Source organism: Cricetulus griseus, chromosome 3, assembly GCF_003668045.3.
Source record: "Cricetulus griseus strain 17A/GY chromosome 3, alternate assembly CriGri-PICRH-1.0, whole genome shotgun sequence".
In the NCBI taxonomy this organism is placed as follows: Eukaryota; Metazoa; Chordata; class Mammalia; order Rodentia; family Cricetidae; genus Cricetulus; species Cricetulus griseus.
In genome coordinates, this window is record NC_048596.1 from 98608753 (window position 1) to 98871204 (window position 262452).

General features: G+C 45.8%; 5 protein-coding genes, 1 long non-coding RNA gene and 1 other non-coding gene across 14 annotated transcripts; 5 read left to right on the top strand and 2 right to left on the bottom strand.

The window, feature by feature from the left end:
• Positions 1-613: 613 nt before the first annotated feature.
• Positions 614-1606, top strand: P2ry6 (pyrimidinergic receptor P2Y6). Its single transcript, XM_035442348.1, has one exon. The coding sequence runs from the start codon at positions 620-622 to the stop codon at positions 1604-1606; it is 987 nt and encodes a 328-aa protein (XP_035298239.1). The 5' UTR covers positions 614-619.
• A 5213-nt stretch (positions 1607-6819) lies between these two features.
• Arhgef17 (Rho guanine nucleotide exchange factor 17) lies at positions 6820-69128 on the top strand. The gene is made up of 21 exons (XM_027407807.2): positions 6820-10446; positions 45424-45501; positions 50691-50873; positions 53035-53151; positions 53359-53451; positions 53636-53812; positions 54122-54172; positions 54426-54535; positions 54640-54725; positions 56847-56965; positions 57287-57500; positions 58012-58085; positions 58740-58936; positions 59092-59393; positions 59784-60033; positions 60291-60377; positions 60714-60781; positions 61189-61337; positions 62412-62586; positions 62667-62936; positions 65219-69128. Exons 1-21 carry the CDS (start codon positions 7273-7275, stop codon positions 65413-65415), a joined length of 6171 nt encoding a protein of 2056 aa, XP_027263608.1. The 5' UTR covers positions 6820-7272; the 3' UTR covers positions 65416-69128.
• Mir3102 (microRNA mir-3102) lies at positions 54536-54639 on the top strand. The gene has a single exon (NR_162765.1). It is a non-coding gene; the product is annotated as a microRNA mir-3102 (primary transcript).
• A 4138-nt stretch (positions 69129-73266) lies between the features above and the next one.
• Positions 73267-74371, bottom strand: LOC118238452. Its single transcript, XR_004768872.1, has 2 exons — positions 73671-74371; positions 73267-73395 (listed from the first exon to the last, which is right to left on the bottom strand). It is a non-coding gene; the product is annotated as an uncharacterized LOC118238452 (long non-coding RNA).
• Positions 74372-74611: 240 nt separating this feature from the next.
• Positions 74612-92453, top strand: Relt (RELT TNF receptor). 3 transcript variants are annotated; one of them, XM_027407801.2, is made up of 11 exons: positions 74612-74735; positions 85006-85075; positions 86344-86418; positions 86542-86708; positions 86880-86959; positions 87757-88014; positions 89417-89497; positions 89783-89864; positions 90010-90267; positions 90674-90872; positions 91029-92453. In XM_027407801.2, exons 2-11 carry the CDS (start codon positions 85010-85012, stop codon positions 91074-91076), a joined length of 1314 nt encoding a protein of 437 aa, XP_027263602.1. In that variant the 5' UTR covers positions 74612-74735; positions 85006-85009; the 3' UTR covers positions 91077-92453. The 3 variants fall into 3 exon arrangements, with proteins under 3 accessions (XP_027263602.1, XP_035298240.1, XP_027263600.1); XM_035442349.1 differs by lacking the exon at positions 74612-74735 and adding an exon at positions 74790-74955; XM_027407799.2 differs by lacking the exon at positions 74612-74735 and adding an exon at positions 84742-84860.
• Positions 92454-99766: 7313 nt separating this feature from the next.
• Positions 99767-222875, bottom strand: Fam168a (family with sequence similarity 168 member A). Of its 5 annotated transcripts, none has more exons than XM_027407803.2 (9): positions 222857-222875; positions 142992-143079; positions 121842-121922; positions 118605-118631; positions 112770-112895; positions 106448-106590; positions 103948-104122; positions 102495-102625; positions 99767-101955 (listed from the first exon to the last, which is right to left on the bottom strand). In XM_027407803.2, exons 2-8 carry the CDS (start codon positions 143059-143061, stop codon positions 102513-102515), a joined length of 735 nt encoding a protein of 244 aa, XP_027263604.1. In that variant the 5' UTR covers positions 143062-143079; positions 222857-222875; the 3' UTR covers positions 99767-101955; positions 102495-102512. The 5 variants fall into 5 exon arrangements, with proteins under 5 accessions (XP_027263604.1, XP_027263603.1, XP_035298241.1 ...); XM_027407802.2 differs by lacking the exon at positions 222857-222875 and adding an exon at positions 207953-208238; XM_035442350.1 differs by lacking the exons at positions 106448-106590; positions 222857-222875 and adding an exon at positions 207953-208241.
• Positions 222876-245737: 22862 nt separating this feature from the next.
• On the top strand, positions 245738-260266 carry Plekhb1 (pleckstrin homology domain containing B1). Of its 2 annotated transcripts, XM_027407793.2 has the most exons (8): positions 245738-245880; positions 247185-247260; positions 248704-248856; positions 249411-249513; positions 250656-250695; positions 254159-254263; positions 258444-258543; positions 259067-260266. In XM_027407793.2, exons 2-8 carry the CDS (start codon positions 247224-247226, stop codon positions 259201-259203), a joined length of 675 nt encoding a protein of 224 aa, XP_027263594.1. In that variant the 5' UTR covers positions 245738-245880; positions 247185-247223; the 3' UTR covers positions 259204-260266. The 2 variants fall into 2 exon arrangements, with proteins under 2 accessions (XP_027263594.1, XP_027263595.1); XM_027407794.2 differs by lacking the exon at positions 254159-254263.
• Positions 260267-262452: the final 2186 nt, after the last annotated feature.

The following is a 262452-nucleotide window of genomic DNA, read 5'->3' on the forward strand; positions in this document are numbered from 1 at the left end:
GAGCTCTCAGTCCTGGCCCCAACCTGCCTTGAAGACTACTTCCTCATAAAAGGTCTTCCATCTGCACGAGACAGGTACCACATCCCTACCTGCCAGGGAGCTCGGGAAAAGTCCTGTGTGTGCTTCTACCCTAATGACAACATTCTCTTATTCCTCTGATAGGAGAGAGTGAGGAGGTAAATCCCTACCCCAAGATCATGCTGGCAGCAAGCAACACAGCTGTGATTTGAACCCAAGCCCATTAACCCCCCTTTCACAGAAGAGACAATTGACTAGAACCCAACCCATTAAACCCCCTCTCACAGAAGAGACAATTGACTACGGTTGTGAGGGATGAATAGAAGTTCACTGGGAAAAGCTGATAGGAAAATAAGTACTAGAGAAAGAAATTGACTTTGATTTCTCTAAAGCTTGAGTTTTATTGGAGTACACACTTCCATGAGATGAGATCTGTATGGATCTTTATAGGGTGATGAACCTTAAGGGGTGACAAAGTTAAGGACTTACCTGTTCAGATGGTTAAAGGCATGGGCCAACTGGGTTGCCAGTAAGCATGCCACTGACAGGGTGTATATTACTTCCCCAGATTCTCCAAGCATAGAAAAGCAGTTGGGCAATTATGGAGCAGGACAATGGCACCACCCAGGCACCAGGCTTGCCGCCCACCACCTGCGTCTACCGTGAGGATTTCAAGCGACTGCTGCTAACCCCGGTATACTCAGTGGTGCTGGTGGTTGGCCTGCCACTGAATATTTGTGTCATCGCCCAGATCTGTGCATCCCGCCGGACCTTGACCCGGTCAGCCGTGTACACCCTGAACCTGGCACTGGCAGATCTGCTGTACGCCTGCTCACTGCCCCTACTTATCTATAACTATGCCAGGGGCGACCACTGGCCCTTCGGAGACATTGCCTGCCGCCTCGTGCGCTTCCTCTTCTATGCCAACCTACACGGTAGCATCCTGTTCCTCACCTGCATTAGCTTCCAGCGCTACCTGGGTATCTGTCACCCCCTGGCACCCTGGCACAAGCGTGGGGGTCGCCGTGCTGCCTGGGTGGTATGTGGAGTCGTGTGGCTGGTTGTGACAGCTCAGTGCCTGCCCACAGCAATCTTTGCGGCCACAGGCATCCAGCGCAACCGCACTGTCTGCTATGACCTGAGCCCACCCATTCTGTCCGCCCGCTATCTGCCCTATGGCATGGCTCTCACGGTCATCGGCTTCTTGCTGCCCTTCACAGCTTTACTGGCCTGCTACTGCCGCATGGCCCGCCGCCTGTGCCGCCAGGATGGCCCAGCAGGACCTGTGGCCCAAGAGCGGCGCAGCAAGGCGGCCCGTATGGCGGTGGTGGTGGCAGCTGTCTTCGCCATCAGCTTCCTGCCTTTCCACATCACTAAGACAGCCTACTTAGCTGTGCGGTCCACACCCGGTGTCTCCTGCCCTGTGCTGGAGACCTTCGCTGCTGCCTACAAAGGCACTCGGCCCTTTGCCAGTGCCAACAGTGTACTGGACCCCATCCTCTTTTACTTCACACAGCAGAAGTTCCGGCGGCAGCCCCATGAGCTCCTGCAGAAGCTCACAGCCAAGTGGCAGAGGCAGAGAGTCTGAGGCCTCAGGGCAGACCCTGAGGCATTGGTAGCTGTGTATTTGCCATTGGCGCCATGGTGCCAGAAGCTTCCTCCACAACTCCAAGCCATACAGAGAAGAAAAACATGGTTCAACAGGCCTGGGCCTGGCCCTCAATCAGTTCTTCGCCAAGCACTAAGCTAAGACTGGTCGATTCATGCTTGTTATCCCAGTACTCAGGATGTTGTGATAGGAAGCTAACCAGCTCCAAGCCAGCCTGGTCTACATGGAGAAACCCTGTCTCAGACAATCAAGAGTTGGTGTTATAGCTCAGTAGCATATGCCTAGAGTGTGCTAGCCCCTGGGCTCAATCCCTAACACTGTGAAATCCAACAAAGGTCTTCTCCCCCAGCCTTTCTTGTTTACAATGTGGAGGAGATTGCTAGTTTGCAATCATGAATATGGAGGCAAGGCCTTGATCCCTGGGACCCACTTCTTACAAGGAGTAAGAAGATGGGGGAAGCTCATGGTTCCATTCATTTGCCAAGACTTTTGCATAAGAGAGATAAATAAATGCAATTTTGTGGGTTTTGTTGTTTTGCTTTTGTTTGTTTTTAGGTCATGCCCCTACCCCCAGGCAAAATGAACCCTTTAGTCAGATTTCATCATCCTCTAGGTAAAGGCCAAGCAGTGATTTAATTGGGATAGGGATCAAGAAATAGGCTGGAAGGGAACTAAGAACCATGGGTTGGAAATACCCAAGAGGCACCCCCACTCCCATAGGGTTTCTCTGTGTGGCTTTATAGACCGGGCTGGCCTCCCAGAAGGCATCTTAAAGAGGACTGATGGCCTGGGAGGGTCAGCCCCAGGCCTTCTGGGAGGCCATCCCCAATGTGGCTTGAGGCTGAGGAGGAGAACACACAAGTCATATACCAGAAAACCCAGATTACCCCCAAACTACAGCAGGGATATTCTGGCTTTCACAGTGCCTTCTAATGTTGAACCCTTACACACTTTTGTCACAAACACCTTTGTCCATGAGTTCCAAAATTATGAGAAAGTTCAGTGATAATGCCAATACCTGAATAGCCATTAAGACAATGGATCAGGGCTGGAGAGAGGGCTCAGGGGTTAAGAACACTCACTGCCTGTTCTTCCGGAGGTCCTGGGTTCATTTCCCTGCAGCCACATGGTGGCTCACAACCATCTGTAATGACATCTGGCTCCCTCTTCTGGCCTGCAGGCATACATGTAGGCAGAGCAATGAATACAAAATAAATAAATCTAAAAGAAAGGGGGGGGCAGGAGAGACGGACGATATGTGCCAAGGATATAGTTCAGTGATATAGAACTTGTCTAGTATGTATATGGTCCAGAGTCCAATCCTAGCAAAACATACATACACTCGCGGGGGGGGGGGCCACACCTTTAATCCCAGCACTTGGGAGGCACAGGCAGGCAGATTTCTGTGAGTTTGAAGCCAGCCTGGTCTATATAGCAAATTCCAGGCCAGCCAGATCTATATAGTGAGATTCTGTGGTTAAGAGCACTGGCTACTCTTCCAGAGGATCAAGTTTCAATTCCCAGCACCCACATGGCAGCTCACACCTGTCTGTAAGTCCAGTTCCAGGGTTTCTGACACCCTCACACAGATGTACACGCAGGCAAAACACAGTGCACATAAAATAAAAATAAACAAATCATTTAAAAAATAAACAAAGAAACTAAACAACAAAAAATTCCAATACATGTCTGTAATGATCCTCAGAAATCTAGAGGCTAAGACAGGAGGACAGGAAGCTGAGGCCAGCTTGGGTTATATATAATAAGACCTTGTCTTAAACAAAACAAAACAAAACAAAAGCAACAACAAAATCAACAACAACAAAAATACTAAAACAAAAATAGTTTGAGGACTGTGTAAATGCAATAAAATTAAATAAGACAAAGCCAGGAGCGGGAGAGATAGCTTATCAGTTTGAAGCACTTATACTCTTGTAGAGGCCAGGTTAGGTTCCCAGGACTCACATGACAGCTCGTAAGTGAACCTCTCTTTTGGCATCCTCAAGCAGTAGTCACATTCATGGTGCACATACATACATGCAACACACACACACACACACACACACACACACACACACACACACACAAAGAGTAACTCTTAAAACAAAGCAAAAAAGCCAGGCACAGTGGTGCATGTAATCCTAACACCTGGGAGGAAGAGGCAGGAGGGCAGGAGTTCAAAGTCATCCTCAGTTATAGGAAGAGTTTGAGGCTGGGATGGGTTAAAAGAGATCCTACAGGGCTGGGGAGAGAGGGGAGAGAGAAAGGAGATAGAAGGAAAGAGAAATAGTGGAAGGGGAGAGAGAAAGGAAGGGGAGAGAGGGAGGGAGGGAGAAAGGGAGGGAGGAAGGGAGGGAGGGAGAGGGAGGGACGGACGGAGGGAGGATACAAATGCTGATTAGCACAGATCTGAGATGGGTCTGAGGCTGTTCCAGTGGTAGGATACAGGAATAAGACAGAAGTTACTATAAAGGTCCTAGTTGTTTTTGTTTGTTTGGTTGGTTGGTTGGTTTTTTTGGAAAGAGTCAACCAAGCAACTAATGACAGTGTAAAGTGTAAAGTGAGCAAGAGACGCTAACTAATGAAATCCTAATGTGAGGGTACAGGTAGTGTCCCAGAGATTCTGTTTGGCTTTGGAAAGCAGTTGAAAGTAAGATCTCCCCTTCAGATAGATAGCTCCTTACCTGGAACACACGGTTCTATTAAGTTCCAAGGTCCATCCTGCACATGACCTTGACTATCTGACCTTTCCATATTGGTTTTTCCCAAGGACTTCTGCAGCTTTGACCTCACAGGGTTACCTGCTGAGTGAGTGAAGCAGTCATCAACAGCGCTCATTCATTCTTCACAGATGAGAAGCCTGGGGCTCACAGATACCCCAATGGCATTTCACAACTTTCTGTAACTCCAGCTCCAAGTGATCCAAGACAGCCAGGTGCCTAGCCAAGGTGCTCACAAGGGGAGCCAGAGGAGAGGCTGGCATACTTCAGCCACATAAGGTGGCAGGGCTCTTGACTCTAGTCTCTGTTCCTCTCCATCAATTTGCCCATTCATACTCAGAAGTGACATGAAGGCAAAACTTATAGTTTGTAGGAGCTGGAAGAGCACACACTTCAGACCTGGGGCTATTGCTGAACAGTAGAGGAGTGACAACCAAGCATGCTCAAAGCCCTAGGTTTGATCCCAGTACAACAAAAGAAAAGAAGTCTCGACGTAGGAACTATCGGGAGACAGTGACTCCTTACATACCTAAACTTACTTGCTTAGGGGAATGCTAATCAGCATTTGCTCTCTCTCTCTCTCTCTCTCTCTCTCTCTCTCTCTCCTTCATCTCCCTTTCCCTCTCCTTCCATCTCCTTTCTCTCTCCCCTCTCTCCCCACTCCTCACTTTTGAGACAAGGAAGCTGATAAAATGACTGTCATTTTATCAGGTGAGTGACTGTCAGGAGGCCCATCTTAGCTCAGAAGGGCGATCTCCACACCAGGAGACTTCCTACAAACTAATGGGTGGTCCAGAAGGAAGAGAAATATCATCTTACCCTGGGGCTTGTGTGAGCAGAAAATGGGCCTGGGGTCCGGCTAGAGGTTGCTTCCCTTATTCTGCATCCAGCAGTCTGCTCCTCTTGCTCCCCACATTCAGTTACTGGCGCTGAGTGTCTTTAGCTGGGACTCATACCGCCCTGGGGTTGGTTGGGTATGAGGTGACCTACACATAACAGAGCTGAAGGAGTTTGTCCTCTGTTCCCAAGGAGGCTGAGCTCTGCCCACGGCCCACTGACAGAGAGGCAGGGCTGCTGGGGACAGACCATCATTCTTCATCAAGATCTGATGATGCCAGGGAAAGCTGATTAAAAACCTGAAGTCTGAATTTGAGTCATACATGTGAGCTGCCCTTTCCTTCTGACCTCTACAATGGTCGTTGTTACTTCTTCAATAGCATTTATCCCCAAGGGTAGCTCAAGGATCAAATAAAATACATAAACTATTACCCGTACGTTCTAGGCAGTCCATATAGTCTCATTCATTTAGATGTAGAGTTCTACATTTAAACCGTCTGGGCAAAGAGGGATCTAACAGAAGCAGATGAGGGTGGGAAGAAGTTGACGCCCCAGTAACCAGAACAATTTTAGACTTGCCAGACTGCGGCAGAGGCGGAAGGGGAGCTCTAGAGTAGATCATTGTTGCAGCAGAAGAGACCTACACCTTCCTGCTCTGGAGGGTGGAGCAGCCACAGGTAGGAGTATAGGTTTGGCGGTAGAAGTAGAGGGCGTTCCTGTCCGACCTCATTTTGTGCGAGAGGCCGAAGAAAGGGCAGAGTGCTTGACAAAGTAAGGAGGCAGAAAACGCCTGAAAGCAAGTGAAACATTACTAACTCTTCCATGGTTGGTTGTGGGTGGATGGGGGTTTTATCTCTACAAAGCTCGGAGGAAGCCGAGAATCCGGCCTGCAGAGGGCGCAAGAACCATGTACTCAGGCCGCAGGGAGACGGGAGAAGCAGGGTGTAGAGATTAGAGGCCGCCAGGACCGAGAGGGTAGGTGGGGGCGTGGCAGATGGGAAAATGGAGGGAGGAGTTGTGTGTAATACCCCTGAGAGGTGGGACTTCTAGAGCAGCGTTGGGTGGGTTCAGGGACAGTCCGCGGTGGGCAAGCCACAGGGAGGTGGGATATAGGTGGAGCGTTTGAGTGAGGGGCGGAACATGGGCGTGGTGCAGCGGGATTCGCCGCCGAAGGATGGGCGAGAGGCGTGGTCTGAGCAAGGTGGGGAGCCGTAAGCGCTAGGGTGGGCCTGCCCCGCCCACGTCACTCTGGGTCCCACCTCTTTTCCGGCCAGGAGAGTTTCTGCGTGTACCTGGGTATGGTGTGTACCACAGTTTGTGGGTCTTGGGTTGCCATGTTGGCGCCCCTCCGGCCGAGGTTCCCGCGTGAAAGAGGCTGAGCCGCGGTGCTGCATTCTGCGGAGTTGTGCACTCTCTGAGCCTCTGTGAATCTAAACGAGTCCCCGGGGAAGATCAGCCTGCAGCTTTCCCGACGGACTCCTCTAGAGGGTCGTTTCAGTCTACAAATGATCAAGCATCTTGTTTCTCCTTCGGCTCCTCCCCGATTCCCTCCCCCCACGGCGTTCCCAGCCTCGCGCGCTCCCGGAGCCCACCCCCTCTTTTAGGCGCCAGGCCCCGCCCCCCGCCCCCTTTCCTCTGCCTCAAAGTTTATTTGCAACAAAAGGGAGAGGAGAGCTAGCAGCCTAGGGGGAGGGAGAGGGACCTGGAGCGGGAGCTCGAGGGGAGGCAGGCCCGCCGCCGGGCTTCGCAGGAGGACTTTGAGTGCAGGAACCAAGCCTTGGCCCCTCGCCGGCCGGGCCGCGATGCCCCTGGCCGCTCCCGCAGAGGCTAAGGCTGGGCCTGGGGTCGCCGCTGGGGCGAGAGGGGCCGCCCAGGATGCAGCCGCTGCTGCCCGCAGCCACAGAAACTTGATCCTCGACTGATAAACCTCTGCTCGGGTCTCCGCACCCTCCTCCCCAGCCGCCGCACGCTGCGGGTGCAGAATCCAGGCTCTCGGACCGCGGCCACTGCGCGCCCTCGGAGCGGGGGTGCAGGGGGGGTTGGCCGCGGCGCCCCGAGGCCAGCCCCCCCGGAGTGACTGCCACCACCATGGCGGACGGATCACCTCGGCCCCCACTTTATCGCAGCGTCTCGTTCAAACTGCTGGAGCGCTGGAGCGGCGGACCCGGGCCGAGGGAGGAGAACGCGGACACCCCTGGGTTGCAGCGCCGAGCTTCGTGCCGGCCAGCCGCGGCAGTCCCGGGCCAGCCCTCCCGGCGCGTGTCCAAGCTGGCGTCGGGGCCCCCGGCCGCCCCCGCGCAGCCGCGCCCGCTCCGCAGCCTCTCGCCATCGGTGCGCCAGCTCTCCCGGCGCTTCGACGCGGCGCGTTTGGACGACGACTCTGCTGGTGCCCGGGACGCGGGTTGCTCCCCCGGCACCACAGAAGAAGCAGCTGAAGGCACTGAGCGTGGGGCCTGGCCCAGCGTCACCGAGATGCGCAAACTCTTTGGCGGCCCGAGCTCCAGGCGACCCAGTGTGGACTCTGAGGCCCTGGGGACGATCAGCCCCGACGGAGCTTCTTGGGAGCCCCCAGTTCGCGAGCCCCGGCAGCCTCCGACGCCACCTCCTCGAACGTGCTTCCCTCTGGCTGGCCTGCGTTCGGCGCGGCCGCTGTCCGGGCCGGGGATCGAGGGGAGGCGACGTCGGCAGCAGCAGCAACAGGAGCGGGCGCAGCGTCCGGCGGATGGTTTACATTCTTGGCATAGCTTCTCTCAACCGCAGGCCGGGGCCCGGGCCTCCTCCTCCTCCATTACCTCCTCCTACCCTGTCAGCTGCAGCCGGGTTGCTAGTTCCAGCGAGGAGGAAGAGGAGGGACCGCAGCCACAGCTTGGGCCGCAGAGTCCGGCCTACCTCGGCGGCCACTTTTCGGGCAGTGACGAGGACCCAGACGGTGAGGATGGCCGTCGCTGGAGAGGGAGAGGGTTCAGGCCTGGAAGCGCTCTGTTGGTTCATGGCTGCAGCCAGGACAGTGACGAGCTAAATTCCGGCGGCTTGGGATCAGCAGGGGGTGTCAGAAGCCCCGACCCTCCAACTTCTCCAAGAACCTCTATGGAGGAGGGACTCCGGGAGTGGGGTACTGGCACGCAGCCCTGCGTCCCAGGTCCCCAAGAGAACTTAAGGCCTATGTCCGACACTGGTGGGGCACCTTTCCGTGTGGCTAAGGTGAGCTTTCCTGCGTACCTAGCCAGCCCGGCTGGCTCCCGAGGTAGTAGTCGCTATTCTAGCACTGAGACCCTCAAGGATGATGAACTATGGTCTAGCCGCAGTTCTGTGAACTGGGGTGTGTATCGCTCCCCAAGTTTTGGTACCGGAGAAGGCCTCCTTCTGCGGCCCCAGACTAGGTCCCGAAACAAGGGACCTGTAGGCACTACCAGGCCACTGAGGGATGGAGGATTGGAGCTAGACAAGAACCGACAGCGCAAGTCACTATCGAATCCAGATATCGCCTCAGAGACCCTGACACTGCTCAGTTTTCTGCGCTCAGACCTTTCAGAGCTGAGGGTCCGAAAGCCCAGTGGGAGTCCTGGGAACAGTCTCCTCGATGGCAGAGACTCACCATCAGCAGGTAGCCCAGTGGAGCAACTCGAGTCCATGCCGTCTCAAAGTCCTGCATCACCCACTACTCGACCCACCCTCAAGGACCTGACAGCCACCCTGCGCAGGGCAAAGTCATTCAGCTGCTCGGAGAAGCCCATGACTCGACGCCTGCTCCGCACCAGTGTGTTGAAGCCCAGCTCCTCTGAGCTCCTGCTGGCAGGCTCTGGGGCAGAGGAGGATCCATTGCCACTCGTGGTCCAGGATCAGTATGTGCAGGAGGCCCGTCAGGTTTTTGAGAAGATACAGCGCATGGGTGCACAGCAGGATGAAGGAAGTGATGTCCGACCTAGAAGCCCTGGCTTGTCAGGTGACGTGACCCAAGGGCAGCGGTCTCAGGAGGAGCTCTCTGGCCCTGAGTCCAGCCTGACAGATGAGGGCATTGGGGCAGACCCTGAGCCTCTTGGTGCTGCCTTTTGCAGCCTAGATCCTGCAGGGGTATGGCGACCTCTTTCTTCAACCTCAGCTCAGACTAACCACCTCCGTGGGGTTGGGACAGAAGACAGTCTGGGTGGGAGGGTCTTTGTGTCTCCTGAGACCCCTTCAACTCCAGGTGCCCTCCGCAGGAGACGCAAACTCCCACCCTCAGGCCCTAGTGGAACTGAACTAAGCAATGGGGAGGCAAGTGAGGCCTACAGATCCCTGAGTGACCCTATTCCACAGCGTCATCGGGCTGCCACCTCTGAGGAGCCCTCGGGGTTCTCTGTAGACAGCAACCTTCTGGGCTCACTGAACTCTAAGACAGGGCTTCCAGCAACCCCAACTATGGATGAGGGCCTGACCAGTGGCCACAGTGACTGGTCTGTGGTTAGTGAAGAGAACAAGGACTATCAGGAAGTCCTTCAGAGTATTGTCCAGGGGCCTGGTGCCTTGGGGCGTATGGGAGAAGATAGGATTGCTGGCAAGACCCCTAAGAAGAAATCTCTGAGTGACCCAAGTCGCCGAGGGGAGTTGGCTGGGCCTGAATTTGAGGGCCCAGGAGGGGAGCCCATTCGAGAAGTGGAGCCTATGCTGCCTCCATCCAGCAGTGAACCTATCCTTGCAGAGCCGTGGGCAGAGACAGAAGACCCTGGTCCTGCCAGGGGTAGGACACAGTCAGAGAGGACCCTGCCTGCCCCACCTGCCACCTCCACTACCCGTCATGACTTCCATCTTGACCCCAAGTTGGCCAATGTTCTCTCCCCTCGGCTCACCCGCCGAGGTTCCAAGAAGCGCCCAGCCCGCAGCAGTCACCAGGAGCTTCGGAGAACCGAGGACAACCAAGACCAAAATGGTAGCCTGACACAGGCCCGGTCTTCCTCCAAACATGTTCGCCATGCCAGTGTGCCTGCTACCTTCACACCTATTGTGGTGCCTGAGCCAGGGACTTCTGTAGGACCCCCTGTGGCTGTGCCAGAGCCTGTGGGCTTCTCTGCTAGAGCTCATCCCACATTGCAGGCACCATCACTTGAAGATGTCACTAAGCAGTACATGCTGACCCTTCACTCTGGTGACGTTGCCCCAGGTCCTGTGGACCTACCCTGCTTGCCTTCCTCTACACCGCCCTCTGCTGAGACCAAGCCCCCTGGAGCTGCCAGGGCCCCAGATGAGCCTGCCCCAGTGAACAAGTGCTGTAGCAAGCCGCAAGTGGTAAGTCCTTTGGAGAGAAGATTTGGAGGAGGGCACAGGAGAGCCATGGGCACCAACTTGACAGTAGCTTTTGTGTCTATTCAGTGGGTAGGTGTTCAGGCCCTGGAAACCTGCCCACTGAATAGGTGCTTATCTATCCTGGAAAAGCATTAATGGCTGTCACCGGGCTCCTGTTAATTCAGGTTCTGAAGACACTTCAGGATGCTGCTAGTGTCAATGGTTCCTTCTGCCTCAGGGTGTTCTGGTGGTGACTGCAGAGGTCCTTGGGATGTTTCTCAGGACTTAAGCTTCCCGTGGTTCTTTGTTATAAATGCACTGGAAGTCTGGGAGAGGGTGTTGACATTCCACCAAGGCTGCAGCCTCAGTGCCCTGCTTTTCACTGATCTCATTTCAGGTCACAGTTAACGTACTCTTGCCTTTAAGTCTGTTCCAAGGCCTGGGAGACTCAGAAAGGCACTAGCCTCACTTTATGGAACAGCAGAGGGTATTAGGAATTCCACCTCCAGTCTTGTTCTAGTTTTCTGGCATTGGCCTTTCTTGTGACTTAATCTCCCTATCTAAAACTGGGTCTGAGGGGTGTGGATGAAGCAGTTTCCACCCAGGTGCTATTGTTCAGAATTGGAAGATGCTTTGTGAATTTGGGTAGTATATAGGACCAATGCCAACACACCCCTCTTCAGTTAGAGGCGCTTCCATCTAGAGTAGTTAGGGAAGTGTGGTGACAGACAGGTTTCCACTGAGACACAGCAGCGAAGCCCCCTCAGAGGGATTGAGAGCAGTTCTGGTCCCTGTAGACAGGGTTGCATGAGTGAGTGGGTGCTCAGGCCCCTCATCCTGCCTGTCTACATCTGTTTACCTCGACACCCCTTTCCTGTTGATCCCAGGCCTCAGGGTCTCATTCCCACCCATCCACAAAGCTCTTACTTCTCTTATCTTTCCTCAGCTAGGCCTAAGTTTTGGCTATGGATTCACACTGGCTCTAGGCAACGTCTACCCACCTGCATGAGAGAGTTGCAACTAGATCTGCAGCTCTGGGCTGGAAGCTGAGCTCAGAGATGGCCTGGGGTTATGTCAACTGTGGCTTGCCTAAGCTCCCACTGTGTGTTGCTGACTTCAGAAGCTGGGAAACCCTACACCCTGGACTAATTTGGTCACTTGACTTCCCAGAGCTCTTAAGGGCCCCTCTAACTCCCTGTCTCTTTATGGAGGCGGCCAGGATAGACAGACAGGGAGTGGGCAGAGGGGACCTTTGGGCCTGGCTTTTCTTCTAAGACACCATTAGGGAAGCCTGAGCACCAGAGCCAGTTGTATACTTGGAGGTGGGGGAAGGGAGCCCCATTTCCTTTTCCAGGTAATGGCTTCCTGTGGAAGTATAGTGAAAGTTGAGGGGCATCCAGAAAATTAGGGAGACTGGTCAGCAGGCACTGAGATCAAAGAGGAAGAGTTTCATAGGGCTGGCTTCTGTCCCCACTTCACATTCCAGTGAGCTGTGATAGGGAGCAGTTCTCTCCTGTCCCTGAAAGAGGCTCCTCTGACATTTCAGCTCCTCCCACGTCTCCTGGCCCAGCTGGATGCCCCCTCTCACCCTTAGAAGAGAGAAGGCTGAGTCTGTAATTAGAAGAGCCAGACTAGAGATCCCCAGGACCTGCCCCATCCCTGTTATGTGGATTGCTCTCCCTTTCTGTAAAATGGAGATAATAGGCTGTGCCCAGAAGGCTCTGTAGGTGGGTGGTGGTGTGACCGTTCCCTCCCTGGGGCAGGAGAGAGGACAGAACAGGCTCTGCTGCCTCAGCTGCTTCTCAGTGACCAGGTTTGGCTTCCTCCTCCCCCACTGCTGTCTAAGCACAGGTCTCAGTGTCACCTGTGGACTTTATCAAGCTCAGAAGACATTTGCTATGCCTCACTCCCCACCCCCTCATTAAGCCTGGAAGTTCTTCCATCTGCTACCTTGAATTTCTTCTTGCTTTCCCTTTCCTTCTGGCTTCAGAAAGATGGGGAGCAGCTGTCCATTCCCCCTTCCTGCTGGCTTCTCTTAAGCAGTGTTCCCTTGTCTCAGGCTTGGGGTTCTAGTCACGATCCCTGAACTGTGGGTGGAGATGGTGTGGCTTGGCCTTCAGAATAAAGAGGGGACAAGAGAGGAGTTGTCCTGTTCTGCTTATGGAGCAAAAACCAGTGCTAAGAGGAGAGAATTGGGGTCTCAGGGAAGCCCAGACTTGATCTTGAGAAGTGGGGAGTCCCTCACATTTAAGTTGCTCCTAGCATCTCCCCACATCTGAGGAGGCAGAAAGCTTGTGTCCCAGGAGTCCCAGGAGTCCCAGGCACTGCTTAGCCTCTGACTAACTCTATGTAGACCTGTCCCCAGTCATCTTTGCACTGGGGAATTGGGCAGCCTGGTCTTTGAGGCTATGAACCTTTGAGGAGGGGTTCATTCTGCAGCCTGTCCAAGGGAATAGAGCAGGGAGTCGCTGTGCCTAGAAGGAGGGAAAGTCTGCTCTCTGTGTACTGTGAGTGAGGACCAGCTCAGCTAGTGGGTCACCAAGGCTGTGCTGCATTGGCCTTTCTCCTTATTCCAGGCCTCTGGGTTTTTTCCATTTAGGTCCATAGCTGCCTTTGTGTTGTCCACGGACCATCCTATGCACCAAGGTATTCCTCTATGGGGCTTCTGAGTAATCTTATATAGTTTATTTTTTTTCCTGCCCCTTGACATTTGTACCATCTATAGCTCATAAAAAGGAAGTGACTTGTCTCTGAGAATTGTAGATGGCCAAATTCATGAGACTTTGACATTTAAATAGCTGTAATGGTGGTTATTCATTTCGTGTCCGTTTTATGGCAGACGAGGATGGTTTCTTGTCATGTGATCTTACTGTTGGAGTCACCCTGAATCCTAGTTTATCAGTGTCTTAAAAAAAAGGGATCAAGGGGTTGTTGCCAGTTTCCAAGTGAGACTGGCCAGCCCACTGAGAAGGGGCATAAGTCAGGGACAGTTGAGGCATCACTTACACGTTGTATTGTGAGAGCCTGAGTGTCCATGGTGGTATTTAATTCACTGGGGCCTAGTGTTGGGTAGGAAGAACTCTGAGACCCAGAAGAGGAGAATGCTGAGCCCAAGGTCACACAATAAGGCCAGGCAGAGCTGGACCCAAGCCCTAGAACTGCTGGCCTTCTTCCTCTCCCACTCACCAGCAGCCCTGGCACCCCACTGAAGCCTGCCCAGCTGCCTCCCTTCCTTCTGCAGGCCTGGGCTGCAGTTCTCCCCTCCACTTTTGTCTGGCTGGCTCCCCTTTGGCAGGGACTTGCGGAGGCAAGTTTCCCTCCTGCCCCTCCTTGCTCTTTGCTGTGATTTCCCCCACCCCCACCCCCATGGAAACTGCTTCCATGGGGAGGGGATGAAGTGGCTAGAACATTTGGAATTCTGAGCAGTACCAAATATCTATAATTAATGTCTTGTCACCCTGCAGGAGGGTGGGATGGGGGAGGATAGGCAGAAGGGTTGTCCCCTTCTTTCTTAGGACCCTGTGGTATTGGGGAAAGGGGGTGCTCTCCAGGAATGAGTCCACCCAGCAGGGAAGGGTTGGGGGAGGGACCAGTGTTGAGTGTGACATTTTCCAGCCCAACATTTCCGGGACCAGCTGGATTTGAGACATTGCAGCTAATCCTGTCTCCAGCCCCCTCTCCAATGTAGGGATGTGTCCCTCCTGCTTCCCTCCCATCTGATTGTTAGGGCTGCACATGGAGCGCAACAGTGGGTGGAGCCATCCATCCCTGTACAGCCTGGGAGCTGGGACACTCATCTGAGAATCTAGAAGCATATGGTCTTGTCTTGAAGGAGCTTAGGATGTTAGTCTGCAGGCTGGCAGGGGAGGCTTCCTGGAGGTCTTTTCAGCCTGCATGGAGGCCTGGAAAGAGGAAGGAGAGAGGAAGGGCTTCAGGGAGGGCATGCCATGAGCAGAGGCTGGGAGGAGGCTTTCCCAGGCAGGCTGTTGCAGTAAAAGTTTGATTTTACCATCCATGCGCCGAACAGATGACTTCCCAAGCAACCTGTCGCTGGGTCAGGCAGCATTCTAGAATGGAGGCCTGCTCTTATGGACCTTCCAGACTGGTGAAGACACGTGTCTACAAAGGAGGACACTGTCAGGGAACAGAAGGTTTGGGGGAGAAAAATGGGGCAGGGTAAAGAAGTTGAAGATGACTGGCTTGGGTACAATTTTAGATCATGGGGTCTGGAGAGGCCTGTGAGAGGGGGTGGTAACATCTGATGCCCAGAAGAAGTGAGGGAGGGAGTCAGGTAGCTGGGGGTGGGGGTGGGGTTGGGAAGAAAGGAACAGCAAATGCAAAGGCCCTGGGGGGTGTGAGGAATGGACACTGGGTAGAGCTGAGTGGTGAGAGGTCAGAGGTCAGCGAGTAAAAGGTAGGTCTTGTAGGCTGGTGGGAGAACTTGGTATCTACCTGAAGTGAGAGCTAGGCACTCTCAGAGGGCTCTGAGTAAAATAATGACACGAGCTGCTGTGTGGGACTTGCAGGGTCCAGCATGGAAGCAGTGAAGCGACTCAGGAGGCTGTAGGTGCTAGCCTGGTCCAGCAGAGATGTGGAGGCGGAGGATGTCAGCTGAAGCCCAAGGAGTGTAGACATCTAGTACCCATGTGAACAAGATGCTACGACCTGCTGGATGTGGTGGCACACACCTTTAATCTAGGCAGGCAGATCTCTGTGAGTTCAAGGGCAGCCTGGTCTACAGAGCGAGTCAGGGCTATATAGTAAGACCAGGCTAGACAGGGCTATATAGTAAGACCCTATTTCAAAGAAAGAAAAAGATGCCACTACCCTCTACTCCAGCAGCTGGCTAAGGAGGAGAGGGTCATGGAGGAGGGCGCGATGACAGAGCTACCTATTGCCCTGTGTGTGAGGGGGATTGCGGGGGGGGGGGGCTTAGATCCAAAAGAGTAGAGAGGAGCACCTTGGGCCCCAGTGTTTCCTGTGTAGCCACTGTGGCCCCCACCCAGCTCTAACCTGTGCCTGGAGCTTTGCCACAGCAGCCCTGGCCGTCCCATCTACTCCTAGGCTTGGTGAGGCAAAGAGGCAGGCTTGGAGCCAGCAGAATTTGCCCAGGGCCCTGTGGCTCACGAGTAATCTGGCCCTAGGTGTCCTGTTTCCAGGTCATACATTGGTCCCAGAATTCCCAGAGATGGCAGAATTCCCAGAGATGGCAGAGATGCTGGTGGCAGTCCAGGGGAAGGGGGAGCCTGTGTTTCCCAGAAAGACTCGTAACCCTGGCACACTCATTGGGAAATGTGCCCAGGAAGCTTGGCGCCTTGCTGGCAGGCCCTGAAATGGGGGCCCTGGTCCTCTGGGAAGTTCGAGCTAATCAGGGCTGATATCCTCCCCCACAGGAGTTGATACCCCCACCACCTCTCCTCAGGCCTCTGGGGCCTCACAGGGGTGGACAAAGGTGGAAGGACAGTGCCAGGCTGCTGGGCTCTGAGCCCCAGTTCATGATGTTCAGGCTGTGTGAACCCCCAGATGGTCCTCCATAATTGTAGGGCTCACTAGGAGTGACCTGGCAGAGCACAGGGAGGTCTGCCCAGGGAGTTAGGAGGCCAGGGGTGCAGCTGAGTCTCACCATGTCCCTCTCGTGAGGCCTTAAAGAGTCCCATACCCTTGGAGCCACAGTGCCTTTGTGGCCTTGAGCGTCAAGATTAAGCCCCCCGCCAGGGCTGCTGGGCTGCAGCAGCTATTCTGGGCCAGAGAGTCTCTTGCAGACCAGGCAGGGCTAGCAGGTTGGGTCCTAGGCTGCTGAGGGCTGCTCCCCTGCTAGCTGCTACTCTTGGCTTCCCCGCCACAGAAAGAAGGGGTCTTTTCTCATACCCGGGGCAGGCCATGGGGCTTTCTCTGAGGAGGCCTGTCCTCCAAATAGTGATGTTTCTGTGCATGGGCCATTAAAACGTCTAACTCAGCTTGGGGAAAACAAACTCTTTTTTTATTAAGGGTTTAAAACTTTTTTATTTTATGTGTATGAGTGTTTTGTTTGCATGGATGCATGTGACCCGTGTGTACATCTGATGCCCAAAGAAGTCAATAGAGGGTGCTGTGTCCACTGGAATTGAAGTAATGAATTGTTGTGAGTCACCATGTGGGTGCTTGTAACTGAACCTGGGTCCTCTCTGCAAGAGCAACAAGTGCTCTTAACCACTGAGCTATCTCTCCAGCCCAAAGCAGCAGACTTTTAAAACCATCCCTGGGCATGGAGAGGGTGAAGGGGCTGCAGAGGGACTTGAGGAGGGGAAGACTCAGGCAGCTGTGGGATGGGGTGTCAGATTCCCAATGCTACAGTAACAGATTTTTACAGATCAGTGACTTCAGACAACTTCTTAGAGCTCCTGAGATGGAAGCCTGATATGGGATTCTCTGAGCTAAAATCCAGGTGCTAACAGCGTTGCTTTCCTTCTTGGGTTTAGGGAAAAATCAGTTCCCTTGCCTTTTCCAGTTAATGGTGGGTGCCAGTGCTCCACAGCCTATGGCCGCTTCCTCAGCTTTAGAGCCAGCAGCATGGCATCTTCAAACCTCTCTCACCCAGACCCCTGCCTTTCTCCTTAAGAACTCTCTGTGATTGTATCGGCCCACTTGGGTGACCCAGGACCTTTAATGGCACTTGCAAAGTCTCTCTTGCCTGGTAAGACACCATGTTCACCAAGTTCTAGGGATTGGGACATAGCATTTTTGGGGGACTATTATTTTGTCTACCTCACAGTTAAATAAGGACCAGTCTGTCAGCTTCTGAGATCTGAGGCCCTCTGTAGATGCTGGGCCTAGGGATGTCTCAGGTCTGTTGCATTTAATCCTGCCTTCACTTCGTTCAATGCTTCTTTGGCATCTATCCATGTAGCACTCCACATTGAACCTTTGCTGGCCAGAGGGGTCACACAGGGACGGTTTGGAGCCAGGGAGTCCTAGTCCCTGAGGTAGATGGGGTTCAAAGGAAGACTGAGCCCAGGCCTGGAAAGGCAGGGACAAATGTGTCAACAAGTCCTTTGGGACTAGGCTTGGCTTTTAGAGGTGGCTAGCCTAAGGTTTGCTGATTAGATTTGAAGTGAAACATCATCCAGAGGGGACAGTTGGCTGAAGAGCTCAGAGCCAGGGAAAGCAGGAAAGGTGGGGGCCTTGGGAAGGAGCATGTCTGGACCCAACTGTCTTCACCTAGGGCAGAGCTAGGAGATGGGAGGCAGATGAAAAGATGAGAGGTACATGCTGGAGATCTTGGCTTCATCCTAAGAGCTAGCATGTGGTAAGACTCAAGACAGGCACTTCAAAATTCTCCCAGTGTACAAAATTGGGCAAGTCCACTCCACAATGCCTTATTGAGAAGACTGAGTGAAATCACTCAAGAGGCTTGCTACTTAGTAATGCTCAAGAAATGTTAGTTCCACCAGACTGGCCGGGTGGCTCAGCAGGTAAAGGTGCTTGCCACCAGGTTGACAGTCTGAACTCTAGAGCTCACATTGTAGAAGAGAACCAACTCCCATAGCTTACCTGTCCCCTGGCCTATATAGGTGCAATGTGTCATGGGTGTGCACATGTACACAAATACATAAACCTAATAGTTTTTTGAGATAGGGTTTCTCTGTGTATTATCCTGGCTGTCCTAGAACTCACTCCGAAGACCAATCTGGCCTTGAACTCACAGAGATCTGCCTGCCTCTGCCTCTGAAGTGCTGGGATTAAAGGCATTTACCATCACCGCCTGGCTAAACATAATTTAAAAAAAAATCTTAATCCCTCCATTCGTGTCTAAGATGCTAGGTTATGAGTCTGAGATTGTGTGATTCAATCCTGAAGCAGAGGATGAAGCTCTAGATGGGAGACCACAATGGCTCAGTAGCCTGGACTTTTGGAGTTGGGAAGGAGGGAGAAGGACTAGCCTGTCTCTTCTCTCTGGCTCTCCTTCTTTTGTTCCCACCAGCCCCAATGATAGCTTGCTGGGGATGGCTAAGCAAAGTGTGGGAGGCAGCACAGAGCCAAAGCCCTCTCTGGGTCAGAGCTGCAGGCCCCAGGGGCTTGGACCCTCGGCTTCCTTTTCTGAGCCCAGAGCCCATGTGCCTGGTGGGCCAACTTTGCCTTGCTTGCTGGGTGATATTTAACAATGTTAATGTTTAACATTGGACCTCAACTGTGAGTCTTGGTTTCCTGCTCTTTAAGATGGAGTTACTGAGGAATTATGAGGACAAAAAGATAATGTTCACAAACCCTTCAGCCCAGAACCTCGGGGATAGACAGCCCTCAAAAATGTGGCCACTTGGTGTGTACTTTTGAGTTGTGACTCTCAGGCTGGAACCGTGTGGTCACATGTAACATTCTGACCACCACCACCACTTTCCCCCAAGAACCCAGACCTCTTAACTTTATTTGTTGCTCAATTTGAGATTGACATCCTTTGTCTTGAGATTTTGGGGGCAGGGAGAGGCAGGCAGGTCTGGGGCCAGTGGGAAGGCTGGAGGTCTGAGGCAAGGGAGCAAGTGCAAGGTTGGTGTCGGTTTCCTGTTTATTGGTTCCCAGGGGGTGACAGGCCCTGCTCTTTGCAGCACTGCGGAACAGGAGAGAAGGAGGCCATGCTCCTGGCTGCCAGCCAGCCCCAGAGCTGGGCCTCATGGGACTGCTGAGACCCTGTTCCCCCACCTCTGGACAAACATTCAGTTCTTTCCCAGGACGGGGCACTGGAGGTTAAGGAACAGATGTGGAAGGGAGGGAAAGAGGAGAAGGACCCTCCCCCCTAATAAAAGTCCCGCGAACTCCATCTTTCTTGGCTGCTGGTTTTGATTCTGGTTCTGGTATGTGGTTGTCCCCTGGAGTGGGTGTGTTGAGACACCAAAGCCTTGGCAGACCAGGAGGCCAGAAGGAAGAAAAGGAGGGCTAGGACGTTGGGTGCCAGGGCCGTCCATATGGAAAGACTAGACACCAGCCTTGTCTTCTTACCACCCCCTGTCCCTGCTCTGTTAAGAAAGCCAAACTTCTGGTACCCTGTGAAGCAGACTGAGGGTGTCCTCCCTAGGGTCCTCACCATTGCTCAGGCCAGCCTATGGATTGCAGGGAGTGGGGGAGTCAGTCACCGAGAGCTCTGAAGGGGAAGTGAGGGGGTTCATTGGCATCTGAAGGAATTGGTCCTAGCCAGAGCAGGAAAAGAAAGCCATTGTATGTGTCCAATGCCAATAGAGAACAGAGGTCTCGTGTGACCAGCACATGGAGAGAGACTGTGCGTGCAGAGGCCAGCTTGAAAGCCTTGGATGCTGAGTCCACCTCTAGGCAGTAGGAGCTATGGAGGGTGAGCTGAAGGGACGCACTGCCAGCTTTGTATCCACTGATGCTTTGTGATGGTGCCCTCTGAGGTTCATACTGGAGGAGGGGACAGGGTGTGACAAGCCTGAGCCCAAGGGTGCGGGGATGTGCCCAAAGAGGACTGTGTGCAGAGATAATTTGGAGGTCCAATCTGGGGGTTTGAATTTCGACTTAGAAGCTCTGTGAGAAGCTGGGATGATGGAGTGGGACTGCTTCCTTCCTTTACCTGAGTCAGAAAAGGTGGCAGTGGGGCAAGATGAAGGATGAGCCCACCCCTTCTTCCAGGCAGAACTTTTCTCTGCATTCTAGAAGGGTGAAGGACTCTGAGTCCAATCCAAAGGCCCTTCTCCAGCTTCAGGCTCCCTGCTGGGTAGAAGTGCCCTGCTACTCAAAGGGGTCCCCAGCGAACAGCCAAGCTATACCTCCAGTTGGCTCTTTTGGAACAGGCCTGATGATGTTGGGGGGCAGGCTGACTTGTCCTGTTGGCTCTGGTCCAGGCCAAGTCACCCTGCCTCAGTTTTCCCATCTTTAAAGTGGGAATCCCAGCTATGGTTCTGAATATCCAGGCTCTTCAGAGGTAGGAGTAAGCAGTGTGGGGATTAGAGGGCAGCCTGGCAGCATTATCCACGGTGGGGCCTGAGGTCAAAGCTGAGAACCCCAACCCCAGTAGTGCTGTACTGTGACCCTGAGGAGGCCTTGGCAAAGAGCTGGGTAGAGAGTAAAGGCAGAAGAATGAACTTCGATTTGGTGTTTGACTGAGCCTGTCTCCCCATAAAATGCCTGAGACCCCTGCTAGCTCCTTGCTGCTCAGATGCCCCCCCCCCAACTCTTGCCTAGACCAGCCATTTCCAGGCCTCTCCCTGAGGCCAGCGGAGGCGTTGCCTGGGGCGGGTGCGGAATTTCCGAGGGAATGGCTAAATTCAGCCCCATCTAAAAATAGTTCAGGGCCTGGCCCCAAAACTGGAGGAGGAGGAGGAGGAGGAGGAGGAGGAGGAGGAGGAGGAGGAGGAGGTGGGGGAGAAGGAAGAGGGAAAGGAAGAGGAGGGGAGGTCAAACTAATCCCAACTACCTTCTTGTCCTACCTACATCATTCACCTGCGTTCTTCAGCCTCCCAGGCATCTGCTTCTTTCCTTACTCACACAGGCCTCTCTCTCCTGGGGCTTCTCTCCACTGAACCCCCATCCTTCACCCGCTCTGGTTCCTCGGTCTTGTGCTATGTTCTATATGTCTCTCTGCTCCTGGAAAGGAAAAGGTCCCTGAAGAATTCCCTGTATAGGACTGTGCCCCTGATCTTCCTATCTTAGGTATTTCTTGTGCCCTGTTCCAGGACACACAGCTACAGCACATCTGCTTGCTGGGCAACATATGTTGAATACCCTGGGGCATGAAGATGTGAGTGGGAGCCCTTGGACCACCCAGTGACTCAGTGCTCTGTTTTGGTCAGATGGCTGTCCATGCCAAACCCTCCTGTTCCTGGTAAACAGTGGAACTCCAGTGTACATTTATTTATTAAATAAATGGTGTGGAGAGGCCAGAGGAAGCCAGAAGAGCCCTGACCTGGGCTAATTGGCTCCAAGCTTCCCTTAGCTCCCCTATACCTGTGCCAGCCTTATATTCACTCTGGGGACCAAGAAGTGGAAGCTGGCACAAGGACCATAGGCACATGGTGGCAGTCAGGCCCTGGGATTAGAGAAGGTAAGATACCTGGTACAGGTCTCGGAGGCCGTGAGTGGTGGGGTTTATAACTCAGGAGTAAATTTTCTTGGATCCACAGTAATTGACTGTGAGCTTAGGCTAAGGTGTTCATTGGTTTCCTGACTTCAGGACTGCCATTGCCATAATGAGCAAAGGATGTGGCAGCTATGTCCCCTGGATTCACAGTCCATGGTCCCAGCTCCGGGAACTAGCTAGCACACAGCAGTTGCTCGGTCAGTATTAGTGAATGAGTCCTCTGCACTGAGAGGCTGGTTACAGGCCGCAGGAGGAATGTGTGTTTCCGGTATTTTTGGGCTCAGGGACTCTTCTATTGGTGCCCGAGCATAGCTGAGTGGTGGGGGACTCCCTGCTGGAGAAAGCTCTGGCTCAGAAGGTTGGGAAGGCACTAAGATAGCCAGGAAGGGGAGCGGGTAGGCCCAGCAGGGCTGGCGTAGTCCTACTTGTAATATCTGGAAAGCAGATCTCTTGGGCCATGGCCGGCATGACTCAAATGGAGACAAAAAAACCTTCCATATTTGGGTAAAGAGCCCAGAGAGGCTCATGCTGACTCCCTCACCCAGGCCTCCTGCCCTGGCTTCTGGGCCCCCAGGCCTGAGCCCTGTCTTTCAAGTTTAAGTCCTGGGTCCAGGCAGCCACATACTCCTCTCCCCTCAGTCATCAGTACCTCCTGTGTGGCCAGGCCTAGGCTGTGGTGCCAGGTCCCACGCTAGGACTGGACATAAAGAGAGGACATAAAGACACAGGCTGGAGGGCAAGCATGTGCCAAAACCATTCCTCTCACTAAGGGGTGACTTGATAGCAAGTCTCCTCCCCCATCCAACATAAACAAACCAGAGATAAACAGCATGTGTACATCAAATACACATTATACACACTCCTTTGAGGTCCCCAGCAGGTTCCTGTACCCTCAACCTGTGCAGGCGTCAGAAGTGAAGACCAGCCTGATTCTCAGACCTGCCAGCCTGCTTGGGGATGGCAGCACTACTGGAGTAGATAGGAGTAAACAGAAGTCACTTGAGCAAGTGACACAAACAGTCGTCATCCTTCTGGAGGATGCATATGGAGTAATTTGTCCCTGTATAGAAACCTCTGAACATCTGACAGGGTGCTGGGCAGTAGATTACAGAGCCAGGACGGTGGGGAGAGGGACTTGTTCCTGTGGGGAAGCCCAGCAGGATCTCTATGGTGAACTGACTTGCTGCTGACTGTACTACTACTCTTGGGATTAAAGGTGTAGGCCACTAATGTCTGACTTACTCCTAACTTTTCTAATCAGGTAATTAACTCTGGCATTGGCTTTAGGTGAGGGACTTTAGGAACCTAGGTAACCATTAGAACCCAGTTTAGCAGCTGTCCACTGGGTTAGCCTGTGGCTATAGCGTTAACAAGAAGCGACTCCAACCCCTAGGAGCCTGAGAACTGTGATTCAGGAGGCTGGGGAAGGTGAAGGTAGGGTAGTCTGACTTGGAGGAAGCAGGAGATAGTTTGCAGGGCCAGAGGGTCTTGCAAGTCAAAGGGGAGCAGGGCCCTCAGAGCAGAAAGAACTATGAAGGCAGAGATCTAGGATGGAGCAGCCCTGCTGTGTTTGGATGCTGTCAAAGTTCCTGGCTCTGGAGAGGTCTGTGGGTCCCTCAGAGACTTAATGGCCAGGCCTGAATATCTGGACTTGATCCAAAGCCAGTATTCCTTAGTTTTCAAAAAGAATAAAACCCTTTATCTAGTGAAACCCTGGCACAGAACTGTGAGGCAGGCCAGCCATTGAATTACGTGAAGACAAGGGTGTGTCTTATTCCTGGACCACTTCTCCCCATGCAGTGCCCTAGAACTAACTGCCTTGGGCTCCGTGGGAAAAAATGCTTGGTGAGGGCAGAGGGAAGCCCTGATTGAGGTATAGAGAGCAAAGCAGGCCTGCCCATCAAAACTCAAGTTCAGCTAGCCAGGTTCTCTGGGTAGGGAGCTTTCTGTGGGACTAGGCCTCCAGAGGGCCTGGCTGACAGGGTACTTCAACTTGTCCTTGGTGCTCCTGGACTAAGCAGTTGATACCCCCTACCCAGGCCCTCTAGGGCTAGCCTGAGCTAAATGGTCATGAGGACATCACTGTGAGAGTGATGAAAGTGTCTGTCTACCCATTACTACCACCTGCAAAGAAGACCTTTGGGGAGGCAGGAGTTGGCAGCCAACCACACCTTCAGAGCTGGTAACCCACCTCAGTGTAGCTCAGGGGGCAGGCGGTGAGTGGCACATTCTTTAGAAGCCCGGGGATCTTGGCTTCTCGCTGTGCAGTGATTAGGTTAGGATCTGGAAGGACTTTGTCAGAGTTGAGAGTGAATGAAAGAAGTATGAATGAAGGTTTCTAGGAAAAAAACGGAGCCCTGAAGCTGGCAAGAGTGTGGCCCTTTAAGACATGGGCTTTGCTGTCTCAGATAGCAGCCTACCTGGTTGCCACATAGCCAGGCCCCACTTCTTTAAGAACACTGGATGAGGATGGGTTTGTTAACTTAGTCTTGAAATCCCAGAACTCTAGAGGTGGAAACAGAAGAATCAGGAATTCAAGGCCAACTTGGCCTATATCTCAAGTTCAAGGCCACCCTGGGCACTAGAGACCCTTTCTAAAATAAAGGGAAAAGACTAGAGCCATGGGGCTTCCTCTTTTTCAAATCCCGTTCATCTTCAGCCAGACGGTGGTGGTGCATACCTTTAATCCCAGCACTCCGGAGGTGGAGGCAGGTTGACCTCTGAGTTTGAGGCCAATGTGGTCTACAGAGTGAGTTCCAGGACAGCCAGGGCTACACAGCAAAACCCTGTCTAAAAAAGCCAAATCCTGTTCGTCCTCACTGTGTGACCACGAGTCCTTAATCTCACTGTGGTTCAGCAGATGGCGTAGATACACATAGAATGCAGATAATGACTGCATCTATTATAGGGTTGCTCTGAGAATTAAATGTGATAATGTCTGGTAGCTGGTCTGGAGATCAGTGGTAAGCCATAAAGCAAGTTGAAAGGCGAGGAGAGTGGTGACCTGGCCAGCCTGAGGAAAGACCACGTCGATGGAGAAGAGGGGTTTTGAGATGGGGGTTACTGACTGTGATCTAGAGCCAATTTGGTAGGGGCATGAGCTGAGCTCCTCGGGGAAGGCTTTGAAACCTCCATCACAGCTGTTTGTAGGAAAGGGGCTCAGGCTGGGTACAGAGCAGGGATGGGACCCTGTGGGCTCGGTGCTCTGCCTGCTTCTCATTGGCAGACACCCTCCCCCTGCTGTGTAGTTCCCCCTTCCTCACTGGATAGCTGACCCCCACTCCTTGCTCTGCAGACTGGGGCCCAGAGAGGGGGCCAGTGTCACCCTGTAAAATCTGACTCCAAAACCTTCCTCCTGCCTGGGGACTCATTTCAAAGCACTAACCTGTGGAAGCTCAATCCTAAAGTAAAGTAAACGGGGATGGCACTTCTGCCTTGGTCTGCATGCAAAGTGAACTGCTGAGCATCCTGGAGAAATGTCTCCCGAGAGACTGGAACTGTCAGAGAGGGCACCAGAAGACTCCAGAGACAGAGGCTGGGCCCTCAGGCAGCCACCTTGGGACCTGGTTCTGTGTATAGGCTAGAGGCACAGCTCAGTGTCCGGGATACCAGGAGGTGGTTTGAGACGGAACAGAGATCCCTTTGTCTGGGGATCCTAGCAGTCCCTGACCACGGGGAAGGAGAGTAAGCAGGAAGAGGCTGCTCACAGCTGAGACAAGACTTGAGCAGCCTTCCATAGTCTTTTTGTACTGCATAGTGTTTTTTACTGTGTGATTACCCAACTGTATGGTGCCACAGATTAAAGGATATGTAGCTGGGTGTGGTGCCTCACGCCTGTAATTCCAGCACTCAGGAGGCTGAGGCACGAGGATAGTCTTAAATTTGAGGCCAACCTGGGCTATGTAAAAAAAGACCACCTCAAAAACAAAACCTGAATAAGGCTGGCCTCTGTGTATAAAGGCACTTGCCACCAAGTGTGATGACCTGAGTTCAGTCCCCAGGACTTACATGGTAGAAGGAGAAACATGTCCTGCAAAGTTATCCTCTGACCAAGCATACACACACACACACACACACACACACACACACACACACACACACACACACACACACACACGGACCCTACAGTAATAATAATAATGTTAAAATACAGGCTATTTCACACACACACACACACACACACACACACACACACACACACACACGGACCCTACAGTAATAATAATAATGTTAAAATACAGGCTATTTTCAGGTCTGCTGTTACAAACTGTTTTGGGAGAGTAGAGTCCCTTGAGGCATGGAATTGCTAAGGTGTTATGTCTATTTGATTTACATTTTGACACTGTCTTCAGACTCCCTCATAGTGTGGAAGAGGCATTTCCTTATGGCCTTACTTGCTAAGGTAGACTTTTGGACAGTTGCCAGTCTGACAGGTACACATGACATCACACTATTCTAATCCACTTTTTTCTCATAGTGAGCAGGATTGAGCCTCTCTCTCTCTCTCTCTCTCTCTCTCTCTCTCTCTCTCTCTCTGTGTGTGTGTGTGTGTGTGTGTCTGTCTGTCTCTCTGTGTCTCTGTGTCTCTCTGTCTCTGTCTCTCTCTGTCTGTCTCTCTCTCTGCTAGTGTCTAGCTTAGCCATTTCTAGGAACCCTTTAAACACTGGGAAGCAGGGTCTCTCACCTGACTTTTGACTTTATGTAGAGTATATTTTTGTTCTTCAGAATGCCTTGCTTTTAGTTTTTGTAAATTTTACAAAGTTTTTATTAGTGTCTGTGAACATGTGCCAGTGTCTGTGTGGGGGTCAGAGGGACAACCTTGTAGCTTCAGTTCTCTTCTGTCTCCTCTCAGTGGGTCCTAGGGATCAGCAGGCTTTTGCCATGGTTGATGCTACCCACGGGGCCACCTTGCTGGCCCAGAAAGGTTTTTGTTGTTTTTAAATGTGGTCCAATTTATCAAGCCACTATTTTCCAGCTGCTTGATTTGGAGCCTTGGTTAGAAAGTCTCCCATTCCAAAGCTGTAAAACAGTTCTCACGTGTTTCCCTCTGATGTTTTATGTTTTTTGTGTTTTGTTTTGTTTTACATCTCAGTCTTTGATCTACATGGACTATAATCCTTTTACGGCACTGACTCTCAGTTTTGCTTTCCCCCTGTGGCTGGTGTTTTAACTGAGGAGTCACAGTCCTGCTATCTTTCTGAAGTGGGTGTGAAGGTCACTGGGGGAGTGAGGATGTGACTGTGAGGGTAAGGGACAAAAGGGAAGACCAAGAAGATGGGGAGGCGCTAGAATAATTCAGTGGCATTTGGAGGTGAGAGCACAAGTTGGAGACACAGCGTTCCCAAATTCTGTGTGCTGCATGACTTTGGGCAAGCTCCATCCCTTCTCTAGCCCTCCAGCACTGTAGCTGGAAGGGGACCCCTGGATATCTCCACACTGCTGGGCTGACTGTGAGGGAGGAGGTGGGGTACAAAGGATGGTTCAGGAGCTAGCACTTTCTGGGACTTGGCGGAAGTACATAGAACTCGATGTGTTCCTGGAGTGGGCAGGTGGGAAGGCCAAGGGGCGGGTGCCTGTTTAAAAATACCCACTGCAGCCTGGCACAGCAAGCTGGGAGGGGCAGGCCCTTGGCCCGCCCTCAAGATCCAGGAATGGCAAGGGTTACCAGAAGCAGACACATTATACTCTGTCTCAGGAGAGTTATCTCAGTCTAACAATAGCCATTCTTAGGGTGTCCTTTTGCCCCACCCTGAGCAGGCACCCCCCCCCCCATCCTCTCTGGAGATACAGGAATGCCAGAGAGTGGACAGGTCCCATCTCAGAAGCTAGCCCTGCCACTGCTCTGGACTTGGCATTTGATTTTCTAGTGTGTCCTTGTCCCTTGGAATCCCTAACTATCAAAGGGGACAATTGGCCTTGCCCTGGCTGTCTCCTCCCTCCATCAATTAGACTGAAAAAGGGAAATCCTGAGAGCCATTCCTCACTCCCTTTAAAGATGGGGAAACTGAGGCCATTGGAGAGGCTTTGGATTCCTATCTCCTACTTTTTGGCTTTCTGGGCTTCTGGACCCTCCTCCCTGCCCCCAGCATGGCCTATATCAACTCCCCACCCCCACTCCAGGGCCCCAGTGGTCAAATTCCAGGGCTGCCATTGCCATGGCAACAACCAGTTCACAAGGCCTTTCCTCTGGGGTTTTCCACAAGTCCCTTGTCCTGGGAGGAGGCAGAAGGGCCTCCTGCCCTTAGAGACTAGGGAGTTGGGAGAGGGGTGGTGAGGAGGTCAGACCCAGCTGGGTTCTCATTTGTTTTCCAAACAAGAAAATGGAAAAGGCAGGTAGCACTGCCAGTAAATGGTACTCTTGCGGCACAGAGTGGGATGGACAGAGGTGGTCATCTAGGCAGGGGACATGGGAAGCACCCAGAAAGCCTCTTCCAAACTTAGAAAAACCCTAGACCAAAACATTTTGGTTTTTTGTTTGTTTGTTTGTTTGTTTTTGTTTTTGTTTTTGTTGAGACAGGGTTTCTCTGTGGCTTTGGAGGCTATCCTGGAACTAGCTGTTGTAGACCAGGCTGGTCTTGAACTCACAGAGATCCGCCTGCCTCTGCCTCCCGAGTGCTGGGATTAAAGGCATGCACCACCACCGCCCAGCTTTTTCTTTTCTTTCTTTCTTTTTTTTTTTTTTTCCCAAAACATTTTGGAATGGTAGATGGAGGAAGATCCTCCTGAGGTCACGGTTGGAGGTCACAGCCATCCCTCCCATTGGCCTGAGCAGTCTAAGCTGGTACCCAGAGACTGGAGGACCCAGCACACCTCTCTTCCAGGCAGACCTCTCTACAGGATAAGATGTCCCCATCGTTCTACTGGAGGGGGTGAGCTTCAGTTCTAAGAGTACATGCGCAAGGACTGCCAGGGACTATCCTAAAGGAGGCTGAGCTGGTCATTCTTAGACACCTGCCATCCAAGAGTCTGAGTCTTCTCCCTAATGTAACAATGCAGTCTTAACTCAGAACAGCCAGCATTTGTAGCGTGCCCTCTTGGTTCCTGTGCTGAATAAGCACTTTAGATTCTATATATTATAGATGAGAGAATGGGCACAGACTGAACTTCCCGGCCTGGGGTCAATTAACCATTCAGAGAGTGTCCCTGGCTGTACCTTCTTTTCCCCATCCCCATCCCGATGGGGCCTGCCCACTGGTGATGTTCTGGTGTCTTCTTCCAGATGTGCCCAGTCCCTGTTTTCAAATGACGTTGAGACCGTCCAGTGTGCGAATGTGAGTGCTTTTTGCTTTCATTTGCTAACACAGCAGACCCCTACTCTAGCATTTCAGAAATCACTGTAAGTGCCATGACTCAGGAATCCTCTCTGTGGTTGGAACTGAAGCAGGCTATGTGGGTGGAGTCCCTGTGCCGGGAGCCCAGGCTGGCACTCTTAGGCTTGCCCCTGGCTGGAAGGAACCCTTCTGGCACTCTGGACAGATATAGCTGTCCCAGCTCCTCTTCTACCATGGTCCCCTGGGGCTGGAGACCTGTCTGCTTGAGAGATCTCAAGTCCTGCTTTGTCCTCTGTGACACAAGGTAATAACAGGTCCACCGAGGAGCGTATTTTGAGGTTAAAACAAACACCTGCGAAACGCTTAGTAAGCAGAGAGAGGGCTCCCTCCATAGATAGTACTGCTATTTTTAGATCTTTTCTGTCTTCCTGCCCTCAGGCTCTGTGAAGTTAAGTGATTTATCCAAAGTCCCAACCACTTAGTGGTCAGTGGCAGAGGGAAGAGTCGAGTCCCAGCCCACTGCCTACTCTTGAGAACACAGCAAGTTCTGACTTGCCACCGAGTCTCGCCATAACATTGAGTCCGTGTGAAATCTTAGATTTGGTGCTCTATGCTACTAAGCAGTGCCACCCACTGACAAAACCAAGAGAGATTCTGAGAACTCAAGGCTAAAGCTCCAGGAGCTCAGGCTTGGGAAGCAGTCGGTCGTCTGCGCTGTCATGACGACTTCCTAGAGGTGGAGGCCTTCTGTCCTGGGATGTGAGGAGCATCCCAGCATACTCTGAATATTCCGGCTCACCTTCAGATGGGTCTCCTGTGAGTGACTCTCTGTCCAGACTTAGGGCTGGTCACTAGTTGGTGGAAAAGCACAGAAAGGCCTAGAATCACAAGTTGCTGGTGGCAGGCTGGTGCCAGTGTGACCCAGGCCCAGTCACAGCCCTTGGCTTGCAGGGATCTTTGAGCATTCCCGGGGTAGGAAGCTGTGAAAGCTGGTGTGGTATGGTGACAGGAACTTCGGTGGGCTCTGGTTGAGCCAGACACACCAGGGTTGATGTAACCAGTGGGTAGCAGTGTTCCCTGGAATATAGGCTTGAGGTGAGGAAAATGAGACCACAGTACATCTTGGCTGCTTGGATACATCTGGCCAAGGGAAGAAGCCCTAATACCCTGTGGTCCTGAGACACTTTGTGTTGGGACTCAAAGGAATGAGTCCTGTGTCCACTAGAAAGGAGTGGTCCCTGTGTCCCTTCATTTCAGGAGGGTTGATCATGGACATCATGACCTCACTGTGCTCATCATATTGACACCTGTGTGCTGAGTGTGCACCCTGTGGCAACTGGGCTCTTTTCTAGGCCTTAGAGGGTCAGGGTAAACAGTCAGGGTAGAGGAGGTGCTTCTTCTACCATTATGGAGCTCCCAGATTTTGTTACTGTCCTCTGTGCCCTTGGTAGCTTCCTAGTGCAAGACTGGCACCTCACAGGTTTGTGCCACAGTAAAAAGGATGGACTGACAGTGGAGTCCAGGCCAGCTGGCTCCTGCTGTGGTCTGAGGCGAGGATGGTCACTGAGGAACAAGAGGTTGTTAAGGGGAAAGTTTTAAGGCTCTCTAGAAGAAACAGAGCATAGATTAGATGGGACTTGGTTGAGACAAGAACAAGGAGCAGCTCAGGAGGGGCTCTGGTGCTGAGGGAGGGAAGAAACTGACGCTGGTAACCAGGATAGGCTGGCACGCTGGGCTGGAGGGCACATAGCAACTGGTGGAGCTCATCTACCTCATTTCCCTGGGCCTTTGGTGACCTGAGCAGAAGGATTTCTGACATTGTATAAGTAGGGAAGATGGCTTCCTTTGGTTGTGGGGCTTTGAGAGTCCCTGAGCTTTATACACAGCTTGGTCAGGCCCTGTCCTCTGCTCCCTGGGGCTCTGGCCTGAGGCCGGCTTGGCCTTTCCCAGGGTACCTGGCTCATGGCCCAGTGAGTCATCTTCCGCCCTACGGGCAAGACACCCCATCTCTATCACCAGTGTACAGATGGAGCGCCCCCATTTGTGCCTGGGTCTGAAGGAAGGAGGGAATTGGAGAGGCTGGAATCAGACCTCAGGAACTTCCGTTCCCACGACCCCTCACCCCAGCCTCCCTACATGCTACCAGACTGGGTGGAGAGATGGGGGGGGGGGATCTCCTTTCTAGAGTGGCCTCTGAGCTGTAGTGTTCTGGCACATTCCAGGCAGGGAAACTGAGGCTGAGGGAAAGGTATTTGCAGCCAGGAGGTGATGGTTGAGGATTAGACCATGTGGACCCTGGATGGTCTGGGTAGTGTTCTGAATAAGCTTTGGATATTTGAATGAATTTTTAGAGCTGATAAAGAAGGTCATCACACTCTGTGGTTCTGAGCTAAGGCAGGGCATAGATGTTTGTGCAGGGCTGACAAGTATATCTATCCTAGGGACCTCTAAAATAGAAATTTGCTATAGTAAGGCCAACCCCCACCACCGAGGTTTAGGGTAACCTCACACTCAGGTGTGACTTTGGCTCAATATCTGTAAAATGGTGGGAGGGGGAGACAGAAACAGGCAGTGAGATTGAGTTCGGAGTGGACCAGCTTTTCAGATGTTTTTCACATCTGTTGAGGTCTGATGTAACCCTCCAGCCCCCATCTTCGCTTCTGACTATTATCTGGGATAAGAAACTTTTCCTTCTCAGCCTAGAAGGTTCAGCTGTATCTTCTTGAAACTGAAGGGGGCGGGGTGACAAAAAAAAAAACGAAAAGGAAAAAAACCACATTTAAAAAAAAAATCACGGCAGTTAAATTCAAACCACATGCCCTACAATCCCAGTCCCGCGGGCCTCTGCTGCCACCTATGAGCATTTTATGGAAGTGCAGCCCTGGAGCTTCTTGGCTTGGCGTCATAGGCTGTGCCTTACTCCCCATATGACCGAATCACTCTCTAAGGAACCTTGCCGGGGAATTTAGAGCCCACTTGAACCTTCCTGTCTCCCTAGTCTGTTTACAGAAGGGGAACCCGAGTCACAGAGCAAGAAGGCCGGCCAGTAGACATATGTTCTGTACCTACTGTATGTCTATTATATACTAGTCCCTGTTTTTATTATTATTGTAGCCCTGGGGGCAGGCAGACATTGAGACCTTCCTTCTATTTCCATCTATTTCTTAGCCATCCAGAAAAGAGGATACACCCCTACCCCCACTTCCTAATTCAAGGTGCCCTAGGCTTGGCCTGACTTCTCATTTATGTGCTCTGCAACCTGGCGAAGTCACTCAACTGCTCTGATAGGCCATTTGCTTGGGGATAACTCACAGTGTAGGTCACTCCACTGGAGTTCTCTTTACTCATCTGTAACATGATATCAGTGCACACCTGTGGGGACTGGTCTCTATTCTAGACCTTGGTGCTCCTGGAACAAGGAAGAGAGGTGCTCTCAGATTTTGTTATTATTTTCTGGGGTCCTGGGTAGCCCCCTAGGGCAAGGCAGGTACAGTGTAGATCTGTAACATGTTGAAGAACGGGTCGGGGAGCTATCACAGGGTACTCGGGAATAGCTGAGACATACATAAGGCAATGCTGAAAAGCTACTCATTAAACATCAGCTAGCTGTACAAGTACCCACTGAGGATATGGTGGTGTCTTCCATACCCTGGGGTCTGGAATGGGCCAGGAGTGTGGTGCTCAGGGGTTTTCTTCTGGGCTGAGAGATTGGCCAACCAGGTTTGTCCAGCAGAAGGCAAGCTTGAGTCCCAGTCTGCGGAGAGAGGGCTGCCTCTTGCTCCTTAGAGCCAGTGGATCTCTGGTTTTCTACTATTGCCCATGCTGGACCCCTCTGGGCTAAAGAATGAAATGTGGGTCCAGGAAGAAATCATTGTGGCTTCATTTCTTGGTCAGTACATTGAGAGCTCTGCCCCTTGCAGTCTGTGGGGCCCTGGCTTCCTTGTCTGTCCCCACTGTGAGTCTCGTGCACTGATGGTTGGACGGTGCCTGGACTGGAGTTCCCATGGAGGACCGCATGTTGGCAGTTCATATTGATGTTTGGTTGGGGCTTCATCAGATCTGTCATTTGAAATACCTACCTATACAGAGCATGTGGCCTGGGTGGACTCCCTCCCAAGATGATAGCTGGGCTTCAAGAATATGCAGGCTACTGGGCCTCATGGCACAAGCTTGTAATTCTGAGTACTGAGGAGGCTGAGTTAGGAAAGTTCAAGGCCTGCCATGGCTAAAAGATGAGTTCAGGGCTAACTTGGGCAACTTAGTGAGACTCTGTGTCAAAATAAAAAAATACTGTTTTAAAGTCTAGAGGAAGCCAGGTGTGGTAATGTACACTTTAAATCCCAGTACTTGGTAGGCAGAGTCAGGAGGATCTTTGTGAGTTCCAGGCCAGCCTGGGCTACATAGTGAGATCCTCTTAAAAATAAATAAATAAAAATAGGGGCTGGAGGGCTGGAGAGATGGCTCAGAGGTTAAGAGCATTGGCTGCTCATCCAGAGGTCCTGAGTTCAATTCCCAGCATCCACATTGTGGCTCACAACCATCTGTAATGAGATCTGATACCCTCTTTTGGCATGTAGGCATGCATGCAGACAGGGCATTGATACCAAATAAATAGATAAATAAAAGTTTTAAAAAAATAGGGGCTGGAGACATGGTTCAGCAAGTTAGAGCACTAGTTGCTATTGCAAAAGATTTGGATTTGGGTGCCAGCACCTACATGACAGCTCACAACCATCTATATAACTCTAGTTCCAAGGGATCCAACACCCTCTTCTGGACTCTGAGAGCACCAGGCCTGCGTGTGGTGCACATACATACATATAGGCAAAACGTGTGTGTGTGTGTGTGTACGAAAGCACAATAAACAAACCTAAAACTTTTTAAATAAATAAATTTAAAAAAACCAAAAGAACAGAAGTATAGTTCAGTGTTGGAGTGCTTGCTTAGCATGTGAGAAGCCCTGGGTTGAATCCCTTCCGCCACAAAGCGGGGGCAAGTTTTAGGTGTCATGTAGCCTCGCTTCTACCTGTGTTCAAGGGAGTAACAAAGGTCCACCTAGTCTGAAGGGCCCTGGGCCTCATCCCATGTGAGAAGGGTGTCAGCATCATGCTGGAAGACCATCCTGTCAGACGAACAAATTTTTGTGGACACTAGCTTTGACAAATACTACCTGACGCATCGACCTGCGGTGACTGTGAGAAATTATTCAGTCCATGTCTAGTATAGAGTAAATGGCTTTGTAAGTGAGAGCTAGCCCGTCTGCTGTTATTTTCTATTTGTGATTATTTTGAATGTGGCTGTTTTTCGTCATTATTGAAAGACCCTGCAGTTTTTTTTTTCTTTTCTTTTTTTTAAGATTTATTTATTGTGTATATAGTGTTCTGTCTGCATGTATCCCTGCAGGTCAGAAGAGGGCACCAGATCTCATTACAGATGGTTGTGAGCCACCATGTGGTTGCTGGGAATTGAACTCAGGACCTCTGGAACAGCAGCCTGTGCTCTTAACCTCTGAGCCATCTCTCCAGCCCGACCCTGCAGTTTTTAACCTCTGCCACAGAACCACATGTCGGTTACCCCAGGTGGCTGTGCAGTCATGTCAATAGATAGCCACTGACTGAAGCCACACAGATGGGACATACTTCATGTCACTCACAGTCCTGTCTGTAGTTGCAGACACTCTGCAGGACTCTGCCTTGAGTGCTCCGTAGGCCCTGGAGCTCTCCCTTCTATCTCCAGAGCACATTCTCCAGCCACGGCCCCACCCAGAGCAGCTGATCCCCAGAGAGCTTTGTGGCTTGGACACTTCCCTTCCAGCTGCCTATGAGGCCTGGGAACTGGGAAACCTTGAGAGGCCTCTCCTTCCAGAAGGGAGGGTCTACAGAGAGCAGGAAGTAACCTAGGAAACCAAGGAGAATGGAAGGATGATGGGAAGTGAACCCAGGAAATGAAGTGTCTTATCCAACCCACACCCTCAGTAAGTGGCACAGTGAGGATTTGAACCTGAAATATATGGCTCCAAAGCCAGCCATCTTGGTCTCTGTACCACAAAATCCTCTGGGAACTTATGTCTCCTTGGTGACTCTGAGGATCAGAGGAGGCAGCAGCCATTGAGGAACTGGATGGCCTATTAGGTTGGAAACATGTAGTACCAACTCTATTCTTATGGATATGGGTAGGGCCAGGAGCACCAGTCAGTCAGTCTGGGCTAGGAGCCAGGGCTGAGTTCCCAGGGACTATCGGCCTGTGGACAGCATTGTCACCTCCAAAATGTTCCTGACTCAGGAGAACCTGTTTATATCATTGACTTGGAACAGAAGAGATCAGGGAAAGGTGACTTGGGTAGCCAGTGGGTCTGGGAAGTACAGGTTGGCTCAACCCCACAGGAAAGGGACCTGAAGGCAGTCAGGGGGACCCCAACCCTGATCAGCAAGATGTGTCTGTAAGTGCTGCTTTCCTGGTGTATAAAATGGGAGAATTACAAGAAATTGAGCCTGATGTAGGTTGGGGATTAAGGAGCCAGCACTTGTAAAGCAATGAGGAGTCTTGGCCCTGAAAGCTGTGCACACAGCATTTGTAACGGTGAGGGATCCTCATCAGACTCCCCATGTACAGTGTGGGCAGCTCTGGGGTCCAGAGATCTCTTGACAAAGACAGCTGGGCAGGCAGGAGAGGCTGAAGACCCTCCCCATACAGCCTGATGAGACCTTTCCAGAACTGTGTCTCTCTTGGGAACTGCCTTTGCTCTTTCTGAGACAGGGTCTCGTGTCTCTGGCTGGTCTCCATCTTGCTTATTGAGAATGATCTTGAATTCTGATCCTCCTGCCTCCTCAGGGCTGAGATTACGGGCATGTGCCACCATACCAAGTATATGCTATGCTGGGGCCAACTCCTGAGCTTCATGAATGTGAAGAGGTACTCTTACCAGCTGGGCTGCGTCCCCGGCTGCCTTTGTTTTTTGTCATTTCTTTCAGGTTCTGTCTTCATAACAATCTATGTTGGGTGTGTGTGGCACCCAACATACACAACCTCTTTCCTTCCTTCTTTTCTTTCTTATTGTGGGGAGAGGGGGTGCGTGCACATGAGACATCATGCATGTGGAGGTCGGTGGACAAGTTTTTGGAGTTAGCACCCTCCTTCCACCTTTTTGAGGCAGGCTCTCTCTTGTTCTCTCTGCACTGGGCACTCCAGGCTTTCTAGCTTTGGGTGATTTCTCCATTTCTGCCTCCTGTCTCACCACAGGAATGCTGGGGTTACAGGCCCATGCTACCCCAATGCCTCCTATCTTATCATAGGAATACTGGGGTTACAGACACATGTTATCCCATCTGTTTGTTTTTTTTTGGGGGGGGGGTCTAGCGATGGGACTTAAGTCATCTGGCTTGAGCAGCAAGTACTTTTTCCTGCCCAGCGCCTTCTTCCCAGCCCAAGACCTTATCTTTAAATTCCTAGCATGATGCTTGGCATCTGGTAGGTACTCAATAAGTAAGTGTTTATTGAACAAATCAGCTGCTCATCCACCGAGTGCAGCCAGTCATGTGTTCATCTACCACTGAACCGGTGACCTGCTAGCCATCCGTCTATATATTCATCTCTCATCATTGCAGCTACTATGCCACAACCATCACTCATTTATTAGTCCATCCTACATATAGCCTTTACCATAATTGGTCCAACAGTAGCTGCAGGACCACAAATAGAGTCTTGATAGGACTCAAGAGTCGAGTAGAGTGGATGGTGTCTGGAGAGAGGTTAGCAGGATGCCAGGATTCCCTTAGAGATGGGGAAGTTGTCAACAGACCTGGTGGAGGTTGGAGGGCTAGGGTGTTCTCAGAGCCAGGGTGCCCAGTGGTCTGGCCTTGAATGAGTATTGGTCTGGTGGGGCTGAGCCCTCTCCTGCCTCTTGTCTTTTGCCTTTCCCTGAACTGAAGAGGATATGGGCAACTCTTTGGCGGTGATGGGGAGATATCTGGGGTGAGATATAGATGAAGTATGGAAACAAGACAGGCCTTCATGCTTACAAAACTCTTCTCGGGGCTGGCAGGACGGCTCAGAAGGCAAGTCTCTTGCTGCCAAGCCTGAAGACTCTAGAGTTCAGTCCCCAGGTGAAAGGAAAGAATTGACTCCCAAAAGTTGTCCTCTGACCTCCACACATGGACATGCACCTGCCCACCCTCACAGATAATAAATAAATAATGTAAATTAAAGAACAAAGCTCTGAGACCTGCTCCAAACCTCTACAGAGCTGCTAAGAGGGGTATTAAGCCAGGCAGTGGTGGCTCACGCCTTTAGTCCCAGCACAGATTAGATGCAGAGACAGGCAGATCTCTCAGTTCCAGGCCATCTGGTTTACAAAGCAAGTTCCAGGATAGTCAGATAGTCTGGGGTTGGGGGGTGGGATTAAATCAGGACCCCAGGGGTTGGAGAGATGACTTAGAGGTTAAGAGCACTGGCTGTACTTCTAGAGGTCCTGAGTTCAATTTCCAGCAACCACATGGTGGCTCACAACCATTTATAATGAGATCTGGTGCTCTCTTCTGGTGTGCAGGCAGAATATTGTATACATAATAAATAAATCTTTAAAAAAATCAGCACCCCAGATTGGCATTCAGGAATCACAGAACCATACCTGCATCAGCTGCTGGGCAGATGATGCCTTCTGCCTCACCGTAGTAGAATCCGGCCTGAAAGGGGTAATGCATCCTGAATGGTGCATTACCCCAGCCACTGTGCTACGGTCCCTTTTCTTGGCTTCTATTCAGTTATCTCAGTTATCTGCTCCACTGGCACCCTTAGTGCCATGGCAACAGGCTTGGATCCAATTAACCACCCTTAAAGAAGCAAAACAGTATTCTCTGCCTTTGGTGCTGAGACCCACCTGTGATGGGGCAGAGAGCTCCAGAGCCACTGTCTCCCTGCAACTGTGTACATCTGTGTCCCTTGACCTTCGTGCTGTGTCAAGGCCACCTGGGAGAGCTTTCCCCCATTCAGAGGTTACTACCTCTGCTATGCCCCAAAGCCAGCAAGGATGGATCTGTTCTTCTGAATTCTGTCCTGTTGGCACTAGTGAAGGATGGATGGATGGATGGATGGATGGATGGATGGATGGATGGATGGATGGATGATCTGCACCTGGTAAGACCCTCACACTCTGCACTGCCTCCCAGCCACCACGAAGAAATGAGTCCAAGAACAGGTAGTTTGAGACAGGGACAAATGGAAGGAGATACCCTGACTGCCTAAGGTGGTTTAAGAGTTTACAGTGACCAGGCAGCCAGCCCTCGGGCCATCTGTGAGACCTGGATGTCCACCCTGATGAGGGAGAGGAGGAGCAAGTATGGGCAAGGCAGTCCCTTGGGAAGGGAGAAGGCAGATGCTCGCAGCTGGTTCCTGGCTCCAGCCTAGGGTAGAGTTTGAGATCCCTTGGGGGAGGGGTGAATGTGCTTTTCAGCACATTCCTAGGAGGTCCTGGGCTCTCAGTCCAGGGGCCAGAAAAGAGCCTGCCACTCCGTACGGCATTCATTCTTTCATTCAGCAGACTAAATGAATGGTTATTCTGATCCAGGGGGCCCCCAGGGACATAGACCACTCCACAGATTGTCCATTCACTGATGCAACACAAATTTACTAAGTATTCCCCGGGGTTGGCTCTGATCCGGCTGTGCTGTGCCTGCTGCCTTGGGAGCCTAGCCCCGTGGCCAGCCCTTCCAGAAGTAGCTGAGTATAATTCCTTTGTGCCAGCCACAGGCATGCTCATACTTCTAGGGGACAGGAGAATCATGGGGCTTTTTCTGTGCTTGTTTGCAGTGCTGGAAACTGAACCTAGAGCCTCATACCCAGTAAAGAGCTCTACCAATGAACTGTATTCCCAGACCTGTTGTTTGTTTTTGTTTTTCTGAGACAGGGCTTCTTGTGGCCCAGGCTGGCTTGACCCTTATATAGCTGAGGATGGCCTTGAAGTGCTGAGCCTCTACTTCTCAAGTATTGGGATAATAGGTGAAAGCCGTCTTGCACAGGCCAAAGTTATAAACACTTTTTAAAAAGATTTATTAATTTATCATGTATATAGTGTTCTGCCTGCATGTGTGCCTGCACACCAGAAGAAGGCATCAGATCTCATTATAAGATGGTTGTGAGCCATCATGTGGTTGCTGGGAATTGAACTCAGGACCTCTGCCATCTCTCTAGCCCATCACTTAAAAAAAAAAAAAAAAAAGTTTTGGAGATTGGACCCATGACCTCATACAGGCTAGGCAAGCCCTCTACTACTAAGCTACATCCCCAGCAGGATCATGAGTTTGAGGGTAGCCTGAGCTACGTAGGAAGACCCAGGCTCAAACAAACAACATCACAGGAAAAAAGGAAGAAAGCTCTCCTGCCCCTTGCTTGGCCTTTGGGAGGTTTCGACTTCAATCTTCAGTACAGGTAGCAAAAGTTAGAGGTGCCAGGGAGGAATTAAGCTGGTGGAGTACTTGCGTGCATGGATAAGACCCTGGTTTCAACCCTGGGTGTGATACATATGGGCATGGTAGTGCATGTCTGTAATCCCAGAACCGGGGAGGTGCTTACAGAAGAATCAGAAGTTCAGAGTCATCCTCCGCTAATAACCAGTTTAATGCTACCCTGGACTGCATAAGACCTTGGGGGAGGGTGTTAAAAAATAACTCCTGGGTTACAGAGATGGCTCAGCAATTAAGAGTATTTGCTTTTACAGAGCTCCTTGGTTTGGGTGCCAGGATCCAACACATCCAACACCAGCATCTGGTATCTGTGAGCACCAGGAAGGCACTCATATGCATAAATTAAAAACAAAGTGAATCTGTCAGGCGGTGGTGTTGCACACTTTTAATCCTAGCACTAGAGAGGCAGAGACAGGCAGATCTCTGTGAGTTGAGTTTACAGAGTGAGTTCCAGGACAGCCAGGACTGTTATATAGAGAAAACTTGTCTGGGGTGGGGGGAGTACGTATTTAAAAAAAATTCTTAGCATGGGGTATGGAGCATGGACCTGGTGGGCTGAATTGTGTGGGTGGGGGGTGGACCTAAGGAAGCAGGGCTGGATACAGGGGTGCAGGGATCTTCATGTCAAATGGATGCCCAGAAAACTGCACAGGTTGGCTGGAGACTGGTCTGTCAACCAACCGTCTGTCATGTGCGTTCAGTGTTTTGGCTTAGGAAAGACATGGGCCCTTACCTTAGGGAACCAGCAGTCTCCTGGGAGAAGGAGGGGTATCAATCCAAGTCATTGCTCAAATGTATTATTACAGACTGCCTGGGGTTAGGATAAGGAAAACCCGAAAATCTTGGAGAACACAGAACAGACACACAAGACCTAGTCTGAGGACCTAGGAAGGCTTCCTAGAGGAGGCAACATTTGTGTAGAAACTGGTCTTAAAGGGAAAGAAAAGGCATTGATTGCTAGAGAAGGGAAACAGCTTAGGTTGAGGCCCTGAGGCAAGGGAGACGTGTCAGAGTTGGCTAGGGTGCCACAAAGAAGACTGTAGGAGTGGGGAACAAGGATAACCCTGGCTTGGATGATGGGGATCCAGTATCTCATTGCTCATGGCTCCAGAGAGAACAAGTTGGAGAGAGGGAGTCAGCTGGGAGCTTGGTGAGTGTGGGAGCCCCCAATGTTCAAGGAGATGGAGCTAGCCAGGGTTAAGACCCAGCTGCAGGTTGTGTGGACCCTTCCTAGTGCCTAGTGTGAGCTGGTGTCAAAGTTGTTCATCACCACACTCCAAGTCTTGCTTAAGTTGGCCTGGGGTAGGTTCTAGCCTTTTCCTGGGATTTGAGGAGAGAGCCTGGGGGTCATGTTTAAACAAACACTAGGGAATTGGGTAGAGGGCAGACAGGGAATGGTCAGAGCCCCTCCCCAGTGGAGGTCATGGGGAGAGGCTCTGGAAGGTCTGAAGCAAGGTACACTGACTAAGCTGGGTGAGATGGTGGTAGGGTTAGGGTTGACTCAGTGTGGGGTTCTTTGGGTGACAGCCCCTTTCTACCACATCCAAGTCTCCCTCCCAGAGCTGGAGCCAGTGAAGTTCCAGAGGTCCGAACTTGATTACTTACTGCATGGTTGCCTGCTTCTGCTATGCTGTAGTTGTTGAAAAAGGAAGTCCACACGATTGTGAGCAGTGCTGGGTCAGGTTCATGGGTGTCTAGATCTGGGATCTGTATGGTAACCACTGTTTGTTAATGCGAATGCACTTGACACTGACCTACTCTGATCTACCCTGCACCTGGGCCTGTTCTATACTAACTGTTCATTCATGGCTCCTGGGTATAAATCTGTGGCGTGTGCGCTAGATACAGCAGTGGACGCGTCTTTGTCCGCCGGTGTGTGTGACTTGTGTCCTGGGGCGGGGGTGCGAGGCCCGGCAGCACTGGGCTTGTTGCCGGAGAAGGGGCGGCGCGCAGAGGGCGGGACTCTTCCCCTGCGACGCTGCGCTCACTCCCGGCAAGGAGGAGGCCGCAGCGCCACCGCCGGCTGCTCTCACATCGCCACTGATACTAACACCGCCACCGCGGCGGGGCTAAGGCCCCGGAGGAGCGCGGGTGGGAGGGGGCCCTCCGACTCTGCGCAGTGCCCGCCCCGGCGGCGGCCCGGCCGCATGCTGCAGATGGTGAAGACCCTGGCCCAGTTCACCATCGCGCTGGAAGAAATGCGCGATCTGGGCCCGGCCGCCGCCTCCGGGGAGTCCGCCGGGGGCGGGGGCTCTGACACCACTGAGGAGCCGGGGGAGGCCCAGGTACCGGGAGGGGGATGGGCAGCCGGGAACCTGGGTCTTGGCCTAGTATGCCAGCCGACCCAGGACACGGGGGAAGCGTGGGCAGATGCTGGAGAGCAGGGCCTGGAACTTGGATTAGGCACCAGGAGCCTGCCTGCGTGCCTGTCTGCCAACCTGGGGCTTGGGGAGGGCTGACATCAGATGAAGGCAGAGAGGTTGGTGTTGCGGTTGACTGGGCACTAAGGGTCAAGGCCCAGGACAGTACTCTTTTGTAAAGTGGATCAGGTTGTTGCTGGAGTAACCTGGGCCCCCAGGAAAGCCAGATTTCCAGCCTCCCCCAGGTTTGGGGGGGGCGTAGCTGTATGTATGTACTGGGGGGGAGGTAAGCCAGCATTGCTTTCCCTTTGCCATCTCCCCCACTGGAACTACGGGGCCTGGGGATGTCATACTATGGTGCTGTGGAAAAGGTGGTATCCCCATTCCTGCCTCCTGGAGGGGGAGGGGAGAGTTCCAGGGATGCTGCCTTGTTTTTGTATGTTTGTCTGTGCCGAGACTGTTCCATGCTCTGGGCACAATGGGTACTAGGGCTCTACCCTCCACCCGGTGCTGTACTTTGCTGTGTGTATGTGTCTCCATTGCTCCAGATCTCTAGACAAGAGGGCCTAGCTTGCAGCTAGATAACTAGCCTGAATTTTTGTCTTGATGCAGGGCATCTTGTCTTCATGGCTTCTCTGTGTGCGTGTGTGTCTTTCTTCATGCTTGTTACATCAGGTCTCAGTATTTGGGTCTAATGACAGAGTTCGTTCCCCTCACCCTCTTCCACCTTCCCACACCTCCCTGGTCCCCATGCCAGGGCCCTGCCTGTGGTGAGGGGATCTGGAGGGAAGCAGGGCTGAAGGGCTGGCCTGCCTGGAACAGGTGGGCCTGCCGATCTGGTTGACAGCTGCATTGTCCCTCCATCTCCCCCCCCCCCCCCCCCCCCCCCCCCGCCATACACACTGCTCCCGTGTCTGGACACGTGCAGGGGGAGCTCCATGCAGTGACAAGGAGCTGGCCTTGTTTTCTGTGCTTTACCTGACAGCTGAATGACAGCCCACTGTGCTCTGCAGCAGGGAGGAGGCTGGGAGAGATGGCATTGCAGCGTCAGCTCCCTCTACCACCCCAACCTCCCGGCCAGCAGGCCCAGTGCCAGCCCTGCCTCTCAGGAAACTTCTCTGACCATGACCCAGGTTGGGGCTGGCAGGCCAGTGAGTGTGGGCAGGGGTCAGTAACAGTGAGGCCCAAAGGCTGGTCTAGCTGTCAGAACACGTCCCATGAAGTCTCAGTGAGGTGAAATGAGAAGGGACAGTGAGGACCACTGTGTGTGTGTGTGTGTGTGTGTGTGTGTGTGTGTGTGTGTGTGTGTGTGTGCCTCCTTGTTCCCCATCACCGAGCTTGAATGGTACCAGGACCAAAGGGTTATTATTCCATTTCAAAAAGGAGTATGGAAGCAAGGCCACCAGAGTCATACAGACAGGACAAGAAGCACTAGAGAACTCTGTGGCCTGAGGTTGTCAGTCAGTGTAAATGGGAATGTAGGGTGCCAGGGCCCTAAGGCTCTGCATGAGGTGGGTAAAGAAGCTCTGGGCCTTGTTTCGTCTGTCACTAGCCATATGGTCCAAGGCAAGTCATGTCACTTCTCTGACTTGATTCATCTGTGCAGTGGATGACAACACTTGTGTCCTGGAGCTGTGTAAGGCTGAAATGAGGCTGACATACTTGCAAGGTGTTCTAGGAGCTGCCAGCATAGGAGGGGACATAGGGACCCAAACTATTTTAAGTTTTTAGAGGCCCCAGAAGCACCCGGTGTAAATGGCCTGCTCATAGTTGGGATCTCTGAGGTAGGGCCTGAGGAACACATCACAGCCCAGGACTTGCCAAGATGGAGTACCCAGTCTTCTGTGTCCCAAGAAGATGTCACCCATGCTACAATGGAGCTTAGCATGGGAGTCTACTTCTGAGTATGCTCCCTTGTCACTTATTAAGGTACAAGACTGATTCCTCAACTCCAAGGTCAGAGGGAACAGCACCTGTGGTAAGCTTACTGTGAAGCAAACAGTCAGCTAACATGGTGGGCTGTGCTTCTAGCAGGAGGGAGACTGAGGCATCCTAGGCTATATACTAAACTACAGAGCAAAACCTCATCTCAACAAAAAACAAATACTAATAATATTCAAAAAGTAGGTAGTGGTGAGGCCAGGTAGGCCCAGAACTTGGGTCCCTAAGCAGACCAGAGACAAATGGGCAGAGCAGTGACAAATGTCAGTCCCAGTCACTGAGTCTCTGCCTTAAGGGGCTCTTGGAGTGAGGGCTGGAAGGATGCCCAAGCATAAGCACTCATTTTGGCATTTTCACACAAAAAAGACCCTGCAGCCTTGATGACTGGAGCCCTAGGCACAGCCCAGCCAGATGTGTGAGCCCCACCCCTTGCCTAGGGCCAGTTCTGGAGTAGAGTCCCTGGCAGGGCAGAGAGGCTGCTATGAGACTGGTACTATGTGGGAAGGTTTCCTGGATAAGATCAGGGATTATTGAGGTTGGCAGCAGGTGAGCTCTGCCGTGGGGGACCAAGCCCAGACACATTCCCAAGCTTGCTTCTAACAAAGTCTTCCTGTAGGATAGAGCTTACCTTGACAGATGCGTGACTCCAATTCCTTGGGGTGTGGGTGCAGATGCTGAGCAACCTCTGGAGGACTCCTGGATCTTCTGTAAGCATCAGTCTGGGTCCCCCTTTCCCCATTCTGAAAATGAGGAGACTAAACTGGACTTGTAGCTCAGTTGGTACAATGCTTGCCTAGACACACACAAAGTCCTGGGTTGCTCTCCAGCAGTGCCGTAAGCTAGATGTGGTAGTGCATACCTGTAACCCTTAGACTAGGGAAGTGGAGGCAGGAGGATCAGGAATTTAAGTTTATCCTGGTCTGGATAAGACCCTGTCTAAAAAAGAGATGGAAGGTTAGTGAGACAGCTCAAAGGGTAAGTGTGAGCATCTATGTTTCCATTCCCCAAACTGTAAAAGCTGGGCACAGCACTGTGTGTTGTCCATCCATAATCCCAGCAGTGTGCATCTGTAACCCCAGTGCTGGAGAGCAGAGGTGGGCAGATCTCTGAGCTCCCTGGCCAGCCAGGATAGCTGAAACAGTAAGCTCCAGGTTCAGTGGGAAGCAATAGAGGAAGACACCTGACATTGGCCTTTTGTGTTCACACATGTATGCATGGGTGATGGAACCTACACATGTGTGCACACAGATTCCCCCAACACACACACACACACCAGAGAAGAAATGGGGAAATGATGTACCACACAGGTGGTCAAAAGGGCTAGGAAAATGAAGTGCCCGGAACTAGGTCTGGTGCAGGGGAATGCTCTGTAACCTTCTAATTGAGAATTGGGATCCAGTCTTGTCAGAGCCCTGACACTTCCAGCTCTGTGGCTTCTAGCACCAGCTTTGCTTCTCTGGACTGCAGTGTCCTCATCCAGCAGGAAGTGATAGTATCTACTCTGCGGGATGCTGTGACACAACAGCCAGGTCAAACATGTCCTCATAGCAGCAAGCTGGAACTTGGCATTTTCAGAGTCAGTCCATAGAGTGGGTGTAGCCAGAGGCGTCTTCCTTTGTTTATTGTTGTTGTTGTTTTGTCTTTGTCCAGAACCTGTTGGGGTGGGAAGACAGGGATGGACTCAGGGAAGTGTTCCTAGCAGAGAATGCCTGAGCCAAGGCCTGGCAGTATGGAGGTCCAGGACACTTTGGGAAACTATCTCTGGGGGCAAGAAGCAGGCAGGGAAAGGACCAGGTGGACTCTTGGGGTGTGCAGATAAGCCTGCATGTAGGTGATAGAGGCTAAGGGGAACAAAGGACTACTCACCTTCTCTACTCCTGTCCCCACAGGACATGCGGAAACACGTGACCATGACGCTGCTGGACACAGAGCAATCGTATGTGGAGTCACTGCGCACCCTAATGCAGGTGAGGCCCATGACCTAGGCCCGAGAGCAGCATTCCAAGTGTGGGCAGCAGACATGTGGGGTCACCCCTATGGATAGGGACTGAGACCAAAAAGAGCTGTGTGCCTGGCATATACCACCAACGTGTGGAGAACCTCTAATGTGGCCACTCCGAAGGAAGAAGTCAACCCCTACAGGGTAGGTAAGAATAGAAGGTGCCAGGAAGAGCAGAAGTCTCTACCCCATTGTTCCCATGTTTCCTCAGTAGCCCTGAACCCCGGTTTTGAGCTGTGTACCTCCTTAATCATGCCTTTTCTGTGACTGGAACTAAATACTGAATATCTGCTGTGGGCAGGCCCTGGTCCAGATACATCAAGCCCAAGGATCAGGGAAAGAAGAACCCTGCTGAGTATGTGGGACTCTCTAGAGCAGTAGTTCTCAACCTATGGGTCTCAATCCCTTTAGGGTCACAGATGGCATCTGCAGGGGTCTTGACACATACATTTGGAGAGCCTCATGGTACAGAGTATGGGTGATGTTGCAGGAACCAGCAGGGGTCATGCCATGGGGTCCTTGACCCCCAGGAGGATTTGGACCACAGTGGGGTTCCTGGAGATTCATCAGAGGGTTTTGAGCCAGGTAGGCATGTGGTTGGACTCGTGCTTTGGGAAGTTTGTGTGACTGCTAGAGAGATGAGTGGCAAGAGAGGAGGCCAGGCCAGGGCCACAGAGTTCCAATAAGGGCACCAACCGTAGGAGGAACAGAGCGAGGCAGATGCCTAGGAGGTGAGCTCTCAGATCTGGTGGGTTCCAGGGATTAGGGGTTGGGCATGAGGTGGAAAGTCGGGTCTGTGCCTGGGCCCCTGGCCCGGGAGAGGAGGACAGAGGAGGGTTGGACACATCTATGGCAGGATGCTAAACCGAGGCTCAGCTCTGTGTGTACTACAGAGGCCCGATGTGTGTGTGCTAAAATGGAGCTCACAGGCATGGTTACAGATGAGCTTCTTCCGCAAGCCACCACAGCTCAGAGTCAAGTAGAACCAATCGGCCCTCCTTCTTCTCTCCCTCTCCACTTCCACAAATCTGTACAGAGCTCTTCTATAGAGCAAACAGTTTTCTTGGCAGGGCAGGGAGCACCATTCAGCATGAGCCCAAGGGACACGAGGCTGTTCCCTGGAGCTCATGGGCTGTTCAGGAAAGTAGCAGTCACCAGCCAGACAAGTCACACCTGATGACAGATAGCGATACAGAATTCAAGGGTGTGTATACATATAGGGGTAGTGCTCCGCTTGGAAATGAGGGTGATTCCAACCCACGCTGCAACAGTGATGAACCTCGAGAAAACTGTGCTAAGTGAAACAAGTCTCTACCCTACAACCAATACTGGATGGTATGCATTCCAAGGTGCTTGGAGTAGTCAGGCTTTCAGAGATAGGAAATGGAATGGTGGTTACTGGGTCCAGGGAGGCTGGGGATGGGGATGGCGGATATGGGGAGTTAGTGTTCAGTGGTCCAGAGCTTCCAGCTGGGAGATGAAGTTGGTGTTTACTCAATAGTATGAATAGGTGTGTGCTAATCTGTGCACTTAAAATTGATTAAAGTGGGGCTAGGGTAGTAGCTCAAAAAAGTGAGTAACTAACATGCAAGAAGCCCTGGGTTTGATTCCCCAGCACTGCATAAACCAGGTGTAGCAGTTCAGACCTGTGATCCCAGCACTCGGGAGGCAGAGGCAAGAAAACCAAAAATACAAGGTCATCTTCCAGCACTCGGGAGGCAGAGGCAAGAAAACCAAAAATACAAGGTCATCTTTGACTAATAGATAGTTCAAAAATAAAATGAAATAAAAAAACTAGTTACAGTGACAGATTTTATCTGTCGTCTATTTCACCACAAAGAAATACATTGTCTCTGTTTTTATTTAAAAAATGTCCATAGATGTAAGAGCATAGAGTGCATACTTTCTTGTACAGGCTCAGGGAAGGTGACTCTGGGTTTGGAGTGTCAGCAGCGACCTGAAGGTGCTTGGGATTTCAGCAGAGAGCCCATTGAGGGAAACAGGCAGAGGGCACAACACAAAGAAAGACCAGGACAGTGGGGGAACCTGGAACAGTTAGGAGACCAGAGTGTCCAGTATGGCTGCCAAGAAGAAAGGCAGGAAGCCAGGTAACGGCTATGGGCACAGGAGAACCTGAGAAGGGATTCCCAAGATGTCGGACAGGAAGAGTGGCCATGGCAAAGGCCCGTTGCTATCCCCTAGTAAGAGTTGGCGGCAGTGTGTGGTCAGACAGCCCTGGATTTTGTCTCCTTCTGGGCGACAGGAGTTTGAGTCACTCCCCTAGGCTTGGTTTCTCCTGTAAAATGAATTTGCTCATGTATTCTTTCGAGGTGAAGATGAAAAGATGGTGTTGCCTCTCCTGCCTGTTGGCAGAGAGGGGGAACAGTGGGACACTGAGTAGGCAGGCACTGTGTCTGCTGGGCCCTATGAGGCAAGCAGGACTGGAGGTGAAGACCCCAAGCTGAGATTTCTGGGTGGGAGGGGAGAGGTAGAGGTGAGCAGGAGATTATCACCTGGCCTGAGGTACGGCAGCCTGGGAGTATGGACGGATGGAAGACTGGTCCCTCCAGGGTTCCAGAGCGTGACTTTGGTCAGCTGTGTAAGCTGGAACAAATCGTGGGCACACTTGGGCCTCACTTGCCCTGGCTGTAGAGTCGAGGTCATAATATAACGTGTGTCCCAAATGCATATCTCAGAAGAGATGCGTATAGCGTCTCACATACTGACCGCTTGTGTGTTGTTGTGCACATGTGTACAATAGCTTCAACTGTTGTAAACCTTGTGAGGTAGAAATTAGGAGATTCTTTGAACAAGAAAATGAAGACTCTGAAACAGAGATGGGCACTAGCTCAGGGACCACTGCCACCCAACATGGGTTGGTAGGATTCCTTCAAGACAAGGATTTAAATAAAAGCGCTAAGGCCGCACGAGTGGCACCTGTCTGTAATCTTGGTATTTTGGAGGTAGAGACAGATTGGGGAGTTTAGGACTAGGCTGGGCTGCAAAGCAAGACCCTGTCTCCAAAACAGGAAGCAAACTAAACGAGCCAGGTGTGGTGGTGTGTGCCTGCGACCTCAGCACTTGAATGGGAGACAAAAGGATCAGGAGTCCAGGGCCAGGCTTGACTACTTAGCCAGTTCAGATAAAACAAACAAAATAGCAGAAAGGAATCACATACCAAGGTCAGAAGCTAGGAGGTGGGATTTGAACCCAGGCCCTAAGTCCATATCCTTTCCTGGTGTCACCCCATCCTTCAGTCCTGTCTTGAGCCTCAATATTTTCAGCTAAGAAACAGCCTTTTCCTGAGCAATTTTCCTCCCCTTGACCCCCTGCACCCCCTACTCTCCTGTCTCCAGAGTCCTCACTCCCTTCTGGCGCACTGTATAAACAACTCATTTATTCCTTACACTGGGTGGCTGCCCTCTGCTTAGCTTCCAGCTCAGGTGTGGGGCTTTGTGGCTCCCAGACTTTGAGCTGATACACTTTGAGGGCTTGTATCGATTTTCAGGCATTCCATCTGCTATTCTTTTTTTTTTTTAAAAAAAGGATTTTATTTATTATGTATACAACATTCTGCTTCCAGTATATCTGCACACCAGAAGAGGGCACCAGATCTCATAACGGATGGTTGTGAGCCACCATGTGGTTGCTGGGAATTGAACTCAGGACCTCCGGAAGAGCAGTCAGTGCTCTTAACCTCTGAGCCATCTCTCCAGCCCTCCATCTGCTATTCTTTGTTTCCACTGTGTGCGTGCTCCTCTGAAGGGTGACCCAGAGGTGAATGGTGTCACTTCTGATCCTGGCCCAGGCAAGGTGCTGGCTGGCACTGGCCAGGGAGCCCTGATAGGGAGGAAAGCTGCTAGCTACTCAGTCACCCTGAGCCTTTCAGACTCTTCAGCCAGCCAAGGGAATTCTATTCAGCTTGACTTTTTCAAGTTTGTTTTACAAAACAAGCCAGATTTTTTAAATGTTTAATATAAATGTTTTTTTTGTTTTGTTTTGTTTTGTTTTTTTTTTTTTACAAATGTAACATCACATATGCCTTTTCAAGAACCGCCCTCATCTTTTTTGGCTTGCAGTTATGGCCTGGGCCAGTAGAGGGCAATCTCTCCATAAGCTGGCCAACAGAGGAGCAGGCTGTTCATGCTTGGGAAACGCCACTGAATGCAGATTTGTGGTAAAAAAAAAAAAAAAAAAAAAAAAAAAAAAAATGGGGATTTTAGTCACAGACTGCCCCAGAGATTCAAAACATTTAAAATAGTATTTAGTACAGGCCTCCGGTAACTTCAGCATTGACTTCAGTGCCCTGCCTGTGTCACTTTAACTTAACATCCGAGTTGCACGTGCAATTAATTGATCCTGAGATGGAACACATTTCAGTGAATTCAGAGTTCCCCACATAATTGGTGGCATACCATAATTTAATTGGCATCAGGGTTTTTTTCCACTTAAAGGTAACTATTTATCTTAGATTTGGTGAAATGTAGTTTTGTTTTCCATATTCCTTTCATTTGTGTGTTTCATCTGACTAGACGTAAGCTCTGCCAGGTCTTTTTATTGGCTTTTTCTTTTCTTTTTGGGACAGGATTTCTCTGTGTAGCAGCTCTGGCTGTCCTGGAACTTGCTTTGTAGACCAGGCTGGTCTCGAACTCACTGAGATCCGCCTGCCTCTGCCTCTGCCTCCCCAGTGCTGAGATTAAAGATGTGTGCCATACTGACTATTTTTGAGATAAGATCTCACTCTGTAGTGCAGGCTGGCTGTAAACTTTTGGTGCTCCTCTTGTCTTTGTCTTCTGAGGACTGAGATGGCAGGTGTAAACCACCACACTCATCTTTTGGGTCTTGTTCACTGCTGCCTTTCAGCTCTTAAAACAGTGTCTTGGCATTTACTCAGTAAATATTTATTGAGTTACTGGGGAGGGAGGGTCTGCAGTAAAGCATCTAACCCTCCCCAGTGTTCTTTTTTCCTTCTCCTAAGCTCTTTTCATGCATCTAGCATTCCTTCCCTGCTTCCCCCTCTCCTCTGAGCTAGGCAGGAACCCCGATTTGGGGGATAGAATCTTCTGGCCACTGCTGACCTGCAACCCCAGGGAATTCCCTGTGGAAAGACAGTGCAGGTGTCTGTAGGAAGACACACTGACCCTGTGGGTCCTCTAGGGCTACATGCAGCCACTGAAGCAGCCAGAGAACTCCTTGCTATGTGACCCATCTCTGGTGGATGAGATCTTCGACCAGATCCCCGAGCTTCTGGAACACCACGAGCAGTTCCTGGAGCAGGTGCGGCACTGCGTGCAGACATGGCACGCCCAGCAGAAAGTGGGGGCCCTGCTCGTCCAATCGGTGAGTGTCCTTGCTGCGTGGACTCCAACCAGTACACTTTGACCAAGTAGCTGGCGCTGTGCTGAGCTGGACCTCATGTTCATATGGGCTTGACATTCTAACTGGCTCTGTTTAATAACCATAGTTTATTCCCTCTGGCACGTTTTACATGCAGGGCATTATTCTACACAGTATACATACCAGAGGCCCTGGCCCTTGCTTGTCATTTGCCGCATACTCCTTGCCCCAGGAGCCAAGTCATCCCATGAGCTTTTCAAGGTCTTTCAGTTGGCTTAGAATTTCAAAAGAACCACAAAAGCAAAGTTAAAAAAGTTTTATTAAACTCCCAAACTCCTGTAAATGTATCATGATGTTTCTTCTTAAAATTGGCACTTCTTGCCAGGCGTTGGTGGCGCATGCCTTTAATCCCAGCACTCGGGAGGCAGAGGCAGGCGGATCTCTGTGAGTTCGAGGCCAGCCTGGTCTACAGAGTGAGTTCCAGGACAGCCTCCAAAACAATACAGAGAAACCCTGTCTCGAAAAACCAAAACAACAACAATAAAATTGGCACTTCTTAAAATGACACTTTAGTTATATTTGAAAAACTTTTAAACTACATTTTTTAAGTTCCCAAGAAATCTTTTTTGTTTTTGCTTTTTGAAACAAAACTCTGGCTCTGGCAAGAATTCTTGATGATGACTGGTATATATTGTAATCAAACTCAAATAAATGGTTAATCAATTATAATGGCCACATAATTATAAAAGCAAAACTGTAGAAAATCCTTCCAGAAAATTCTATAAAACCAAATCAAAAAATGGTCTACATAGCAAGTTTAAAGCCAATCAGGGATACATTGTGAAACCCTGTCTTTTGTTTTGTTTTGTTTTGTTTTTCGAGACAGGGTTTCTCTGTGTAGCTTTGGTGAAACCCTGTCTTAAAAAATAAAATAAAATAAAATAAATCGAGGGATGGAGAGATGGCTCAGAGGTTAAGAGCACTGGCTGCTCTTCCAGAGGTCCTAAGTTTAATTCCAAGCAACCACATAGTGGCTCACAACCATTTATAGTGAGAAGTGGTGCCCTCTTCTGGCCTACATTCAGGCAGGACACTGTACATAATAAATAAATCTTAAAAAAAAAAAAAATCTTGCCAGATGGTTGTGGCACACACCTTTAATCCCAGCACTTGAGAGGCAGAGACAGGTGGATCTCTATGAGTTTGAGACCACCCTGATCTACAGAGCAAGTTCCAGGACAGATTCTAAAGCTACAGAGAAACCCTGTCTCGAAAAACCAAATAAATAAGATTTTAAATTCCTGCTGCTTTGAGATGTGAGCATGTTTAAATGTGCTCATTATGAAGTGGAGTGTGGCCTTGAACCTAAACAGCTCTTAGTTTGTCTTTGCTGCTTGGAAAGTGATGCCACCAGATGGGATTAAGTACTGTTGTCTCCACTCTCAGTGTCATTAAGCTCAACCTCTATCTGGACCTGGATGCTGACTGTGGGCTGACAAGAGGCTCAGTCCAGAAACAGAACAGTTGGCATCAATGCCCGGCTTAAGATACAAATCTTAAAGTCCCTGATTCTCTAAGGTGCCAACTGTCCCTGTCCTTGGTGCAGCTGAGACAGGAACTCAGGTATCCTCACCTGCAGGCAAGTCCCCTGATCTGGCACCTACCATCAGCCAACCAGCAGGATTAGCCATTAGCATGTACTTTGCCCAGAGCCAGGCTTTACTGTACCAAGAGAGAACCGCTAAATCAGGCAGCAAGTGCATCCCATAAGAACAGGCTCAGTGCCCAGAGATGGTTGACTGGGCTGGGAAGGGTGTTCCTGATGGAATCCCAACAGCTAGAATGGGTCTGTTCATTCCCATCACAAGGGTCTGAGGCTTGCTAGGCTGATTTGATGAGGTTGGAGACCCATTGAAAGACTGTCCAGAAATGAACAAACCATGTGTGGGCTCAGCACACACCCAGGCACATGTACATGTGCTTACACACAGACACACAAGAGATATACCATATCTGCTCATTCAGTCATGTGTCATACACACAACACATACACATTTAGACAGAGTTGGTCAAGCCTGACCATTCCAAGTTAAATGGATGGAAGCTAGGACCAGGTGAAGGTGAGGAACACCTGAGCCTGCCTAACCTGCTTCCTCACCCACAGTTCTCCAAAGATGTCTTGGTGAACATTTATTCGGCCTATATTGATAACTTCCTCAATGCAAAGGATGCTGTGCGTGTAGCTAAGGAGGCGAGACCGGCCTTTCTCAAGTTCTTGGAGGTATGTGGACTGGGGTAGGGATGGAGATACGCTCACCTCAGGCTAGCCCTGGGGCGTCCCAGGAGCTCTTGACCTTAGCGCTATGATGCCAGCGAGTGTGTCAGCCTCTGCCCCTGAGCTCAGCTGGAAGGACTTGCTAGTATCCTGTCTCTTCCTGGAGTGTCATTCCTCACATGGGGACTCCCTCCTCTCTGCCTTGGGTTTCAGCAAAGCATGCGTGAGAACAAGGAAAAGCAGGCGCTGTCCGACCTCATGATCAAGCCTGTGCAGAGGATCCCACGATATGAGCTTCTGGTAAAGGTAGGCAAGGGGCTGGTTGAGCAGGTGCGAAAGCCTGGAGGCATGGGGGTGGGGTTGTGTGTCTGTTCTCAGACTCCAGACAGGAAGGAAAGTCCTCCTTGATGCCTACCCAGTAGTCTCCTTTGCTCCAGCAGTCAGTCTAATGCCTCAAGAGCAGCTAAGCAGGTCCCCATTCCCACCTCAGGACCTCCTGAAGCACACACCCGAAGACCATCCAGACCACCCACTCCTGTTGGATGCTCAGCGGAACATCAAGCAGGTGGCTGAACGAATCAACAAGGGAGTGAAGAGTGCTGAGGAGGCAGAGCGGCATGCCCGTGTGCTGCAGGAGATCGAAGCCCACATCGAGGGCATGGAGGATGTATGTGCCCCACCCTGCCAGGCTCCATCCCACTCCTGTCTGTCTGTGTCTGCCTCTGTCACTGAGATTGTGGCCATCCACAATCAGGGTCTGTGGTGCACTTGATTCTGTGACCACAGTGCCCCACCCTTCTGTGTCCTCCTCCTTTGTCTGACCTTGTGTCCCTGGCCTGGCAGCGGCACTGCGATGTGTGAGAGGACAGGACTTTGCTCCGGTTGACCTGGCTTATAGAGTGGGGCAGCCAGATCACTGCAGGGTTAATGGATTAATAATTAGTTTTTAAGACCCCATTGTTTCTCCCACCCACAGCTCCAGGCCCCCCTGAGGCGGTTCCTGAGGCAGGAGATGGTTACTGAAGTGGTAAGAAGTATCCCGTTGGCTGCTTCCCTCTGTACTCCCACCCACCCCAGTTCACTCTTCGGGTGCCTGCTGTCCTCAGATCCCTGCTGTCCCCCAGCCGCAGCAGGAGCCCTGGATGAGTCCTGACTCAACATAAAGTGGGGGAGAGCTCTCCCCGCTCCCTGGGACTTGCTGCCCATGTGGGCACTAGGGGCCCGTGGGTAGGCCTCTGGACTGTACACACTCTGCCTGAATCCTGCTTTGACTCCTACAGAAAGCAATTGGAGGCAAGAAGGACCGATCCCTCTTCCTGTTCACCGACCTCATTGTCTGTACCACCCTGAAACGGAAGTCAGGCTCCCTACGGCGCAGCTCCATGAGCCTGTGAGTGGCCAGGGTGGGGCTGGGTGGTGCAGGCAGGAGAGCCATTGATCTATTGTGGGCTCTACTCCCTGCCCCAGCCAGAGCACCCCATTGGCTACCCACAGGTACACAGCAGCCAGCGTCATCGATACGGCCAGCAAGTACAAGATGCTGTGGAAGCTACCGCTGGAAGACACAGACATCATCAAAGGTAAGGCTGACTTGAATCTGTCAGAAAGAGATTCTGGTGTTGGGTCCTTCCTCCAAGAAGTCCCTCAGTGTGTTTGAGTTCTGGCCTGTCTGGCTGCCTGTCCATCAATTTTCCTGCTTTTGTGCCTCACTTTGCATCCCATATGAGGGGCTGGTTTTGAAGGACCAGGTTAGTGTCCATGCAGCCAAATCCAGGTATCCATGCAAACCGTCCTCTTGGTGCCCCGCAAGACCCACCTGTAACTGTGGTCAGCCATTGAATCAGCTATCGTTTGAACACCTGCTGTTAGCTGGTGTGGTGCCATTCCTGCTTAACACCCAGGAGCAGAGCCCCGATGAAGGATTGATTAAGGAGGCTAGTGGCTTGGGGCTGAACCTTCCAGATGCAGGTCACCCTAAGGCCCTCTGTCTTTTATCCCATCTTGCTGTGTGGTGACTCCAGTCTCACCACAACACTTCGAATCTTCTGCTGGTTTGTCACTCCTATCTGAGAGGTGGCCTCAGATGAACCAGGTTGTCCCACTGGGCCCCAGGTAAGGACCAAGTCCACCTCTTCCCTTCTCACTAGGAAACAGAGCAGTGATAGAATGACCCACTCCCGGCTGCTCATCTGTGTGGCCAGGAATAAAGCAGGATAGAAATGGAAGAGAGCGGGAGGGAAAGGGAGAAGGGACTTGAAATAAGCTTGTTCCCTAACTAGAACTAATAAAATAAAATAAAATAAAAAGAAATGGAAGAGAGCATGGCTTTGGAGTAGGAGAGTGATATTTAAAAGCCACAGGAGACTGTTTTAGCCTGGATCCATGTAACAACAATAACAACAAAACCAAACACCCAAGACCAGGTAGTATGCAAGCAGGAATTTATTGCTTCCAGTTCTGGAACATTCCAGTATAAGATAGACCCAGGCCTGTCTGCTGTCTGCTTAGGGGACCTGTTCCTCATCTGTGTCCTAACTAGGTGAAAGGGTTAAATGAGCTGTCCCTGGTTTTGTTTTGTTCAGTGTAGTACTGACTCGATGTGTAGATCAGGCTGGCCTTGAACTCACAGAAATCTGCCTGCCTCTGCCTTCTGAGTGCTGGGATTAAGAGCATGGATCCCACTTATGAAGACACCACCCATATGACCTTGTCACCTCCTACACCAATATTGGAGCAGTATTTCAACATATAAACTCTGGTGAGACACAAACATTCAACAGTGGCCACGTATTCCAAGGCTTGGCCTGTTGGGTACACAGCCCTTCTCTGCACATACCCTCTGAAGCAGTATCAGAGTCTGTGTCCGTGGTGGAAACACCTTCCTGCCAACCCCATGTCATTCCCAACAGGCTGTCCATGTCTCTGTAGGGTCCCTGGCCACAGGGCCCTTCCAGACATCACTTGCCAGTCTCAGAACCCGTTCCTCCTGGATTGCTGTCATGACCCCATGGTCCTCTCACCATTCTGTGACCTGTGACAGCTGCCCATGTGTACTGTATAAACAGGAGCAGAGAGGATAGCAAAACCTGTCATTTAGGAAAAAGCAAAGAAAGAACAACTTCCTGTCCCTTGATTTCAATACTTCACTGCCCAGCCTAGCAGTGAAGTCACAGCCCCTCTTACGGTCTACTAGTCTGGAGTGGACGTACACCCCAGACAGTGAGGTGAACATTCTGATCTAGCCTGTAGGGCTTGGAATGGTCTGCTGTGATAGAAGACCAGGCAATCAGGGCGCCAGTTCCTTGTGACCTCATTTCCAGGGAGGCAAGTCTCTCTGTCAGCAGATTGGATTGCCAGGGCTCTGTCTACTTGGCAAGTCCCCCATGAGGCTGCACCATGGCTGCACCCCAGTGTCTCCTGGAGCTCACATAACCTGCCGAGCCATCTATACTCTTCTAGCAAGTTCTCCAAAAGTCCAGCATCTTGTGTGTGTGCTCCTAAGCCAAGCCCAGTCCCCTCCTCCCAAGCCTGGGACTTTTCTGGAAGCTGCCTGCTAACCTTGTTTCTGAGAGCTTGGTCTGGAAACTCTCCATTTGCTAGACCCCTTTCATGTCCAGTTGCAGGCTATGCAGTGAGGGAAGTGTGGCTGTCCAAGTCTGACCTTGTCTTAGGTGTTCATGACTTTCCTCTGTCCCTGCCAGGGGCGTCTCAAGCCACCAATCGGGAGAATATCCAAAAAGCTATCAGCCGCCTGGATGAGGACCTGGCCACCCTGAGCCAAATGAGCAAGCTCTCAGAGAGCCTCGGCTTTCCCCATCAGGTCTGTGCCCTGAGCTAAGGCAGGGTTGGGCTTCTGACCTTGTCTGAGGGAGAGACAGTCTTGGCATTTGCCCGAGGGAGCAGTTGGTCCTGTCACTTATCTGAAGGGGAAAATTATAGTCTTGCTCCCACTTAAGGGAAGTGACAGGTCCCAGGTCTGAGGGAGGAGACATCTAACCGGGAGAGAGGCCCAGCCCTGTCTGTGGTGGGAGGAAGCAGCCTTCCACTGTCTGAGGGGAGAGGCAGGTCCTCATATTCCTAAATGCAGATGCTCATGTGGTAGGTGAGACCTTGGCCTGAGGCCCAGGCTCTTTTCCCACAGAGTCTGGATGATGCGCTGAGGGATCTCTCTGCCACCATGCACCGGGACCTGTCGGAAAAGCAGGCGTTGTGCTACTCGCTTTCCTTCCCGCCCACCAAGCTGGAGCTGTGTGCCACCCGGCCCGAGGGCACCGACTCCTTCATCTTTGAGTTTCCCCACCCTGATGCCCGCCTGGGCTTTGAGCAGGCCTTCGATGAGGCCAAGAGGAAGCTGGGTGAGCCAGGGTTCATGCTGGTGTCTCCTCTCAGAGCCTCTGGGCAGTCCTGACTTTAGAAGCCGGAACTCCCTGAACTATGGCATCCTGGCTTCCAGCAGCTGATTAGGACGGGTGGACTGAGACCGCTGCAGTGAGACGGTGGGCTGGGTATTAGCTCTGACTCCCAGCTCTTCCCTGGCTGGGAGGGGTTCCCAGACAGAGTCATTTTAGGACAGGGACCCCAGCATAGGCCTGAACAGCCAAGACCCTCCTCTTCCTCAGTATGGCTGAGTCCTGGGAAGTTATTGGTTAATTCCATAACTTAGAGACCCAGGGCTATTCCCTCATTATACAGAAGGGGAGACTGAGGCCAAGAGCAAATAGTGTAACCCATAACCTCTCACTCTTGCGGGCCTGCCCTTGGGAGACTCTGACAGACCGGAGGAAATGGAACAGGGTGGGAGCAGAGGCAGAGTAAGGAGGGTGCTAAGCAGGGGTGTCTCCCTCTGCTCTGTCTCCTCTACCACAGCATCCAGTAAAAGCTGTCTAGACCCTGAGTTCCTGAAGGCCATCCCCATCATGAAAACACGCAGTGGCATGCAGGTGTGTGTGTACGCGCACGTGCTCGTGGGCCATGTAGATTTTATCTGTTCAAAGCTACATGTGGATCGGGGCGGTGGTGGCACACACCTTTAATCCCAGCACTCGGGAGGTAGAGGCAGGCAGATCTCTGTGATTTCGAGGACAGCCTGGTCTACAGAGTGAGTTCCAGGACAGCCTCCAAAGCTACAGAGAGACCCTCTCTCGAAAAACAAAACAAACAAAAAAAAGCTGCTTGTGTATGAATTTTTGTTTTGTGTACCACATCTCATATGTGTTTGAAACATTGTGATTGCTCCCTGGGTCTGAGTATATGCATGTGCACACTGTGTGTGTGTCATATGTATATGGGCCTGTGCATTTGAATATACGACTGCAGATGTGGAATCTAGTTCATGCGCTTGTATGCGTTTTCATAACTAACCAGTAGTACCAGCATTACATATTAATAGGTGCATACATCCATGGTCCTTTTCAGGATACTTGTATCTTTTACATACAGGTTTGGGTGCTGTTTGTATCATAAGCATAGTGCATTTGATATAGAGAGACGTATGCAAACCTGCCATCACTCTGTTCTGCCGGGGTCTGTGGTAGAGCAAGATATTGGCACGATTCTAACAGTCCCCTTTCCCTGTCCATTGGGGTTTCCTACAGTTTTCGTGTGCTGCCCCCACCCTCAGCAGCTGCCCAGAGCCAGCGCCAGAGGTGTGGGTGTGCAACAGTGATGGCTACGTGGGTCAGGTGTGCCTGCTAAGCTTGAGAGCGGAACCAGACGTGGAGGCCTGCATTGCCGTTTGCTCTGCCCGCATTCTCTGTATCGGAGCAGTGCCAGGTCTGCAGCGTCGCCCGCGGTAAGGCCCTGGTGAGCCTAGGAGACCCACTTCTGTCCCAGTACACGCTCAGGTTGAGCTGGGTGGGCAGAGCTGTTGGGGGGGGGGCGGGGGCGGGTTAGGAAGCTATCTAGTTTCCTAGTCGAAGTTCTTGTTCCTTTCCCTGTTGTCTCTAGAGAGCAGCCAGAGCCCTCAAGGAGTCCCCCAGAGACCACCCTGGAGCCCGCTGGGCCTGAGCTAGATGTTGAGGCCACAGCTGATGAAGAAGCAGCAACACTGGCCGAGCCGGGGCCTCAGCCTTGCCTGCACATTTCCATCTCAGGGTCTGGCCTGGAGATGGATCCAGGCCCTGCCAAGAGTGACCCCCAGGCCGAACTGATGCCCTTTGACAGTGACTCTGATGACGAATCTTCACCCAGTCCCTCTGGGACACTGCAGAGCCAAGCCAGCCAATCTACCATCTCCTCTAGTTTTGGCAGTGAGTGTGGGTGGGAACTGAGGGGGCAGTGGGTGAGGAGACACCAGTGGAGGCAAACACTGGAATCAGTTCACTAGGGGGACTGTGATAGTGAGGACTCAGAAGGCAAGTCAGTCAGACAGGTGGGGTTCTGGAGACCTTGGAGTACACTGTTAAGGGAGATGGACATTGGGTGGGTAGCTAGTCCCTCCATACGGGCGTGGCTGGACTTAAGATGGCCAGATGAGGACTGGGATCTGTGGTATGTGCTGAGAGTGAGCAGGGGAAGGGCACATACAGGGACCAGAGGTAGAAAGGTAGAAACCAGGAGGGACATACAGTGAGGCCTCTGGAGATGTTAGATTTCTGCCTGGTGAGGGGAAATACAGATAGAGGTCTTTGTCTCTTCAGATGAGGAGACCCCAAGCTCCAAAGAGGCCACTGCAGAGACAACCAGCTCTGAGGAAGAGCAGGAGCCTGGCTTCCTCTCACTCTCGGGCTCCTTTGGGCCAGGCGGTCCCTGTGGCACCAGCCCAATGGATGGAAGAGCCCTTCGCCGCTCCAGCCGTGGTTCCTTCACCAGGGGAAGCCTTGAGGACCTGCTGACTGTGGACCCTGAGGCCTACCAGAGTTCCGTGTGGCTGGGCACTGAGGATGGCTGGTAGGGGCCGGGGAAGGTCTGGGACACAGCTCTGGAAATCATATGGATGCCTGAAGCAGAAGTGGGGGTGGAGGGGTGGATCTAGTCTTGGGGGTCCTGCTAGATGGGGATCCCAGAGGGCCTGAAACACAGGAGAAGCTAGTACATTGGGTCAGTACTTGGTGTAGGGAAGATGGGAAGGAGGCAAAAAAGTGAAGGGATGACTCCTGGGCTGGTAGATTTGACCACCTGTCACAGATGCTCCCCCTAATCCACAGTGTCCACGTCTACCAGTCCTCTGACAGCATTCGGGATCGCAGGAACAGCATGAAGCTCCAGCACTCAGCCTCTGTGACCTGCATCCTGTAAGGCCCCGGGTTGCCCTTCCCACCCAGAGTCTTCTTGGCCAGCATATAGCCCACCTCTGTTCATCTGCCCCGCTCTGCTGGCCCCTCTTTTCTGGGGGAGATGCAGAACAGAGGCCTGCACCGAGGCCAGCTGTGCGTCTTCCACACTGTTCATGTGGGTATGTCACTGCCACTTCTCAGCGTCGGGTCCACACGCACGCACGCACGCACTTTGAGAGTAGAGAATAAAAAGAGATGAACTCTTGAAACCAAAGCCATTGTACCTGTGAGTCCCTTGGCCCCAGGATGCCCACTTCAGCCTCTGGAAATGCATCATTATTTCCTTTTTCTCAGGTATCTGAATAACCAGGTGTTTGTGTCTTTGGCCAATGGAGAACTTGTAGTCTACCAAAGGGAAGCAGGTATGTGCCCCCCCCACACCCTTCCACCCTTATGCCTTTGGTGGTAACTGAGCTGTCTTCTGGACAAATGGGAACTTCTGGGCCACAGGCCCAGACATATAGGAGACTTTGGGCAACTCACAGGGTCCCCATATCTTCTCTTATAAACGAGAGTATTTGCCAGGTGGTGGTGGCACACACCTTTAATCCAAGCCCCGGAGTGGCAGAGGCAGTTGGATCTGTGAGTTCGAGATTAGCCTGGTCTACAGAGCGAGTTCCAGGACAGGCTCCAAAGCAACACAGAAATGCTGTCTCTAAAAGCAAAAATCAAAATAAATGGGAGCATTCAGGTTTCTTTTCAGGGAATGCTGAGATGTATTTGGGATTGCACTAAATTTTATGTTTTCTTTAACCCATTCATTCTCTAGGGCGTTTCTGGGACTCCCAGAACTTCAAATCGATGTCTCTGGGTGCTCCAGGGAGCCCCATCACCAAGATGGTGTCTGTGGGTGGACGGCTGTGGTGTGGCTGCCAGAACCGGGTCCTTGTCCTGAGCCCTGACACACTGCAGCTGGAGGTAGCAAGAGTGGGGAACAGAATTGGTGATTTGGGATGAGCTGGGATCACAGGAGAGGGAGATAAGACCAGAGAGATAAAGAAGCATCCCACTGAGGGGTTCGGACTTTTCCCCCGAGCCCTCTTTCTTTTTTTTATTTTTATTTTATTTTTATTTTATTTTATTAGTTCAAATTAGGAACAAGCTTGCTTCAGATGTCAATCCCTTCTCCCTCTCCCTCCCCTCCCCCCAACATCCCATCTGCCCCTAGCCATCCTCCCTCCACTCCCCAGGTAGGGTAAGGCCCTCAAAAGGGGCTCCCCAAAGTCTACCACATCATCCTGGGCCAGGCCTAGGCCCTTCCCCATGTGTCCAGGTCAAGAGAGCATCCCTTCACAAGGGATGGCCGAGCCCTCTTTCTTACCAGGCCAATCTCTGCCCTTCTCTGATCCTCATTTCCATTTTCTAGCTAATGAGGATTATAGCAAATCCCCATAAACATTAGAATTCCTCATTCATGCTCCTTTGTATCTTGTCAGTGCAACATTGGGATACTTGGGGAACAGAAGGGTCCTTCCTGATGTCACCATCCCTAAATATAAACTTTTGGCCTTTAGTCCTGCTTTGTTTACATACAGACCACAAGCTTCCAGCCTAGGCAGTGGCTAGGGGCTACAGATTTCCTTGGGTTTCGTTGACTGAGTTGAGGTTTGGGATCAGGCCCTGGCTCTGTGACTAGCCTGGTATGTGACTGACCATGGGCCTTCTTAGGTTGTGACTTTTTCCTCCTAGGCTAACACTTCCCCATCTGTCCAGGGAGAAACCAATGACTGGTCTTGAACCCACACAAGCATTAGTCACTCAAGTTTCATAGGGAAAGGGCACCCCTTTTTACTTCTGGAGGATTAAGTGGGCAAGCTTTGAAACTGATCACCCAGAACCCAGGAACAAGACTGCCTCGGCTGTCAATCCGGGCAGGTATCTAGAGAGGTTTGTGGGGAGCTATGTGTGGAATGGGCAATAGTGAGATTCAGGCAAAAGGGCCCAGGGAAGCTTTTCCAACTACCACCTGATCTCTGCCCTCCTCCCCTACAGCACACATTCTACGTGGGGCAGGATTCCAGCCGAAGTGTGGCTTGCATGGTCGATTCCAGCTTGGGTGTGTGGGTGACCTTGAAAGGGAGTGCCCACGTTTGTCTCTACCATCCAGACACTTTTGAACAGCTGGCGGAAGTAGATGTCACGCCTCCTGTGCACAGGATGCTGGCAGGTACTGACTTCTCACTCCCGTTTGGGAGGAGGCTCAGACAGGGTCAGCCTCCAGGACCAATGATGCTGTGTCTCCCCCAGGTTCTGACGCCATCATCCGACAGCACAAGGCAGCCTGCCTGAGGATCACAGCGCTGCTGGTGTGTGAGGAGCTGCTGTGGGTGGGCACCAGTGCTGGGGTTGTGCTGACGATGCCCACCTCCCCAAGTACTGTCAGCTGCCCACGAGCACCTCTCAGCCCCGCTGGCCTAGGCCAGGGACACACTGGCCATGTTCGCTTCCTGGCAGCAGTCCAGCTGCCTGATGGCTTCGACCTTCTCTGTCCAACCCCACTGCCTCCCCCAGACACAGGTGGGTTTGCGCATTCCACTTCCATCCAGGAGTCTGTTAGGGGAGGCTCTGAGAGGGTGGGAAAGCTAGAAGTGAAGCCCGTTATAAGAAATAGACTGCAGAGTCCCCAGATGAAACTGTGTGCTCTCCTGTGCGTGTGCATGAGGTGTTGTCCAGGGAAGCATCATAGGAGACAGGAAGTGAGCTCTAAGCTAATAAGGGGCAAATATGTTCATGGGAAATATATCCTGTTGTATGTGTTTCTTAATATACCAGGAAGTAAAGCAGAGCTGGAAATGAGGTATAAGGCAGGAAATGGACTCGAGAGGTGATGTCCAGAACAGGAAATAGAAATAGCACCAGAAAAGAGAATATAGAGTGGTATATAGAGCAGGAAGTAGGATTAGAAAGTGAAACAGCCGGAAAATGAGGTACTTGACAGATGTCATGATGAGCAAAGTCTCGCTTTGGAGGACAAGAGCCCTTGTTCCCAAGAGGAAGTGACAGGAAATCAGGAGGCAGTGAAGCCTGAGTCAAGAGCTGTGTGAACAGAGAAAGGACTTGAGCCATGTTAACCGGAAAGGGTGTCGGATGCAATTATACATCACGTAGCAGTAGCACTTGTTCTGAGAACTGTGTGCTTGGACGATTGCATTGCTGTGTGCACATCATAGATCACTCACAGACCCCTGGGTGGTATAAGCCCACACAACCATGCTGTATGGTGTATATAAACGGTACAGCCTATTGCTCTTAGAGCCATGATGAATAAAACACAAGATTAAATCAAGGGCAAGAGAAAATGATGCAATCAAGAGCTGCTGTAAACACAAGGTGGACAGTGCTACTGACAGTACATACTGGCCTGCTATTTACAGTAAACTCATCCCTAAGGTAAGTGGTAGGTGTACACTCCAGAAGAGCTGCGACACTTAGCCTATTTCTGTTATAGGGAAGAGCTTTGCATGCGCGTGGCTCTGGGATCAGTTCCCAAACAAAAACAGAAACAGAGAAGATAGAAAGAAAATAAATAAACCAGTAACGTATGCACTACACTCATGTGTTCTGCACCTGAGTGAATGTGCTGTGTTTTTATGTGACTGGCTGTGCACTAGGTCTGTTTATACACCAGCATTACTCCAGACACAAGAGCGATGTGACCTGTTGCCTGTAAAATGGCTACTATTTCCCTAGGAGATGGGGATTTTTCAGTTTCATTGACCAAAATTTCATTCTGCAACATGTAACTATAGTCACATTAAAGAGGACCTTATATGTGCAGAAAGCAACTAAGATGGAAAGTGCCTAGGAAATGAATGTCATTCCTGACCAGAGAACACAGTTGGGATGGGGGTGCTGGAGACATGGTGCAGTCCGTAAAGTGCTTGCATGACAAGTGCAAGGTTTTGAGTTCAAATCACCAGCACCCAAGTAAAAGCTGAGTGCAATGACATGTGTCTGTGATTCCAGTACTGGGGAGGCAGAAACCAGATCCAGGGGCTAATTGGCCACTGAGCCTAACCTAATGGATGAGCTTCAAGTTAAGTAAAAGACCCTGACCTATAATGGAAGAAGAAGGGGGTCTAAAGAGATGGCTCAGCAGTTAAGAGTTCTTTTTGCTCTTATAGAGGGCCAAAGTCCAGTTCCCAAGGCTCAAATCAGGCTGCTTACAGCCACCTGTAACTCCAGCTCCAGGGACCCAATGACCTCATTTGGCCTAGTCAGGTACACACACACACACACACACACACACACACACACACACACACACACAAATAAATCTTTAGAAATTGCTTTAAGCTGCCAGGTGGTGGTGGCTAATGCCTTTAATCCCAGCACTCAGAAAGCAGAGACAGGTAGATATTCTGTGAGTTTGAGGCCAGCCTGATCTACAGAGCGAGTGCCAGGACAGCCAGAGTTACACAGTGAAACCCTGTGTCAAGAAAAAAAGAAAAGAAAGAAAAGAAAGAAATTCCTTTAAAAAAATAAATAAATAAAAGGTAAGGGTAGAAAGCTGAGGTCCCTGCTCTCGGTAGACAGAGGCAGGTGGAACTCTAGGCTAGCCTGGTCTACAGAGTGAGCCTCCACATACATGCATGTACACTGTATGCACACATATCCACATGAATACATATGGAGACAAGGGTGACTGCCAAGAGAGTGGACTTTCCTTCCTAGAGGGAATTCTTAGTTAGCGGGAAGTATGTGTGTCTTACTAGCTGCTGGGATGGAGAGTTCAAGAAATGATAGGGCATGAAGCTGCAGTTGCCTCAGGTTGACCGATCCTCCAACTTGTTCCTCAGGCCCTGAGAAGCTGCCATCCCTGGATCACCGGGACTCCCCCAGGCACCGAAGCCCCACCTCAAACAGGCCTAAAATGCTAGTTATCAGTGGTGGTGATGGCTATGAGGACTTCCGACTCAGCAGCGGGGGTGGCGGCAGTAGTGAGACTGTGGGCCGAGACGACAGCACAAACCACCTCCTCCTATGGAGGGTGTGATCCTGCCCACTGCGGCCCAGGACTCACCTGTCCATCTGCCCTCAGCCTGCCTGTCTCTTCCCAGGCCACACACAGACCATGAGCAGAGTGTCCAAGCAGGGGCATACCATGTGGACACACTCTCATCTTTGTGGAAGCATTCCTGGTAGAACACTGCCAGCCAGGCCGAGGCCTCTCCTACCCACTGACTGCCCTGGTGCTCCCATTTGGGACCAGGGTGGAGATGTGGCGACTGCCCAGGACCTCTGTCCCTGAAGCTTCTACCAAAGACACAGCTGGGCCTGGACCCCACAGGGCTGGGGAGGCCATGTGCAATATGTGGAGGGTTTTCTGGGACAGTGGGAAAGCTAAGGGACAGCATCCTTTCCTGTGTACAGTATTTATGTTACTTTTTAGATGAATACTTTCCAAAGCACTTATTTATGCAGTGACCTGGGGCAGGACATGGTGTGAGGAAGTGACAGGAGGATAAAAGCCTATTCCTGCGTGAGAGGCCACCCTGGAACCCTAACCAAGCTTTCCTGGAAGGACCAATGCCCATCCATTACACACACAGACACATACACACACACTCACATTCACTCTGCATGTTCAGGGCACTAAGACACTGTCCCAACCCTCCCTGACAGGCTACCCACCCTAATCCAGAAGCAGTTTGCTCAAGTGCCCTCAGACATTCAGACTTGACCACCAGGGGGCAGTGACTCTCACTGGGCAGCTTCCCAGCTTTAGCATTTCCAAGGTGGTGGTGGTGCCTAAATTCCTTCATTTGGGAACATTGGTGGGTCTGGGACAGGGCTTCCTCAGGTAAGAGAAAAGGGCCTTCCCTCCTCACAGCTGGCCCTAGCCTCAGCTCCTGCCTCCCCATGTCTTATGCACTGGCACGATGGTCACCTTGGGGGTGGACCTATGAGTCCCCTTTCTCTGACCACTGAATCGAATCCCTCTCTGAACACCCCATCCTGCCAGGGCAGCCCCTTTAGGAAGAACGCCACTCCCAAAGTTGAGGGACTAGACTCAGCCTTCTTAACTGGGAAAGCTTCCACTTTGGGGAAGTCTCTCCCTCACCTCCAGGCTGCCGGGAGCCGCCCTGCCCCTTAGCCCCTTGCTTCAGCTACAACTCCAAAGGTCTGGTTTCAGATAGGGTTTGTTTGTTCTGTTTGATTTTGTTTTTCTTTGGGGTGGGTGGGTCATTGTGGTTCTTAGATTATGTTTCTCTTGCTACCAAACAGTCATGTATTAACTCTCCTCGGATGATGAAATTTAAAGAGTCAATAAATAGAAACACCAAATGATGGCTCCCCCTTGGCCTTGGGCCATAATGGTCTACTGCCAGCCACCTCAGGGCTCTGTCTCCCCAAGGATGAGGGCTTCCTGACTCTGACTCACTTAACTGAAGGGAGCAGATGAAGAAGAGTGCTGGCGTGGTAGGTCAGCGCTAACTTGCTGTATTTCATGAGCAGGTCCCTATGCCTGTCTGGGCTTCAGTTTCCTCAGAAAAACGAACGAATTTTGAATGTTAGAATTACCTACAAATCATACACATATCAATAGTGTATCAATCAAAAGCTTCCAAGTCAGTCTAGGTCTAGGCTTGGAAATCTGAAACAGACATGCTACGACCAAGGAGCCAGGGCAGTAGAGGTCCTATCTGAGGTTCCTATGGAGCAGAACTAGAACCCAAGTCTTGCCTGATCCTGGCCCAAAGGGGTTTGCCATAAATTCAACTGCAAAGAATGCAAATGCCCAGCAACATGGCCCGCTCTTATGGATAAAGAGCCCCTAACACATGGTATCCCCATGGGACTTGAGGTGGCCCTCACAACAAAGGAAATTCGGTCATGCCTCATCTCTGCTCAGTTCAATCCAGATAACTGCCATAAGAAAATTCAGTTTCTGGGACTGTAACAATAATAGTTTAGTGGTTAAGAACAATGACTACTCTTCCAGAGGACCCAGGTTCAATCCCAAGCACCTGCATGGCAGCTCACAACCATCTGTTAACTCAAATCCCAAGGGATCGGAAGCTCTCTTCTGGCCTTCGGGACGATGTATACGCATGGCTACAGACCTACATGTAAGCAAAACATTCATACACACAAAAGAATAAACTTCTAATAAGTTCCTGGTCTCAAAGGATAGTTCAGTTGACAGACGGTATGCTTGGCATGTGGGAAGGCTGAGGCAAGATGATCTTGATTTCAACACCAGCTTGGACCAGGTGTTGATGGTACCTGCCTGAAATCCCAGCACTAGGGAGTTAGTGGCAAGTACTTGTCTGAGTTGAAAGCCAGCCTGGTCCACCTACAAGTTCTAAGCAAACCAGTGCTACATAGTGAGACCCACCCCCACCCCCCCATCTCAAAACAAAACCAATGACTTGGTCTACATGGCAAGGCCTTGCCCCTCCACACACACCCAAAAAAGGAAAAGAAAAGGGGGAAAATGTAGGTGTATGATTTACAACTCACGCACCCTTCAGGGATCTGCTGGGTCTTCAACACCACAGGGTATGTACAGGACATCTTGTTAGCTAACAAGGGTGTTCATGTGTCATTCAAGATGAAATGGAAGGAACGCAGATTTTGGAACTGAACAGATCCTGTTTGGAATCTTGGCTGCCATGTGACCAGGCCAAGTTATTTCTTTTCTCAGTAAAAGGGTCTGATGATCTCTTCTCCCCTACAGGATGCTTGGCTGGTACACAAAGTTCTTGGAATGCAAGGAGGTTCTCTCTGGGCCTAAAATCAAAAGCATGCCCACTTCTAGAGATCTGGCAATCACAGAGCCCAGTGATCTAGACATTTCAGGCCCTACCTCCTTGCCACTAGTCCAGTTATATTGCATTTCTGTCAGTGGCTGTCACCCTCAGTGCTTCAACTGTTTCTGCTACCCTAGGATTTCTTGACAGAGGCCAAGAGCTGACTTTCCCTTCAGCACTAGATACACAGGGCTGGGTCTCCACCATCTTTCCAACATAAGCACTTCAGTGGGAATAGGGCTGGCCCATTGCACTGCCATTTAAATGACCACCTTCCAGAGCATGGGCTAGCCTGAGGAAGGTGCTTTTTGGGTCAGGCACTCAGCCTGTGCCAATTTGCTGTGACTAGGGAGGTCCTGAGGGAAAAGACCTCAGGCTCACCCCGGGGGAGGCCCCTGGAAGAATTGCCTCCCCTAAAACATGCTTTACAACTTGGGCTGTTCATTATAGTTCTCTGGGGGCACAGGCCCATGGAAGGCCAATTAAATGAGAACCTGAGGTAGGACCCAGGTATCAATGTTTTTATAGGAAGCCACTAATGTCTAACATTTGTATAGGAAAGTACACAAACCAGTGTACAGCTCTGCAGATGTATGTAAAGGCCAAGTGGCATCCATCACCAACAAACAGCTTCCCTTACATTCCTGGCCACCAGGCTTGAGACACCATGGGGTGTGGTTTTCCCAGACATAGAGAACTGCCTCAAAGTACATCATTATGGGTAAGAGGAAGTAGGACCAGGGTTTGATGCAAGGAGAGGTGCAAGAGCCTGGTGTGAGTGTCCACTGTACAGACAAGGGAGATTGAGAGAAAGGTGACAGAGCTAGATGGACGCTCTGAGGGCACAGCATGTTCTCTGCTTCATTCCCAAGCCTGCTGTGGCACCCACCATAAAATAAGTGCTCAATAAATGTTAAATTCATGGTTATTGAAATAAATGTTGGAGAACCTAGTTGAGACACAGCTGTATGTCTTTTTGCTTTTTGAGATGGGATCTGTAGCTGAGGAAGACCTTGAACTTCTGATCCTCTGACCTCTACCTCCTGAATGCTGGGATTTGAAGTGTGTGCCACCACAACTAGTTTTATTCAATGCTGGGAATTGAACCCTGGGCATTATTCATGCTAGGCAAGCATTCTACTGCTGGGCTACATCCCTGTCTTTCCTACAAGACAGCAGTAAACTCAGTTTCCTTTTGCTGCTTGCTGCAAGCCAAGCTGGGCTCCTCTAATCTTTAATGGTCCTTTGCACTTCTGAAGATACTGAGGAAACTCAATATCTTCCTCGAGGTCACTATCAGGAGGCAGGAGACAAAACTGGATTTACATGTGTTCTGCTCAGGTCTTGACACCCCATGGGAGAGATGGCCGGGGGGGGGGGGGGGGGGGGGAAGGGGTGTAGCCACACAGGGTAGCTGGAGTGAGCAGAGCTGCCAGAGCCACATGTAGTCACATGTAGGGCTCATATTCCTTGCAACTGCTCCGAGACTAACTCCCGCTTGATTCCAGAGGAGGGAGCAAGTTCGAGCCAAAGACTATGTCTTCAGGGAGCTGCTCCTGCAGATCCCTTGGGCTAGAGGCTAAGGTCAGGACTTAGCTAGACCACCTCATAGGTAAGATGAAACCCGGGACTTACTTAGTGACCACCACACAGAAAGGCAGGATTGACACTAACGCATAGACGCTAGCATGAGGGTTTTTCGTGGTCAAAAAAGTCAGGAAATACCTCTAAGGGCCAGAGGAGGCAGAAGGCTAGAATAGCTAGCCTCAGTCTCACTCTTGGAGTGAGCCTTGGCACACTGGTGTGAAGTCTAGAGAGCTTAGTAGGAGAGCAGGAAGTAGCTAAGGCCATGTCTTAGTCCTGAACTGCGCCTGGGAGCCCATGGGGGTACCCAAGGATCAGAAAGTGAGCTCTAGCCGTAGCCGCTGCTTGCTGGTACCTGGAGGCAAATTCTTGATTCTGTGTACCCGCTGACCTTCACATCTTTTGCATGCTTGCCAAACACCAACTCTCTTGTCTCTCTCTGTCCTTAAGCCACAAGCTGGTTGCAGGAAGTGGCAAGAGGAAGTGCTATTTTGGGCCCAATTATGGCCAGTGAGGAGTCTTGATGGGCAAAGACAAGTAGACAGGTATCCAAGGCTGGACAGGAGTAGACTGCAGGACAGACCGGAGGAGGCAAAGGAGCAGGTTTTGAGACAAATACAGGCAGAATCCTAGATGCTGTGCTTGGGAAGGTGCCCAGAGCAAGTGCTGAGCCAGAGAAGGGTAAGAGGGGGAGCACACCCGGGCTCCAAACCCCAGTGGGCCTCTTGAAGCTGATGCTGCTGACATGGACCTCTGCAGACAGTGTACTCAGAAAATAGTCACTTGCTTAAGGCTACCCAGCCGTCACTGATACAGCTACAATTTGACCTTTATCCATGTGACAGTTTTCCCCAATTCCTTTCCTCTATACTATGTGACTTCAAACACTTGAGCAAAGCCATCTCCTTCCTAGGCATGGCCATGCTCCTCATGACTCTTGACCTGTTCATATGTCCATGTAACTGGACTGCAAGTCTGACCTAGTAAATCTAACCCCACCAGCCCCACTGCCTGCAGTCAGTTAATGGCTCTACATTCCTCTCTCAGATTCCGCCCCACCCCCAGGGGACAAAGAAGCCCTCACCTTTTCCCTCCTGAGCACAAGTCAAGTGGGCCAGCAGGGCTAAGACCAAAGACCTTGGAGTGCTGGGCCTCCAAGGGAAGGAGTCAGTGAGGCCACACAGTCAGGACGTAATCCCACCCCGTGGGATTCCAGACCTGGCCTGGGGTCAGGACTTAAATGTAGGCTGAGCTAAGTGAGTCCTCAGTCCCAGACAGCCCCAGCTTAGGACCTGCCCATCACTGGGTCCTGGCCTGTCCTAGCTCCAGTTCTACCTTGGCCCAAAGCCCCTCCCACTGACCTAAGCCACATCCATAGGGTCTAAAGCATGTCAAGTAAGGTAGGACAGAGCCCACTGGGATTTTTCTTAGAGCAAAGCATTGAAACTTAAGCCTGGGTGCTGGAGAGATGGCTTAGCAGTTAAGAGAATTAGCTGCTCTTCCTGAGTTCAATTCCCAGCACCTATATGGCTCACAGCTGTAACTGTCTGTAGTCCCATGGCCCCATGGGATCTGATTCTTTCTTCTGGTGTGTATATGGACATGCAGACAAAACACCCATATACATAAATAAATTTTATTCTTTTTTTCTTTTTAAGACAGGGTTTCTCTGTGTAGCCCTGGATGTCATGGAAGTCACTTTGTAAACCAGGCTGGCCTCAGACTCAGAGATCCATCTGCATCTGCATCTGCCTCTGTCTCTGCCTCTGGAGTGCTGGGATTAAGGCATGTGCCCAAACTGCCAGAAATAAATATGTACATATATTATGTAATATATGTACATATTTATTAAAATGTACATTTTAAAAAATAAATATCCTTTAAAAAAAAAAAGAACTTAAGCCTGTAACCTGTAACTTTAGTGGTAGCCTTTGGTATCCATTAGTTCTTATCTTCAGACTTAACCAACTATGGATGGAAATTTTTATTATTATTATTATTATTATTATTTGAGAGAGAGTATCTTCCTATGTAGTTCTGGCTGTCCTGGAAATTACTATGTACACCAGGTTGAGCTTGAACTCACAAAGGTCCTCTGAGATTAAAGGCATGTGTCACCCTGCCTGGTGGATGGAAAATTTAGATTTATAGTAGTTGCATCTGTCCTGAGCAGGTCCAAATTTGGTCCCTGTCATTATTCACCAAATAATAGTACAACTGTTTACATAGCATTTATGTTGTGTTGGGTATTACAAGTAATCTAGAAAGTATAGGGGAGGACTGGATGGGCTACATACAAATAAACATCCTATGCATTTTATATAAGAGACTTGAATATCTGCAATTTTTTTTGCGACCAGCAGAGTTCTGGAACTATTTGGAAAAGCAGCAATGACAGTACTTCCAGCTTGGATTTCCAGTGTAGCCAGCAGGGGGCTCCTGCAGCAACCTGTTTAAAGATTTCTCAAAATAACAATCCTGGTAGCTCTGAAATGTGACATAGGATCTACCTCTGCAAACCTGGTACAGACGTGGAGGTCCCACCCCTGCCCCTGCCCCTGCCTGTGGGTCACTATGAAAACTCATTCCAACCTACTGAGGTCTTATGCTGCAGTACCTACCATGAAGTGCTGGAGCACCAGTATTCTCCAGTTGCACTGTGAATGGCTTTATACAAGATAGTCTGAGGCACTCAAAAGTGAGTGCCAAGATTCTATGAGGTCACCTGAGATGCCAGGACTTTAGAGAACCTATGATCTTGAGTCTCTTCTGGAACTGAGTGACTCAATTGTGTGGCTGTCACCTTCTTTCTGTCTCCTAGCTACAGAGTGGCTCCTGTTGGGAAGGGCTTGGGAGTCACAGACAGCTGGACAAGGAGCCAGCAAGTCCGACCAGCAGTAAATAATAATCAGACTCCTTCCCAACCAAGGATGCAGGAGTCGGGGCATATACATTCCTGGGAACCTGAGCTGTGAAGGTGATTTCCTCCCCAGAGAATCAGAGTGACCTTCAGGCAATGGGCTGGGTGCCCCAGTTTTCAGAGGTGCAGACTGACTAGGAGGATTTGACCAAAGTTTTCCCAGAGAGTTGTTAGTGGAGATGGGCCTGGGCCCTCTTGGGAAAGTCAGATTAACTATCAGACCCAAACTTACAATTGATTTGGACTATTTATTAAGTGGGACCTGAAATACCATCATTTGGAATTTTAAAATTGGTATACAGAATGCCCTTATACCAAGAAAACATTTCACAAAGGGCTGATGAACTGTTTGTGACCAGAATGCAATTTCCAGAACCCAAGTTAAATGCTGTTACACAGAGAAACCCTGTCTCAAAAACAAACGAGAGGTGGGGGGGGATTTCAGAAGTAGAGGACATCGAGGCTACTCTTGGCACTTCACTATTCCCCACTGTGGGTTTCTTCCATGGACTGTGATATGGGACCCTGGTATAGCCCCTGTACCCAGATTTGGGGGGGGGGCACAAATGACATTGGATGGGCTGGGTCTTTTTCTTTTTCTTTTTCTTTTTCCAAGACAGGGTCTCACTTTGTATCGCTGGCTGGCTTACAATTCACTGTCTAGACCGGCTGGCCCAGAACTCACAGAGATCTGGTTGTCCTTGCCTCCAGAGCTCTGGGAAGCAAAGCACATGTCAGTAGGCCTGCTGGAATCATGATTTTGACACCAGTAACCTGGAACTCTTTCTGCTCTGTCCGCGAAGCCTGGACTCAGCCAGGGAAATGGAAACTCTTCCCTCCCTCTCTTCACTCAGGTGTCCAGTTCTCCTCCTGGAATTTCCCAGACTCTGGGGACCTGACCTTTCCTCTGGGCTATGTGGCTCGGATTCTATGACTCAAGTTTGTTAAGAATCCCACCCCAGCCCATCTATTCCCAACAGACCTGTTTACCTTCCTCAATCTCTTTAGTGAGCTGTGATTATCCGGATCCTGGCCAGGCCTCTCTCCCCAGCTCCAGGTCCTTCGTGCTGTCTGAATTTGTTCCTGGCCACCGTCGATCCCTTGAATGTACTGGGGGGATAATGGAGGAGGCTGTGGTCGTTGAGCAGCTACTTCCTGTACTGACACACCATACCACACAGGACAATTTACAGAGGCAAGAATACAGTGCATACAGTGCCCTGGCTTCTACAACTATGTGTCATAGTGCTAGGCACTCTTTGTTGTCGTTTTTGTTTGTTGGTGTGTGTGTGAAACAGGTCTCCATATGTAGTCCACGCTGGCTTGGAACTCAGGAGCTTCCTGACTCCGCCACCCAAGTCCTGAGATTACACTTTTACTCCTGGCCTCCATGGGCACTCTGGAGGAGGAGGTATTTGCGGCAGGTTACAAAGGAGTTCCCTAGGTGAGCATTTCTTGCAGACTCTCTTACTAACTAGGTGGGGGATTCTAGAAGCCAGCCTGAGCCTCATCCAAGACACTGAGGTCGTTCTCATCGACAACCAATTCCACAAGTAAGAAAATTCCCAGGAATTGGCGGCTGTGGTTCTAGTTACGCAGCTAATAGAAACAGTACCCGAGTAGCATTCAAGTCTCGAGCACTTTTTCGCTTCATTACACAAGCCCGAATTTCTTGGTTTAGTGCCGCCCCCCCAGCACCCCTCCCCCCAAAAGGGACGCATCCGAAAAGCATCCTGGTCCCTGTCCGTCCGTCGCGCGCAGCCCCTGCCGTCCCTAGGATGCTCGAGAGGTGGCGGTGTAGAGCAGCGCGGCCTGGCGGGAGAATCGTGAGCCCTTTGCTGGCTGGGGGGCAAGGGGCAAGGGGCCGCGAGTGGGGGCTCTGACGTCGGGGGCGGGGCCAGAGGCCGTGACGCGGGGGGCGGGGCCGCGCAGCTTCCCGGCCCGGCCGGCGATTCATTCAAAAGGCGCGCAGGGTGCGCGGCCGGCCCCGAGCACTCGCCTAGCGGGGCCCGGGTGCCGCGTCGGACGCGGAGCGGAGCTGGTGCTGCCGGCCAGGTAAGGAGGACGCGCTCGGCCCGCAGCCCCGCTCTGGTGCTCCGAGGAAGTTCTCCCGCGCTGCGAATGCGGCAGCCCCACTCTGCTGCCCCGTCCTGTCCCGTCCCGGCGCCTCCCGCGTGTCCCGGAGCCCCCCGGCAGCGCGTCCTCCCCGTACCGGCCGCTGCGCAGTCTATCAGAAGATGCGCGAGAGGAAGCGGCGGAACTTGGCGTGCGAGGGGTCGGTGGAACCCGGGAACTTGGATTGACACCAGAGCCGGTTGCAGGACGGGACGGCGGCGCCTCGTTGCGGCTGCAACGCGGGGCTGCCGGGAAGGGGGGGTTCTGAACGGTGTCAGCCCGTGACTGTGGGTGACACGGCGCATGAGGCGGCCTGGCCCGGGTAAACGTGTGGTTGGGACACTGGGCGGTGACGCCGAGCCTAGCGGGCGACACAGAGGGGCTCTGTGTGTCTGAGACAGGAAGAGTGTATGTATGTGATTGTGTGTGTGAGAGACCCCAGGTCACTGGGGTCACTGTGTGTGGCCTGCAGTGTGACGGGCTAGCGCCACTAAAAATTGTTAGTATAACGTAGAAGAGAGGAACCTTAAATAACTTGAGCAAGCCCTGAATCACGGGGTCACAGGGTGCGTACGGAGCCAACACACACACACACACACACACACACACACACACACACACAGAGAGAGAGAGAGAGGAGAGAGAGAGAGAGAGAGAGAGAGAGAGAGAGAGAGAGAGAGTCTGTCTGCTTGACTCAGGACAGAGTAAGGAGACAGAAGGAGGAACCTGACACCTTTCAGCAGCAAGGAAGATCAGGAATCTAGGGAATAAAGATCTCTCGAAGGCACCCTTCAGGAGTTCAGTTTAATGAGTTGTTTGCACCCAGAGGAAGAGGAGGCCAAAGAGATAGTGCCTCTAGCACAGGGAAGACCCGAGGTGGTTTCCATCCCCACACATACATACACACAATCTGAAGTCCTCAGCATCTGGCCAGGCCCTTTCTGTATTCTCTGCCTAGTTAGCAGATTCTGCCCCTGCTGGGCCTCAGTCTCCCAGTCTGCACAGAGGTGTGAATAGCCGGTGAATCATCACTTTGGGATCCTCTATTGTTTTTGGGTCAGTCTGCTCTATTCTCCTTTCTCTCCAGGCGGAAGGACTGCAGTGGGGGTGGGGGCAGGCTTCTGCTGGTGACACAGTGGTCCAAGGTTTGCACCTATGTGCTGGTGAGAGGTTGGAAACAGTCTTGCCTGAAGCTGGTCAAGAAGATATCAGACTCCCACTCAAAAGCCACCAGGTCTTTTAGATCCTGAAATCTCAATCCAAAGACGTTCTCTACTCGGTTCAGCTCCCTGGCTGGAGAGAGGGAATATTTGTTCTCCATCAATGAATGGTCTCTGGTCTGGTCTTGGACTTCTTGCTAAACCTCCATCTGGGAAAGTCACTCTGAGGTCCCTGCTCCCACAAGAGGGTCAGTGCAATTCATGTAGCGTCCGTGGCAACTGGGTTCCCTAGCTCCAGAGGTGGCAGTGGGGTGCCACACCTGACAGGAGTAGTATGTGGAGGTTCTGCTTTCTGTAAACCTCTGAAAATGCTGCTTGAATTTTTGAGGGGGCAATGGTAGGCTCTGCTGTGAACACTTTGTAATGTGTTGGGGTTTTTATTTTTTATTGTTTCGGGTTTTTGAGACAGGGTTTCTCTGTGTAACAGCCTAGCTGCCCTGGAACTCAATCTGTAGACCAGGCTAGCCTTGAACTCACAGAGATTCGCCTGCCTCTGCCTTCCGAGTGCTGAGGTTAAAGGTGTTCGCCACCACCACCACCCAACTGTAGTGTACTGTTCTATTGAACCCTTACAGTGGCTCTGAGATTTGGTGACTGTTATAGAGAGAGTAACTGAGGCTCAGAAAACCAGTGGCTTGTCCAAGGTCACATAGAGTTAGGACAATGGAACTCAAGTCTTCTAACCACCTTTCTGGTAATTGCTCATGGCTATCTGAGCTTCCATCTCTCACACTTGGACTGTCAGGACTGGCACAGATGTCCCATTATGAGTTTGCAGTGAGATTTTGTGCACACATGGCTGGCAAATTGCAAGTGGGTGTTTTACATTGTCTTCCTGTAGTCTTGTCCGCCCTCCCCCTCCCCCCCAAGCCAGGGATCACCAGAAAGACCTGACTCTGAGAGGTATCTGGAGTTAGCACAGCCCAGGGGTGGCAGGGATAGTGACCTTCATCGTACTTCACTTGAGAGGTCCCCATCCCCCTATCTTTGACTCACCCATTTGCCTTGGTGGGGAGCAGATGGAGTGACCTTGTGCTTGTACCCTCCCCAATCTGGGTCTCTGTCTCCCCATTCTTACTAGATACCCCTTCTGAACACAGTGCCTAAGACTGCTCAGCTATCCTGACTAGATACCCCTTCTAATTCTGATCACTGCTGATGCTTGACCTGGGGCTGGGGATCAGGGTGTCCCTCAGTCCTCCCTGGAATGATTGGAGCTGTGCTTTTGGGCTGTTGAAAATAGCTGGCTTGGTCTCCAGGGGCTGAGCCCAAGTTATTTCCATCCCCAGCATAGAGGTAGAAATAGCTCAGGGCCAGGAGGAGAGAGGGGAGAAGGGCTAACTAAGGGTTAACCTTCCCTTCTGGCCCAACCTCTGTGGAGCCCCCCAGCTCTACTGTATGCCCCACCCATGCCAAACCATTCTGGGAACTTGGGCCTCTGGGGATGACAGAGGGGCCAAGCTAGGTTTCTATTTGGTGTGGTAGTTGCTAGAGAAAGATGCCTGTATCTGCCATTGGTACAAAACATAGAGGGGCTCAACTTACAGAGCCAAGAGTCAGAGCCAGCAGGCTCAGCCCCACTTTACACAGGGAGAGACTCAGCTTCTAAGAATGGCAGGGCATGCCCAGCTCCTAGCCTTGTTGTAGCTCTGCTCTCCACTTTACCTCCTTCTACTTGATGTCTGGACACTTGGACAGCAAGGGAAGCAGGTTCTTTCACAGCTTCGCAGCTCTGGCTCTCTCTGCATGTCCAACTGCTTTCTTTGGTTTTCATTTTTCAGTGCTATGGAGTGAGCCCAAAGCCTTGTGCATGCTAAACTGGTGCTGCAAGGTAAAAGGCTGGGCTAGTTAGAAAAGCCAGTGTTGCGTCCTGCTGTGTGCTCAATCCCTAAGGCTATCAGATCTTTGCCTTGTCTTCTCGAGATTCCTCAGTCCCAGACATAGGCAAGAAAACCAGGAATCAAAGAGAAGGCACTTTCAAGACCCTAGTGCCACTGGGGTCCAAACCCAGGTCTGTGGCCTTGAAGTCAGGAATTCTTTCCTGGGCCACCCACCCTGGGAAAGATGAGTACTCTATAAATAAACTGCCATGTGGCTCCCAGAATGTCCCCGGGTTGGTTGGCACAGATGGAGGGGCCTTCTGTGGCCAATTAGAGGCAGGGTCCAAGCATGAGTTTGAGAAGGGACTAAATTTGGCCCTATGTATGCTTATGGGGGGTAGGAACTTGCCTCCCTCAAGCAGCCTCTTCACTGCTTGGGTCAAAGGAGATGGAGAACTGATGGCTGGGTGGCTCCCCTGATAGGAAAACTTCCTGAAGGGTGGAGTGGGGGCTGGGCTCTGGCCTGCTTGTGAAGAGTTGCTGTTAGCCTGTGTGTTCTGGATCTTCCCCCCCCCACACACACACACCATGAGGTCAGCTGAGTAGGCACAATTGCCCTAAGTTATGGCAGGTGGGGCTGCATGTGAACTGCTGGAGTGTCTCAGCTCAGTCCTCTGCCATTCCGACTCTGCGGTCTGAGCTGTGTGGAAGCAGGCGCACACAAGCCTCCACTGGCATGGGTACCTGGATCTCATGCTGTCGAGACTTACAGACTTGGGTTCCTCACAGCCTGCTTTTGGTACTCAAGCACCTGGGTAGCCTTGACTGGACATCGCTTGTTTTGAGCCTGAGTTCTTCCAGTGGCCCTTGTGAGTCTGTGGTGTTAGAACTGGCAGTGGTGGCACACACCTTTAATCCCAGCACTCAGGAGGCAAAGGCAGGTGGATCTCTTGAGTTTGAGGCCAACCTGGTCTACAGAGCTAGTTCCAAGACAGCCAGCACTACACAGAGAAATTCTGTCTCAGAAAGAAAAAAAAAAAGAAAGAAAGAAAAAAGGATAGAACTTTGCCAGCATTGCTTAAGTGAGATTCCAAATATCCCTTCATATCCTTTGAGGCCCCAAAACTCAAGAGAGGCTAAATGACCTGTTCAAGGTCACAGGTGCACTTAGTGACAGAGCCAGAGCTTCAGCTCAGGTGGATGGACTGTCCCAGATCCTAGCCTTGCCCTTACTAGTGTTGTTGTCATGCACATGTCCACCCAGGCCTCAGCAAGGTTCATCTGTGTAGGGCCTCACTCCCCAGCACCCAAACCTAAGGAGTTGGAGAGTGAACAGGAGACCTGTGGTTTCTTCTCAGTCTTTCCCTAAATTTCTGTTCCAATCAACCAAATTGGGGTGATGGAGTCTGGGCAAATGCTGAGCAGTCTGAGGCTATCCTGACTTATTAGTAACTCAATAAAGAGTGGAGGGGTGTGGCCAGGGCAGCAGCCAAGGTGACTTCTGGGAGAGGTGGTAGCTGCGTGACTGAGGGGTGAGCCAGGTGTTTTCCTTCTGGGCCCTTACTGTCCTGTCTTAGGGCCAGAGAAGGCAGTGCAGGAATGGCCCGTGGTTCTTAAAGGTTGGTGTAGCTAAGGCAAACTCTTGAAAGCAGTCGGGTACCAGGTGAGGTGACAGCAAAAGCTGGCTGTTGCTTGTCTCCTCTCTGGGTTTGGTAAGCCTTATTGCCTTTCAGGCCGGGTTCTTTTTAAAAATTTGTTACATGTATTTGTTTTGTATTGAGTGTGTGGTGGTGTGGAATTCAGCCGACAACCTGCAGGTCTTGGTTCTCTAGAGATCCAACCCTAGTCACCCTGTGTTGGTGGCAGGTGCCTTAGCCCACTGAGCTGTCTTACCAGCCCTAGGGCCAAGGTTCATTCTTAGCTAGCTCAGCCTAGGTTTCTGCAATGGAACATGGAAGCCTGTGCTGAGAGATCCAGTGGGACTGGGCCTGGAAAGGAAATGGGACATTGGGGAGCTCTAGCTCTCTGTCCCAGGGGTGACCGCTTAGTCTCAGACATCGTCTTCTTTATCCCCAGACTTGTCCTAGGAAGGAGGGAGACTGCATTCATTTCCTATTCAGACTGAGAAGCTGGGAGAGCCAGATCTGGCTGCCTCAGCCCTTTTCTTAGTCTTAAGGAGTCAATTAGCCCTTTCAGCCCCTCCTGCCTGCCTTACCACCTGAGCTGCTGAAATGCAGGCCTAGTGACAGCCAGGAGGTCTGATGAACAGAACAAACATGTCCAGCTCCTGCTGCCCTCAAGTGTGGGTAGCACGGGAAGAGAGCAGGGAGTGGGGAATGCCCCTTTTCTACGTAGCCTCTAGGCAGCTTTTGTTTATCTTTGGGCGGTCAGCCTCAACAGCAGCCCTAGGAGCTGCTCTTCCTGACTGGGAATTCCCAGACTTCCCTAGTCTTCTTGCTTCCTGCAGTTTCTAGTGTTCTTTCCTGTGTGACCTGGTATAAATTAGCACAATATCCAAAAGAGCATGGGTTCAGGCAGTTCTGAGAGCCCCCCCCCCTCCCCGAGGCTACCAGGTGGGGTCCACACCTCCTCCAGGCCTTGCTTAGGTCTTTCTAGTGGACCTTCAGTTGAGCCACCATCTATCTGTATGAGCCACCTTCCACACACTTCAGCACCAGGCTTCCCGCCATCAGATTGGCAACACAGTTGAGTGTGTCTGCCTGCAGACTATGTTTCGGGGTTGGAAAGGCAGAGGTGAGGCAATCCTGTTTACCCAGATCTGAAAAGGGAATGTTCACCTCTCTGGCACAGATTGGAGGTGAGCCAGGGTGAGGGATAGTCCCCGGCTGAGGTCAGCCCCCTTCTGTTAGGGAAGCCGGCAATGCCTTGCAGCCTTAACGGAGCCCAGTGTGGGCACTGCCCTACTTCAGCCCCAGTTGCCAGGGAACCACTGGGTCCCTTGCTAACCTGGATTTCTCTATTGATGTTGCCTTTGTTGCTGCCTGGTGTAGTCACTGCTGAGGAGGGCCAGTGTCCAGCTGTGTTTCCAGGCAACCCTTGCCTCTAGAGGCTGCAGAGAAGGCCACCACTAAGAAGCAGAACCCGCCTTCTTCCCTGCCCTACCGCAGGTGGGCCCTCATCCCGCCTCCCTCTCCCCAGGTGCCCTCACTTGGCTGGCAGCTCACCTGCCTGCCTACAGACAAATCACTCAGGGTTTCGCTTCCTCTGCTCTTCGCTTCAGGGTTCCCATAGGCCCTGGAAAAAGTGCAAGCTCAGCATGACCTAGGCTCTGCTTGCCAGTCTTCCCAGACCCCTCTCCTATACCTCCCACTCCCAGGGTGGCCCACTGGGTTTTTCCTGTGTACTCGATGTCTCACAAATACAAAAGAGAAATTCTCCATGCTTCACATTTGCTGGTCACACATGCACTCTTCCTTTTTTTAAAGTTTACAGATGGGAAAACTGAGGCATGGTGAAGAGTGGTACATGCTTACTGAGGGCTTTCTGTGCAAATCCTGTGCTGAGAACTAAACGTGAATTCTCTCATGAGAGGTCTGCACGGGGCCACATAGCTTCGAAGCCAGTGAAGAGCACAGGAGGGCAAGCTTGTGTTCAGTGATGTTTCCCCAGGTTAGCAGAGGGCTTCAGATTCAAGTTAAGACCAGCCTGCCTCTGGGTTTCTTTACCAGCAGTGGGTTCCCTCTGGCATTGCCAGAAGACATCTCTCCTACTTCTCATCCCCAGTACAGCCCACACCCAGCATAGCACTGGGCATGGAGGACAACTTGTGGTGAGAAAGGGGGCTGGGCAAATGGCACCATCGCCGAGGGGAGGGGTAGTGGTGGTAGCCTCCAGGAGGAAGTGACTTTGAACTGCGCTCTGGAGGAAGAGTAGGTGTTGGCCAAAAGTGATAGGAGGGGTTTCTGGGCAAAGGAAACAACAGGTAACACACATCTCTGTGGGTTGAAAGAAGCTTCAAGTCGCTCAGAAAGAAACCTAAGATGGCTGGTGTGTGTGTCCATGCTGTGTAAGGAGGCTTTGGGGGAGGGGGGGTCTGCTGGGACACCGTTCTGAGCATGGGTCGGGGAGCTGGCTCAGGGCATACCCGCATCTGTCAGCACACCTAGGCTGCAGGTAAGGTTGCTCTAGTGGTGAGAAGTGGACAGAGGCTTTGGAAGATCTCAGGGAGTCTGGTGGGGGGCCTTGGCTGGGGCTAGGGGTAAACCCACAGATTCAGTTCTAGGAAAGAGGAAGCTGCCTGGTGCCTGGGCAGGCCATACAGCTTCCTCTTTCTGTGAGGCCTCCAGGGCTGCTCCTCTCTGGGGCAGTGTCTACTGGCAGCTTCTTGTTCAGTTTGGAGCCCTGTTGCAGCTTTGCTAGTTGGCTTGTACTCAGGGAATTTCTGTTCTAATTGTTTGGGCACTTTTCCATAGGGTTGGGTTTAAGAAAGCCCCCCTGAGTCTCCAAAGCCATTTGGTTGAGGTATCCAGTTCCATGCCTGGGTTGGGGGCTGGGCTTTGTGGTGAATAAAACAGACATTCCTATCCTGACTGCTGTCTGGTTGGGGGACAAACAAGCCAACAAATACTTAATTACCACCCCTGGGGGGTGTGGGGAGGAAGTCCCGTGACCTGCTTGAGGCCCATTACCTGGGTTAAGCTTCATGACAGGCTTCAGCCGAGAAAGATAAACAACCTATCCTACAGATGAGGAAACCAAGGCTAGGGAAGCTGGGGGCTCAGGTCCCATAGGGAATTAGTGGCTGTGTGGGTGCTCAGGGCTAGGAGATGGAGGAGTGGCTGTGAGCTAACTTCCTTCTCTGCTAGAACCCTACCTTTTTAACCCTGTGTGGCTAAGGTGACTCTCCTCCCTCAGGTGCCCTGGAGCTGGAAGGGCTTTGGGGGAATGACCCTTGTCTCTTGGGCTGCAGTGTTCCCATTTCTATCAGCTCAGGTAGCTAACACCTCTGGAGGTGTTAGGCTTTGGGGTATCACTGACTGCCTGGCCTTCTCAACAAGAGAAGTGGGGGGCCTATACTGACCCCTGCTAACCTAGGGGCTTCTCTGAGCATGTTTTCCCATGGGTTTCTAGGGCAGTAGCTTGGATGCTAGATGACTGGGTGTCAGAGGTTGCAGCAGCAGGTGTTCACATGTGTGCATGTGCCTGAGCAAGCAGATGGGGAATGGGGGGGTCAGTCTGCTTGAGAGTGGGGGCCATGCAGCCAGACTGGAGTAAGTGCCAGTTTTGTGGTAATTAGAAGGTGCGTAATTAGAAGGCAAGGGATGCTGGGCGGCGCCTGTCAGTAGGATATGCCTGAGTGGGCCCACTCTGGCTTTGAGACTGGGCCTCTGGACCCTCACTTTCCTCTGGGAAATCCCAAGATCACTCGGACTCTGGCCTGTCTGCAGATGAGCAGTCGCATAGCCTCTCCTTGTGGCTCAGGTCACCCAGAAGGTGCTGCAAGGGTCTGGGTGGTCCTGGGCCTCTCTCTGGGGTTTTATCTTTTACTTTTCACCCCTTGTCCTAGTTCTCTGGGCTGCCTGGGGACATAAAGGGCCGCTGGGGCTGTGAGCATGCTGCAGGGACACCTGAAGACTTGGGGTTTGTAGTCAGGTCTGTGGTGGTGAGACCCTCTGAAGGACTGTGGAGGGGCCGTGGGAGATGGTCTGGAGGGGACACGGATCCTGGGAGGGTTTAAGGGACACTGTGGTGCAGAACCTGGAAGGCAGTTTTGTGAACGAGTTTGAGGAGGGAGAGGTCAAGGGATGAGTCAGGAGTGCCATCTGTTGAGTGTTGACTGTCACATGTGGCCTTTACCTACTCTGGAGCCTGTCCTTCCCTGTCCCTGGTTTTCCCCATAGTTGGCCTGGAGCCCAAGAGGGGCCTGCTGCCAGTGACCTGGAGAGTCCCTGGATGATGTGAAGGCAGCTCCTCCTCCCCTGGGTGTAACTCAAATCCCTGACCCTGCTGAGGTCTTTGGGGCTAGGCCCAGGTCAGGTGACAGATAGGTTTCCTCTGCTCCACTCTTGTTTCCAGCCTGGAGACCTGGCTACCAGCAGAAAGGGGGCTCTGTGGCCTGCAACCTCCTAGAGCAACAAGTCCTCTGCCAGGCTTGGCATTAAAATAGCCTATGACCCCTTGTCCAATGGTGGCAGGAGGCTAGGCCCATGAGCACCCTTGGATTTCAGAGGTTGCTCATAGCTTGTATTGTGGCTTGATGAGTGTCCTACCCCAGTCTGTGACCCTGACTCTAGGAAATACACAAGAACTTTCTGTTGTCTATTCTGAATCTATCCTGCCATTCTAACCTTGTCCACTAGCTAAAGCCTTCTCCAGAGGTACTGCTGTCTAGGCAGGGAGCCTCACTCAGCCTGGAGCCAGTGGGCTGGGGAGCTGGCATCGATGATGGTTCTCTGAAACATCTCACAGTGGGACCATTGTCTCTTAGTTGGTTTGCCGTAGTGTCCTCTGAGATGGAGCTCCTAGTGGACACTGGTATTCCTAATTCCCTAGTGCAGAAGCATGTCTGCCTATAGGAGGTGCTGGGGAGGCTCCAGGAGGCTGGATGCCAGATCGTCATCACCTTCCCTTCTAGGTCTGCCATGACACATAGGCAAGCAGAGATGCAAGCACATAAGCCCCGGCCTCCCTGGGGGAGGTGTAGAGGAGAAACAGGCCTGTGACAGAGTGAGCAGGGCAACAGCCTTTAAGCCAGACTTCTAGAAGTACTTCCGCATAGAGGCCTTTACGTTAGCATTGAGGTAGAACCTACGAGTGTGAGCATGGCCTGGGAGCTGTGAGTGGTTGGGGATAAGAGCAGGACTAAGGGTGGTGTGGCCAGCATCTTAGACCCTCAGCCCAGGCCTTCCCCAGTTTCCTTCCTCTTGCTCCCCTCTGATGCCTCAGGGCACCTGGCTGTTTATGGAAGGGGAAGGAAGCACTTCCTGCTCCGGGAAACCTCCTGAGCTACAGAGCCCTTAGCTTCCCTCCTGCCTCGGCCAGTCCTAGAAGGCTGGCCCTAACAGGTCAGTTCCACCTCTGCTCAGACCTGCATCCTGCCATGGAGGGCAAATGCTTGCCCAGCACGCAGCAGCAGTCTGGCCATCTTGGGGAAGACAGCAGCTGCCTGCCTGCTGTGGCTGCTCCCTGAGCTCCCTTTATCTGCCCTAGGTCAATGTCACTCCAGGGCCTGATGATGAAGCGGACCTTGCTGCACTGGCCCCTGCCTTGCCTCTTTGTGGTGAGTTGGAGAAGGGCCCCAGAGAAGCTAGAATAGTTAGAATCTGAGATGTACTCCAGCACTCCAGAGAAGGGAGTGCAGACACCGCTCAAGAGCCTCAGGCTCTGACAGACTTAAACATTCACCTCTTTCTTGGAAGATCCGATGAATGTCTACTAGCATTCCCTACTGTGCAGTCATGACCCTGTAGAGATAGACAGTCAGGGGTACCACTTTCCCAAGCAGGAAAGCAGTTCCCACATGGGCTGGAGGGATTTCCTAGCATTTGCAGGCATGGCTGACGGCAAGGCGCTTGCCTTAGGCAGGTGTGGGGCAGAGCCAGGAGGGGGGCCTGGAAGAAATTGAATACCTCATGCTGGATGCAGGGTCTGTATTAGTTTAGGGGAGCTCAGATTCTGGGGCTGGAGTCAGAGCCCTTGGGGTCTGTCTGGTCTGTGTGGTCTTTCTGCTATGTCTCTGGAAGCTCAGGGATAGCAGGCTGAGGTCTTCAGGAGGTAGCCTCTAGCCTTAGCAGGTGCTGGTAGCCAAGTCTGACATTGTCTTCAGGGTAGCCGGCCCTGCTCCATGCCTGGTACCCCCTAGCACTGGCAGCTGGGGCCAAGTTGGAGAACAGGGTCTTCCCACATCAGGGGTTGGGCAGGTAGTCCATTCATTTGAGTGGGGAGCAGAGTGAGGTCACCAGAGAGGGGGCTATTAATCCCCATCTAGAAGAGCCTTCCTTTGGAACATGGCATGCCCTGTTTAGGTGCAGGGTATGAATGGGGGTGGCCTTGGCACAGGGGGAGGTCACAGAGGAGGATGTGGTCTCAGACTCAGCCTGGGCCCAGAATAGAAAGTAAGCACCAGCTGCAGACACGATAAACAGAGGGTAGTTAATGACATGCCCAGCTTGGGGGTAGGGGGTGTGCAGCAGGAAGGGAGACAATCTCAGAGGAATTCGGAAGCATTTCCTCCTCATCTGTCTGGGGTGAGGAGGTGTAACTCATCTAAACGAGCTATAATTCAGAGGGTTTGAGGTCCTGATCCTGTCTGGGGCTTTCCAGTATTTTCCAGAAGCAGATATAATTCCTTCTCTGCCTAGACATTGTCAGTGTAACAGAATGGCTGAGGCAGGCTCTCAGAGTGCCCTGAAGCTGGGTAGGGAGCCCATGTGGTCTGCAATTCATGTTCTGTTCAGGGTGTAGGGAGTGAGCAGATGACCCTGCAGGCCTCGTGCCTAACCCGATCTCTGTCACCATGTCTTCTGTGTCCCACCTGCATTCTTCCAGCTGCTGCCCTGGCCTCTGGCCACTGCAACATCAATAACTCCTTGGCTGTGTCCTCCTGGCAAGGAGCCTGACCTGGTGAGCGATGTGCTGCCCTGTCCTGGGAAGACTCACCCCTGACGGCAGAGGGAGGCCTCGGCTTCGATGCCCAGGGGCCTTAGGCCTGGCTCCTGGCCTTGTAATCTTTCTCCTCTCCCATAGGACCCAGGGCAGGGCACATTATGCCGAACCTGCCCCCCAAGCACCTTTTCAGCCTCATGGGACTCTCATCCATGCCAGCCTCATTATCGCTGCAGCCTTCGAGGGAGGTTGGAGGCCCAAGCTGGCACAGCAACTCACGATGCAGTGTGTGGAGACTGCGAGCCTGGGTGAGTACAGGGTGAGGGTGGGGCTCATGCTGGGCTCTTGGCCCACTGCTCCCTGATAGGCCTCCTTCCCTCCTATGACATGGATGGGTGGCACTGTTGGTGGAAGGAATCCAGCATTTCCAAGGACAGGTTTTTACTTCTGAACCTCAGTGACATCTTGCCTCCCTACAGATGGTTTGGGCCTCGGGGAGTTCCTCATGTCCCGTGTCAGCCATGCTCCAGGGCACCTCCAAAGACTGGTGGCTGTGATGGTGAGTGGTGGATGGTGGGGCAGGAAAGGGGGTCAGTGAATTTGAGCCTAGGAATCCCTTGCAGCGTCCATATGCAGGACAGGAGGGTCCTTTCCCAGCCCATAGGAGAACAGGTAGCCAGAAGGTGTCCAACAACATGGTCAGCCACTCTGCTTTTGAGTGATTGAGACCATCCCATCATCTAGCAGCCGCCATTAGGATTGGAGGTTCATATCCTGTACGGTCCTGCTGTCCCCAGCCTCTCCATAAGAGCCCTACAGATGCATGTGAGCATGTACATGTACCTTTGCACATACCTGTGGACACATGACTTCTCACCACAGAGCTACTAATTCATGTGCCATTGTGAGGAGGAACCCTGTGTCCCCTTGTCTGGGAGCGTGCCGTATGTGTTATCCATACACCTAGCATGAGGGCCAGGTGTAGGTTGAGCTTCAAGGACGCCTCACTGGGTAGTTGATTGGATGGTCAAGGAAGACGGGCATGAGCTGGCTTTTGTCCCCCTGGTGTGGCGAGGTGGGCTGAATTAGGGATATCAGTTTTCCTCTAGCTTGTGCTCAGGTCCTTGGACTTGCTACCATCACTCCTACTCCCAGCCTCCTATCGTGACCTACCCAGGGGTCCCAAAGCTAGGCCAAGGCAGGATTAGGGCAAGATTCCCATGTGTCTGTGGTGAAATGGGCAGACACAGCAAATCAGGCAGAGAGCCTTTCTGGGGCTGAGGAGGGACAGTCCCAGACTACCAACTTCTTTGTATGTTTTTCGCTGCTGTCTTGTTTCCACCCTCTGGTGTTCAGAGTCAGGGCGGCGGGCCCGGCGTGGTGTGGAAGTAGCATCAGGTGCCAGTGGCATTGGTGAGCCCCGGCAGTCTGGGAATGGCACTCGGGCAGGCGGCCCTGAGGAGACAGCTGCCCAGTATGCGGTGATTGCCATCGTACCTGTCTTTTGCCTCATGGGGCTTCTGGGCATTCTTGTGTGCAACCTGCTCAAGCGGAAGGGCTACCACTGCACGGCCCAGAAGGAAGTTGGGCCCAGCCCTGGAGGAGGAGGCAGCGGTAAGACCTGACTAGGTCCAGGTGGGAGGTGGGGGCATTGGAGGGGATCTTCCTGATCTGCGGGTCTGGCAGGAGAGGCCTGCAGAGGGCTAATCAGGAAGGCCTCCTGGAGGTGCTGTTCAGCTGTGCAGACTGACATGGAGGATGGTAACGGGCCGAGCTGTGGCAGAGGGCAGACGTAAAGCCATAAGCTGTCAAGTGCTGTTGATGAGATTTCTACCCTGGCTGAGGCCCTGCTCCACTGTAGGGTTGGAACTCTATAGGGGCAGCAGGCTCCAGTTGTCTGGTTCAAAGTGACCTCTGGCCTCTGGTCTGGAGCAGGAGAATGGCAGGGCCGATTCTGGCAGGCACTATGCAGGTCTCAGGTTTCAGCTCCACTGTGGTTTGAGATACAAGTACTGGAACCAGAGGGAAAAGGCCTTGGACCGATTGCTTCTCTTGCTGACCAATGTCTCCTGAAGGGTAGAGACCTGTGGGCAAATGCACCTCTCTGGGCCCATAGGAGCCTTCTGGCCAAGTCAGCAGAGACATAACCTCTCCCTCACCAGCTTTCCAGGGCCCCTTCCAGCTCCCAACACTGAATTATGGAGGGAGTGGGCAGGAAGGTAGCAAGTCAGGGCCATTTTTAAATTGTTTGAATGTTTTTGCTTTTAATTAATTTTATATGTGTGTGTTTTGCCTGTATGCGTATGTATGCATGTTTGCAGCAGGTGTGTACCTGGTGCTTAGGGAGGCCAGAAAAGAGTGTAAGATCTCCTGGAACTGGAGCCAGACAGATTTAAGCCATCACGTGGGTACTGAGAGCAGAATTTTGCTCCTCTGTGAGAACAAGTACTCTTACCCATGAGCCATCTCTCCAGTTCCATGTCAGGGCCATTTTGTGTAGGACTGCACTTTTCTGCCAGCTGAGTGACTCTGACTGGGTACAAATTTTAGAAGTATGCTGCTGGCTCAGGACCCATCACAGCAGCCCATTCTCACACTCTCGAGGTTTAAACCCAGAGCTGTTAAGTAGTTCCATGGAGAGGGTGAAGTGCAGAGAGGTAACGGACCTGGAAAGATGTTGGGAATTCTGAGCAAGGAGAGCCCATAGCTCCTCAAGGCCAAGAAAGGAACAGTGCCCACCTGGAAGAGGCTGGCTGGTGTAGTCTGCGAAGATGGGGTTTTAGATAGTCTTGAGAACACTGAGCTCTTGGAGCTGCTGAGTGCAAGATAATAAAGATGACAGCATACTTTTAAGTCTAGGTAATGGGCCTATGGGTCCTATCACCTGAATGTCACAGTGGAGTCTGCTGCAACTCTGAGCCAGGTCTGTGGCGCCCTCTGCCAGCAGATCCTGGTGTAGCTTGGGAGCCCTGAGTCCCTTCTTTCCTAGATCAGGGGTTCCTTTTCTTTTCTCCAGGCTTCAATCCTGCCTATAGGACAGAGGATGCCAATGAGGACACCATTGGGGTCCTGGTGCGCCTGATCACAGAGAAGAAAGGTGAAGAGAGGGTCTTTCTGTTTTACCTCATGCCTGGGAGTGGATGGTCTCCTCCTGGAGCCTTAGATGATATTTGGGAAAAGTCCCGCCTAGCTCTGCCTCCCCAGAGCATCGCCTCAGCCTGACTGGTACAACCACCCTGGCTGCAGGGTGCTTCTGCCTCTGCTCTTGACCGCTGAGGCCCCAGGGACAGGGATGTGGAAGTAGGCAGGGGCCATCTGCTGAGAGGGGCGGGGCACTCGCTCCTTCACTTTGGAGCTGCATTCTGACTCCACCTGCCCACAGAGAATGCAGCGGCCCTGGAGGAGCTGTTGAAAGAATATCACAGCAAACAAGTGGTGCAGACGAGCCACAGGCCTGTACCCAGGTGAGGGTGGGACCCTCACATGATCAGCTTGCCTCCTTGGGATCTCCACGTGGGTCTGTTCCCTTTTCATGTCACCTGTGTCCCTTTACTGGATGGAGTCTCCTGCCCTGGCTTGCCCCAGTGACTATTTCTACTTCTCTCGCAGGCTGCTGCCAGCCTCTCCCAGCATGCCACACATCTGCCCACATCGCCACCACCTCCATACTGTACAGGGCCTGGCCTCGCTCTCTGGCTCCTGCTGTTCCCGTTGTAGCCAGAAGAAGTGGCCAGAGGTGCTGCTGTCTCCTGAGGCAGCAGCTGCCACCACTCCTGCTCCCACCCTCCTGCCCAACCCATCTAGGGCTCCTAAGGCTAGTGCCAAGACAGGACGTCAGGGTGAGATCACCATCTTGTCTGTGGGCAGGTAAGGTGGGCACAGACATAGCAGGGTTGGGGAATAACTGGACAGCCTGGAGGTCCCTGGGTCAGCTTGGTGCTATCTTTTTCTGGGTCTCTGGGTAGTGTAGATGGCCAAAAATGCCATCATTTCCCAGCTATGCTATCTCACATGGATATTGGGTCCCTGAGGCATCGTCTTGGTGTTACCATATCTGAGACTTCTTAGGCTAAGGGTCTGTCCACCTCTAACTAGATGTGGGGTTACTGGGAGCTGGGCACTAACAGCCTGTCTCTGGGGGTCTAGGAAGGGCTCTTGTACAGTGTAACAGGCTCAATCTGTGATCCTGAAAACTGCGAGTGACCTAGTAGGTGCCTTTTCTGTCCTAGGATCCCTCTCTGATATGGGATGTTGGTACTATCTCTCTCTACAGGTTCCGTGTGGCTCGCATTCCTGAGCAGCGGACCAGTTCATTGTTATCTGAAGTGAAGACTATCACGGAGGCCGGGCCTTCAGGAGGTGATCTTCCCGACTCCCCACAGCCTGGTCTTCCCCCTGAGCAGCGGGCGCTGCTGGGAAGTGGTGGAAGCCATACTAAGTGGTTGAAGCCTCCAGCAGAGAACAGAGCCGAGGTGAGGGCTGGGGAGAAATTTTCTCTTAGCACCTGGGTCAACTCTGACAGAACAAAGGCCCGAGGAGGCATTATGGGAAGCTCTGGGTAGATGCCACTTTTCTGAAGCCCAAATGGCCTCCTGACTCAGCTCTGCACCCTCAATCCTGATCCCCAGGAGAACCGATATGTGGTCCGGCTAAGTGAGAGCAACCTGGTCATCTGATGGGCTGTCTAGAATTAGACACTCTGCCCTGCCCTGGGAGGGTCTAAAGGCTTCCTGCAGGAGGGAGAGCTGCAGCTGGGACTGAGGACCAAGATGCAACGGCCTCACAGACGAAACAGCGAAGGCCAAGGCCTGGAGGTGGGGTCATCCGCCCCACTGAGGAGGCAGCCTGCGGCACAGCACGTGAGCAGGAGATCAAGAGCCCACCCCATCCCTGCAGCCCGTTACTTCCCTACAGGGCACCCTAACCCTGTGCCTGTCCTGAACACATCATAGGAGCCCTCTGTCGCCTAGGCGTCTGGTTTGGTGGAGGAGTGGTGTCTGTACCTGGTCCCTAGCTTGTGCCTTGGGAACTAGCCACTCTTGCCATGTCCTGGACCCTGGACGTGCCTCCCTCTCTTCTGGCAGGCCCTCTGAAGGGAAGGGGTAGCAAAGAGCCCTGTGCTGGTGGCGGAGTACTTGGGTTCCAGCTTTTCTGACTGTGAAGTGGGGGGGAGGAGAGCTCAATTACCAGGACCTTTCCAGTTCCTTGCGGGTTCTGGGCTGAGTCCTGTTGGGGGGAGCTTGACGTTGCTGCCCTCCCATTAGTAGCTTTATCTGGCCTGTTTTTGCTGCTTCCTGGGCCTTGGCCTTCAAGGCTCCCATGGGACTATTATGGCAATGCCTCCAGAAGGGGCTTAATGCATGTGCCTGCCCCTACCCTGCTATTTTTAATGAAACTGAAAAATGACCTGACTTGTACAAGGCTCTGGTACAAAGCCCCAGGCCACCCTGCTGCCTTCAACTCTGGAGCTGCAGAGAGAGGATGGCAGGCTATAGAGTGCCTCTGTTCTGTGGTTTCCATGCTCCTGTGGTAGTGTCTGCCTGAGCTTTAGGTAGAAGGGGTGACTGCCAACCCAGCCTGTCTTAGTCTCTGCTCTAGCTCAGGGCCCGGTTATTTATGTGGGGCCGCGCAGGCGCGGGGCCCACTGCCCATCCCATTTCTTATTTATTGAAACCTGCTGCTGCCCTGTTCCTACATCTCCAGCCCCACACACTTGAGGAATAAAAGGTGGAAAGTGGTATCATGAGGCGCTTCCTTTCCCTGTTCCCACCCTGGAAACCTGTTGGCTCACCTCGTTTGTCCAGGGGCCTGGCCTGTTGTGCTACATGGTGTCCTTACCCTCATCAGCACCTTCCTTTGAAGGTGGCTCGTTTGAGTGTCACCAAGGTCCCCAGAGGCCAGGCTTTCCAACAGAAATACAGGCTGGGCCATGTGTGTGATTGAAAGTGTTCTAATAACCATTCCAAAAAGTTTGTTTTTAAGGTAAAGTTAATATTTTTAACCCAGTATGTCCAGAATGTTTTCATTGCAATATAAAATAATTATGAAAATTATGAACAAGCTTTTTTTTTCCAGTATAGAGTCTTATGTATTTTATACATCTTGACATGAACTAGTATATTTCAAGGCACAGGAGCCATGTGGTGAGTGGCAACAGCTCTACAGGAAGCAGCAGTCATGTAGATGCTCAGAGTGTGGGAGGGGGATGTGCGAAGGCCAGACCAAAAGGTGGGAAGGGCTGGAGAGTCCTCTGTAACAGGTAGGACGAGGCAAAGCTGGTCCTTTTGGTCACAGTGTAAAACACGGGAACACCTGGAGCAGGAAGCTGTTGGAGCTGTCTGGGTAATGGTGAGGAGATTCCTAGGGCTGGCCTGCTGAGATTCCTTACGACTTTGAGGCAGGTGATTAGTTCCTAATCACGTCCAAGGTGTTTTATGATATGAAGCTCTGGGGAGATAGATCTGGGTGACAGGAATAGCTCACAAACATTCAGGTGGGTATTTACAGCCAACTGGGCAGGGAGGGTCCATGTGTTAGAAAAAGGTCTCAGGGCAGATCCTAGGGCCTGAAATAAGAAATCGATCAGGGTCCTGGTGGCCAAGAAAGGGTTTAGTTTGGGGAAAGTTGGCTGAGAGGCCAAGCAAGGCTGTCATGTGCCTTGGGTGGGGGTAGACAGGGCAGGGCCTTGGTGAGGTTCCTAAGGGACATGGTGAGAACCAAGCATCACCAGGTAAACCAAGGGGCACCATCCCATACCAAAGCCACCATGGTGGGGCCTTAAGTTAGGGCTTTGTTAATGTATGGTATACTGTTTAATATGGAGAAAATAACAGATGGTGGTACGCACACCTTTAATCCCAGCACTCGGGAGGAGGCAGAGGCAGGCAAATCTCTGAGTTTGAGGCCAGCCTAGTCTACAGAGTGAGTTCCCTGACAGCCAGGGCTATACAGAGAAACCCAGTCTCAAAGAAGAGAGTAACACAGGCCAACACTACTGGCTGTCCCATGGAGGCTGAAGGACCAAAACCTGATAGAACGTGTGTGGTGTGGATGCCTGGCCTAAAGGAGGGGTTCAGGTGGCTGTACTGGGACTTCAGAAACCCTGTCTTCATTGAGGACAGCTTTCTGGGCAGAAACCAAGGTAGGTTGCTGGCCTAGCAGTGGTAGGAATGGAGGTAAAAAAAAAAGAAAAGCCACCTTTGATAGGATGTGCCCACCTATCCCTGCTTCCTGTACATCCTTTGGGGACCTGGTCCTCTGTGGGACTTTTGTGAACTGGGTGTGGGCAGTGTCCCTTGGTGTACTTAAAGAAATGGCCCCTATGGCTATAGGGCATACTTGGCATCTGTTTGCTGTATCTCGGGTTTGGCTTCTCAAATTTGCCTGTCCCTCCAGCCAGTCTACTCATGCACCTCACTTATCTAGGATTTGGGTAACACAGCCCACTTGGGTGGTGTATGAGGATAAGCATGTTTCCCAGAGGGTGAGGCAGGAGGTGGGGCCCATCCATTCTCTGGGAAGCCTAGATTAGAGACAGATTCAGATACCAGTCAGGGTGGAAGTAACATGCTTAGGCTTCCAGGCCTGTAGGGATGCTCCTATCACCATAAGCAGTATTCTCCCCTGCTCCTGCTTGCTGAAGGAATGACTTGTTTCCTCATTTGCTTCTTGGGCCATGCAGTTTCCCAACATCAGGACCAAGTGGTGAGAGATGAGGTAGATGTGTTACATTACTGGTCTCCACAGCCCCACCTTCTCTTGGAAACTTCCCTACAAACTCCTGCAGCCTTCTCAGTGGGCAGAGGTGGGAGTTGAAGGAAGAGTAGGCATTGGAGTCTAACCTCTAGCTCTCTTCCCTCTCCTAGACAACAAAAGCCTTGCTGCTGTGACCTAGAGATGAGCCTAAGATGTTCCACCATATCCCAGATAAAGTGCCCTCTCCTCCCTTCACAGGTCCATGATGGATCATGGACAGAATAGAAGGCTGGGAAAGCTATCTATCAGCAGACAGTGAGGCTCGGTGAGAGGTGTACCAATTTCCAGTTTCCACTCTAGCATGGGTCAAGTTATGTCCACTGGTCCAGTAGGCCAGTCCCCACCCCATGGAGGATTTTACTGGTCCTTGCAGTGTTGGGATGGAACTCCGGGCCTTACCCAAGCTAGGTAAGCCCTGTCTTGGTGCTGCACCTCCAACCCTTGGAAAGTCTTCAAACATTATTCAAACATTGCCTCTGCAATATAAACACAGTCGCAGACACCTGGCTTCAGTCTTTTGAAGTGATCACTTTTGGCCAGTTTTTCCTACAGTTGAACATATTGAGTCTTTGGCCTGTTAGTTGTGGAACATGAACTGTCTGTCAAGGCCAGGCACTGAGAAAGAAAAGTGGTTGGGTGGCCTAAGAAAACTTGTTGTGGTTTGAATGAGAATGGCCCCATAAGGCTCCTTTATTTGAATACTTGATCCCCAGTTTAGGGCAACTGTTTGAGAAGGTTTAGGAGGAGGTGTGGCTTTGTTGGAGGAAACTGTCACTGGGGCAGGCTTTGAGTTTACAAAAGCCCATGCGCATGCCATTCCTAGGTAGCTCCTATGTGTTCTCTCCCATCTGCCGCCTCCTACTTTTGGATAAAGATGTGAGCTCTCTACTGCTCCAGTTCCCCATGATAGTTATGGACCTCTGAAATTTTAAACCCCAATAAACTCTTGTGTAAGTTGCTTTGGTCACAATAGGAAAGTAACACTTAAGACAAAGCCTGAGCAGCATTAGCAGCAGCATCACCCTGAAGGGACAGGAGAAAATAGAGTCCTTAATGACTGCTTGTATAAGGCCCTGTGGACGACAATGTCCCTGCAATAAGCCACCAAACTCCCCTTAGTTTCCTGACACTCCACCCTTCAAGAAACCAACTCCAGGCTGGAGAGATGGCTCAGCAGTTAAGACACTGCTTGTTCTTCCAGAGGTCCTGAGTTCAATACCCAGCAACCACACGGTGGCTCACAATTGTCTGTAATGAGATCTGGTACACTCTTCTGGCCTGCAGGCATACATGCAGACAAAACACCATAATAAATAAATAAATAAGTCTTTAAAAAGAGGGAGGGAAAACACCCCTGAGATGGGCAGAACATGGACTATAGTACCTGGGTTCTGTAGCCAGACCAAGTATGAATTCCAACTTTACCAAAACTGATCTCCCAGCCCTTCCATGTGGGACAAACAGCAGAGCTTCTCTTGCAGCAAAACATGATGACCTCAAAGATCAACAAGCAAAAGTGAGAGCCACAAGACACTCAACAATGGCAGGGTTTTTTTAGGTTGTTTTCCATCTTCTTTATGCTGCAGGGTCTCTCCCACACACACTACCACTGAGCAATACTCCAGCCTACATGTTAGCTCTTTAACAGCTTCCCTGGGTTTCCATCATATTATCTGGTCCAGGTGCTTAACCTGACACTCCACAGCATCCATACACTGCCTGATCCAGTAGTCCTGAGAAGACAAGTAGCACAGGATTGCTTGTTTTCTTTTTTGAGTCAGTCTTTCTCTTGTGTGTGTATTTTTATGTGTATGAATGCCTGCGTGTAAATGTACCATGTGTGCCTGGTGCCCCAGAGCCCAGAAGGCAGCATGGGATCCTCTGGAACAGGAGTTATGGATGGTTTCGAATCACTGTGCTGTGGGTCTTTGAACTCAAACCCTGTTCCTCTGTGAGAGCAGCCAGTGTTCTAACCCTTAGCATCTCCCCAGGATTTGAGACACAGCCTTCATGTTGCAATCCAACCTTAGTTTGCAAAGCACTGGGGTACCAGGTGTGTACTTAGTTAAAAAGAAGCTTAGAATTGCCTGGGGGAGAAATGCAGAGACTCATTGGCCCAAGGTGGTCTGTGCCTCCCTCACCCAAGAACCACTTTCTGTTTTTTGTTTTTTGTTTTTTTTTCTTTTGGGAAACTTTTTTTAATAGTTGTTGAATGTTCTACAGCTTACAGTAAATATCATATAGTTACAAACTCTTGGCTTCAGCCTTTCAGAATGATCACTATCTGATCTTCAAAACAAAACAAAACAAAACCCAAAGGAATCCAAAACAACAAAGCCAAGTTTACACTTCATACACACAAGTGTGGCCACAGGGCTTTCCAATCTTTACACTCCAGGCTGTGTTTTGAAAACACCTATAAATTATTTGATCAAACTACTTGGAAGACACTGGTCAAAGGTTTATTATTATAATTATTATTGTTTTTCAATGTTTTTATTTGTTTTTAAAATGTGAGTTCCAATAAAATTTAAAAATTAGATTCCAACCTGTAGGTTAAAATGAATTAAAAAATACAAAATCATACACAACGCTCTCTTCACAGGGATGTTACATGCCATGAGAACAAGCTTCTCTGTCATGTGATATGAAAGAGGGATGCAGATGCCTTGAAGACAGGAAGGGGACAGGCCCTGGGCCTTCAAAGATCAAAGACAACTCCAAGGTACAGGAGGCCTGGCCTTGCCTCACCTTGTAAGGAGCATGGTTCAAAAGACAGATCCAGTCAATTTGGCTGACCTGAGGTCTCTGGGCCAATCCTACTGTTTAGTCTGACTTTCATGCATGAGGAGGATGGCTGAGCTGGGGTCAAGGATAGAAGATGCTAGGGTTAAGCCCAAAGCAGGTTTCACTCTTTTGATTCCTGTGGGCTGCTATCTGTAAAGCTGTTTTATCTGTTCCCTTGGGAAAGAAAATTGACCCTCAGGCTGGAATGGATAAAGGGTCACACTGCTACAGCAAGGATACCTAAGGACTACTGATATAGCTGCCACATTGAAGCAGGTGCTGCTATGTCCCTCTTTGGCTCTGTGGCAACCAGTTTCAACTCCTGTTCTTGGCTGGCCTTCTGACTGGCATCAACAGTTGATGAATTAGGAAATGCCCAGAGGAGAAACTGAGGGAGTGGGACCCAAGTCTGGCTCAGGCAAGTCTGGCCATGGAATGTTTAAGCTGGGCTGCTGGGAATGTGGAAGGCTGAGTTGTGGAACTACATAATGCCAGATTTTACCAGTGTTTTTTCTCGGAAAGGGAGCAGGGGTAGGGAAGGACAGTCTGGAATATTCATAGAAGTCTGTCCAGAGATATCGTATGACCAGTGAGCCTGGCTAAGTTTCTCCCTCCCACTGATTTGCTCCTCTTTGTCCACTCCTACCCTGACAGCCCTTCTCTAGATTCCCAAGCTTGATAAGATACTAGGGGTTACATACTTGGCACTGACGTGGTTAACACAAGATGGAAAGGCATAGCTCGCTGAACATGAGTCACACATGGGATGACTGATCCAGCCAGAATGCTGTGAAGACCACAGAGCCCATAGCAGGGGCAAGATATCTGATATGTAGGGAACTAAGCCAGCTTCAGCCAATGCCTTGTTTGATGTGTCATGTCTGTAATAAGGATATCACAATTGGTGACCAAGAGACTTGTCCTATTTTGTGCTCCCCATGACTCATTTCTGAAGGCTATTCAAGACAAAGCATCAAGCCTTCCAAAGAAACCTCTAGGTCTTAAACATGGAACCATCTAGATGGCCAGAAAGCACTGGGATACACACAGCCTGGGACCTGGTGCTCACTGGTGAACAAGCAAACCTGAGGACTCCAGTCTAGACGTGCTTTCAGGAGTTTAGGCTTATGCCATGTTCCTTGAAGTGCCTTGTTGGATCTAGACAGGAGTCAGACAGCAGCTGTGTACAGTACAGGCTTCCCAGAGGCAAGACTCCTTGCTCAAAGATGCCTGGCATTGACCTCAATTATCTTCAGTACTGGGCAGTGTCACCTTTGATGTTCTGAGTTAGGTCTTTTGTGGCAACTTCTCAGCTGGATCTACCTCTGGGTCTCCAGGACCCATTGCATGTCTCAGCCTAAAGCAGAAATTCTCAAAAATCTGCCCAGCTGATAGACAGGAGCTCCCCCAAGTCTCCATAAATTCTTCCTCTGTGTGAGGCAGCAAGTAGCCCTTTCTTTCTCCAGACAAACTTACACTCAAGAGACCCAGCAGGAAGAGCAGATTACTTCAAATCTCGGTTCTTTTACTCATGAGCTATGTGTCCTTTGGCAAGTCTCTTACCCTTCAGAGCATCATGAACCCCCACCCCCATCTTTAAAGTCGAGGTTTTAGCAATCAGTGTCATAGTACATACAAAAGGAGGTCTGGATAGCAGACACTATGTGTGTCCCTGATGAATACTCAGGGAAGAGGGTATGCACTTGGGGAAAAGATATTCTATCTCATAGGAAGAAAAACAGTTGTATTTGTTTGTAAAGCATGGCAAGAGACTTTCAAGCTTTCACTCACTGGTGGTAGTCCAGTTTCCAGACCCAAACTTCCTGGCCCAGGGTTGATGAAGATGGCTAAATGGTGCAAAGGAAGGCTGGTAAACAGAGCCACCTCTACCTCAGCTTTGCAATGGGGAGAGGCAGGGTGTCAATAAGGAGTGTGTGTGTGTGTGTGGTGATGCCAGTGTGGCAGCTCATGGTGTCATGTGCACACCCCTGGTCCTACGGTGAGAGGCCCCTTCTAGCTCCTGGCCTCAGCTATTTTGACTACTCGGCCATCCAGAACCTTTAGATGATACCTAGGGTACTCCTGCTAGGGACCCATGACACTGCCAGAGCTGTGTTTACCTAACTTAAAGCACACACACACACACTGTGCTCTGGGGCTCAGTCCCTTTGCTATGATTCCCCAAGCTTGGCCAGACTTGTGGATCTTTGCCAAATAAAATGGTGAGGCCAGCTGAACTGGGGCTCTTGTGTTCTACTGAGAAAAGGTTAATTGGTTTGGTTCCTCTAGACTACAGCATGTCAATACTTGATTTTCACCTTGGGGTCTTTCTGATCTTGAATCGAAGACTATGTCTAAGATGGGTACAGAGCATAAATGCTTCAGAACATGAAGCGGTGTGTGGATCAGACTCGGAGAGACTAGAGCCAGCAGAGGATTCCTTACCAGAAAGTCCCTGTCCTTTTCTGAGCCTTGGGTTTGCTATCATTAAATAGCAGACACCATGCCTTTATCTCAGGGATAAACCACATGAACTGTGAGGGGTACAAACAGTGTTTACATACTGGTGTGGAAAGAACAAACGTTAAGAGGCCATTCATTCCTAGGTCTCCTTTTTTCTCCTCTGTCAGGTCACCTGAAGGCCACAGGGTCTAGGAAGCCTCCAGGATTCCTCACTTTGGGCCCTTTCATTTCCGTCTAGAATCTGTTTCCACATTTGTCAAGGGGGTGGAATAACTGACCCTGTGGTTTGCTCTCAGGGCCAGTTCATCCTAGGCCGTGAAGTGCGGTGACATCTATGAAGCACCTGACACGTGCAAAGGTATCCTGTAATTATTACCGCCATTATTATTTTGGCATTTTTCAAACATATAAGACATAATCTACAGCAACCTTCATCCACCTCTACAAAACCAAAGAGGGTAGGAGGAGGCATTGTAAAAAGCAGACCAACACTGGAAAACTGTGTTTTAAAAGAAACCCTTGTCAGCACCCCAGAGCAGCCGAGTCTCTCTTCCTGGTCCTGAAGTTCCTAGAAGGCCAGGAAGGTAGGAGCCCTAACTTCTGGCTCTCTGCCACAGATACGATGAACTCTGACCTCCTGGGAACAGTCAGGCTGTTTCTGAGGTCACTCTAGCTCAAGGGCTTCCTTTTTTTTTTTTTTTCTTTATTCCTTTAGGGGAGCATAGGAAATTGGAGGAATGTGATGTCCAAGTTCACATGAATTTAAAATGAAAATAGTTCAGAGTCTCAAATGTTACCAGTGATCCAATTTTACACAGTAAGGTATTCCTTTTCCACCCAGTGAGGCTATTGGCTCTGCTAGCTGGGCACAGGAAGGTGGCTGGCTGAAACTAGGAAGGACTTCCTTGTCCCAGGAGTCCCCTTTCTTCTCCCAGATGTGGTTGTACTGCTTGGCCTCATCCTTGTCCTCGTTTATTGGTGGCGCCCATTCTTCCTCTCTTCTTGAGATAAAGGGCTACTCTCTTCCAGCCAGCCCACCTGCTTCTTTTCCTAGAGGTGGAGTCAGGTTCAGGATAAACATTCCAGATGTCTTCACAGGCTTTCCAAATGCATTTCTGTTCCTGTTATCTGCCCTATGTGGCCTCAGCCTAGTCTTCAACCCCCACCTGTGGAGTCCATGAGGGAAAACAGCAGAAAGCAGCCCAGAGGTCATTCCAGAGCTCACCAGATGTGGGCACTGCTGACTTAAAATTTTTACAGAGCCAAGCCAATCCATCCCTTGCTAAATTTTTATAGGCAAAATGCCAGTAGGTAGGAAGGCTGCATTTAATGCTAATTTACTATGAGGTTCAGAGAAGTCCTTTCTGCTTCCCTGGGCCTCAGTTTCCTCATCTGTCAAATAGGGGAATGGATGAGATGATGAATGCTAAGGTCCCTTCAGTTCCATGAGTATGAAATGATTATTGCTATTGTTTTTCCTTCACTATCCTGACCTTCAGAACCGCCAGCTCCCACCTGGAATGTGGTTCATTCACTTTGGCCGTGAAATGGCACAAGGTAACCAAGAGCTTGGCCTGCCTGCCAGCCCCACAGACAGACATGTGCGCCCCGGCACTAGGAAGGGCAGAAGGGCAAGGGAGAGAAATACCACTAGTTCCACTTCTGAGAAGGAAGCTCCTCAGAGTGGGTCCACGAGGCTCGGGCTGAGTGGGATTATGCAGGCACCTGGCCTTCCAAACCCTCTGGATGCTGGGATCCCACCACCATGCAACTGTTTGGCAGGTCTGAGGTCAAAGCATCTCTGGAGGAAGTGCCAGGTCAGTTAACATCACTGTGCAAATCACAAGGTCCTGGCCAGCAACATGGCCAGAGACCTTTCAAACCAGAGCTGAGTACCCTCTTGCCCTTTCTTCATACTACATCCCCAGTTCCCCACCTCCCTCCACCCCTCCCCAGATTCTCTGCTTTCCCAGGCTCTGAGCCTGGGGACATGAAGCTGCTGATAACATTCCTACATAACCAGGTGGTTTGTTCTTGGTCTGTTGCGATGGTTCTCAGAAGATATTTCTTTGTATTTGAACTAATCTTGCTTTAGCAAAATGACAATCTGACAGAGATGTGGCCTCCTTGATAGCTCCAAGTTCCTACCCCAGACCTGAGGGCCACATCTGTTATGCTCTCCAAATGAAATCTAGCCTTTAGATGAACCATCGCAATAAACCTCACTCTCTGCTTGCTACTAGACTGGGATCCCAGGGACAGGATGCTTAGGGAAGGAAAGAAGTGCAGAGAGGACTGGGCCTGGTCAGGTAGGAAGAGGGGCTAGAGCCAGAAGGGCAGTGGCTAAGAGGGAGGCACGAGGGGAGGCTCCTAGGAGATTAGAAAAAGCAGCTTTTACAAAAACCAAAAGTAAAAATCAAAACCATTAAGGATGCATAAAGTGACCCTTGCACTTCCTTGTCTCTTCTTGCAAATAGAGGTGGTGCTGCTAGGGGACTGCTCCAGCACCGGTGTAAGACGTGAGTAGTTGCATACAATGTGACTCCAGATCTGGGGGAGGAAGGGACACTATTAGAGAGACATTCCGCAGGCCACTTGAGAAATCTCTGGACCCCCTTCCCCCAGCTTGGGAGACCCAAAGCAGCCCTCCATGCCTTCTCAGGGGAGCAGCAGGCTCTCTGTCCATGGAAATTATGTTGAGCTGCTGAGGACAGCTTGAAAGAGCTGGGGTCAGGGTCTTTACTTGGCTACAATCAGAGCTGGTATATGGTTTAGGCAAGACTTCATTTGAAGAACTGAGCCTCTAGTTAAAAGACATCTGAAGACCACAGAGAGCCCAGAATTCAGTAACAGAGGACAAGAGTTAAAGTCCCATCTCAATTTTAATTGGCTAAATGATTTTGAACTGTGTATTTTTCTAAAAAATAGAACTGCCATGAGGACTGTAATGTTTGTAAAGTGATAGCTAGTATTAAGAGTGACATTAAAGAACCTGGAGCAGGTAACAAGTACCTGCTTCTATGACACCTGCTCCACACTCAGTTCCTGCATGTGTTCCTCCCTTCTCCCCCATTCCTGGCCCTACTCACTTGGATGGGCTGCAGGCTTTACCAGTGCGGGGGCACATAGCTGTACGCGGGGGTTCCTTGGGCCCTGTACGTGGGCATGGAGACGGGGTGCGCCCCAATTGCAGTGTGCTGGGGTGTGGTCAGCAGGGTACCTGGGCATTGAGAGAAAAGAGGAAACCTGAGTAACCTCTAACCCATAACATGGGTACGAGGATAGAGAGGAGGAAAACAGTCTGTTACAAGGCTGTTCTTCCTGTCCATGTCCCTATTACCCTAGACTGCCTGGTTAGCACCATCCTTTCTCCACCTTTTCAGGCTTCCCCTCCTTAGGGTGAGTGGTCTTTTGGGAGGCTGGAAGACAGAATCATTATTCTTAGGAAATCTCCCTTTTATTTGCATGCTTTTCTTATTGCACACATGTTGAGTAGGGACTGTTATCTTTCCTGGTTCTATCTTCTACATACACTCACCTAGAGTTTAAGGGCAGGGCTCTGTTCTGCCTTAAAGAGCTTTTCTCCCCAAGTCCTTAAGAATAGACTGGCACTGAGCAAGTACCTAGTAGCTTGTTTGTGTACTGAGAATCATGCTATCCTCTTCCTTCAGATGGCAAACTTAGCTGGTTCTTTAAAACTTGGGTTTCTGTAAGGTAGTCACAACCCTCTGATTTTCATGCACCTCATGGGAGTGCTAATGTTTCTAAGGCTACACTTCCCACCTTTATCCCTAGGGTTCCTTAAGGGCAGGTCTTACCACCAGAAAGGGTCTTCAGGGACTCCTGTTTCTCTCAGCTCTCACAATTCATGATGGGGATGGTCCTTATACTCTTGCCTAATTAACTGCCTGTGTGTTCTTCCCTGGGCTCCTTGTTGCCACTGGAGGCCTACTGTTAGCATCTCTGACGTAATTTCTCCTGATCCAGCCTATAGCCAGTTCAAACCCCACCCTGTCTCTCCCCTGCTGCAAGCTCTTTTAGCTCCCTCACCTGAAAGCATTCAAGCCTTTCCAGAACCATATCCTCACCGGTGGTGCAGCCACCCTTCCACTCTCAACCCCGTTTCCTTAATCCTTTTTCTACCCTGTGAATGTGCCACACTTTCCCACCCTGTGAATGTGCCACACTTTCCCACCCTGTGAATGTGCCACACTTTCCCACCCTGTGAATGTGCCACACTTTCCCACCCTGTGAATGTGCCATACTTTGACTCTTCTGTTTGGCCTCCATTTACCCACTACACAAGGCCATTCTCAATATGGCCACCTTGTGTGCAATCTTCCTTATCCCTTCAAACAATTCAGACTCTAAATTAGACCCTGAATTTCTAAATTTTAGAAGGTCCCCTCCCTGGATTCCTGGAAAGCCTGCTGCCCTGGAACATGATTTCTCATGCCGGCTGCGGCCAGCACCATGACTGTTCTCCAGTGTGAGAAATTCCTGAAAGACAGTGAAGGATGCTTAGGCAGGTGCTGCGCTTACCTGCTGACATTGCCATGGTGGTGCCTGCTACCATGCCCATGGCCACACCGTTGGTCCTGGGAGCAGCAACAGGGGCTGGGTAGATGGCAGAGGGAATGCTGTTGGGCTGGACAACTGTGGTGTGGTGGATGACATGGGGCTGGGCAGCATACACAGGCTGTGTGTAGTAGGCTCCCTGGGAAGAGAGACTAAGGTCACACAGGTTCTTGGACAGAGTAGGAAGGATGGGGGGGGGGGTGAGAAGCTGCCTTCCCCAGGCTTTAAGCAACTAGGTAACAGAAGCTCTGGCCTAGGGAAACAAGTCTAGGCGGAGGCTCTGCTTTGTCTTACTCTGCAGTTGGGGTCAGTTCAGTGCTGTGGCTTAGCTTGGTGTGAAAAATAAGGCCCTCTTCACTCCATCTTGCTGCACCCCTAAGGTGACTATGAAGAATTAGTAAGAGCTTTTCTCCTTTAGCCTTGGTTTTAACATTTAAAAATTTTCAAAATTTGATTCTAAGGCATGTCCATAAGCTGCCCCTAATTTAACAGTAAGGAACACAGTGAGTTTCTGAGCATGGGGACACCAGAACACTGCCACACAGGCAGAAGCATTATTAATGGCATTCATACACCAGTGTGAATGTTGTTGATTTATGTTTGCTATGTCATTATTGGATAGCATTTCCCAAGGTGTCTCGGGAGACAGTAGTCTGAAGTGATGTTGCCCTTCCCAGACCACATGACTCTTCTCAGGTGCTACATTTCAGCCTCCTGAGCTCTGGGAGCAGACAGAAGCATCTGAGATTAATCCAGAAATTCTCTGGCTTTAATAGTAAATAATAAAAGTCTCGCTGTACCCTTAGAGGTTAGACAGCATAGGCTAAGATATTATACCATACTGGAGAAAAATTGATCTAAACTTCCTGTTTTTCTATTTACTTACTTACTTACCTATTTATTTTCCAGACAGACTGGTCTTGAACTCACTATATAGCTGAGGATGACCCTGAACTTCTTCCCAATACTGGAATTAAAGGCACATGTTGTCATGCCCCAGTTTTGTAGTATACTCTGCAACATTGCTAGTTAAAAAAAAAAATGTTTTCTTTATTTTTTTTGGGGGGGGGGTTCTAGACAGGGTTTCTCTGTGGCTTTGGAGGCTGTCCTGGAACTAGCTCTTATAGACCAGACTGGTCTCGAACTCACAGAGATCCACCTGCCTCTGCCTCCCAAGTGCTGGGATTAAAGGTGTGCTCCACCACCACACAGCTTTTTAAAAAAATGTTTTCTATTAGTTGTTTAAATACGTGTGTGTGTGTGTGTGTGTGTGTGTGTGTGTGTGTGTGTGTTTTGCCTGCATGTGTGTCTGTGTGCCACTTGCATGGAGGCCAGAAGAGGGCATTGCATCCATTGAAACTGGAGTTACAGATGGCTGTGAGCTGCCATGTGGGTGCTGGAAATCAAGCCCAGGACCTCTGCAAGAACAGCAAGTGCTTTTAACCACCAACCATCTCTCCAGCACCAGTATAGCTAGTTTTGGGTTTTGTTTTGTTTTGTTTTTATATTTTTCCCAAGACAGGTTTTCTCTATGTAGTCCTGGCTGCCCCAGAACTTGCTCTGTAGACCAGGCTGGCCTTGAACTGGACAGACAGGCCTGCCTTTATCTGTTGAGTGTTAGGATTAAAGGCATGCACCACCACTGCCTGACAACAAAGCTGGGTTTAAACTCCAAATCTTCCCTTACCACTTATACCTCATGTAGAATTGTCACTTCAGAAGAATGTGCCATGCTGGAGTCTCAAATGGTGCTTCCCTCTTGCCTCCTATCAGCTACACACATTCTCCAGCAGAAGAAATCCAAATGGGTCCAATAAGACATACTAAAGAATCATTCGTGCCAGGCATTGGTGGCGCATGCCTTTACTCCCAGCACTCAGGAGGCAGAGGCAGGCGGATCTCTGTGAGTTCGAGGCCAGCCTGGTCTACAGAGCAAGTGCTAGGATAGACTCCAAAGCTACACAGAGAAACCCTGTCTCGAAAAACAAAAACAAAACCCCAAAACAAACAAACAAAAGAATCACTCGCCTTAGGTCACAGTGGGCACTGGTAGCAGACACTGGATATTATTTTTCTTTCCTACTTGGCTCATAGATTTTATCAAGGGAGGTGTGAGATTAAAAGAGGGAAGATCAAGACAAGTGATAGCACAGCCTGAACCAGCCAATAACTCACTGTGTGACCTCAGACAAGCCTTTCTCCTCTGCAGTCTCAGCTTCTCTACTTGTTCAACAAAGGAGTTGAGCTAGATGATTTCTAATGGTCCTCCAGCATCTGGGGCTCTGTTAACCTAAATGACTTCATGCTTCACCCTTTGGAAGTGAGGCAGAGAAGGCAGTCCTGCAGGAATATTGCTTCAGTAATGACAGCTGGCCAGACCCATTAACTCTTTTCTCTTCCTCATCCCATGCCACCCCATCCTTGCTGGAGGCTCCTGCACAAGAGGTCCTCCATGTGTACCTACCTGGGCATACAGATTCTGCTGGGGGTAGGCACTTCTGATTGGATACATGGCCGTCTGATAGGGGTTGGGTGATGGGGAGTAGGGGGGTGGAGCAGTATTACTCTGGGTCGGTGGGACCTTGTATGGTGTCCCTGCAGTATATCCTGTACCAAGGCAATAAAAGAGACCTCTAGTTAGTTGGCAGAATAGCATTGCTTGAAGGCAGCAGGCACCCTGTACCAATTCCTCAAACAAGAATGGGTTGAATCCAGCTGGAAACACAAGTGAGGTCAGATAAGAGAACAGAGCTCCACCCCAGAGCTACAGCCCCAGGCAGCTCCCTCAGTCCTGGTGAACAGGGCTACAAGCATGATTTGGGGCTCTTTTATTTCTCTGGGTTTCAGGGCTTTCATCCAAAACAGAAGCTAGAACCAAATAGTCTCTACTGGGCCCTTTACGCTGACAGACAACCTGGAGTTCTGAGTTGCCTGTGTGGAAAGGCAGATATATACTGACAGATGCCCATTTCTTTCTTTCTTTCTTTCTTTCTTTCTTTCTTTCTTTCTTTCTTTCTTTTTCTTTCTTTCTTTCTTTTAAAGATTTATTTATTATGTATATAGTGTTCTGCCTGCATGTATCCCTGCAGTCCAGAAGAGGGCACCAGACAACATTACAGATGGTTGGGAGCCACCATGTGGTTGCTGGGAATTGAACTCAAGACCTCTGGAAGAACAGGCAGTGCTCTTAATCTCTGAGCCATCTCTCCAGCCCTAGATGCCCATTTCTTTTTGCTATGTTCTGGTTCCTCACTTAGCATCTCAGGATATTTTCTGTTGTCGATTCTATCTCTCTCTGTCTTGCTTCCCCTATTCTCTAACTCCTTGGTTTTTGAGTCAGGGTCTCATTATGAAGCCCAAGCTGGTCACACATGTGTATCCTGAGCACTTCATTCTCTCTCCTTTTCTTCTCTTATCTCCCACTAATGAGCTTCAACGATCATATTCCCTTGCTCTTCACAAGTTTGAAGGAAAAAAAAAAAACATTCAAAAACCAAAACAAACAAAACCACTACTCAGAGATCCTTATCTTCTAGGATATTGAAAATTGCTCTGTAAAGCTGGCCTTTCTTCTTTCTTGTGGCTGGGAGAAACCTCTGCCCAAACACCTGAAGTTAGAAATCAGGAAGACACACAGTGACCTAGAACCTAGGCTATGCCTGTATCTCAGAAGGACGGATAGAAGTAGGGCTCACAAGTCAGGACAGGATTGGGGATGGTGCAGGGTGGAGCAGGCTTTTGTTGAAAGAAAAGAGATGTGGGCTTAGGTCTGGCTTTCTTCCAAACTTGGGTAAATAATGCCAAATCTCTAGACTTTAGTTTTAGGAGGAGATAGGAAAAGTCTTTAATAATAGTGTAAATGATGAATTTCTAAGATAGAATATGTAAAAGACTTTACAAATTTGTTTTACTACAGAACCAGTGTGTAAGGGTTCATGTGTGTGTGTACCTGAGGTTTCCCACATACTAGGCATGTACTCTATCACTGGACTATATCCTCAGTCCTCTTTTTAATCTTATTTAAGATAGGATCTTATTAGATTGCTTAGGCTGGCCTTGAATTTACTTTCTAACTTAGTCTTGCCTCAAACTTTCAATCTTTGTACTCCAACCCCCACCCCCCCCCAATAGCTAGGAGCATAGGCTTGCACCAACCACCAGGCTGGACAACCTGTTCCTGCCACAATGGTAGTTACAGAGACTACATGACCCTTAAACCTAAAGCATCTATTATTTGGTTCTTTTAAGAAATTTTACTGACCCTTAATTTAAAGGTAAAAAACAAGATGTGAGGGTGCTGGGGATGTAGCTTCAGTGGCAGCATCTTAGTAAAGCTATGTGTTTGATCTCCAGTATAACAAATAAAAAACAAAAGCCAAAATAAAGATGTGGAGGATCCTGCCACAATTTAGTGTCTTTTCTATACAGGACACCATGAATCAGAAGCCACCTGTCCCCAAATGCACTACGTACAAGAGCAGTGGTTGCAAGCAGCATGGGAACTGACTAACTAAATGACTGACTGGGCCCATGTAAATTGGCTATTACTTTCTCACTACATAGAGACAGTAGTAAGCTTCCTCTCCTAGGGCATATGAGCACGGACTGCTCTTAAAAAACTACAAGGTGCAAGAGCTAGACTGTAACAATATGGTCTGTTCCAAGTTTGAACACGAACTCCAGGGCTCCAAGATTCTAAAATTTTACGATTCTTTAACAAGCCAACAATACAGGCAGCTTTCTTTTATGTGCCTGGAGAACATGCTCTGGAATTTCTAGCTTTCCCAGGGAAGGTACACTACCTCATCCAAGCCACACAGTAACCGCATTACAAAGTGAGCTGCCCTTTGTAATGTGAACAAAAAGAACCAAAAGGCTCTAGGAGAATGCGGTAGAATTTGGTTTCTGCATCTAAGAATAACCTTGTCGGAGAATGTTTCCCCCTTTTCATGTTATGAAACAAGACATACACACTCAGAATACAAATCAGTATCTAAACAGCCGTGGCAGCCAAGGAAAGGCTTGGTTAGAGCCTGCTTTATGTCTCTAGAAGTTTGGAATAGGAAGCAGAACTGCAGAGCTGGAGGAGGTCTGGATTTCTCTAACAATGAGAACTTCGGAGATGAGAGATGGGAGAGAGTAAGAGTTACTACACACAGAAACATGCTGTAGCCACAATGCATCTCAATGCATCAGGGGCAGGAGGATCTTCCTAAGGCTGCAGAAACCACCTAAGCTCAGGCCTTTTTCCTGAGATCCTTTCAAGTCAGCTTCCTGTATCAGGAGTATCTTCATTTGGATTAGATCATTTCAGAGGGCATTTTTGATGCCAGCATTCTAAGTCCTTAGTATTTCAGGAGGACTTCTATGAGGACATCATCTGCAACCTGTCCACATCCCTGGGGAACACTTAAAATCTAGGGCTTATGTCCTGGGCTTAGATATCATAAAAGTTAGGGTTCATTACTTTGTGTGTCTAAGTAAAAGAAGCTGCTGAGTTTGTTGCAAAAACATCTCAAGGATTTTTACTCAAATTTAGACCCAAATCATTCCCCGGAGGGCTAGCTACTAAATCTGAAGGCCACAGAATGGGAACTTTGGGATGCTATCCTTAAAGGCATTTGAGGCTTCCATTCAACCCTCTCCTATTCTGAGCAAGAACCTGTATCTTAGAAATGCAGCAAATTTTCCAAAATTGCACAACATATCTACAGCCATAGAGAGCTGGCTTCAGAGGTCAGAGTTGATGTTGCCTTGGGCAGAGCTGTTTCTGAGTTAAATGTCTCTACAGTACAATCTTGGGCATCTGGTGTACTGGCCTTTGTATCCTGTTTCACCAAAGGCGGTGTCATAAGACAAAGGAGTTCTATAACTAGAAGTGCCAACTCTGCCTTATAAAGAGGTCTTGTTTATGATGCCTGCCTCTTGTTTGTCTCGATTCCTAGCTAGTTTTAGGCTATATCAAATGGGAGCATACAAAGAGACTGCATGAGCAAGATAAAGCCTCTGTGGCCTTCTCTTCAAACCTGCTTCACTGTCATAAATAAATCCTGTTCAGTTGTAGAGCCCCCACTACCTTCAAAGACATTGATCTTAACATCAAGAATGCCTTTTACACTAATTGGTTTATTGATCATCAGATTTATATGTTAAGGCAAAGTCTGGACAAAACAACAAGAATCTTGTCTTGACCTCTAAGTCTCCTTGTTCGTGGTTAAACACTGAAGCACTGAATAAGTAGGAGGGATACCTAATTATGAACAGGATACCTAATTTAACAAATATTGGCTAAACTGGTGAGAATTTGTCAAAGTGCCTTCAATGTACTGCGGTACTAAAAAGCAACAAAATTTGAATACTTGGAGGAGCTTTTGTGAGCTACATGAGTCAGTCAGATAATCCCAAATCCATTTAAAAAATTACAGCCATTTATATACTACTTGCTTATATTTTGGTCCTATCTAGAAACTTAACAATCTGTCAAGGGGGAGAGAGCAGGATGTGACTACTAGACATTTCTGTGGGACTTTTAGAAGAGTTCAACACAGAAGAAGCAAGGGATTCTGACAATTGGGAATTCTGCCTAATGTGGAAAAGGCTACCTTTAGAAGGAATGAGCCCTTATTACTAGAGATATGTGAGCAAAACTTCGAAGGCTAGCTTACTGATGAGGGCAACTAGAGACAGAGGACTTTGTGAGAAGGAAACAGGTACATAGCTTCAAAGCCAGAGAATCAGGAGTCTAATAGCTAGCAAATACTTTACAAGTGACCTAGTCCAAGGCCATCATTTTACAGTTCAAGAGACTAATAACCAAAGCATAGCCATGAATTTTCCAAAGTTATATAGAATCAAGTCTAGAGTCCTCTATCTTCCACACCAGGCCTCTTTCTGCTGCATGTAGTAACTATGCCTTTATTCACCTACATCCACATTTGTGGAATATGTACATATCGATTTACTTTATATAACTTTAAATATGTTCATTCAATTCTTCTTGAGGAACCTGGAAAAACTCCCAACAGTTGCCATTCCTCTCATTACTCTTTTTGAGACCAAGTTTCACTATGTAGCTCAGATTGACCTAAAACTTGCTTTGTGGCCTAGGTTGGTCTTGAACTTGTGATCCTCTTGCTTCAGCCTCCTGAGTGCTGGGATTACAGTTGCTGAGCTACCATGCCCACCTCATTTGTTTTTCAAAAGAGTAAAACCAACATCACTGAGAGTCAGGAATAAAATACTAGTTTGAAAGTTATCTTTTTCCAGCTGTGCTGCCATATTAATTATAAAGCATTGGGCACATTGCCTTTTTTAATTTTTTTGCACTTTTAAAGTGGGATAAAAGTCCACCCAAACTTTCATAGGACTATAATGTTGACTGAACAACGGGCTGATTTTGAAAGCAGAATTTATAAAAGGTACACCATGCTGAGTTAGTAGACATTGACATGTGAGGACAGGGACAACGGGGAGAAAACAACATTGGTTTTGTTGTTGTTATTGATGTTTTTTTAAAGAAAAGAGCTCACCATGTAGCCTTGGCTGGCCTAGAAATCACTATGTAGACAAGGTTAGCTTTTATCTTATAGAGAGACCCACCTGCCTCTGCCTCCTGAGCGATAGGATTGCAGGCATGTGCCACCATGCCAGGCTTGACATTGGATATTTATTTATTTTAAAAGATCTGTTCTTATTTTATGTATATAAATTTGACTGTGTGCATGTATGTGTCCCACATTTGTGCCTAATACACAAAGAGGGCACTGGGTTACCTGAACTGGAGTTACAGATGGTGGTGAGCTGCAATGTGGGTGTTCGGAATTGAACCGGGGTCCTCTGAAAGAGCAGTCCATTGCTCTTAACTGCTGAGCTATCTCTCCAGCCCCAACACTGGATATTTTACACTTGATCTCAGCCAAAAGGCTGAAAAGCAATGACATTGGATATTTAAAAGAAAACAAATTCAATGAGTTTTCCTAGCCTGCCCAGTAAGTTATTCTTCTACAACATTCTGCTAATGGCTTGTCCAGCTCATGCTGGCATAAATTCAGAAACCAGCGCTCATCACATCCAAAGCCAGGCATTCCCATGCCCAACAGCTGCCACAGGCACAAGTTCTTCCACTCAGTAGTTTCTAAATGATGGTCCTTATGGGAATAATTTGTGTTACCAATCAGCTGTAAAGGTGACAACATCAGTTCGCTCAGGTTAAACATGACCAATCTGGCGGCTGGCTTCTGTCCATGTCATACCATGTTTCCATAGTGTAGCTTACATGAACTAGGGCAGTATTTCTTATATAGAGGGCAGTTTTCTTCTCCAGCAACAATGATGCTTTGCTACTGGTATCTAACACAGAGAAGCTAACAGTTGCTGCTAAACATCCTATCATGCATAGGAAAGAATTCATCTGTCCCAAATGCCAATAGTGCTAAGGTCAAGAAACCCTGTGGATGGGAAGAAACAAACAAAGCCTTCAACTGTGCCTTGATCTTTTCCCCTAAAATGAAGTAGTAGTCTTTCACAAATCCAACTTCTTGGCCTGGGGGCCTGGGGTGCTCCTCCCTTGCTGCTATGGGTATCCTAAAGCTGAAGGCATGATCAAAAGATGATCATCTTTATTGAATGACAAAGGCCATTTTTTTTTTTTGCATGAGTAGGAGGACCTCTTAAAACAATGTTTATACTAAAAATGTCATTTTAAAAATTCCCTTTCCTTTCTTCTTAACAAACAAATCAGTCCCGACCAAGGGGAACAAGGAGAGGAAGAGACAGGCTGTATTTACTGAAAGCTGCAGAGGACGCTTGGTAAGTTCGGTTCTCGGTCCCGGTGTCCACTGGAAGGTGGAAGGTGCCTTCAGTGCCACAGGAAGATGAGTTCTGTGGCCAGGCCTGTTTCATCAGCAGAGTGGCTTAAGGGAAGACACAAGAATGGCATTAGGCAGAAGAAAGACCTGGGTACCACCAATTACAAACACAAAAGCAAGGGTCTTGTGCTAGACAGAAACATAACTCAAGGAGCCTGCTCAGACACACAGAATGATTCAGCCTTTTTGGGATGGGATAGTGGGTTGGAAGGAGTGCTGAAGTGAGCTTCCAAATGACTTAAATCCAAGGAAGCCTACACTTAAATATACTGACAGTCAGGATTTTTCTATCTATGACTAAAACCATGAAGATGCCTATGAACATCACTCTTCTACCTGACCTTCTGATCTAAGACTGTGGTATATTCTTCTACCACTTTCTCATTAATATGAAGTAACTTGGAATTCTTTAACAGTGTACTGGGCTAGCTTAACTGAGTCTTAAAAAATTCCCTCTGGTCTGAAACCTTATCTGGTGGTATGGTTAATAAATTGTAAATTGCACTGGGTGTAGTAGTGCATTCCTTTAATCCCAGCACTTGGGAGGCAGAGGGAGGAGGATCTCTGTGAGTTTGAGGCCAGCCTGGGCTACACACAGAAATTCTGTCTTGGAAAACTGAAACCAAAACCAAACGGAAAAAAAGTTATGAGCTGCTTCCAAAGAGAAATTAACAAGTAACTACCCTTTTACATGAGCCTTGCTGGGACAGCATCACCTCTAATAGACTGAGCTGTGGCCATGGCACCTAAAAGGCCTGGGCTCTGTGGCTGCACTATTAGCTAGCTATGCAATGGGGCACTCTTTGCCAACTCCTGCTGCATACCAGCCAGGGCTAGATAAATATACCTTTTGCATATGTCTGAAAATCTCCTAGTAGGTGCTACTGTATACTTCACTGAGACAGCGCCTCATGAGTTAGAGATGACCATTTGCCCATTATGAAAGTGTCAAAATTGCGGTAGGTATGTTATTTCATTAAGTGTTCTAGAAGTGGGGATGACTTAAAAAACTTACCGTCATGGTATCCTGAGGGGAAGGAGAGAGAGGAAATGGGGGGGGGGGATGCCTTAAAAAAGAAAGAAACAAAGAAAGGAAAACTATCCTTTCAAATACCAGAGGAGATACATTTTTAATCCAAATTTCTATTTTATGGTTTAAAAAAAGGATAATTTTTTTTTCTTTATAACATCTTTTACATTCTAATAAGATGGGAGTTTTGGGCACAGTGTTTTAAAGTATATTAACAGAAGTGGCGCTGGACTGGCAACAACCAGATGACCTTGAAATATTTGAAAAGGGGGTAAGGAAAGACAGGGAAGCATAAGAAGAAAGTACGTGTTGGTTATATTGATTCCTACAGGGTCTGCTACCTCCAGAGAGATTCTACAATGCCTTTGCCTCTTGGTTTACAACTCTGTTCCTTCTATCACAGAATTATACTGGCTAGAGAAGGCTGTGGATTCTGCTGTTTTTTCTGAACTAGAATCAGAATGTAGCTGCATAGGCTGACTCTGCTTGCATTAATGGCCCGCAATATATACAGCAAATGCTGAGGAATGAGAAGGAAATCATGGGCAGGAAAGTGACACTAAAAGGAGAATCTGGCAAGAAAAATGGAGACAGCACAACTCCATGTAGAGCCCAGAGCCTTTGCTAGACAGCCAGACACAGTTGTGTAGCCCCTGCAGGAGGAGGGAATCTGCTTTAAATAAATATCTTTGGTGTCTTTCTCCAGAGGGTGGAAGGACCCAATTAAGTGTCAAAAAAAAATCTTTTCACAATGTCTCCAAATTCAGGGATTGACATTCCATATGGCTGGAAGGCCACAACCATCCCCAAACAACTCCCTGCTGTGTCAAATATGTAACTCTGAGAAGCCACGTAGAGCAATTCCATGCCCTGAGATCTCAGTGAGGCTCTACCAAGGACCAAGATGTCTAAATTTGGCTGTAAGAATTTGGAAAATTTAGAGGTCCTGATTTGTTCCTTTTTTGTTTTTGGTTTTTTTTTTTTTTCTTCTTCCGAGTGGGGCATACTTATAATTTTCATTATAAGCCAAAAGTCTGACAATTGCCTGAAGGACTGTGTGACAACGGAAGTTAAATCAAAATTAGCCACAGAGTACTAAAGCCTAACTACACTCAGCACTGAGGAGAGTGCCACGGTGGACAGGAACACACGTGGGTTACATCACTACACACAAGGTACTTACAAGGTCTACTGGGGATGCAACTCAGCCACACATCAACCAGGGAGTGAACAAGACAGCATGTCATAGTAAAATAATGTTGCGTATTAATTGGGAAAGAAGCAAGTGCCATTGTGTTATTGATGGTCTTTCCTAAATGATCACTTAGGCTAAACTTTACATTTTCCAAATAAAGGGGAAGTTTCTTCTGGTTTTATTATATACAGAAAGCAAACAACATTTTTTGTATCTTTTCTTTGGGGTTTTTTGTTTGTTTGTTTTTTTATAAACTTATTTTTTAAGATTTTATTTATTATATATACAACATTCTGCTTCCATGTATATGTGCATACCAGAAGAGGACACCAGATCTCATAACGGATGGTTGTGAGCCACTATGTGGTTGCTGGGAATTGAACTCAGGACCTCTGGAAGAGCAGTCAGTGCTCTTAACCTCTGAGCCATCTCTCCAGCCCATGTTTGTTTGTTTTTTTGAGACAGGGTTTCTCTGTGTAACAGTTCTGGCTGTTTTGGAACTTGCTTTGCAGACCAGCCTGGTCTCGAGCTCACAGAGATCCACCCGCCTTAGCCCCCTTGGGTGCTGGGATTAAAGGCATGCACTACCATGCCTGGCTGTATCTTTTCCTTATGCTAGAATAGTTAATAATTTAAACAATTAGAAAAATGTGAAAACGAATTTTTAGCAGCCAACTTAACCTCTTCATTAACTGTATGATTGATTCTGTCTCTCTGTTCAACTCTACAGTAACCCTTTCTGATGATGGTAGTAATGCAGAGCTCAGCTGCTGCAGAAAATCAGTCCCAAATGAATGAAGCTTTTAGCAGCATGGTGACAGAGAGTGACAGGCAGACCTGTTTGGGATGCTGAAAAGGAACTACTTCCTAAAAATGTTTTATCCTTTGAATTAAGCGATAATTGAGTACAGGTGTATCACATTTGAAAAACATTATTAAGCTGTTCATTTAAGACTTTATATACTTAATACAGATGTGTAAAAAGGACAGAGAGGGGAAAATCATAAACATGTGAAGAGCTATGACCCCTGTCGTAGCAGGCGGCCCACATCTAGCTGCTGAGTTGTTCACTTCCTGGATATGGGACCCTCACACCCTTTGACACTAGAACAATCTGTTAAGCACATTTACAAAGAGAGGCAGCAAGGGACCATCATCCTGAACCATGTACTGAGTCAGGAAATCTGAGATCTAGCCTGGGCTCTGCTCTAGCTGTGAGACTTTGGGCAAGTCACTTAATTGTCTGAGCTTCAGTTTTGTTGTATTGTAAGCTAGTAGTACTAATCACAGTCTTGATGGATCATCAGTCTTCATGGCTTTTAGTTCTGGTAGCTGTATGCTTCTATCCCTACAGAGGTGGCCAGCTCTGGTTCATTTTCCAATCATCTCTCACCTCAGCCACTTCAACTGCTTCTTAATGCTTTGGGTCAGTTTCTTTTAACTTGTCCCTTCTAATCTCCAAGCAGCAGCCATACTGGTCTCAAAGCTGAATCATAAAACTCTCAGAAACATTCCGTGGTTCTGTTACCTATAGTCTGTACCCAAGATTCCCCTGACCCAACACTGATGATCTCTTGTGGTTTGAACTGAAATATCCTGCATTGGATTATAAGTCTAAGCACTTGGTCTCTGATTGGAGGTGGTATTTTGGAAGGTTGTGGAAACTTTAGGTGGCAGAGCCTTGGTATAAGTAGGTCACTAGGGATGGACTCTGAGATTTTATAAGCTGGTCCTATTTCTTGACCACTATCTTCTTCCTGACTGACATATCTCTCTTAGTTTTCTAATCATCTCACGCTCCAACCCACACTAGTGTGCACAAACTCTTTACCATTCCCAGAGTGTGCCAAGGAACTTTACTTCTCTGGTTTTGTGCCCTCTACTAGCTCTTCCAGCACATCTCTCTTCACACTCCACCTGGCACATGGGTACTAAGTAACCAATCACAAGTTAAAGACTTGATTCAACTAAGAAATCTTTGCCTCTGACCATTCTCTGACCTCATCATCCCACATAATTGACTATCCAGTTCCTGTGAGTCTTACAGGCCTCTGTAACTGGTTGCCTTGAGTATCTTCCCAACTAATTCTGAGTTTCTAGACAATGGGGACCTTGTCTTACTGGTCTTTATATCTTCAAAGAACACTCTATGAAGTGCTCCATCCACACTTCTTCACATTAGAAGTTCTAATTTAATGTTTCTAAACCTTCCTAATGCTGCAACCCTTTAATACACTTCCTCATGTTGTGGTGACCCCAGCCATAAAATTATTCTTGTTGCTACTTCATAACTGTAATTTTGCTACTGTTATGAATCAAAATGTAAGTATTTGTGTTTTCATATGATGTTAGATGACCCCTGTGAAAGGGTTTGTTTGACCCCAAAGGGGTTTCAGGCTGAAAACTGCTGTTATAACTGGAAGGATGAGGAAGCATACACCTTTTCTCTAACTTTTTAGAGTCTTGTTCGAGTTCATATATTCTGCAGCAAACAAATAAACCAAAAAAAAAAAAAAAACTCTCATAAGTGAGTAGCTAGCACAGAGTTCTATAGCTAGCACTACTGAAATAATAAAAATTACAAGTGGATGGGATGTTAACATTTAAAAGAACCTTGAGATCATGTGACATGAAAAACTCTATGACCTGGGGACATTAGCAAGTTGCCCAAGATCACACAGCCCACAGCAGCAGTAAAAAGAAATTTCACAGCTCATCTTTCTGAAAGATGTATGTACCATACATAAAAAATTCACTTTTCAACAGCAAGATTAAAAGTTGGAAAAACATTAAAAGATTTTACAAAAGCATCATGAGCAGCCCAGGTGAGTGTGGTAAAAGTGGCAAGTTTCTCCCATGGTCCCTTACTGTCTACAACAAGAAGGACCTAGTCAAGTTACACTGCTGGGACCCTCACAGGTGCCCAGAAGTTCCCGTGGTGCCTTGGGCCTGGAGTCCACACTGCCCAGAGAACTCAACTTAGATCTTTCACCCACTGGCACACTTGGCCCATACCTTTCATCATTCAGAAAAATGCTCTGAAAATGAGGCCAGAGCTCAAGATGAGGATGACGGCAACAGAGTGTATCTAAAGTCAACCAGGTCTTCAAACATGTCAGACTGCTAATGGAAAGGAAAATCTGATCCTGGGGCCATCTGACTGTGCTTTAGACATAATCAAGGAAGGGGCTCCTCAGAGCCTACCATAAAGCGAACAGAGGAGCCACACACAGGCCCTAGAATTTTCATTCATTTGTTTGAATCAGGCAGCCAGGTTAGGGTGTGAGACGCCTTTTAGTGCCATGATCCTTCATTACTGCCCTATGGGAATGGTTCATGTGTGTCTCCAACCCATGATTTTGCACCATCAGACATGTTCCTGCATGCTATAGGAACTACTGCTGAGCCACCTGGGGGAGCCCAAGCCTAGGAGGTGGGATTTGGGGAGGAAAGGAAAGGGAATCTACCATTGTTACAAGATAACACATTCATAGGCCATAATACAGATGAGGAAAAATAGCTCTCCTACCATAAGCTGAATGCAGGAACTGAAACTCTGTTGGATAGAAATGTTAGTTGAAATTACCACTAAGAATTTGTGCAAAGTTGTACATATTGCAGTTACATAACAGACTTGTTTCAAGATAGCAGTTTCCCCCAGGCTGCATAAGAAGCAGTGAATGGAGAGAATGGGAAGTACCTCCCCCTGGAAAGGGTGACAGACTTGCCATCCAGCAAAGTTTATTAGTTGCAAAGAAGCACCTACCTCCCTGGATGCCACAGGATCTTCCAGAGAATGGACCAAAAACTGCCTGGATATGAACAGGCATAAGGCCCTGTTCTTTGCTTGTCCATATTAAGACCATTTCAATTCTCCCAAGAACTGCTGAGGGATTTCAGGCGTGACAGAGACTTTACAATGAGGAAAAAAATGAAGGCTCAGGGGATAATCATGGCCATCACAGGCCTCTCAGAGACATTCCATCTAGGACAGTGTTATGCTGTACAAAACACATGGCTATGGGGTCAGACAAATGGGTTTGAATCTTAGATCCATGGCATTTTAAATCTAATTTTGAAAGTTACTTAAAGTTCTCTGAACTAAACTGGAGGCAAGAAACTCTAGCTTACAACAAAAAGTTAAAAAGGCCCATTGGCACATTTGTGACTTGCCTTGCACAGAGCTTCAATGTGCAGGTGTTTAGAAACAGATTATTTCCCCCCAAGTTTGTAATAACCAAAATGGGAATGGGAAAACTATATACATACTTCAGTGGCATTATAATTCAAATGAGACAAGAGATGAGGACATGCTTCTATAAGAGAGTTTTGACATTAGTTTCCTATTTATCCTTTTCACTTTCAAGTTTCTATTATCAGGAACATGATAAACCCTTTGCTCCCTGGATTCTGAAGAAGAAATCTTGGCCAGATTTTGCCTCCTGTGAAGTTAAATTGATAATCACTTGGGAAGAAGCCCAGGTACCCACATAGCTTTCAGAACCAATGAAAGAATCATTTAATTCACCTATGCATTCCAAATTGGAACAGATTATGAAGAAATGGTAGAATGTCCTGTCTGGATGGGGGAAGCAGGTCATGGGTGTACCCTTCAGGGCTGCATCTTGCCCAGGCTTCATTATATTGCTACTCTCTACTTCCTGTTAGCTATGAAGTAAACAGCTCCCTTCTGCCACACTTTCCTAGGACCATGGTGTTCTCCCCAAGCACATGGAACCAAGAGACTATGAGCTGAACCTTGTGAAATGGTGAAATAAAACGTATTTTCCTTCTCTTGAGTTGTTTTCTCAGGTGTTTTGATAATAGTAGAACAAAAGCAACTAATAATGCAGGACACATCTATCACTATACAAAAACAATTTGTTTGGGGGGTTGTCAGGTTCTTGTGTAGCTCAGGCTAGTTTTGATTTGCTATGCAGCACAGGATATACTTCAACTTTTGATCCTCTGCTTCTAGTTCCCAAGTATTGAGATTACAGATGTTCACCATCATGCCTGCCTTGAATAGTCCACGGCTGTATAAACAAGCCAAAAGAAAAATAAATGAGGGAGCTGCCTGTAACTTCACAGCATGTCTGTAATATGATAATAATGCCAGGGCTCAAATACAGGTCTACAAACACAGCCCATGTTCTTTTCTGTCTTAAACCCCTCAGAAGAAAGAGATGACTATAGAATGAATACTAGATTGGCACAGAAAAGCATAGGACAGGAAACCTGCCCAAGATTCTCATCTATAAGCTATTGTCAGGTAACAGGTAACATGGGACAGCACAGCTCTTCTCCAGGGTGTCTTAATCACAAAGGAGGTTGAATTAAAGAATCCCTGGGGGCTTTTCAATTCCGTAATATTCACTAAATAAGAAAATGGAGGAAGGAGGATGTGACATTTAAGGTCTTTCCAAATTTGTTCCTTGTAGTCTGTAGTTCAGATTCATCCAGTCCCCCAGTCTACACGTCAACCCCTCCTGCTGGTTCTAGGCTCAGCAGTCAGGTTCCACACCTCTGCCGTGTCTTTAGAAGCATGCTCTGCCCACTAATGCACCCTCCTCCCCTGTGTGCTTCAAAGGCACCTCCTACTTCTGCCTCAAGTCCCTACGTTAGTTCCTTTGTGAAATTCCCCCTACTATCACCTCCAGGTAGACTGTGGTTCTACCTCTGCTCTATGTGTTCTTTTATATTACTTATTATATTGTAGTACAATTTATTTATTAATATACCAGGATCCAAAATTAACTATGAGCCCCTTCAGGCAAAGATGACAATATTTACCTTTCTATCCCAGTATAGATAGAGGACATTCAACAAATGCTTAGTGAGTGAATAAAGAACTTAAGTAAAATCCTGCAACCCTGAGGAAAGTGGTTACATGTGAATTTCAGAAAGGTAACGCTATATACTTAGGGAGAAGACTAATCATGATTCAAACCCAGAACTTCCAAACCACAGAGCCCATTCCTTCTTCTGATCATGGGTGTTGAGCACTGACTGAGTCCAGGATTTACATCATTGGTTAAAACACCAATAATGGTCCTGGCCCCAAAACAGGAAGAAAAAAGATCCTTTCAATATTTTCTTTCACTAGCTTTTTTTAGGGGTGTGTGTGTGGAGATTCTTTCTTACTATGAACTCAAGCTGGCCTCAGACTTGTGGCCTCAGCTTCAGTGTATGCCATCATGCCTAGCACCTACCTCTTCAGTATTTCAAACCCATTTCAATCTCTCTGTTCAAGAAGTGTTATATGTACTTCTATTTCTAAAAAAAAAAAAAGTAAATTGTCTCAGCCTGTAAAAAGGCTCTTTACTCTGGTGGCAAGTCTCTCACTCTATTCCAAATTTACACCCCAGAAGAAGAGGGAAGGAAGGAGAAAGAAGTGGAATGGAGGAAAAGAGAGAGAGAAAGAGTGATTCCCAATGGCAGCCTCAGGCAAGACTGAGTAAAAATTAATTTGGACATTGCTTGAGAGAAATGAAGCAGTTCTATGGGGTGGAGGCATGTCTCATATATTCTAGCAGAGGAGAAAGGGGCCACCCTCAAGTCCCAAGGAGCATGAAGGAGATTCTACTCCCACTCCCAATCAGAGATTGTTCTGTCCCAGTTCCCAGAGGGGATTCCAAAGAGAATTAAGCCAGAACTGGCTGACTCCAAGACAGTCTCAAGGGAAGGGCCAACTGGTGGATTTGTTTTTACAAATGGAGGCTTGATTCCACCCTCTTCACCATTGCTGCTCCCACCCATTGCTTACCTGGAGCATAACTGGGGCTATTGGTCGGGTACAGGCTGGGATTGTAGGCAGGGGCAGCTGCCGGGTAGGCTGTGGGGTAACCTACAAAGACATATAAGAAAAACCTCACTTAGTTAGACAAGGGGACTAGGGAGGCTTGGTTTTCAGTATTTTTACTATTTCTGACTGTATACATGAACAGGTTACAAACTTTCAAGAGAAAAGTCACCAAACAGTGCAATCCTATTTTTAAAAAACAATACATGCAATATGTCTATATCTTCACTGTAGAATGGAAGAAACAGTACAGACATTCACACAATAAAACATATAATAAGCCTACCAACACATTCCTGATACAACATTACTTACTCTCTCCCCAAAAGGTAACCCCTTCAGCACTAACAGTTTTGGTACTTATTTTGTTCATACAGTTTTCTTTTATTATTATCATATTTATTTTGTGTGCATGCACACATGAAGGCATACACTTTTACCCACTGAGCCATCTTACTGGCCCTCAGATGGTTTTCAATATATTCTCTTATTTTTAAAAGTAAGTCCTACTTAAAAAGATTTTATTTGTGTACACCAATGTGTGCGGGCATGAATGTACATGCACACTCACACCACTGCACATTTGTGGAGGTCAAAGAAGAACCTGGTAGAGTCAATTCTCTCCTTTCTGCTATATGTGGAATCCAGAGAGCAATCTCAGGTCACCAGGTTTGTGTGGCAAGAGCCTTTAATCCAATGAACTATCTAGTCAGCCCTATACACTGTTTTATTGTTTTGAAATTCCCTAATGTACTAAACACAAAATTTGTCATTTTAGCTACTTGTTATGGTTTAAATGCTTAATGTCCCTCCACAGGCTTATGTGTTTGACACCTAGTCCCCCTCTGTTAGCACTGTTCTGGGAAGTTATAACTTGGCTCTGCTTCACATCCCATCTTGGTTTCCTATCTGCTGCCATTTGTAACCAATTGCAAGCTCTGCCCTCACGGATCATGCCAAAACTGCCAGGCCTTCACTGCCATGATGGACTATTCCTTGAAACCATGAGCTAACATACATCCCCCTTGAGTTATTTCTCTGAGGTAGTTTGTTTCAGTGATCAGAAAAGTTAACTCATATACTATCTGAGCAATTCAGACACTTCATTACTTTCTTAGTGCTTTACAACTGTCCTCTGTATGTTCCTAAAATATTTCTGCCATCTCAAATAGAAGCTCTGTAACCATGGAACTCCCAAGCCTCTAGTCCTCACCGGTAATCTAATCTACTTTTAAAAAGTTATTTCTACAATTCATTTCTAAGGAAATAATCAGAATCTGTATTGGAAAGATGACTTCATGGTTATAAGTACTGGCTGATCTGCCAATCAATCTGGTTTCAATTCCTAGCACCCACATAGCTGCTCACAACCATTTATAACTCTGACATTTTCTTCTGGCCTCTGTGGGCACCAGGCATACACATGATGCAAAGACATACATGCAGGCAAAATAAGTACTTACATAAAACCAAATAAACAAAATTTAAAAAAAAAAAAGGTGTTTCAAAGATTTTTTAAAGTCCCCCCACGTCCATTTTAAAACTTTTTTTTTTTTTTTTTTTTTTGGGCAATCAAATCTCTTGAGTTCGAGGCCAGCTTAGTCTACAGAGTGAGTTCCAGGACAGTCAGGGCTAGACAGAGAAACTCTGCTTCAGAAAACAAAAACAAAAAAAGAAAGAAATGCATTGGAGTTAGAACACTGCAATATTAAACAATAATCAAGGTAAGGTATACTGAGAAGTTCCATATCCAAAAGGCTCAAAGGAAACTACATGTGGCAACGAAGTAGACAGTGGAGGGAAAGAGCATTTTAGGTTAAAAACAAAACAAAACAAAACAAAACAAAGAAAACCACTCAGTGCAGAGGCCCTAAGTTGGGAGGTGTAATTACTTTCCAAGTTGCTCTAACAAAACATCTCAGAAAAACAGCTTAAGGAAGGGTTTATAAGGGCTCACAGTTTAAGTGGCAGCAGGGCAGTGAGGTGACAATGGTAGTTGACTTGCTTCCTCCTTTTTTATTCAGAGAAGACCTTGTGATGCCACCCAGTCAGGGTACCTCTTCCCATCTCAATTAATCCAGTCTAGAAACCCCCCTCAGGGAGGTTTGTCTCTTACATGGATTCTATTTCCTATCAAGTTGGCAATTATGAAAGTAGGGCTCAGAGCAGGACAACAGTGTGGAGTAGAAGGAATGACCCGGGAAAAGTCCTCACATACTTTACCACAATCCATCCAGTAAGGCAATCAAGCCCAGCCCACCTAACTACCCCCCTGTGGTTTTTAGCCCTCATTGGTATTCTGACTAACAGTGGAAAGCTAGTTTTAAAAGTCAAAGATTAATTCCCTAAATCCCCAAAAAGCTTCTTTGGGATCTGTAAATACTAGAGCTTTAATAATGTATCTCTGTTAATATGCTGTTACATAAATCCTTTGAATTCCAAAGAAAATTCATCACTCTACCCTGATCTGCTTTAGAACTAAAGTAGCCAAGTTGTCACTTAATTACCAATCTAGAGATGTGCCACTTCTCAAGAAGAGAATCAAGGGGTGTAATCTGGGAAGCTAAGTGACTAAAATCTACATTCAGCTTCCTGTAAGAGATTGTATGACACAGACAACCATGTTTCTATTGTGTTATTTTCAGATGACTTTTACTTTAGAGGAAAATTACAGGATCATTCTTCAATGTTTCTTTATATTTATTTATTTACTTATTTACTGACAGGGTCTCACTATGTAGCTCTGGCTGTCTTGAAACTCACTCTGTAGACCGGGCTGGCCTCATTAAAGAGATCCATCTGCCTCTGCCTCCGAGTGCTGGGATTAAAGGCATGTACCACCACAACCACCTAAATCCTTCAATGTTTCTAATTAAGATTTATTATTTAATTTATTTATTTTGAGGTAGGGTAGCCCTCAAATTCCAGGCTAGCCTGGAATTCATGATTTTCTTGCCTCAGCCTTCTGAAGGCAATATAAATAGAATTGGTAAAAAAATAAAATATTATAATGTGTGACCCCTCCAACCACTTGTGCCCACATTTGAAGGCACATAAGCTAGAGTATATGTGTGTGTGTACACGTGTGCACAAGTATGTGCATATGTGCACCTATGTGTAGGTTCCAACAGAGGCCACAAGGGGTTATCAGATCTCATGGAGCTAGAGTTATAAGTAGTTGTGAACATCCAGATGTAGATGCTGGGAATTAAACTCTGGTCATCTGAAAGAACACTAAGTGCTTTTAATCACTGAATTATTTCTCCAGTCCCTTTTAAATAAATAAAAAAGATGTATGTGTTTGTGGTAGATGCTTTTGTGCATGTGCCACAGCATGAATGTGGAGGTCAGAAGATGGCTTTAAGGAGTCAGTTCTCTTTCATTCCACCATGTGGATCACATGAATAAAAGTCAGATCTTTACTCTTGGCTGCATGGAGTACCTTCACCCATTATGCTATCTCACTGGCCCAGCACTGGAAGTCTTAATCGTAACATTAGGTAAGAGAAGTAAAAGGTGTTCAAATAGTAAATACAAAGTCAAATGATCACTGTTTGCAAGAGATGTGACTATAAGCAGGGGGAAAAAAACACCAAAAGACTGTAGTAGAGATTTAAAAATGAATTCAGTAAAAATTTCAGTGCACAAAAAAAAAAAATCAACATATAAAATTTAGTAGCACTTGATACAACAGTAGTAGACTTGCTGGAAATGAAATCAAGAAAGCAATCTTATTCACAACAGCTATAAAAACAGAAAATAGGAGACTGATCATCCAGTAGCTCGGTAGCTCTCGGTTCAGCTAGCTGGAGTAGGCAGAACAAGAAGGACCACGCCCAAGCGACCTTCACATACACACATTCAGTGACTCTTGTGTTCCCACACTCTCCTCTATACGTCACAAACGCATGCACGCACGCACGCACGCACACTTTTTAAAAGTGAAAATAACTATTGTATCCTCAAAGACTTCTGCCTTTAAAAAACAAAACAAAAACCCTTTTTATTCTTTCAAAATAAAAGAGAGCATGAAAAAAAAAATACAATTCAGAATCTCTATCGTGTTCTGGCTGGGCACATCTTTACTGATTTAATCTCCACCCCAACTTTACAAAATGTATTATTAGCTCCATTGTAACACGAAAAATAAAAGACCCAGAGACTGATATTGGGGTTCAAACTTCAAGCTGAAGAACAGAACTAGCTCTCACCTCAAGCTCAGGCTGAAAGGTCTGATCCACACACAAGCTCTTCACCAAGTCTCAAACTGCTGCCTCTCCTCAGCGTGGCTGGAGAATCCTGAGACTTCAATGTCTTCCTATCTTCCTTGATACTGAGCCTTCCTATCTTCACTATGGCTGGGGAATGAATGCCTTTTACTGACTACTGAAGACCCTATGTCTATCTTTTATATCTCTCTAGTGCTGGGATTAAAGGTGTGAGCTCTGTTATTCTTTTATACTGTTTCAATCTCGTTATCCCTGGGTGGCCTTGAACTCAGAGAGATCCCTACCACCACCCCTAGCTTCTGGCTGCTGGGATTAAAGGTGTGTGCCTGGCTCCTATGGCTTGTGATTGGCTTTGCTTTCTGAATCCTCAGGCATGCTTTAATAAATCATAAATAATATATCACTTCACTCCACTTCGGAGATGAAGATACTGGGATAAATCTTACACTGCTAATAAGTAGAGTGGAAACAGAACTGATGTCTGAATGAAACAAAGCCCATCCTAATCCTCCTCCCTACCCTTCCTGTTCTGGCTAGTTTTATGTCAACTTGACAAAGGTTAGAGTCAGAAGAGAAAATGACTTGAGAAAATGCCTCCACAAGATCCAGCTGTAGGCCATTTTCTTAATTAGAGATGGGAGAGGGCCCAGCCCATTGTGGGTGGTTCTAAATCCCTGGGATGGTGGTCCTAAGTTCTATAAGAAAGCAGGCAGGAAGCTGTGTGGTGCCCTCCTTTAATCCCAGCACTAGGGAGGCAGAGTCAGGCAGATCTGAGTTCAAAGTCAGCTTGGTCTACAGAGAGAGTGCCAAGATAGTCAGAGCTGTTACACAGAGAAATCCTGTCTTGAAAAACAAAATAAAACAAATGAATCAAAAAAAAAAAAAAAAAAAAAAAGGAAGGCAGGCTAAGCAGCACCCATCCATGGCCTCTGCATCAGCTCCTGCCTCCATGTTCCTGCCCTATTTGAGTTACTATCCTGACTTCCTTTGATTATAAAAAGTGATATGTAAGTGTAAGCCAAATAAACCCTTTGCTCCCCAAGTTGCTTTGGTAGTTGCTTTGGTCATGGTGACTCATCAATGCAATAGTAAACTAAACTAAGACACTTGATAGAGCACAAGTCTATTTGGTGTAAACCTCTAGATCTGATTGCTGCTTACCTGGCCAACATTTCATCTTCAAAACTAGAAAACAGAAAATTACTTTGGAGAGTAAAAACGGAGGAGGGTGGGGAATGACTGTTTTTTGGACAGGGTCTCTTTTATGTGACTCTGGATGTCTTGGAGTTCTCTATGTAGATCAGAATGGCCTCTGACCCAGAGTCAGTTTGTTCAAAGATACTTCTGGATTTGTTTGTTTGTTTTTAAAGATTTTATTTATTTATTATGTATAAAACATTCTGCTTCCATGTATATCTCCACACCAGAAGAGGGCACCAGATCTCATTATGGATGGTTGTGAACCACTATGTGGTTGCTGGGAATTGAACTCAGGACCTCTGGAAGAGTAGTCAGTGCTCTTAACCTCTGAGCCATCTCTCCAGCCCCGTTTGTTTGTTTTTATTGTTGTTGTTTATGTTGTGTTTTAAAGGCTATTTTGTTTCCCACTTGGAGTCTTTAATACAGGTCATGCTCCTAGTATTGAAATGTACCATGCAAGCACTGAATTACAGAGTTGGAAGAGGTCTTGGAGATGATGAGTCCATTTGCCATCAGAACAGGAATGTAGCTTCTGCTGGTACCCTTTCTAACTGGATGCTAAGAACCTCTTTGGGTAGTCAGATCTGTTGGAGAGTTCTGGAGGTTGAAATTCTTTACTTGACGAATCTTACTCTGAATGTCCTCTTAGTCACTGGTCCAGTTCTACCTTCAAGGCACATCTGTTCCCTCTGCTCCAACACAGCCTCAGAGATATATAAGGGTGTCAGATATTCTGATGATGCTTTCTAGTACAAATCTTTAACACCAATTCTCTCAACCTTGCCTCCTTCTGGCTGCTCACCTCTGATTAGATTTCAAATTCCCTTCCCTTAACAATTAAAAATTTCTTCCTGCCTCATTCACTTTTCTGCTGACATTTTCCCTCCTGATTTGAAAAAGTTAATCGAACTGATATAACTAGACTCTGATGATGGTGGTCAGTGAAGATTCAATGTGCTTTCTCCATATTTCCTCATCATTGTTAGGGTCACCTGACTAGATTTTGAATACATCTGATTATGTCTAGCAGGGTGTTTCCAGAAAGGCTTAAGTGAAGAGAGGAGTCCTACCCTAAGTGTTAGATGAGTAAAAAGGAGAAGGCAAATTGATGCCCAGCATCCATCTCACTCTGCTTTCTGACTGAATACAAAGTGACTAGCTACCTTACATCCTGCTGCCCAAGTCTGCCCAACCACGATAGACTGTACTCTGGAACTGCTAGCCAAAATGAGCCCTTGTTTCCTAAATTGCTTTTGTCAGCAAGTAAACAAATACAATCACAGTCACCACCACAATAGTTAGCAGCTAGCAATGCTTACTCTGTTGTTAACAAACATGATACTAGGTACCTCCGTTCTAGAGAATGTAGTAAATAGTCTAATGGAGAAATAATAGGGGTTATCTAAAATAATCTACAGGCAAAACATATCTAAATGTTAAGGAAATGAAAAACAGGTTTAGGAGAATTGGGAATAGCTTACCAGAGAAAGCAATCTTTTAGCCAGAACAGCGAATGGGAGGAGGTTATCAGATTTATGGGGTAGGGGTATTTTGCCTGCATATGTTTGTACATCACGTGCAAGCATGGTGCTTAAGGAAGCCAGAAAAGAGCATCAGATTCTTTGGAACTCAAGTTACAGATGATTGTGGACTGCCACGAAGTACTGGGAGTTGAGCCTAAGTCCTGTGGAAGAGCAACCTGTGTTCTTAACTGCTGACCATCTCCTTAGTCCAGTATACTTACCTTACACAATATAGAAATGTATATCAGTTACAGAAAGGACAAACAGTTCAATACGGCTGGCTTACATTATATAGTGGCAGTAAATGAAAATGTAAATTGAGAGGCAGACTAGAGAAAGAAAGAGATGGACGCTATGAAATGGAATTTATTACTAAATAATAGAAAAATCTCTGGAGGGTTTTATATTTGTGAGTTTCAAGTTTGTAATTTATAAAAACTATCCTAGCATCAGAACAGAAGGGGGTTTGGCACGGGAAGATCAGAGAATGAAGATCTCTGCTAGGAAGTTACTGTTATAGCCCAAAGGAAAAACTCAAACAATGGAATAACGAAGAGAGTTAAACTCAGAGACATTAAGGACCTATAAAGTCTGATTCTGATAGTAAAATCTCATTTTTAGTGTCATTTTCTGAGAAGCTGCAGAACAAGATAGGAAACATCCTAAATGCAGGGTTTGCACGGTTTTCCCTACACCAACACATGAAAATGGTAAATTAACTGGACTCTGATCTGTTAGTTCCATAAAAATGGCTCAATCTGAGGTTCTTATTAGCTGAGAGGTCAAGCTGCTGAGTGGGCTAGACAGGTAAGAATACAGGTCAGGTATAACAGGGGGAGACCAGTAGTGCTGTCTTTGGGCCCATTCGGCAGACCAGAATCACAGGCAGCCAGTATATAGGATTCAAGGCCTACCCAGCCAGTCTAACACAAGATTATTTAGCAAGTTCTAGAGTAGTGGTTCTCAACCTGTAGGTCATGACCCCTTGGAGGGCCGAATGAAATTTTCACATGGATTCCATATCAGATATATGCTGCGATCAAATATTTATATTATGACTAATAACAGTAGCAAAATTACAGTTAGGAAGTAGCAATGAAAATAATTTAATAGTTGGGGGTCACAACAACACAAGGAACTTGGGTCACAGCTTTTGGGAGATTGAGGAACTGTAAAGGGTGTCAACTATGAGTGTTACGGTTCTAAGGAAACAGGAAAGAATGCTATGAGCTGTACAACAGCATCACATCTTCAAGGAAAGCATGTTCACCCATTGTAAGAGCCACTAAGTCTCAGTTGAAAAGGATGTTAAAATATGAGGCAGGCTTAAATGGTCATGTCTTTGATAGAGAGACAATACCATCACTACCATTAAAATATAAAGAGGAAAATAACCTACTTAAATAATCAAAATTAATTGTTCTAGGTAAGTACAAAAGGCCAAATGTGTGTCATTCCTTGGGGAAAATTCTTTAACCAATCTAAAAATATCTCTGGAGTTCTTATCTACTGGAATGAAGAAAGTTTAATAGAAAGCAGATGGCCTATTTCTACCTCCAACCAGGGTATGCTTTCCTTTTATCCCCTGTATACAAAAGCACTTGAGAAGTACCCAACAATGAAAGGTGGATGGTGAATGGTCTCTGACCTCTGTGCAATTATTTTCTAAACAGATAAAAGAGCAAGATCAATTTTACAAATTGATGGTTTGGGTCTCTGAATTTCTTTTCCCTCCCAGGTTGACTTGTTTTTTCAATATTCTACTTAAAGAGATGCAGCAATGGGGAAACTAGTATTTATGTTTAATAAAACATAGTTTTCCATATTAAAAAAAAGTTACATCTCCCCTCCTCAGCACGCACACTTTACTTCTCCAATTTCAGAAATAAAACAAGCAATTTCAACAGTCAAGAAGTTGAGGTAGGTAGATCACATGTTCAAGACCAGCCTGGGTTACATACTAAGAATAAAGCCATCCTGAGCTACAGAGCAAGCCCTGTCTCAAAAGACAAAACAAAACAAACTCTTCGACCTGGTGGTGTATGTCTATTCCAGCACCCAAAAGGCTGAAGTAGGACAGTTGAGAGTTGGAGGGCAACCTGTGCTACACAGTGAGACCTTCTCAACAAACAAGCCAAAACACACACACAAAACAAAACCTTAAAACCATTGGAGAAAGAAGTAGGAAAATAGTACTTTTGGGATAAGATAAAAAGAATCATAAATGGGTGATAAATCTAAATCATCAAAATATAAAAATCTATATGAAAAAAGATGACATTAGAAAATTGAACACTACAGAGATAAAAGACACTATAACACATATCACATAGGACTGAGATCCAGAATAAAGCTCAGAGCATACAGAAGACACTGTAATACATACCACATAGAACTGAGGTCCAGAATACAATCTCAGATTTCAACAAGAAGTCAAAACCATCTAATAGAATCTAAACAAGCAATTCAGAAAGAGATAAAAAAAAAAAAATAGTTGACTAGGGAGGAAAAAAGGAAAAGATATTCAACTAATGCTACTTATTACACATTGAGTATTTATGCTAAACCCTTCATACAACTATCACTTAATCATCATGATGTCTTTGTGAGACAGGTTCTATTATTTTTATTGCACAGATGAGGAAATGGCTAGAAAAGCTAATTTACAGCTTGGCTACACATCAAGTTTAAGGCCTGAGATACAAAGTAAGATCCTGTCTTTAAGACAAAAACAGAGAGCTAGAGTGAAAGGCAGACATACATGAATTTACTTGCCTAGGCCCTGTGGTTGCTACTATGGGCTGCCTAATTCGTCACTAATTCTCAATTAATTTTGTCTTGTCTGTCTTTACCAGTGAGGACAAAATACTCCTTTTCCAGTCTTCGAAAGCCCAAGAGAGCCATGTAACTTAGTTCTGACCAACAACACATACAAAAAATTCTGCTGGGGGAATTCTGGCAAGGTCTTTACTAATGAAGGGGGATGTTATTGATATTCCCCTATACTCTTTTAAACTATTTACTATTATTCTTTTTATGTGTATAGGTATTTTGTTTGCATGTATGCTAATCGTACTGCATCTGTGCCTGTAGAGACCAAAAGACAAAGTTGGATCCCCTGGAACTGGAGATACATAAACAGTTGCAAGCTGCCATGTAGGTGATGGATGCTGAGAATGGAACTCAAGTCTTCTGGAAGAGTAGCCAATTCACTAACTACTGAGCAATCTCTCTAACCCTGCCTTTTTTTTTTTTTTTAACTTAATTACACAAAACACATGATGCCTAGAGCTATCACAGGCATCTGAGATAACAAAGGCAAGCTGAAAGTTATGAGAATACTGGTTTTGAAATCATTGGCCTATCTAGTAAGTCAGCGTTGCCTGCACTAACCTTACCTCTGAACTTTTGCAGGGATGTGTGCTGGGGGTGGAACTACTCAGGGTCTTGCATAAACTTTTTACTTATCTAGATACTGACAGTCAAGTTTCCCAGGAGCATCTTCTGTTATTTAACAGACACACTGCCAAATGATGGAGCTGAGTTCAAACCTAGTCTGACTTAACTAATACTATATAAAAAGACTGGGCACTGGACTTGGTAGGAAATGAGAACTCAAAGATGCAAATGATTATAATAGTATCAGTCACTCAGCCTGCTTGCTCAACACTCCAAGCCTCTGGAAACTTAAGTGGCTTAAATCACTAAAGAGCTAATCTGGAATGCTCTCCTGCTGTGCACACACCACCCCACACCCAACATTGTACTCAGACTTCTTGTCTGAATTTCAATCAGTTTTCCCAGCTTAGGGTTCAAGAAGAAGGGAAGGTCTGTGCTCTCTGTCCACCCCATCTGTATCATAATACCCCAAGGCATTTAGGCCTCCTGCCATGTAGATGCAAATAGTGGAGTTCTCACCACAAACTTACAAAACCTTCTTCTATAGCAGATAAAGGCTGTTGGAGGAAACATGAAGTATAGTTTTGTAATTTAAACAGGTCCAATGACTATTGATTTTTCTGTCACTTCTCCTGCTGGGAGCAGTAACGGCAAAAATCCGATTTGGACACTTCAATTCAAGTACCTTCCTCACCAGTTGAGCAATTTTCAAGTAATCACACTTTTGACTTTATGCAGTAAAAATCCTTTAAAGCCAATTTTAGAGGCTAAATCATTTAGTTTTCCAAAGATGTACAAGAAAAAAAATAGAACTGTTAGCTATCCTGTTGGAAACTGAAACTTCTATCAATGTCCAGAGTCTGGGGCAGCTTGCTCACAGACCTCTTAATCTGCCTAAGGAAGAGTAGTCAACCTTCTTGTTGGACATACGGTATACTTTCAAAGCTGTTTTAATTCCAAAGAATTATGATATTATGATGGGAAGATTCTTAGACAAGCTCACAGAATTGGAAAAGAGAGCGACTATCAAACATTCACTAAATTGCAGCTATGTCATCTATAGCACTTCTAATAAGTAGAATTTTCTGGGAACCATCCAGAGTTTTTTATTCATTAAGTCTGGGGTGGGTCTAAAGAATGTAAGTGTCAGCCGGGCATTGGTGGCTCATGCCTTTAATCCCAGCACTCGGGAGGCAGAGGCAGGAGGATCTCTGTGAGTTCCAGGCCAGCCTGGTCTCCAGAACAAGTTTCAGGACAACCTCTAAAGCAATACAGAGAAATCCTGTCTTGAAAAACCGAAACCTCCCCCCCCCCAAAAAAAAAAAACAACCAACAACAACAAAAGAATGTAAATGTCTACCATGTTCCTAGGCTTGGGATGACAGAAAACACTGCTCAAAAGTACATATTAATCACAGATACCCATGATTGGGCACATCTAGATGTTGGAAAAGTCTCTAAGAAGAGGTTCAGAAATTATGATACTTCATTATAACTCCCAGCATTTTTTTTGTAGCAAAAATAAAACATACAACCTGAAAACCAGTAAGCAGTAACTGGTTTCATAGGTTTTTCTTTAAGAACCATACAGATTCTGGATGCTGGAAGCACTAGGTACTGCAGTTTTTCCCTTTAAATAGGGATGGCTTCAGGCTTGGAGGTGGTGTAGTGAGTAAAGTCCCTTTAAAGCATGAGAACCATGCTAGTGAGTTCAGATCACTAGCAGCCATGTAAAAGCTAGTGGCAGTATGCATATAATCCCAGTGCTGTAGGGGCACAGAGGTGGGGATCCCAAGGGCTCAATGGCCAGTCAGTCTAGCTGAAAGTCTGCCTCCAATGAGAAAATCTATCACAAAAATTAAGAAGACAGTAGATGCTGAGTTTGGTCTCCACAACTACACACACACACACACACACACACACACACACACACACACACACACACACACACACACACAGTTTAACACATCATCTTTCACATGTTTTTCCTGACCTTGCTTGGGGCCTCAGCCGTGTCCACTGCAAACTCTGAGGCTGATTTCCAGACACTTACGCACGTCTGAAAAAGTGTCATTATTAGCAGTTCTACCACTCTCACTTATTCTTTCAATCCACCTAAATTCATGAGTGTTCAGTGATTAACAACATGGAGTACCCCATTTTAAGTACTTGCTGGTTCTGTAACAGGGTTAAAAGGCTCTTTATTTTTCCTGTACTTAACAATGATTAAAGCTTGGAGAAGAAAGGGTTTATATTTCACCTTACAGCTTAGCGGTCAGTCACGTAGAGAAGTCAGGGCAGGAGCTGAGGCAGAGGCTCATGGTGGAGTGCTGCTTACAGGCTTGCTCCTCATATTTTGTTCAGCTTGCTTTCCTATAGCACCCAGGACCACTAGGCCAGGGGTGGCACTGCCCACAATGAATTGGGCCCTCCCACATTAGACATTGATCAAGAAAACACACCACAGGCCAGTCTGGTGGGGACATTTTCTTAATACAGGATCCTTCTTCCAAGAGGATTATAGTTCATGTCAACTTGATATAAAACTAGCTAGCATATACATATGCCAATAAGGACTTTGTCCTCTATATGTAAGAATTACGTATTTTAATTGCAAGTTTTCACCATCAAGAGACTACCCAAAAGGATTTCTACTGGCTAAATCAGATTTCAGAACATCTAAAGAAACAGATAAATGAACAAACAAATATGATTGAACAAATGTGACTTAACTAAAATAGGCAATTTCACAGACACAGAAAGCAGACTAGGATTACCAGAAGCTGGGTATAGGGAAAGATTTCCTAAGAGACACAAAATATACGTTGAGGATGATGAAAAAACTTCTGAAAATAATGAAGGTGTGAATGGACTTAATGTCATGGAATCACATACTTGAAAATAGCTAAAATGGACTCGGGAGACAGCTCAGTCAATAATGTGCTGAGTTTGGTCCCTAAAACCTATGTAAAAAGAAAGAAAGAAAAAAAAAGCTGGGATTAATAGTGCAAGCTTGTAATCCCAGTGCTAGGAAATTGGAGACAGGCAGATTCTTGGGGATTGGTGGCCAGCCTGTGTGGCCTACTTGGCAAGTTCCTACCAAGTGAAATACTATCTCAAAAAGCAAGGCTGATAGCTCCTGAAATATGAAACCTAAGGATGGATGACCTCTAGCCTATGCACATACACATGTAAGCATGCATAGACTCTTTCTCTTTCCCTCCCTCTCTCAAAAACAAGTAAAACAGGAGATTTTGCACTGTGTATGTTTTCCCATGATAATTTTTTAAATTTTTTTTAAGTTCTGTTTTTTTATGTGCATTGGTGTTTTACCTGCATTTATGTCTGTATGAGGTTGTCAAATCACTTTGAGCTGGATTACAGACAGTTGTGAGCTGCCATGTGGGTGCTAAGAATTGAACCCGAGTCCTCTTGAAGAGCAGCCAGTGCTTTTAACCACTGAGCCATCTCTTCAGCACCCACCCAGCCCCGCATGATGATTTTTTTTTTTAAAGTATACTTATGCTGGGTATAGTGATACATGCCTATAATTTTAGCATTTAGGCTACATAGCAAAACTGTTTCTCAAAGAATAAAAGGTTTCTGTGGGGGTCTCTGCAAACGCCAGGGTTGGCACACTAATGATCTATGTGAGGCAAGAAGGAAATCTTGTTTAACACAACTCAGTAGCTGGTGTTGATTCAAACTTCTAGAGTCTGACACCACACAATTGATTTTAGCAATTTTTAAGTAGAGTGCAACTTTTGAAAAGTTTCCTGGTAATAATTATCACAACAAACCTTAAGGCATGACTACATCAAAACTCTTCTGTAAAGTACATGTGACCTTTTCCATAAGAAGAGGTTCTAGGGCTGGAGAAATGGCTCAGTGATTAAGAGCAGCCAGTGCTGCAACCACATGGTGGCTCACAACCATCTATAATGAGATCTGGTGCCTTCTTCTGGCCTGCAGGCATACAGAACACTGTATACATAATAAATACATCTTAAAAAAAAAAAAAAGAGGTTCTATAGCTTAAGGGCATGAAGGAGGATCTGGGGTTGTTAGGGTCACCAAGTTACAGAGTCCATGTGACATCTCCCCTAAGGATGGGTTCTATTGATTGAGAAACAATGCTAAAGACAAAGGTCTAGGGAGAGTCTGGGATAAATAATTTTGGGGATTCAGGTGTGGCCTGACCCTACAAATAGCACAGGTCACCAGGCTATTAACTACATCCATTCCCAGCTTCCTGGGCAGAAAACATCTCTTCTGTTAAAAAGACAACCCTGTGTGCTTAACATTCTTGGTTTCCCTAGTGCTTATCTGTGAACACGAGGACTGTGTGCCCTCTCCAGGATTATTTATATTTTGTTTAAGGTGACTTTTTATAAACTGCTAGACCCTGGAAATTTTACTTGGTTGAAACTAAGTATCGTGAGTAACTAAGTAAACACATGAAAAAATGATAATAGCTCTTACCTATTTCTGAATTTCTGAAAATTTGCAAATGGAGACAATGTTTCTAAAGTGCTCTGTCACCCTAATGATAGTTACAAATGGTAGTTATTACTGTAACAACTAATCACAGCAATGAGTAATATCAACTAGTGATAATGACATCAGCATTTTATTTTTTTAAAGATTTTTATTTATGTATATGAATATTTTGCCTGCCTGCCTGCCTATATGTATGCATACTGCCTGTGTGCCTAGAACACCTAGAGGCTTGAAAACGATATAGGATCCCTAGGAACTGGAATTAGGTGGTTATGAGTTGCCATATGGGTGCTGAAAAGTGAACTGGGTCCTTTGCAAGTGAAGATAGTGTTCTTACTGCTGAGCCATCTTTCCAACCCTTATTTCCTGCTATTGTGTATGGGTATGTGTGCACACACGAAGGGGAGAGGAAGGGAGAGATGAGAAACACAAACAAAAGAGTAGAAAGAAAGACTAAAAGGCCAACTGTGCCTTTAAATCCCAGCTCTCAGAAGGCAAAGACAGGCAGATGGGCTAATTAAGTCTACATAGAGTTCCACGACAGCCAGAGCTACACAGTGAGATACAGCCTTAACTTAAAAAATAAAATAAAATGAGAAATTGAAGGCTCTGGTAACCAGAAGATTTACAGAGTGCTATCAACTCCTCAGGGCTAAGGGTCTCAGAACCCAGGCTGAGAGATGCAAGAATGTCAGGGTCCCAATTCTTCAGGACTATCTGCAAACTGGAACACCTACAAGTTTAAGGTTTACATGAAGACTAGAGGGTGCTAACTGCTTCTGCCTGCATCTTGCTCCTGGTTACAATTGAGGGGTTTTTCCTTGCCTACTCATGATTTTTATACCCTAGCGCGCGCGCGCGAGTGCGTGTGTGCGCGCGCGCACACACACACACACACACACACACACACACACACACACACACACACACACACACACACACACACACACAAGAAAATTTATCGATGCCAGTATTTTCTGATTTGAGAGAACAGAAGGTACAAACCCCAGACTGCTAGAAGAAAAAGGCAGGCTATAAGGGAAAGATAAGACAATATGTTCAGCTATGAATGAGACAATCATGGAGAAGTTTGAAAGACAGCTAGAATAAACTCATCTTACGCTCAGAGAAAGTGTTTGCCACACTATATAAATCAGCTTCTAGGCAGTAACTGAGCTCTTAGGTAACACCAAAATTTCAATTGGTGAAACAGAAGAAACCTCTAAAAGGAGACTCAGGAACGGCTGAAGAAGTAAAAGAAAATATAAACAGAAATTTTGTAGTAGACTCAGTAAAAGCAAAGGAGGCTTGCTTTAAGGAAGAGAGTGGAAGGAGGCTGGTGAGATGGTAAAGGCACTTGCCACCAAACCTGATGAGCTGAGTTCAATCCTGGGAAGGAAGGAACCAGTTCCTACAAATTGTCCTCTGATATACACGTGTACTCTGACATGGTCCAGACCACAACAAATACATGTTAAAAAGGGATATATTTAAGAGGAGGAGAAGGAGGAGGAGGGAGTAGAAACGGAAGTAGTAGTAATAGTAGTAGTAGTGGGGTGGGCTGAGGATGTAGCTCAGTTGGTAGAGTGCTTGTCCTTGGTTTGACTCTCAACACTATATAACCCAGACATGGTGACTTTTGCCTGTAATCTCAGTACCTGGGAAGTAGAGGCAGGAGGATCAAGAAGTTCAAGGTCATCACTTGATACAGCAAGTTTGAAGCTAGCCTGAAATGAAACTATCCTATACCCCCTCCAAATAAAGGAAGAAAAGTGGAAGGAGGTAAAAAAGGGGAGGAAGGGGTCACTGAGGGTATCAAATGATACAGAAGATCAAATTAAGATGAGGTCTAAAAACAGCCAATTAGGTTTAACAATAAGGAGAGTAGCCGTTGCTATAGTAAGAACAGTTCATCCCATGAGGTTCTTCTTCAGTGGAGCTGAAAAAGTGAAGTGACCTGAGGGGTTTTTTTCTGAACAGAAGAAATCAGTATCATCATCAAAGGAGTGTTAGCAATTTCAGGGATTTGAATTTGATTTCTTGGCTCATCTGAGAATGCTAATCATCGTGGTGTCCAAGACATAGCCACATACTCCAGAGCAGTTAAAGCATTTACTTTGTAATTCAAAAACATCTGTGGTTAGTTTAGGTTCTGCTATACAGTATGGCCTTGATGTTGATCTCCAGTTGTTTCACTTGGAAAATATAAGCTATCTCTCTGAAGCTGTTTTAAAAATTAAATGAGAAGACCTTGAAGAAGTTCTGTGTAAAGAACAAAGCACCAGACTGGGAAAAAGGTTCATTCAGTAAAGTGTTTGAAATTCAGGCATAAGGACCTGAGTTTTTGGAGCCCACATAGAAATACAGGTATGGCTGGCTATATGCTGTTATCTCGGTTCTGGGGAGGTGGAGACAAGAGGATTCCTGGGGTTGCCTTACCAGCCAGTCCAGCTGAAAACCAGTGAAATCCATGTTCAATTAAAGAGCCTGTCTCAAAACAATACTGTAGAGTGCCATTGAGGAGGACAACCAATGTTGACACATATCCCCACCCCACCCCCCCACACATATGAAATAAAGCTGTCAGATAATCTTAAAAGCTCTACAAAGTAATGGGGGGGGGTCGGCAGGGGGCAGAAGCAGAGAGACAGAAAGACAGAAAGGGGGAGAGAGCTGGGCAGTGGTGGCACATGCCTTTAATCCCAGCACTCAGGAGGCAGGGGTAGGCATATCTCTGTGAGTTTGAGGCCAGCCTGATCTACAAAGTGAGTTCCAGAACAGGCTCCAAAGCTACACAGAGAAAGCCTGTCTTTGAAAAAGAGAGACAGAGACAGGGAGAGAACTAGCCAGGGAGCTGGTAATTGAAGAGACTATTCTTAATCATATTGACAATCAGATCATTCACTGTATCTGTAGGCTGTCAGTTTTGTTAATTATCAAGCTGATAAACTGATAACATCTTTTTTGCTTGTTTGAGACAGGATTACTTGGTAGATTTGGCTAACCTGTTAGTGAAAAAGAGGAGGAGAAGGAGGAACTGGGAGTTAGAAGTGTCAGACTGTGGTTTTGGTTTTCTTTTTCCCCTTTGGGGGGCTGTGTTTTTTTTCAGTTTTGTTCTGGGGAGTCATGGACTTATAGCTAGAACTGGCCTTGAAACCCCTGCTGCCTCTACCTCCAAAGTGCTGAAATTATAGGTATGTGCTACTACACTAAGGTTAAATGTTTGTAGTAATTAGGCATATTGTTTGTTAGAGTCTGAAATCAGAAAATTCACAGAGGACTGCAACTGGTTCCAGGCAGTAGAGAAGTGGGAAATACCCAGAACAGAATATGGGGAAAGGAAGATGAAACCTTAGTTATTTCCTTGTGGTAGAGAGACAATGAGTACACAGGCCAGAGTGGGGAATTAGATATCAGGCCCAGCTCTAACACAAATCACTTTTACAGATCACTGAATTCTCCATCTTTTCATTCATGGTAAGTTAGTTTAAAGGCTTCATGTATTCTTGAATTTCATAATTATTTTCTAAATGGGTTTGGGACCCACACAGCAAGTTGATGGCAGGCACAATTAAATTAACTACTCTTTGCTTTCTTGTGAAGAAAGCATTCCAAACCTTTTATTAGGTTTTTCTTGTAGAATATATGTTGAGACACAAAAGTGTAATAACCTATCAGATGTCATTACATAGTGGGTCTGGTTTGGTTTTTCTTTTGCAGCACTGGAGATCAAACAAAGAGCCATGTGAATGCCAGGAAAGCCTCTACCCATTGAGCTATGCCTCCAGCCATCACACAGTTCTAAGTCACCATCTGTACATTCTAAATCTCTTTTCTCTACAAAGGCATATTCAATGTGCTTTACAACAACTTAGCTAGGGACTATACTAGGAGCCTTTATAGACCCATGAGCCAACCACTGATTTAGGTCATTATCTTATTTTACATTTGAGAAAACTAATATTCAGAAAGGCTGAAATAACTCTACCAATGTGCCACAGCCTATCAGTAGTGGAGCTTAGATTTTGGAAGTTACAAGTGTCAAAACAGAGTCACTTAACATCAAACCTAACAAAATGGAACCAGGAGGTCAAGGAGTCTGTACAAACAGATGTCTGTAGTAGATTATATCTTAAGAAATTCCTGCACATATGCCTGTTACAGCATTTCCTGCAAAAAGTTCAAGACTGCATTATTCCAAATAAGCCAGCTGCACAAGGACTTGCCTAGCAACACCTCTTTAACAATCAATGGTCTCTGTTTCAAAAACCCAAGCCATTCCCAGTTAGCTCTCTCTGCCTCATGACTGTGTCTCAGCATGGGAGCTCTCAGCCACTGCTCCAGCACCATGCCTGCCTGCCTGCTGCCATGCTTCCCACCATGATGGTCACAGATTCTATGCCTCTGAAACCTTAAGCCCCAAATTAAATAATTCTTTTATAAGTTGCCTTGGTCATGGTGTTTTGTCACAGCAATAAGTAACTAAAATGCCACACAAAAGCTGGGCACAGTAGTGTATCTGCAATCCTAGTAAGACAGAATACAGAGAGAGACATGGAATCCCTGGAAGCTTACAGGTCAAAAAGCTTGTCATATACAGTGCAGCAAAAAACCAACTTCAGACAATAGACTCTTGGAGATACCGCTATTCCTAGTCTATATAACATATATAGTAAAAACATATAAGGAGGAATTTAAAGAGAACTGGCAGAGTTCACAGCTTCCATGCTGTCAGCGGCTCTAAACTGGAACTGAACTCTCCTATTCTTCCAACTCCAATCCCACTACCAAAATTTTTGGCCACTTTTCCTCTTCACCACTTCTTTCCTACAATCAAGAATTGGCTATACATTCTTTTTGTGTTGGGGGATTGAACCCAGGACCTCTCACATGTTAGGTCTGACTTTACCAGTGAGCGATAGCCTCTAACCCTAACATACCTTGTAACCAATGTGTATATTCATAACATTACTTTATCTTGATTTCTATTCAATATTTTTGAAGGCTATGACATGCAAAATATAAACTAGAGACCTTAACATACATTTTTTTCATTCAATTCCATTGCTGAACATCATACCTACCTTTACTTATAAAGAAAAGTAACTATTATCAGATACTTAACTTTATGCCAGATATTATATGCTGCCTGCTTTACAGTAACTCATGGAAAGCCTCCCAAGTGCAGGAATTGTAGGTGTGAGCTACCATGTTTGGCTTCAAGGTAAATTTCTTGAGGAATAAAGTTAAATAGTCAGAGAATAACAACATTCCAAACAAAAGAGCAATATACATAAAAACAGAAGGGGGAAAAAAAACCACACTGGGATGTAAGAATTTTTAAAAAGATCAGTCTTTAGAATCAACCACTTGGGTTCAATTAACTAATTTTGATTCTGTGGTGTCCACATGTCTATGATTTTCTCATCTATGAAATGGTCATAATAAGCTATATTCTACGGGATTTACTTTAAAATGAAATGAGGGCCCAGAGAGATGACTCAGCAGTTAAAGGCACTTGTTAGAAAGTCTGACGGCCTGAGTTTGATTCCTGAGAACCCACATAGTAGAAGGAGAAAACCAACTCCACAAAGTTGTCCTCTGACTTCCTTGCAAGTATCAGAGTGTGGTACACACACACACACACACACACACACACACACACACACACACACAGAGAGAGAGAGAGAGAGAGAGAGAGAGAGAGAGAGAGAGAGAGAGAGAGAGAGAGAGAGAGAGAGAAATTCATTTTAAAAATAAAAGTGAAATAAGATAGTAAAAGTACCTACACCACAGGACAGGGCCATGACAGGTACTCAGTAAGTGTTAACCTCCCATTTGTTGATAATTCAATAACCTTTAACCAAGAAAGCTACTTCTGCTGGTGGGCATGTTGGCACAAACCTTTAATCCCAGCTACTCAGGAATCAGAGGCTGGTAGATCTCGGTGAATTCCAGGCCAAGCTAGTCTACATAATGAGTTCCAAGACAGTCAGAGCTAAGACCTACATAGTGAAACTCTGTCAACTCTACTATGGGACTATCACTATGGGACCCTTACTAAATACACCTTTCCAGCTTCTCAAGCTGGGCCATGGCTTTTGGAGCCCTAGAATAAAGTGTAAGTCACTCCGAAAATTAGAGCCATTCATGGAAGGAGTGAAAAAGTATAATGGAAGTAAAAACAATAAAATTCACTAAATAAATACAAGAAACTATCAAAGAATAATTGAAAAACAACAATCCATTCTTATACCACTCACCAGTGTAGGCCATGTTCTTAGGGTTGCCATAAGGAGCCCCAGGTTGCACGGGGCTGTAAACAGGGTTCATTGTGGAAGACTGAGGATCCTACAGCAAAGAGAAATAAAATAGCATTGATTATTAATTGCTAATTCCCTCTGATCATTTTCTCCTCTAAGGACTTCAGTTATGCTCAAAGGTATAGCATCATGGTATAGGAAAAAAAGGATTAAACAGAATATAATACTTTTCCCATTTTACAGATGAAGAACGACAAAACAGAGAAGTGATATAACTTGTTTAATGTATACTCAGCCACTTTAGGCTCTCAGTTTAATATTAGTCCCAGTATCCAGAGATTTGATATAAGTATAGCATTGGCCAAATCACTATTCCTCTTTGGACATCAATATCCTAATATTAAATGGATTAGTTGACTTCTAAGGTTCTTTCTATTTCTAATGATGCTAACTCACAAGCTGGAAAATGACATGTTTCTACAGTTCACCAAGGGAACCTGGGTGTCTGGTGGTGATCACTTAAGTCTGCTAGAAGGAAGGAAGGAACAGCAAATGTCTTATTCACCCCTTGTGACTACAGAGCATAAGATAAAAAGCTACTAACAACTTGACAGGAAAAAAGGAGGAATTTCATTACATCTATTTATGTACTCATGCACATGCTACAGTGTCATGTGGCGGTCGGAGGACAACTTGCAGAAACTGGTTCTCCCATTATGTGTGTGTGCCCCAGGGACAAAACTCAGGTTTTCTACCTACTGAGCCATCTTAATGCTCCCCAAAGGGGAAATTGATGCCATTGAACATCTTAATGCAAAAAAAGAAACATGGCCAAGACTTCTTGCCAAATTTACTCAAGGGAAGAAAATAAACTTGAAATTTGTGTGCAATAACTATCACCTGCACAAGAGCTCTTAATGAAGGACATTCTCCATTCTGATTAATGGAAACCCTGTCATTAAGCCCTATTAACCAGCCAATTTGTCCCATCTTGTTTAGAGAGTCATATCTTACACATAAGCTGACACATGTTTGAATATATCCAGATATATTACTTCCACACCATAAAAATCAAGCAATTCTCTCCTAACTAGGTTTACGTGATAGATAGGCAATTTTTTAGGTCATTAACTTCTGCTGCACCCCAGGATAGAGAACAAGTTAAATGCTGAAGGCAGGCAGTGAACATCTGGTTCAATGACAGTGGCTCTGTGACTAATTAGGTCTGTCCAGGATTCTGAAGTAAGAGGTGGAGAATTGATTGGTTCCCAAGGATAGAACGATAGTCCCATCAGATAGGCAAACAGGAAATGCCACTGGCAAATTTCATAATCTAGAACTTTCATAAATCTACCCAATGCAAAGCCCTGGCAAAAAATACCAGGATTAACAGGGTCAATACACTCACCTACAAATTGAAGGGATAACTTGAGGATTTATGTTAAAAGAAGGGATGTGTATTTTCAGCTCAACTTAGCAAAAAAACATTTTCACAACCAGCGCTGAAAATTAACTCTGATGTTAAACTTACTTGCTAACTGTAAAATGACATGCAGATGTAAACAATATGTGACAATGGTGCTTCTGTGCACATAATACAGATGACTGCTTGAACACTTTTCCCTAACATAGACCTTCTTCTCCGTAACCAGTTCTCTGCCTAATAAGTCAGTGTTATGTAAGACTGTTAAAATGCTGCCGTGGCTTGACTGTAGTATCCACTAAAAAGCATGTGTATGAAACTTAATGACCACTATAACAATAGTAAGAGATCTCGGGAACTGATTAATTCTGCTACATTAGGAGGGGGTTCCTCATAAAAGGATAGATGTGTTCTTTCTCCTACCTCTTGTTTTGTCTTCTGCTCTTCTACCACAGAATGGCACAGCAAGAAGGCCCTTGCCAGACACCTGCACCTTATTACTGAACTTCCCAACTCCAAGCCCATGAGCACATAAATTTCTTCTTTTTATAAATTATCCAATCTATGGCACTGTTTTAGCAGCATGAAACAGACTAAAACATGTGCTGGGCTACACAACTGGCCCTACAAACATCTGCACATTCTCCTACTGAGAACACACCCTGTGCTGCTTATTGGACAAAATGTGTAATGTTTTCATAATCAAAGAAACTCATCAGCTGTGAAACAGATCTCCTGCTGCTCCAAAATGAGAACTACAGACAGACATAGGAGACCATGACATGGACATAACAACATCAATTCAATCCCAACCAGTAACTGGCAGAGAAGACATCTGCCAGGGTCTAATATTTGGAACAAGCCAAGTATGGTGATGCAAAGCTGTATTCCCCAAACTGAAAAACCTAAGGCAGGAGGATTGCTGTGAGTACAAGGCCTGCCTGGGATACACAGTAAGACTCTGTCTCAAAAGTAAACAAACAAAAAATTGAAATAAGACTACTATAGCCACTTCCAGGGCACTGCTAAGATCAGAGTTCCTAGTTTCCAAGGGATTATCCTTTGCAACAGAATCTGTATACTGCTCATGATTTCAGGGACAGACTGAAAATCATCAGCTAAAATCACAAGTTCTATTGTCAAGCAGATTCAGGTTCTACACATCAACCACAGGCAAGTTTCCTAACCATTCTGAGCCTTAGTTTCCTCTAGTCTCAAAATGAAAAAGAACTATATAAAAGGTTGTTTGTTTGTTTGTTTGTTTTGATTGTCTGACACAGGATTTCTCTGTGAAGCAGCCCTGACTTTCTCTGACTTTCATTCTGTAGACCAGGTTGGTCTCCAACTCAAGAGATTCACCTGCCTCTGCCTCCCAAGTGCTGGAATTAAAGGCATGTGCCACCACTGTCCAGCTAAAAGTTTTTTTTTATTGAGGTAGAATTCATGCATAGCAAATTTTACTTTTTAGAAATATAGATCTAAGCCTAAAAAATGTATTCAATTATACAAATAACTACAATGCCATAATCAAGATGTAAAGACTTTTTTTTTTATCACTTTCAACTATATCTTTTTGGCCAATCCCCTGCCTTATTCCCAATTCCTGACAGTAACACATCTATTTTTGTTGTTGTAAGGATTTTCTTTATACACTAGGTATCTATATACACAGTTCTTTATTAAATAGTTAATTAACTGGCATTATTCTTATTTAAGATGAGACTAAAAGAACTACTGAGAAAAAACCATTATAAAAATTGACCAACTGTACATTTTTTTTGAACCTTCATCTTTTTCTAGATGGACAGTCTAAAACAGTCCTACCCAATAAAACATCATGTACTGGCAGAAATATCAAAGATTTATTTATTTATTGTGTGTAGTATGTGTGCCTGAATGAGTTTATGTGCACCACGTGAGTGTAGGTGCTCACAGAGGTCAGAAGGCATAGGATCCCCTGGAACTAGAACTACAATTGTGAGCTGCCAGATATGGGTGCTGGGAAACAAATCCAGGTCCTCTGAAAACAGTAAGTGCTCAGAATTGCTCAGCCATCTCTCCAGCCCCAATGTATCAGCTAGGAGTGTACTAAAAGATAGAGCCTTTCATAGCATGCACAAGGCTTTGGATTTGAGTTTGTGTATCACATACCCTTCTACAACCTTGTACTGAGAGGGAGGGAGGGAAAGATCTTATACCTTATATTGGCTATTAAGCTCCTCAATGCAACTTGAGAGGATAAGAGAGTTTTAGTTTTATTTAATAATTAAATATTGACATTTATTCAGAATAGTATTTTGTTCAGAAAATATATTTTACAAAAGTAGCATTAGATCATACTTGAAAGGTTCCTTATATGTCTAAGTGTTTTCCACTATATCATTTCATAACTACAAATAAAAGAATTCAAGAGTTTGAAGTAACCACATTTAGCTAAATGAACTGATTCCATTTTACAGATGAAAAGTGAGTCTGGGAAAGGGCAAATTAACCATGCAAGACCACAAAGCAAACAGAGGGTAGAATTTAGAATAGCACCCAAAAGAATCAAAGACTTAAGAGCTAAAAATATAAATCCATTAGAAGCACTGGGAGGAAGATGGGGGAATATACCTCCATAATCTTTGATTGGCAATAATCTCCCAGATATGCTATGATAGCAAGGGACGATAAAGTGGATTTAAGTAAACAATTTTATTGCATTATTATTAGTTTTTGTTTTGTTTTAGGAGGAACCACCAGCCAGTGTGGTGGAATACCCCTGCAATCCAAGTAACTCAAGAAACTGAGGAAAGAGGATCTCAAGTTCCAGGCTAGATTGGGCTACATATATAATATGACATTATGTTCAAAACAACATAAAAGTCAGGCCTGGTGGTACAGAACTATAATCTCAACTACTTGGGAGGCTGAGGCACTAGGATCACAAGCCATCCTGGACAACAAGAGTTAAGTTCAATGCCAGCTCTGGCAAGTTAATGAGACCCAGGCTCAGAAAGTAAAAAAGAGGGCTGGGGATATAACTCAGTGGTAGAGTACTTGCCTGCCTTGCTTGATGCCTAAGGTTCAATCTCTGTACTACGAACAAAACAAGGACACCATCAAGAAAAGTAAAAACACAAATTACAGGATGAAAGAAAAATTTCAAATTATGTTTGTTTCTTGCCTTTTTCTTTGCTATAGGACCTCAGGTATCCCAGGCTGACAGGCCTCAAAGAGACTTTGTATCATGCTTGAACTCCTAATCTTCCTGCCTCTATAACGCAAGTGTTAGAGTAACAGGTGGATACCACCATACCAGGTTTTCAAATTGCAGATCTAATATAGGACTTGCATTTAGAATGTGTGAAAAATTTACATAGTTCAATAGTAAAAAATTATATATTTTAGCCCTAATTTTTAAATGTATTTATTATATGTGTATGAATGTTTTGCCTGAATGTCTGGTGCCTGCAGAGATCAGAAGACATTGGATCTCCTGGGAATGGAGTTAAAGGTATTGTAAGCCATCATGTTGGTGCTGGGAATCCAACCTTCGAGAGCAACAAAGTGCCCTAACTATGGAGCCATCTCTCCAGCACAAGGCAACCTAATTTTTCAGGTGAATGGAGACTCTAGTTCTGCTAAGATTACAAATAGCAAATAAGCATGAAAAGGTGCAAATCAAATCACACTGAAATGCTACATCAACCAGGACGGCTGTACTAAAAAAGGTAGGAGGGTGGGATATGACTCAGTTGTTAAGAGTGTCTAATATGCAAGAAACCTGGGCACTATAGAAGCTGGGTATGTGTCATACAGTGGTAAGTACCTTCCAAAATGAAGCGAAGAACAGAGAGGTTCATGGGACTAGGGAAGTAAACAAACTTCATTGGTCTGGGAAAGTAGGAATTTGCAAAATTCATAAGAGTGCTTCTCAAGAGTTACATAGCAGTAAACAACTGCTGGGGGAGGAGAGTGACACTGCAGAAAGGTGTCTCTCAGAGTTCCTGCAAGTTGTGCAAAGAAGTCCACAGACACTGCTTTCCTGAGTTGTCACCGGTGTGGAGGTGGGCTTTTTAGTGATTCAACAGTCCCTGACTCTCCCACTTCTCTCAGTATCTTCTCACTTTTACTACTCTAAGTAATACCAATAAACTCAGCGATTTACCAACTTCAATTCTGATGCAAATCTCTAATTTGGTCTGTAGTGAATTCCTCATCTGGAGTGAGTAGATGTGTGTGTCATGTCTCTCCAGAAAAAGTTGTCCTATAAGTGTGATGGCATGTATGTCATTCCAGTACTCAGGTGGTAGAGGCAGGATAGGCAATTCAAGGTCAGTTTCTATTACAAAATAAATTTGAAGACAACTGGGCCATAAAAACACTAGATCTTGGTATGCTGGCAAACCTATAATCCCAGTCCTCAGGAAGAACCCAGAGAATTAAGAATTCAAGACCAGCCTGAGCTACATAGTGAGACCTGTCTTGAACGAACAGAAGAATATGAAAAAAATGACTATACTTATTATTATCTTCCCCCACCCCTGCCATATAGATGTTTTTTGTTTTTTGTTTTTTTAAGACAGGGTAACCCTGACTGGTATCAAATTTGAAACAATTCTTTTACTTCAGCATCCCAATTGATAAAATTGATAGTTTTTCTTAAATATAGCATAGACAAGCACATTAATCTCTTCAGGGGAGTTGAACATCATATGCAAAATCTTTGACATGGTATACAAGAGCCTTTAGCTCTAACTTGAAGCTTAGAAAACTAAAATTTTAAGTTCCCAAAAAGACCTGGTACCCAGTTTAAGCTTCACTGCCTTATACTTACTGTTTTTTTTTTAATTTATGTGTATGTGTGTGTGTGAATATGTATATGTGCAAGATGGTTCTCTCAGAGGCCACAAGAAGGTGTTGGATTCCTAGAGGTAGCATTACAAGTGGTTGTGAGCTGCTTGACATGAGTACTAGGAATTGAATTCTAGTCCTCTGGAAGAGCTGCAAGTATGATTAACCACTGAGCCATCTCTCTATCTCCTGACTTTCTTCCTCCATGCAAGTTTTCTGATATAAACTTGACAGAAATACAGCAGTGAATAAGAACAACAAAAATTTTTGTTTACATTCTAGTTGAGAAGGGAATGGAAGAATTTTTTTAAAATAAAATCTATAGTATATCAGATGGTTATAGAGAGGTGCAATAAAAAATCAAACATAGGTGAGGAGTCCTGAGGACAGAGGTTGCAATTTTAAGAGTGATAGGAAGAGAAAGTGTTACTGAGTGATATCTGAGCAAAGACCTGAACAATTTGAAGGACCAAGTCATGTCAGATTCTAACAGAAGTTGTCCAAAAACAAAAAAATAGCAAATGAAAATTCCCTGCAGTGGAAGTACATTTGAGATACAGCTTGGAGGTGAAACTGTCAGGTAGAAGACAGGAAGAATAGGAATTAAAATCAGACAGGCAACATATTGGTCTTGCGGGCCAATATGAAGACAGTATGATGGTTAATTTTAGGTGTTAATTTGTCTGGATTAGGAAATACCCAGAGGGCTGATGAGACGGCTCAGCAGGTAATGGCACTTGCCACACTTAACAACCTGAGTTTATTCAATCCCAGGACCCACATAAAAGTAGAAGAGAACCAACTCTGCAAAGTAGCCTTCTGACTTACACACACCCTGTAGCACGAGTACTCACATATGCAATAAGCAAATCTATAAATAAATAAAAACAAAAAGGAATACCTAGAAACTTGGTAAAACATTATTTTAGTTATGACTTATTAAAAAAAGATTCATTTTATATGTATGAGTATTTTGCCTGCATATATGTATATGTATGCATGTATGCCACATGCATGCTTGGTGTCCACAGAAGTCAGAAGATAGCATCAGATCCCACGAAACTGGAGTTGCAGCTGGTTGTAAGCCACTATGTGGGTGCTAGAAACCAAAACTGGGTCCCCTGCAAGAGCAAGATGTGCTCTCAACTACAGCCATCTCTCAAGCCCAAGTAATTGAGTGTCAGGCAGGGAAGATCAGCTTAGTGTGAGAAGGCACTATCCAACTGACTGGCCAGGAAAAACAATGCAAAATTGGAACAGAATTTTTTTTTCTGCTGCCATGGACATCAGAACTCCAGGCCATCTGGCCTCTGTACAACAGAATTCAAGCCATCACCTTCCTCAAACCCTCAGGATATGCAAATGCAATGCTTCCTCTTTATACTGAGCTCTCTACTCAAATGTTACCTGATCAGAAATACCTTCTTCAAGCACATCTAAAGTAGCTTCTAAACAGGTGGTAATCCCTGTTTTACCTTTCTTAATGATACTTATCTTTGTTGGATTTTGCTACTATAACAGAATACCTGAGACTGAGTTATGTAAATTGAACAGAAATTTCCATAGGGAGTAAGACACTACTGGGTGCTCATCTTGGGCTCAACAAGCACTGGTGAGCCAATCTGCAGAATGTGAGAGATAACACAAGTGCTAAGACTTTTCTCCTGATAAAGCTGGGTTTTAGTCCTAGACTTCCACAACAAAGATGTTAGACATAATACAAAAAGGTAAAACTTTTGGAATAGCTAAAGTTTCTCCATGAAAATGATCAAAAAGATGCCGGCAAGATCGGTCAATGGATAAAGTCAACTGCCACCAAGCCTGACAACCTGAGTTCAATCCCTGGAACTCATAGTGGAGGGAGAGAACCAACTCCCACCAGTTGTCCTCGGACCTCCAAATTCATACCATGGCATGTTCCCTCCTAAAATAAACTGAATGTAATTAATTTTTTAAATAATCAAAGGGGGATGAATATGTAACTCACTGATAGTATTTGTCTAACATGTTCAAGGCCCTGAATTTTTTTTAAAGATTTTATTTATTTATTTTGTATACAACATTCTGCTTGCATGTATATCTGCATACCAGAAGAGGGTACCAGATCTCATAACGGATGGTTGTGAGCCACCATGTGGTTGCTCGGAATTGAACTCAGGACCTTGGAAGAGCAGTCAGTGCTCTTAACCTCTGAGCCATCTCTCCAGCCCCAAGGCCCTGAATTTAACCCTATTTGGGGGGAATATTGTGAGACAATCCAGTTAGGTGGATCAGGCAGAAGCTGATCAGTTCTGCTCCATGAAATGCAATGGAAATGCCCTGTCGACCTTCTGGGAAGGCTGCTAAATTGAATAACATTGGCTTAAGACATAGTCTTTTCTGCTTTCTCCCCAGACTCTTTCCTGCTGCCTAGAATGAGACCATGATAACTGGAGTTCAGCAGCCTTCTTTTCCTTGAGGTGACCCTGAGAATAGATGCCTTGAGCCAAGAATAGCAGAAGCAGCTTTGAGTTGGTGGAAGAACCATTTCAGCCCTGAACCACATACTTCTGTACTTCTTATGCATGAAAAAATTAACCTTATACTTAAATTTTTAAAATTACATTTTATTAGTGGAGGGGAGAGGCGCATGACGCAGCATGAATGTAGAAGTCAGAGGAAAACTTAAGTCAGTTCTTTCTTTCCACCTTGTAGATCCTGAACAATCTCACTGACCCCAAATACTGTACTTTTAAAATTAATTCATTCCCTGTGGGATTTTTTCACATTTATTTATTCTTCATTCATCTGTTTATTTTGTATGGGGTTGCAGGTGCATGTATCTATATGTATGTGGAGGTAAGAGAACAACTTGTGAGAGTCTGGCTCATTCTCTCCACCATGTGGGCTCTGAGGACTGACAACAAGCACCTTTACCCACGATAAAAAAAAATCATCTAGCTGGCTCCAAATCATGTATTTTTAAGCTTTTATTTTCCAGATTTCTGTCTTATGTAGCTAAACCTAATCCTACTTAATAAGAGGAATCCTACTCAATGAGAGGAACACAGAAAAGTTTCAAAAGAATGTCATTTGATCTGGGTGACAGGAATTCTACATGGAGAATAAATAGGAAAAGGAAAGACCATCTGTGAAATCACACCACAAGAGAACAATCAGAGAATATTGAGTAGTTCTGTAATGCATAGAACCTGAAGAAAATCATCACAAAAGATATTAACATTCATGTCCCCATTTCACAGTTGTGTCCACTCTGGTCTTAGAAGATCTGAAAGGCCAGATTCAGCTTGGCTACATGACATTATGGTCCCAGAGCTCTCTGAACAGCTCTGAACTCACTGCAGCTGGTAGCCTGATTATCTTCTCCCTGCAACACTTTACATACAGAGATCAAGTAACTGTATGTGCTTCATACTTACTACTAAATTCTTAGAAAAAATCCTGACATAAAAACATGTTTGGTAGGGCTGGAGAGATTCTGAGATCCTGAGTTCAATTCCCAGCACCCACATGATGCTAATCATCTTTTTTTTGTTGTTCATTTTTGTTTTTTGAGACAGGGTTTCTCTGTGGTTATGGAGGCTGTCCTAGAACTCGCTCTTGTAGACTAGGCTGGTCTCGAACTCACAGAGATCCGCCTGCCTCTGCCTCTGCCTCCCGAATGCTGGGATTAAAGGCGTGTGCCTTTAGCACCACTGCCCAGGTGGTGCTAACCATCTTAATAGGACCTGATGCCCTCTTCCGGCACGCAGGTATACATGCAGAGCACTCATACATAAAATATAAATAAAATAAAAAATATTTGTTGGGTGGATGGATAAATAAAATGAATAAAAAGAAACCTTTTATTGGAATTTAACGGTCCAGTTTTATTTATTTGTTTGTTTATCTCTGTTTTGAGGCAGGGTTTCACTACGTAGTCTTGGCTGGTCTAGAACTCAATTTATAAACCAGGCTGGCCTTAAACTCACATATCTACCTCCTTCTGCCTCCCAAATGGTAGGGTTACAGGTGTATGCCATCACACATGGCTTCAATTTCATTTTAGACATTAACCTTTTTCTTACTAAACTGAAGAAAATTCAGTTCCAGTAGTTTTTTCCTCAGTTCCATCAGTATGATTCACAAAGAAGCCCAGATTTTATAGAGACTGCCTGTTTCTATTGTTTTTTTAAAAAGATTTTATTTATTATGTATACAACATTCTGCTTCCATGTATATCTGCACACCAGAAGAGGGCACCAGATCTCATAACGGACGGTTGTGAGCCACCAAGTGTTTGCTGGGAATTGAACTCAGGACCTCTGGAAGAACAACGGGTGTTCTTAACCTCTGAGCCATCTCTCCAGCCCCATGTTTCTATTGTTTTGTCAAATGTAATCAGACTACACATTAGGTTTCTACATTTTAACTTTCACTCTAGAAAATGCTCTAATTTGAAAGATGAAATGGAGAGTTCAGACTTCTAAGAATCTGCCAAAAGGATCTCAATATGGAAACAACTTTTACACTTAACAGAAAGATCTATTCATGCAAAAACTCAGCCATGAGTTTTGACTTTTGTGTCTGCCTATAAAGAAGATGCTCATCTGCAAAATGTCAAATTCCAACCACCACAGTACTTAGCCCATTAAGATAGCTTTAAAAATGGCTTTTTAGCTAATCAAAACCACATCAAGGGGCTGGGAAGATGAAAAGATGCAAGCATATAGACCTGAGTCTGATTCTAAAAACCAAATAAAAAGCTGGGCATGGCCACACATGCATCTATAAACCCAATGCTACAGACATGGATAAATGCAAAGACAAGAGGAGCACCAGGGCTCGATGATCAGATGATCACCAGTCTAATTCCAGGCTCAGTGAGAAAACCTGTCTTAAAAGAATAAAGGGAAGAGTGATAGATTGACCAATATACCTATGGTATCCATACACAGGCATGGACACATGTATCTCTCTCTCCCAATCCCAAACACACAGGGAAACACAACTAACTGCTTATATAGCAAATGCTTTTGCAAATGATTAAAAAAAAAAAAAAGTGGGCTTTTGACTTTTTAAAAAGTGTGAACAGATTCTACACAGAGCCTCTCTAAATACAGAATTAATTATTCATTAGAACAAAAACAGACTGGCAAGCTGCCTCAGCAGGTAAAGGCACTGCTGCCAAACCTGACAAGCTGAATTTGATCCCAGGAACCCATATGGTATAAAGAGAAAATCAATTCCTAAAAGTTGCCCTCTGACTGTCACACATGCATCATAGTGTGCACGTTCACATACTAAGTTAATAAATACAAAAACATTTAAATGGTACAGAAGTACTTAGGATTTACCACGTGCTAATTCTTTTGTTTAAAGGAGCTCATCTTTTATTGGGGAAACATGTACATAAGTAAGACTTACTATAATACAGTTGCTGTAATACAGCATAGTGCTTGTAACTCAGATTTCATTTTCTTTGGTGGAAGGATCAAGAAAAGCCTCCACAGTGTAGCATTCTGAGTTTGTAAGCCAAATATAAGAGTTAATAATGATCTTTTTGCAGATAACTTTTAAAAAGTTTAAGGCCCCACATCTGTTTAAGGCCCCACACTGTAGAAAGCTAAGTACTCAAAAACATAGCATTATACTGTTTTGCAACTCAGACATATGTATAAATTATCAATTGAATGAACAAAAAAGTGAATGATGGACACATGTGAACCTTGAACGTAGTATTGCTCTAGTCACTAGGTAACTCAGAGTTGAATTTGCTTCTAATCCTTAGTAATGGACAAGAACAGGTACTAAATTTACTCTGGCTTCATTTACTAGGTCATCTTTGTTTTCCCTTCACTGCTATTTATTTTAGCTCCTATTATGTATTTCTGTTGAGACAGGGTCTCTTCATGTTGTCTAAGTTGGCCTTAAACTCATGATTCCCCTGCCTCCGCCTCCTAAGTAACTTAACATTTCAGGCATGTGCCACCATACCCAAGTTATCATGCTATTTTATGATAGGATCTCACTATTCACTTATTTATGATCAGATTTCACTATTTGGCCCAGGCCTTAAAAAATTCAGGATTTTCCTCATGTGGTCTATCCAGTGCTTGATGGTAAGCATGTGCTACCACACATGGCTACCCCGCTAGCTTAGGCAGTTTATTATTGTTGGCACGTGCATGCATATATAATATGTCTGCCTGTATGCCCATATATAGGGCACATATCTATGTGTGTGTAAGTGGAGGCCAAAAATAGACAATCTGAGTCTTCTTAGATCATGTTCCACTTTATTAAAGCGTGGTCTCTCCATGAACCCAGAGCTCACCAATTCTGGTTAGTTTAGTTAACCACTGCTGTAGTCTGAATGTAATTGGTCCCCACAGCTCATAGGGAGTGGCACTATTAGGGGGTGTGACTGGTTGAAGTAGGTATGGCCTTGCTGGAGGAAGTATGTCATTTGGGGGTAAGGGGCTTTGAGGTCTCTTCTGCTTTAGTTAGTTTCACGTGGTGTGACACTCAGTTTACTTGTGTACTGTGGATCAAGATGTAGCAGCTCCTTCTCAGCCTGTACACAGCCATGCTCCCCACCATAATGATAATGGACTAAACCTCTGAAACTGTAAGGTGCCACGCCATCTCTGTCTCCCCATGAAAGCCAGCTTGTCTTTTCTTTTGTTTGTTTTTTGTTTTGTTTTTTTTAAAGACAGGGTTTCTCTATATAGCCCTGGCTGTCCTGGAACTTACTTTGTAGACTAGGCTGGCTTTGAACTCAAGGAGATCTGCCTGCCTCTGCCTCCCACATGCTATGCTTAAAGGCGTGCACCACCACCTCTCGGGTATGATGGCCCAGCTTTATAACAGGTTTAAAGAACCCTAACTCCAATCCTTATGCTTGCATATCATCCACTAAGCCATCTCATCAGCCCAGAGGAAGTGTACGCAAAAAGTTAATTTCCTTTAAGAAAAAGGATACAAATATAAAATGTAACCACCACTGCCCTGCCGGCCATAAGGCTTCTGAAGCCAGCACTTCACCTGCTGATCCATCTCACCAGCAAACTTCACTGTTTCTAGGATTTCTACTGATGGTTTAAAGTGAAACCAAACCTCACAAACAAGCCAACAGTAAAGATCTCGTATTTTGCCCCTGAGCGCTAATAAAAGAGAGGAGGTCTCTACTTCATGAAAGCTCTACTCTTCAAAGGGCACCTTCTTTTAGGCCTCCACATGTGTGGCCATGGTGGTTCATACCATGTTGGTCTATACACTGCCCCTGATCTAACAATATCTCTTTTTTTATTTACCTACTACACAAATGCAAGTGTTGGAGGAAAACAGCTCATTTTTTACAATATTACCTGAGTAAAGGTGACCAAAATTTAGTGGTACTGAACTACTCAAAACACTAGGAAATTTTGCTTGTTTTATGTTTGTTTGCTTATGGACTTTTTAATGATAAAAATATACATGAGTTACAATTTCAACCATTTTATTTTATTGAGGCCTTGCTATGTAACCTAGATTGTCCTCAAACTCAGAGTCTTCCTGCTCAGCTTCCTGAAGCACATGCCACCACACCCAGTCAGTTAAACTAATACATGGCTCAGAAGAACTAGGGATGTAGTTCTGCAGCAGAGCCCTTGTCTACCATGCACAAGGCCCTGAACTGGATCCCCAACACAAAGAGGAATAGAAAAAAAAAAAAAAAAAAAAAAAAAAAGCTCAGTAAGCATTAAGTATATTTGTTGGTTGTATAGCCATTACCATCATCCATCTCCAAAAGTCATCTTAGCAACATGACTCTTTAAATCATTAAATACTTAACTTTCCATCATCCCCTCTTTACGTAGTCCCAGGCAACCACAATTCAACTTTTCGTTTGTGTGAATTCGGCTATTCTAGTAATGTCATACAAGAATCATATATTACTTATCCTTATGTAATATTTATCCTTATGTGACCAGCTTACTTTATTTAGCATCACATCTCCAGAGTTTACCCACGTTGTAGCACAAAAATTTTAAGCTAGGAGGTTGAGACAGAATCTTGGTGTTCTCAAATTTACTATCTTCCTGTCTTAACTTCCCAGAATTACATAAATGTGCCACCACACCCAGCTAAAACACTTGTTTTTAATACCTATCAGACTTCTATTTTCTGGTAAAGGTGATCATAAATTATAAAGCTTACCATTATAAAATAATAGATAAAATAAAAGCTCACTGCAGGATTTTTCCTCTTCCTAGTGTCTTTGAGAATTCCAGATTGATTTGGTAAATACAATAGCACTTGTAAACAAATCATTTAGACAGAATATCCTGCTATTATAACAGATGGTTGTGAGCCACCATGTGGTTGCTGGGAATTGAACTCAGGACCTCTGGAGAACAGTCAGTGCTCTTAACCTCTGAGCTATCTCTCCAGCCCATAAAATAATTTTTTTAAAAGACTCTTGTTATAGGGTATAATGTCTATGAGCCTGATCCTGTTTGTGACTCTTTTTTTTTTTTTTTTGAGACAGGGTTTCTCTGTGGCTTTGGAGGCTGTCCTGGAGCTAGCTCTTGTAGACCAGGCTGGTCTTGAACTCACAGAGATCCACCTGCTTCTGCCTCCTGGGGGCTGGGATTAAACGCGTGTGCCACCAACGCCCGGCACCTGTTTCTGACTCTTAAGTACTGTGATTGTGGTCAAGAGCCCCTATGCCAAGACCTTGGAATCAGAATTTAAAAAGGCAAACTCTCTCTGATAATTCTGAACCCAATGGCCTGAAATAATAAAAGTCCAAACTTTATTTTGATACCCAGTACCCTGCATGACCCAAAGTATCTCTCTCTTCTTTCCATTTTCTACTCTTTAGGCCTCACTCAATTTGTTCTCTGCTGGCCTGCCCCACAGGAGGTAGGGGAAAAGTGTTTGTTATGGCAGATAAATCTGCATCTATGCTGTCCAAGAGAAAGAAAGAGTATTTGCTACATGTAGTTACTGAATATTTGAAATGTAACTATTGGCTACTGTACTGAAGAGCATATGGCTAGAGCACTGGATAAGCTCCTAAAGAAAAAGGAAATAATAAAAACAAAAAGTCCATGTAACTTTTTTCTTACATGTTACAGATGTGTGTTCATTCCCTTAAGAAATATTTATTGCTTAAGATGGGCCAGGAATGCACTATTTCAAGCATTGGGAAACATCCTTGATCTTAGAAGCTTATGTTGGTTGTGGATAGGGTATTAAAACATATTCAGTAGGGAATGTGTAAAATCCAATATGAAAAGGCTACACAGCATCTGTTCTGAATGACTATCCTAATCATAGAAAAGTTCATTGAGTTGTATTTGGGGCTAGTTAATTTCAGTGTGTGAATTTTTTCATTTGCAATGGTTTTTATAATAAAGTTTTAAATTTTAAATTTGAGGGAAAAGAAGCAGCTTATATTCTAATGAATCAGAATAGTGTAATACTTAAAAGTATTAAGTATTAAATCTCAGGTTCTCATTCTAGCTCTTCTGCTAACCACCTAATCTTACTGTCTTTATAAAGTCAGCCTGTCTCAGGTATTGCAGTGTAATAAAAAAAAGATTAATACCATGCCTAAATTTCTTCTTCTGTAAAAGATCATAGCTTGATTTTGCAAGTACCGGGATTACAGACATGCACTATCAGGTCTGGCGGTAGTCACAACTTACTTGTTTGAGACAGACTTCTCATTATGTAGACCAGGCTGAAACTCAGAGATCCACCTGCCTCTGCCCTTCCTATGCTAGGATTAAAGGCAGAGCCAACATAACTAGAAGAATCACAGTTTCTAAGAGTACCTCTTCAAGTGCCCTTATGTAGTCATTGTTATTACCAATACCATTGTATAGAGAGGAGAACTGAGGCTCAGATTAAAGGAAATATCTAAGGTTATACTGCTAGTGTCTGAGATACTGGGAAGATGGTTTAGTGGTTAAGAGCACTGCCTGCTCTTCCAGAGGATCGGTTCAATTCCCAGCACCCACATGTAACTGTCTGTAACTCCAAGCGCAAAGATCTGATAACCCCTTTTGGCCTCTGCAGGCACCAGGCATACATGCATGCAGGCAAAGCATCCACACATATAAAAATAAATTAATTTTTAAAAAATAATGAACTGATCTTAGAGTAAAATCCAGACCTGTCTGAGTCTATTATGGGACCCTTGTTTAAAAGCAATTCCTCCCTGCAGTGAAAGACGAAGTGCCTCTTTTCATATAAGCTTCCCTTCTTAACACTGAGATCTAAGTTCAATATGACTCTACAAGCTGGGTTAATGGGTTAACTGAAAGAGTTCAACATACAGGCCATTAGCCCATTTGACCACTTTCACATGTACTGTTACCCTCTACTCACTAAATAGTTTTACTCCAAGACCTCTCTACAGGCTGAGCACAGAACACAGGTATTTATCAAAGTCAACAAGCCTCAAACACCAGGAAGGATAGATAAATTATACACCAATCCCAGCAATACATTTCCACATACTGTACAAACATCCATAATACAAAAAGCCATATTATTAATAGGAACTGCTTCATATGCTGATAAGCCACATGTGCAGCCACTGATATAACTGTCTCTGTGCAATATAATCAATGTATACGTAAGTGTCCAAAAAGGGCTTACCTATACCCTATATACAGAAATAGAACACTGAATAATCCAGTCCAACAGTATTATTATGTAGATACAGGAATGAGGGACTTGAGTAGGAAAGAAGCTTACCCGTGCTCATAAACAAATCAAAGGGCAGAGTTGAGATCAGACCTCAGGAGCAGGCTGACTACAGACTTGAGTATTAAGTGTGTAGGAAGGAAATCTGTGAAAAATCTTATCATTTGTGAACAAATACCTGGAAATGGCTAAGAACACCCACATTTATGCAACTTTCCCTCACAGGCTTATGTTCTGAACACCCAGTTCCAGCTTATGATTTCATTTTGAAGCTTGTGGAGTTTTCAGAAGTGTGTCACAAGGAACAGGTCTTTGAAGATGATCTCCATCTCCAGTCCCAGACTGCATCCTCTGCTTCCTATCAGTGCCATGTGAACAGCACTGCCTCACAATCCTGTTGCCATGGGGCCTTAGGGCCACCACTGCCACCAAGCTTTCTTTGTCACTGATAATGAACTGATAAGATAAATACAATAAATGAGAAAACAAATCTTCCTCCCTTAAATTGCTTGCGAAATACTCCATCACAACAGGAAAGGTAGCTAACAGACACTAACTGTAAGTAGAAGACCCTTCTTATGGAAGCAGCCCTCCCATCTACCACCACTGCCTGATCAAAAGCTTCCAAATGTTTACCTCAAGAAACTGGAAAATATGCTGAAGCAATGGTTCAGAGGAGCCACGTTTGATTCCCAGTACTCACACTGGGGGACTAACAACTGCCTATAACTACAGTTCCAGGGGATCAGATGCCCTGCAGGTACCTGCGCTCACATGTACATACCCAAACAGAGAATTAAAAATAAAAAGTAAGGCCGGACGTTGGTGGCACACGCCTTTAATCCCAGCACTCAGGAGCCAGAGGCAGCCGAATCTCTGTGAGTTCGAGGCCAGCTTGATCTCCAGAGCGAGTGCCAGGATAGGCTCCAAAGCTACACAGAGAAACCCTGTCTCAAAAAACCAAAATAATAATAATAATAATAATAATAATAAAAAGTAAAAACTCACTATGCAGCTTTGACTATCTTAAAACTCACTATGTATACCAGGTTAGCCTTGAACTCAGTGATTAAACCAGCCTCTGCCTTCCCAGTGATAACGGTGTGTGCCATCACACTGGGGGGGGGGGATGATTAAAAAAAGAAAAGAAACAGGAAAATCATGATCAGTCATGGACCTCTGGAATCGTTCAAGAATACCAAAGCTACGCCATCATAGCACCACTAGCCCATTCATGAAGCCAGTCAAGAGATTGGTGAAGTATTCAATGAAACCAGAAAAAAAAAAAAAAAAAAAAAGCTACAGAAGTCAATGGAAACTACTCCGGGACCAGCACATCCAATGTAGCTTCACAGGGGAGCTGGGAAAACTGAAGCCAGGAGCCTCCTGGACCAGAAAAGGAGAACTACCAGTGAGGAGCCTGGTGACACAGACAATGGATAAAAACCAGCTAAGGCTACATCTTAGGTCTTCTCTGTCCTTAGGTTTTTGTGTCCTGCTCGTTTCTGAAAAAGGTTGTCAGGGACAAGGAAGGGGACAAAATAAGGATATAATACAAAAAGGCTCAAGCAATAATGCCAGTGACTACTGTGTATCTAGACACCATCACATAGGAAAGCACATTACACTAAAACAGGGTTGTTTCCAAGACAAGGGAACATATGGCCCCAGGGCCTTCCTGTAATTAACATCTTTAGAATTTTAGGACACAAAAAGCCAGAACTGACTCATTGCTTCATTAATAGTTAATTTCACAAATAATATCTGATTTGACCTACTTTCTTCAGCAGTCATCTCAAAATGCTTCACTGAAATCATAATCCTTAAATGAAAAGGTGATTATTATGAAAAGATGCCATAAGATGAAACTTAGTCCCTTTATGTAATCCAGGTGTCCTGCCCAATGACTTTACCCTCTAGCATCAGGTATTAAGCCCATGAAAAAGAACATGGAGATATACATTATTCCACATTACCAAACATATGTTTAAGCACCCAAGTATAAATAAAATAATCCGCTGGAAAAAAACTACTATTGGTGCAGCATGGTGGCATAAGCCTATAATTATAGCACTCAGGAAGCAGGAAGCTCAGAAGGACCTAAATTAAGTACACAGCACCCACATCAGGCAGCTCACAACCATCTATACTCAAGTTCCAGTGGACTCAATGCCCTCTTTTGGTTTCCATGGGCACACACACACACACACAAAGCATATACTAACATAAGCATAGGCGCACATTTGCACCTGGGTGAGTGTCCACAGCCATAAATAAATAAAAATCTTAAAAAAAGAAAGGCAGAGTGCCTCCTGCACTCAGGAGGCAGAAGCAGGCGGATCTCTGTGAGTTTGAGGCCAGCCTGGGGAGGGAGGAGAGGGGAGGGGAGAGAAGAGGAAGGGAGAGGACAGCAAGGGATGGAGGAAGGAAGGAAGGAAAGAAGGGAGGGAGGGAGGGAGGGAAGGAGGGAGGGAGGGAGGGAAGGAGGGAGGGAAGGAGGGAAGAGTGAAGAAAGGAAATGACACTAATGCTACAACCCAAATTTTTTTTTTTTTTTTAATGTCCAAAATTCTAAATGGACTTAAGGAGAGAGGGCTCTCATCCCACAACACTTTACCACTAGAATTCAGAGAGGACTCCTCAGAAAACACAGTGTCTGGGTTTTTGTTTGTTTATTTGTTTGTTTTGTTTTGTATTAGTATTAGTTTGTTAGGCAAGGACATACAGCAGAAAAGAAAGCTTAGAATAGGCCAGAACAAAAATGAGGAACATGAAAGGTTTGAGAAACAGAGAGAGAAAAAAGTGTCACTGGAGCACAGGCAAGAGCAGGGAGAATGAGGCTGAAAGGACAGGCAGGGACAAAATCAAGGAAAACCTTATATGGAAGGAGTGTGAACTCCAACCTGAAGGCAACAGTAGGCCAAAGAGGGCTGTTCAGCAGCAAACTGAAATGAGCAGATTTTATCTTGGAAAAGATGGTCCTGATGAGGAGATGGGGAATGAAAAGGGGAAAGATGATGGCCACAATCTTTCATAATATATACTCTTTTCAAGTCAGTTCTGCTTACAAACCCCAGGTTCCACTCTTAGCTTACTGTAAAGCAGAATGCTCTATCTTTAAGAAACCTGGAGTTACTAGGGACATTAGAATGAGTCCCCTGAAGAAGCAAACATCTTGGAGCCTCTATTTTCAGTTTCCTTCTTTTCCTCTCCTTTGGCCTCCTTTAAGAGACAAGAAATTAGCCAGGAGGTGGTAGTACACCCCTTTAATCCCAGCACTTGGGAGGCAGAGGCAGGTGAGTTCCATGACAGGCAGGGCTGTTGCACAAAGCCCCTCTGTCTGGGGGGGGGTGGTATTTAAATGAGAACTGACGGTAGTACTTCATCTCCTCTTATTTACTCTCTCATTTGATCCTCAATACAACTTTAGGCAGGGTAATATATACAGCCTCATTTTCAGAGATGAAACTATGGTTCAACCAGGTGTTGTGATCTACATCTATCATATCAATACTTGGGAGACTAAAGCAGGAGGATTGCAAGTTCAAGGCCAGCCTGGACTAAAAAGCAAGACACCCCATACAAAAGTAAATAGAGGACTGAAGATATCCACAGGCCCACCTGGTGCCACTAACTGCCATATGATGAGCAAATATATGGTGGAGAAATGAGAGAGAAAGAGAAACAACATGTGCTGTGGAAAGAGGCAGAACTGAAGAAGCGAAGGCACTGAGGAACAGGCTGATGTCCAGGCCTGGGCTGCTGCCAAAGACCATGTCTGGATCTGTAGTCCTACCGCAGCCAGAGTCTGTGTTGACATCCAAGACCCATGTTGCCACCAAAGACCACAAGGATGCCTGGGGTCTGGGTTGCCACCTGTGGCCATGTTGGTATCCAGGGGCCCTGCTGTCAGGGACATGCTGATCTGAGTTGTCTGTGCTGTCACCCAGGGCCATGATGACATCTGAGCCTGAGCTGCTGCCAAGGGCCATGTCTGGGTCCATGGCCCTATAGCAACCAGTATCTGTTTTCCATGGCTTCAGTAACTACAGAAGGCCATGCAAATGCCCAGGGTCTGGTGAGCCACCTGAGTCCATGTTGGTATCCAAGAGACACACTGCTACCAGGTCCATGCTAATCTGAGAGCCTGTGCTACCACCCAGGGCCATGGTGATATACAGGCCCAGGCTGTGGCATAGAGCCATGTCTAGGATCGTAGCCCTGCTATAGCCAGGGTCTGTGGTGATGTCCGTGGCTCCTGTTACCACTGAAGGCAATGTTAGTATCTGAGAATCATGCTGCAGCCAGAGCCATACAGATCTGAGTGGCCTGTGTTGACATAAGGTACCATAGTGACATCCAGGCCCAGGCTGCAGCTAAGAGCCGTATCTGGGTATGTAGCCCTAGTGCAGCGGTTTATGTTGCTGTTCATGCCAATGCCAGGGGTCTGGGCCACCATCTAAGGCCATGCTGCTACTGAGGCATGTTCATTGCAGTGAGTCATTGGTCTGGTTCAAGGCCTATTACAGGGTCCTCCTGGCTGGCATACCCAGTCCCCTACCCTAAACTTCTCCAGCCCAGGGACTGGGCTGCCTTTCCTCTAGCTGCCCTTTTCTATATAATCCAACTATTTTGGTTACCTGGTCTCTTTCCTCTACTCTCTTTGGGCCTCCTGCCTGCTGAGCCTGGTTCCTCTCTCTCCCCACTCTCCTCCCCAATCTCCTCATATGGCACAGCTCAGTCTGATCATGTCCATTCTGTACTCTCCCAGATGTCCCTGCCTCTGGCTATGTTCTCCCACCTATCTTTAATATACCTTCTTCTCCACCATACCTAGGACCAGTAATGTTTCCTTTCCTTTTTATTTCTTTTTTTCCAGAAAGGAAGGGAGGGGGAAGGGCAACACTTGAATGATAGATTAGAGCAGCAACATGAACTCCTACAAGCTTTTCTGAGCTACAGTCAATTCTGGCAAGAAACACTCAAAATGCATGTTGATAGACTTTGATTCCAGAATTGTATCTCTTCATTCAGCCCAGCAGAGAACCTGGTAAAATACTGCCTTCTAAGGGCACAAATCACAAATGAATCAATGAGTAGGTGCAATATCTCCCTGCAGCCTTTCTATTATTATAAAACCACCAGGAACTACAGACAGTTTTTGTTGTTCCTCTGAACTGCCTGGCTGCCCTTACTGGTAAAAAGAAAGTGGATCTGAAAAGCAGATGATTTGTTAAGAGCCTAAATCCTAAGGTGAAGGGGAAGCAATTCAATAAGAGCAAACACTCAAAAGAAAACCAAGCCAAGCCTGTCTGAGGTGCAAAGACTACAGTCACAAATATGCCCTCTAAACAGAAACTCTCAAAGCACCTTTTGGGAGGAGCAGGGCCAAGAATCAGACTAGACCCAAACTGTGTTCATCCTTAGATATTACAAGTTCATACTAATACTCCAGAGTTTAATGAAAGTAGGGATTGAGTTTTTTGGTAACAGCTACTCCTGGTTAGAGATTTGACTATGAAAGGATTTTGTCATGGACGAAAAATACTACACTAGTTAAACCCTCAGTATATGACAAAGATACAGAAAGAAAGTGACATGGTAAACAGATAATGTAAAGAGCTTAGAAACTAACTGGTACAAAATAGGTGTTTAATCACTGTTTGCTGAACAGAACTGAGTTAATCAGCATTTTTTTTAGTGACTTCCCATTATTAAAAATGACCTATGTAGCTTTCATGTATTTCATTTCATTTACTACTCAAAATAATTTTTGTTTTGTTTTTCAAAACAGGGTTTCTCTGTATAGCCCTGGCTAGCCTAGAATTCACAAGAATCCACCTGCCTCTGCCTCCCAAATGCTGGGATTAAAGGTGTGCCCTACCACCGCCCGGCTACACAAAACAATTTATAATGAGTGTTAAATATACTCATTTTACAGATAAGAGAGGTCTTGAGGTGATGAGAGGCCTGAACAGTTAAGAGTGCTTACTGGCTGGGCGTTGGTGGCGCACGCATTTAATCCCAGCACTTGGGGGGCAGAGGCCGGCGGATCTCTGTGAGTTCGAGGCCAGTCTAGTCTCCAGATCAAGTGCCAGGATAGGCTCCAAAGCTACACAGAGAAACCCTGTCTCGAAAAACCAAAAAACAAACAAACAAACAAAAAAGAGTGCTTACTGCTCTTATAGAGGACTGGAGTTCACAATCACCTGCAACTCCAGCTCCAAAGGATTGATCCAGTGTTTTCTTCTGGCCTCCATAAGCATCAGGCATGTAAAAGCACATATACTCATACAGACACACAAACACACACATACATACAATTAAAAATAAAACTGAATTAAAAAATAACCAACTTGCTCTGTTATTTGGTTAAAGGATAAAAGTGATTTGTTTGTGGTATCAGAGCAAATTATCAACTAAGCAAAAAATAAAGATGCTACCTCATATTTGGATGATGTTTTAAAGTTTTACATTATACAACAAAATATGGGAAGGTAAGTACTGGGCTTTGAAATAGGAATACACAAGCTCTAGTTTTGGCTATACATTTCAAACTAAATCCCTGACTTTCTCTGGATTTTAATTTCCTTTCTTAAAATGCACTTAATATATTAAAATTTAAACAAACTTTGAATCCAACCCCTACAGTGGCACACATGTGTAATCTAAGTACTTGTTAGATTTAGGCAGAAAGATAACAATTTTGAGGCCAGCCTGAGCTCCATAATGAACTTCCATAGTCCAAAAAAGTTAAAATAAAATAAAAGGGGGTGGTATAATGTCTCATACCTGTCATTCCAGCACAAGGGTGGTCTGGACTATGAAGCAATACTCTCTCTCTCATGGGAGTTGTGAGGAAGAGAAGAAGACAGAAACAAAGACAGAGAAAGGGAACTAGGGATATAGGTCAGTAATAGAGTGCTTTCCTATTACGCACACTGCTCTAAGTTTGATCTTCACTACCAATGATTAAAAATTCAGTTGTATTAATGACCTTAAACACTCCAGAAATCAAAACTCTACAGGACATGGAGTTCTTAGTGTCAAGGTTTACTTGCTTCTTCTAGCTGTATATCAGGACCAACAATTTATCTCCATCTATCCATCGACATTTCTAAGCCAGAAGCATCCTTTACAGCACAGCTTACCACCTGTTCTGGATGCTTCATTATGTATAAAGCTGATACTCCACTTTGCTAGAATAAGCTGGTGTACAAATGTTACCTGGGGATGAATAAATCATTCCAGTTGTGTTGGATTGCAATTGCTAAGGGCAGCATCTGCAGCTATGGAAGCAGATGGTCTTATAAGGATAGAGGACTTGGCTCCTATCTGATTTTCCTATGGCAAGCAGTTTTGGATCAGCAGGCAGGCTGGCTGGGAAGTGTCTGAGTAGAGCTAGTATCCAATGATGAGCAAAGATGACAGAAATGCTCATTCAGTTCCTTTCCATAATAAATGAACATACCAGGGGCTGCAATTACCAGGATCCCAAGCACTTAATTTTACACCTACTCATCAACTTCTAAACTGTTTTCTTTTTAGGGTAAGACTTCCTTTCTTGATTATAACACCTTAAAAGTGAGCTCAGGTAGAATGGCTAGTTCAGCCCTGGCACAAAACAAGAACATAACTTTGGCTCATTAAGGGTTAGAGCAATGACTTGGTGGTTAAAAACACTTACTGCTCTTCTTTCAGAGGACCCAAGTTCAGTTCCTCTCATAACTTCCTGAAATTCCAGCTCCTGGGGGATATGGCACTCCAGGCCTCCCTGAGCACTGGCACTTACATGCACAATAATAATAATAATAATAATAATAATAATAATAATAATAATAATAATAATAATAATAAATCTTTTTTGAATTTGCTGACCAAAACAAAATTTAAAATAAACAGGCGGATCTGTGAGAGTTCGAGGCCAGCCTGGTCCAGGATAGGCTCCAAAGCTACACAGAGAAACCCTGTCTCGAGAAAATAAACAGAACACAATTTATGACAGTAGAATGAACGTGGTCAATAATGGCAGGTGTGGCTGATCAGTCGGTGGTGGCACATGCCTTTAATCCTAGCACTCAGAAGACAGAGGCAGACAAATCTCTTGAGTTGGAGGCCAGACAGTATACAGAGCAAGTTCCAGGATAGCCAGCACAATACAGAGAAATCCTATCTCGAAAAAGAAAACAAAACAATAATAATAATAATGATAGGGATGACATAAATATGGGTTTAATTAATAAAGTTATATACTAGATCCCATTGTGTTTTGCACATGTTCTTATTCTTGAAACAGCTATCATTTATAGATAAAGTTAAAGCTCAAAAAAGTACATATTCAGGGCTGGAGAGATGGTTCAGAGGTTAAGAGCACTGGACTGCTCTTCTAGAGGTCCTGAGTTCAATTCCCACCAACCACATGGTGGCTCACAACCATCTATCATGAGATCTGGTTCCCTCTTCTGGTGTGCAGGCAAATATGCAAACAGACCACTGCATATGTAATAAAAATAAGTAAGTAAATGTTTAAAAAAGTACATATTCTGTCCAGATCACACAGATCAAGTGATAGAAGTCAGAACTAAATCTTCTAAGAACAGATGACTCCAAAGCTCTATGTATTGTTTGTCTGCCTCTTGTCCTACCAATAGTCTTCTTCCTGCTCCTCAAAACCTGGTTAGTTCCTACTCCGAAATCATTGTTCTTTGTACTTTCTCCACTTTTAACTCCCTTCTACAACTTTTGGCCTTTTCCCACTCCCTTCCCAGTGCTGAAAATCACCCGAGGGTCTCACACATGAAGGGGTGTAATCTTTCACTTAGTCCCTATCTGTCCATTCCATTCCTCTTTACAGAAAACAAATGGCGCCTTGAAGTTAAATTCAGAGAATTTCACTACATTCTTTTTAAAACTTTACAATGCTTCCACTCAGAGTAAAATATAAGATCATAGCCATCATCTATAACATCCTATACCTAACTCCCTTCCACTTAGTTCATCTTACCTCTTACAACTCTTCATGTTTGTTGTATTTAGCATCTTTCTTCTCACACCAAACTGCAGTAAATCTTAAACTTTAGCATTAACATGTTATTTGGAGACCATTCTGAGATGGCTGAGGAAGTGTAGATCTAGAAAATTGTGCAAAGCCACATTCATAATCCCAGTACTCAGGAAACTGAGACAAGAGGACTAGTTTAAAGTTAAGTCCAGGGCTGGAGAGATGGCTCAGAGGTCAAGAGCACTGGCTGCTTTTCCAGAGATCCCAAGTTCAATTCCCAGCAACCACATGGTGGCTCACAACCATCTACAATGAGATCTGGTGCCTTCTTCTGGCCTGCAGGTATACATGCAAGCAGAATACTGTATAATAATAAACAAATATTTTCAAAAGCATATAAAAATTTAAGTCCAGACTGGGCTACATAGTAAGTATGAGAATAGCTGTGGCCACACTGCAAAACCCTGTCTCAAAAACGGACAAAAAGTGCAAGCCTTGGATCTCTATGTATGAATAGCAGAAACATCCTTCCCTTCTTGTTCCTTGATATACCAGGCATAAACTCATCTCAAACTCTTAGCACCTACAGTTTTTTCTAAAGCATTCTTCCCTCAAACTATTAATCTGATTTGATTTCATTAAGATCTCTACATAAGGGGCTGGTGATGTACTTCAGTTGGGAGAGTGCTTGCTTAGCATGCAGAAAGCCCTGGGTTCTATCCTCAGCAGCACCTATATTCCCAACATTTAGGAGGTTGAGGTAGGAGAATCAGAAATTCAAAGTCATCCTTGGCTGCATAGTAAGCTAGTAGAGCAAGTCTGCATAGCAAAAGTCTGAGGCTCATAAAGGTCAGTTAGCTGATGGCTTCCTCCCTTTCAAATCACTCCCTTTCCCCATACATTGATTTTCCCCTCTACTCACTACAACTCAATTTATATTTTTATTAATTTCCCTTTATTTTTATCTTATGTGTATGAGTGTTTTGTCTGCATGTATGTCTGTGTACTGTACGTGTTCTTAGTGACCAACAGGAGCACAAGAGAAGTGAGCTCCCCTGGGATTGGAGTTACATATGGTTGTTAGCCATCCTGTGGATTCTAGGAACTGAACTTAGGTCTTCTAGAAGAGCAGCCAGTGTTAACCTCTGAGCCATCTCTCCAGCCCATGTCAAGGACCTAAAGCCTCATACACATGGGAAAATGGCAAAGCCTTCTCTACTCTACGTTCAGAAAATGGCAAAGTCTTCCTGTGGTCTGAGTGTGAATGCTAATAGTATTTGCAGAAAATATCCACCATTGCTCTCTCCTAAAGTTTGTATAGCCTAAAGACTGCTCCCTACAGAGACTGCTCCAATGAGATTAGCCAAGTCTGCCTCCTTTATTCAGCTGTACATCATAAACCCCACCCCCAGTTCATCTGTATTAATAAACCGCCTCCTTTTTCAGCTGTGTGAAATAACCCTGCCTTTCTGTTCCACTCCATATAACAAATGGCTGAGCTTTCTGGGAGGACTGCAATTGTTCCTCCAGACCACTTTTTTTGGGGGGGGATCGGGGAGGGGTTGAGACAGGGTTTCTCTGTGTAACCCTGGCTGTCCTTCAAACTCAGAGATCTGACTGCCTCTGCCTCCCCAGTGCTATGATTAAAGGCGTACGCCAACACCACCCAGCTGATACCAGCTTTCTGATGGCATATTTGTCTATTCTTCATTCCCAAGTCAGGTTCATCCCTGACACTATGCTGGATGTGGCAACCATCGATGTGTTAAAATTAATAGAATTGTATTAAATTCAATTTGGTTGTTGTTAATTTAAAAATAATATTTAAAGGGCTGGAGAGATGGTTAAGCAGTTAAGAGCACTTATTACTCTTGCAGAAGACCAGGGTTCAGTTCCCAGCACTCGCATGGTGGTTAACAGTTCCAGTGAATCTGATGCTATCTTCTAGCCTCCACAGGCATTGCATGCACATGGTGCACAGACATACATGCAGGGAAAACCACTCACACATAAAATAAAAAAATAATTAAAATGGTAAATTTCGTCATTTGTATGAGAATTTGTAAATAAATGAACTGGCCATATACAGTGATAGGACAGGAGGTACAGTGATAGCCGTTTAACATTTATTGAATGCTTTCTATGAGTATGCATCTTATCCTACCCAACTATGACCATAATCCTATAATCTTTTACAAATGAGAAATCTAAGCCTAGAAAGGCCAAGTGTATAGCTCAAGATCATATAGCTGGTAACAGAAATTGAATTCAATCTCAGGTACCGGCACTACAAAATTCAAGTGCTTTACTACATCATAAAAGTTGGCTAAAATAACTACCTGGGCAAGTCTTGATAACCTAAGCTTCAAACTAGAGATAGTCACATTTGAAGAAGACACATTGTATACTCAATGTAGCAGATTACAAGGACTGTTAAAACATAAAGACTATTCTGTGTAACAGCTCTATCTGTCCTGAAATATACTTTGTAGAACAGGATGGCCCTGACCTCACAGAGATCCAAGTGCCTCTACCTTCCCAGAGTGCTGGGATTAAAGGCTTACACCACTATTTCTAGCTCATTAAGGCTATTCCTATCAAAGAAATGTACATGTGTAAATTAAGCTGTTCATACATTATCTGCTTTTAGAACTCAGCCGCAAGTCAATCCACTTAAAAATAAAGAAATAAAGCAAACAAAAGACAGGAAGAGGCTCTCCCACCCCAGCTGTACCAAGACTCCAGCCTCCACTAGCTCAATTTCAATACTGCCAGATGTAACTACTACAGTATATTTGCTGGCAGCTATTCTGAATTTCTAAGGAGTTTTCATGTTTGCTCTGAGCAAAGGACTCCCCCGTTCTATTTCATTCTAGCTCCCATCTACAAACCTGTGCTACATAAAATGACCTTCTTTATCTTCAGGATTGATCCTCTATTCTCTCTCAAGTACATTCATATTCGGGGGAACATTTGTTAAATGCCATAATTAACACGGAGTGACAAGAGTAGGAAAGGCCACAGTACTCTATCTTGAAACGCTACAAGGCAAGCAAGTGTTCTCTAGCTGGCAATATAAGGTACGAAAAACAAACACTGATTGCAGAAGAAAGGAGACCAGGTCATCAGACAGAGACTAGGAAGAATTTAAAATGAATGGTCAGCAATATTTACCCGTGTTTTCATCCCTATAGCATGGGTAAAATGGCCCTGATCGATCAGAAAATAAAAAGTAAAAAAGTTTAAAAACTCACCCTCTAAAAGGTAATTGTCTGATTATAAACTCTTAAACTGAAACTAACTTTAAAAAAAGCCTATGGCACAGACTCTGATACCAGCAAGCACTTTTGATATTTGTTTGTCTAGACCAAGATTTGTTTTGTTTTGTTTTGTTTTGTTTGGGTTTTTTGTTTGTTTAGTTGGTTGGTTTTTTCAGACAGGGTTTCTCTGTGGCTTTGGGGGCTGTCATGGAACTAGCTCTTGTAGACCAGGCTGGTCTGAACTCCCAGAGATCTGCCTGCCTCTGCCTCCCAAGTGCTGGGACTAAAGGCATATGCCACCACCGCCTGGCATTCACTCATTTTTTAAATTTTTTTATTTTTATTTCATGTGCACTAATGTTATGCCTGCATGTATGTCTGTGTGAAGGTGTTGGATCCTCTGAAACTGGAGTTAGAGGGAGTTATGAGCTGCCATGTGGGTGCTGGGAATTGAACCCAGGTCCTCTGAAAGAGTATCCAGTGCTCTTAACCTCTGAGCCATCTGTCCAGCCCCCACTCATCTTTTTTGAGACAGGGTTTCTCTGTAACCTTGGAAGCTGTTCTGGAACTTGTTCAGTAGACCAAGCTGGCCTTGAACTCACAGAGATCAGTCTGCCTCTGCTTCCTGAGTGTTGGGATTAAAGACTTTACACTACAGCCTGGCTGCTCACTCATCTTTTAAAACTCATAAAACTTAACAAATTTTTATGTGCATTGGTATTTTACCTGCATATATGTCTATGTGAAGGTGTAGAATTCCCTTGAACTGGAGTTACCAGACAGTTGTGAGCTGCAATGTGGGTGCTGGGGATTGAACCCAGGTCCTTTGGAAGAGCAGTCAGTGCTCTTAACCACTAAGCCATCTCTCCTGCCCCAAAATTTACATTTTTTAAAGCTCTCAACTCTGAGAAGTGACTATAATTGTTTCCTTTTACCCCTGATATATCTGACAAATTCTAGAGAAAACCCAAAGTATTTTTTCCTAAACCCAAAGTATTTTTTTCTATCAACTCCTGTCACATTTTTATTGTCAGTATCAGGGATCAAACCCACATGCTTTAAGAATGTTACCAGCATAGCTAAATCCCACGTTATTCTATCACAGTTAACTGCACTTTCTTATTTATGTATCTTACTCCCCACTGATTTGAAGCTCTAGATCTGCTTTCCAATACAGTCGCCATTATCCATGTGTGCTTATTAAATTAATTGAAACAAAATAAACTTTCAGTTCCTGAATCTCATTTCCATATTTCATGTACACATGGCGGGTGACTATCAATCAGACAATATAAATATAGAATAAATATAGAATATTTTGATCACTGCAGAAATTTTACAGCTCTATATCTAGCCTGTATGTATTCACTGCAATATAGAAAGCAGTCCGTCAGGAGCTACACTTACCTCACTTCTGTACCCCAGCATCATCTCATAGCAAGGCCCCGTAAATGCTTTTTAGGAATGACACTAGTTAACACAAAGTTTGTTCACTCCCAGCCCAGGATTTATTTCCATGAACTAGTATCTTTCACAGGCTAGAATCAGGGTAATAATGAACTATCATTTCAACTTGGGAGAGAAATAGTAGGAGCCACAGATAGGAGTGCAAGGCCAGTCTCAGCTACATGACACCTTGTCCCAAAAATACAAATAAAAACTTTGAGAGATAAAGAAAAAAATGGGAAGTTGTCACAAATAGAGATAATGTTATGGCTGAAGGTGTAAGGATATTGAAAGGTTCAGGCAGATACCTAGGGCCCTGTGTTGTGTGGCCACGTCATGACTACATCACTCATTACGGGGCTGCATAGGGCCTCAGTGTGCATGCGTGAGCTCCCCCTTTTAAGCCTCCAGCATTATTCTCCTCTCTCTCTATTTCCAGCAGTTGACCTCTCTCTTCTCTCTTACTCTCCGTTCTCTGTTCTTCCATTTCTCTCTCTCCCCCCTCTTGATCTTTGCCCTATAATAAACTGGTTAATGTGCTCTCTATAGTTCGAGTCTCATATCTCTTGAATTTCTAATTTAAGCAAAAGAATAACATTTTGGCACCCAACATGATTTAGGCTCTCCCCCCAGGGTTATGGGAAATTTCAGGGATCCTAGAATCTGAACGGACAACCCACTTTCCATCTCTCGGTTCTTCCCAGCCTTTCCTCCTGCCTGTGGCGGCCTGAGATGTCAGAACTCTGTAAAACTTCAACTCGCTGGAACCCACTCCTCTGCCAGTTCGCTGCAATCCAGAAAGACAACCCTTATATTTCCCATGGGTCAGGTACAGCACCCCACTCCTGGAGCGGTGCTTTCAGCTTCCAGCCTTTCACGGCTAGCCTCTTTCGGACCACTGGGTCCATTTTTCGGTTTCGGACTGCTGAGTCCCTTTTAGACTTTTGGGCCTTGGCCGAGCTCTCAGGGTGACAAGTTCCAAAGCGATCTGTGCCAGTTTCGGCTTCACCGATGGAAAATACATTTTATGGGACCTTTCCAGTTGAGGCCAGCAAACAGGTAAACGATTTTTCATTTATTTCCCCACGAATGAGGGGTTTTTTTTGGTTCTGTACCCTAGCACCGCTGATATAGACCCACAAGGGGTCTCTTGACAGGTCAGGTCTAGCATCCTGCTCCTGGAGTGGTGTGTTTTGGTCTTAAGCCTTTCGGTTTTGGACCACTGGGTCCTCTTTGGTATCAAGATTGCTGAGTCCCCATCAGACCAGTGTCTGATGTCTTTCGGTGTCTTTCGGGCATGGCCCTGGCACCACTCCTGGGCTAACTTCCGGAGAGTGGATTTTGCCATTTTTGTTTGCCTCGCCCATGGGAAATGCATACAGGACCTTTCTGGTTGCAGCCAACAGATAGGTAAACAGACAATGGTGGCCGCCATCTTGGCCATGTGATCTGACTTGGTGACTGCCTAGCTGTAGGCATGTCCACTCCAGCCTCCTGTGCGGGCAAATCCGGCTGCCAGACTTCTTGCTTTTTATTTTTTTTTTTCTTATCTCTGATTTCTTCTTTCACTGTCCCTGTTGCTCATGGCTTGTTTACTGAATACCATGCCTTTCCAGGGTTTCCCGTTTTTTTCCCACGTTGCTTGGGTCAACGGTAGGCCAGCCTTCCTACAGTAATCCACAGGTCCCATGCTATCACCAGAAGGCAGGCGTCTTGCAACCCACAACCATGGATGGAAGACCTTGGGGTGGCTGTCCATGCAACCTGCTGGCAAGTCTCTTGTTATTCTTTAATCATTAATTTTATCCCTCTCAAGAACTCTGATGCTTTTGACAACTGGTAGTCTTGCCAGCTTAAAGCAAAACAGATTTCAGGAACAGGTATTTTTAAGGTTTAAAGATGACAAAGTGATTTGAGACACTAAAAAGAATGAAATATGTTCCAGATTTCTCTCTTTCTCATGCTACTGTTCATAGTCATAATGCTTTCAGCCAAGTCACTTCTAACATGAATATGCTGCTATTGTGTCTAATATATATGTTTTCACAAACTCAAAGGACTTTTGTAAGTTCCAGGGAACCAAATTGGATCCAAACAAACAGGTCAGATTCACTCCAGATATTATTTACCCTTTCCTGGTTCCGGATTCCCTTCCCTTATCTTTGGACCTCTCGGGAACCCCTCCCTCATCTTACTGAAGGGACCAGATCCCCATTTTGGCAGGTATAACAGCCAAACACGTGCTTGTCTGACCTTGTCTTAGTCACTAAGGTCAGATACCTGTCCCTTTCGGCAGCCATAACAGCCGAACACATGCTTGTCTGACCTTGTCTTAGTCACTAGAAGGTTAGATGCCTGCCTTGTGGCAAGGAACCAATCAGAAGTTAACTGGTGGTGCTATGCTTTAAGGCTCTGGGTGTGCTTTACGGACAAGTACACAGCAATGACACGCAGAGCATAGCAACAACCCTTGGAGGGCCTATGGGCCATAACAGCCAGTTGACCAATCAAATCAGGGCAAACCCTCCAAGCCTGGAGCTACACCAATCCTGAGCCTGTGCGTACCCCTAGACACTCCCCTTACGCTGCCCTATAAGATCTCTATGCAGATGCTTCGAGCTGTCTTTCCTAGCCATCCGACATGGTGTGTGAATGAAAGACCCGAGCTAACATGGGGTTAGCTCGTTAAACAACCATAATAAAGCCTCATGCAGTTTGCATCAAGCTTTCGAATCTGCCTGGTGATTGGGGTGACCGCAGTCCTGGGCTGAGACCCTGGAGGCCTGAGCTTCCGGGGATCTTACATTACAATGTTCCCCTCAAGTACCAGGACCTAAGAAAAAAAATTTTTTTTCCTAAACTTAACTTTGTCCTCTGCTCTGCCAACATCTTGCCTGGTCTAAGAGGCACCAGAGTTCCATACAGCCTGTACTGCAATGAAACAACCAGCTACCCCAGGACGTGGCAGCACCCCAGCTTTCTCAGGTCCTACAAAGATTGTCAAGCCCCCCTCGTCAGCAAGAAGTAGTTTTGAGAATTTGACGCCCTTATTACTTAATCTGCCACATCTAACACCCACCTTTTTAATAATAAGTAAAGGTGGGATAATATTATGTCTGAAGGTGTAAGGTGAAGGTATCAGGCAGATACCTAGGCAGCTTAAAAGGATGTGAAGGGACTCAGTGCACATACAAGAGTTCCCCCTTTTAAACCCACAGCATTATTCTCTCTCTCTCTCTCTCTCTCTCTCTCTCTCTCTCTCTCTCTCTCTCTCTCTGTTTCCAGCAGTCGACCTCTTTCTTCTCTCTTACTCTCTGCTCTGCTCTGTTCTTCCATTTCTCTCTTTCCCCCTCTCACTCTTCCGATCTATAATAAACTGGTTAATGTGTTGTCCATCTCTCGAATTTCTAATTTAAGCAAAAGAATAACAGATATGATCTGGATAGTAAATGACAATTAGTTTAAAGTTACTGGAACAACATATAAGAAAGGCTTAGGATCTGGGACCAGTGAGACAGACAGAGCATGAATCATGCAAGAAATTTGCAAGATAAACTAAGGAGGGTAAATGTTATCCTCCAAATTACAAAAGAATTCTCAGAAAAATTTGAAGCAAGGAAGGTGGTGAAATATGTATTAAACAAGGCTCAGAGAAAAGCAATAAAGAAGATACACTTGGGAGAAGTGAAACAATAGATAGATCAATCAGGAAGTTGCTAAAATAAAAAGTTATGAGACAGGGCCTATCTGACAAAGTTTTAAATACAGCGTATTTAAATGAGTCTTTCTCTATTAGTCTATGCCTCTCAAAGCTATAATACCACCATTTAATTAGAAAACACAACTACAAAACCAACTGTTAAAGTCAATTCCATAAACTAAAAATTTAACTGCATTCCTTTGTTCAACAGTCATTCCAAATTCCTAACTAAATAAAACAGCTCACTTTTCTTCTTCCATGGCACACAATTTTAGAAAAGCAATTCATCCAGATGAGCACATCTGTTCAGTGTACAAAAAGTGTAAACAATTTAACAGGCATTTAATGAAACATTTCCTACTCTTTATTGGGGAAAATTCTAACATGGCAACATCAGGTTGCAAATTGACATTTTTAAATTAGGGTTTTGTTTTTTTTTTTTTTTTTAATATGAACATGCCAATTTTAAATCCCATCTGGCTACATGGTGCAGCTGCCATGAATGAATTTCCAATTATGCACATGGCTGAAGCATTCAGAACTGCCATCAACAGCAACAGTAATAGTATGAATCCAGAAACCCTTATACACCCATGCTAACAGAAGAGGATTTCTTAGTCTGTTCTAGAAAGGAAGGGACATACAACTAAGTGAAAAGATAGATTTCATATTTTTGAATACATGGATCTCACATTCACTGACTCTTCTTTGAAAGGCAGTAGCTGAGCTATCTTGCACAGTTCTTTATAGCTTACCAGGTTTTCCTATCTCTATCCTCCTGACCAAACACCAACAAAAACCTAAAAGGTAAAGCTGAAACTGGCTTGATTCTAACACTGGGTATTGAGGCACACACCTGTAAACCCAGCACTCAGGGGATTGAAGCAGAAAATCCTTCAAACCAAGGCTACATAACAAGACTCTGTCTCAAAAACAAATAAAATAAACAGATAAATAAATAAGCAAACAAATAAACAAACATGGACCAGGTACATAGTTCAATGGTAAAACACTTGCCTAACATACCAGAGGCCACAAGTTTAATTTCCAGCACAGCCAATCAATCAAGTAAGTTCTAATTCAACTTTCACAAGTATGTGTCAATTTGGGCACTTTTCTTTCTTTTTCAGGCCATATTTCCTCGAGTATAAAATGATAATACCTAGCCAGGCGCACACCTTTGATCCCAGCACTTGGGTACCAGAGGCAGGCAGATCTCTGTGAGTTTGAGATCAGCCAGATCTACAAGAGCTAGTTCCACGCCAGGCTCCAAAGCCACAGAGAAACTCTGTCTTGAAAAACTAGCCTGGCAGAGATCTGGTAGGGATGAGAGAAAATGCACATAAAGAAGCTATACATTTCTATGGTTCCTACAGGTGTTTGATAAAAGGTGACTAATATTCCCATTGTATCAAAAAATGGTTTGTACTTAGAAATTATGTACCTAAAGTTTAAAGGTTAAAATTTTATTTCAGGGGGCTGGAGAGATGGCTCAGGGGCTAAGAGCCTGTTTGTTCTTCTAGAGGACCTGAGTTCAATTCCCAGTAACCACATGGTGGCTTACAACCATCTATAAAGGGATCTGATGCCCCCTTCAGTCATGCAGATGTACAGGAAGACAGAATACCCAAACATATAAATAAATATTTATTTATTTAAAAAAATTTATTTCAGTCCAATATAGTGGCCCACCTCTTTAACACTGGCATTCAGGAGGCAGAGGCAGATGGATCTTTCCAAGTTCTAAGCCAGCATGGTCTACATAGCAAATTTCAAGCTACATAGGCTACATAGTGAGAACCTGCCTAAAAATAAATAAATAAATAAATCTTCTTTTACAGAGAAAATGAATTCATTCAGATAAAGGACTTAGATCAGTGCCTTGCACATAAATCAACCATTAATTGTTTACAGTTGTTACTATTATCACAACATACTTCCCATTAAATAAATATACGCACAAATATTTATATATAAATATGCATATATAGAATATATATTTACACATAGAATTTAAGAAAAATAATCAAGACATGTTGCAAAACCCTAAAAATCTACTAGCTACTCAGAGAGAGAAGGTTTTGATACATAACCCAGGCTGGCAGGCAATTCATTATCTGAAGTTGACCTCAAACTCACAATCCTTCTGCCTCAGCCTTGTGAGTGGAGTCTTAGGATTACAAAATACACCCCTAACCTGTCCTAAATGCTGTCTATAGTTGTCCTCTTCCTCTTCATGTTGTTCTGGAATATTATTTTAAGGTGTGTTATGTTTATATTGTGGAACATTTGTTTTAATGATGCAAAGATGTGTTGCATTCTTAATGTTGCATTTGTTTAACTCAGTGAAGCTGTGTTACTTTGGCTGTCTAAAACACCTGATGATCTGATAAAGAGCTGAATGGTCAATAGTGAGGCAGGAGAAATGATAAGCAGGGATGGCAAGTAGAGAGAATAAATAGGAGGAGAAATCTGAGAAGAAGGGAAGGAGCAAGATAGAACAAGGAGAGGAGGACATTAGGGGCCAACCACCCAGTCAACCATGGAGTAAGAGTGAGAGTAAGATATACAGAAGAAAAAAAAAAAAAAAAACAGAGGCAAAAGGTAGTCAGAATAATTTAAGAAAAGCTGGCAATGGCAAGCGATGGTGGCGTATGCCTTTAATCCCAGCACTTGGGAGGCAGAGACAAGAGGATCTCTGTGAGTTCGAGACCAGCCTGGTCAACAAGAGCTAGTTCCAGGACAGCTTCCAAAGCCACAGAGAAACCCTGACAAGAAGAAGAAGAAGAAAAAAAAAAAAAAAAAAAAAGAGCAGGCCACAAACCCAGCAGTAGATGGCCAACAGAAACAAACTCAATGTGGGAGGGCTGGAGAGATGTCTCAGAGGTTAAGAGCACTGACTGCTCTTCCAGAGGTCCTGAGTTCAATTCCCAGCAACCACATGGTGACTCACAACCATCTATAATGAGATCTGTTGCTCTCTTCCGGCCTGCAGGTATACATGCAGGCAGAACATCGTGTACATAATAAATAAAAAAAAAGTCTTCAAAAAATTAAAAAAAAAACTCAATGGGGTTTTTCTTTGTTTGTTTGTTTGTTTTGTATATTTCTTGCCTAATAATTGCTTTGGGCATTTTTGTCTTATCAGTCTTTTGTTTATATATTATGGTTTCCGATTTTGTGTTTCTATGGGTTTTGATTTGTGTGTGTGTGTGTGTGTGTGTGTGTGTGTGTGTGTGTGTCTTTTTTTGGGGGAGGGGGGTTCCAAGACAGGGTTTCTCTGTGTATCTTGGAGCCTGTCCTGGAACTAGCTCTTGTAGACCAGGCTGGTCTTGAACTCACAGAGATCCGCCTGCCTCTGCTTCCCAAGTACTGTGATTAAAGGCATGTGCCACCACCGCCCGGCTATGGGTGTTATTTCTTGTGCTTTTTCATTGTTGCTATTTTTTAATTCTGGTTTGCTTTTTTTTTATTTGCTAATTTTTTTTCTAAAGAGAGAGAAAGAAGATGTGGAGTTGCATGGGTGTGGAGGTGGAGAGAATCTGGGAGGAGATGTGGGAGTGTGTTACAGGATTTCCTACCAGCCTGGACCCACAGCCACCCTTCTCAGCCCCAAATAAGCATACAAACACTATATTAATTACAAAACTATTGGCCAGTGACTTGGACTTCTTGTTGGCTAGCTATGTCTTAATTATTAACCCATTTCTATTAATCTATTGTATTTCCACATGGTCTTGACTTACCAGCAAAGAACGCCTTACGTATCCTCTCTTCCTGGGATCACAAATCGACTGCTGTCTTCCTATACTTCCCAGAATTCTCCTCCTCTGATAGCGCTGCCTATCCTTCCTGCCTGACCACCAGCCATACAGTGTTTTATTCATCAACCAATTAGAGAAGTATACACAGAAGGACAACCCCATCAGGAGTGGAAACTGATCAGAATATATTGTATGAATTTTCAATTAAAAAAAGAAAAAGCCTTTAATCCCAGCTCTTGGAAGGCAGAGACAGGTGGATCTCTATGAGTCCATGGCCAGCCTGGTCTACACAGTGAATTCTAGGACAGCCAAGGCTACCAAAGAAACCCAGTCTCAAAAAACCTTGGCAGGGACTGTACTGCCTCCCTGAGCAATTTCACCAATTTCAAGTGGTACAGGCACCCAACCCAATTACTTCATAACAGGAAGTTACTAACCATCTTGCAAAGACCCACAACAGCATCTCCACACAAGAGGGCTCAGATCCAGCTGTCACTACAACATAGGGGTATGCCCCCCCCCAAGAAAAACTAAATTAAGAAAAAAGGAAAAAGAACAAGAAAGTTGGAATGCTCACACTTCTTAATTCTAAAACTTACTACAATACTACTACAGCATGGCACTGGTATAAAGACAGATAACATAAAACATATTTAAGACTACAGAAATAAATCTACACATGTATGGCCAAAGTGTTAATACCAATCCAAAAGGAAAGAATACTCTCCAACAGTTGGGAGTAACTGCATATTTACACATGAAAAATCAAATGTATTTCACACCATACATTAAGATAGCTCAAAATAGAACAAATACCTAAATATAAGAGCTAAAACCAGCCAGGCAGTGGTGGCTCATGCCTTTAACCCCAGCACTTGAAAGGCAGAGGCAGGTGGATCCCTGAGTTTGAAGCTACCCTGTTTACAAAGTGAGTTCCAGGACAGCCAGGGCTACACAAAGAAACCCTGTGTTGAAAAACAAATACAAAAAACAAGCTAAAATCATAAAAAATACCTTAAGGAAATATAGTAGTAAATGTTCTTGAGTTGAACTGGCAAATGGATTCTTATATATAACAACCAAAGAATGAGTAACAAAAGAAAAAAGTAAGCTGATATTGTCTGGAAAGATACATAGGATGTCTACCCTGCCCTCATAGGTCACCAATGGCAAACCAAATTAACATTCCACCAAAGTCCAACTTTGGAAACCAATGAGTTTATTGGTCTTCCTTACAGAGCATAGGTGAGGGGTTACTTACAAGGGAAGTGTGGATGACCACAAATAGTAAACCCACCAGAAAGTCTCACCCTGGCACCCGTAAAAACTTCCCATGACTATATAGATGAGTCACTCCTTTAGTTAACTTTCCACAGTTTATATACTCCATCACAATGGTTCTCAACTTTCCTAAGGCTGTGACTCTTTAAATACAGTTTCTCATGTTGTGGTGACCCCCCAACCATAAAATTATTTCATTCTATTTCATAACTGTAATTTTGCTACTGTTATGAATCATGATATAAATCTCAGTGCTTTCCAACCGTCTTAGGCGACCCTGCTCTAGCACCTCCCAAGACAAGTGGGGCCCTAAGCAATTTAGTGCAGAATTGTACAGGAGTCCTGAAAAGTACAGGAGTGATTCAGCTCAATCTGGATACCATGGGATAAAGCTACACAGAACTATACACACATATACACACTATTACATAGGAAATGGTAAAAAAAAAAAAAAAATGAATAAAGTCCATAGTCCATTTAACAGTATTTCACTGGTGTCATATGTCTAATTTTAGTGATACTTTATTTATGATGTCACTTTGGAGAAAAGCTAAGAAAATAATAAAAAGGGCTCTATGTACTGTTTTTTCAAGTGCTGGGAATTGAACCCAGGCCTTGTATAGGTTAAGCAGGGACTCCACCACTAACTATACCCCAGTCTATGTACTATTTGATGTAATTTCCTTTGAATCTATAGTGGTTTAAAAATAAAAAGATTTTCTTTAAGAAGTAATTCAATTCAACCAACATCTGAGTATCAACAATATGTCAAACACTGTGCAATGGTTACACATTCAACAATTAAATGTTACTGAACAGAGAGAGAAAAAATAGAAACACTTTAATTTTAAATATCCCTAACTTAATTTTTAAAAAAAAAATTAAGATACTTTTTGTTAAGGCTAATCTGTTAACTATTTTCTCTAACATAACAATTATTATTACCTAAATTTATTACTAACACAATCAGGTGCATATATACCTAAGCACATGAACTATATCTAGTCTTACATAGACTGTGTGTATATGGTAGATACATAGACTGGTCTAGCTAAGGCAATGATGTCACTTTAGCTTCTCTTACCTTCAGGCTGCCTCTTTCCACTATGCTATATATGAAAAGGTTGGAAGCTCAGACAGAAAAGTAGCAACCACAGTAAGTTAAATGAAATCCACATTCAGCTGGGAATATTCAGTGACAGAATGCCTGCCATGTATTCAATACACAAGGCCCAGGGTTTGAGCCTCAGCACAAAAGGAAAAAAATTAACTGAAACATCATGTCAAAAAAATAAAAAATAAAAAAGCACTAACCCAACACTTCCATAATGAGATTATGCTCATTGAGATAGCAAGATGTACCAAAGGGAGGTACAGTATGGAGTTTGTGTTTATTTCCACCAGCTTTTCTAACAGTGAAGCTTTGTGCAAGTCACTTGTTCTAGTTAGATTTCTATTGCTGTGATAAATAGCATGACAAAAAACAACTTGGGGAGGAAAGGGTTTATTTGGCTTACAGTTTACAGTCCATCACTGAGAGAGGTCAGGGCACAAATTCAAAGCAGAAACTTCAGGAGTGCTATGCTTACTGGCTTGCTTTCAATAAATAACTCAGTCTTCTTTCGCCTATCTATCTATCTATCTATCTATCATCTATCTATCTATCTACCTATCATCTATCTATCTACCTACCTACCTATTTATTTTACATCCCCACTGCCTGCTTTCTCATACAACCAGGACCAGGAGGAACTACTCCCATGGCTTGGCCCTCCCATATCAATTGTTAAACAGGAAAATGCCCCACAAGCTGGCCTACAGGCCAATCTTACAGAGGCATTTTCTCAACTAAGGTTCCTCTTCCCAGATGGCTCTGTCAAGCTGACAAAAAACTAACCAGCAAACCACTTTCCTAACCTGAAGTTTCCTCACCTGTACAATGGGGAACATGATTATAATGCCTTTCTTAGTACTAAGGAAAGCAGTTGGTCAAACTGCAAAGCATTGTGCAAATGTTAGTTATTACATTCCTTTACTCTTTAAAGAAAGATGTTTCAGAAATTTATTTGAGTCTACTTTTATAAACAGCAGTATTCTCAATGCTCAAAAAAAAAAGAGACTTTTTTTTTTTGACCTGAAACAATCAAAACTGTTTCCTGAGAAGGCTTATAAAAACAGTACCACTTTAAACATTGGTGAATTGTTTTAAAAGCTGGTATGCAATTAAGAGGATTCTGCTGTTTCACCATGCTCCTGAGGCATCCAATTAAGTAATAACAAGATCAAGGAGCTCTTAATTATGGAGGGAAACTTCCACAAGCCAGTGACAGGTGTGCTGGGTTCAAGCTGAGATCAAAATAGTTGACTACACACCTAATTCCTCCTTTCCCCACCCCTTCCAAGACACTTTACTTTGCATGTAATCAGTTGAACTGTAAACCAGACCAAATGACTGTCATATTTCAACCTTTATTATCTTTTACCATGTTAACTTCCACCAATTGAGTTTTAAAGGATTAACATTAAAACAGATGGTTTAAACCCACAGTAAGTGAGCAGCGTCAGTGATCAGAAATTATAATGGCCAGACTAAATGTATGCCCATCACTGAGATGTTACCACATTTCCTTAAATAGGTCCTACTGTAAACAGAAATTATCCCCCTTTTTTTTTTCATTTTCATGTACTTTGTAAATAGCCTTGGGGGGGAAAAACATCCTCTAGGAGATGCTTTTTTTTTTTTTAATTTGCCTACCTTTCTGCCAAATTAAAAAAAGTCTCTTAAAGTAATTATGAAAATAAACTAAACACTCAACAACTCTTTATTTTCTAAATTATAGGCAAGTTTTAGCAGTATTTGAGTAAAGAGACAAAGTATATTTCCCCAAAATCAAAATCAGAAAAATAATTTCCTCACAGTTTGATTACTGCAAGGTCAAAAGAGTTTTCAAAAGAGATGGACCTTCACAGATTTTGATGAGACTGCTCAAACTAAATATAAATACATGACAAGAGCTAATGATGCCACAAAAGTGCCCACTGGTTAAAAAAGTCATCTTCAAACATCTTCTCAACTACCGAAGAAAAAAGCCCCTGAAAAACCAGATGTCCAAATTTGGTTTGGAGAGAAACTTTTGAGGAGTATGTACATACTTAACGAAGAATGAGTCATTATGATAAGAACTAGTCTGTCACATTCCATTTAAGCAGTTATTGAGTAGCCACTATCAGAGAACTGAGTGCTGAGGATAAAAGAGGGACATAGTAACAATAAAGTGCATCCAGTGATACCAATGGCAGACAAGAACACCATAGCATAAGAGAACAGCAGACCTTACCTGGAAAAGAGAGCAACAGTTGTACTGAGGGCCGGGGCATAATCCCAGCACATGGGAGACAGAGGCAGGCGGATCTCTGTGAGTTTGAGGCCAGCCTGGTTTACAGAGTGAGTTCCAGGACAACTTCCAAAGCCACAGAGAAACCCTGTCTCAAAAAACAAAAACAAACAAACAAAAAAAAAAAAAACACGGTTTTACTGAGAAAGTTGAGAGAGGAACAGGGGCCATTTGAACAAAAACAAAGACATGAGTGAAGATTCCGCAACAGAAGAGCAGACAGTGAATACCAGGGACTGCAACTAACTTGGCAGGCTTAGGTTGAGAGGGGGTGATCTTGGAAGCCAAGGAAAACAGAAGCTGCTGTCCAGAGAAGAGATGCTGAAGAGTGAGTTAAAGCAACAGCCATGGGGATAGAGAAAGGCACAGATTTGAGAAATGTTAAGGTGATAATATCTGCCCAGCTTAGAGACAGAGGATAGGGAGATAACAAAACCCAAAACTCTTGGCTTGAGTGAGAAAACTAGTGTCTCACTGAGATAAGAAACATGAAGAGAAGGTTTGGAAAAGAAGATATAGAGTTTAGATTTAAGATATCCTTGTCACTTTGAACCAGTCGTTTAATACTTCAAATCCAGTTTCTCAGTTGACAAAACGGTCATTACATCTACTTTAACGGTTCTGGTGAGAATCAAATAATTGAAGGAAGAAGAGTTATAAAACCATTGCCTTTTAGCAATGACTCAGGAAGACTGCTAATACTATCCATTTTTCCTCTCTAAGTAGACACTCCCCAACCTTCACTCTGCCAAGATTTAACTGGACACAAGCAACTCTGCCAGAAACTACATTCTCCAGTAGTATTTACAACTAGGTATGTCACAGTTCTAATGAATGAAATGCCAGAAATACAGAAGAATATACCTTCGGCTCTTTTAGGGGCAAGAGGGCCTAGAAACTGAACTCAGATCCTAATGGATGTTAACCATGTTTTCGACCACTCCCTTTTCTTAGAGAACTTTATGCACTCCTCTCTTTCTTTTCCCTTCCCACAGACTAGAAAGTCAATGTGTTAATAAGTTACTTGTGAACATGCAAACAAAAGCAATGGGGAAGGACGGGGGTTCCCCTGGATGGTTAAGGAGCAGAACCACTGACTTAGATAATAAAAATCCCACATGAGTGTTACATAAAACATAAATTTCTACATTTTCTTAGCCACTAAATGTATGGGTCTCTGTTTCAGCAGTTAACCTGAACTCTTAACTATATAACATCAATGCTTATAAATTCTGCAAAGAGGGTTGGTAAGATGGCTCAGTCTTCAGAACCCAGGTAAAGGTGGGAAGAGAGAACCAACTCCATGAGGTTACCCTCTGTCCTCCACAGGAGTACCAAGGCATGCACTCACGCCCCCCCTCCCCCACACACACACATTTAAATTTAAAATCTGTTAAGAAAAATAGCCAGGGACTGGAAAGATGGCTCAAAAAGGTAAGAGCACTGGGGGCTCTTCCAAAGGTCCCAAGTTCAATTCCCAGCAACCACACGGTAGCTCACAACCATCTATAATGAGATCTGGTGCCCTCTTCTGGTATATAGACATACATACAGGCAGAACACTGTATACATAATAAATACTTTAAAAAAATAATAACCAAGACATGTTTCAGAGCCCTAAAATCTACCAGCTATTCACAGTACCTTCAGGATTAGGGAGAAGAATATTCATGAGTACATGAGCACACATGCATGCATGCACACACACAGGCACACAATATTTTTTAAAGATTCAAAGCTCCGAGTCAGGCATGGTGATGCATGCCTTTCATTCCAGCATGTGGGAAGCAGATCTCAGTGAATTCTAGGCCAGTATGAGCTACATAGAAAGTCCCAAGTCAGACAGGTCTACAGAGTGAGGCCCTGGATCAAAATACAAATCAAAACACCATCATCATCATCAACAAAAAAGCCAACTAACTTTTACAAGATCTTGTAATAAACAGATTACTTAATGACAAACAAATCTGCAATTAGGAACAACAAAAGATTGCTGACAGTCTTAGGCGAGGGGTAATTTACCTGAACATAAAATGACAGTTTAGAATTTTTCAAATATATTAAACTATAGTTATATGCAAAAATAGTACTGAGTAACAGCTGGAATAATAGCAAGTAGCTAGGCTCTGACATGACTTGTATTCAGATGTGAAAGTACCTAGAAGCTAAATCAGTACTAATGTCTTCTACTCAAGAATGACAAAGATGGCTCTTATGGAACTAGCCCCTTGATCTGTTTGATTATGTTGAGATGTTCTAACTAAGGCTCATAATTTTTCTTTTTTAAAAATAAAGAGGTATGATACATATTTGCAAGACAGATAACCCAAAGCACTTGAGCCTGAGGTTTTAACTGTGGGGCATTAACTGTTTTTTGTTTTGTTTTTTTTTTGAGACAGGGTTTCTCTGTGTAAACACTACTGACTGTCCTAGAACCCACTCTATAGACCAAACTGGCCTCAAACTGAAATCTGCCTGCCTCTGCCTCCTGAGTGTTGGGATTACAAGTATGTGGCATCACCACCCAGCGTATTAGCTGCCTTTGACATCACCAAAGTGAGCAAATAATTCCCAAAGGAAAAAAAAAAGTAAATTATGATAAATATAAAGAAACTTAGATTCTAATCCCAGGTTCTTCAGTTTTACACCGTATGACCTTGAACAAACAGATGGATGCTTGCCTGGGTTTCTGTTCTTGTCTGTACTATAAGAGCAGTGAAACAGACAATCATTTCTTCCATGAAATAAATTTGTTTGTTTGTTTGTTTTTTGTTTTTTTTCGAGACAGGGTTTCTCTGTGTAGCTTTGGAGCCTATCCTGGGACCTCTCTGTAGACTAGGCTAGCTTCAAACTCGCAGATATCCGCCTGCCTCTGCCTCCCAAGTGCAGAAATTAAAGGCATGCACCACCATCGCCTGGTGAAATGTATTTTCTACCTTATTATTTTGTACAGAATGATCTGTAAGTAAGAAAAAATAATTATACAAAACCTGAGAGTAGAATATGGATCTTAAATTCCAGGAATTCTGGCTCCAAATCCTATATATTTCTTGTCCCACCATACTTTTCAACTGTTGGCTACAGTTTCACATCTATTTTCTTAGAAATGCATCATACTATTTGCTTATGTGAAAAAATCAGGTCTTTCATTTAGGCTAACTGAAGATAAGAATCAGCCTTTAAAATACGTGGTGAGGCTCAGCAGTTAAGGGCATTAGCTGCTTGCTCTTTAAGAGGACCTGGGTTCAATTCCCAGCATCCATGACCATCTGTAACTCCTATGTGCCTTTCTTTTTCAAGGTCAAGGCAAAAGTTTCCTGATAGATTAATTGTAAGAGCTGTTAAAGGGTTAGAGAAGACAATGCTGAGAGGCTGAAAAGTGAGAAAGGATCTGTTTTCCTATTCTGTAAAAGTTAGGAAGAATAGGTGAGTGAAAGAATTGGTGCTAAGTCTAGTATTATTAGAGAGTATATTGCCAAAATTGCTAGTTTACTTTGCTTTCTCCTGAAATATTTTTGGTCACTATTTGCTTGTATGTGAGAATTACAATAACCCCAATTATAGTGGCACTTATTACTTGAGCTACTTTAAGATAAATGTCTACAGAGTGAGTTCCAGGAAAGGCTACAAAGCTGTTTATGTTATTTCTTTCTCTTTTTTTCTTCCTTCCTTCCTCCCTCCCTCCCTTCCTTCCTTCTTTCTTTTTTCTTTCTTTCCTTTTCAAGATAATGTCTTGCTGGCCGGGCGGTGGTGGGGCACGCCTTTAATCCCAGCGCTCGGGAGGCAGAGGCAGGCGGATATCTGTGAGTTTGAAGCTAGCCTGGTCTACAGAGAGGTCCCAGGATAGGCTCCAAAGCTACACAGAGAAACCCTGTCTCGAAAAACCGAAAAAAAAAAAAAAAAAGGTAAGGCCTTGCTACGTAACCTGGCCAGTTGGTACTCACTATATAGACCAAGCTGGTCTCTAATTCAGGCCCACACTTCTATCTCAGTATCTCAAGTGCTGGGATTACAAGTTTATGCCATCACACCCACAAGCATAAAAGTTGTTTCTTAGAAAAATATAATTATAGAGGTTAAGTATTTAGACTCGGAAGTCAGATTGCTGCATAAACCTTCATTAACTGTAAGACTGAGCAAACTACTTCCTTTTTCTAAAACTCAGGTTTCTATAAAAATGTACATAATAAGGACTAAGATTTTATTTGGCACAATTCCTGGCAGACAGCACAGTATTAGCCAGCATCATTATAATCATCCTTGGCTTGTTGCTGAATACAATAAATACAAAGATGAGGAAGAAAAAAATTGGCTCTGTTTGAAGAAACAAATTTAGTAAAATTTAAAAAACAAATCTTTATTTTGGGAGAATGGTGGTTTTTGCTGTTGTTGTTTTGAGACAGGGTCTTACCTTACTTTGTAGCCCAGGTTTGCTCAGACTGCCTTCGAAATCACAGTGATCCTTTAGTCTTAACACCTAAATGCTAAAATCACAGGCATTAAGTAAAACCTTAAATAACATAAAAATTCTTATAAAGAATTATTCCAGGAGGTGGTGGCACACACCTTTAACCCCAGCACTTGGGAGGCAGAGGCAGGCAGATCTCTGTGAGTTCGAGACCACCCTGGTCTACAGAGTGAGTTCCAGGACAGGCTCCAAAGCTACAGAGAAACCCTGTCTCAAAAAAAAAAAAAAAAAAAAAAAAAGGTAAGTAGGTAGGTAGAGAGGAAGGAAGGAAGGAAGGAAGGAAGGAAGGAAGGAAGGAAGGAAGGAAGGAAGGCAGGAAGGAAGGACTGTATAAATATAAACATTTTCCCACCTAAAGTTAATATAACAAAGTCACACTTATGCAAATGGAGCCTGGGAAAATTCATTTCTTTAATCACTCTACTTCCTTCATACAATGAGGATAAAGACAATGATTAAAGAAAGAAATCTAAATGTGCTTTCTCAGAATCATATAAAATGTGGACTTGTAAACTGCCCTGAAGTCAACTATTACATCCTGATACTCTAAATAGAGTAGGCAGTAATCCACAACATAATGCAGTCACATTTAATAAGGAAAAAATGACAGCCTGAAAGAAAAACAAAACTGATGTACATGCAATAAAATTCAAAGCCAGAAGCCCCTCTTCAGACAGGAAAATCCTTAACCAATATATTAGAGCATTCAGAAACATCAATAATTAAACATGATGAAAATCTGGGCTGATACTCCACTAAGGAGAAGCATCATCTGCATTACTGTAAACAGAATCCATTTTCAGGAAGCAATTACCTGGATATGACTGCATAAAATTAAGCTTTCTAATCTGAGAAAACAGAGGCCCCACTAGCCAACCACCTGCGCTCTTTTTATGTAATGTGCTAACATGTCTCACCTGAGAGCCACCACTGGATTCATGGGTAACAACTGTTAACTTCTGTATACGATTCTAAAGGAATTTAAAATGAGGTTTCAATTTGAGTGTTGAATTAGACATACTAGTTGCTAACTCATTAGACATACTAGTTGCTAACTCCGTCCCTCTCTATAACCAACAGCCCATATGTTACCTAATATCTGAAGTTTTTCTAAACAGGGAAGCTCCTCCTTCCTTATTCCATGGATCAAGATTATATCAGGATCCAAGTTCTACCTTAAAAATCCCCTTGGCCTAAATCACACGCATCCTCACTGTACTCCATTCACTTTCACGGTGAAGTTACATTCACACAGTACTTTCTCCACTCATGACCTCATTCCGACTTCTTTAATGATTCCCAAGAACTATAATAAAATTTATCAAAATGTCTCCTTTACATAGTTCAAGTAAAAATTTTAATAGTCCTCTTAAGATAGTTGGTAGTGAATTTTCACTAGACACCTGATCAAATTACAAGTCATAAAATAATCCTAAATTACCCAGCATTTTTCAATTTAAAAGGCATTTTTCATACCTGTTATCTTATTTTGATCTTTACATCCCAAGTTTCAGAGGAAGTCAGTTGTCTCAAGAAACCCAAAAAGTAAGTAACAAAGCCAGAATTTCAACCAAGTTCATATGATCACAAAACCATTGCCCTTTCTCAAATTTTGAGAGGTGTTTTTTTGCTGTTTTGTTTTGTTTTGTCTTTATTTTTTTAGAATTCTTAAACAGGAGCTGGAGAGATGGCTAAGCAGTTAAGAGCACTGGCTGTTCTTCTAGAGGCTCCGTGTTCAATCCCAGCACCCACATGGCAGCTCACTAACGGTCTGTAACTCCTGTTCCAGGGGATTCAACACCTTCACATAGACATACATGAAGCTAAAACACCAATGCGCATAAAACAAAATAGTTTTTAAAAGAATTATTTAGACAGCATTCCTAGGAGCTGTGGTTTAGTGGGTAAAAGCATTTACTATACAGACGTGAGGACCTGAGTTCAGATCACCAGTGCCTATGTAAAAGCTAGGTACAACAGCCATCTGGAACTCCAGAGTGACAAGGTGCAAAGAAAGATGGATCCTGGGATGGTAACTAACAATCAGCCTAGATGGAACAAGGATCCAGGTTCAAAAGACAGCAATAGATGAGATACCGATGTTGACTTCTGACCTCTATGCACACATGCAGAAGTACATACACACATACCTTATATACACAACAATTAAAATTTAAAAACAAAACAAATCAAACAAACAAAAATACAGCATTCTTGCTAGGTGTAAGTAAATGATGATCCCAACACTCCAGCATTGAGAAAACAAGATGGAGGCAGGAGGAGGGAGCATGTAAGGTTACCCTGGGCTCTATAGTAAAACTTTGTCTTGATGATGATGATGATGATGATGATGAAGTGGTGAGATGGCTCAGCAAGTAAAAAGTCCTTGTCAAGCAAGCCTGATAGCCATGGTGGAAGGGAAGAGCCAACTACTGAAAGTTGTCCTCTGACCTGCACACTTTATTTGGTTGGTTGGTTGGTTGGGTTTTTTTTCTCCAAGACTGGGTTTCTTTGTGTAGTTTTGGAGTCTGTCCTGGAACTCGCTCTGCAGACCAGGCTGGCCTCGAACTTACAGAGACCCATCTGCCTCTGCCTCCCAAATGCAGGGATTAAAGGCATGTGCCACCACCCCCTGGCTCACACTATACTTTATCAAGTACAAGGCTGCGCTCACAGACATATCATATAATAATAATAATAATAATAATAATAATAATAATAATAATGCATTTTTAATCTTAAAAATAGAGGGATGGAGAGATGGTTCAGTGGTTAAGAGCACTTAACTGCTCTGCCAGAGGACCTTGGTTCAATTCCCAGCACCTACATGGCAGCTAACAACTGTCTGTAACTACAAGATCTGGCACCCTCACACAGACATACATGCAGGCAAAACACCAATGCAAATAAAAATAAAATAAATTAAATCTTAAAAATAAAAAATAACATCAGGCTGTGGTGGCACACACCTTTTATCCCAGCACTGAGGAAGTAGAGGCAGGTGGATTTCTGTGAATTCAAATTCAGCCTGGTCTACAAAGTGAGTTATAGGACAGTCAGAGCTGTTACACAGAAAAACCCTATCTTGAAAAACCAAAATAAAACAAAAATAAGTAAAATGAAATAAAAAGAAAAACAGGTACATACATCCGGTGATAGGTACTAGTTCATGTATATTATTGAGCCAATTACTGTATTATCTAAGTTTTATTAGAAACCTGAATGTATTTTCAGGTATGTCTTATACTATAAATGAAAATCTAGTGTGGATATTGAATTTGGTAAACAGCCTGTCACTAATTAGCTGGAATATCTTAATTTAGTTATTTCTCTAAATTAAATTTCTCTTCTCTTCCTCAAGGTTTTGCGTAGGTAAAATAGAAACAATACCTAATACCTCTCAGGGCTCTCATTAAAATTTAGAGATAATATATGTAAGCCACCTAGGGCAATGTCTAGCACATGGTAGTTGTAATCATCTCTTGCCCTCTGTGGATTTTCTCAGCCAAAATACACAGCTGAAATTTTAAAGCACAAACATTCGATACTCTAACTACAATGGACTGTTTGGTATTATGGAAAATAAATATTTAGGTAATTTAAATTTTTAATTTCCATTAGATATTCTAGTGCACGTGGCGGGCGGGGGAGGGGGTGATCCAGATAATCAAAATCAACCTTGAGTCCCTAAGCAAAATCTCTTCCCTCTTGAGGAGATCCCAGCTACCTAGTAACCACCTGCCAGCCCCAAAAGAAAATTGGCTCTGCTTTGGGCTAATTACCCAAGCAGCCTGAACAATCTGGAATAAAGGGAATTGTCAGCTAGAATGTTAGTGAAATTATCCACAACAGGAGACCAGAGAATCCAAATACCACCAGGCAGTTATTTTCATGAGAATAAAATCACAATTTATGAGCCCTGCAAATTATACCATTATTAAAACAAACATCCCATTGAGGCTACAGCTATCAGATAAATGGCTTTATTGTCCCTATTGTTTCATCTACTGCCACAAAGAGGTGCAAACTGAATGAGCTATTACCAGAAGCAGTAATTTCTAGGAAATTGCAATGCAGACCTCCATCTTAAAGCTGCTTTGTGCTGGGGTGTACACACTCTAGAGGGGAAAGGAGAAAGGAGAAATCAATTGCTCTTCACCTGCCACCAAACTCAAAACTCCAAGGCTTGATACACAGAACTCACCAGTTTTCCCTGCTTTGTTTTCTCTCTCAGCAGGCAGTTCCTAGGCTTGTCCAGGAAGAAGAATCTGAACTGAGCAAATCGGTCTATTCACTGGGAAGCCTTTACAATCCTCCAACCCAAATAAACACAGAAGAGACAAGAAAATGGTCCCCGGTTTCCTTGGCTCCCAACAATACAAAGTACCTCAAGCTAGAACACTGAGAACTATTGAGAAAGTACAAAAGCGTGGCAGAGGCCCTTCCCATTATTAATAAAGGAAAACAAATCCCTTTACACTGTTAGCATCACATACCTCAAACTGTACCTTCAGACTTACATAAATGACATGAGACATTCTATGGAACAACTATCCTGTACTGATTTACATCATGGAAGAGGCAAGGCAAATGTAACTCACTGAATCCACAGATATAACAACTTTGAAAATGGAAGGTATGAAACTAGCATCTGCAATAGGCCAACCATGGCACACAGTATTCCTGGTTCTCACAATCCTGAGGTAGAACAGGCACATCCTTGCTGAAAGGTAAGAATTTAAGACTCAGAGGAAGAGAGTCACTTGCCCAAAGTCACAGAGCTTCTAAAACTAAGATCTGAGCTAAAGGTTCTCTGATTTTTAAAATTATAAACACTCTTTTAAGTTTTTGCTTTCTTTATCCTACCTCTTAGTGGTACCTAAGAAAATACTTTTTAAAACATAGAACTCTGAGCTATCAAACCTAAATTCTACCTGAATCTTTCATGAAGTTCTAGTACTATAGCTATGAAAGGTGTAGAACTAATGAACTTATCAATAAGTTCACTTTCTAAAACAAATTTATAAAGTTAATGATGATCATAATCTCAGGCTCATAGATTTTATAATTTACTCAAGGCAGAATGGAAACTAAACAGAACTCTTGGACTACAAGTTCACTGCTTATGCAACTTTATCATAATGCCAAATTTACATCTAGGCATAAAGACTCCCATATCTGATTGGAGTTCCTTGCTTTTTTATGTAGAACATCTGTTCATAATTAATAGTATAAGGAACACTGGCCATGGAGGAGGCACGAGAAAGCCCTACAGGGCCTCAAGCTACCTAAATCTAAACTTTCCTGCTTCAAAAGCACTAGAAGTTGATTCAAAAGACAACATGAGCTCTAGGTAGAGCTCTAAAATCCTCAGTGTCCTTTGGCCCAGCAAATGGAAACATGAAATGGTAATACTGGCTCCTGGGGCTGAAGGGTCTCCTAGATGTTGAGCACCCTGTTAGTTCTCAGTACACTCTTCCTAATATCTCTCATGGTCTTTTAAGCAGGAGGTAGCATCCTCATTTTACAAGTAAACGGAGGCTGAGAGATAAAGTGCTGGTATGACCTCAAAACCGCGTTAAATCTGTGGTATTAGAAAACATATCAGCATACACCAAGTTTTGTTGATACTCAGGGGAAACCCACCCCTTCCTAAACAGAAACAGAGAAGTGGATTGGGAGGTGGGTACAGAGGGGAGGATAGGGGAGAGACTGAATGGAGAGGAGGGAGGAGAAACAGTGGCTGGGATCTATAATTAATTAATTTAAAAAAGAAAGAAAGGAAAATACACCAACAGCTGCTTGAGACTGGGCAGAACAAAGGGGAATAATTTTAAAGACCCATCAGGAAACTTTTAGGGGAGATAAGAATGCTCACTATCAGAATAGTAGTGATGGTTTCATGGGTATAGCCAGATGTCAAAACTTAGCAAACTACATTAAATTTATGTTATTTCTCCTATATCAGTTTTACCTCAGTGAAGCTGTTTAAAGGAAAAGACACAAATGATCACACCACATTTGCTTTTTTACTAACCACTGACCATCACATTATAGAATCAACCTTTAATTTTTGTCTAAATACACATATGCCAAGCAAATGAATTATTTCCTTAACCAATTTAGTTTCCAGTTTACATTAATAAGACATCATTTCAAGTTCTAAATACTTATACTCATAAGTATTTATGAGTTTTTTTTCTAAACAATAGCAATTTGGAATACATTTTCATATAAATGTAATGTTAACTGTAAAAAATGTGACTTGGTAAAAGAATAAAAAGTAAAGGCTATTTTTTATATTACATAAACTTGGAAATGAATTCTACACTTGATTTCTACTAGTGGATCTAGTAAGGTTTCTAAATCTATATCCAGTTCTTCAGGTCAAAGTGAGCAAAATGCACATCTATTATCACAACTCTCAAAAGACAGGAACAGCAGATCAGCAGATCTCTATGGGTTTGAGGCCAGCCTAGTCTATAAAGTAAGACCCAAGCCAGCTTTTCTTTAAAAAAAAAAAAAATCAAAGTGAGAGTGATAACAACCAGGCTACTGGTCTTAGTTCTGGCTTTGTTTGTAACTGGATACTACTAACATTTATTTCTTACAAGTTTGGAAGCTGGGAAGTTCAAAAACAAGGTGCCAGGAGATGCAAATGTCTGTTGAGGACTTGCTTCCTGTCTTCCAGATGGCACTCTTCTCATTGCACCCTCACATAGTAGATAACAGAGACAGGGGCATGCTCCCTAGTATGTCTTCTTGTAAGAACACTTATAACCCCATTATGAGCATTCTACAATCAAGATCTAATTATGTCCCAAAGGCCTCGTTTCCAAATACCATCACATTGGGGATTAAAGCTTTGGGATGTAAATTTGAAGGAAACACCAACAGTTAATGAAATTATGATTTACAGGAAATCATGCCCTGTACCAAGCACTGAAGTAACCACTTTATTTCATTTAATCCTCACAACAGCTACATAATATAAATACCACTATATCTTCATCTAATAAATAGAAAAAGCTATAAAAATATTAAATCATTTTGAAGATCACACATCAAGCAAATCCATCAACTGGGATTTAAATTCATTTGCAAAACTATTCTGATGAATAAACTTAAATGACAAAAATACTATCAGTATCGATATCAAATAAATGATAGAATTTTAACTCTCCTGCCCCTCCTGCCCCTCCTGCCCCTCCTGCCCCTCCCGCCCCTCCTGCCCCTCCTGCCCAATGCCGAGAATTAAACACAGACCCTAGTGCTTTACCCCTGAGATACTACAACCCACATGCAAACTTGAGATAGTGTCTCGCTCTGCAGCCCTGGCCAGCTCAAACTCGTGGTCAATCTTCTTGACTCAGCTTCCCAAGTGCTGGGATTATAGACATGAAGCACCATTCCTAGTAAACTCTATGATGTAAACCAGGCTTCTCTAAAGAAATCTAGTGTACCAAAAAGAAAAAGTTGGTATTCAATAAATTTTCAGCTGGTTAAGATTATCAGTATGTACTTTACCTAATTCATCCCTAGGACTATTATTAGTTTTACCAGTACAGAAAAAAATGAAATTCAAGGATGTTAAATGTTCAGTGATAGTAGAAACAAAAGCTCTATCACTTGAATGAAGACAGAAGTCAGAATCCCACTTCTGACATCTTATATGGACTGAAGACTAGTAGCTGTCCAGGAATCCCCAAGCCTTCTACTCTAAATTGGCATCTTCACAGATTGAGAAGCTACTGGCTCTCAGCCTCTCCAGTGTGAAGAGAGTCACTGTTGGACTTCCCAGAGCTTATCGTTTAAGCTAATCTAACAAACCCACTTTTAATATATATCCAACTGGTTCTGTTCTTCTGGAGCAGTGGTTCTCAACCTTCCTAATCCTGCAACCCTTTAGGACAGTTCCTCATGTGTGGTAACCCCCAACCATTAAGATTATTTGCGTTGTTACTTTATAACTGTAATTTTGCTACTATTATGAATTATTCTGATATGAAGAATATCTGATACAAGACCCCCAAAGGGGTCATGACCCAGAGGTTAAGAATTGCTGCTCTCAAGAATCTTAATATACTCCAATAAGAAATAAGCCTGGAAACACATTAAATAAAAGCATGTCAGTTTAGATTAAATTGAGGTAATGAAACCAACTGTAAAAATGCACACAAATAAAACAAACACAAACAACAAAACTATTCGGTTTCAGGGCTGAAAAGACGGTTTAACAGTTAAGAGCACTGGCTGCTCTTCCAGAGGACCTGGTTTCAATTCCTCCAGGGGATCTGATACCTTCATACCAATGCACATAAAATTATTTAAATAAATTATTTAAAAAAAAAAACTATTCAGTTTCACCGAGAGAATGTTTCTGATGAAGCCACAAAGATTATTAATTTACTAAATCTCAAATCTCAATTCTTAACTATTTTTTTCATTCTGTGAGGTAAGACACAAATATAGTGTTTTTGCTATATAACAAAGTGCAAGAACTGACTCAAAAGCTCTAAAACATCCATGCAATGGAGCTGCAAGATGAACTAGCTGTTTTTTTATAACCCCATTTTCAACTAACAAACAATTGGCAGGCAAACCATAATTATTCAGACTTGGATGTCTAGCAGACACTTTTTCAAAAATGAACAATGCAAGACTGTCACTCAAGGAAAACAACTGTCAGTATTTGTTGCCTATGATAAAATTGGAACTTCAAAAGAAAATTAGAAAAGATTTGTTGCTGGCAGTAGTGGGCCAAGCCTTTAATCCCAGCATGCAGGGAGGCAGAGGCAGGCATATCTCTGCAAATTCTAGGCCAGCCTGGTATACAGAGCAAGTTCAAGGACAGCCAGGACTACACAGAGAAATCCTGTCTTGGAAAAGAAAGAAAGAAAGAAAGAAAGAAAGAAAGAAAGAAAGAAAGAAAGGAAGGAAGGAAGGAAGGAAGGAAGGAAGGAAGGAAGGAAGGAAGGAAGGAAGGAAGGAAGGAAGGAAGGTGGGGTAGTTAGATTGGAAACTGGAGCCTTTGGGAAAGTTAGGTTTAGATTATTTATAATGAGGTGTAGATGAGGTTTAGTGTACACTAATGATGAAATTAGCACCCTTATTAAGAAATAACACCAGAGACAGGGCCATGTGTCACACACCTATAATCCCAGCACTTGGGTAGCAGAGGCAGGAGAATCAATCAGCAAGTTTGAAGCCAATTAGGCTACACAAAACCCTGTCTTAAAAAGATAAAAAAGGAACCTATAAGATGGCAAGATGGCTCAGTGGGTAAAAGTGCTTGCTGTCAAGCTGACAACCTGAGTTGGACTCCTGGGAATATACACATTAGGAGAAAACCACCTCTCCCCAAATTACTCTCTGATCTTCACAGTGAGTTCACATACACTCAAATCATAAAAAAATAAAATAAAAAAAATTAAGACAGACAAGATAGGTATGGTGGCTCATGCCTTAATCCTAGCACTGAAGAGACAAAGGCAGATGGATTTCTGTGAGTTTCAAGCCAGGCAAGCTGGAATAAAAACCAAGACCTGTCTAAAAAGGACAAAAGATATCAGAAAACTTTACTATGTTCTCATGAAAACAAGCATACTCACCATTACCACCCACATATGTGACCACACAGCCAGAAGTAGCTACCTATAAGCCAAGAAAACCGTAATCAGGCAGAAGCAGTGGTGGTAGTGGTGGTGGTGGTAGTGGCGGTGGTAGACACCTTTAATCCCAGCACTTGAAAAGCAACGGCAGGCAGATCTCTAAATTCTGAGTCCGAGGCCAGCCTGGTCTACAGAGTAAGTTCTAGGTCAGTCAAGACTACACAGAGAAACCTGTCTTGAAAAAAATTTAAAATATGAAACTACTACAGTTGTTTCTTTATACAGCTTCTGTATAATATCACAGCTATCTAATTAATAGATTAAAAAATATTCCTGGGACTGTTTACTCCCTTGCCTGTTTTTTGTTTTGGGGTTTTTTTTGTTTGTTTGTTTGTTTGTTTTCTGGTTTTCGGGTTGTTGGGTTTTTTTGGTTTTTCGAGACAGGGTTTCTCTGTGTAGCTTTGGAGCCTATCCTGGCACTCAATCGGGAGACCAGGCTGGCCTCGAACTCACAAAGATCCACCTGCCTCTGCTTCCCGAGTGCTGGGATTAAAGGCATGCGCCACCAACGCCCGGCACCCTTGCCTGTTTTGGATACTCGGTTTTCTGTATAGTCAACTCAGCCTCTCAAGTACTGGGGTTACAGCATTCGTTCCTTTTCTAACCTACATACCTGGGTTTTCTTTATATACTCCACAAAAAGTAAACCATGACAATTGGCTAAATTCAGAAGCATACAAGAATCCAGACAAATATTTAAAAGATTAGAAAAAAATGGTTTTGTTTTTTGTTTTGTTTTGTTTTGTTTTTTACTATTCTGTTTGTTTTCACTGGTCCGAGTGATAGTTAATGTATTTTAACACTTTCTTGGATAATTCTGATGAACAACCAAGACATTATATAAGTAGGTTCAGGCTACTGATATGACAGTTTAAAACCAGGATGCTTTACATACAGTAACTTTAAAAGAACAGCCAGTCAGTGGTGGCACACACCTTTAATCCCAGCACTCAGGGGGCAGAGGCAGGCAGATCTTTTTGAGTTCAAGGCCAGCCTAGTCTACGAAGCAAGTTCCAGACTAGCCAGGGTTACACAAAGGGATCCTGTCTCAAAAAAAAAAAAAAAAGGGGGAGGGGGGTTGTTTCGGTTGTTTTGTTTTTCAGCAGCTGGAGATGGAACATAAGGCTTCACATATGCTAGGCAAGGATTCCTCCGAAGCTGACCAAAGACTTTGGAAAAATGCAGACCAAGTTGGTTTTTTTTGCTTTGTTTGAGACAGGGTTTCACATTGTAGCTCTCAATGGCCTAGAACTGAGAGAGATCTGCCTGCCTCTGCCTCCTGAATGCTGGGATTAAAGACATGGAACCACCGTGCCTGTGAAGACCAAGTTTTCTCTTACTAGCTATATAACCAAATATAAACTAATTCCTATAGGCCTAAACGGTTTGAGTCTTTAATACATAGGCACAATTCTTTTTTTTTAATGTCTTTTCTTTTCTTTTTTTTAAGATTTATTTATTTATTATGTATATAGTATTATTCTGCCTGCACGTATGCTTGCATGTCAGAAGAGGACACCAGATCTCATTATGGATGGTTGTGACTCACCATGTAGTTGCTGGGAATTGAACTCATGACCTCTAGAAGAACAGCCAGTGTTCTTAACCTCTGAGCCATCTCTCCAGCCCAGCACAATTCTTTATACAGTAGAAATGTAAGGATTAAACTATATATGGAGGACAGAAACCATCCACTGTATTGCTCACAACAGATACTCACCCTTTTAGACTGTTTTGTCTACTTTTAGCCCCTACTTATTCTAGGCCTAAGAAAAATTACTCTTGAGTTTTGACCCCTTTATCCTTAAAGTGAAATACTGCCACACAAGCAATGTATGTACTACAAATCCAATAATAATTCAGTAGTATTTGCATAAATATAAATAGCACTCACATATTTTATTTGCAAATATAAACTGTATACACAGATTGTGATTTTTAATATCAACTTAAGGCACGAAAACGAGTTAGAAAACTAAAATGTATATAAAATTACAAAACAGTGCTAGAAAAGAAATATGATCAGCAGAAATTGTTAAGTTTGAAGGAAATGATCAAAATACAAATTTAAATTCAGATCATAATCTCAAATCAGCCAAAGACTGACATTTACTATGAAAAATATATCACCCCATGTTTCCTTCACAGCATGGAGCTTGGGAGATAGTTCAGTGGGGAAGAATATCTGCAGTTAAAGCAAGAGGACCTAAGTTCAAATGCAGTGTACCCACAGAAATGCCAGGCATGGCCACACATGCCTAGCATTGCAGGGATAGGGGAAGACAGACAGTCCCAGAAGCTATTAGACAGCCAAATGAGTGGGGAGGAGGAGGAGAGTAAGATTCAAGTTCTATAAGACCCTGTCTCAAAAAAAAGTGGTGAGCATGGTGGTTCACAGCCATCCAAAACACCAGTACCAGTACCTTCCTTCTACCTTCTGCAGGTATGTGCAAACAAACACCTATATACATAAAATAATTTTTAAAATTAAAAAACAACAAAAAGGCCAGATATGGTGAGGCACGCCTTTAATCCCAGCACTGGGGAAGCAGAGGCAGACAGATCTCTATATAGTGAGTTATAGGACAGCTAGAGCTACATAATAGAGAGGCCTGTCTCAAAATAAAGCAGTAATAAATAAACATTAATTAAAGAATTAAAGTTTCCTAAAGTCAGTCCAGCACTATAACAGGGACATGCACTAGATGTTCTCTGGGTACAAAGTAGAGGCATTTTGTTGTTATGACAACCTCAATCTCAAAGATTTCTTAAGGAATATCCAAAAGGATGAACAAAAGGAAAAATGCCAAAAGCAAAGTTATGAAATATCAACACAGTTCAGCAACTACACAGTGCTTGGTAATCAGTACTATGAGTGATGAGGATAATCTAGGAGTGTACACTATACTGCAGGTAGGCATACATCATAGATGCCCATGTATGTTGTGTAAAGGAGCCAAGGAAGAGATTTAAATGGCAAAGTGACAAGAACATACCCCATAGATCCCTGTCTTGAGTAACCATAAGGATGGTATTATAATTCCTTTAAGTTAGGACAAAACACAGAAGAGACTATTTTAACTGTGAGTAGGAAGTGTATCCTATTCTTTACTGTCTGTATACATGCACAATAGAAAGTTTTATGGGCACTGGGCTTTGTGTTTGAGTACATAACCTATGGGAAGCTCTGATCTGAAGAGGGGGAAGGGTCAGGGAATTAAATGGTAAAGAGATAATACTAATTTTGCCTTTTTTACTTTTTTGTAATTTCCTATTTATTCCAAGTATATAAATTATTTTAATAATAGAAAAGATAAAGCTTTTTATAGTTAAAAATAAAAATAAGGCAGGAAAGGAAAGGAAAGGTTGGTTCATATAAAATTCAGAAAGAAGGGAAAATGGAAGAAGGAAGATTTAATCAGGCAGGACTCCCAAAACACTAATCCCTGACTCCATGTAGTTCAGTGGCGGAGGGCTTTGCCTAGCATGTTCAAGGTCCTAGATTTGATCTGGGGTAGAAGCAGGAAGCAAAGGCGACCTGTGATCCTATAATTTGCATTTAGGAGGCTGAGGCAGGACTGTTCTTGGGCTATACAGCAGAATACCATCTTTAAGTAACAAAAGCACTAGAAATCTCATTTTTATAAAATAAGGTAGTGAGTACTGAGTACACAGGTCTTCAACTTGTGAGGTTTTTGTTTGTTTGTGTGTTTTTGCTTGTTTGGTTGGTTTTTGTTTTGTTTTGTTTTTCCAGATAGGGTTTCTCTGTGTAACAGCTCTAGCTCTACTGGAACTCACTTTGTAAATCAGGCTGGCTTCAGAGTCAGAGATCAGCCTGCTGCTGCCTAACCAATCCTGGAATTAAAAGTGTGCATCACCATGCCTACCTCAACTTGTTATTCTAAATTGTGGATTTGTGTTAAATACACCTTTATGTATGCATATGAGCCATTTCATCATTTAAAAAGGTATGGTCAGGGTTAGGGAATCAGAATTCTAGGAAATAACCCACATTCTGCCACTTATTGGCTGTATTCCTTAAACAAAGCACTTTATTACTCTTAACAGCATAGTTGTTATTTTTAGATTATGAAACTAACAGCTAACTTTTTCTTGACATTTAATGAACTGTTTAAAGTAACTAAACTACAAACATACAAACTGTAGATTAATTGTGGTTTCAAAACAATATAAAACAATAACTTCTTTATAAACAAACAAACAAAAAATGCGTAATACCTCAGTGGCAGGGTAACATAACCACTCACCATTCTAGCTTCTGCCCATCTCTCTATAATAATGAAAACTAATATTGTTTTAATATTCACTACATAAAATTGTGTTAAATGCTTTCTTAGCTTATTCTGTTTAATCCACAAAACAATCTTAATCAGGTTAACTTTATTATCCTCACTTTACAGATAATCTCATTGTGTCCAAGGTCACAAATCTGGTAGCAGTGAGTAAGCTTCAGAATCCACACTTTAGCCACCACATTCATTTTGCTCACTTCTAAACTTAAAGCAGTCTGCCCTTCCCATGACACTGAAAGCTCCTGACAATCTCTTTTAGTTCATCTCCATCTCCCCTAGCACTGAGCAGGCATTAAACAGTGAACATTATATGTAAGTATATATGTATGTATGTGTGTATATATATATATATATATATATTTATATATATTTATAGTATTTAAGACATGAACTCATTTGTCTCGTTTGACAGCCTTTGTGTAGTATGAATGCTTTGTTTTGCCATTTTAACCATAGTTAAACATACAATTCAAGACTTTCAATGTATACATAATGTTGTACAATAATTACCACTAAGTATAAAAAGGGTTTTATGGCCAGGCAGTGGTGGCACATGCCTTTAATCCCAGCACTCGGGAGGCAGAGGCAGGTGGATCTCTGTGAGTTCAAGATCAGCCTGATCTCTACAAGAGCTAGTTCCAGGACAGCCTCCAAAGCCACAGAAAAATTCTGGATCTTTTGATAACCCCCCCCAAAAAAGGGGGGTTATGGCTTTACTGAAATCAATCCCCTTTTAAATATTGTATTCAGAATTGGGGTTTAAAGTCAAAACCCTTGACTCCTAAATTCATGGACTCTTCACTTTCCCCAGGCTTCTGCCTACCAATCCCTCCACCTGTTCCCCACTCTTCAATGGTGTCTGCTTCACTACTGCACAGGTAACCATGACTAGAGGAAAAACAAATCCACCAAGGCAGTTCTCCCAGGTTTCATTCTGAACCATCAAAAACTAGGGCTTTAACAGGAACAGCCCATCAGCAAATTCACAAAAGCATGACTAGACCCCAGAGTAAAATTATTCGAAGAAATGCCCTCATTGGTTAGATTACATTCTCACTTCTCAAGCTTGATTTTTTTTAATCAGAATACAGAAAGCATCCAACAAACAAACAAAAAAAACCCACACTTCCATTTCCAAGGATGTCTATCCCTCCTATTTGGGGGGAAAATTTTTTAAAGACTCTATATGGGCATTTTTGTGTCCAATTATGAAACCCAAGGAAAATGGTTTGGTTTATAGCTGAACATTATAAAGTTTTAACAAAAAAAAATTTTTAATTCCCATTGGTATTCATTTCTCATTTTCCCTCATACTGAGCTCCAATCAACAGCCACTTCAAGTTTAACATATCACAGTTAATGCAATTAAACCCAGAAAACTGTTTCCTAAAGTTGTTCCCTCTCACCCAGGCTCAATTCCCAGCACCCATACAAAGACATACATTCAGGCATACCAATGCACATAAAAAAATAAGTAAACTAAAAAGAAAAAAGATATTCCTCTCTTTACATTCCTCTCTGCCTTCCATCATCAGCATTCTACCACAAGAATAAACTTATCTCTAAGCTTTAAATCAAATTTCTGATAAATAGATGGAGTTATTGTTTTTGTAGTTAATGCAACCTGCCTATATCAACATCATCCCCTTAAAAATAAAATATGGTTGAATATACTTCATTTATCCACACCTGACAGAATTCTGATCACTTGAATTCCTTTAAAAGAAAATTCAATCTACCGAAACAGCCCAATTATTTTAAATCTTATCAAGCAGTGTCAAAAAAAAAAGAATCAAATGAACAAGTCCATCAGTAACAAACCATCTTACCCATGAATATTTATCACATTTCCATATTTCCTGTCTTCTCTGTTTACATAATGGTAATGCCAAGACTCATCTCAGGATTATTAGTCTGCAATACAATGATGGGCCTAATTGCCTTGCAAACCAGGACACCAATAAATGGAGTCTTCAAGCAATCAATTTCATTGGGGAGAGGAGGGGCTTGCTAACCTCTTTCTGCATAGTGCACCTTGCCTGCTTAGAAAATAAATTCAGTCTTCCTATTTTTTCAGTGTCATTAATCAGTTCTCATGCAAGAATACACCCTTAACAACCTCAAGTTCATCACAGTCCATTTAAATTACAAATTCCAGAACTAGTTTTCAGTGTACCAGAGGGAGGAGGGAAAGGAGAACACAGAGATGGTTTCACCTTCTCCTACCTTTCATTTGAAGAGTGGGTTCCCCCCACCCTCGAGTTTCTCTTTATGACATAGGAATTGCAAGATACCCTCCCCGTCTCTCTGTTAATTCTACCTTAAATGAAGGTTCTCTCGAAACTTTACCCTTGGGCTGTTATTTCCAGACAATACCAATACAAACCAAACAAAAAGGTCAAATTGACAGCGTAAGATATCCTCTAGGAGAATCTTTAATGTACCTTCTCTGTCCCCTGTGGAAGACCCTTCTAATGACCTTATTATTATCTCTCTACAAAGAACCATGGATGTTAAGTGTTCTAACCCCTAAACCTCAAGCATCTCTTGGAGGACATCCTTTCCTAAAAAAGCCAACGATTCCTGCTTACTGGCCCTCTCCATCCTCTCTGTCCCAACGTACCCAAACTCTGGGTCTCCCATGTCTTAAATTCCCCCTCTGCCACCACACTGCAGGTAACCAGCTCATCACAGACATTACTTCTGCTAAACTGGCAAAGAGACATTCTTTTTAAGATGCCATCCCCTAACCTTGCTCACCACCTGCCAGTATTCTTTCAGTGAGTCCATCTGACTAAGTAGTCTTACATACCCTCTGGCTTCAACTTACACCCAGGGGAGCCACCTTGCTCCCTCCAGTGACTTTAAACTCACCCTAAATCCTTTCCCACTGTGCCCTCATCCCCAATTTCAATCCCTGCCTTCTATGTGGGGCCCAACTTACAATTTACTCCCTCCTGGCAGCTTACCAACCATCTCCTGTAGTTGGAAGTCTCATCCCCGCAGCCCATATTCCAGCCTCCAGCAGCCGATCCCAAGAAAACCCCAAACAAATTGTACCTCTTCTGTTCTCTCCAAATCCAAGCTACCTCCTTAAGGATTCACAAATTCCACCATGCCCAGAAGACAACAGCCCACTTCAAGGTTAGGTCTCAACCCATGCCAAATCCCTCACCCCCAGCTCCTCCATCAGCCTTCCCCAGGTCCACCCCTAATCCCACCTTCCAGAAATAGCACTCCCCGGAGTACCATCCAAGGTTTATATCCCACTCGGCATTGAAAAGATCTCCTTAGCCCCCACCCCAGCTCTGATCCCAAGCTGTCAACTGCTTCAGGCCAACCCCAAATCATCACCTTCATTCAGTCCCCTCCCCCATTAAAAGACATCCCACTCCAGTCTCACCTTCCACCTCGCCCCAAGACAATCCAAAATTCCACCTCCATACCCCCACACCATGCTCCTGTCCCAGGTCTGGTTATCCCTCCATGTAAAGTCACCCCCTCCCCCGCTACCCTCCCTTGACCTGCTGGTGTCCCACCCTCACCCAACCCCCAGCCCGCGCTCGGACAAGTCTCCCCCACCAGCCCGCCGTTCCATCGCCACCTCGGTCCCCTCCCCCCCCAGCCGGCGCGGGGGCCCCACGGCCCCCACCCTCATTCTCGCCGGCGCCACCAGCCCAAGCTCCACAGGAGCGGGCCGGGGGGCGGGGGTCTCCTCACCGGCGAGCTGCAGCAAGCGAAAACCGCGGCGGCGGCAGCTGAGGCGGCGGTGCCCTTGTCTTCTCCGGAGGCTACAGCGGCGACGCTCTCGTTCCCTCGTCCGTGTCCAGTAGGGTGGTGGATGGCGCGCGGGGACGGGAGCCTCCTCCTCCTTCTCCTCAGCTACTCGGCTCTGAATCCTCTGCAGTAGCCGCGGAGAAACCCGACAGTGGGGGAAGGGGACGCTCGGCTGCAGGCAAGAGAGGAGGAGGCGGAGGGAGGGGGCGGGGGACCGCTGAGAAGGGCGGGGGAGGAGGAGCCCGCGCGCCGTCCCGACACGTCCCACAGCCTCAGAGCTCCTGGACTACAACTCCTGGCATGCTCTGCGGCGGCCCTGCGCGGCCTGCATCTTCCAACCGCGTGCCTTTCCTGGGGCCGCACCCTCTTGGGTCACAGACAATGGAATGAAGCCGACTGTCCACGGGAGACTTTTGTAAACTCAAAGACAGCCTGGGAGGGAAGTCGAATATTTTGCAGCCTCATCTCCATGAAACAAAACTCTCTACGTCTCCAACCTACACAAACACTCGCTTCCGCCCGAAGGACTACACCTCCCAGCATGCCGCACACAGATGCCCATCCTCTCCTTCCGGACCCCTCTCAGACCCGGTACTACAGTTCCCAGGAGTGTGGTCCTTGCGAAATGCTGGGACATGCAGTTCTCAGTCCTTCCTCCATGTTAAGAGAAAGAAGTGAAAGAGAGGAAAAGGGGAAGGACTATTTCAGCCCACAGAGCTTGGGCCTAGATGGGCTACATCACCTGTAATTCTGTACTCTCCTCGACATCTCTGTTGTCGCTGTCTCCAGAACTAACACAGCAGCTGCCTCACTGTCTTACCTGCAAATTAGAGACGGTTCTGCAACTTGAATCCTCATGTAAAAAGGACATTTGTTTGCATTTACATCACTTATAAGTATTTAATTTGCAAAAATGATCGAAAATTTTAGAAAAAAATGACCAAGGTTATTAGAGGAGATTGCTGAATAGGAGGTGGGGAAGATGTAGATATCCATCAATATGGGCTGATTCGATAAATGGTGATGCATACATACAACGTAGTGCTAAGCAGCCATTTAAAATGCTGATAAATATCTTTAGACATGGAAGGCTTTTCACAATTTGCTCCCGAAGAGGCAAATTGATTACAAAAACAGCACGATTTGACAGGTTCAATTTATTTGAAGTTTGAGGATATGAAAGCATAACTGTTTCAAGAAAGAGATTCTCCAAAATGTTATCAGTGATTAGCTTTGAAAAAAGATTGCTAGGTTTCAAGTTACTCTTATTTTGTATTGCCTGAATTGTTTAAGGAAGTGCACACCATCTTTTTAAAAGCTGAAAGGCTTTTTCCAAAACAAAAAATAAAATACATTATCTCCAAATACAACAACCTCTCTTTCCCACCTAGAAACTTTCCTTGGCCCCCCCCCCCCGTTTCCTGAATGGTGCTTTATAGGACTGTGTCTTTCTGTAAACTCAGTAGATCCACTATTTAAAAGATGGTAGTTATGGACTGTCTTAGTTAACCTCTCTAGATGCTGAGGCAAAATACCTGACAACCGCAACTGATGAAAGGAAGGAAGGGGTTTTTGTTTTGTTTGTTTGTTTTTCTGGTTTTTTGTTTGTTTGTTTGTTTGTTTGTTTGGGGTTTCTTTTGGAGGGCGGAGGTTCGAGACAGGGTTTCTCTGAGTAGCCCTGGCTGTCCTGGAACTCACTCTGTAGACCAGGCTGGCCTTGAACTCACAGAGATCCACCTGCCTCTGTATGTACAACCACAGCCCGGATGGAAGAGTTTGTTTTGACTTAGTTTCATCTTAGGAAAGATTATTTGTCAGGTCCAAAAGCAACATGGTTCAAATGGCTACATGTGGTGCCTACTAGCTTACCAAAGCACATTCTGGCCTCCATGCTCCCTCTGTAGCAGAAGAACCTGTTACAGAGTCCATACTGGCATCATGGCTCTTCTCACCCTACCCCCATCCTAAATTTCTCCAGTTTATGCCCCCCCCACCCAGCCTCTCATTCCCTTGTGACCCTGCTATTTTGGCTATGTGTTATCTTGCTCCATCTCTCTTGGTCGGCTCTTTCTCTTCCTCTCCCCATCTCTCTCTCCTCTCGTAGCCAAGTCCAGTTCGCTGGCCATGTTCAGTCTATTGCTTTGTCTCTCTGCTCTGAATTCTTACAGATGCCTCTGGCTGTACTCTCCCTCATTACAGCAATAAAAATCTTCAGATTAACCATACTTTGGAGCAGTCTTGTCAGTCCATACAGCTTAGCAGCAGGAACAGGTCACATGAGAGGGAGATGCTTGTGCTCACAGAGCATCTTCTCCTTTCTATTCAGTCTAGAAACCAGTCCCATGGTACTGCCCACATTTAGGGTGAGTTCTCCCACCTCATGAACATAATCTAGATAACCCTTTGGACATTTGTTTGTCCATACTAATTATAAATCCCCTCAAATTAGCAAGATTAACCATCACAATGATAACTTATTTAAAAAACGACATAAAGTGAGCAAGGAACTCTTAATTTCTCTTCTCAAATTATTTCTTTTCTGGACTTTCTCCCCCAACTCTAAAGTCTCACATAGCCCAGATTGGACTGGAATTGGCTATATATCGAAGCTGGACTTAAAAGCCTGATTCTCAGTCTTCCATTCTCCAGTGCTGGAATACAGGTGTGCCAGGTGTACCCAGCTTTCTCTTTCTTCCTACACATTCTCCAAACCAAAATTCCATAGAGTCAATTTTAGACACACTGATTTTCCTTATATCTTAATTCTTCTCCCAGTGGTCTCTGATCTGTGAGCCAGAGCTCATTGTGCACAGGGTAAGTGAGCTTAAGGGAGCACAAATATTGTAAAGGTTCTACAACACTCTACCCCACAAGCCATTGTCTGTGGAATGAATAAAATGTATCTGCACTTAAAAAATATTTTTCTGGGCTGGAGAGATGGTTCAACAGGTTAAGGCACTACTAGCTAAGCAAGCCTGACACCCAAGTTTAATCCCCAGAACCGACTACATAAAAAGCATGTGTGGTGGCGAGCACCTGTGATTTGAGCACTCAGGAGGCAGCAGCTCCTGAGCCCTCTAGCCTGGAGTACAAAGCACCTTTGCAGAAAATAGAGACACCTTGCCTCAAGAAGTGAAAGGAGAGAATTAACTCCCCAGTGTGTGTGTGGGGGGGGGGGGGGATTGTTCAGTTGGTTGGGTGTTGGTTTTTTTTTTTTTTGCTTTTGTTGTTGTTGTTTATTTTTGTTTGCTTGTTTGCTTAATTTTTTTGCTTTTATTTTGTTTCTCTCTCTCTCTTTTGTTTTGTTTTTCTAGATAGGTTTTCCCTGTGAAGAAGATAATATAAAATAAAATAAAAGCCCGGAATAGTGGCACGTGTATATGGTTCTAGAAGTTGGAAAGTGGAAACAAAAGAATCAGAGTTCAGGGTTAGCTTCTGATACATAGCAAGTTCAAGGCCAGCCTAGGCTGCATGGACCTTGTCTCAAAAGAAAAACAATGAAATTTTATTTTGTTTTAACTATTTACTTATTTTTATGCCTATGAGTGTTGCTTCCTGCATATGTCTTTCTGTAAACTCAGTAGATCCGCTATTTAAAAGATGGTAGTTATGAACTGTCTTAGTTAACCTCTCTGGATGCTGAGGCAAAATATCTGACAACCTGCACACATATGCCTTTGAAAGTCAAAAGAGAGTGTAGGACCTCCTGGAATTGGAGTTACCAATTGTGAGCTACCTTGTAGGTTTTGGGAATTGAATCCAGGTTCTCTAGAAGAACAACCAGTGTTTTTAATCACTGAGACGTCATTCCAGCCCCAAGACTTTCTTGTCTCTATTTTATAAAAAGTAAGGCTGAATATGGTGGCGCTTGCCTTTAGTCCCAGCACTCGGGAGGCAGAGGCAGGCAGATCTCTTGAGTTTGAGGCCAGCCTGGTTACAGGATAACAAGGACTACACAAAGAAACCCTGTCTCAAAACCAAAACAAAATAGATAAGTGGCTTCCTCAAACTGCTCTTTTTTCTTTATTGATTTTATTCATTATTGTTTCAGCCATTATGATATTTCTTTGTTAGTAATTATTTCCATCAAGTCCACCTTTTCCTTTGTGCAATTTCAGCACTGTTAACTTTAATTTTGTGTTATTCCTACTAAAAGGAATTTTCCCAGGGGCCAGTTTTGCAGTGTTCAGTGTTATTGACAAAGACAGGATCATTCAGTCTGCTTTTCCATCCATAGTAAATTGTACCACGTGGAGCTTTAGCCACTGTCAGTTTTATTTTTATGTTGAGTATTTCTACCATATGGAATTTTTCTACAATCCTATGAAAACAAACTCAGAGTCAAAATGACACTGTCCAAACACTTTCCTTTGCCTGTCATCATCTGATTAATTTGTGCTTTGTAATGAATTTGTTCTAGTAATGTCATGGGCATTTTGCACCTATCTCTTAAAACATCTCTGGAAGCCTTGATACAAATGTGGAATTTGTTTCTCCAACTGCTCTGGGGACTGTACTGATTGGGGCGGTGGGAGGGTGTTTACCCTGTCATGTTCAAGTCCCTGAGTTTTTAAAAAAAAAATGTCTCTAAGGACAGGCATGGTGGCACCCCACATATGGCAGGTGCAGTCAGTAAGACTAGGAGTTCAAAGGCCTAAATGGGAAGTTTAAGGCCAGCCTGAATTGCATGAAACGCAATAATAATAATAATAATAATAACAACAACAGTTTACTGTGGAATCATGTAAGAAAAAATAGACATTAAAGATTGTGTTAAAAGAACTCATCTTTATTAATGACCCAACAGCTGTTTTAGTTTCTAAATCCATTATTTTTATTAAATCCTTCAGTCTGTGCTTCCTCAAACACACCTTTAAAAAAAATTGTTTTTGTTTTTGTTTTTTGTTTTTCAAGACAGGGCTTCTCTGTAGCTTTGGAGCCTGTTCTAGAACTCCCTCTGTAGTCCAGGCTGGCCTCAAACACAGAGATAAGCCTGCCTCTGCCTCCCAAGGGAGTGCTAGGATTAACAGTATATGCCACCACTGCCCAGCTAATTTTTTAATTTTTTAAAGAGGCTAACCAAGAGAAAACACATGGGCATAAAGAAAATGCTCTGAAAGAGCTTCCTGTGACCAAATAGAGACAAAAACATGAAAATATTTTGTAAGACTAGGGCAAATGGAAAACTGCCATTTATGTTGAAGACTGTTACATGAACCTGCTATGCCAGCTTGCCAGAGTGTTAGTAAGTAAATAACACACCACTACATCCAATATGTGAGTAACAAGTACCCATTCTAATATTTCATTCCAACTGTCAATGGTAAGCAAATAAAGTTGCATCCTATTGATCCTTCAGGACCTGAACCAGATATCAGGAAGCCTCGGCTGACCTGCTTGGTTGGGAGTCTGCTCTGGGCTCCCAAGGCTGGCTCACACTCTTCACTATCTACCCTCCTTCCTCAATGACAAGACCCAAGAGAGTCTTATTCATCTCTGTGACCTGGAACTCAAGCTGGCTCAGGGCTTCTTGCAAGTTAGGAGTTCAATAAATGGTGGTTGAATTAATGAATCAATCAATCCATTAACACGAAAAGTACATAGACTATATAGATAATCAATTCAAATGCAAAAATACAATTAAGTGAAAGGCAAAAGATAAATGGAATTTTAGGAAGCCATCATAGCAAGGAATGCTCCCACACAGTGATAGCAACATGAGGGAAGAACCTTGACATACTGGGCTCGGTTCTTGCTTCTGCCACTTCCAAGCTTCATGACTTCTGTCAAGTTGCTTGCCAGCTGCACCTGTTTTCTCCTCCATGAACGTGGTCAGCCCGGTAGACTCCCCTCCCACAGAACAGATGGAAGGTAACTGAGGCAATGGATGCTGTGCACAGTATGAAGAGCTGGCAGAGTGACAACTGCCACTGACAAAGGCCAGACTTGGAAGAAGTGGTTGGAGTTGGAGCCTAGCAGAATCCTTCATATTAAGCTGCTCAAATATACAAACTTTAAAAAAATAAAAAGTAGGACTGGGGCTGAAGAGATGACCCAACACTTAAGAGCTGCTGCTCTTGCAGAGAACCTAGGTTTGGTTCCCAGCACTCACATGGCAGCTCACAACTGTCCCTCACTCCAGTTCCAGAATACACACTGAACATTCCTACATGCAGACAAAACACTTACACACATAAAATACAATAAATATAAAAGAAATAAAGAAAAGTTGGGCTGGCAAGATGGCTCATGGGTAAAGGCTCCTGCTGCCAAGCTTAACAACCTGAGTTCAAGCCTGGGAACTCACATGGTGGAGAGAGAGAACTGACTCCCGAAACACACACATACACAAACACACACACACACACACACACACACACACACACACACACTCATACCGTGTATTCAAGTGGACGAATGCACATATAAAATAAAATGTAATAATAAATAAGTATACCAATCGCAACTGTTGGTATACAGTTGCGTGTCCCTCTCAAAACAACAACAAAAAATGTCCATGTCCACATCATAATGCTTATACTTGTGAGTGTGACCTTATTTGGAAATAGTGTCTAGGCAGATGGGATTAAATAAGGATTTTGAAATGGGATCATCCTGGATTTAGGTGATCCCTAAATCTAGTAACTTCATAGAGAAAGTTACGTTTTTCACTTTTGTCCAGTATTGGGGCTTGAACCTAGGACCTTTTACTTGTTAGCCAAATGTCTACCTTTGAACTCAGTGCATGCTCTGTGTCCTTGAGACATAGAGGGGATCACATGGGGGTATACAACTGTAACCCTAGTACCAAAGGCTAAATACTAAGGGTTAAAAATGTCAAAGTTAGCTAAGGCTACATAGGAAACCCTGTCTTCAAAGCAGAAGGGAGAAGCCAGGCTTGGTAGCTCACATCTTTAATTCCAGCACTTAGGAGGCAGAACAGGCAGATCTTAGTGAGTTTGTGGCCAGCCTAGCCAACAGAATGAGTTCTGGGACAGCTAGGGCTACTCACAGAAACCCTGTCTTCAAAAACAAAAACAAAGGGGTGGGGGATCTGGGCATGATGGCATATGCCTTTAATCCCATCACTCAGGAAGATGAAGCAGACAGATCTGTTAGTTCGAGGCCAGACTGATTTACAAAGCAAGCTCCAGGCTAGCCAAAGTCACATTACTAAGACTGTCTCAGAAAATAAAAACAAATAAGTGAGGCTGGGGAGATGGCGCAGTGGTCAAGAGCACTGACTGTTCTTCCAGAGGATCCAGGTTCAATTCCCATCAACCACATGACAGCTCACAACTGTCTGTAACTCCTGTTCCAGGGGATCCAATATCCTCAAAAAGACATTCATTCATGCAGGCAAAACACCAATGTACAAAAAAAAAAAAATAAGTAAATAAGTAGGAGTTTGGGGTGAGGATGCCGAGAGATGGCTCAGTGGCTAAATGTGCTAGTTGCTCTTCCAGAGAATCCATGTTTGATTGTCTATATGTACATGGCAACTCACAAGCATCTGTAACTCCAGTTCCAGGGGATCAAACACCTTCTTCTGATCTCCACAGATACCAGGCACACAGACATAGGTAGCCAAAATACACATGCAATTAAAAAAAAATACCCATGCAATTAAAAAGCAATAAAAGAAAATAATATTTTTAATTCCTCCAGATAGATCCAGAGAAGTCTGTTTTGGATAATGTTTGTTGGGTCCCTTATTTAAAGAAGAAACTACCTTTAACTTTTACTAATTTCTAATTAAAATTTAGAATTTCTTCAATGCTGTCTATAGACCACCACAGAATGATAGCAGCCCCTATGGCTGACACCATAGAAAGGTAAGATGCTTTGCACACAGCAGAGTCAGAGCAAATCTAAAAATGATGTTCACTGAAACGCCTTCTTCCACTGTTAGACACCTGCTGGCTTGCACTATCCAAAACATTAACCAGAAGCACACAGAAAGGTGGAAGAAGAGAACTGACCACAGATGTCATCTTCTAACACCTGTATGCACACCTGTACACACACCACAAATAATAATTTAAACAATTTAAATAGTGAGTCAAGTAGGTTGGGCAGCACACTCCTTCCTCACTGTCCCTAAGAATGATACCCTTGAGATCACCCAGATTGTTAACATGTATCAGTCACTGAACAGCACAGAGTATTACACTATATAAATGGACTGAGGCTGTTTAATCATTCACTCATTGGAGGGTTGCCAATTGTTTCCACTGTGACAAATAAAATAAAGCTGCTATGCACATTCACGTGTAGTTTTTTGGGCTTTTTTGTTTGTTTGTTTTTTGTTTTTTATTTTGTGTGTGGGGGGGGCGTGTTGTGTTTAATCAATTTATTTCCAGGAATAATGCCTACAAACCAAATTCCTCACTGGAAAAAAAAAAAAGAGCTTTTTAACCTTAACACTAGGGGAACACTGGAAGGAAAAAGAAAACCTTGCGTTGTCCTTTAAAGGGCAATAAACTTAAGTTGTCTGTTCAGGAAGCATTTTACTGTCGTTCCAGGTTTGCAAACTTTCGCTGATGACTGAAAACTGAAGCTTTGAGAAGCTCTTGCACGGCGTGGCTGAGCCTCTGAATCTTAGTTTTTGCAGACACATTTCTCCCCAACATGGACAATCATCCTAGCTCGCTTTGACTTAGAAGTTCCTCGGAACTCCCCTTAACTCAAAGAGCAGTCTCATGGAAGGGAAAGGCAGACGTCGCTGTGTGAGGTACTTCTCCATGGTGGACATTCATATCGGCGGAAATGACAGAGGACCCCCCAGGGTATCTAGACGACTGTGTTTGGCAAGGGAAATGGTGAAGTCAGCGTCAGTGGGGAGAAGTTTACCTTTGCTGAGATATCTGCAGGCTTATTCACTTTGACCGGCACTTAATGTGGGGATGCAGAACGAGAGACACTGTGGGGCCCTTCTGTTGTACCACTTGAAACAACAACTCTGCTTAGTCTAACTTACTCTGTTTAGATGCAGCAGAAAGGCTGTGGAGTGGTCACCTTCATTGCCACGTGTCTCAGCACGGGGCCTCATAAAGAAGCACTGCAGATATAGTGACATCCTGGACGCTACTGCGACTATTTTTGTCCAGGCAACAGTAGGTCAAAATCCAGTTTTTAATTTTTTATCTGCTCCAATAGTTGTATCCTTGTGGTTTAAAGGGTTGCCCTTGCGTTTTTATTTGCGTGTTCATACAATGTATGTGCATGTGTATGAGTGTAGGTATTCATGGGCCTCAGCACAAGGTCAAATGACAACCTCGGGTGTTGGTCCTCATCTTCCACCTTGTTTGAGATAGGATCACTGTGCAGTTTTCCTGCTGTGTATGCCAAGCTAGCTAGCACAAGAACTTCCAGAGATTCTCCAGTGTCTGCCTCCCATCTTCTTCCCAAAAGAGTGCTGGAATTACAGAGGCTCACACTATGTGTCTGGCACTTGTAGGTTCTGGGGATTTGAACTCACAGACTCATGCTTGTTCTGCAAGTGGTTTTACCCACTAAGCCACCTCTCCAGTTTTCTCTCTATTTTTAAAAAGCTTATAGATAATTACCCTTTGTCAGTCAATCCAAACTTCAAAAATATAGGCACTCTGCTTTAAGAAAAAGAAGATGAGGCCAGCCAGTGTGGCTCACACCTTTAATCCCATCATTTAGAGGAAGAGGCAGGTGGATCTCTGTGAGTTTGAGGCCAGCCTGGTCTGCAAAGGGAGTTCCAGGACAGCCAGGACTTCACACAAAGAAACACTGTCTCAACCACAAAAAAAAAAAGGAAAAGGAGATGGGAGAAAGAGAGGGAGGGAGAGAAGTAGGGAGGAAGAAAGGGAGGGGGGAAACCTATGTTCTTACACTAAATTCATCCAGCTCTGAGGTTTTCTCCTAAACTTGCAATATATCTGTCCTAAACTGGATGAATAAAGAAAAATGAGATATGTCTGCCTTTTACCCAAGTTAGTTTGAGACCCTGTCTTCTGTGAGGCCAGGAAACAACATTGTGAGCTCAGCAGAGAAAGGCTCATGCTTTTGAGAACTTGAGAGAAGAGACTTTCCTAACTGTCAGTCAGGGATTTGTGTGTGTATGGTTGCAGTCTAAACATGAGGAGGGCCAGCAATATGGCAGACCAGAATACACTGCACTCACTGAAGATAGACATTCTTTTTTTCAGAAGCCCCCAGATGCTTCGAATAACCCCAAGGTATAAGGAGCCCAAATAATATCCAGGCCATAAGAGTCTGAGTGGGGCTTCATCTGGTTTAAGGTGAATAAACTGAAGCCAAGTGTTGTGCGACACACCTGTGATCCCAGCACTTGGGAAGTGAAAGATCAAAAGTGTTCAAGGCCAGCCTGTGCTACCTGAACCCGAGACCAGTATCAAAACAACAAAAGGGAATAAAGTATTGTGTCATTTCCTGTTCTCCTAAGGCTATAACATAAGACTGATGATCAGAACATAATCAACATGAAAAAATAAGATGGAGAGCTAAATTGTACCTGGTGAACTTGGTTACCCACTAAAGATTGATGGGAAACTAAACCACTCTTGTCAAGATGCAGATATGTAAACATTGTCCCAGGAAGGTGGACTTCTTAGAAGAAAAAATTTCAACAAAAGATGAGAACGTGGAAATTGCATTATTATTAAATTTGTGCTATAGATTTTTAAAATTTATTGGTGATTTACTTAACAACTGTCTCCACTGTCTCATGCTTCCCAGAGCTTCAGATGGCCAGTGGCCCCTTCTTTTTATGTTATTTTATTATTTTTGTGGTCTCCTCTTTTGACCCTGTGGATATTTTTATCTTCATTATATTTATATCATCATTATATTTATACCAGAAATTACTTTTCAGGTGAAGATTTCTGGGGCTCAGTGTAAGCGAAAATGGATAAGTTGGAAACAGACTTAATGAAATTGTTGGCCTGACTTAATAACATTTGTTCTGGTAAATTAACTACTCAGGGTAAAAAATGATCGATATGAGATAATTCCATCTAAAAGTCTGGGTCAATAAATACAAGACAAAAATATCTTTGGGTCAAAAGAGGGGACCACAAATAATAAAAGGACAAAAAAGAAGGGACCACTTTTGTAGATGCTCTTGGAAGCATGAGACAGTGGAGACAGCTGTTATACTGGGAATGATGGTCTACACTTGCAATCCAGTGTTTGGAAGGCTGGGGAGAGGGAGTCATGAGTCTGAGGCCAGCCTGGGTTACATCCTTGTGTCAAAAGGAAGGAAGGGTCAGGGATGTATCTCAGTCAGCAGAGTGCTTGTGTAGCTTGCACAAAGCCCTGGGTTCAATATTGCATAAATGGTATATAGTGGTACAAACCTGTAAGCCCAGCAACCTTAGGGTGACAGCAGGAGGATTTAAGCCATCCTCAGCTACATATTAGTTTGAGGCTAGCCTGGGCTGTATGAGACCCTGGAGGGAGAAGAAGAGAGGGAAGGAGTGGGAGGGAGAGGGAGGAGGAGAGAGAGAGAATCATCAAATCACCATCATATTATTATTTGGTTATTCAATCATTTTTCATCAATACATAATTTCACTGTGTGTCTATTTGGGATCATCTTGATTATAGCTTAGCAAATACTCACTGTACTGAGAAGGGAGTGGAGCCCATTAAAGTTGGGCTGGGCTATATGACTTATTTTGGCCTGTGGAATGTTCCTAGACTTAACAAGAGCAGTGGCCTTAAATGGGCTTGTGCTGTTTGACTTGGCTCTTGCACCTTAGGGAGCTGCCATGGAATCATATGCCCTAGGGAGACTCTGGTCCAAGTTGGATGAGAACATGTGGAGCAGATCTTCATCTAGTCCCAGCCTGAAGTTAACTCAGCCAGCCCACACAGGAGGCAGAGCTGAGCACCAGACCCAGCCCAGGTCTGCTGCACAGCAGGCAACCTGCAGACCAGGGGAGTGAGAGAATCACTGAGCTTGGAGGAAAACAAAAAACTAAAACAAGAAGCAGCAGCAACCATGATGAAGGATGAATGTTGATGGGGCTCTGTTTTTCAGACTGGACATTGAGCTCACATGTGTTCATTATAGTCTTTGCATACATATGCTGTGTGTGCTATCATTTATTAATTTTTCACAGTAAGAAAACAAACAAAAGAAAGGATATGTAAGAGAGAGCCTGCAAGATAGCTCAGCAGGTAAGGGTACCTGCCATCAAGCCTGACAACCTGAGTTCAATCTCCAGGACCCACACAGTAGAAGGAGAAACCAACTACCACCAATTGTCATTTGTCCTCCACACCTATGCTATGACATGTGTATGTGTGCGTGTAAACCCATGTGCGCGAGTGCATACACACACAGGGGAGAAAGGAAGGAAGTGAGGGAGGAAGGAAGGAAGGAAAGAGAGATGGAGGGAAGGGTTTGAGGCCATGGCCTACAACCAACTTTTATATACTGAGCAGAAAGTAGTTTGAAAAGTTAGGGGCAGCCGAGTGGTGCCTATGCCTTTAATACCTTTAGTCCCAGTGCTCAGGAGGCAGAGGCAGGAGAATTTCTGAGTTGGAGGCCAACCTTGTCTACCCCAGGATACCCAGGGGTACACAGAGAAACCCTGTCTTTTGTAGTGGCATCTCGCCTTGCCAGTGAATTTGTAGTAGTGGCCCGACCCTTTAAAAAGCTGTGGATACCATCAAGGTTGATCAAGATCCCATTTGTTTTGTTGTTGTTGTTGTTGTTTGTTTTTTTGAGACAAGATTTCTCTGTGACTTTGGAGGCTGTCCTGGAACTAGCTCCTGTAGAACAGGCTGGTCTTAAACTCACAGAGATCCGCCTGCCTCTGCCTCCTGAGTGCTGGGACTAAAGGCGTGTACCACCACCACTTGGCTTCAAGATCCTGTTTGAACAGGGGAAACCTCTTGACGAGGAGAATGACAGGTCATCCACCAAAGTAAATCCCACGAGTTGTATGGAGACCTCATAAAGATCGGGGGAGTGTTCTGTTCTTGTCTTTACAGGAAAACAGAAAATACCCATCTTCAAGAAGTCAAAAGACATCAGTTGTGTAGATGTCTAAAGAAGAAAGGATAGCTATCCAGAAAGAATCATCTAACAAAGAAGAATCTGACTTATGGAACCAACATCTATACAGGGTAAAATCCCACTTCTGACACCATTGCTCCTCTCCTAAAGGGGTCACATCCACACCTAAAACCATGCCCAAAGGGTGTGGCCACTAGATTGTACCACCAAGCCTGCTTTTATTCTATGTAGGTGACTGAACCCAGGGTTTGGTGCATGGTGCAAGCAATCTACTAACTGAACTTCTTCCCAGCCTCTTTCTTTTCCTCTTTATACTTTTCTGGATTTCCCAAATACCCAATAATGAACATGCATGAGTTTTATATCAGGGAAAAGAAGGAAGAATATTATGTCAGACAGCCTGCCACTTCTCAGTAGGCATTCTCTCTCTCAAGCCTGACCTGGTATAGGTCTCCTCCTCTGGATTTCATTTCATGTATGCCCCTTTGTGGAGGTTTGAATGAGAATGGCCCCTCTAGGTGCCTGTATTTGAATGCTTGGTTCCCAGTTGGTGCAACTGTTTGGAAAGGATTAGGAGTGTGAGCTCATTGGAGGAGTTGTATCACAGGGATGGACTTTGAGGTTTCAAACGCTGAGCATTCCCAGTTCAACTCTCTGTGGCTGCAGATCTAGATGTGAGCAGGCATCATGTCTGCCTGCGCCATGCTCCCCTCCATAATTGCCATGGATGCTAACCCTCTGAAACTGTGAGCCACAAATTAAACACTTTCATCAGGCAGTGGTGACAGTCACCTTTAATCCCAGCACTGGGGATGCAGAGGCAGGTGGATCTCTGTGAGTTTGAGGCCAGCCTGCTCTACAGCATAAGTTCTAAGATAACCAAGGCTACACAGAGAAAACCTGTCTTGAAAAACAAAAACAAACAAATTAAACACTTTCTTTTATAAGTTGCCTTGGTCCCAGTGTTTTACCACAGCTACAGAAAAGTAACCTGACCCATAAAGATAAAGGATCAAGTGTGCCGGGGGCCAGGGGTAGGGAGGAGGCAGAATTTTAAGGAAGACATCCCTACCTAACAAAAATAGGGCAAAAGAGACAAGAAAGGAAATTTCCTAGATATTTTCTTCCAGGTTTCAGAACATCACAATGTCTTGTGATGACAAGATCTGTAGCAGCTATCTTGCAACCTCTGGGTGGATATGGCTCAGGGGGAGAGATAGGAAGGCCCTGAGTGACAAGTTGAGCCCCTGAGTTAATTCAAGGACTCTTCTGATAAATGTGATATAATATTTCTGAGGGTCAGGTGACTTTTCATTGGAAAGACTCAGCTATCATCTCAAACTGCCATAACTAACACAGCACCTCCCCCCTCCCCAGTATCAAAAGGACTGACCCATCTGTAAGGCCTGGAAGACCTTACAGATTCATGTCCCCAGACTTACAGCTTGGCACCTTTGAATTAACCAGGGGAGGCAGCAACTGATACTTTCAGCACTGAATCCCAAGGATGCTTCCTCTTACCGAAGTTCCAAGGTGACCGTCTCAGAATCCTTCCCTCCCCCTGCCCACCCTATTTAAAATTTTTTCTCTAGCATTCATGTCAGCAAAATACTTTTCTTTTCCATTTTAGCATTACTGAAATTGACCATCTATCTTCTCCTGGGACCCTGGCCACAGTGCTGTGGGGTAGCACATTTTCCGGAAGTGCATCATCACTCTACTTCCCTGCTTGGACATTTCTCCCTGTTACAGTCTGTTTTATATTTGCACTTCTGTGATAGGGTTCAGGGTAGATGAGATCTTAAGACAGAAACACTAGAACAGACCTGAACCAGCCTTCACCGCGTCAGCATCTCCCAGTGGCACTTGACTCTGAAGAGGGCCTCCAGGCGGAAGCTAGCCTGGGCCAGGTCTGCCGCCCTACCAGCGCCATCTGCCGACTAAATCCCACTTAATCTATCTCATCTTCTGTCCCAAGAAATAGCTGTATCCTCCTCCACCACCCACGAAAGCAAGTTGTCTTAGGTTGTTTCCTTATTTTGTAATCTGGGAATTGAAGGCAGGGCTTTGCACATGCTAAGAAAGTGTCCTAGCGTTGAGCTGTACTTGCAGACCCACAGTGAGTTTTTCAAAAGATAAATCGCAGGACGCGAAACTTCAGGACTGCAGGAGGTGGGGGAGGTTATGGCTCACATTTGTTACCTCTCCCTACTCAGGGGGTAGAGGTGGGGAATCACAAATTCCATTTTGGTTGGGTTACATAGTGAGTTCAAGACCAGCTTAGGCAACTCAAGTGAGATCCTATCACACAACAAAAGAGAAACAAAACCCACAAACAGCAACAAAGCATCTCTCCAAGGTTTTCTACCCCACATGGTATTTATTTTTCCTGTCTTCCTGTGACTGTCTACAATGATGGGTGTCATCTATGCTACTCAGGATGCCAGGAACCATTCTCCCTGGCTTTCATACTAACTCTTCCCAAGGGCTTGAGCTGGACTTGAGGATATCAACCATGTGAGAATCAAGATCTTCCGAGACACAGTGTTCTAAGAACGCCAAAGCCAATCTAGGAACTTCAGAAGATCCTAATCCCCTCCCCATCTTAACCCATCTCCTCTTTTAAGGAACAGGTTGTTGGTCAGAACCACAGAGGTGCTTCATAGTTAACATCCAGGCTTGTGACTTAATCTCCTGTGCAAGAGCAGCTTTAACTAATAACAGAATGAAGCTGTTATTTGGGTCTTTAACATGGCCCAAGCATTGGAAAGTCCTACTCTGACAGACAGGCACAAGGTTGGATGCAGTAACCAAATATGTCCACAAGGGTGCAGTAGCGCCTCTCACCAGCAGCTGGAGTTGGTCTTCAACCACCAAACAGTACTTGAAGCTATTTTATCCTGTTAGAGCAGAAGGGACAGATGGAGGTCCGTGGGTGAAGGCAGATAACTTGATGTGCTTTTTAATTGCATTCTTAGGCTGGGAATGTAGCTCAGTTGGTGCAATGTGGTTTAAATAAGAATGCCCCCCATAATGTGTTTGAATGCTTGGTCACGGGGGAGTGGCTCTATTAGGAGGTATGGCCCTGTTGGAGGAACTGTGTCACCAGGTCTCAAATGCTCAAGCCAGGCCCAGTGGCTCTCTTCCTCCTGCCTGCTGATCCAGATGTAGAACACTCAGCTACCTCTCCAGCAACAGGCGTGCATGCCGCCATGTTTCTCACCATGATAATGGACCAAACCTCTGAACTGTAAGCTAGAATCAATTAAATGTTTTCCTTTATAAGAGTTGCTGTGGGGCTGGAGAGATGGCTCAGAAATTAGGAGCACTGACTGCTCTTTCAGAGGACCTGGGTTCAATTCCCAGCAACCACATGGTGGCTCACAGCCATCCCTTATGAGATCTGGTGCCCTCTTCTGGTGTGCAGATATACATGGAAGCAGAATGTTGTATACATAATAAATAAATGAATAAATAAACAAATAAATAAATAAATAAATTCTTAAAAAAAAAAAGAGTTGCTGTGGTCAGGCAGGCAGATACGCACACCTTTAATCCCAGCACCCAGGAGGCAGAGGCATGCAGATCTCTGTGGGTTTGAGGTCAGCCAGGGCTGCACAGAGAAACTGTCTCCAAGAAACAAACAAAAAAGGAGTTTCGTGGTCATGGTGTCTCTTCACAGCAATAGAAACCCTAACTAAGACACGAAGCAAGCACAAATGCACTGAGTTTGACACTCAGAGTTGCTTAAAACTGGATGGGGGTTGAATGTTTGTAATCTCTGGGCACAGAGGAGTGGAGGCAGGAGGATCAGAATGTTTGTTTGTTTTTCAAAACCAAAAGGTCTTCTCTGTGTAGCCCTAGCTGTCCCGGCACTCACTCTGTAGAACAGGCTGGCCTCAAACTCAGAGATCTACCTGCCTCTTCTTCCCAAGTGCTGGGATTAAAGGCATATGCTGCCACCACCATCCAGCTTCTTTTTCTTCTTTTAAGACAAAGTGTCACGTAGCCCAGGATGGCCTCAAACTCACTAGCCAAGGATGTAGCCAAGGATGACCTTGAATATCTGATCTCCCAAGTTCTGGGATTACAGGTGTGTACCACTACTTCCAGTTTATTCAGTGCTGGGGATGGAACCCAGGATTTTATGCATGCCAGGCGAACATTCTACCAACTGAACTACATGCCCAATCCTCAAGCAATCCTGAAAATGTTCTCCAAGGCTTTACCAAAGGGCAGCTAGTTGTACTTATAGCTTTAAACAAAAGAGTTAGAAATCATATTACTTCCCTCCCAGAGATAAGATCAAGACATCAGGCCTATGTGACTGCTCACTGGCTGTTCTTCCACAGGCCACTACACAGTGGCCCACAACCTTCTCTAACTCCAGTTCCAGGGGATCTGATGTCCTCTTCCGGCCTCCTTAGGCACTGAATGTACATGCTGCATAGATATAGGAAAACACCATATACACATAAAATGAAAATAAAATCTCTCTTTTTTGTTGTTGGTTCTTTGGTGGTGGTGTTGTTTTGAGACCGGGTTGCCCTGTCTGTCCTGGAACTCACTCTGTAGACCAGGCTGGCCTTGAATTCAGAGATTCACTTGTCTCTGCCTCCTGAGTTGGGGCAGGGGCTGGGGGGACGGGACGGGACTAAATGTGCCACCATGCCCAGCTTTAAATAAAATCTCAAAAAGAATTTAAAGCACCATAGTTGGAGGGATACTTCATACAGAAATAAAAAACCCGGGGCTGGAGAGTTGGCTTAGTGATTAAGTCACTGGCTGCTCTTCCAGATATTTGAGTCTCCTTCCCACAAAATGGAACCCAGTCATTGGTCAGAAGATGAACACCAGACAGAAGCTGGGTCAATCCCTTCCCTTCCCTAGGACTTTTCTTACTACTGACAGGTAGGCAGGAGTAAGGCTCAGGGTGAGAGAGGCGGGACATGTTTCATTTAAACTAAGACATAGTTTTCTGGGCATAGAATTCGAACCCCTACTTGACACTAGCTGTTTCTAACAGTTCCTCAGGATTAGTATACTTACACCTGTTGGGATTTATGCCATTTTATGACTGCAGAGTAAGTACATTAGGATTCATTTTTAAATTATTCATAGCTCTCCTGCAAACAAATAAACTGAAGCATAATCTCAAAAATACTCAGTGTTGTTCCCAGCACTGGAATGTTGGATGGGTTGCTTCACAGATGTGGGGTTTTTGAGCTGTGTGAAAGGGCCAGGGCACAGTAGACGAGAAGTCACTGCTGAGGCAGTCCTGTCTTGCGACAGTTTGTCTGAGAACACTGAGACCAGGACTCCTTTCCTCCCCTCCCCTTGCAGCCAGAATCTTAGAAATGTCTGTGGTAGACCCCACCAGTCAGGAGCTGGGCCTTGAACAAGGACATGAAAGGACCACCAAGCTGCCAAAAAGGATGAAGGTGTTTGCTGCCAAGTCTGGGAACCTGAGTTGAATTCTTGGAATCCACATGGTAGAAGAGATCCAACTCCACAGCTATCCTCTGATCGCCAAAAACTTGCCATCACACATATGTGTACACACACACACACACACACACACACACACACACACACACACACACACATAAATGCAATTGAAATTATTTTCACCAGGTGTGGTGGTGCATGTCTTTAATCCCAGCATTCTGGAGGCAGAAGCAGGTGGATGAATCTCTATGAGTTCCAGGCCAGCCAGAGTGACATCGTGAGATCCTGTCTCAAATGATTTATTTATTTATTTAGGGGCTAAAGAGATGGTTCAGTAGTTGAGTGTACTTCCTGGTCTTACAGAACACCAGGCATGCACACATACATAATTAAGAAAAAATCTTTTAGATATATTTTTAAAAGATCATTCATCAAATGATGTTTAAAATTTTATTTATTTTATTATCTTATGTGTATGAATGTTTTGCCGATATGTATGTATCTACACCATGTGTGTGCCTGGTGCCCAAGGTCTTTCAGAAGAGGGCATCAGATCTACTGGGGCTGGAGTTACAGAAGATTCTGAGCTGCCATTTGGGTGGTGGGAACTGAATCGGTCTTCTGCAGAGATATCTCTCCAAGCCAGACTCTGATGTCTTGCTTGCTTGTCATTCCTGGAATGTCTCAAGGGATCTCCTTAGGCCAACTGGAGCAGCAGGCCTGAGGGGAAGTAGCATCCTTGGCTCCTCCATTGGCCACAGGCTCACCAATGTTTTAAAGAAGGCAACAGTCTTAACTCCTGCTAACGCTGCCACTCAGCAGTTACCACTTAGACCCGGTTCAGCGCTGAAGCTATGACTCTTTCAACTTTGAAAACTCAAAATTGCAGGCCTCTCAGTCATCCAGATTATAGGTTACAGCACAGAGTTCCTCCCTCAGCAAGGCAAACAGCAGAAAAGCTAGCTCCAGCTTGATTTTCTGTCTTCTTTCTCTCGTTGGACTTTGCTAGAAGTAGCAAGATCAGAAAATAGGACCATTCAGAATTTTCTTTCCATTTCTGAACTCTATTACTACATCTTATAGCTACAACTTCAGTGTGTAAGCAATCAGCCTTCCAGTGCTGGCAGATTGCCCTGTGAAACCACAGCTGCCGGTATCCGCAAACTCAGGTGGTACCTCCTGGTAAATTTGGGCTCACCCTGTACTTCAGTTTAATTAAGACAGTCTGCTGGAAGTGATGGTTGCCAGTTCTAGGCCTGTGCCTTAAGGATGGCTAGCATTTTCTGATGTTTGCGTTCTTAGGATCTAGCTATTGCACGAAGAAGCCCACGTTTGGACAATGTAGTCAGGGAAGACACAGTCATTTTGTTGAGGTGTCACATGTGTTAGCAAAGTCATCCTGTACACTTAGCCTCAGGCACCATTTCAATGCACCCAGACCTAGGGTGCCAAGGTTCTAGATGAGAAGAGAGAAAATGGGCTAGTAAAAGGGAGGAAGCAATTGCAGCTGATTTTCATGCAGTGGTCCCTGCCCCCCAGCCTTGGTCAGCCAAAGTCTGAAATGCCAAATGGGAAACTCCAGAAATAAATTATTCATGATGTGCTAAAAAAAAAGGGGGGGTGGCGCTGTGATTGTAGCTCAGCTGGCAGACTGCCTAGCATTGCCAAGCTCTGGGTTCTGTCCCTAACACCTAATAAAAGCAGGACTGGTGGTACATCCCATAATCAGAGCACTTGGAAGGAAAGCCAAGAAAGACTAAAAGTTTAAAGCCATCTTCAGCTACAGAGCACACATAGGACCAGCCTAGGCTACATGAGACCATGTCTCAAGCACATATTTGCATGCACACACCAAATAGAAATTAAAAATTCATAAACTTTCTATGCAATATGGTGATAATTATTCTCTTCTCATTAGTCATTGTTCCCAATTCCCTTCCTTCTCTGTTTCTCTTTCTTTCTCTCTCTCTCTTTCTTTCTTTTTTCTTTCTTTCTTTCTTTCTTTCTTTCTTTCTTTCTTTCTTTCTTTCTTCCTTTTTTGGTTTTTTGAGACAGGGTTTCTCTGTATAGCATTGGAGCCTATCCTGGAACTAGCTCTGTAGACCAGACTGGCCTTGAACTCGTGGAGATCTGCCTGCCTCTGCCTCCCAAGTGCTGGGATTAAAGGCGTCTACCACCACTGCCCTGTTGTTCCTAAATTCTTACTGTAACTAATTTAAACTTGTCATAGGTATATATAGAAAACAATTAGGGTTTGGAGGTCTTGGAACATAGCACCTCCACAGAAAACAGGGGTGTTGATGCAAAATACAGATCTCACTCCAAAAGGAAATGAGAACATTTATTCTGAACCAAATATGAATGACCAGGGCCCAAGAAACAACAGATTCAGGTCACCTTGAATGACATGTTCTGATGGAAGTGGTTTTGTGAATATTTATAGTCATATAAAATGACAGTCATAAATCAACTCATTAATCAAATAGAATTCTGGAGAGCAGGTAGGTGGGCTACAGCAAAGCAGAGAAAGCTCTGCTATAGGTGTTCTCATGAGACCAGGCTGGCCTCAAACCCTGAGGCATAGCCAAAGATGACCATGAACCGGCTCCTGATCCTTCGGCCTGTGCTTCCCAAATGCTGGGATGGTAGGCATGCAGCACCAAGCACAGCTCTGCTATGGGTTTTAGATGCTGTCTGTCTGATGGACACCCTTAACTGTTGAGTTGGTGGAAGGCAGTAGTCTTCTAAACTGGTATGTTCCGAAGGTTTTCCCTGATAGTCAAAAGGGTTGTCAGATCAGATGTAGACCTGGACAGGAAATGGGCATTAACAGGACTAAATAATTCAAGATCATTTGGATCTCAATCTGCAACTTTCCCACTCTCTACAATCAGGATGCTCTAAACCATCAACGAGCTTGGAATCTTCAATGTGTGTAGCCTTTCCAGGAACTTCCAGACACAAGGACTGCTGTACTTCAACATACAGTTCCTTAAAAACAAACAAACTTGGGGGTACTCTGTCTTGGAGTTCCACTCTCAGCAGTTCTTTCTCACTTTTCCTTAATAAATCTATTATCACAATGCTAAAAAAAATTAAAAAATAAACCTTTTTATTTTTAGGTTTATTTCAGTTTTCTTGCCTAATTCTTTTATCAATTCTTGTATTTTCCCCCAGTTTCTTTCATTTAATTTATTTGTTTGTTTGTACTCACTTCTTTATTTTAGATGGGCAGAGATGGGTCTGTCTGGCCAAATTCATGCCTGTGTGCCTGTAGAGGCCAGAGGCCAGCCTGAGAGAATTGGTTCTCGCCTTCCACCATGTGGATTCCCAGGATTGAATTCAGGTCCATCGGCTTGGCAGCAGGCACCCTTACCTCCTGAGCCACCTCGCTGGCACTACCAGACACGTTTACTAGACACTAGTTAGTGAGTGCCATCACAGAGGAGGCAGCCAAGGCTTAAGACCTCTGATGACAGGGACCTTGCTGAGTGGACTTGACCTCCTGCCTCAGACAGCCACCCTCGGAGGTGCCAAGATGGCCCGCACTGGATTCAGCATACTTTGAGCCAGAAACACTAAAAGTTGCCCACAAACTCTGCTCTCTGGCATCCAGGAGCCCTATAAGGCTTGCAGATTCCTCAATGGAGGAATGGAGGCTCCTCTGCAAGAGTATGCTGCCCCAGAAATGTCCCCGCCATTGTTCACATGTAGTATCAGTTTTGTCTTCAGAAACTTCTGTACTTGTTTCTTGATAACAATGCCCATAACTTTACAAAAAAACAAAAAACAAAAAAAACTCTAATGTTCTTACTAAATCTGGAATAACCAAACAACTGGTTCACAGAAGGGATTGCAAATATCCTGGGTATGTTCACTCAGCTGAGAGGCTAGAGAGATGGCTTAGGGGTTGAGAGCCCTTTCTGCTCTTGCAGAGGACACAGGTTTGATTCCCAGCACCCACACCAGGGAGCCTCAAACCAGCTTAACTTCACATTCCAAGGGATCTGATGCCCTCTTCTGGCCTCCAACAGCCACCCATTAAGCTAGATATGGTAGCACTTACCCCTAATCCAAGCCTTTAAGAGGCAGAGACAGGGGAACTGTGAATTCCAAGGGCCAGCTGGGGCTACACACCATAGTAAGTCCCTATTTAAAAAAAAAAAAAAAGTAGCTGGGCAGTGGTGGTGCACACCTTTAATCCCAGTACTTGGGAGGCAGAGGCAGAGGCAGGTGGACCTCTGTGGGTTTGAGGCCAGCCTGGTCTACAAAGGGAGTTCCAGGATAGGCTCCGAAGCTACATAGAGAAACCCTATCTCAAAAAAAAAAAAAAAAAAAAAAAAGTTCACTAGAAGGCATGGAGTCCCTCACCCCCAGGCCCTATACCTGTTTTCATGTTTCATGTTATTCCTCACGAGGTTCCTTAGAGCTGGACAATGCTCTCACCCACAGGTGGGAAAGGAAAGGAGACTGAGAAGCTGGGCAATGATCAGAGTCTCCGTGTGGGGGTTGCAAGTCAGAAGAATGGGGGAGTCCAGTCCAGACCAGCCACCGGCTAGCTCTTCTGCCACTCACTCACCATCCCAAGGTAGGATAGGAGCCTCTTGCTTTTCCAAGACACTTCTTGCTGAGTCTACCAAACACTGTGTCTTCATGATGGCTGTCATTCCTCCTTCATTCATTCTCTCCTCAAACACACAGCAGCAAGCTCTTCTTCTGAACCCTGCTCTGGACCCTGGACACACAGAAATGAGGAGGTCCAGGAACTATGGATAGATCTTGTTGCCTGTGTGGGCAGCAAGAGGAAGGCAAAGAGGCTCTGCGGCCGTAGAAGGAGACACTTGGTAGAGGGAAGCATCAGCCATGGACAGGGTTGACATATGTGAACTATGGGGGGATCCATCCTGCTCCTGCTCTACTTCCATTCTCACCCTCTCCACTCAGGTCTGCTGGGCTGGTGGGCACAGGCTTGGCTCCAAGTGGAACTTCATCTATGTCCTCCACAGTGTATCTTGGCCCAGCAGGATCTGGGGACAGCAGTCTGCTCCTTGTGGCCTAGTTACCAAGAAGATGCTTCATCTTCCTATAGATCTATACTGTGGTGCTGAGGAATTTGGTGGGTTTTGTTTTGTTTTGTTTCTCCCTTTAAAACAGAGTTTCATGTAACCCGGGATGATCTGGAACTTTCTACCTGACCAACAAGGACTTTGAACCTTTGATGCTTCTGTCAACCACCTCCTGGGTTCTAGGAATACAGGTGTTTGTCACCAAGCCTGATTTGCATGGATCAAACCCAGGGCTTTGTGCTTGCTAGGTTTACACTCTACCTACTGATCTACGTCTCCAGGCTGGTGTTCAGGACTGCTACACAGAAGTACCTGGCAGTGTGAGACCAAATCTCTGCCTACACCCAGGAACACTGCTAACACACACACAGTACCTGATACATATTAACTGTCTCCCACTGGCAGAGATTTTCTGTTGAGGGTCAGGAACATACCATTCCCATTTCAGCACAAGTCCTTCTAAATTCTTGCCAAGCATCTCCCTGCAGTGAAAACAGATAATCCCAGTGTGTCTATTGTCCTAGACAGCCCAGCCTGCTGGTTTGCCCCTGCTTAGCAGCAAGCTACCCGAGAAAAGGAAAACTTCAGTTTTTGGATCACATTATCTGATCTCTTGTATTGAAGATCCTGTTCCTAGAAGATGAAGTCAAATCAATAAAACTCAACGGGAAAAACAAAACTTAAAGTTAAAACTATTACAGACAGAGTCAAGCATAGTGGCACATGCTGTTAGTCCCAGCATTCAGGGGGCAGAAGCAGACAGATCTCTGTGAGTTTGAGGCCAACCTGGTCTACATAGTGAGTTCTAGGACAACCATGGCTATGTAGAAAGACCCTGTCTCAAAAATAAAATAAAATAAAAAATATAATAAAAACCTGTTACAAAGACTATGAGATGCAGGCCTTTCCTACAGAATTCTAGAGCATGGGGAAATGTCGAATCAAGCGAAGAGGAATGCTGGCCAAAGATAAAAGACCCACACTGGGGGCTGGCCCAGTGAAGGAGCCTTTGTTTGTCAGGCATAAGACCCTGGATTCCATCCCAGTTAGGTAGGAAAAAGGGGCTGGAGAGATGGCTCAGCTATTAAGAACACTGGCTGATCTTGCAGAGGACCCAGGTTTGACTGAGAGCACACACATGGAAGCTCACAGCTGTCTCTAACTACAGTTCCAAAAGATCCCATGCCTTCTTCAGGGCTCCGTGAACACCAAGCACATATATGGTATACAGACATACAAGCAGGCAGGCAAGACACTCAAGCACATAAAATTTTTTTAAAAAATGCATTTTTAAAAGGAAAGGGGGAAGCCAGGCGTTGGTGGCACACACCTTTAATCCCAGCACTCGGGAGGCAGAGACAGGCAGATCTCTGTGAGTTCGAGGCCAGACTGGTCTCCAGAGCTAGTGCCAGGATAGGCTCCAAAGCTACACAGAGAAACCCTGTCTCAAAAAAACAAAAAAACAAACAAAAAAAAAAAAAAAAGGAAAGGGGGAAAAAAGGAAAATAAGAAAGCTTTGACACTTCCCTTGGAGAAAGCAACATGAATGATAGCTACTAGGCAATGACACACACCTTTAATTCCAGCACTTGGGATGCAGAGGCAGGAGGTTCTCTGCGTTTGAGGCCAGGCTGGTCTACAGAGAAAGTTCCAGGACAGCCAGGGTTCTTGAGAAAGGACCTGCCCAGAATGATCGCTACTTGGAACTGAAGGAAAGCCTTGAAGCACATCAAAGTAGATCTTCAGGAAACATGCCAGGGACCTTGAGGCAAAACTGGAAAGAACCCTCTCTTCCCAAAACCAGTTGATCTCCCTAAAGTTAAGGCTCATAGTCATTGGCTGGAAGTGCAGAAGGGCAGGAAAACCTCTTTATCTCTAGACAGAGAGCAGATGAGACACAGCATGATGCAAGTTGACTAGAGGTGAGCTTCTAGAAGTACCTCCTCACCCATCTGATGGTCCAGATGGTGCAATTCAGAAAAAACTTGCACCCCCATTCCTAGGGAGCTACTGTCTCTTCTGAGATTCCCAATGCCTGAGTTTCTTAAATTGTAGGGCATCACTCCTGCATTCCCAAATCTGGTGTTTCTAAAAAACTCAACTCGGCAGTTCATGGCAAGATGTCTACCTTCTCCCCGTATGAGTCAGGGCTTTCCAGAGAAATAAAAATGGCAGAAGATGTTTTCCCATATAAAGAGACTTATTCAAAGGATTGGCTTGCTAAGATTGGGGGTGGGGTTTTGCAATCTGGACAGCAGGCTGGCAGACAGAAATCTCGGCAAGAGCCAAGGTTGTAGGTCAGTCTACTGTCTTTTCCAGGGAAGCATCGATTTTCAACTCAGAGCCTTAGGCTGTGTGAGGCTCACTCACATTATTCAAGAGTATTTAAGAATATTTTCCTTCAGGGTGGCGGTGGTGCACACCTTTAATCTCAGCACTCAGGTGGCAGAAACAGGCAGATCTCTTGAGTTTGAAGCCAGCCTGGTCTGCAGAGCTAGTTCCAGGACAGCTGGAGTGGTTACACAGAGAAACCCTGTGTAGGTAGTGTGTCTCTGAGTTTGATAGAGGTTTCCATCAAACGTCAGATGGGCTTCACTCAGGAGTTAGAGTGCCATACACATGCTGTCACCTAAAACTTTCTGGAATCAGTGGCCCTGAGGTTCTTGTCTTGTGAATTTGAAGAATGAAATTCATGGACCACAGGAGGATGAATTTTTAGGATAGACTCATAGGGAAGAACTTGAGGGTAAGAAGGCAGAGTCCATAGTTCCTGTGTAGAGTCCTTGGGAGGGACTGGAGAGATGGCTCAGAAGTTAAGACCACTGTCTGTTCTTCCAGAGGTCCTGGGTTCAATTCCCAGCAACCTCATGGTGGCTCACAACCATCTGTAATGAGATCTAGTGCCCTCTTCTGGCATGCAGGCAGAACACTATACACATAATAAATAAATAATACATAAATTATATATCAATACTGCATACATAATAAATTAGCAAAAATACATAAATCACACATAGATAAATTATACATGAATTGTATGCATAATAAATAAATCTTTAAAAAGAGAAAGAAAAGATACATAGTCCCTGGGAACAAGGTACTGTTGAAGGCCCTGCCTTTGAGTTAATTAGGCTTTATGAGATGTAGGCACTGAGGTGGAGGATACACATTACCACTGGCCCATTCATGAGGTGTCCAGGTCCAGGGCAGGTCACATCCCACATTTTGTAATACCTTGCTAGCTGGTTAGAAATCTATCTGCCAAATCTATCTGCCATAAGCCTAGCAGCTTTCTCTAAGGTGGGCAATATGGAACTCCCTCCCTCCCAGGTAAGGCTTCCTGTTCTCTACTTGCTTTTATCTGGAGACTGTCCCCATTGCCTGGAGGACTGACCTTATCTTAAAGCTGTCTCTAAACCAGATGCCTGATTTGTCTTTAGCTTGACCCTTGACAAGATCCCTGCTCATAAAACTTTGTGCTAAGGAGCTCTGCTGTAGGACCCTACTGTTGTAAGACCCTCAGAAAGCTGAGGCTTCCAGAATCTTAGCCCAGGACCTCGGCCACCCCAATCACAGAATGGAGGCCAAAGCTTGATGCAAATTGCATGAGGCTTTATTGTAGTTTAACGAGCTAATCCCATGTCAGCTCGGGTCTTTGACCCACCCACCATGGCGGATGGCTAGCAAAGACAGTTCGAAGCCGCTGCGTACAGATCTTTATAGGGCAGCGTAAGGGGAGTGTCTAGGGGTATGCATAGGCTCAGGATTGGCGTGCCTCCAGGCTTGGAGGGTTTGCCCTGTGTTGATTGGTCAACTGGTTGTTATGGCCCCTAGGCCCTCCCAGGGTGGTTGCTATGCTTTGTGCGTCATTGCTGTGCACTTGTCCTTATAGCACACCCAGAGTCATAAAGCATAGTGCCACCAGCTAACTTCTGATTGGTTCCTTGTCATGAGGCAGGCATCTGACTTTCTAGTGACTAACTTCTGATGGGTTCCTTGTCACGAGACAGGCATCTGACCTCTAAGTGACCAAGGCAGGTTTATGGCAAGCAAGTGTTCGGCCATTATGGCTGCCAAAAGGGAAGCTGGTCCCATCACTGTCACATATTAAGCCTGGTGATAGGATAGTGCCACTTAATGCACCTTAGGGTTTGTTCCCAGGCTCCCCACTCCTGTGTATTCCTTATACTCTAGAATAAAGTTGAAGGTAATCACTGAAGTCTGTCTCCCAAAGTGCTGTCTCTGTTCTTGCTTATGGTCCATGTACAGAGCTTTCTGTTGCCCCTTCTGCTTCTTTCCCCTCCCGGACTGATGACAGGCCAAGAGGGAAAGAGGACCCCCAGACTCACACACAGTTTCCAGGAAGCAATGCTTATTTAGAGGATGAGAGATACGGAGAAACCAGCTCTGACTTCTGGTGTTCCTGACCTCTGGTCAGGGAAGAACCAGACATTTTGGCTTAAATGCTTCTGTTATCTCTGACCTTCAGCAAGGGCAGAAGGCAGACAGAGCCAAGGGCATTTCCAGCTTTCAGCCAAGGAAAATTTGTTTACTTTTGGGGTCTTCTACCCTAAAACTGCCTGACCAGTTTCTGTCTCTCATTTTCATCAATGTAATTATTATCTCTCCAGAAATTTGAATGATTTATGTATTTAATTACTTAAAAGCCATTTTGTAGCTAAACAATAAAAATCAAACAGCCTGATATTTAAAAAGAACAGTAGGAGCTGGAGAGCAATTACTGCTCTTGCAGAGTACATGGATTCAGTCCCCAGGACCCACATGGCAGCTCACAACTGTAGCTCCAGTTCCAGGGGATCTGATGCCCTCCTCTGGCCTCTTCAGGTTCCTGCATGCACATGGTACACATATACTCATGTAGCTAAACAGACAGGCATATTAAATAAATATATAAGCGGGGAGGTGATGGCAAATGCCTTTAATCCCAGCACTCAGAGGCAGGTGGATCTCTGTGAGTTCGAAGCTAGCCTCATCTACAAAGTGAATTCTAGGACAGCCAAGGCTACACAGAGAAACCCTGTCTCACTTGCATCTTGAAGAGCCTGATGCCTGGGCTAGAGAGATGGCTCAGAGGTTAAGTGCACTAGCTGGCCTTCCAGAGGTCCTGAGTTCAATTTCCAGCAACTACATGGTGGCTCATAACCATCTGTAATGAGATCTGGTGCCCTCTTCTGGCCTGCAGGGATACATGCAGACAAAACGCTGTATATATAATAAATAAATAAATCTTTTTAAAAAAATAATAAAAGAGCCTGATGCTCCACCATGTCTCAGGCATGAAACAAATTTTGTGTATTTCTGAAAAATTTCCACTTATTATTATAAACTTCCACGGCCCTTTTTAGTGGAGACAAACGTACACTCCACTTATATTTTCTAGAAAATATAAGTAGCACATTTGAATTTGGAATTGTTAAGCCTGCCCGTTATTCCCTAAACCACATACAATCTGTGAGCTCTTCATCCACCATATACAATTGAAACAGTAAAATGCTTTTCTTCTGTGTCAATAGCTCTAGACACCAGGTTATAAGAGATACTTGTTGGCTTGTTTGTTTCAGTAAGTTGTAGTTGATTAAACAAAATAAACCAAGGCCATTCCATAGCCCAGACTCAGTGGAGCTGAGAATCCTAGTGTGATCTCATATCCTTCGAATGTCAGTCCACATTCTTTCCAAAAGAAACCACTGGGAGCCAGGAATGGTGACTCACACCCTTAATCCCAGCACTCAGGAGGTAAAGGCAGGCAGATCTCTGAGTTCAAGGCCAGCCTGGTCTACAGATCAAGTTCCAGAACAGCCAGAGCTACATGGAGAAACTCTGTCTCAAACAAACAGACAAACAAATAATAAAATACACCACTGGTATTTTACACCATAGTGAGATGGCTAAGCAGGAAAGGTACTTGCCACCAAGCCTGGTGACCCAAGTTTGATACCCAGGACCTACAGAGTAGAAGGAGGACTGATTCCAAAAAGTTGTCTCCCGACTTCCACACACCTGTCATGGGATGGACATGTGTACACATACTACATGCATATATATTTATTCACAATATTTTTTAAGATTTTATTTATTATGTATACAGCTGTCTGCCTGCATGCCAACAGAAGGCACTAGATCTCATTCAAGTTGTGAGCCACCATGTGGTTGCCGGGAACTGAACTCAGGACCTCTGGAAGAACAGTCACTGCTCTTCACCGCTGAGCCATCTCTCCAGCCCTATTCACAATATTTTTTAAGGATTTATTTTATTTGTGCGTGTGTGTGTGTGTGTGTGTGTGTGTGTGTGTGTGTGTGTGTGTGTGTGTATCTGTGTCTGTGTGAGTGCATGCAATGTGTGTGAGGGTGCCTGAGGAATCCAGAAGAAGGTGGGAGATTTCCCTGGAGCTGGAATTACAGGCTGATGTAGGTGTTGGGAACTGCACTCTGGTCTTTCAAAAGAGCAACTAGTGCCCTTAACTGTGGAGACATATCTTCAGCCCCAAATATTATTTATTTACTTACTTTTTGAGACAGCAGGATTTCACCATGTAACCCTGGCTCTCCTTGAACTCTCTCTCTGTTGACCGGGCTGGTCTCAAACTCAGAGATCCATCTGCCTCTGGGATTAAATCTGCCTTTACAGCTGGTGCAACAATTTTTTAAAAGTAAAATAAAAATGAACAAACAGTGTCTGGCTGGGGGTTGTGCACACTGTGCAGTCAGTACTAGAAAGGCAGGAGGAGTTTGAGGCCAACCCGGGTTACACAGCAAGATCCTGTCTTAAATAAACAGGGACTTTAAGAAAGGAAGGCAGCTGCTCTTGCAGCCCCTATGAACTGCATTGCAGCTCTGTTGGGGTCTGTCCCCCTTTCTGAATTACTCAGAAAGGCCCAAGGTCTTCTCTTCTGGCTCTTTCTTGCCGATGCTGGCCAGAGCCTGAGTGTGCTTTCTTTGGTACAGCCATGTCTGCCATGTGGCTTATCTCCATGTCAGCTTAACTCATGCACATAGCTTGTGTGTGTGTGTGTGTGTGTGTGTGTGTGTGTGTGTGTGTGTGTGTGTATGGGGGGGTTCTTCCTTCTCTTCCACTTGGTTACAGCTTGTCTGCCCTAGAATTTTTCTTTTAAACTTTAATAATAAAATTTAAAGAAAGAAAAGACTGGAGCTGTGGAAACTACTCAGTGGTTAAGAACATGTACTGCTCTTGTAAAGGACCTGAGTTTAGTTCCCAGCACCCACAATGGGAGGCTCACACCTATAATTCCAGCTCCATGGGAGCCAGAGCCCGTGGTCTCCTCTGGCACCTGCCTGCATGTACACATACCGACTACCACCTCCACCTCCACATAATTAAAAAAAAAGAAAAAGAAAAAAGGGAACTATGGGGATGGAGAGATGGCTCAGCAGTTAAGAGCACTTGTTACTTTTTCAGAAGATCCAGGTTCAATTCCTAGCACTCGTATGATAGCTCACAATCATCTGTAACTGCAGTTCCAGGGAGGCAACACCCTCTTCTGGTCTCCTCAGGCACCAGGCAAGCACAAGGTGCATAGACATGCATGTTAGCAAAACACCCATATATATAAAACAAAGATAATTAAATCTAAAAAGAAAACTAAGAAAACGAAATAGGACTGGAGAGATGGCTCTGTAGTTAGGAGCACTGGCTGCTCCTCCAGAGGATCCAGGTTCAATACCCGGCATCTACATGGCAGCTCACAACTGTCTGCAACTCAAGTTCCAGGGACTCTGATGCCCTCCTCCAGTTTCCATGAGCACCAGGCACACATGTAGTACACAGATACACATGCAGTGAAAAAAATCCATATAATAAATAATAATTTTTAATTAATAAAAGAAATATAAAAGTTACTCAACAACAATCATCAACAAGTCTATGAACTCCCAAAATTTATATTAAAAGGGCATTTCTCACTCTGGAGAAAACCCGCATTTTCGTTTGAGACAGGGTTTGCTATATAGTCCAGGTTGTTCTGAAGTTCTAGATCCTCCAGCCTCAGCTACCCCAGTGGTGAGATTCCAGGCATGCACCGCTGCACCTTGTCGGCTCACAGCGTTCATTAACTTCTTGAGGTCAGCTATTGGCCTGTAACACTCCAGGGACACATGTCAAGCCTTGCAGAATTTAAAGTCAGTATTGGTATCTGTGGCTTTAGTTTTCCCCGCCTCCTTCTCCCTTTTCCTTGTCTCTGCATCCTTCTTTACGAGGTTGACGAAGAATCTCTTCCCTGAACTCGGCACTGCTGTTGGAGAAATTTCCCACTTTTTCCGGTTGCTAAATCTGGAGAGTGTAATCTAGATGTTTGTATCACTCCTCGTCTCCCTCACTCCTCCACCCCCTTACTCCCGTGGAAGGTGCCTAGTTGCCCATCTGGGAAGGGAAGAGGAAGAGTTGGAAAGAAGCCAGGCACTGGCAGGACCTGGGTCTGGATTCCGAGGCCAGCTTGCCTGGTGGTTCCTTCCCCTCCTTTCTCTCAGGCTTCAGGGTCTTTTTTGCTCCACCCAGATAGAAATAGTGGGGTAGATAAGGAGATACTCTCAAATGTTGGTCTCTGGTAGCTCTGTATTTCCCTAAAGTTTGCCTGAGTGTAGGCAGGTGGCAGCAGCAGCAGGTGGTACCCTGTAGTGTCACAGACCTCCTGAATGCCTCTGGTGTTGGGACACGTAACCCTGCAAGTGTTACAGATTTTGTGAAGACTTGGGAAGTTGGGATTCCTCATTCCCTGGCTGTGGCTGGCATTTCAGCTTTCAGGCAGACCTACTGTCCTTAGAACATGACAGCAGCCAGTGTTACAGCTGACTGAAGTGTCTCAGATCCTCAGCCCTGAAGACTTCACAGCTCTCTGGAACTCCTCCGTGACCAGGGCCTTTCACGGACTTTGTTCTTGTCCAGTCTCAGCTCTCCTAGCTTTCTTGACATCTCCCTGTTTCTTTACTCTTCTTCTGCCCTGGCCACTCTAAATATTCAGCTGCTCTTCTTCAGCTGTCAAGCAGCTGATTGCCTTGCCACTTTCATGGCCTGGCTGCGCTGCTGTGCTACCCCTGCTGTTTCTTCCCTTATGTTGCCAGCAGACATGCAGACGGTAGCTATGAAACTGGGAGGAGCTTCCTATTAGGCCTAATGTGCAGCACCAGAGAAGGAATGTGCCTTTAAGTGAGTAGATGAGCCTGAGCGATCCTCTTACACAGCCAGAGACCTCGTGTTTGTACCAGTGGCCTCTTTAGTACCAGTCACAGCAATAGTGCTTTACTTTTGGACCAATCACACCTTTGCCTCTATAGAGCAGTCGCAGCAGTCCCTTCCGTAAGGCCGCCAGGGGGCGTGTTTCTTCTCGTGTAGATGGAGACAGACGTCGTAGCCGGTTCATCTAAAGTTCACCGTGCCTTGTAATCCAAACTACTGGAAGCAGCCTAGGCCGAAGCTGCTTTCAGGAGCTGGCGTCATCAGCTGTTACCTTGCGCACTTTTTTCAAGCCCACTGTGGAGACTTCAAGACCAGTTTGCAGCAGCATAAGGCTTGTCCTCCTGGCTGTTGACTCAGTCTTTTTTTTTTTGCTCAAGGCAGCCAGAGCAAAAAAAAAAAAAAAAAAAAAAAAAAAAAAAAAAAAAGAGCTGCTAATGAGGGAGGGAGTCAGATCATCCTACCCCCAAACAGGAAAGAGAACATCAAAAGGAGCGACTAAGTGAGAACTTCATTCATTATCATCAACAGTAACAGCGAATATAACAGTGTTTTAGCAGTTTAACCGGCTAAGGGTCCCAGGGAGAAACAGCTCCTTGTCTCCCTTCCTCCCCGTTTCTGTCCACTCTCCTCCTTCCCTCTACCTCCCTTCTCGCCTTTTTCTTCCTTTCCTTTCTTTCCCTCCTTCCTCCCATCCCTGCTACAGGGTGCAGAGAAGTAAGAGTTGGGTAGGTTAGGACTTTCCGGAGACCAGAGAATGCGTTGAAGACACAGAGATGAAAACCAGGGAGGTTTGGAAGGGTGGCTGCTCCTGGGCCTACCGAAAGGAGGTAAGCCATCGGCTAATAGGATCTATTGTGGTGAATCCTCTAGAGAGGCACGCACTGCACGGAAGGCTGGAGCCCTGGGATGGCTCTGGGTCAAGATTAAAGAGCCAAGAAGGGAGGCTTAAGGAGCCTGGCTGCACAGCCAGGGCTGGGGTGATGGGCACAGTCTTGTAGCCTCAGAATAAAGACTTAGCTGCACTTTACACTAGGGCAGAGAACCCACTCTGCCCCTTGTCTGTCTTATCTATCCCACTCTCCTCCCAATTCTATCTTGGAGACCTAGGTCAACACCACCTCGGAATCACCAGGTGACTTGACCAGGAACTGAAGGGCAGAGGCGATCTCAGTCAGGAAAACTGAGGAGGCGACTTTCTTTAGGGCCAGTGTGGCTCACTCCCTGCTCTTCCTTCAGGGAGCATTTGGTAGCTCTTTCCTGATCCTTTTATCTGAGGCTGCAGAGCAGAGCCCCACTGCTGGCACCTTCTTGGGAATGCTGCTGTGACCTACAGGAACCATGAGCCCAGCAACTCCGGTAAGGGGGACTTCTCTGGGACAGGAGGGAGTTGGGGTGGTGGCCCTTCCTAAATAGGGCCACCTGATCTCCTGATCGCCAGCATTCTCTGTCTACTCCTGCATAGCTGGGGGTTTGGAATGAGCTAGTCAAAGTAGTGACCCCTCCAGGGCAGATCCAGGTGACAAAATATTTCTCCTCAAATCCAGTCTCTGATCCATTACCACTGCAACCTAGGATCTTCTAACCCACTAGTCATGTGACCTAGCCTCCTGTCTTGAAAGTATCTCACCCAGCTAGTCACTGTACCACAATGTCCAGGCTGCCACTCACTCTTTGTTATATCCTGGCAGCTTTGCAGCTTTGTCCCTTGCCAGTCTATCTCTCCAACCCCTACTCATCTAAACGTACTTGAGACCCCTGAACTTTCTAACAGCACTTATGTGGGGTTCTTTGGTCCACACTGGGGAAATGCTACTGACCCTTCAGACCCCCAGACTCCTCTGGGAAGTCTTTCTGGACATCTTAGGGGAAGAGAGACTTCCTCCTGGTTAAGCCATCCTTTGCAATGACTACCTTACCTTCATCCTTCTCCAGTAGACTGGGAGGGCAGGATCCTGCTGCCCAAGAGCCCAGTGGTGAGAATGCTACAGCTAGAGAAAGCTACATCCAAAATGCTACATCCAAAACCAGGACAGAGCCTGGCTTCTCTCTGCAAATTGTGTGTGTGTATTAATTATTTGTTCACAGTTTTTTGTTTTTTTGTTGTGAGGTGGTGGTGAGAAATCTAATAAGTAACCCAGGATAGCTTTACCAATAGTCAAGGTTAGTCTGGTATTCCCAGTCCTGCTATGTCAGCCTCCAAATATGGGCCACCACACTCAGTCTTTTTTTGACTCAAGTATAATTTCCACTTAATTTTGTTTCCAGAGGGTGTTGCTTTCTTCAGTCTGTAAAGGACTTGGGCTCTTTACATGGGAGGAGCCTTTGGGGGGCACACAACCATGGGTCTAAGCTAGGACAAGGGTGTTCAGTCCTTTGGGCTTCAGGACACTGTCTCTTTTCTAGAATAATACAGTTCTCTCATTGACAGAGATTAGAGCTTCATATACAGTTTGCGAAGCGCAAAGTTGCTGAATATAATCAATTTGGAAATGTCTCTGGTGACTGTGGGTGTGGGCCTCTCTTATGTTTTGAATAACTTTAAAAAATTAAAATTACATTTATCTGTGTGTGTGCATGCATGTGTGTGCACCAGTGTAACCCTGCATTTGTGAAGGTCAGAGACAACTGAAAGACTCAATTTTCTCTTTTCACTTTGTGGGTCTGGGAATAGAACTCAGGTTATTAGGCTTGGTGGCAGGCACCTTTGCCTGCTGAGCCATCTTAATGGCCCAGAAAACTTTCTTTTATTATAATAATTTTTTAGGAATCTTGCTATGCAGCCCAGGCTGGCCTTGAACTCCTGGGATCTTCTGGGCTTGGGGTATCCTCAAGACTGAGACTCCGGAGTAGCTGAGTACAGGCCGACATGTGCTTTGTCTTTGTTTTTGCTTCAGTACAGGAGATGGAACCTAGGGTTTAACCCATGCTGGTCCAGCTTTACCTCCAGGCTTCTCCTCTTCTTTCTTCCTTTTTAAAATTTTGAGATGGAGTCTAAGTTGCCCAGACTGGCCTTGAACTCATTTTGTAGCTCGGGCTGGCCTTGAACTTGTGTTCCTCCTGCTTCTCAGCCTCCCAGGTATCTGGGGATTATAGATCTGTACAACCAAACCCAGCTTCTGCTGAACTTAATGTCTTGTCCTTGGGTGTCATGGGGGCAGTTTGTCCAGCCACCATCTATACATGGCTATAGACCTTTGGAGCATATCCCTTCATCCTCTCTCTCTCTCTCTCTCTCTCTCTCTCTCTCTCTCTCTCTCTCCTCCCCCCCCCCCCCCCGTGTGTGTGTGTGTGTGTGTGTGTGTGTGTGTGTGTGTGTGTGTGTGTGGTGTGTGTGAGTGTGTGTCTATGAGTCTCTTCTCAGAATGAGACCTCAAGCTGTACATTATTTCTGTTTTTATTTAAAATTTCTTGTTTTGGGGGCTGGAGAGATAGCTCATCGGTTAAGAGCACTGACTGTTCTTCCAGAGGTCCTGAGTTCAATTCCCAGCAACCACCTGGTGGCTCACAACCACCTTGAATGAGATCTAGTGCCTTCTGCTGGCATGCAAGCAGAAGGCTGTATACATAATAAATAAATATATAAATAAATAAATAAATAAATAAATAAATAAAATCTTAAAAAAAAATTCTTGTTTTGGTTCTGAAGAAATGGCTCAGAGGTTACAAGCATTGGCTGCTCTTCCAGAGGTCCTGAGTAACCACATGGTGGCTCACAACCATTTATAATGAGATCTGGTGCCCTCTTCTGGCATGCAGGCATACTCATAGGCAGAACACTGTATACATAATAAATAAATAAATAAATAAAATCTTAAAAATACCCACAGACAAACAACAACAACAACAAAGAATATTTTCTGGGACCCCAGACTCTGAAACCTCCTTAGCCACATCCTCAACCTGACCCTCTACTATCTGAAAGCGCTCCTTTGTAGCTTCCTGGGACTCTTTGGGGCAAAATAAAATAAATAAAATAAAATTTCTTGTTTTTAAGACGAAATCTCGTTATGCAGTCCTGGAACTCTCTCTTATACTAGACTCTCCTTGACCTTTGGTGATCCTCCAGCTTGCCTCTACCTCTTAAGGATTACAGGCCACACACACTCCCTCTCTCTCTCTTTTTAATTATTTTGTTTTCATGGGGGGAGTGGTGAATGAGTATGTGTGTGCATATGGAGGCCATAAGTCTTCAGGTGCCCTTCCTGGGTAGCCATCCACCTTGCTTTATGAGACAAGGTGGCTTGGGAGTTATAGTCAGGAGAGGCTGGAAGGCCTGTGAGCCCCAGGGTCCATCTGTCTCTTTCTCACCAGGACTGCCATACCGGCTTTAAGATGCGGGTTCTGGCCATCTGAACTCAGTTCCTTGTGCATGTTTGGTAGGCACTTTACTGACTGAGGTTTGTTTGTTTACTTTGGCTATCCTGAAACTCATTCTATTGTCTAGGCTGGCCTCATACTCAGAGATCCTCTTGCCTCTGCCTCCCAAGTTCTGGGACTAAAGGCATGCACCACCACTGCCCAGCTATCCATACATTTACTTAAGAAGAGAAAGTATTTTATGTCAAGGATGGAGTGTAGATTAGTACTTAGCACATTCTGGAATACATCTTAGTACCAAAAGGGCAAAAGTATTTTATGAAAGAAAAATAACTGGACAACTAAATGTCTTAATAGAAAAATAAGTTGGGTGTGGTACACACCTGTAATCCCAGCTGCTCAGGCTGATCATTTGAAGGGCAGCCCTGGAAATATAGGCAGATCCTTGTTTCAAAACAGAAAAAAAAGAGAGAGAAAGAGAGAGAGGAAGAAAATAAAAGTATATGTGCAGCCTTTTACCCCTTCTGGGATCAGCAGAGGACTGCTACTCCAGGCTGCTTCTGCCCGGCATAGGACTGCAGACTACAAATCCCAGCATGTCTCAGTCATTGAATTTCTCCACACCACGCCCCCTCCCTGGGAGTCAGTTGGGTCTGGAGGGCGGGGCCTGGGGGCAGTCAGGCCCCAGGCACAGCCTGGGGAGTGCAATACCTCAAGCTCTCTGGGGTACACAAAGCACAGGTGCCACTGGCTGGGGGAGCAGCTTCATCCACTAGCAGGCGGCGTTTGTGGCAGCAGGTGTGGACAGGTGGGTGCATCCAGGGGAACTTGAGAGGGTGTGTGCACCTGACTCTGTAAGATCTGTGTCAGAGCTTGGAGAGGGGAATGAGCCAGAGGAGAAACACAAGAGGCCAAGGCTTCCACTCCAGGTGTGCCAGCCCTAGTTGCGCAGCAACAGGTGTGAGCAGGTGGGGGAAGGGCAGGGGTGCCTGCTTGTAAATAAGAGAAGACACCTGGACTCCATCACCTACAGGGATGTATGTCACTTGCCCCTCCCACCTCAGTTCTACCACCTGTAAAGGTCTCTACTTAACAGGGCTGTCTGGGGAGGTTTGCAGTGGCTGCCTTTTGGAATTATCTAAGGGGGGGTCTTTAAAGACTAGCAGTGCTCCCCCCAGTTATGATTCTGAGCTGGTCTGATCCTGCACATTGTGTGGTGTTTATTTTTATTTTTGTTGTTGTTGTTTTGGTTTTGGTTGTTTGAGACAGAGTCTCACTGTGTAAGTCTGGCTGTCCTGGAACTCATTATGTAGACCAGGTTAGCCTACAATTCACAGAGCTCGGCCTGCCTCTGCCCACCGAGTGCTAGGATTAAAGGTTATGCTGTTACACCCGACTGTCATTGTGTCTTTTAAAAGTTCCTGGAGAGATGCTGAGGTGGCTGGGGGTGGATTCTGGCACCACTGCTTTGGAATCAAGGGGTTCTATGTAGGTTGGACATCTCCAAGCCCCAGTTTCTCTGTCTCTAAAATAGGAATGATGGCAAGGATGCTTGGGAAGCTGAAGTGCGGTAATGGGTGAAGGCAGATAAGTGTACCAAGCACACAGTGCTCAATGGCACAGCTGTTATTTTTTGTCCTTTAAAAAAACGGCCCCTGTGGGTTTCCAATGTGAAAGAGGCTCTTCCTGTCATGGAAATTCATTGCCTTGATTCTGATATTTTGTGCTGGTCCCATTTCCAAATCCTGTTTTCCTAACATTGTATGAGCTTTAAGAATTCCTTACTCCCATCTTTACCTTCCTCATCCAAGCCAGAGGAGCATGGAGCAGGGACTTGCTAAGGTTCTGGAATTGACCCTGGCCTGGATCCCATCCCCACCCCCACCCTGTCCTATTGGGTGGCTGCCTGCTGACCCCAGTGGGACAGTGTGCCCATTCTCTGCAGGAGCAGAGCCTTGGGGGATGGGCAGAGGGTGCCTGGCCTATGTTTGTTTACTAACGCACAGCCTGGCATGGTTCCAGGGTGGCTCCCTAGGGAGGACAGGGCTGGGGGCTTCTTTCTCAGGAGTTGCTTTGAATTGTGAGGTCTGTGTGTCCTGACTCCTCTGACAGGTCCCACCCGACTCCACCCTGGAAAGCCCTTTTGAAGAAATGGCCCTGGTGAGGGGCGGCTGGCTGTGGAGACAGAGTGAGTGATTCTGGGTCAAGCCCTTGTCTGCTTTGCACCTGATTCTGGGGCGGGGAGGAGGGAAGAGTGTGTTGTACATATCACAGCGAACATATCACTTTCTCCCTATGGGGCCTCTTCCCATTTCTGGCTGTGTAGCTAGACTTCGCTCTTTTAGGCCGGCTAGATTCCCCTCCTTTGAGGATCCCCCTCTGCCCCTGGAGCACTAAGCTGGGTCAGAGGCTCCTTTCTCACTTCCCACACTAACTTACAATACAACTGTTTCCACCTGTCAGGGTTCCCGCCTCCCTTCCCCATTCCGTACCGATCCTAGACTCTAAACTGTGTATCTTTTGAGGTACACAGACTAAGTTTAATGCCTATGTGTCCATAGCCCCCCAACCCAGACAGGACACAGACCATGGCCCAGAGCAAAGTGAGATACATCTCTTTTTCAGAACTTTAGCTCCAAGAAGCCCTCTTTCTTTTGGGGGTGGGTGGGTTGTGAGGCATTGGGGGAATACAAAGTTCCGTGTAGCTCTAGTTAGTCCTAAACTCAACATGTGGCCAAATATAACCTTTAACTCCTGTCTCTACCACCTGAGTGTTGGGCTTACAGGCATGTACTGTTATGCCTAATTTTATTTATTTTCTCTGAGATGGGTCTTTCTCAGTAGTCCAGACTAGCTTTGAATTCCCTTCAGCCTTCAAGTGCTGGAACTCCACACCTGGTTAAGAAGCCCTCTAATGTTTTGCACATCCTATTACCATTTCAGCCGTAAAATGTTTAGAGTCACAATGACCCTAGTCTTCCTGCCCCCCAGTCATCCAACCAATTCTGTAAACTGAACAAGAGCTGTCTTGGAGACCTTTGAACCAGGGGTCCCCATGTTCCTTGCCCCTGTCCATTCTCAGTTCATTTGGCAGACACCAGTCCTGCTGGGGTTTAGGACTTCATGTCACCAATGCAGATGCCCAGTGTGGTGTAAGAGGCAGAGACAAATGACTGTCACTCAAACCAGAGATAAGAGATGAGATAGAGGCTTCCGGTAGGGAGAGGTCTTTGCCTTTAGAAGCTCCTACAAGTTGGTATGAGTGCCCAGTCACAGCTCAGCACTTTTTTCTGAGACAGGGTTTCTCTGTATTGCTTTGGAGCCTGACCTGGAACTTGCTCTGTAGACCAGGATGGCTTCGAACTCACAGAGATCCACCTGCCTCTGCCTCCCGAGTGCTGGGATTAAAGGTGTGCGCCACCAATGCCAGGCTTAGTTCAGCACTTCTATTGAGCCTCTGCTGTGTGTCAGGCCAGTGGCTGGCAGGGATGAGAAATGTAAAAAAGATAGACAAGAAAGAAGTGATAGTAATGGCAGACAGAGCTGAGGGGATTTGGGGAGCCCATATGGGGCTCTTGCCCCTAGCAGGATCAGGGCTCAGCTTCCCTGGTGGGTCTGGAATATCCCACAGGCTCCATCCTCCGCCGCTGGAAGAGGAATTGGTTTGCTCTGTGGTTGGATGGCACGCTGGGTTACTACCACGATGAGACGGCCCAGGACGAGGAGGACCGTGTGCTTATCCACTTCAATGTTCGAGACATAAAGGTTGGCCAAGAGTGTCACGGTGAGCAGAAGCACTTCTTTGATGGAACTCTGCCATGGTCAGGGTCTTTTCCATGTGTGTCTGAGAACTGCAATTGGAAGGCTCTTGGTTGCTTTCAGAGAGCTCTCCCACACACTTTTGGGCCTTTGCCAGCTGTAGGTCAGTTGGCTATGAGTTAAGGACTGGTCCTTGGTTGAGTTCCTACCCTGTGCTACACCCCAGAGGTGAGTCCAGATAAAATACCTGCAGGTACTTGAGAGTGGATGAAGATGAAATAAGGAAGCTCAGAGAAGTGATGTAACTGGCCTAGAGTCCCACAGTGAATCTAATGCTTCGACCAAGACTGAAGCCATAGTGTAATACAGTAACTGAGAGATGAGCCAGTAATATGTAAAGGTTGAAAGGGTTTCAAGGATATAGCAGACTCCCAGGAAAGTATATGGGATCAGAGGTTGGCAATGACCAGCAAACAGGACCCCAAGATGCCAATCCCTACCATTGGGTGTGGTTTCCTGGAGTAGGGGCCACTAGGGTCTATGTTTCTGGAATCCTCATGTATGTGTGTTTTCTTTCAGATGTGCAGCCCCCAGAGGGCAGGAGCCGAGACGGCCTGCTGACAGTGAACCTACGGGAGGGTTCCCGCCTGCATCTGTGTGCAGAGACCCGGGATGATGCTATGTGAGTAGATTCATGGGATGTGTAGAGTGGGATATTAGGGTGCAACCACAGAGGGGATTAAGACCAGTTAGCAAGGTTTTGTCATACAGGCTGAGCAGAGGACAATGGTAGAACTACTGGTGATTGGTGCATACACAGAGAACTCAGGGATGGATGCAGACCCGCCTCAGGTGCTGGGTCTCTGGACATTTGGAATCAGATATTTGGCAGCCTGTGAAGTAATTCCCTCACCCAGGCCTATTGAAAGGAGCAGGCATACCCCATGACATCTCAACAGACCTTGTAAGAGGTGCCCTGGTGGTAGGACTCTGAACTGAGGGGTTGGCCTAGACCTGCTGTCAGAAGCAACTGGCAGTGTCTAATCTGGCACCCCCATATTAGATGAAGCCTCTCCTAGGAGGCTGAGGGCAAAGTCCTCAGTGCCATCTATTCCCTTACATTCTTTCCCTTCCTACCCCCGGCCTGAGCAGCTGGGCCTCTGCCCTGGAGAAGGAGGAAAGAGATGGGTGTGTGGGTGTTGGGGCCGCCAAGATCTAGGCAGATAGCATAGAGCTGCCTTGTCCACCCCAACCAGATGCCATGGCAACCAACAAAGGCCCAATTGTCCTGTATCCACTGGGCATTCCTGGTCATGGCTCTGGGAAGCTGTACAAGTGGGAATGTGGAGGTGGGTTGTGGCAGAGCATCACTCAGAAATGCAAGACTCAGAAGGCACCTAAGAGACACCCCCAACTTCAACTGGGATAACTGAGGGGAAGAGGCTGGACCAAGAGTTATTGGCTTACTGGGTGGTGATGGTGCACACCTGTAATCCCAGCACTCAGTAGGCAGAGGCAGGCAGATCTCTGAGTATGAGGTCAGCGTGGTCTACAGGGAGAGTTCCAGGACAGCCAGGACTACACAGAGAAACCCTGTCTCATAAAAGCAGAAACAACAAAAACCAAACAAGAGTCAAACCCAACCACCACCACGAGTTATTAGCTTCCCTCAGGGTCTATTCATGTGACTAGTTGCTTTTGTCTGCCTGAGAGCTGGCAGATGTGGGGGGCTTGGGACTGACTGGGTTGGGGATGAGCTTCGACAGGGAGGGAGCCCCTCCCCTGCAAATCTTTCCTGATGACCTGGTGGGTTTTGCTTTGCAGAGCATGGAAGACAGCACTGATGGAGGCAAATTCTACCCCGGTGAGTCTCCACTCTTTTCCCCTCCCTTTTGCCCCACATGCCATGGAATCATGGGTGACTCAGACTCGGTCTCTGCCTATTAGTTCAGTCTAGAATGGAGAGATTCATGCAGACTCAGTCCCCTGGAGTCCCCTGTGGAGAAGAGAGGAGTCTGCAGGTGCTCCCAGGAGGGAGGGAGAGAAGCCTCTATGAAGACTTACTGGAGGGTTGCAGGGAAGTTAGAAAAGAGGGTGCATATGTCAGTCATGATGCCACTCAGAACAGTCCTGTGAGGCTGGATTATTGTTCTCCCTCCACATGGTTAAGACTAAGGCTCATGCTGGGCAGTGGTAGCACACGCCTTTAGTCCCAGCACTCGGGGGGCAGAGGCAGGCAGATCTCTGTGAGTTCCAGACTAGCCTGGTCTACAAGAGCTAGTTCTAGGACAGCCTCCAAAGCCACAGAGAACCTTGTCACAAAAAAAGAAAACAAACAAAAAACAAACAAAAAAAAGACTAAGGCTCATTCGTCCTCACAACAGATATGTATTGGGTTCTTAGTGTGAGTCGGGTACCATGCCAAGGGCCAGGGATAGGAAGTAAACCAAAGGATGTAGGCTTTCCCCTCCTGCATTCAGCCTAGAAGGAGTAAGATATAAGACAACGAATTAATTAATTTTTCCATTTTGATATCAGCCACTGCTCTGGCAGAGGCATGCAGTATGTGACCCTTTTGGTGGTCTGATCCAAGTATGAGTTCACTTGAAGCTGAGACTTGAAGGATAAACATAAATTGGGTAAAAGGTGGGGCTATGGTGAAGGAAACAGCTTTCCAGGTAAGAGGGACCAGTATGTGCAGAGGCCTGATGGGGTTAAGATATCAAGGTGGCTGAAGCCCATGGAACAGGGTTAGGGGTGGTGGGGAAGGAAAGCTGGGGGTTCAGGCCTGTGCCTTGTGCTAATAATATTGTATTGATTATTTTACTTTTTACTTTGAGTATCATTTTGAATCTCAGGCTGGCCTTGAACTCATCATGCAGCCCAGACTGGCCTCAAATTTGCATGCCCCTCCTCCTTCAGCTTTCCAAGTGCTGGAAGTACAGGCATAAACTGCCATGCCTTGCTCTAAGAATCCTGGTGTCTGCTAAGAGCACCAACAAGCCATTGACAGTCTTTAAGCAAAAGGAAAGAATGGAAAGACCTGATCAGAAATGCCTTTTAAAATCTTTTAATAATTTATTTATATGTATGGTGTGCCTGTGTATTTGTGGGTAGGCGCACAGGTGTGTGAAGGCCAGTGGTCAACCTTGGGTGGTGGTCTTCAACAGCCATCACTTTTTTGTTTTGTTTTTTTTTTTTACTTTTTTTGGTGTTTGCTTTTCGGAGGCATGGTTTCCTCTGTGTAACAGCCCTGTCTGTCCTGGAACTCCCTCTTTAGACCAGGCTGGCCTTGAACTCACAGATATTCACCTGTCTTTGCCTCCTGAGTTCTGGGGTTAAAAGTGTGTGCCACCCCCATCTGGCTCTGGCTCAGCCATTACCTTATTTTTTGTGACAGGGCTGCTCACTGGGACCTGGAGATCACCAGTTTAGGGTGGCTGGCCAACAAGCCCCAGGGATCCTCCTATGTTTTTCTGGGATTAGGCACATGCCACATGCCTGCTTTTCACAGGTATGCTGGAGGTGGAAGTCAGGCTCTTGTGTTTGCAAGGCAAGCACTTTATTAACTGAGCCTTCTCTGCAGTTCCAGCCTTTTATTTTCAAAAAGCCATCCTGGAGTTGGTATGACAGTGTGTATTTGTGATCCTAGCACTCGGGAGGCAGAGACAGGACAACTCCAAGCTTTGGGTCAGTCTGGACCAGAGAGCCAGACCGTGTCTCAAAAACAAGCACAAAAATCCCGGCTGGTAGGGAGGGAGTGAGAGGAATACCCGGGACCAGTTAGGAGCTGGGGCCAGTCTCCCTATAAGAGGCTGCAGGTCTGGATTAAGCCTTGCTGGCTGACAGGCTGAGGAGCACAGGTATTTAGGAGATGCAGGGGAGACTGCTTGGTGACCAACCATTGGTCACTAAGGTGAGGGTTTGAAGCATGGCCTGAGGCCTAGCGTGGGCCCCCACCTGCCAGACTCCAGAATCTATGCTTGTTGCTTCTGCCTGTGGCACAGCTGAGACTTTTTCTCGCCTGGAGAGTGTCCACTGGGAAGTAGCAGAGAAGACAGACAGTTAGAAACCCTCTTGAGTATACCCACCTGCTTGAGGGCCAGACACTCTGCTAAGCACCTGGCATGGTTATGTCATTTCATCCTCTAACAAGGGCTGGGGGTGGTGGCAGTTGGTTTATTAGCCCCACCTTACAGATGGGGAAGCTGAGGTTTAGAAAGGGGAGATGGCTCGTTCAGAGTTTTACAATCTTAAGGCATTGGAGGAACCTTCACTGGAGACTTGGCTAGTGTTCTTAGTGAGAAGCTGGCATTGGTAGCTATGTGAGCAGAGGCAGGGAAGGTGGATGTGTGCGTGTTTGCAAACGTGTGCATCCAAGGGCTGGAGAATGGCCTGGTTGGAAGGCTTACCATGGAGGGAGTGACATTGGAGAGATGACCTCTGGGTCAGGTTATGAAGGATCTCAAAGTCTAGTTGGAGGAATAGCATTTTTCTAAGGCTATCAGACCAATTGGGGGCATTAGCAGAAAGGGCTGAAGTCAGACATCGGGGGCCACCTTGAGTTTTCAGGTGGAAGGTGATTTATAGGAAGCTAGAAATAAGGACCAAGGATCATCAGGGGGAGGAGCCAGGTTGGCTAACCATCCTCTGAGCTCCAAAGACCCCCCCCCCCAGTAGGGCCAGCCAGTGACACTGAAGACAGCAGGAAGGAGGTGAGGGCTGACCGTTCTGCACTCTGTGACTCTATGAAGCTGTCTTGCTCCCCCTCTGCCTGCCCTACTGACCTCTGACCTCTGCCTGGCCCGCCATGCTCTCTCTCTGTCTGTCTACCTGCCTGTTGTACTGACCCCTGACCTCTGCCTGGCCCTCCATGTTCCCTCTTTTTGCTCCCCAGATACACATCCCTTGGGGCTCTGGCTTTTACTGGGGCTGGTGCTTGTGTTTTTGTCTGTCTATATGTTCACATCTGTGTCTGTGGGCTTCTCTTTCCCTGAGCCTATGCAGGAGTGACCTGTGCTTTGTACCTCTATGTGCCCCCCAATCTGGGAGAAGGCTCGTGGGGATATAGTCACAGATGAGGCTGAATTGTGGGGTAAAGAGACTGGGATCCCCATGTGCATGAAACCAAGGTGGGGGAGCCAGAAGGAGACCATTGCTCCTTCCTAATTGACACCCCTCTCCCCACCTCTGACCTTCTGCGAGCACATGAACAGCTGGCACAGGACTCTGGTAGGGACCTGGTAACATCTCCTAGTCTCTTAAGGTGTAAAGGGCATCTGATATCTCCCTCCCTCTCCCTTGTTGGGTTTCTGTGGCTGGAGCAGGCCCCAGCTGGAGCCACCGTCCCACCCAGGAGTCGTCGGGTTTGCCCTAAGGTCAGGTGTACGACCCTCTCCTGGAAGCCCTGTAAGGTTGAGAGGCGGATCTGGGTAAGTGCAAGCTCAACCCTTCCTGCCTCCTTTCTGGCCATCAGGATGAGCCTCCAAAGCCACCCGTCTTGTCCTTTCCCTGTTCACAGACATCAATGGCTCTCCTTTCCTCACTGGACCACAGCTGGCTTTCAAGGCCCATGTATCCTCCCAGACTTGCTTGCCACATCTCCTCACTCCTGTGCTTGCTCTGCCCTCTGCTGCAGCTGCTGTAGTTCTCACTTCTCCTGCCGATACCCATGCTGTCCTATGCTGCCCAAACCCTTAGCTTCTTTGTTCACCTGGCCAGCGGATGCTCACCTTAAAGAACTAACTCAAAGGCTGCCACCTCCTCAGTGAGGATTTCCCAGAGCTACAGGCACTGTCACTCAGGACATAGTCCACTGTCACTGATTCTTAGCACTGGCTTCATTCTGCCTGGCCCAAAAGTTACTTTATTCCTGTCTGCTTAGAACCACTGAAATGGGAACTTCCTCCAAGGCAAGGGCCAGGACGCATTGGCTGTGCTCAGTGAAGTCCAGTACAGGGCTGAGTATTCAGCATGTGCTCAGTCAGTGCTCAGTGATGAGAACAGTCTGTTCGTACCCCCTTCATAAGGAACTGGCACAAATAGGTCACTGAATGAGAAAGGAAAGAAAAGGACTTAGTTTGGGCCTGTCCTTGCCCTAGGTGTTTCTTGGAATCAGGACATAGTAGTTACTTTTCTTATCACTGTGAGCAAATAACTCACAAGAAGCAAGTTTATAGTTTGAGGGTACACTCCTGTGTGTGTGTGTAGGGGGGTGTGGCGGTAGGAATATGGGACTGCTTGCTCACTTGTAGCCACAGAGAGAGGAATGCCGGTGTCCAGCTGGCTTTTTCATTTCCCCTTTTTATTTAGTCTGGAACTCCAACCCATGCCATAGGGTGGTATTGCCCCATTCAGGAGAGGTTCTCTCCTCCTTAGTTAAATCTCTGGAAATACAGCACAGACACACTCAGAGGTCTGTGTCCCAGGTGATTCCAAGTCCAGTCAGCCAGCACACAGGTTCTGGGCCTCAACTCTTTCTTTGTCCCTAGGGCTCAGCATAGCACCTGGTCTAGTGCTATGTGAGTGGACATGGGAGCTTGTGGTCTTACTATGTGATCAATTACAAAGTCTTTTCTTGCTCATTGATGCTGTTTTGGAATTGCTTAGGGACTTACATGACAGCAACACATGTTGGTATTCTCTGCATGCTGTAACCTCCTAAGTGGGGTGGGGCCTAGGAACTGTAGTGTATTTATATACATACAAATATTTCTGTGGTGCTGGGGATTGAGCTTGGAGCTTCAAACATGCTAGGCAAGCACTGTTTTTAACATTCAACATGGAAATCTGCATGTTCAAGACTAACTTCTGGGGTTGGGTTTGGGTCTCAGTGGTGGAGTACATGCTTAGCATGAGTGAGGTGCTGTGTTGATCCCCAGTATTTCGTAAGGGGTGAGGCTTCTGGTGGTTGTGGCAAGAGCAACAACTGAGCCCAGAAGGACTTGGTCAGTAGATATAGTTTTGCTGGAGTCTCCCAAGATTAATGAGAAATATGCTCTGAGAGTTACTTAGCTTGATCATTGTTACTTAGTTCATCACAGAGAGGCCTGGGACTTCAAGTGGCAATGCCTAAAAATGGGATTGAAAGACCATAAACCTACGAATACAACAGTTTCAGACGAGGCCAGAATGTTATTTACATGTAACTCACTGATTGGACAGCACTGTTTTCACCCACAGGAGGGGCTGGGCCCTGGGAGAAGCCTGAGGGCTTCTATTCTCCAGGAGGTCCCTGGGGTGACCAGCCGGTTGCCAGGTGCTCTGAGTTTTCTTCTGGGCCTCCCAGAGCTGGAGGGACAGGAGCCCTGGAGAGACATGAGGTTGTATTTTCCACCCACTCCAGAGCCTCACAGAGGCCAGCTCACTGCCGCTTCAGGGCAGGTTCATGTAGTAATGTTGATTCCCTGCTCTCCACAAGGATTCTTCAGTCTTCTCCAGTCTGACTTATCCCCAACCATTCCTTTAAAAAATATCCCTCCCTAACAAGATCACTCTAGTGTCGAAGTAGCTAAATCCAAGGGCTTACTCTCTCTCGGCACTGGCCAATAGGTTGTCAAAGAGCACACTGAGAAGATAAAATCCTAAAACCTGATGGCCTTGTGAAAGGCTAGTGTGCAAAGCCAAGAGCACCAGGAGATGGAGATGCAGCTCAGTGGTACATGCCTGCCCAACTCGCATAAGGCCTTGGGCTCAAACCCCAACATCACAAAAAAGAAAATGCTGGGTTTGGTGGTATGTGCCTATAATCCTAGCACCCAGGAACTGAAGCAGGAAGGTTGTGAGTTCAAAGGCAGCCTGGGCTGAGTATCACTCACTCACTGCCCCCAAAGAGCAAAGGTTCTAGAGCCAGGCTTAGTGGTACATTCCTGTAACCCCAGCACTTGAGAGGTAGAGGCAGGAAGATCAGGAGTTCAATGTCATCCTCATCTATAGAGTGAGTTCAAGGCCAAGCTAGACTGCATGAAATCCTGTCTAAAAATGGAAGATTCTTGCCATGAAAGCATAAGGACCCCAGTTAGACACCAGAACCCATGTGAAAACAGCGGTGTTCTCTACAATCTCAGTGCTGGGGAGGTAGAGACAGGAGCATGCATGCTGGGGGCTGGCTGGCCTGGCAGTGAGGGTGAACCATCAAGTTCCAGGTTTAGTGAGAAACTATCTCAACAATAAAGTGGAAAGTGATTAAGAAAGACACATTGCATCAACCTCTGACTTCTGCACACACACATACACCTCCACATATACAAAAGGGTAGAAAGGAGGAACCCCTTAAGGTGCGCTGCATGGTGCTGGCATTTACAAAGAACAGGGCTGTGAGATGGAGCACAATCCATTTGTGTCAGTAAAGTTGAATACATACAAACCTTTTTTTTTTATATATAAGATTTTGTTTATTATGTATACAGTGTTCTGCCTGCATGTATGCCTGCAGGTCAAAAGAGGGCACCAGATCTCATTATAGATGGTTGTGAGCCACCATGTGATTGCTGGGAACTGAACTCAGGACCTCTGGAAGAGCAGTCAATGCTCTTAACCACTGAGCTATCTCAGCGTTTTTTTGTTTTTGTTTGTTTTTTGTTTTTTTTTTTTGAGACAGGGTTTCTTTCCTTGGCTATCCTAGAACTAGATGTGTAGACCAGGCTGGCCTCAAACTCTCAGAGATCCATCTGTTTCTGCCTCCCGAGTGCTGGGAGGTGTGCGCCATCACCACCACCACAGGCTGGAACTTCTAAACAGAGTTGGGCCATTCTGGTGTGGACCCTCCAGGTCTGCCACACCCCATGAGTAAAGTGGCAGTTTTGGATCGGCATTTACTGTTAATCATGCATGTATTTACTGGCTCCTGTCATGCAGGATCCCCTGCTGGTGACATAAGTTGAGGGACTTGCCCCTAAGTGGCACACATTTGGGGAGTAGGCAGAAAGGTTAAGACAAAGGGTAAGGAGGAGACCATCCAGTCACAGAGAACCCAGGAACATAAAGATATTTCTTCTGGATACAGCAAACATGACTTCTGAGACCAGGAGGGCTTCCTGGAGTGGGTGACTTTTGAGCTAGACTCTGGGAGGTTGGTAGACCCTGAAAGGGAGAGCAACACCCCCACCCCCTCTGTGCCTCAGCCCACCGTACTGAGTCCTTTAAGGGTCAAAGGTAGTAACACAGTCCAGCACCTCCATTGGGACCCACTCTGTAGTAGATGCTTGATGACAGTTATTTCAATTTTCTTCCCCGCTCTTCCTTTCCATTGCCCCAGTCCTCCTTTAATCCATGCCTAGGGCTTGACTATAGTTCTCTCTTCTTGTGGCTAGGAGAGTAGTTGGCTAGGTTTCTCCAAGTGACAGAACTGTAGTTTAGGCCTATAATGGGAATTTGGGAGCCATGGAAAATCTGTGCAGTGTAGGAGACCAAGGAGGGTGAAGTGGCTTTACTGGGAGCTGGATGTAAAGGTTGGAGTTTTAGAGAAGGGCTATGGACTCTATGGGGAGGCAGCACCTTTTCCCATCAGCTTCCTGGTACCAGGGGAGGAAGGTAGCCACAGGAGAATGAAGGGGTCAGGACCAAACCCAGACCAGGATGTTCCTGGGCATTTGACCTGACTGGACTTCCCAGGTACGCGTCTACAGCCCGTATCAGGACTACTATGAAGTGGTGCCCCCCAACGCGCACGAGGCCACATATGTCCGCAGCTACTATGGGCCGCCTTATGCAGGTAAGCACCCCTGTGCCTGCCACAATCCTATACCATACCTTGTCCATGACCTATCAGTGAAGACTAAGCTTTGACCTTTTAGGTACACACATTTTCCAAATCCCACTAGTAGTACCCTCTGGATCCCAAGATTCAAAACAGCCATCCCTACTCCTGTTCTGATCTCCCAGCTCCCGGTGCCCTCCCCACTCAGCCAGACAGCCCAGCAATGACATTCCTGTACTGCTGGCGACCCCAGGTGGCTATTTCAGGAATGGCAATAACCTCCTTCCTAGTCCTAAAAACTTTGTTACCAATGTCGGTCCCCAGATATACTGCATAGGTTCCCCCGGCACCCAGGGATCTTGTAGCATAGTCCCAGCACCATAGTCACTAAGTATCAGTGGCATATGTATGACCTGTAGGATGTGGTGGCAGGTCTCAAAGTCTCAGTTTCTCTGGGGAGCAGAATGAGTTCATACCTTAACGTGGGTTTGGATTAGGGCCACAGGGGCTGACCCTGACCCTCTGGTTCTCGTTACAGGCCCTGGTGTGACACACGTGATAGTGAGAGAGGACCCCTGCTACAGCGCAGGCGCCCCGTTGGCTATGGGCATGCTTGCTGGGGCTGCCACAGGTGCTGCTCTAGGCTCACTCATGTGGTCACCTTGCTGGTTCTGAGCCCTGGGGCTCTGACCTCTGGATGTGCACGTAGAACGCAAGACTCTTTTCTTCCTGGTCTACCTTCTGCTACCTACCCATTTAAACCCTGCCTCGTTTTGACCCTTTCCTCTCCATTAAGCTCTCTAAGCCTAGCCCATCCCTCCCACCACTTAGCCTCCTTCCCTCTCAGAGGAAGCTAACATTTCAGGCAGACTTGGCTAAAATCCTCCCACCTATTGCCAGGCACCCCCATAAATCATGTACAGATGTATTTCTTCTAGATACAGCAAACATGACTTCATTTGGTTCCAAGTATCTGAGGGATGGCGACCACAAGTAAAAAGCAAAGTTACAGTTATCAGTCTGAGAAGGATACGTGGGGGCAAAAAACAAGGCAGGCAGTCTGGGTGCTGTTGGCAGCAAGAATGAGCAGAGAACATTCTTACACGTCCAAAGAATCAAAGAATACAGTTGGTTTGGTGTTCAGGCAGGCTTTGGACTATGGTGTCCTCCAGGCTATGGAGCTTGCTGGATAAAGATGATGGGCGCTTTTTATGGAGGGAAGCTTTGTGATTTCAACTATAATGAATATGTTGTCTGTTTTGCCAGTACCAGCACATATCCTTACTCCATACATGGAAGACTGGCACCTTCTTCCCACTACTAGCTTCTCTGATAGTTGAGTTAACCAATCCCTGGGTTTCCTTGCTGTGGATCAGGTGAGCTCCTTGGGACTCCAGCCTTAGGAAGCTGCTTCCATTAGGAAATGCCTTTCTGATCCCAGGAGCTCAGCTTTATTGCAGTGACTGTTATCATCTGAGGCTTTTTCTCTTCCTTTGCTATGGGCCTAACCCACCTTGGCTCCAGCCTGGGGAACCGCTCATGTGCCTGCCTGTAGGTGGCAAGCAATTTCTCCATTAGATCCTGTTCCAGACTCTTCCATTACCCTGTCCCAGCTGCCAATAGAAAAGCTAACGTCTCTGGTCCAGTGGCTAGAGTGCCCACTAAAGTTCCCTGTAGATGAGGGAGGGCTCCATTGGCTCAGCTGCAGACACTAATAAAGACATGACTGACTCCAAAACTGGCTCTGGTTGTTTTGTTCCTCCAGGGGGATCTGTTTCCTCAGGACATCTCTGTGACCCACCATTTACTGATAGAGTGCATTATGAAGTTGGATGGAATCGGTGACAGCATGTGAGCTGAACAATTTGGAACAACTCATTTCTAGACCTTTCTTTCCCTACCCCTTGACAGGGCAGATGGAAGTTGGCCACCTCTGAAGACTCAAAAGGAGAGGCTATGCCAGGGTCTTTGTTCTATGCCCTGAGCTGTCAGATAATCCAGAGCTGGCACTGCTCTGATGTTAGAATATTTGTGTATGTGTGCACACATGCATGCCAGAGGTCAAAGCCAGAGTGTCTTTATCAACCTTCACCTTGTTTTTGACATCTCTCTGTTTGGCTAAACTGACTGGCCAGTAAACGTCAGGGATGCTCTTGCCTCTGCCTTTCCACAGTATCTTCCCCACCTAAAGTAGAGCCAATTAATTGTTCTTATAGAAACCTGCTGGCTAGAGACAAACAGAACCTGCCTCAGTCTTCTGAAAATGCATTGCTGTGATTGATGTAATAAGAAGCTTAATGGAAAATACAGGAGGTATAGGTGGGACTTCAGGGCAGAGAGAGAACTCTGGGAGAAGGCGGGGTGGCCATCGAAGGACTGAGGAGACATGAAAGTAGCAGGATGGGCAGTACAAGACAGAACGTAGACAAATAGAAATGGGTTAATTCAAGTAATAAGAGCTGATGGGACAAGGCTAAGCTAAGATTGAGCTGTCATAAGTCTCCATGTTGTTATTTGGGAGCTTGCAGCTACAACCACATATCAAGCTGAGCACTGAAGAGTTCCATGAACCACAGGGCCAATCCTCTAAGCCCCATCTCATTGCAGTATCTGTTTTCATCAACTCTTCTTTCTCATGGCAATTGTAGTGCACTAATGCTAGCTCTGAAGACAGCTGCACTAATAAGTTCTCTGGCCTGTGGCCTCTATTTTTGTAATGGGGCAGGAGAGTCAGATGTTGCTGACCAAAGTCAGATATTTCTGTAAATGGCCAGAAAGTGAATACTTCAGACTTTGGGGTCATAAGTACTGTTTTAAGTGTTCAATAGTATCTGAATGGTTTAAAAGTATGCTTGAGTTCTAATGAAGCTTAAGTTTATTTTTGGTTTTTCGAGATAGGCTTTCTCTGTGTTGCTCTGGCTGTGTTGGAACTCACTCTATAGACCAGAGTGTCTTTGAACTCAGGATCCACTTGCTCTGCCTCCTGAGTGCTAGCATTACAGGCATGTGTCACCATGTCCAGCTAAAGTTTTAAGTTTAAAACCAGCAATGGGCTAGATGTGGTTAGAAGCTCTGCTTGCAAGGTTATGCCCCACCCCAACCTAAGACAAGAGTTTTACTCTGTAACCCATGCCAACCTTGAGCTCACAATCCTACTGCCTCAGGCTCTCAGAGAGCTGCATTTACACGTATGCATCATTGTTGTTAGCTAAAAAGTCATTCCTTGCCTAACAGCAATACAATCTCCTCACCAAGTTAATATCACAGAGTATAGATGGTATAACTTATTCACAAACCTAGGCTATAAAGTCTGTGTGTGGTATAGCCTACTCCCTGCTGGTGTCATCATCAACAGAACACCACAAGCTTAAACACAAAAGAACAGTATGACCAAGAGACACAGTGACCACATGTATAAGGGTTTGGCTGGTCTAACATTTTGTAATTTTTCTTTTGGCTAAGCAGAACTACATTTTAAAATAACAGTAAGTAAAACAGCAATTATTATTGCTATCATGTATTGTATGTATTGTATGCCTCTACTTTTATTTGACTGAAAACACAACAGATTACACTAACATTACCACAAACAAGAGACATTTTGTGCTATTACCTGACATCATTTTTTAGCTCAGTTGTAACTGTAGGAGACCTTGTTTGATATATGGTACATCACTGATCAAAATATCACATCTGGTGCATGACTGTTTATCCTATTGCTACCCCAGTAAGGGCTGTCTCTCAAGTTGCAACCTCCCTTTCACACTCTTGGAAAGACTTTGGACTTCCTATTTCTCCCCCAACATCTGTTCTTGTTATTTATTTACTTATTTTACTTCAAGTTACATTTTCTAGCTCTAGGAGGGAAGAAGCATAAGCATACTCAGCATACTGGCAGGGATGGGAAACCAAGTCAATAGCTGT

Coding starts and splice junctions, on each gene's coding strand:
- P2ry6 (XM_035442348.1), top strand. CDS start 620: ATGGAGCAGGACAATGGCACCACCCAGGCACCAGGCTTGCCGCCCACC.
- Arhgef17 (XM_027407807.2), top strand. CDS start 7,273: ATGGCGGACGGATCACCTCGGCCCCCACTTTATCGCAGCGTCTCGTTC. Junction 53,152..53,358: donor CCTTTCTCAAGTTCTTGGAG/GTATGTGGACTG, acceptor CTTGGGTTTCAG/CAAAGCATGCGTGAGAACAA. Junction 58,937..59,091: donor GGTCTGCAGCGTCGCCCGCG/GTAAGGCCCTGG, acceptor TGTTGTCTCTAG/AGAGCAGCCAGAGCCCTCAA.
- Relt (XM_035442349.1), top strand. CDS start 74,918: ATGCGCGAGAGGAAGCGGCGGAACTTGGCGTGCGAGGG. Junction 74,956..85,005: donor CGGAACTTGGCGTGCGAGGG/GTCGGTGGAACC, acceptor TATCTGCCCTAG/GTCAATGTCACTCCAGGGCC. Junction 86,960..87,756: donor AAAGACTGGTGGCTGTGATG/GTGAGTGGTGGA, acceptor TCTGGTGTTCAG/AGTCAGGGCGGCGGGCCCGG.
- Fam168a (XM_027407803.2), bottom strand. CDS start 143,061: ATGAACCCTGTTTACAGCCCCGTGCAACCTGGGGCTCCTTATGGCAAC. Junction 118,632..121,841: donor TAGCCCCAGTTATGCTCCAG/GTAAGCAATGGG, acceptor TCTATCCAACAG/AGTTTCAGTTCCTGCATTCA. Junction 112,896..118,604: donor GTTCCTGCATTCAGCTTATG/GTAGGAGAGCTA, acceptor TCTTCCCTTAAG/CCACTCTGCTGATGAAACAG.
- Plekhb1 (XM_027407793.2), top strand. CDS start 247,224: ATGGCCCTGGTGAGGGGCGGCTGGCTGTGGAGACAGA. Junction 247,261..248,703: donor CGGCTGGCTGTGGAGACAGA/GTGAGTGATTCT, acceptor AATATCCCACAG/GCTCCATCCTCCGCCGCTGG. Junction 254,264..258,443: donor AGGTTGAGAGGCGGATCTGG/GTAAGTGCAAGC, acceptor TGGACTTCCCAG/GTACGCGTCTACAGCCCGTA.